Source organism: Apium graveolens, chromosome 9 (genome assembly GCF_009905375.1).
Source record: "Apium graveolens cultivar Ventura chromosome 9, ASM990537v1, whole genome shotgun sequence".
In the NCBI taxonomy this organism is placed as follows: domain Eukaryota; kingdom Viridiplantae; phylum Streptophyta; class Magnoliopsida; order Apiales; family Apiaceae; genus Apium; species Apium graveolens.
In genome coordinates, this window is record NC_133655.1 from 248690029 (window position 1) to 248978386 (window position 288358).

General features: G+C 35.3%; 13 protein-coding genes, 1 long non-coding RNA gene and 3 other non-coding genes across 17 annotated transcripts; 8 read left to right on the forward strand and 9 right to left on the reverse strand.

Moving 5' to 3' along the window:
- The first annotated feature begins 19718 nt into the window (after nt 1–19718).
- LOC141688570 (small nucleolar RNA R71) lies at nt 19719–19825 on the forward strand. Its single transcript, XR_012562004.1, has one exon. It is a non-coding gene; the product is annotated as a small nucleolar RNA R71 (small nucleolar RNA).
- Nucleotides 19826–30590: 10765 nt separating this feature from the next.
- On the forward strand, nt 30591–34258 carry LOC141687233 (FAD synthetase 2, chloroplastic-like). The gene is made up of 5 exons (XM_074492438.1): nt 30591–30939; nt 32373–32414; nt 32802–32948; nt 33450–33625; nt 33722–34258. Exons 1-5 carry the CDS (start codon nt 30716–30718, stop codon nt 34222–34224), a joined length of 1092 nt encoding a protein of 363 aa, XP_074348539.1. The 5' UTR covers nt 30591–30715; the 3' UTR covers nt 34225–34258.
- Nucleotides 34259–38345: 4087 nt separating this feature from the next.
- LOC141686977 (uncharacterized) lies at nt 38346–42741 on the forward strand. The gene is made up of 5 exons (XM_074492096.1): nt 38346–38522; nt 39894–40772; nt 40861–40966; nt 41489–41694; nt 42219–42741. Exons 2-5 carry the CDS (start codon nt 40021–40023, stop codon nt 42484–42486), a joined length of 1332 nt encoding a protein of 443 aa, XP_074348197.1. The 5' UTR covers nt 38346–38522; nt 39894–40020; the 3' UTR covers nt 42487–42741.
- A 1810-nt stretch (nt 42742–44551) lies between these two features.
- On the forward strand, nt 44552–47220 carry LOC141687504 (uncharacterized). Its single transcript, XM_074492802.1, has 2 exons — nt 44552–44982; nt 46054–47220. Exons 1-2 carry the CDS (start codon nt 44631–44633, stop codon nt 46944–46946), a joined length of 1245 nt encoding a protein of 414 aa, XP_074348903.1. The 5' UTR covers nt 44552–44630; the 3' UTR covers nt 46947–47220.
- A 1192-nt stretch (nt 47221–48412) lies between these two features.
- Nucleotides 48413–49761, reverse strand: LOC141687505 (GEM-like protein 7). The gene is made up of 4 exons (XM_074492803.1): nt 49538–49761; nt 49355–49435; nt 48960–49234; nt 48413–48773 (listed from the first exon to the last, which is right to left on the reverse strand). Exons 1-4 carry the CDS (start codon nt 49689–49691, stop codon nt 48585–48587), a joined length of 699 nt encoding a protein of 232 aa, XP_074348904.1. The 5' UTR covers nt 49692–49761; the 3' UTR covers nt 48413–48584.
- A 1686-nt stretch (nt 49762–51447) lies between these two features.
- On the reverse strand, nt 51448–52921 carry LOC141687506 (uncharacterized). Its single transcript, XR_012561032.1, has 3 exons — nt 52549–52921; nt 52368–52448; nt 51448–52232 (listed from the first exon to the last, which is right to left on the reverse strand). It is a non-coding gene; the product is annotated as an uncharacterized LOC141687506 (long non-coding RNA).
- A 1837-nt stretch (nt 52922–54758) lies between these two features.
- Nucleotides 54759–55861, reverse strand: LOC141682813 (GEM-like protein 4). The gene is made up of 3 exons (XM_074487506.1): nt 55644–55861; nt 55468–55527; nt 54759–55329 (listed from the first exon to the last, which is right to left on the reverse strand). Exons 1-3 carry the CDS (start codon nt 55774–55776, stop codon nt 54878–54880), a joined length of 645 nt encoding a protein of 214 aa, XP_074343607.1. The 5' UTR covers nt 55777–55861; the 3' UTR covers nt 54759–54877.
- Nucleotides 55862–58338: 2477 nt separating this feature from the next.
- LOC141684414 (GEM-like protein 4) lies at nt 58339–59495 on the reverse strand. Its single transcript, XM_074489388.1, has 3 exons — nt 59279–59495; nt 59097–59156; nt 58339–58964 (listed from the first exon to the last, which is right to left on the reverse strand). The coding sequence occupies exons 1-3, from the start codon at nt 59409–59411 to the stop codon at nt 58507–58509; spliced, it is 651 nt and encodes a 216-aa protein (XP_074345489.1). The 5' UTR covers nt 59412–59495; the 3' UTR covers nt 58339–58506.
- Nucleotides 59496–82473: 22978 nt separating this feature from the next.
- Nucleotides 82474–85878, forward strand: LOC141686143 (uncharacterized). Its single transcript, XM_074491197.1, has 5 exons — nt 82474–83149; nt 83384–84266; nt 84337–84729; nt 84881–84902; nt 85240–85878. The coding sequence occupies exons 1-5, from the start codon at nt 82474–82476 to the stop codon at nt 85876–85878; spliced, it is 2613 nt and encodes an 870-aa protein (XP_074347298.1).
- Nucleotides 85879–88165: 2287 nt separating this feature from the next.
- LOC141683938 (GEM-like protein 4) lies at nt 88166–89714 on the reverse strand. Its single transcript, XM_074488748.1, has 3 exons — nt 89134–89714; nt 88939–89019; nt 88166–88824 (listed from the first exon to the last, which is right to left on the reverse strand). The coding sequence occupies exons 1-3, from the start codon at nt 89258–89260 to the stop codon at nt 88376–88378; spliced, it is 657 nt and encodes a 218-aa protein (XP_074344849.1). The 5' UTR covers nt 89261–89714; the 3' UTR covers nt 88166–88375.
- Nucleotides 89715–90850: 1136 nt separating this feature from the next.
- On the reverse strand, nt 90851–95474 carry LOC141683937 (transcription factor SRM1-like). Its single transcript, XM_074488747.1, has 2 exons — nt 94494–95474; nt 90851–91739 (listed from the first exon to the last, which is right to left on the reverse strand). The coding sequence occupies exons 1-2, from the start codon at nt 94868–94870 to the stop codon at nt 91250–91252; spliced, it is 867 nt and encodes a 288-aa protein (XP_074344848.1). The 5' UTR covers nt 94871–95474; the 3' UTR covers nt 90851–91249.
- A 3677-nt stretch (nt 95475–99151) lies between these two features.
- On the reverse strand, nt 99152–106917 carry LOC141683802 (biotin carboxylase 1, chloroplastic). Its single transcript, XM_074488567.1, has 17 exons — nt 106716–106917; nt 106540–106607; nt 105638–105963; nt 105182–105323; nt 104639–104737; nt 104466–104522; nt 103756–103827; nt 103318–103407; nt 102514–102573; nt 101790–101975; nt 101598–101690; nt 101446–101527; nt 101105–101211; nt 100702–100777; nt 100244–100290; nt 100076–100138; nt 99152–99449 (listed from the first exon to the last, which is right to left on the reverse strand). Exons 2-17 carry the CDS (start codon nt 106603–106605, stop codon nt 99393–99395), a joined length of 1623 nt encoding a protein of 540 aa, XP_074344668.1. The 5' UTR covers nt 106606–106607; nt 106716–106917; the 3' UTR covers nt 99152–99392.
- Nucleotides 106918–180793: 73876 nt separating this feature from the next.
- LOC141684063 (mitochondrial import inner membrane translocase subunit TIM50) lies at nt 180794–187634 on the forward strand. Its single transcript, XM_074488898.1, has 11 exons — nt 180794–180980; nt 181352–181651; nt 182553–182641; nt 184402–184438; nt 185332–185393; nt 185533–185646; nt 185739–185843; nt 185945–186043; nt 186363–186519; nt 186643–186745; nt 187317–187634. Exons 2-11 carry the CDS (start codon nt 181393–181395, stop codon nt 187360–187362), a joined length of 1071 nt encoding a protein of 356 aa, XP_074344999.1. The 5' UTR covers nt 180794–180980; nt 181352–181392; the 3' UTR covers nt 187363–187634.
- Nucleotides 187635–222868: 35234 nt separating this feature from the next.
- On the forward strand, nt 222869–222975 carry LOC141688174 (small nucleolar RNA R71). The gene has a single exon (XR_012561635.1). It is a non-coding gene; the product is annotated as a small nucleolar RNA R71 (small nucleolar RNA).
- An 11086-nt stretch (nt 222976–234061) lies between these two features.
- Nucleotides 234062–234525, reverse strand: LOC141686144 (mRNA export factor GLE1-like). Its single transcript, XM_074491198.1, has 2 exons — nt 234322–234525; nt 234062–234190 (listed from the first exon to the last, which is right to left on the reverse strand). Exons 1-2 carry the CDS (start codon nt 234523–234525, stop codon nt 234062–234064), a joined length of 333 nt encoding a protein of 110 aa, XP_074347299.1.
- Nucleotides 234526–249162: 14637 nt separating this feature from the next.
- LOC141682875 (protein ASPARTIC PROTEASE IN GUARD CELL 2) lies at nt 249163–251110 on the forward strand. The gene has a single exon (XM_074487562.1). It carries the CDS (start codon nt 249298–249300, stop codon nt 250822–250824), a length of 1527 nt encoding a protein of 508 aa, XP_074343663.1. The 5' UTR covers nt 249163–249297; the 3' UTR covers nt 250825–251110.
- Nucleotides 251111–260217: 9107 nt separating this feature from the next.
- Nucleotides 260218–260324, reverse strand: LOC141687618 (small nucleolar RNA R71). The gene has a single exon (XR_012561108.1). It is a non-coding gene; the product is annotated as a small nucleolar RNA R71 (small nucleolar RNA).
- Nucleotides 260325–288358: the final 28034 nt, after the last annotated feature.

The window sequence follows — 288358 nt, forward strand, 5'->3', positions numbered from 1 at the left end:
ACTTGTAAGCAGCTGTGTGCATTTTTGCATCACAGGGTCCTCATCAATATATATCTTTGGTGGGTAAGTTCAATCCTCCATAAAGTTTTTAATCCTTGTGTTTAATTACTTTATGTTTGAATACATCTATATTTTCATTCAGCACTTTTGCATATTCAAACACTGATATATTTATATTTGTGAGAAGTTCTTAAAATTGAAAAGAAACCACGAATTACATTCAAAACCCCTTCTATAATTCTAGTTATTAGATTGTTTGGGATTAACAATTGGTATCAGAGCAAGCTCTTGACACACTGAGAGTTTAAAGATCAAAGCAACTAACAAGATGAGTAGAAAGGATGTTGGAGTAAAGATCATGTTCTTGGATAAAGACAACTATCACCATTGGAAGGTGAAAATGCACCTGCATCTTCTCTCTTAAGATGAAAGTATGTTGATTGCATTGAGAAAGGCCCTCATGTTCCTAGGAAAGCTGCTACAGATACTGAAGGAGCTGTAGGAGATGAGCAAACTGTTCCAAATCCACAAGCAGAATGGACAGATGAAGACATTGAGAAAGTACATAAAGATAAAAAGGCTATGAATATTCTGTTCAATGGTCTTGATGGAGACATGTTTGACAATGTCATCAACTGCAAGACTGCTAAATATATGGAATACAATTCAAATCATATGTGATGGAACTGAACAAGTGAGGTAAAACAAAATATAACTTCTAATTCAGCAGTATGAGCACTTTCATTTTGAAGACTATGAATCTCTAAGTGACATCTTTAGTAGATTTCAAAAAGTACTAAATGCACTAAAACTGCATGGAAGAATCTATCAAACAAAAGATTCAAAGTTGAAATTCCTTAGATCTCTACCAAAAGAGTGGAAGCCTATGATTGTCTCTCTCATAAATTCTCAAGATTACAAGGAATTTACTTTGGAGAGACTGTATGGCATTCTAAAAACTTATGAGCTTGAGATGGAACAAGATGAACAAATAGAGAAAGGAAGGAAGAAGGGAAGATCTATAGCTTTGGTGGTTGAACAAGAGAGAGTGAAAGAGATGAAGGTTGAAGCTGTGGAATCTTCACCAAACTCCAGGATTTGTGAAAGCAAAGGAAAAGGGCTAGTGGCTGAGCATGAAGACCATCTCATTCAGGATGAAATGGAAGACATAGATGAATATCTAGCTTTCCTATGAAGAAGATTTGCCAACCTCAAATTCAAAAAGAATTTTGGAGCAGCCAAGCCAAATAGAAACATGGTGGATAAATCCAAATTCAAAATTTTCAAATGTGGCTTGAATGGTCATTTTGTAAGTGAATGCAGAAAGCCTGATTCTGAAAGAAAGAAGTTTGAGCCTGTGGATTACAAAAAGAAATACTTTGAGTTTCTCAAACAAAAGGAAAGGGATTTCTTGACTCAAGATAATGACTGGGCAGCTGATGGGGTAGATGAAGATGAAGAAACAAGCTATGTCAATCTAGCTCTAATGGCCAAATCAGATGAAGCAGAAGTTAGTTCTTCAAGCAATCAGGTAATCCCTACTAATCTAGCACACCTTTCTAAAGATGAGTGTAATGATGCTATAAATGACATGTCTACAGAATTATATCACTTGCATGTTACACTCAAATCTTTTACTAAGGGAAACATAAAAATTAAGGAAAATAATTTGTTTTTAAGTGAAGAAATTATGTGTTAGAAACTCAATTTTTTGAGTTTGAGAAACTGAAAATAGAGTGTAGAATTGCTAAGAAAGAACTAACTGAATCCTTAAAGAAAGAGGAGATTTTAAGAAAGCAACTTGAACGAGAACAGGAGGTAATTAAGGCTTGGAAATCATCTAGGGATGTCCATACTCAAATTACCAAAGTTCAAGGTATAGAGTCTTTCTGTGAGAAAGCCTGGAAAAAGAGTAAGGAGAAACTGGATACTAGTTTGGTAGAAGGACTTTCAACGGATGTGGATTCAACGGATAATGAAGATTATCCATCAAATGACAAAAGGAGTTATCCGTCGAAAGACAAAGAGCCACATCCGTCGAGTGAAAGAAAACCAGTTAGCAAAGTCAAGCTAGCTAAGTTAAATGAAAAATATGGATCAGTTTCCAAGATCTTTGTTACAAGAGAAACAAGTCAAGTCAAGGAAACCAAGAGAACCAATGTAGGACATCTATCAATCAAGCAATTGAATGACAGATTAGATAAAATTGAGGTTAAAGCAGAATCAAAAAGGAAGAATAATAGGAAAAGTAGGAATTAACAAATATAACAACTACACACCTGACAAATATGCTCCTAGAAAAATCTGTGTTAAGTGTGGTAGTGTTAATCACTTGTCTGTTAATTGCAAATCTGTTATGCCTGCATCCATATCTGCACCCCCTCATTTCCCAACCTGCCTACATTTCCTTTGAATGTTATGCCTGTTATGCCTGCACATAATCTGAATGCACAATTTGCTAATATGCCATTTGCACAAAATCCTTACTATGCTGCATTTAACATGCCTCAAATGCCATTTAACATGCCTTATTGGAATAACATGTTTGCACAAAGTATACCATTTCATGTTAACCAACCTGTGCATAATAATTCTACAAATATGAATGGTTTTCAAAGCCCTAATCTAATGACTAAGGTTGAATCTCAATCACCTAAGTCAAATGAGGAAAAGCCTAAGAAACCTAAAAAGAAGGCTAACAAAGCAGGACCCAAGGAAACTTGGGTACCAAAATCAACTTGATTTGATTTTGATGTGTACAGGGAAACAGAAAGAATCTTTGGTATCTAGATAGTGGTTGCTCAAGGCACATGACTGGAGATTCTACCCTACTCACTGAGTTCAAGGAAAGAGTTGGCCCAAGTATTACTTTTGGAGATGACAGCAAAGGGTATACTGTGGGATATGGCTTGATTTCTAAAGACAATGTCATCATTGAAGAAGTTGCTTTAGTGGATGGACTCAAACATAATATTTTGAGTGTCAGCCAGCTTTGTGATAAGGGCAACTCAGTAACATTCAATTCTGAAGCCTGTGTTGTTACAGACAAGAAGAACAACAAAATGGTTCTCACTAGAGTGAGAAAAGGAAATGTGTATATAGCTGACTTCAACTCATCAAGTGAAAATTCTATTACTTGTCTTTTCAGCAGAGCAAGTCAAGATGAAAGTTGGCTCTGGCATAAGAAACTGTCTCATCTGAACTTCAAGACTATGAATGAATTATTCAGGAAAGATCTTGTAAGAGGCATTCCTCAAGTTGAGTTCTCAAAGGATGGACTGTGTGATGCCCGTCAAAAAGGAAAACAGATCAAGGCATCATTCAAAAAGAAGCTTGAATCTACAATTGAAGAACATCTATAACTATTGCACATGGATTTGTTTGGACCGGTCAATATATTGTCAATCTCAAAGAAAAGATACCGCCTAGTGATTGTTGATGATTTCTCAAAGTTCACTTGGACATATTTTCTCAAATCTAAAGATGAAGCTAGTGAAATCATTATCAATCATATAAGACAGGTCAACAATCATCCTGATCTCAAAGTTAGAAGAATTGGGAGTGACAATGGAACTGAGTTCAAGAATTCTGTTATGAGGTTGTTTTGTGATGAAAATGGAATCATGCATGAATTTTCAGCAGCTAGAACTCCACAACAAAATGGAGTGGTGGAAAGAAAGAACAGATCTCTTATTGAAGCTGTAAGAATAATGCTAGAAGAATCAAATTTACCAACATACTTTTGTGCAGAAGCTGTAAATACTGCATGCTACACTCAAAATATTTCTTTGGTCAATTAAGAAAAATACATGACCCCTTATCAATTATTCAAGAATAAGAAGCCAACACTAAACTTTCTCCATGTCTTTGGCTGCAAATGCTATATTCTAAGGAATCAAACTGAGCAACATGGAAAGTTTGATGTCAAAGCAGATGAAGGAATTTTTGTTGGGTATGCAGTTGGAAAAGCATACAGAGTCTACAATCTCAGAACCAACATTATTATGGAATTTGTACATGTTGTGTTTGATGATAAGAAGATTGAAGGACTGCAAGATTAAGGTTTCCATGAAAGCCTCAAATTTGACAATTTTGAGATGATATGGATGATAGTGAAGATGAAAGTGATCAAGAAATAACCTCTAAGGATAATACAAAAAAGTCAGCAACAAATGAAGCACATAATTCAACATCCGTCGGAAGACAAAATACATCATCCGTCGAGAGACAAACCGCTTCATTCGTCGAAAGGCAAAGATTAACATCCGTTGAGCCACCAATAGGAGTTGAAAGTCAATACAGATCATACTCGGAAAGGACTCCAACTTCAAGTCAAAGATCCACAAACTCATGGGGAGTTTCTTCTAATCAAAACTCAGTCACACATCAAGACAATTATGAGGCCTATTCATCTAGAGCTAATCTACCTCGACAAAGAAAATGGACTAGAGATCACCCATTTGAACTTATTATTGGTGATGCATGTAATGACTGAAAAATTACGATTGTATTATATCATAATAAAGGTGAAATATGTATTTTATTATGTCATTAAGTATATTTAGTCATAAAAACCCCAGCTGTTATGTGCTATATGCGTTCTGTGTTGTCACGGTATTTTCCAGATATTTATCGGGTATTTTATTTGGTGTTAAAAGTTTTTGTATCAAAAGTTATACGACCCGAACTTTGTTTTAATGACTGATATTTCAAATAAAATAATTGGCCTTATTTTGCCTAGTATGGCTTGTACCATATCGTTATTCTGAACATCTAGATATTTTAGGAATTTTCTCGTTTCGCGAAAAATGACTTTTCTGGGCCCCTTCGAATGTCAAAAACCCCACAAAAGTCGTATTTTTATTTTTATAAAATTATGGGACTTTCAATTATTCCATTTCTTTGTATTTTTGAATTATTCACAATTTTTGGAAATTTTTGGCATATATATTTTATATATTTAATATTAAGATTTTAAAAATTAATACTAAAAAATTATTAATTAAAGGCCAATTATTTTTATTAGATGTAAAATTAGGGCCTTAATTTTAATTAGGAGTATTATTTTACCTACTATAAATAGCCCAATTTTTATTAATTAAATCATTAAAAATTCTAAAAATTCTAAAAATCCTCTGAAATCGGGTCGGGTTTTCCAGAAACGGGTCAAAGAATCAAACCTTCATTTTGATCAATTCTGAGCACCAAATATGTTGATGTGAGTACTCAAATCGATGATCTTGATCTGTTATTTCATTTTCTTGCATCAATTTCATGTTTTGATTCGTTATTTTTCAATTTTAATTTCAAGGGTTTACGTTCGAATTATGGGATTTTAATTCTGGGGTAATTTGATGAAATTGATGATTTGAATAGCTTTATATGATAGTTTACAATCGATTTGTGGCAGTTAATTCATCAAACGATAGTTGTAATTGATAGTTCGATTATTAGGGTTTATATGAATTTTTGATTTAATCGTTTTTGAGTTTGAGTAATTTTTGGTATGTTAGAGGTTAGGGGTTTAATTGTATAGTGAATAAGCTTTGATTTGAGCTATTAATCTTAAAGCTTCATGTACAGATGAGCCAAATCGATGTTTGGCCGGAAAACAGAGTAGTTTGATCGGAGAACTAATTTCAGGGATGATTCAGGTTGTTTAACGGCTGGAATCAAGTGTTGGGTTGATAATGAATGAAAACCCCGTAAAAACGAAGTCAAATGATCTTTGTTTGTCCAGTTTTAGGGTCGCCGGATTCCGGGAACGTCGCCGGATTCTGGAAAATTCCCTACGAGTTTTTGGGAACCCGACCCATGTTCCTAACCCGTTGACCCGAATCAAGACCCGGTTTTTAACCCGGTTTTGATCCATTTTGACCCAGAATCATTTTCAAAAACTGTTTTTGAATTTTCTTTTTTTATTTTTATAAATTATAAAATCAGTTTTATTTATTTAAATAAATAGATTAATTAATTAATTTAATTAATTGATTTATTTTATAAATAAATCTGAAATATTTTCTAAAATTCGAGATTAATTATTAATTATTTATTATTTATTCAAAAATGATTAATTAATTTGATAATTAATCAATTTATTTTCAATAATTCATTATAAATTCATTTTAATTCCAAAAATTATGGAAAAATCATTTTTAATTCTGATTTTTCCCAAACAATTATTTAAAAATATATTTGAGGTTCAGTTATTTTGAACAATTGATTATTTTGAATAATAAATTGATTTATTCCTATTTATTGAATAATAATTGAACCGTTTATCCGATTTAAACGAAACGAAAGCCCTTCGACTCAGAAAAATGATATGTTTTAAATTAAAAAAGTTTTAAATCTTAATTTCTTTTGGAAATGAGTTGGCTTTCGATTTTTATTTACTTATAGACCCTATTAATTATAGAGACGAGTTCGATAAATCCCGAAAATTAGGAAACGAGCCAGATCTTGTACGATAATGCGAATATTGATCCAATTTCAATTCTAAAAATATTTTTTAAACCTGGAATGACTATGTGACTTACGTGCTATGTGAATTATGTGGACTAATCGAGTCCTATTTGTTAGTAATTATTATACGAGTCAATTGTAAGCGTGCCGGTAGACAATAAGGGTTACGTGAAGTTGGTTTGAGACACGATTAAGATACAAGTCGACTAAATGAGTATCTTTCTTTGATAGCGACGAAGCCCACAAGGCGGATCGAGCCAGTGTTAGAAAACCGTGACATATTTGCGGTAAATCACGTAACATGTAAGTTTTTCCCCTATTCTAAATCCAGAATAGTAAATTGCTTTCTTGTATTCAGATTCTCAATTCAATTAAACACTGATAATTTCCATTAACATACACTGATACACAATTATTGTTATTTTGGTTGTATTTCATTTTGATTCCTGATTTCTCCTGATACACTGAATAATCTATTCATATTTGTTAGTGCTAGAACACGCGCTAAAATTCACGCAAGTATACGCGTTCGCAAGTAATATAGAATTAATTCTAGTTCGTTCCCATACAGACTGGTTGAGTTAATTTTAATCAATGTATTTATGTAACAATGAAATGGTTATTATCCAATGCTAAGATGAATAACAAATTGAGGTTGTTTATAACTAAAATTAACTAAAAGATTATACTAAAGAACATTAACTAAGAGAATTAAACAATGTTGAATACTATATGACACAAACATGGGATTCCAACTTCATTAAATACTTCATTCAATAGCATTTTCGTTCTTAACCTTAGCATGCAATGGTGATGACACTAATCAGATAACATGAAACTGATAAACGCCAACTTTCATTGTACGAATACCATACTACCAGACATCCACAAATGAGATAGAAGATGAATAGACACCAATTATATTGTGACCTTATATGTCTATAGAATTTGATAACATAACGGTTTAATGCACAAGTTATCTATCATGATTACATAGGGCAAGTAAGATGGTTAAAATTATCTATGAATCATGCATAACAAATACATTAACCTATGCTAGCATCTAAACCCTTAAATTCACTTTCGCTTCATTAGATATTAACACGTTATCTTATAAGTTCGCGACGCTCATAAGACGAATAAGCACAACCAATGCTAGGATATCATACAATCACTACACACTAAGGCATCGAAACAAATTAACTAAAGAAATCCATAAATAAATCCGTTTGAACTCCACGATAACGATTAGCCCATAATCGGACTCATCATCAATGTGGGTTCCAATGAAAACATGGCATAATAAACATAGTCTTTATACTGAATAAATAATAAACCAAGTATGAAACTAGAGTATAGGTTCACAAGCAAGAAAACTAGCATCCAAAATTACAACTTAAAATAAAGACTCACAAGAATAAACTAGATCTTCTTCGTCTTGGTTGAGTTGTGTTCTTCGGTCTTCTTACTCCTTCTCATTGCTCTCTGGTGCGTCTTGTTATGAAAAATGACCCTAAATTATGTTTATATAGCAGCCCATACATAGTAGAAGTCCAGTTGATCAAAATTGTAGTCGAATTAGGATTCTTGAAACCCGACCTGGCGCGGTCGCGCTTTTCACCAGCGCGGGCGCGCTGCATCTCTGTACTCTTGGCGCGGCCGCGCGCTACTACAGCGTGGGTGCGCTGACTCTCTGGAAAAACTTCTACTTTTTATTTTCTTGCTAGTTTGAGTTGGTCTTTTCATGAGCAATCTTCTTGACACCTTCCTAACACCAAATTAGCATCAAATCAATGCTAATTCACCTGAGTTCCTGATATAAGCCTGAAATGTAAAAACACTACAAAACACATCAAAAACACAAATAACTTGAGTACAAAACACCAATCCAATCCTTTATAGAGCATTCTAAGTGGACATAAATGCCTAAACACACCCCCAAACTTGAACCGATGCTTGTCCTCAAGCATAAATAAACTCAAAGAACAAGAAATAAAAATGCAGGAATGCAAACTATATGAATGCAACGATCCCCATAGAATAACTTAACCAACCAACAAGCAACATCTCAACAAATGCAGTTATTCACATAAAGATCAACCAAGCCTCAAAACTCAACTTACAATCCAGAAACATGCGTGTGTGCAAATGCTTACAGATATACTACCGCAACTAGATCAATAATCATGACTCACTACTCATCAAAGCAATCACAAGGTTATAAATAGAATAAAAGCTAAACTCAAAATAACTTATAACACTTCAACTTTTATATTAGAGTTTTACATGGATTCACGCTTTTATTCACAATACAAAAACAACAAAAATATGTTTATTTGACCGTGTAATGAGTGAGGTCCACAAAAGTCTTATACAATAATACCCATGTAGCGAGCGTTAGGTTAGTGGATCCCTGACTATAAAAAGCCTTAGGTCACTAGGCACAAAGTCCCCTAAGAATTTAATAACTCGAGTATTAAAGAGCCCACTCGTGATCAATTATGCATAAACACATACTCGTTTTTCTCTTTTTTTCTATTTTTCCATAAATTTCTGAACGAGTGTGTTTCGCTCCATCTCGTCCAACCCTGGACTACTCATATAAAATGAGCCGGCTATTAGCCATTTGACACATAGACACAACTAGCAATGAAATCCAATTTTCTCCAATTTTTAAATTTCCATGTTATTTTTTCATTAAGAAAATATCCTATATTCTAAATATAAACAAGCGATTAAACTTCGACAAACAAATAAACCATAACCATGATCAATCACTCAAGCAACCTATAAGACTTAGTGAAATACAATTGTCTCTAGTATGCAAATCAACTCAATAAGACTTAACAACACTAAATACGACATCACTACACTAGCATCAATAGCACAAATTAATTGGCAAAATCATCTAAGGGATCATGTTATTATGCAAATGCATGAAACTAAAATAAAAATAACAAAAATAAAAAAAACTACTACATGGAAAATATACAACTATAAGAACTAAACTAGCATGAATATGAAAACTATATGCGACTCACACATAACATATAATCCTTAACTACTGCCCCTAAACTTAAAATATTCATTGTCCTCAGTGAAGGTAATAACAAGGAATCAGGCATACCTAATCAAAATCAGGGTTATCACCCGATAAGGGGTGGAGTGTCAGGAGTGTCTGAAGGTGGATACACAGAGTCCTCACCGAATAATGGCCATTGGATGTCAACTCATGTGGCTCTGAATGCAGTCCCCAATGCCTGGGTGAGATCCTGTTCAAAGCGACTATGGATGTCATGCATCGCATCCAACCCTCCTAGCTAAACGCTTATACTGCGTCGTACTCAAACCAACACTGCCCTGTGCTTCCTCCTGTTGCTGCTGCTGCTGCTGCGATCCCGAAGGACCGGTTTCCCCCAACTCAGCTCTCCAAGCTGCCTTGCTCGCCTGTGCCGTGCCACCAGCATATGCCTGAGGAACTGGCCTTCCACCTGATAGATGGTCATAAGAATATTCAATCCCCTTAGGATCAGGCTTCCCACCATACCATGTTCAACAGTGTTGAAGTATCAATCGGGGCACTCGGGAGCTGCAGCTGCTCATGTGCAGGCCAATGAACGCCAACCGCCACACACAACTTCGTCACAATGGACGCATAGGGTATTGAACCTATAGTACTCCCTCGTAAGAACCTCAGAATACCCTGATGGATAACCATCCCAAGATCCACATAGTCTCCCTGAAGAATGCCCCACAATAAACGTGCATGCTCCACAGTAATCTCATGCACATGAGAAGATGGCATGATGTTAGCACAAATAAAAGAATTTAATACACATGCAAACCTGTTCATGCACGAAGCAGGGAACATGATATACTCATTTGTGCCTTTCTTGAACTTTCAATGAGTCTCAGGCATACACATGGTAGCAACAATCAAATCCAAGTCAAACTCCTCTGGAGTCTTCTCGTTCCAGTTCTCCTGCTCCTCCCTCCTCTCGGGCTGCTCAATCTCCCGATGAATAGCCTCAGCACTATAATCCACCATCAATCCCCTAACCACCGTGAAACCGTTCAAATTCCCGAATTTCTGTTTTATATTTTTTTTAGAATCAGCGACCCGGTGCGGCTGCGTGCTACCTCAGCGCGGGCGCACCGTGCTTCTGCCAATCCAGCACGACCGCTCCGTCAGGCAGCGCGGGCACGCGCAGTTTCTGTCAAATCAGCGCGGTCGCCCCGCTTCACAGCGCAGGCGCGCCGTGCTACTGAAGTTGGCACTGAATTTTTCTATTTTTCTGATTTTTTTTCCTTTCTTCCTTCTTCCTCTATCTGCTAATGTACAACAAACTTGGGTTTCCTCCCAAGAAGCGCTTGGTTTACGTCATTAGCTTGACGTAGAATTTCGAGATCAAGTTGACAATAGAACGACACTAACCACCTCACGGTTTACCATATCCCCATAGTAGTGCTTCAACCTCTGTCCATTCACTTTGAACGCTTGGCCTGGATCGTTCTCAAAAATCTCCACAGCTTTATGCGGAAACACAATTTTGATTATGAAAGTCCTGACCACCTTGACTTCAATTTTCCAGGAAAAAGACGGAGACGAGAGTTGAATAAAAGAACTTGCTGCCCCGGCACAAATGATTTAAGCACCAGACCTCTGTCGTGCCACCTCTTGACTTTCTCCTTGTACATTTTGTTGTTTTCATACGCTTGAAGCCGAAATTCATCGAGTTCATTCAATTGAAGCATTCTTTTCTTACCAGCTGCATCCAAATGAAGTTTTAACTTCTTCAAAGCCCAATATGCTTTATGCTCAAGTTCCATAGGAAAATGACACCCCTTACCATAAACCAATTGAAACGACGATATTCCCAACGGAGTCTTGTAAGTTGTTCTATATGCCCAAACAGCTTCATCTAGCTTCAAAGACCAATCTTTCCTTGATGGACACACCACTTTCTCTAAAATACGCTTGATCTCTCTGTTAGACACCTCAGCTTGACCATTAGTTTGAGGATGGTAGGCTGTAGCAATGTGATGATTCACATTATACCTCTTCATCATAGCAGTGAACTTGCGATTACAAAAATGCAATCCCTCGTCACTGATTATGACTCTTGGAGTGCCAAATCATGTGAATATCTGCTTATGAAAAAAATTAAGCACTACCTTCACATCATTTGTCGGCAAAGCCTTGACTTCAACCCATTTTGACACATAATCGACCGCCAACAAGATATACTGATTTTTGAAAGATGAGACAAACGGCCCCATGAAGTCGATTCCCCAAACATCGAAGACTTCAACCTCGAGAAGCACATTAAGAGGCATCTCATCCCTCTTGGACATATTACCCACATGCTGGCATCGATCACACTTTAAAACAAAGTGATGCGCATCCTTAAACAATGTTGGCCAGAAGAATCCCGCTTGAATGACACGAGCTGTTGTCTTTTCTCCACCATAGTGGCCTCCATAAACAGTCGAATGACAGTCTCGCCAAATGCCCCCATTTCACTGTACGGAATACTACTCCTGATGATTTGGTCAACTCCTTGTCTAAACAAATATGGTTCATCCCACCTGTACCACTTCACTTCATGAATAAACTTCTTCCTTTAAGCATACGACAAGTCTGGAGGCATGATATTACTTACAAGGTAGTTCACAATGTCTGCAAACCAAGGTTCTTCCTCTTGTGCCCCATACAGCTGCTCATCGGGAAAAGACTCATTTATCAATGTCTTATCGTGTGAAGTTGCACTTGGGTCTTCCAAACGAGAGAGATGATCAGCGACTTGATTCTCAGTACCCTTTATGTCCTTGATCTCTAATTCAAATTCCTGAAGCAAAAGAACCCATCTAATCAATCTAGGTTTCGAGTCCTTCTTCGAGACGAGATATAAAATTACAGCATGATCGGTGAAAACTGTCACCTTCATCCCAAGCAAATAAGATCGAAACTTCTCAAAACCATAGACAATGGCCAAAAGTCAGTAGTAGTATAATTCAGTTGAGCACCATTTAGGGTCTTACTAGCATAGTAGACCACATGAAATATGATGTTCTTTCTCTGCCCAAGAACTGCTCAAACTACATAGTCACTTGCATCGCACATCATCTCGAAAGGTTCATTTCAATCAGGTGCAGTTATGACCGGTGCCATGATCAAACTCTTCTTCAAGAACTCAAAAACAGCTAGGCACTCATAATCAAACTTGAACGGGACATCCTTTTCCAGAAGATTGCACAAGGGTTTAGAAATTTTAGAGAAGTCCTTGATGAACCGCCTATAGAAACCCGCATGACCAAGAAAGCTGCGAACTCCTTTAATAGAAATTGGTGGAGGAAGATTTTCAATGACCCCCACCTTGGCTTTGTCCACCTCAAGACCCTTACTATAGACCTTGTGTCAAGTGTTATTTTTACACAGGGCTTTGCTACTTCGGGTCTTTTAACTGAAATACATCAATCCGCACCAAGAATAATGCACCGTCGCACCATAAAGTGACATTTCTCCCAATTGAGAACTAGATTGGTCTCAACACACCTTTTAAGAACTGCGCCGAGATTTTGCAAGCACTCATCAAATGAATCGCCAAACACAGAGAAGTCGTCCATGAACACCTCCATATTCTGACCAATCATGTCAGATAATATAGCCATCATGCATCTCCAAAATGTGGCAGGTGCTCCACACAACCCAAAGGAAACTCTTCTGAAGGCGAACGTACCAAATGGACAAGTGAAAGTAGTATTTTCCTGATCCTCTGGAGTGATGCAAATCTGATTATAGCCCGAATAGCCATCCAGAAGACAGTAGTACTCATGCCCAGCCAACATGTCAAGCATTTGATTAATAAAAGGCAGAGGGAAGTGATCCTTTCTCGTGGCCTTGTTCAGCTTTCTGTAGTCCATGCAAACTCTCCACCCCGTTATTGTTCGAGTAGGAATGAGCTCATTCTTTTCATTAGCAACAACGATGATACCTCCTTTTATTGGCACACACTGAACTGGACTTACCAAAGAACTGTCAGAGATAGGATAGATGATCCCTGCATCGAGCCACTTGAGAATTTCCTTTTTCACAACTTCCTTCATGATTGGATTAAGCCTTCTTTGTTGCTCAACAATTAGCTTACTATCTTCCTCTAGCATAATTGTATGCATGCAATAAGAAGGGATGATTCCCTTGATATCTGCTATAGTCCATCCTATTGTCGATTTGAACCCTCTCAGAATTCTTAAGAGTTTTTCCTCATCACTACCTGAAAGGTCAGATGCAATAATCACAGGCAAATAGATGCATCACCAAAAAAAGTATACCTTAAGTGTTCAGGCAATGGTTTAAGCTCAAGGGTAGCAGTTTCCTCAATAGATGGCTTGAGGCGCTTTGGAGATTTGTTCAGCTCTTCCATTCCAAGAGATTCAAAATGCATATCTATCTTCCGCTTCTAGGGAGATGCATTCAAATATTGCAACTGCCCATCACCCTCATCATCTTCACTATCGGAATTCCCCAACAAGGCCTTTTCTAAGGCATCAGACCTTAGCAATTGATCAAGTTCCGAAGTAACCACAGAATCGACCTGTAATATCCCATATTTTCAAATATTATTATTATAATTATTTGGAATTATTATGTGATTTTTATGTGAATTTTGGTGAATTAGCTGATAATTGGAATTGATGTTTGGGTGTTTATATGTGATATTCTTTGAGTATTTTATTTTTTATATGTCCAGAATAAAATATAGATAATTGTGATTTTTTGGTAATTTTTGGACTGTTAGATGATTTTATAATGATTTATGTATTTATTAATTATTTTCTGAGTAATTACAAAAATTATTTTATAAACCCGGAAACCGTCCAACTTCAATTGTTTTTGCGTTTCACAACCTGAAACTCTTCCGAAAACTCCTTCCTAACCTAATCTGGTAATTCCGGACATTTTCCGTGTTTTGACTTTTTCGATCCGGATTACGGTTTGACTCGTGCGCGGCCCGACGCGAGATTTTCGATACGATAGTTATTTCGATAAATCAATAAAACCCGTATTCTCGAAAGACGAGATATTTTTACATTATTTTCGTATATGGTATTTTATGAAAAGCTCGGTTTTGATGATTATCCAATTCTGGTATTAAATTGTATCATTTTTATAGTTACTTAGAACTAAGTAATCTATTTTTGGATCATTTTGTAGTTACTTAGCGGCTAAACAACTAATTTAACGATCCAAAACGATCAAATATTCTATATATATAAATGGCTTATTTCTTATTTCATTTATTCCGTTTATTTATTTGCAACCAGTTAAAATACCGTAAATACAAAGAAAAACCCTAGAAACCGATAAGTTCCTGAGAATCAATCGTACAAACGAATGCGTTATCGAACTCCGATTCGGGCATGCAGCATATCAAAACGAAGCTCTCGAAATCCTCTTTCTGAATCAATCATCAGGTTTTGCCTAGAAATCAAGGTTATTTTCTTATTTAATTATTTAAATTCGAATTATTTAGTGAATAAATATGAATTTTTACAGACGTGATTATTTTAGTGTTTTGATACTTTCATGTTGTAGAGCATGTTTTTCTGGTCAATTTCATATATTATACTTCAAAAAATAGAGTTCAATATCATGCAGTAATTAAGGTTTGATTTTCTGAAAATTATTTGAATATGTGTTCTTGGTGTTCTTGAAGAGTTCTGAGAATCAAACCCAAATTTGAGGGTGATGCATATTTCAGAATTTGAAGTATGAGTAACCAAAATGTTCAGATTTTCATACTCTATCTGTTTATGCCATTAAATCATTCAAACGATGGGTAATTTAGTAATTTCGTAATTTAGGGTTTATACCCGAATTTGGGGGTTTCTTGATTGTTATTTGTTCATTGATTTGGGTTATGCAGAATTATAGATCGTCTTTCTCTGAGTTTAATGGTATTTTTGATGAAATTTATTGTGTCCGATTTGAAGTAGCCGGTAAAGCTCGGTTTTGACCGGTTTTAATGGCGGGTTGGCCGGAACTAAGGACTCGACGGTTGTTTGTTGTTGTCGATGTCGTTTCTGAATTGTGGTAATGTTGTAGAATCGATATGGACTGAAAATCGAAGCAGGATGTGTTGTTTTGGGGCTCAACGGAGCGTCGCCAGAAATTAAATTCCGGACCGGAATTTGGAGAAGCGGCGGGTTCCGGCGGGTGTTCTTCGTGACCCGCTACCCGACCCGTTTTTCTTATTATAAACCCGAGTTCGATCCGCCTAAACTCTAACCCTAATTCAAATCCTGTTTCCAGAATTTCAGTTTTTAAATAATTCAAAATCCTATTTTTAATTTAAAAAAATCATTTTTATTTTGAAAATTATTATTTTAATTCTGAAAATTTATTTTAATTCAAAAATAAATCCAAATTATTTAGTTAATTAATTTTAGTTGATAATTAATTATTTAATTAGTCAATTAATTTAAATATTAATTGATTAATTAATTTAATTAGCTATTAATTAATTTTAATTGATTTAATAATTAGATTTAATTATTTAAAATTGATTTAAAAATTCTGAAAAATAGTTGCGAGCCTTAAAATATTATTTTAAATTATTTTCCAGGCTCGATAATTCTTATAAAATTATTTTCGGGTGTTCGAGCCCTATTATTTAATTATTAAATGATTTGGAAACCGTTTTAATTCCGAAAAATGTTCAAAAATTCATATTAAATCAACCGTTCGTTCGTTTAATACGAAACGAACGCCTCTAGACTCAGAAAAATATTCCGCTTTCATTAAAAATACTTTCGAGACCCAAATCCTTTTGTTTCGAAAGGTCATTTGTTTTACGAATCATTCTGAATCAATTATTGATCGATAAATCATATTTTTGGCCCGATTTCAGTTTTAAACATATCGAGTCGAACCTTTTGACGAACCGACTTATGTATGATATAAATTATGTGATACGTGAGTTATGTGTTTATATGTTATGTGAATTACGTGCATATGTGGGTCAAGAGACTTGTGTTTGACTGTCATAATTATGTGTGTGCTATCGTATGGGTAGACGATAGGGTTTTGACGCGCAGTTCGTCGAGTGATTATCAATTAGACGATTAAAGTATTATGTTTTAATTATAGATGCGGATCTCTCGAGTTGATCGGGACAAGACATTGGATAAAGAATGAGATGGAATTATATTTGATAACTGGCTTCTAGCAATCGCAGGAGCAGCATATCAGTAAAGTGTTGAAAAGAAAGACGGTGATGTTTTGAGACAGAATGTCAGAATTGATGCGTATTTGCGAGTGTGACTAACTACTAAAACCCAACGACAAGTATCCCTATCATCACTTATTGTTCAAGTGATATTTATTTTGAATCCTATTTTACAAGTATTATTTTCCCTATTCTCAGTTCAAAATAGATATATGTTTTACATATCGCTGAATTAAATAATTCTATTTAGGCAAATACTCATATGCTATTCTATGTTCAGAATAGGCAAATGTTTTACTTATCCAATTAGCGAATTTATAAATGTTTTGGATTTTGAGAAAAATGATTTTGTTGCGAGTATTCCTACCCAAGTAAATAGGGGAATAAAATTATTTTGGGTGTCAATTATTATGACCCCTTATCAATAAAAGGTTTTAAGATTGGATCATAACTGCGTAAGTGACCGGGACGGACGGTCCAGCAGAGGGCTATTTCTAAGTGTCATATGGAATATTATGACATAATTTTTTTGCCACAGGCAGGTATACTGCCTTTTGTTTGAGTACTCGTGTTTTTGGGGTCACGTTCCTACGAATCATGACCTTGTGATATCACACGGGCTGATCAGCTTATGATAGTACGTCCGTCGGAGAATGATCATAATCAAATTTATCATATCATATTGATATTCATAGAATAAATGATTTATCAACTGTTCTGCTTTGGATTAACGGTGAAATGCGGTTTTGATTCAGTTCTGATTTATGCTGATACTTACGTTGTTGTTAAATATCAAAGGTGGTATTAGTATAGATGATTGATGTTGACTTCAGTATGGAATGTTGTGAGCATCAAAGTTCGTATTGATATCTAATTTGATATGACAGCAAAATAAGTATTAAATTCAAGAGTTCGATTTTGAGTAAAGTTTATGATTCAATCCATAATCATTGTTTCTTGTTATTGTTGTTTATGATATTTCCATAAACACTGTTTTACGAGCTTTATTCTCGTCAAGATTCAAAGTATTGCTGAAGCATTTCGCTCAAAAATATCAAGATGATTTTGAATACAATTAAGGAATCAATTCTGGGATTCCTCAACTAAAATTTTATGATTCAGCAATTGTGATTTTAAATGTTCTGCTCTAATGCAGCTGTCGGTTTTATATCAAAAGACCCTATATATGCCATAATGATCTTGCTGAGCATTTCTTTCGCTCATACTTTCCCGTTTTCAAATTTAACCTCCAGTGAGGATTAGCTTGCGCTGTTTAGCTGCATAATTCAAGGAAGCAAAGAAGAAGCTTTTGGAAGGTGGTTGGTCCAGGGTTTGCGAATTAATGTAAGTTTTTTTGTGTAAAGTTGTTTATATTATACTATATTATAGTTGTATATTTTATTTGGGCCTAGTATACTTTATTTCGAAGTTATACTAGTGAGTTTAGTTTTGAGTTGGAATTTATTGAAAAGAGTTTTAAAAGGAAAGTGAAAAATTATTTATGGAATTTGGATATCTTGTTTCTAGAACTGTAACCTTAAAAGATCTTGGATTAGTTTGGGGTCATAAATGATAAATATCTTCCGCTGACATTTATTTATTGATTAAACAGGTTAATTTGGATTGAGATTTCATAGTGATGACGAAATCATCTAACCCCGGATTTGGGGGCGTTACACGACCAACTCCACCTTTAAGCACTCCTCATTTTCTGTTGGGAATTTTAAGGCATTGAACACATTAAAAGTTACATCCTGATCCAGCACTCGCATGGTGAGCTCACCCTTCTGCACATCTATCAAGGTTCGACTAGTAGCCAAGAAAGGTCTTCCCAAGATTATGGGAATCTTCTTATCCTCCTCAAAATCAAGAATTATAAAATCAGCAGGAAAGATGAGTTTATCAACCTTGACCAAAACATCCTCCACAATGTCACGTGGGTATGTAATAGAATACCTTCTGAGAGAGAATACCTTTCATAAACTTCGCATAACTAGACATCTGTTCAAGAGCTTCAGCGAAAGGTATGTTGATATGAAGTTTCTTGAACACCTCTAGAAACTTTTCAAACTGCTTATCCAGCTTTTTCTTTTGCAGTCTCTTAGGAAAAGGAGGTGGATGATAGATCTGTTTCTCCCCTGTATTACCCTCAGGAGGAGTGTGTTCAACAGTAGTCTTCCTTGATTCCACTTTTGCTTCCTTCTGCACTTCTTCAGCCACAGCTTCTTCTTCCAAAAATTGAGATTTTTCGGGATTTGCAACCTTCCCAGACCTCAATGTAATTGCCTTCACCTGCTCCTTAGCTTCCCTCTTTCCTGGCACTTCAGTGTCACTAGGGAGTGTACCAGGTTGACGATTTAGCAAGGCATTGGTAATTTGTCCAATTTGATTTTCCAAGGTCTTGATAGAAACCGCTTGGCTCTTGCACATGAGCCTCAACTCCTCCAATTCAGATTTTTCATTAGACTGTTGCAGCTGGAGTTATTTCCTTGGTGCATATTGTGGTTGCTAAAAACCAGGGGGTTGTACTGCTTTGCTGGATACTGCTGATAAGGTTGTTGAACCGCATTCTGAGAATTGCTCCAACTGAAGTTAGGATGATTGCGGTTATTAGGATGATAGGTGGCTGACACAGGTTGTTGCGACCTCTGAAAGTTGTCCACGAACTGAGCTGATTCACTAGAAATAGCACAATGTTCCATCTCATGGGCACCAGCACAAAGCTCACAGACACTAGTGATCTGAATAACTACATAATTAGCCAAAGAATCCACCTTCATCATCAAAGCTTTTAGTTGAGCAGCTATAGCAGTAGCTGCATCTAATTCCAGAATTTCTTCTACCTTGCCCTGAGATAGTCTCTGAGTAGGATTCTGATATTCATTTGCAGCCATCTGTTCAATAAATTCATATGCTTCATCGTAGCTTTTAGCCCACGGGTCTCCTCCTGATGCTGCATCAAGCATGGGTCTAGAAGTAGCACTCAAACCATTGTAGAAGCACTTAAAGATCATACAGTCAGGCATCCCATGGCGAGGACACTTTCTAAGCATCTCCTTATAGCGATCCCAAGCCTCACATAAAGATTCTCCAGATTGCTGAGCAAATTGAGTAAGTGCATTTCTGATTGCAGCAGTCTTCGCCATAGGAAATAATTTAGTTAAGAACTTTTGAGCAAGATCCTCCCATTTGGTGATAGACCCTGGTGGTAGAGAATGTAACCAACACTTCGCTTTATCCTGCAGAGAGAATGGGAAAAGCCTCAACTTAATAGCATCTTCAGAAACTCCATTGAACTTGAAAGTGTCGCATATCTCGATGAAATATCTAATGTGCATATTGGGGTCTTCTACCGGAGAACCCCTAAACTGAACTGAGTTCTGTATCATCTGAATCATGCTCGACTTGATCTCAAAGGTATTAGCCGAGATAGCTGGTCGAACAATGCTAGACTGAATATCATTGATCTTTGGTTGAGAGTAGTCCATCAAAGCCTTCAGATTTATTTTTGGTTCACCCATTGCAATAAGTACCTCTTCTTCCTTCTCAACTAAGATCTCTTCTTCAACTTTCTCCTCTACTACAACTTTTTCCTCAGCTTGATCCAGTGCTCTCTTACGAGACCGAGAATGCGTATGCATACACGCTCGCTAGAATACCTGAAACACGACAAGGAATTAAGTAAGTAATAATGTCCGAGTCACTAAACTTTAACGACCAATGATGACAAACACATAAACTAAAAATTAACCACGAGTCCCCGGCAGCGGCGCCAAAAACTTGTTAGTGCTAGAACACACGCTAAAATTCACGCAAGTATACACGTTCGCAAGTAATATAGAATTAATTCTAGTTCGTTCCCACAAAGACTAGTTGAGTTAATTTTAATCAATATATTTATGCAACAATGATATGGTTATTATCCAATAATAAGACAAATAACAAATTGAGGTTTTTTATAACTACAATTAACTAAGAGATTACACTAAAGAATATTAACTAAGAGAATTAAAGAGTGTTGAATACTATATGACACAAACATGGGATTCTAACTTCATAAAATACTTCATTCAATAGCCTTTTCATTCTTAACCTTAGCATGCAATGGTGATGACACTAATTAGATAACACGAAACTGATAAACGCCTACTTTTGTTGTACGAATACCATACTACCAGACATCCACAAAAGAGATAGAAGCTGAATAGACACCAATTATATTGAGACCCTATATGTCTATAGAATTTGATAACATAACGGTTTAATGCACAAGTTATCTATCATGATTACATAGGGCAAGTAAGATGGTTAAAATTACCTACAAATCATGTATAACAAATACATGAACCTATGCTAGCATGGCAAGTTCTAAACCCCTAAATTCACTTTCGCTTCATTAGAGAATAACACGTTATCTTATAAGTTTGCGACGCTCATAAAACGAATAAGCACAACCAATGAAAGGATATCATACAATCACCACACACTAAGGCATCGAAACAAATTAACTAAAGAAATTCATAAATAAATCCGCCAAATCCCCACGATAACGATTGGCCCATAATCAGACTCATCATCAATATGGGTTCCGATTAAAGCATGGTATAATAAACGTAGTCTTTATACTGAATAAATAATAAACCAAGTATGAAACTAGAGTATAGGTTCACAAGCAAGAAAACTAGCATCCAAAATTACAACTTAAAACAAAGAATCACAAGAATAAATTAGATCTTCTTCTCCTTGGTTGAATTGTGTTCTTCGGTCTTCTTACTCCTTCTCCTTGCTCTATGGTGCGTCTTGTTATGAAAAACGACCCTAAGTTATGTTTATATAGCAGCCCATGCATAGTAGAAGTCCAGCTGATCAAAATTGTAGTCGAATCAGGATTCTTGAAACCCGACCTGGCGCGGCCGCGCGCTTCACCAGCGCGGGCACGCTGCATCTCTGCACTCCTGGCGCGGCCGCGCACTACTACAGCGCGGGCGTGCTGACTCTCTGGAAAAACTTTTACTTTTTATTTTCTTGCTGGTTTGAGTTGGTCTTTTCACGAACAATCTTCTTGACACCTTCCTAACACCAAATTAGCATCAAATCAATGCCAATTCACCTGAGTTCCTGATATAAGCCTGAAATGCAAAAACACTACAAAACACATCCAAAACACAAATAACTTGAGTACAAAATACCAATCCAAGCCTTTATAGAGCATTCTAAGTGGACATAAATGCCACTTAACAATATTCCAATAGATTACATATTATATATATCCTGATATATTCTGATGTTGGGATACATCAAAGCATACCGATTGTTCCGGTTGCTCATCTGTGAACTGGATGGTGATGATGAGGATCAGGTATACACGTGATCCTGTGGACCGGGAATTAACCGGATCCATGTTTTGGGCCGTAGAGTCTGAGTAACCGAATGGATCTATACATAGAGGTATAGATCTGCACCGTAACATGACTAATCAGCAGGATATGTGTGCAAAATTATGTCCAGTCTAGTTTATTGATAATCACCGATATGGCCTTCGTTATTTCCTTACCGGGTTACATCTTTACAGATACAGTCAGATTACCGGTTTATTTAGATTTCTTATAATACTATTTATATATTGTGGATTTGTTGAGCAAATTATGGCTCACCTTTTTTGTTGTTATTCACTTTGTTTTTCAGTCAAGAAAGAAAAAGTAACCTATTTGGACTTGCGTGGTAAAGAAGCGTGTCAAGCAGCGGGACCCTCTAGCACCAAAGGTGCTAATCCTGATAAAAGAGGAGAGCTTTGAACCACCTGAGCAGGTGTAGTATAGATAGATGTGGTGTGTGTATAGAATAAAATGAACTTAGTTTAAAACTTGTTTAGATAATGGTTTGTAATAAAGAGAGTTCTATGAGATGTTAAATTTGGGTTTGTAATAAAGATAGTGTTTTGTTCTTGTTTTCATACCTCAACCTTAAAAGATCCTGGATAAATGTTAAAAGGGTTAGATATATGTTTGCATAATTGCTATACAGGTTTGTATTATATTGGAGATTATCAAGTAACCCCCAGATTTAGACCCCAGATTTGGAGGGCGTTACAATGCAACTTCAAGAGTGTAGACTAGGAAAACATCTCAAGAAGAATGTCTATACAACAGCTTCCTATCTCAGGAAGAACCAAAGAAGGTAGAAGAAGCTTTGTTGGATCCTGATTGGGTTTTAGCTATGCAGGAAGAGCTAAACCAATTTGAAAGGAATAAAGTTTGGAAGCTGGTACTCAAACCTAAAGGCAAAAATCCTATTAACACCAAACGGGTATTCAGAAACAAGATAGATGAAAATGGCATAATAGTCAGGAATAAAGCTAGATTGGTTGCTAAGGGCTATTGTCAACAAGAAGGAATATATTTTGATGAAACATTTGCTCCTGTAGCAAGACTTGAAGCCATCAGAATTTTTCTAGCCTATGCAATCCATGCCAATTTCAAAGTCTATCAAATGGATGTTAAAAGTGCATTTCTGAATGGAGATTTGGAGGAGGAAGTATATGTCAGTCAGCCTCCTGGTTTTGAAGACCTCAATTTTCATGATTATGTCTACTATCTTTTGAAAGAACTGTATGGTTTGAAGCAAGCACCTAGAGCCTGGTATGATACTTTGTCAAAGTTCCTCTTAGAAAATCACTTCACAAGAGGTACTGTTGATAAAACTCTTTTCTTTAGAAATGTTAATGGCTCTAGCATACTTGTTCAGATTTATGTAGATGATATCATATTTGGCTCTACAGATGAGAAACTTTGTAAAAAGTTTGCCAAATTGATGCAAAGTAAGTATGAAATGAGCATGATGGGAGAACTAACTTACTTTCTTTGTTTACAAGTTAAGAAAGTTAGTGATGGAATATTCATAAGTCAAACCAAATATATTTATGATCTTTTAAAGAAGTTTAACTTAATGGATTGCACATCTGCAGAAACTCCCATGGCCACTGCCACTAAACTTGAACTGAACACTACTAAAAAGTCTGTGGAAATTTTAATTTATAGAGGCATGGTTGGCTCACTTTTATATTTAAAAGCTAGTATGCCAATATAATGTTTGCTACTTTTCTTTGTGCTAGATTTCAAGCTGATCCTAGAGAATCTTATTTAGTAGCTATATGAGAATTTTCAGATATCTCAAAGGAACACCAAAACTTGGCATTTAGTATCCTAGAGATTTTGATTTTGATCTAATTGGTTATTCAGATGCAGATTATGCATGTTGTAAAATAGATAGAAAAAGTACAACATGAACCTGTCAATTTCTAGGAAACAAACTAGTGTCCTGGTTTAGTAAGGAACAAAATTCAGTCTCTACTTCTACACCTGAGGTTGAATATATTGCTGCTCGCAGTTGCTGTGCATAGATTTTATGGATGAAAAATCAATTATTGGATTATGGTCTACAAGTGGACAAGATTCCAATCTTCCGTGACAACACAAGTGTCATTGCTATTATTGAAAATCCTGTGCAGCATTCAAGGATAAAGCACATTGACATCAAGTACCACTTCATTCGAGAACATGTCATGAATGATACTGTGGAACTTCATTTTGTTTAAAGTGAGAAGCAACTTGCAGACATCTCTACCAAACCACTTGATGAGTCCACCTCTGCTAGGTTGGTAAGTGAGTTAGGTATGCTTAATTATTTCTAAATTGTTTTGATGTCTAAGCAATTTGAAATGCAGCCAAAATCAAATTTGATGTTTTTTGTTAAAGATGAAATTTTGGCTAAGTCAAAATTTACATCTCGACCGATGTTCATTATCCGTCTAAAATGAATATCCGTTGAATTTTATTATCTGTTGAAAAATCAAATATTATTCTAAGTACTTTTTATCTTGACGGATATCTGTTTAACCTTCATCCGTCGAATTGCTTTAATCATGGCCGTTAATTATATTCCTTATCCGTCGAATTGAATTACAGTCTGTAAGTATATCTCGATGGTTAACCTTTAGAATTTCTACAGTTTAATTTATTTTAAACGGCTATTTTGGGAAAATTTCATTGGGTACTTTATTGTACCTTTTAATTTTTACTTGTTTATTTCTGAGAAAGTATATAAGCCCCATTTCATTTTCTATTTTACTTTTATCTTTCTCAAAGCAATTTCTACTCTCTCTTCGTCTCCAAACCAAAACCCCTCTTTTCTGTAACTGTTTTCATTCACAACAATGTCACCTATAGTCAAGATAATGTCTCAATCTGGATTCGTTTATGAAAAGAACAACTTTGTAGCACTGGTGAACAAGGGTATTGCTGCTTCTGAGGCCTATCACAAAATGATGGACTTCATTCAAGGCTGCAAACTGGGTTATGAAATGTTGGCATCACCAGTAATCTATTGTGAGGGTGGAGGAGATATAGACTATAGCAGTGTACAACCCCAAAAACAAAACCATTTCCTTCACTCTCAAAGGTAATGAGCATAGTATTAACTGTGATGCAATTCAAGCATGCTTACAATTGCCTAAAAACAATACACTAGTCTTACACATAGACACAAATGTCAGTGTCATGCTTATTTCAATCAAGCTCTTAATCCTTCCAAGTTGGGTGAGGTTAGGAGGATGGGCCTTAGAAAAGAATGGAACTTTCTTTGTGATTTCTTCATTAAGGCATTTTCTGATAAGTTAAGCAATTTTGATGCAGTTACATACTCACTTGTTAACATGCTATATATACTACTTAGTGATAAAACTATAACTTTAGTGAGTCTGTGATGTATGAGTTAGGTTTCAAATTAGTAGACATTAAGAAGAGAAATAAGAACATCTATTATGCTAGATTCTTTATGATGATAGCTAAATATGTTTCTAAGGATCTCTCTATTGAGAACCTAACAAACAAGCTTGATTGTTTGGTCCAAGAGAAGAGAGTTATTGCTGATTTAAACAGGGCAAATAACCACAGTGAGGTTCCCCTAATCTATTTGTCAATCATGGAGGAACCTCAGGTAAGTGAAGTAAATACTTCTGTCTCTACTACTTCCCAACCACCAGTTTATTTGCAAACTTTTGTGGCAATGACATCTGTGACAATGACCAAACAGATGCCTACCCAAGTCACACAACCAAAAATTTCAAAATCTAAGTCTAAGAAACCCCACTCTAGTTCCTCTCAAAAGAAACTAGTTTCAAAATCTACTAAATCCAAAGAGGGGAGTGTGAAGGGAAGTAAGATTGGTGAGGGACAGGGTGAATATCAAAGAAACCCTAAGAATAAGGAGAGTGAGGTGTGTGTAACCCAGTCTAGCCACAGATTCTACAGTAGTTTATACTCCAAACCCTTTCATTTCTACTCTCTCAACGGATATTGTTCATCCGTTGACTAGTGATTGTATCTCGACGGATGTGTTTAACATCAATTATCCATTGAATTTCTCAACTACTATTTCGACGGATGAGAACATCCGTTGAAAGTCTCTGCACCACTTGAAATTTCAATAAATGTTACAAGTGCAGATGACTTAGTTGTTGTTCAACCACTATTAGGATTAAGGGAAGGGAGTGAACAGAGTGAGAGACTGAGTTGTTCTCAGGCACAAGGAGAGGAAATAAGTGATAAAATGCATGCTATTTCTTCCAGCATGGCAAAAGTGAGTGAGAGGAGTCTCACCTTAGATGGTGAATGTGAGGATGAGAGGGTGAGAATCAAAGGGGATCCCTTGATGCAACAAAAGAGAGATAATGAGAGAAATGCAGGTACAAATAATGAATGGGAAGAGCCCATTGTTAGTGAGTTAATGGATGTCAATGAAGCAGAAAAGAAGCAGCTATTTCAGCAAGAATATCAAGCTATTTTAGACTCTGTTTCTTTTGAAGTTGAGGCATTTACTCATCCTGTTCCAACTTATCAAATTCTAGCTGAACAGGGCAATGAGGCTGCTGAGAGGGCATTAAACTTGGTGCACACAACAACTTCTATGCTAAGGGGCAAGGATGCAATTAACTCTCTTCCACCCACAGCTGGTGATGATATTGACTTTGATTCTGGTGATTCTCTTGGGGATGCTTCTAATGAGGAAGATGATAGCATGGACATAGGGGAGATGCAGGTCCTAGCTCAAGCACAACCACTCCAGACTGGATGTTTAGCAAAGACTGCAGTGACCATCATTTTAAATCAACTATTTTCAAGCTTATCCATCAAACTCAGACAGCTCTTCAAGCCACTACAGATGCCAACACCAAAAGTCTTCACCAAGCCCATCTTGAATCTCTACAACTGCACAAGATTCAATCTCTCAAACAGAGTCAAGACTACCATTGGGCAAGTCATGAAAGATATCAATGGAAAAATGGAGTATAATTTTTCAGAGTCAACTATGAAAGACATTCAACAAAAACTCAGGAAGGATTCTGACTTGAGTAGCAAAATTGACTCTATGAACACTAGGCTGACAGCACTGGAAAATTCAATTACCGAGATTCATGTCAACCAAGTTCATCAAAAACTCCTTCTTCAGAAACTAGTTGCTGCTAAAACTCCAACCCCTGCTATACTTGCTGATAAAAAAGGGGGAGAAAGATGCTATTGTCCAAGCTAGTGAGGGGGAGAAGGATGTGAAAATTTAAGTCAGCAAAGTAATTGTTCCAACAATTACTTTCTCTAAGCCACCAGTTCTAGATAGTATTGACTTGATCAATATTGCAACAGCTGAGCTCAGACTAAATGAACAAATAAAGAAAATTGATGAGAAGATTGAAAAAGTTTATGGTCCAATTGCAAAGCAAGATAAATTTGTGAAATACTTCACACAATTGAGACAAATTTCTATCAGTGAAATGAGCTTGAGGAATATGGAGAAGGGTCAAACCTCTGTTAGAAGACAGTCAAAGGCCAATGTGATCTTGAAGCCCAAGAAACATTCATCAAAACATTCTATCAAGAATCCTTTGGACCTAGTCTATGCAACTCCTCAGCCAGATGAAAAGAAATTGTTTGGTCATTTTATTACTCACATCAAAGATCCAAGAGTTTCAGTTTTAAAGAAAAAGATAGCAAAAGTCTACAGACATGGAAAAAATATATGTGTGATGGCTGAACATCAACAATTTGCAGAAGCCAAGAAAGAAGAGAAACTGAGACTCAAGCATCAGAAAAGGCAGGCTGCCTTAGAAGCTAAGAATCAAGCTGAAAAGGTTGCTACCACTACAGAAATTCAGAAGCCTGCCACAATAACTGAAACTGAAAAGAATGAAGAACCAAAGCACAAAGCAGGAAAGGGTTATAGAAAGCAAAAATCCAAAAGGAAGCTGGAATTTGAAGAAGAATAAAAAGAAGAAGAACCTAAGCCAACCCAGTCTAATACTGCAAATCAATCAACCTTGCCCATAATGGAGCAAGCTGAATTCAAGGTCAATCCTGAGATGAACTTTTATGGTGAACCAATAATTCCTAAAGATGAACCAATAGACTGGAAAAGCCTACCAATTCCTGATCTTAATCTCCCAATTCCAACCTCCTCCATGAGAAGAAAGAACATACCAAGCAAGCCAGTCAAATTTGTCCCATTCAAATCCAAAACCTTACTCAAGCCCAAACCTACAGTCAACAAAGGAGATCAACTATTCATTTGTGACATTAAGGAGTTCTCTGACATCAATCTTTACTTGGATGAGCTCGATGAAGTAAGGGCTATTGATGCTTATAAAATACTTCCAGAAAGATTGATGTTCAAGTACAAGGGTGGCAGGGAAATTACTTGGCCTCCTCATAGGATTCTCAATGAAGGCTTCTCTGTCTTAGTGAAGATTTTCTCTTCAATCAAGAATTTGGCTTTAATATTGATGCCAAGAAGCAGATACTCAACCAGATTAAAAGAATAAGACAAAGCCAGAGAGACCCAAATGCACTCCCAAGAGTCTTAACTATTCCTTACACTGGGGATATAGTGCATTTGAGGCCATATTGGCTAATGGAGTTCAAGGATAAAAAGAACATAAGAAGATTCTTCAGATTAGATGATCAACTAAAGATATCAAGCAATGAAGCTCTCAAGGAAATGTAAAAGTTGTTGGATCAATCAAATGAAGATGATCTGAGTTCTACAGACAACTCCAACACCAGATTGAAGAGAACAATGAAAGGCTGGGAAAGAAGACTAGACATTCAAGGACTAAAGATTAATTTGCTCATACTAGAGGAGCATCTTGAAAAATAGCTTGTGAGATTTCTATGAACTTTCTTCTGTATAATTTTCAATAAATTTACAGCACTTATCAGTTTTATCTACTGTTGAATAATCTCTATGTAAAAAGGTGTTTTGTTATCATCAAGTCCCTCTAAATTTATGCCTACAATTCTAGTAGACATAAATTGGGGGAGATTGTTAGGAATATGTTGTGGACTTGATGATAGGCTACAAAAACACCTTAGTAGATTTGATTAATTTAATTGTAGCTTTCAACGGATAATATACTATGTCATCCGTTGAAAGAGTAGCTTATGTTTAAATAAGTTTTGGTAGCACATTCCTGCATAATGTAATGCCTTAGAAAACTCGAAGTTGTAGCATATTCTAAGTCGTGTTGACTACTAGATTGATATGCAAAATAGGTTGGCTAATTGTAAATATTAGATGCCTTGTAATCTTGCATAAGTGAAATAGAGTTAACTGCTATGAAGATACTCTCAACGGATGTTCCACAAGGTTTCAACGGATGATCAACTAGAGTTTCAACAGATGATCAACTAGACTCTCAACGGATGATTCAACAAAATCTCAACGGATGGTCTAACGGAGTTTCAACGAATGATCAAATTCAAAAAACAGTTGATAGTAACTTGACAGTCACATGGGTTGATTGTATGCAAATGGAATGTGTCAGCCTATTAACAGGTTTTAGAGAACAAATAAGCATTCCCACTTTTATGCTAACTTGAAGATATTCAAAGATGTTGGATGGAGAAATGGAGCAACATGTAATTAGACTAAGACATTTTTGTCTTATTAGTTTGCATTTTTATAATGTAACTTGGTGATATATATAAACCAAGAGTAGCAAGTTGAAAATTAAGTAAGCAAGAACTGAGAAATAGAAAAAGTTGTATTTGTTAAGAATTTCTTAGTTCTAAGTTTATCATACTTGTAAGCAGCTGTGTGCATTTTTGCATCATAGAGTTGTCATCAATATATATCTCTGGAATTATATTTGTGAGAAGTTCTTAAAATCGAAAAGAAACCAAATTACATTCAACCCTCCTTCTGTAATTATAGTTGTTAGATTGTTTGGGATTGACACAACCTCAACAAATCACTCGGAACTTATTGCAATTCATTAAACCAGTAGAGAATGTGTTTGATTGCGGTCTATTATCAAGAATATTCAAGAATCATGTGAATTATCAGACATCACAAGAAGTCCTAGTCATGTTTGAGAACAACACTGCATGCATTGATCAATTCAAGGAAGGATATATCAAAAGAGACAGGACGAAACACGTTTCAGATAAATTCTTCTACACTCATGAACTTCAAAAAAATAGTGAAGTTGATGTACAACAAATTCGATCATGTGACAACGTTGCAAATTTATTCACGAAATCATTACCGAATTCAACATTTGGGAAATTACGACCTAACATTAGAATGCATCGACTCAATGATTTGTTACAACAAAATTCAGAGAAAGATTACTTAGTTAATCAAAGGGGAGTGTTGTAATATATAGTTAGTCAATGTTGTAATAGTTAGGCTAAACATATATGTGTAGAAATTATTACATTGTATTAAATACTTGTTCTCTTTATTTTACTATAAATAGATTACATCTGCGAATGAAAATTTTGCACCGACTATTTTATAATTACCATTTTTACTAGTATAATACAACACTGTCTTGATAATTTATCAGTTTCGTATCTTCTATATTTAACATTTGCCCCCATATTTTATTCCCAATCTATGAGCATCTTGTTTCACGGGAGAGATTCATTAGTAGCAGAGCAGGGGTGAGAGATTTATTGGTAAAAAGGGCAATGTTATGTGGGTGTTGTCGCATGTCTCTCCATTTACAACACCACTCTAATCACTCTGCTTTTAGTCTTGGCCTTGCTTTTATTTCTACTAAAACCCATCTTCTTCATTTTAAATTGAATGATTTTTCATCTTCAAATCTTGATTTTAGAGGACCCCTTGTTGCTGGTTGCATTCAACCTAAATCACCATTTATCAATACTTCCCTTCTAAACCATTCTTTAAGGTATATAATTCCTTCCTTTATTTTATTATTATAAATTTCCCTTCTTTCTTTATCATCATTCTTAAAAGTGTTGTCTTGATGATAATTTCTGTGTGGCTGTGTGTGTTTTTAAAGACAGTGTTATCTGTATGTTTGTAATGAAAAGTTTGATTGTAAAAGTGTTGTGTTGATGAAACTTGTGTGTATAAATCTTTTTTCTTTATTTTATTTAGAAAGTTCCTTATTTTATGACTGATAAAAGTGCTGTCTTGATGAAATTTTGGTGTGTGTGTTTTGAGTGTGTATATGCAAACTTAATTGTATTAAAGTTCCATTTTTTCATGATTGTACAAGTTTTGTTTTGATGAAATTTGTGGGTCTGAGGGTGTGTGTGTTATACGATAGTGTTTAAAGATAGTGTTATCTTTGTATATGTATTGAAAAGTTCCGTTTTTAATGATTGAGTGTGTGTTATAAGATATTCTTATTTTATAAATTTGTTATTGTTGTTTTCTTGTTGTAGATTGAATACATAGATAATGAATTTAACACATACAAAGAGATAACTTTGAATAGTCGACCATCAGTTCTGTCAGCTTCTTTAGTATGAAGGAATAAGGAATTGTGTTTGTGGGAGTTACAAGCATATTTCTTATTACTGGTTTTTTTCTAGGGATTATTAGGTTCAATAAATGATAATGCTAATGCTACAGTCAGTGTGTGCATTGTAAAAAATTTCTCGAAGTCCGAGTGAGATTTTTGATCTTGAAATTGTTTGAAGGAATAATTGATCATTACAAAAAAGATGTATTAACAATAAGGAATTATGTAATTAAACAAATATAAAGATAGAATTTAGGGTGACTTACTTGCATCAATTGTCTATAATATAAAGGATTGTAACCCATACAAAGAGATGAGTCTATAGCCGAAAATCGGTTCTATTAGCTTCTTCAATTTGAAGGGGTTACACTATGTACGTACAGAAAGTAAGCATAACCTGGCTTGGAAAATACGACAACTAATATACTCTATAGTATATCGTATATAGAAATAATCAAGATGCTAGATCTTGGTACTATACTATGTCTTCATGATTTCCTAGACGGGAATTGCAGGGAAGAAAAGGGGGAATCTTTGCAGACTGGCTTCCACCAATTAAAGTATTTACAAGGCTTTCCATTACTTGAACAGAGAAAGTCAAAACGCGCCTTATAACTACCATAAAATTTCTCATAATAAACATAACGAAAGATCTATTGTTTTTGCTTGATCACAGACATGGTACAAACAAAATCAAATAAGACATTCACTTAACATTATATATTTCATTTATACTATTATTATCAGTAGCATGAATCAGTTGCATTAGATTTTTTATATTGTTTATCTGGCTGTCTCTTTTCGATAATGTGAGTGCTTGTGTATTTATCTGATTATTTTCATCTATGAAGTGAACAGGAAGATGACGGCGAACCTCCATCTGAAAGATTGTCAGCCGTGCAGGTTTATTATTACGATATTACTGACGTTTTGCTTTCATTTTAGTATTGTGCTGAGCTAATTACAATGGAATTTATATCAAGTTACTGCTCACTTGTTGATTCAAAATATTACACATCGCATCCTTTCATTTTCTTAAGTTTCATATCCGAACTGGTAATTGGGATATTGCTACCTGCATTATTATGTTGATTAAATATTAAGAGGTAAATATAAAAATAGAAGTTTGCTGCTACCTCATTAATATTGATATTGCATTCCACATCTTATTTTATTCACTTATTACTATAATTAAGTTTCAGTACTCGGATATATTGGTGTCTCTCTAATAATATGTCTTACTATTTTGTCTTAGACCAATTTTATGATTTATTCGTTCTCGTTGTACCAGGAGGTATAGTCGCTCTGGGAAAATTTGAAGCTCTTCACATCGGTCATCGTGAGCTTGCAATACAAGCAGCTAGAGTCGGAATTCCGTTTCTTCTATCATTTGTTGGAATGGCTGAAGTTCTTGGGTGGGAGCCTAGGTACGAATCTTGGCATGTCATCTGTTTTGCTGTCTAATTATTATGAATCAATAGAAAACATAATAAAATTCTGGGAAAGTGACTTCTTCCTGAAAAGATTAAACTAATCACTCTAACCCCAAAAGAAATATAAAAAGATTTAAGACGTAAGTTTATGGGGAAAAAATACATCTAAATATCTAATGGTATTGGATAGTGGGCCAATAATACCAAAATTTGATTACATAAAAGAAGTGAAATCAACATTCAGCTTTGCTTTAATTTCTGTTCATAATGATGTTACTATTTATATAATATACACACAAGATGTGTCTTGATCATGGATATATATAATTAACTGTACTCTTATTCAGATCAGTGTGGCAATTATATATTTGTAATTCATATATTTGCAATTTTATGTAAACAGTATGGTTACTGCTTTATTTTCATTCTACAGCTGAATTCTTTGTGTCAAGGTGAATGGGATTCGTAAATGACTATGTTAATTACTTGTAACAGGGCTCCGATAGTTGCTAATTGTGATCGTAAGCGGATCCTTTCTTCATGGGCACCATACTGTGGTGATGTGACCCCCACTGAGTTTGAGCTTGATTTTTCAAAAGTTCGATCACTTACACCTCGTCAGTTTGTTGAAAAGTTATCAAAGGAGCTCGGAGTATGCGGTGTTGTTGCTGGTGCATATAAGATTATTTTTATTGTTTATTTCAAGTTTATTATCGTCTATACTTAAATATTGATTTATAATATAAATATTTATCATAATTATTCAGGAAAAAACTACAGATTTGGTTACAGAGCTTCTGGCGATGCATCAGATCTGGTGAAATTGTGCGAGGAGTATAACATGGAAGCTTACATTATAAACTCTGTCATGGACAAGAAACAAGACTCTAGAGCCATAGGTTTTGATAATCCAAAGGAGCAAGGTCAAGTTTCATCTACTCGGGTTCGTCATGCTCTTGGCAGGGGAGAGATAAAATATGTCTCAGAGTTATTGGGTCGACAACATCGTCTTATGTTGATGTGTAATGCTGGGGAAAGGTTTACTAGGGAAAGTAATAGGATATCAGCTTCAAAGTGTTGTTTGTTAAACCTCCCACCAAAAGACGGTTTGTATGAGAACTGCTTAGTTGTAATTAGTGACGAAAATTCTGCACCGTGCAGAGTAACTATCGATACTACACATATTCATCTGGAATTGGATGACATAGAAACATGTAATTATATAGTCTCTCAAGGCTTTTGGTTCTTGGGTATTGACTTTTTTGGCTAAAGTTTGTGATTATATAAGTATTTTACTTCTAATATTGTTCAATGTTCACTAAATTATGACCTGTACATCTTTAACTAGCAATAGGTTCATTTGTCAGGAGTTACAGTTAGTTATAAATTTCAGGTTCATACATTTAGAGCTACATTGTCTATTTCTATGATTGTCCTATTACATTTGTTGTATCCTCCTGGTTTCATATTAACAGATTGGCAGTCACATGTCAACTTACAGTACTACTTCTAGTTACATAGTTCAAGTGCTTGATGCATGATTTGAACTCGAAAACATAAAAAAAGTGCTGGTTAACCACCATCACAGAAGTTAATTTGTTACAAAATCCGTACAAAATGGATGTGCGTCACTTGATGTATATTCTATTTACCTTATGGTGTTTAGTTTTCCTTGTTTGTTGGTAGCGGAGAATAGATGAAGTGAATTTCTGGCCTTGAATATACTTGCTCATCAACGGGTACATTTGCTAATTTCTTCGTTTTTATGGTCATCGACCTTGTAGAAATTATTTAATCAAAGCCTTGGAAAACTATAATTTCTTTCCTGACTATAAGTTGGTACTTTGACAAATTGTATTTTCCAGTTCTATGGCAAAAGGATGGGAGGAGCTGAAGAAAACAGACCTAAGGTCAGCTGCAACACAGGTAACATACAAGTACCACCCGATTGTGACATGTCAAGTTTCTTTTTCAGCCTGCTTTTACTTTAAATTCTTTTTTCCTCAATTCGCCATGATTAGATTTGTGCGTTAATATTTGTTATTTCTGTCAATTATTTCCTGTTCCCGATTTCTTCTATTTCAGTTTGAGGACTGTTTCCCAATTACAGAGCGTACATGTAAAAGTAATCAATTATATTCTGGCTTTAAAGTCAAGACCATCTGGTAGCTTCTTTATGGGTCAAAGTCTTGGCATAATATTAAAGAGCAATGCACCAGTGTTTCATTCAATTTTTTTTCTTTCTAATCTATAGCATAGAGGTAGTGGTGGCCATACCCTGTGTTTGTATAACTATGTGGCTGGTGAAACTTTCACTCAAAGTGATAATGGCCCAGGACTGTATGCTTTTGAATATCTGTATTTCGTACTGAATATGGGCTATATATATTTTCTGCTTGTATATATTCACGATATGTCAGGCTTGGTGCAATGACTTATATGAGATGGAGTTGGACTTTGGTGTTTCTGACCAATTTTTTGTCCTACTAATTTGACACCAATAATAATCAACTCTTTCATTTGTGTCCCTTAATATATTTGAGAAGTTACATAAATTGTTGCGTGAAATAAAGAAAAATGTGTGTTTAAACTTGGTTGTAGCCGTTTCTTTCATATTTCAGTTGTAAGCTGATTCATGCAGAAAACTTTGTGTTTGGTAATCTCTAAGGAGCTCACAGTTTTTGTATAAGTATTCTATCCCTGGGGTTCTGATACATCTTGTTTTCACCCCCCCTCCCCACTCCCCCAACTCCCCAGCATAGACTATGCATTACTTAACTGTGTAGTTTTAAGAAATAAGTGGAGGTTATAAATAAATTTTGTTGCAGCGGTTCTATTATCATGTGAAGTTTCCATTTATAAATATAAATAAATGTCATTTCGATTCATGTATATATAAATTTTGTTGCAACGGTTCTAGTATCGTGTGAAGTTTCTTGCTAAGAAGTAAGAAGAAATGTTTATTGCCAAGTTTTTGGGTATCTGTATTATTAATCATTAGTTTCTTGACGGTTGCACTCAATGGAAAACAAACGTAACTGTAAAATATGTTTAATTGAGCCAGATAATGCTTTTCAGGTAAGATTCAAAATCAATGGTTGGGTGATGCTGATCTGCTGCATTCTAGATGATATTCCATTGCAACTGAAGTCAGGTCACTTGAACATAAAAAGGAAGTTGGACTTGCAAGCCTAACTTTATCTACAAAGATTGACTTTGCTGCAGCCTGGAGCAAGTGATGTTTGTGATTGGAACCCTGGACTATTTTTATGTTGTATCCTGCAAAATTACGCAAAATTTGCATCGAGTTATCTTCTATTGGGCGGAGATGACCATCTTTGCAAAACAATAAGTTTGTTCTCCATAGTACCTTGAATTTTAGCAAAAGTCTTTGTAATGCAAGTGATTGTTGGAATCCTGTTATAAAACTAAGCTCACAGTAATTGTATGTATAATGTTTTTTTCCATTTTGTTGTTGCTGTCCGAATCAGAGAACATTGAAATTGTGATTTGAGATGATTGGGTAGAGGCTGAGAATGAATTTGGAATTGGGATTGAAGGGGAAATAGCAGTCATCGGCCATCCCCTAATCAATTTTTACAACTTAGAAGCCAAGGGATGTTCAAAGTGAGACATGCCTTTTGTTGCGTGCCCATAACTTCTTTCCTCACATTGTAATATCACCAAAAAAAAACATTTCTTTTCCGTTTCAGACACAAAATTCTTCTATTAGTATATAATTATTATTTTAAGTTCATTGATTATAGAATATTTATTTTAATATGATAACAAATGATTTGGTAAATTAGTCTCTGGAGGTTTAATAAATGTGAATAACTTTTTTAAATTGCCTAAAATTTTAATTAATGATTTTACAATTTTTGAATTGCATAATACTTTTACATAATCTTTATAATTGTAATTATAACATGTTACACAGTTTTTAGTTAAGAATTTTTTTTGCCTGATGTCAAATCTTAAAATAAGTAATTTATGAATTACAATTAATAACTGACTTACAAGTAATAAGTAGATAAATACTTATACGTTATATAAGTGTTTGGATAATTTCACTTATAAGTCGGATTTTTTTTATTTAAATAAATCAAAAAAATATTTTAAAAATATAATCATATTATTTCATGAATTTTAAATTAGATTAACATTTAAAAATATATTTTTTTTAAATAAAGTTAATAAAAAAATAACAAATCAATATAAATTGAGAAAAAAATACATCGTTACTAACCTTCAACTTATTAGTTTATAAGTTGAAAATTCGACTTATAAATTAGCAAACACTACCACTTACGGATTTATTATATACTTTATATAATTAGTATAGGAAAGTTTAGGTATTATCTTAATATGGCATGATTGTGAGGGTAGAGATTGTAAATTAGAAGTATAGTCTTGTTAAAACAAACAACAAAAGAAACAATTTAAGTGACCATTTCAAATCTACTAGAGTTTATAAAACGGCAAAAGATACAAATATAAAAATCACAAAATAAATATCAAATAAAAATTTAAAAAGAAGCAAATAAAGTTGGTAAACATAACACAAAAACTAGTTTTCATATAATAGAATAATTCACATGTAATTGGACGTACCAAAATTCACCCATATATATTTTCCAACAAAAATGTTTTTAATATAAAAAATAGACAAATTATATTTAAATTTAAAATATTCACCATTTGAAAATTATAGAGTGAAAAAAATAAGAATTTAATAAATTAAAAGTTATGAAAAACATAAATTTCAGGAGTAAAGTAAGATATGGTGAATTTCTTTCAAATAAGAATAAAAATTTCAAAAAATTAAATAAAAATAATATATAAATCATCTCATGCATCGCACACCGTATATAAGCGATGTAAAAGAGTTAAGGGAGGTGAACAAAACTTAATCATTAGATGGAGTCAAGAAAAACAAAAAATTATAATTAAATAAATATAGAACTAAATATTTAGAAAAATACAATAATAAAAATTATTTATAATAAAATATTTTAATATTAAAATTACAATAACAATTTTTTTTGAAGAACACATAATACTTAAAAAAATCAGTAAAACATAATTTATAAATTAACCCGTACATCAACTTATATGTTATTGGCCAAACATGACCGTAATAAGTTGTAAAATACAATCACCAACATAGGAAATTACTTACTTAATTTTAGCCTCTCCCGAAAAACAATTATTATTCTTAGAAAAAAAACAACTACTTAAACTACTATTTATTCTGAAATATAAATGCTTTTGTCTTAAAATTAAAATAACGTGTGCATTGACTGGCTATTACACAGAGGCCTTGAATATTCTTGGTATCTTTCTGACAATCTGTTTTTAATACCAAAATAAAGAATTAAACATACAATTACAGACATCATATCACGCGTGACAAAACCCTCTTCTGTTCCAACTATATAGGCAACGCATATATAGTTACATACATACAGGCTACAGCCCTGTCTTTGCAATATACACACAGAAGAACAAAAAGAACTAGAACAAGAACAACAACACATTCATTCATTCAATCTATTTATTCTCTTGGTATGCTCTCAATTCTTGTATTTAATTCTAATCTCATTTTGTATACGTAGTAACTTTTTTATTTAATGGGTGTTGATTTGAAGTGTTTTCTTGTTGAATGTGGTTTTCTAATACATGAATTTGTATGTTTTTTGTGTAAAGATTCAATCTTTAGGCTTGTTTTGATTGGGGTTTTTCTGGGTTTTGCATATTTCAGTGTGTTTCATTCAAAGATTGGAGCTTTTATGGGAAAGATTTGATTTTGCCCAATTTTTGTTTGTTAACTTTTTTTTTTGAGTTATTATATACTATGTGTTTTAGGGATTTTTTTTACAACTTGAATTTTGCTTGTTATTTTGACATGTTTATTAGTAATGTAAAATGTGATTGCCCTATCAAAGTAGTTTTCAATAGTTTTGACCATATGTTGGACTATATCATTGTGGTGTTTAACAACTTATGAACAAGTTACTTTCTTTTTAATAATTAAATGAAACCATCTTTGAATGTTTTTGTGTTTGTAGATAAAGTTGTGGTATAAATCATTAATAAGAATTGTTTTTTAATTATGCAATAATGTTATTTTTTTGCCAACCTAGATGACAAAAGAGAAATAAGTTCCTTGCTTCTTTCAAAATGTCCTAATGAGTCATTTTTAAGTTATATTGAAAAGATGAATTTAGACTTATAAGTTGGTTATTTATCATCCTATAGTTTCACCTAAAAAAATGTGCTTTTAAAAAAAACTCTCTCAATTGGTTTGGCAAGGCTGTTCAATGTATTAGGTGTTTTTTAAAGAAGGTATGTCAACTTGTCACATGAATGGCCAAAGAAAGTGGGAAAGAATGTAATTTTGTGACAAGTGGGAAGTCAATAATCAAACACATATTGCTTTGTGATTGGTATTTTTTTTCAGCTTCATAGGCTTTATCTTTGCATCACATAACTTTTTTAGCTTACTTGAAGTAATAATTCCTGGCCAAGTATTTTTTTTTTAAAAATTCTGAAGTTCTATTTCTCATAATCTTTTAACTTTATGTGTTTTTAATTTACTCCTCTTTTGGATTGTCATTTCAAAGTATATCAACTAATTCAGCTCCTATATTCTTGTGGGGTGTGTTTGGGGATCAAATTTGGTCGGTTGCTGATAGTTTATATATTGCTTCTTGCTTTGTTGTCAATGCTGTGTTGACAGCCTTAATTTTTTTAAAACAAATATAATACACCCACAACATGTATGACATAACAAGGCATGCTTATCGAAATGTCAGATTCTAAAATCAGTTTTGCTTCTTTTCTTTTCCATGTTTCTTTGTTCATACATTAAATACACATTAGCCTGTCAAGGATTGGCCTCATAAATGGTTATCAATTTCCATTTTATTTCTGCAGATTTTCAATTTCAATCAAGGTTATGGCTTTGTTTCTACAGTAATCAGAATTTGAACTTGGGAGTGGTTTTGCCATCATTAGCCGTAACTTGATTATTTTATAAGAGATTGTCAGCTTGTCAACTTTTATGGCCTCTTTAGCTGGAAGCCTTCAAAGACCATTCCTTGCAGCCTCTGCTGTTGCCGCAGCTTCTTTATCAACTGATCTTCATGACAAAATAAAGCCATCCAGTTTATCAGATACTGATACTTCTTTGGAACATTCAAGTTCTACCTTACAGTTGTCTTACAAAATGAATTCTTCAAGGGTATCTCAGTTGTCTGTTTCCAAGCTGTCTGACTTATCTTTTATTGCCAGGACAAGAGTACCCGTTCCTTACATAAGATGCCCTCTTCCTATTACATGTCAGAGTTCTATCTCAAACTCTTTATTCTCTTCCATTGTCGCTTCTCCAACCCTTATTAATCTATATACCTCTGCAGAGTTAGCCAAAGCTAAGCCGACTGCATATACGCCTAATCTCCCTATACAGCCATTATCTGAAGACGTATTATATAAATGGCATTTGCCCCAGCCTAATACCTGTGATGTAACTGAGAATTCTGATTGTTCATTGGCCAAGTCCAGGACAGTAGTGGTTTTGCTTGGATGGTTAGGTGCAAAGCAGAAACATATGAGGAAGTATGCAGAATATTATACTTCAAAAGGATTTCATGTAATTACCTTCACCTTTCCCATGTCTGAGATTCTAAGCTATCAGGCTGGCTTGAAAGCTGAAGAGCATGTAGATGTGCTTGTGAATCATCTGTCTGATTGGCTGGAAGAAGAGCAGGGAAACAATCTGGTGTTTCACACTTTCAGTAACACAGGGTGGTTAACGTAAGATTTCCCTCTTTTAAATTCTCTAGCGGGTTCTTGACTTTTTCCAAACTACCTTTTATGATAATCGTATTTGTTATTCTTACAGATATGGAGCAATTTTGGAAAAATTTCAGCAAGAGGATGATGCCTTAATCGAGAGAATTAGAGGATGTATTGTTGATTCAGCTCCTGTAGCAGCCCCTGATCCACAGGTAGATGCCGCTTGCTCACAAATGTCATACTTGTTTACGTAATGATTAATGAGCTTTAGAAGCCTACATCGACATAGTTGTGGTCTGGGATTTATACAATGACATTCATTGTTTTTGATTTAGGATTTTACTTCGTTTTAATTTGATCAATAACTTTTTAAGGTTTTTTGGATATTCGAGCATACTTGTCCAAAAATGATACATTCGTGGATCGATGTGAAAAGATTTTAGAGATTGCTCTCTGGCAATGACCACAAAACGTTACTGCACTCCTTTCAAAATTATGTAGATTGTAATTTCAGGTCCCGTGAAACTTAAGTACTGTTTCACTTGTCAAAAAAACAATGAATGGTCTAACTACTATAGCTCTGTGGTTATGCCATTAATTTTAATTTTTGGTTAGCTGAAATTACCCTAATGATTTGAAGCTTTCTTTAAAGCTTAGTTTAATTGGGTTTCTATGATAGCCTCTCATCTATTTATATGCTGAAAATATTTACTGAATATCTGTGTTCTCCTTAGGTATGGGCTGCAGGTTTCTCTGCTGCTATTTTGAAAAAGCAAAGTGTTGCAACAAAACAAGACAATGCAGCACACAGAAGCGATGTTGAAGTTTCAGGTAGAAGCTATGTTTCTAGGGAAGCTAAACCAGCATTTATGGAAGCAGCTTTGCAGGTCGTATTAGAGAGAGTTTTCGAGGTGGTCTTGAAGCTTCCTGCTGTTAATGGGTAAGATATTTAGATTCATGATGGTGACTCAGAGTGACATAATATCTTCAAGTCTGTTAAGTCTTATGTTCTCTGTGATGCGTTCATACTAGAACCATCAACCATGGAAGATGTAAATCAAACCACTTGATTTATGCTGTTGTATCTTGGATGCCCTTTAAAGTCTTGATGCTGCAGCACTTTGTGCCATTTCTTGTCAATTATCGTTAAGGAGCATCACACTTTCTGTTATTTATGTATATAGAATTTTCTATCATATGTGCATTGACCATTCAGCTTGTGTAACATTCCTGTCCCACAATAGAACATGTAGGAAATTTGTTCAGGGCGTGAGATTTAGTCTGACTAATAAGTGCCCAAATGCCCAAACAAATTATGATACTCTGGGGGACTCTAGTGGGCTTCGTGAATTATCCAACTTGGTTGTACTTAGACAGGGGACTTCTTTTGTCTTTGAATTTGAGCTCGATACATATTGTCAGTTCGGCCTATGAGATTTGACCGTGTTACTTCTTCTTTTATAGGAGGCTGTCTTCTTTAATGGGTCAACTGAAAACTGGACAACCTAGCTGCCCGCAGTTATACATCTACAGCTCTGCAGACAAAGTCATTCCTGCTGAATACGTTGAGTCTTTTATAACTGAGCAGCAGAAGATAGGACGTCAAGTTCGGGCTTGCAACTTTATATCGACGCCACATGTTGATCATCTTCGAAATGATCCAGAGCTGTACACATCTCAACTCACCCAATTTTTGGAGGATTGCCTGCTTTCTAGCAAACAAGATCCTTGACACTGGCTCAGCCCTATTAGATTTTTTGATTTTTTTTGAAAAAAATTATACTTTCTCTTTTTTCTTACATTAGTAACAGAAACTGTTCTTCAAAAGATAAAGATATACAAATACATGACCAAATGGTCTTTTACATGGTTCTGTTGTTAACAAGAATCGAACATGTGTTGTCAACTTATGTCTCAAGATCTCATCTTGACATCTTTTGTCTGGTGGTTTACAATAAGAATGAAAATAGAGAAATTATGTATGCAATTATACGTACACTTGAAAACAAACATGATGTTGATATAAAAAAAAGCTATGAAATGCTGAATACAAACTCATCTTAGAAAACAAACAAAGAAGATGTTGACACAAGGAAAGAAACGTAAATTAGTGCTAAAATTAAAAAGATGATGTTACATCTCTAATATTTGTTTTAATTTAGTGCTAAAAAGATGATGTTACATCTCTAATATTGTTTTTTATTGGTTGTTATGGTATTGCCTTGCGATTTGCAACCACAAATTACAACAACCTGTACGCGCTGTATTTTCAAGAATTTTCAAGAATGTTATTTGTAGTTCTATTAAGCTACCCAAATTTCCTTCCCAAAAAATAATTAAAAACATAAAAATTAACAAAGTATACAAGAAATTACCCATTATCCGATTTATATTGGATCAAATTTTTCAAGTTAAAAATGAGTTGAGTTGGATTGGGTCGGTCCATATATGAGAATAAGCAAAAATTATAAATATAAATGATGCATGATGTCCCGACATTTTGATTGAATATTAAAAATGTGTATTTTTTTAAGTAAAGGAAAAAAAGAGAAAATTTTATTTTCTTCATTTGTTCCCGAGTAATCTTTTAATAGGAAAAGGAATCTAAATATTTGAAAATAAATTCGTTCAACATTTGTTTCAAAAAGAAAATAACTGATTTTCCATCCTTTCCTTTTCTTCACTGAACTCAAAAAACATAGTAACTATATTGTGGAAAAACTCAATTCCTCGAAATATTTTATTAAAAATTATATTATTAAATTAATATAAATTTTACTTTCTCCATCCCTAATTAATTACCTATTATTGAGCGAAGATTAGAAACTATCCTTTAATCATCTTTAAAAATTAAAATTTACATATTAAAATAGATCAGATATGTTTTACAATATAATTAATTAACAATTATTTACTTATACAGAATATCAGTCAAATTTTAATTAATTTAATATTACTCTCTCCATTCTTTTTTTAAGTATTGCTTTGATTTTCTACGGTTATGTGCTAATAATTTAACTTTTTGTAATAAAAGTCTAAATGTTATATTATTTTAAATAAATGGGTAAATGTTATATTTTATTAAAAAAAGAAAATAAACAAAATCATAAGTGAAGGATCTTTTTGTACACCTTAACATATAGTGTTCAAATTCAAATTGACAACCTCCTTTTTATTATCTCATTTTCTTTTATAAAAGTCAAATTGACCAATATATATTAAAAATTAAACATTTTTCTTTTATCATTTAGAAAAACTAAAAATTATATATTAAAATCATGGTTGTAAAAATTGGTACTAATTGGTTTATGTACCGATTAGGGATTAAGCGGCAAATCGGGGAATAATTGGAGGAATTAATCGGAACAAAAATCGGATATATTTAAATATTTTATTAATATTTAATATATTTACTATGAAATATATAATTCAAAAATAATTTATAAATATTAATCGGATTTGAAAAAATAGATCGACCAAATATTTTTTAAGGATTAATCGGGATTAATCAGGGATTTTTTAAAAAATCGGAGATTTTTAGAATACTGATTAAAATAGATTAAATATAATTTTCATTAATATAATATTTTTTATTATAAAATATTAATAAATTTAAGTGAAATTAAATGTAACAAACTAAAATGAACCGATGAAGTATTTTGAAATGAAAGGAACTAATGATCGAAGAGCCGACTAAAATTTGAGATGCAGGGTATTTTGGGTATTTTAGAGCCCCCAGGCCCCAACACAAACACAACACCATCTGACACTCTTATCTGTACATACAAATACATACATAAATACATGATACATATGATAGTATATCCATCTCAAAACCCACCTTCAAATCACCACTGATCCAAACAACATTATCCAATGTCTTCAAAAGTCAACACCCCAGTTGACCAAATCTGCATAAACAAGTCTCTAACAGATGATGACCTAATCTCAGTGCTCTCAAAACTAGAAGCCCAAGAAGACAAGGATGTGTTTGGCTTGGTCTGTAAAAGATGGTTGTTCATACAGAGTAGTCAAAGGAAGAAGCTTTGTGTCCGTTCTGGGCCCCACATGCTTCAGAAGATGGCTGCTAGGTTCACTAATTTGCATCATCTTGATATGTCTCAGTCTGTTAATCGATCTTTTTATCCTGGTGTTAGTGATTCTGATCTCTCTGTTATTGCTTCTTCTTTTGGCTGTTTGAGGACTCTTGAGCTCAGGAACCTTAAAGGTTTGATCTTGTGCTTTCGGGTTTATTCCATTCTGATTTGATTAGCGTATATGTAGTTAAAATGGAGAGTTGGAGGTAATTTGTATAATCTCTTAGTGCTTGTTGGATCATCGAATTACAATCAGAACCCAGGTAACATGAATGAGAATGAGGTATCAATATAAAAATAGATTAGAACCTCATTCTCAATCCCGTTAACTGGCTTGGCTTGAATTCCCCTATTTTAGACAGATTTGTAGGTGATCCTTTCGAAATTTAACAAAATGCTCCATTTTTCTATTTCTTGGAATTCAATTTGATGTCTAAATATTTAAGTGGATATGTAAAAATTATAATCAAACAGATACGATGTTTAAGAACTTTTTAAAGTCTTGATTGGAAGTTACTTGACTATGTTTGTTGAAACCTTTTTAGAATTTACAATGTATGCCAACATATTCTTATCTAAATTTAAAAATCAGTGTTGGTGTACGTTGTGGATTTTATTAAAGTAGTACTCATCGAGAATTCATTTGAACTTTGACTTCTTCTTTGTTAGGGTTTTATGTGTTGGATCTAATATTATATTAAAAAAAAGAGGTTAAAGTTTGTGCCTTAACAGGATAATCTCTATGTATGTATAGTTTGTGATCATATGGAAGTAGTAGTTATTAGGAAATTCAATGTCGTATTGGTGTTAAAGATTTAAGTCATACTATATCTCATCTTTATAAGCATCTTGAATAAGAACCTGGAGTAAAATTGTTTTCATGCGTTTAATCATTTTAAATTCATAAATGTTGCCAAAAAGGAACTTAAACTCCATTTCCTTTTCCTCATTAGCATGCATAGCAACAGTTATCTTTAGTTCTAAACGTCATCATAATTTCATATGTATTTGGTTGGGCACCGGTTTATTAGCTGTATACCAGTGGTCACATATTTCTGCTACAGTGCCAGTTTTGGCTTTGGGATTTGCTCGGATGTATTTTTTGCACCATTTTAAAGCTGGAACTTTCATTTTATAATGATCTTTGAGACTTATGCTGGACCTATAAATTCTAAATTGTGAAGCCTGACGTTCTTTTTCAGGAATTACTGATATCGGGCTGGCAAAAATTGGGTCATTTCTTTCGTGTCTACAGTTTTTAGATGTATCTTACTGCAGAAAGATAACAGACAAGGGGTTGTCAGCTGTTGCCGAGGGCAGTCCTAATTTGAAGAGCTTACATGCTGGCGGTTGCAGATATGTTACAGATGCACTACTTAAATCTCTTTCAATTCATTGTCACAATTTAGAAGAACTGGGCTTGCATGGTTGCACCAGCATCACTGATTCTGGACTAGCCTTTCTAGTTGAGGGGTGTAAAAAGATTAAGTATTTGGACTTCAGCAAGTGCAGCAATGTTGGAGACACTGGAATATGTGGTATATCAAAAACTTGTGCGGCTTCTCTTAAGATATTGAAATTGCTGGATTGTTATAAACTCGGAGATGAATCTATGTTTTCCTTGGCGAAATACTGCAATAATCTCGAGGTTCTCATTATTGGTGGCTGCAGGAACTTATCTGATAAGTCAATTAGGTTGGTGGCTGCTGCCTGTAGTGTCAATCTGAAGATCCTTCAGATGGATTGGTGTGTGAATGTTTCCGACTCTTTAGTGAACTGTATTCTATCTCAGTGCAGAAGTTTGGAGGTTCTTGATATTGGTTGCTGTGATGAAGTGACTGATTCTGCTTTCCAGGGATTAGGTTCTGAAGGATCTGAATTAATATTGAAGATTTTGAAAGTCAGTAACTGTTCTAAGATTACCGTGGTTGGACTAGGCATGCTTTTGGGTTCGTGTAAAACTCTAGAATATCTTGATGTAAGGTCATGCCCCCACATTCAGAAATCTATTTGCGATGAGGCTGGTTTGCAGTTCCCTGCTTGTTGTAAGGTAAATTTTTCTGGGAGTTTAGCAGAACCTGATGTGTTGATTTGAGGTAGAACGCTCTGCATGTATACCTTTGTAACATTGTTGGTTTTGGTGGATGGAGAACGAGTTGCTACAGTACTTGCTACAAGCTATTTGTCCATACGATCATTTACCACTTGACAATAAATCTCAGGCTGTGTATGTTCATATTCTGTCCATTGTTTAGCTCTCTTTGTATTTGCCTTCCTCTTTCGTGTATCAAATTGTTTGTTTATTGTATCTGGTAGGGAGTTGTATCATTATTCTTCTTGGAAATTGATGTTATAACTTTGAATTGCCATCTCATTTTGCACTATTTACTGGTTGTATTGTGTTCATCGGGACATGGATTCCCGAGGTTCTGATGCAAAAAAAGTGCTACTATATCTCATTTATTTCCAAGCTAAGGGCTGGAATCAGTCTTCAGTAACGCCACTGAATTTGATATCTAAGATGATATTGTCGATGATGTAAAATGTCTTGTTGCCTTGAAAAGCAAGTGTACCTGCAAATTTGCGATTGAGTAGATCCCTGGTTCGAACGATTTTGAAACCTGTAAATTGTACAGGACCTTACCAGGCTCTCCCTGACGCTGATATTTTTTCTAACTATTTGCTAGATCACATGTTGGATTATCTTGTGCTAGATCACAGGACATCACCTGTTGAGACTCCTCTGATGATGGATAGGCTTTATAGAGTTTTTTATTACCTTACAGTACTATCCGCTAGATCATGGATCCGAATGGGCGAATCCTATGCGCTAGATGATGGGTTTGAATCCGAAGCAGTACATGACTTTATAAGACTCCTCTACCAATAAAAGGTTTTCCAAGACCACCTCCAACTAAGGCATTCTTGGACTCAGCTAGGCACCTACTGATACTGATGCGCTAGCTTTATTGAGGGCATGTTCTTGGCATCCAACATATGTATGTTATTTTGTATAATTTTATTAGTTAGTTTCTCGAATTTCAATAGCTTAACAACTAGATAATTACAGTTTGTTTATAAAAAGTGTCAAACTTTAATTTAGAGGCCATTATAATTATAAATTTTTGGTGAGGTGTTGACATTTGGTGAGACTAATGTCCACAGGAGCCAGGATTCCCTAGGAATCGGTTGCTTCTCAAGACCAACTCGCTTCTGAGAACCCAACTTGGCAGGATTTCATTTGTGAGTTTCTGGTATTCTGAGTCCTTTACAAGTATACAATACAATTTCTTTAAACAGAATTATCTACAATCGTTCATTTTTTGTAAGGTTTTTCCACCACATTAGGTAAACACTAATCCCTGCTGGAGTTGAGTACTTCAATGAATAAACTTATGGCCAGCAAAGTCAGCTTCCAAAGGAAAATTGATCTGTGTATAATTATATTTTCGAGTTGAGTATACTGAACATTTTTCAATCAATCTACAGAAAGTCGTGAATATCCCTTGTATAAAAAATTATGCACTTAAACTAAAACATATAAGCTACACAGGTAAGGCATAGAATCAAAAATAATACCCAACTCATAGATTCATGTATCTACACTTTGTTTAACATCAAAAACACTGCAACGTTTGTAGGTATAAGGTATGCTCAAGCTACAATATCTACATTTACATAACATGCACCCAGGCAGAAGCATAGATTCTTTTTTTCTTTGTGACATTTATTGCTAGTTGCGACTCCATTGCATTTGAGAGATTGCTTCATCTACATATTTGAAAGTTCTTTGATAATTAAGGAATCCCATGAACCAGAAATCAAAATTATCCCCGGTTACTATCTCTATATACTTCTGTGATGGAATTTCGATGTTTGTGCTCTTGTTGGCTCTCTTGATCTTCCCTAGGGGGATCATGACCTGCAATAAGTATATAAACTTTATTCAGATTGTATTCATATAAGCAAGCAGAGTTCATATTAACCGCTCAACAGTCAACACATAACATTGTAAACGTATTAAGACCTCGTAACATTTATGATAGGTTGGTAAATTTACAGCTTGTAAGAAGAGATAAGTAATAGTCATAATTCATAAATTACGCACCTTATATTGTACTCTTAACATTTCTCCAGTCGAAGAAGATACTTTCATTGTCCTCTCACTGCAGAAGGCAATCTTGTCTGTAGAAATAAAGAGGAGTCCTGCTATTGGACCTGCTGTTGTTGATAGATAGCATTGGGAAGCTTTTAATAACTTTTCTCCTATTCTTGTGTTGAAATTCTTGTTGAAAACTTTTGTAACTCCACCTAATCGGAGAATCTTTGCTCCCGAGCTCAGCTTACCCTTCAGGGTTTCGGTAATTTTGGGGCCTAATCTCACTGCAAGTGCAAAATGAACTTATTTAACACTTGGAAAGATACAAAGCATATTCCCTTATGTTATTGTAACTCGTGTATAGATTACGTTTATAAGTTGGATCATATACAAGAAATAATTACCATGCTCTCTGACTCTTTGGGCAAAACTTTCTGTTCTTCCAACAAGCTTGTTCGTCCTATAATTCGTTGATCCTAGTTTATCTGCACGTTCAAGAAATAATATTAGCAAAAAATTCCGTAATCCATAATTTGGTATTAAAAAATGAGAGCAGAACAAATCCAGAAGGAGGGAGGGATACTTACTGTGATTAAATTTAGAATTTGCCTTCGAAGGCGGATTGTAGCACTTGATAGCGAGATTACTGTCTGTTACGACGTTGCCTGATGAACTCTTACTTGAATATGCAGCTGAGCTGATTGGAATTCCAGCAACATTTGTTTGAACCTGATTCTTCATATTTCAGAGAATGCAGTGAAATGGTTTTAGTTGAAGAGAGATTAGATTATTGGGTAGATAGAAAATTGCTAATGTATGTGTACATATATATAGAAATAAACTGACTAGGTGGTTTGAAGGTTATAGTTGGATGAGTCATATAAGTGTCATCAACAATACCAAAGGTCCCATTACATAAATCTTAAACACACAACCAACTTTGATTTGAAGTAGGTCAGCTGTTAATTTTACAATATTAGCACATTGCTTAGTCTTTGTATGCTGACACAGAACTGAGTTGGAATTTTAGCTTTGTGAGGCCAACCTGCTTTTGGCACCAAACTTTAAAAGTCAAGAAGATTTAAATTCAAGCTTCGTGTAGCTTTCTTATCTGCTGACGGATGTCGAAAACTACCATCTAAAAGTGGTAAACCTCCATTTCATGTTACTTCTGTCTGTTTGCATACTGAGAGTACAAACATATCATGTTACCGTAAGTGTTGGGAGTCGGATATACTGTGTATATTCGGTTTGTTTCACTGGTCTGGTAGTGTAAAAGAAAGAACTGATTATCTACACAACTCAAATTTATTCTGAGCTAGCCGACCAAGTAATGTTCTTAGCAAGGGACAAGCTGTATCTAAATAAGTGGTGGGCAGAATATGCTCCCAGGTGGTTTAATCATTGAATCTCAACTAACATAACGCATTGTTTTGTTTAAGATTCATTGTACATAGCCCTGTGAGAATAGTATAATCATGACCCATTATGTTTCGAGTCAATTTGAAGTAATTAGGATTCTTGAGTAATCTTTTAAAAATCCACAATCTGGCAAAATTTGCGGGGATTTTGTATTTTGCTAGTCGCAAACTCACAATCACATCTTGAGGTGGAAAGAAAAGCATTCAAAGGATCTTGCATCATTTTGCCTTCTTTCTACTATGCATGTCTTTGTTAGTCATATTGATTAGTCTCATTTCTTTAAGAAATTTAACTGCCTTTTGTTATGTTCATCTTGAAGTAAAAAATAAAGTCTTGCTTTACACGATGATCAATTTGTCTGCTCACTATCCGCTAGATCACATGCTCAAACTCAAAAATTGTATACTGGATATCCACTAGATCATGTATTCAAACTCTAAAAATTAAATGAAATATAATTTTAAATAAAGTAAGACCTAGAACACCAATCTCATCGTGAGGATAAAGATACTATGTGTACGCTAATCTTTCTTGAAGATTAATGGCATCTTGAACCATGACGAGTAAATTCAACTCTTAGATCATTAATCAGTATGATGCCTCACTGTTAATATATGTTTTAGATTTTTCTGTTTATTTCCTTGGTTATCCAAAGGTAGTTTCAACGTATGTATCTTCACTAAACACAATTTGATATTTTCAAGATTTTAATTTCATCTTCGTCATCTAATATGTTTCTTAATGTATGTGATTAGCTTATCATCTCCTTTGTTTTGCTTTTCTTTTTATTCAAAATATTTGTCTTGCTAAAAAGGTCATGTACACTGCAGAAGTCTACCCCATCAATCAGGCCACGGCTAATATAAAACTGACGTTTAGGTTTTAGTAATACAGATAACTAGTTCAATTAATAGATATATTTTTAACCATTATCACGAATTGCCTTCTTTTTCTCTTTTGCTGCAGATAGCCTTGTTCTACTAGATATAGCAGGGACAAAGCAAGTCCTCGTAAGAAAGTAATAAACTTTATAGAAAGGCCATCCATTCATGCATCAGAGTTTAAATCAAGTTGCTGAGAAAAAAGCTCCAACTGAGATATGTAAGATCCCACTTGTTCAATTGCATACATGTCATGATATGATTCTATTACATTTTCTTGCTTTTGCAATAGTGAATATCCGCACCTTGCCACGCCAGATCACTTAAAGTATTGAAAATGTAAAGTGAATTTGAATCCAGATTTAAGGCAGAGAACGGCTCATGTTTGTGAACCCTGATTTTCCATCAAGACAGATAAAGCCTAAGAAGTAAAATATATACACCCTAGGCTAAGCTAATGCTACTAACTATATAGCTCAACATAGTATTAACTGCATGCAGGTAAAACAACTATTGTTGAGTTGAATTCATTGTGCGTGAAAAAGAGCATTTTGAATATATTTGATCGTTCTTTGATAATTTAGGAGTCCCGTAAACCAGAACTCAAATTTATCTACTGTGGCTATTTGTATGTACTTCCTTGATGGCTGTTTCAGATTTTCTCTTTCATTGACTCTCTCTATCTTTTCTAGTGGGATGACGACCTTGTAGTGTACTTTTTGAAACTCTCCAGTCGAGCAAGAAACTTTTATTAATCTTTTGCTGCAGAAGGCAACCTTGTTTGTGGAGATAAAGAGGAGTCCTGCAATTGGACCTGCTGTTGTAGATAGATAGCACTGGGAAGCTTTTAATAACTTTTCTCCTTCCCTACTGTTAAATTTCTGGTTGAAAACTTTTGTAACCCCGCCCAACCAGAATATCATAGCTCCCAAGCTCAGCTTTCCCTTCAGGGTTTCAGTTACATTGGGGCCTAATCTCACTGCAATTGTCAATACTTTTTTTAATATCTATCTTTTTGGTTTGGCCCCTCAAGTGCCAGTGCCATACATGCATCAAAATAATTAAATACATGAAGTTCATGCATATGTTTAGATTAAATATAGGAAATAATTACCATGCTCTATGACTCTTTGTGCAAAACTATCCGTTCTTCCAACAAGCTTGTTCTTCCTACACTTTGTTGATTCTAGTTTATCTGCACGTAGCAAAGAACATTAGTAAAACTCGCCTTTTAGAAAAGTATCCATAAATTGGTGATATAACAAGAGATCTGGATGAGTAAGAGGGATACTTACTCTGATTGAATGTGGAATTTGCATTTGAAGGTGGATTGTGGGACTGGATATCGACATTATGGTCTGGTGAGAGCTTGGTCAGTGATCTTTCAGTTGAGTATGAAGTTGAGCTGATTAGAATCCCAATAACATGTTCTTGTACTTGATTCTTCATACTTGAGAAATTGCTGAAATTATTAGAGCTGAAGATAGTGTAGATACTTTGGAAGATAAAAAAATAGCAAATTTGTGCATGCATGATTTATATGAAAATAAAAGGATTTGGGTGCATTGAAGGTTTCAGTTGGATGAGTCATATTAATATATGTGTCACCAAAAATGTCAATGGTCCCATTACTTAAATCTTAAACACACAACCAACTTTGATTTGGATTAATTGAGCTGTTCAATATTACAGTGTTAGCACTAGCTTAAGTCTTTGTTTGCTGACACAGAACTGATCTGGAATTTCAGCTGTGTGAGGCCAGCCTGCTTTTGACACCAAACTTTCGAAGTCAAGAAGATTTTGTATATTTATTGAAAGTAGTCAAGAAGATTTTATAGGTAATCTTTATGTAGCCTTCCTTATCTGCTGACGGATGTTGAATTCAAATATCTGAAAAAGGGATGATCATGTCATGTTAAAAAAAACATTTCTACTCTTTGGAGCAGGATAAGGTCCACATACATTTTACCCTCTAACTTCGACCATTCTTCAGATGTAGACATACTCGGTACATTTGGTTTGGTTCAATTTTCTTTTCTGGTATGGTTCTGTTCATTTAAAAATAACTGATCACTTACAAAATCTTTAAATTCGTATTGAGCTAACCAACCAAATAATATTGTTGAGTAGTGCGGTCTAAACTGTGTCTAAATAATATTCTATCTCAACCAACAAACCACATTGTATATTTATTTTCATTAGGATTCATTGTACAAAGCCTAATGATATAGTAAGATGATGGCCCCTTTTGAGAATCCACAATCAGGACTCATGAGAAGGCAAGAGGAATTGCAGGAAATTTTATCTGCCAAGTCACTGGCATTGTATATTCTATACCATCCAGATTTGCTGTTAATATTCATTAATATAAAGTTTGTCATATATTCATATTAAAGTTACACTGGTGATGAATTTTTATATACATATTTTATAAGTTGAATATATGCTGCCATAGTATCTAATCAGTGATCTCATAAACTTATTAGCTACCACTATAATTGAAGGGTTTCTCTATCAATGAATGGATTTTCAATAAATAAATAAATCTAAGCAGTGATCTCATAAACTTATTAGCTGACACTGGGGAGAAATTTCCTTTATATTTTCTTAGTATCTTCAATGGAAGGAATATGCTATTTTCAAGATTCTAATCTTATTCTTGTCATCCTTTTGGTTGCTTTATATTTGTGACTAGTTTATAATCTTCTTTTTCTGGTTATTCCATTTTCTTCGTAGGGGAACAAATATGCACTTACATGAGCCTTACACAAGGGTCGTGGGCAGTGCACAAGACTCTCCCATCACTGAGTCCTTGTGACGTAAAATGAGCAATTCCAAGTATACAGCTGTTGCGGGAGGTACTATTTCAGTTCTGTATTTATTTTATCATCTATAGTTAACAGTTAACACAATATGCCTCTTTTTCTCTCTCTTTTGCTGTGTATAGTGTTGTTTTTACTAAATGTAGTAGGGACAAAGTAAATCCTCATAAGAAAGTAACAAACTTTATGGAAAGGCCATGTATGCATGCATGAGAATTCAAATCAAGTTGTTGGGAGGAAAAGCTTCAACTTGTTCACTGCATAGATATATGTCTTTGTATATTTCTTAATAACTTTCTTTTTATTGTGGAATAGAGAATCATCACCCAGATTGAAGCCTAAGGAGCGAAACAGCATGCTATTTTCATGCATCCTTATATGAGGAATTCGACATAGTGGAAAATTAAGGTTTTTGAATGGAACTAGATCCAAACGAATTCTAATGTTCTAATTTTTAGAGGTTATCAGGATCTTAAAGTAAAATTTATACTATTTTTTAACAAAAGAAATCTTGGTTTTATAAAAAAAATCTTACTAAAATTTTCAGTTTAGCCTGGATTTCAGCCTAGGTTAGCCCCCTGCCCCTGTTAGCATGTATATTCAGATGTTATTAGCTTTTTGATGCTTAATTTTACAAAACCTACTAAAATACGAAATACCAATGGTGCAGTGTTGCTATCATATGTGGAAACAAGTGGATTTTCATTGAGAAAAATGAATCCTAGGTTACAAACATATACCTCCATCCCATAGCACAAAGACATGCTGTGGAACAAGGAAATAATGAATAATTGTTTCAAGATTATTGAGATTCATCTACTGCTAGCTGAAGAAACTTGTAAGTTCTTTGATGGTTTAGGAATCCCATGAACCAAAACTCAAAGTCATCCTTTGTCACTACGTCGATATACTTTCTTGATGGATCCTGCACATTTTCGCTTTCATTCACTCTCTTTATTTTGTTTAATGGAATTGAAACCTTGTAATGACTCCGAAGCAAATCTCCAGTCGAAGTAGAGACCTTCATTGATCTTTCACTACAGAAGGCAATTCTATCTGTTGAGATAAATAGTAATCCGGCTATTGGACCTGCAGTTGTGTATAAATAGCACTGTGAAGCCTTCAATAGCTTTTCGCCTTCACTAGAACTAAAGTTTTGTTTAAACACTTTCTTGACACCCCCTACTTGGAGAATTCTAGCTCCTAATCTCAACTTCCCCTTCACTGTGTCACTTAACTTGGGCCCGATTTTCACTGCACATTCGAAGCAAGAAGAATATATAAGTTATTGAGTTTACAAGACAAACAGAAAAATCACGCAATCCCAATTTTAAAAATTTAAAACCAGAGTCCTGTGTTTATGTCGCTGAAAAATTTAAGCTCAAAACATACCATGCTCACGGATGCCTAGCGTAAATTTGTGCATCCTGTCAAACATTGACTCCGTCTTTCCTGTAGTTTCAAGAAAAGAACTGGTTACTTAATGATGGCTTCTAAATAATCAAATTCATGTGCATATATAGTTGTCAGTTTCTTTCTTTTCATATGTGCAATAAGGAGATGCTTACTCTGTTTAAACTTTGCAGATGCATTGTATTGATTGGAAGTGATGCATAAAATTCCTTGTGGAGGCATCTCAGCTGGATATGCTCCTGAACTGATTGGAATTCCAATAACTTGTCCTAGAATCTGGTTCTTCATATCTGATGAACTGTAAGATGCTTGATTCTGTTTCTAACGCCTGAATGATTGTTGATTGATCTTTTCTTCGGATATATATTTTACAATGAATCAAATTGACGCGGCTTGCATAGTATTTATAGTGCTGATAAGATGGTTAGTGGTATTCAACTTTAAGTTGCATGACTCACCGTGGGCTCTTCTATGAGACAAGTGTGATAGTGCATAATTTTCTAAGATAAGATATGATAGAAAATTGCATGCCTTCACTCTTTAAGAAAGCAACTCTGGATTCTTTTCTGTATATGTTTTATGTCTTTGTTTTTGTAAAAGTTGTTTATCAACGATAAAAAGTTAAGCTAGTGGTAGTTAGCTGAACTGGAAGGCATGTTCGATTTTGGTAAGAGGTTTTTAACTAATTGAAGACAGTAAGTTTAGTTGCTGCTAGACTGAACAAGAAAGGGATTGTTATACAGCCAACCTAACATGCACTTAAATGATAGTGATCGTTTGATCAGAAGCTCTGAAGCTCCTTATCGACTTCTTCACAATGTCCTGTAAACTATTCATGTGTTCACAAACAGAAGTTGAGGCTGTTGAAAACTATATATTTTCTAAGATTATATGATTTCATCTCCTTTTTTTTCCAAATCTGTGCAGTGACATTCTTTCTGATGGCAGCATACCTTTTACGGTACTGCTTTTGAATATAAACTTGATTAAGCAAGGGAAAGAGTAGAATGATCACATGCAAGTCATAAACAGCTGCTGGTGCCAAAGTTTCAGATGCTTATCTGGATTGACATCACTCTGCAACTTCATTTTATCATCGAAGTTTCTTTTTATTATCTTATATCCTAACCCTGATGTGTAAAGGAATGGATTGTGGCCTCATGGGGCATGCACAAGACTAAACATTGGACGACACCTTAAGAAGATTTTGTATATTTACTTAAAGTAGTCAAGAAGATTTTATAGGTACTTAAGCTTTATGTAGCCTTAACTGCTGATGGATATCGAATTCAAATATCTACAAGTAGTCGACTTCCATGTCATGTAACTACTGTCTGTTTGTACAAGGGAAAAAGGATGATCACGTCATTTTACGAAAACAACATCTCTACTCCTTCTAGCAGAGTAAGGTCCACATATATTTTACCCTATAGCTTCGACCATGCTTCGGATGTAGTCATACTCTGTATATTTGGTTTGGCTTGATTATCTTCACTGGTATGGCAATGTTCATTAAAAAACCTGAGTATTTACAAAATTTAGGATTTGTATTGAACTAACCGACTAAATAATAATTTCATGGTAGGTAGAATAAGTTTTCAGGTGTTTATCCATTCCATCTCAATTCTCAACAAACATTATACATTCTTTATTTGTTTTCTTTAAGATATTTTGTACGAGGCCTAATGAGAAATTGGATTCTAGAGTAATCATTTGAGAATCCACAGACAGGACTTAAAAATAAGCAAAAAGGATTTTGAGGAAATTTGTCTTTTGAAAGTCAATGTCATATTTGATACCATCCAGTCTCCAGAAATTCCAGTAAGGTGGTAATATTCATTTATCCAGAAGTTGTTGAATTTGTGTTTTCATAGACCATAGTATCTAGTATCTAATCAGTGACTTCATTAACTTATTAGCCTATGCTGTCATACTGGTTATGACTTTTATTTATGTTTCCTTAGTTGTCCTCGGATGTTTTGTACGTTAATATCTCCTGTGAACACAATATGCTATTTTCAAGATTTTATTCTCATACTTTTCTTCCTCTTTTTTGTTTCTTTATACTTGTGACTAGTTCATAATCTTCTTTTTCTGGTCATTCCTTTTCTTCCTAGGCAAACTTAATTGAAAATAATAATATACAGCATATGTGAGCCTTACTCCGAGGTTGTGTTCGGTGCACAAGACTCCTTCGTCACCGGGTCTTTGTGACCTAGCACAACCATCTCCAAGTATGCAGCTGTTGCCGGTCTTACTAAAAAGGAAAATGATAGTACAAGTTCTTTTAGTTTTTGTAAATATTTTAGTATCTATTATTGTTCTACTAAATGGAGTAGGGACAAAGTAAATCCTCATAAGAAAGTAACAAACTTTATGGAAAGGCCATGTATGCATGCATGAGAATTCAAATCAAGTTGTTGGGAGGAAAAGCTTCAACTGACTAGGATTTCAAATTTTTGAGATCCCACTTGTTCACTGCATAGATACATGTCATCATATAATTTCTTAATAGTTTCCTTGTTTGTGGACTAGAGAATCACCACCGCACCTTGCCACACCAGATCTTCTGTTTACATCTGAGGTAAATAATTTTATGAATGAAATTATCTGCAATAACATTTTTTTTTAAATAATTTTACCAACAAACTTGTTAAGAAGCTAAAGTATGGTATATATTCAAAGGAAACAGTATAGAAAGTTTTACCCAGATTCAAGGTCAAGGAGTTTACAAACATGCAATCTGTTTCATGTTTTCTTCAAAAATATTTACTGGTCTTCAGTAAATATATCCAGTTGTAGTTTTCAGCATTTTGAATCTCAAATTTACAAATTCAACAAGAGTACATAATATCAAAGAATGTGCAGTGCTGCTATCATATTTAAGAGCAAGTGAATTTTCATTGAGAAAAATGAATTCTAGGTTACAAGAGCTCTTGTGACTATACAATACACATACAGCTAAATCCCATAGCACAAGAAATATGTTATGGAACAAGGAAAGAATGAACAGTTGATTTATAATAACCGAGATCCACACACTGCTAGCTGAAGCAAACTGTAAGTTCTTTGATGGTTAAGAAATCCCATGAACCAAAACTCAAAGTCATCCTTTGTAACTATAGCGACATACTTTCTTGATGGATCCTGCATGTTTTCACTTTCATTCGCTCTCTTTATTTTGTTTAATGGAATTGAAACCTTGTAATGAATCCGATGCAAATCTCCGGTTGAAGTAGAGACCTTCATTGATCTTTCACTACAGAAGGCAATTCTATCTGTTGAGATAAATAGTAATCCGGCTATTGGACCTGCGGTTGTGTATAAATAGCATTGTGAAGCCTTCAATAGCTTTTCTCCTTCACTAGAACTGAAGTTTTGTTTAAACACTTTCTTGACACCCCCTACTTGGAGAATTCTAGCTCCTAATCTCAACTTTCCCTTCACTGTTTCACTCAACTTTGGCCCGATTTTCACTGCATATTCAAACAAAAATAAGATAAGTGATCTGGTTTATAAGACAAACAGCATAATCATGTAATCTCATTTTTTTAGTTTGAAACCAGAGTCATGTTTTTTACTATGAAAACTGTTAGCCCAAAACCTACCATGGTCACGGATGCCTTGCGTAAATCTGTTCATCCTGTCAAACATCGACTCCATCTTACCTGCAGTTTCAAAAAAGAACTGGTTACTCAATGATCTTGGCTTTTAGATAATCAAATTTATGTGCATATATAGTTGCCACTTTCTTTAATTATTTTCATATGTGCAATAAGGAGATGCTTACTCTGTCTAAACTTTGCAGATGCATTGTATTGATTGGAAGTGATGCATAAAATTCCTTGTCGAGGCATCTCAGCTGGATATGCTGCAGAACTGATTGGAATTCCAATAACTTGTCCTAGAATCTGGTTCTTCATATCCGATGAACTGTAAAATGCTTGATTCTGTTTCTTACACCTGATTAAATGTTCTTCTCTTTCAGATATATATTGTACAATGATTTAAATTAACGCAGCTTGTATAGTATATATAGTGCTAGTAAGATGGTTGGTGGTATTCTACTTCAAGTTGCATGACTCATCTTGGGCTCATCTATGAGACAAGTCTGACAGTGCGTAATTTCTTAAGATAAGATATGACAGAAAATTGTGTGCCTGCTTTCTTTAAGAAAGCAACTTTGAATCTTTTTCTGTATATATTTTATGTCTATGTTGTTGTAAAAGTTGGTTATAGAACAACAAAAAGTTCAGCTAGTGGTTGTTACTTGTTAGGTGCACTAGAAGAAGGCATGTTCGATTTCGATACAAGGTATTTAGCCAACTGAAAATAGTAAGATAGTTGCTGCTAGATTGAACTAGAAAGGGATCAATATGCATCTAACCTAGCATGCACTTTCATGGTAGGAATCCTTTTAACAGTGATCAAGTTGTTAGAAGCTCTCAAGCTCCCCCATCGGCTTCCTAACGATCTCTTGAAAACATTTCATGTTAAGGTCGGCACTTTTTGGCCTAATGTAATCTTACAATTATATATGTGAGATCTCGCATTAAAGTTTCTATCATCTTCTGCATAAATATAATCAGGTGAACTGAACATTATGTGAAGAAGTTAAAAATGCTTTTGCACGCACAAGGTACTACTTCAGACAAAAGTCTGCTGACCTAAAATGAAATGAAAAATAATACTAATACTCTTGCAGAGGTTTAGTAGCTTAAATCATGCCAAGCATGACACTATCTTTTTTAAATTAATACTCCATGAAATGTGTTCTATCTGTCTTCTTCTGCATGTAGTGTGTCAGCATTTAAATGATTCTAACTTACCAAACTCTACATACTTGCCCTTTGGCATTTTATTGTTTAAATCAAATGCGTAATGCATAGTTTATCATGGAATGAATGCCAAAACATAGTAAATAAAGAATGTTTAGTTCATTGTAATTCGTATTAAAACTTTTGACATGTTACGATTGTGAAGTATACATTGTGCATTGCATAAATGTGTACATTATGAACATATGCAATTATTCCTGTATTTGTTGTTGAAGCAACATCGTGAAAAATAAATTGGACTGCACTATTACAGGTACACTACAAGAAAAACTGAATCATACAACTGTTTTTCACTATGGTCTGATATGCTAATTTTCGGTTGATTATTGAGGAGCCGTCTGATATGTAATCAGACAACAGTCCTAGGAACCGTTACTGAAATTAATAACAACAACTGTTTTCTACCTGTTGTGCAAAACTAGGATTAACAACCGTTTCAGTAGAAGGACCATTGTTGTAAAGAACTACATACAATGGTTTACCCATGTAGACAACGTTTATTAAACGTGAAGTGAGTGTGTTGATGTTCTTTTTTTTTATTTTTTTAAACAACGGTTTATTTTTGGTTGTGTTGTTTGGAAGCCTAACCACAACATTTTACAGAGATATTGTAAAGAAGGCTTTGAGACAATGGCTTAAAACTTGTTCCAGTTATGTGAATGTGCTAGGCATAATGGTTAGTATGTTAACATGTTTTACAAAGTTGGTTATCTAGCTTTAGTCAACAGTTATAACATTGTTAAAGTGTTGTCCAATTACTTTGGCACAATGGTATTTTTGGAATGAAAACACAATTATCTGTTGTTGTAAAAAAATTTCCATATCAAATTGACCAATTGTAACCACCACCTGTCGAAACTTAAAAATAATTCCAACACCAAACAATTTGTTCCAACAATCAACAATAAATAACCAAAAGATGCAACACTAGAATAAATCAACCGAACTATTAAGCAATCCGTTAAAAGTATACCAACTACAAATATCCCAAAAACCATCCATCAAATCCATCAAAAGAACTACTAGTTAATCCCAAAAGCCATCCATCAAAAGAACTACTAACCAATCGTACGAAATACTTAAATCTAGAAATAGATTTGAAACCAATCTAAAGCCCATTCAATCCACCGATAGATTGAGACAAAATCTATCATTCTACCAACCCGAATTTCACAAACGATTCATTAACTGTTATAATTCAAAAACAAAGTTCATATATAGTTCAATAAAAAGACCCCGACACTGCAACCTAGCTCGCGTGGCGTTTCATGAAATATTTTGCAAATTCAATGCGGATCTCATTGATGTCATCAGTTGTATAAGCCAAGTTTGACCTGCGCATCCACTGAAAAAAACAAAAGTACGCGTTACACAAGGCATAAGGGTAAGAGTATTAAGTCAATTGAAAAAATCAAAATGATAATCTCACCTTGGCAGCAAACTCAAGTTCTTTGTCCTCAATGATCTCCTTCATATAACGCATCACGAACAAGCCACATTCCTTGGTTCCTGCCTGGACTGGAACTCCCTCTGATAATAAATAAATTTTTTCATACAATCTTATTATATTACATACATAATATATGATGAGAATTGATTATTACCGCCATGTTCTCCCATAAAATTTTCTTCTTTGCAAGCTTCTTCAGATCTTCTTTGTAAAATTTAATGACACTGCAACCAGAATTGCGACAATAAAACAATCAAACCACTACAAACTGTGCATGATATGTCAAGGTTGAACACTTAATACACAAATTTTAGAACTTAAACTTACTTGTCTACGACTTCCACCCACTCTCCATTAGCAATGCGACGTTTAAGAGGGTCCATGTAGTAGACAATCTCTGCCTCGGGATTGGCAACAGTCAAAGTCCAGTGATTCCTACCCAAACATTAACGATTAATGATTGAGCAAGTGATTTAATTAAAATATAAGATATTAATTCACACCGCCTTACCAAATAGCATAGACAAAATCATATTAATGTTTATATAAAATGCACCCGAATGCACCTAAATTCAGCAATTGAAACCTAACTTACTGTAAAATTCAACCTAAAAGTTGCAAGAAATATTTTCAATTTTAAGCTCAGTAATTATACTTAAAATGTTTACTGAAAAATAGAAAAGGCAACGACTCACCAAGTTTGAAATTAAAGGATAATTTACTAATTCACACCGCTTTACCAACTAAAATTGCATAAACAATATCATAATAAAATTTATATAAAATCCAGCAAAAAACACCTAAATTCAGCAAGCCATTAAACTGTTTAAAGTTGCAAAAATTATAACCATATTTAACTTCACTATTTTAACCCTTGTCTTAAAAAATAGAAACATCAACGACTTAGCAAGATTGAAATTAAAGTGTAATTTACTAATTGACACCGCCTTGCCAACTCAAATAGCATAAACATCATCATATTAAAATTTATATGAAATCCACCAAAAAACACCTAAATTGAGCAAGTCATAAAAATGTTCAAAATTGCAAGATCAATAAACATATTTAACCCTACTATTTGAACTCTTGTCTCATGACAAATCAACTAAAAAGAGGAAGACATATGATCGTGTATAAAACTAAAAATTATCTGACATTGTCCGAAAAGTTAGCTATAGTATTAAAACTTACACATCATTGTAAGGCATGAGAAAGTACTCCCCTTTCTTCGCATCCTTAAATTGTGCAGCGAGTGCACGTGATCTTTGTAGTGCAGTGCCACATCCGATGACACCAATGATGTCGGGATCTACAAACCTTATCATGTTGGTCATCTTCTGTTTTTTGACATGCTCATTTAAGGAGCTACATATAAAATTTACAGTAGTTAGTAAATATTGTGAGTTTAATCACAGGACTATGGCTATGTTTGGTATTGCTGTTGCAGACAGCAACAGCAGCTTTTTGCTGAAAAGCAGTTAAAAAACTGTTTGGTAAAATTTAAAAGCTGCTTTTCGGAAAAGTGCTTTTGGCCTAAAAGCTGTTGTTAGAGAAAGCAAGTCCCCCCATGCTTTTAGAAAAAGCTGCTTTTCAGCTGTTGCGGGAAGCAGATGCTGATTTCACCATCAAACCTTACCAAAAGCATCATTATTTTTAATTTTTGCATCAACACATATACGTATCAAAAAAATTACTAAACAGTCATCTGATTTTTACAAAAGCACTTTTTTCAGCAGCACTTTTTCTAACAGCACAACAATTTTTAACAGCAATCCCAAACATAGCCTATATATGAAAAAAAAAGTTAATGAAAAAACTTACTGAATAAAGAGGCAAATGACAGACCCCGACATTTCACCTCCAGTGCAAACTGCATAAATATCTGATAAGTAGATGACATGCTTCTTTGTAGAGCCAAATGCTTCTTTGCATAGCTTAAAAGAAACCGTCTCTCCATGAGCCAAGACAACCTTTGCCCATGTCCACAAACGATTGAGTGCAGATGGGTAATTTGCACCCATCTCAACAGTAAGCTCTGGTTCAACATGTTTAAATACTTTATATGTCTTCTTTGTTTTCTTGATCTTGGATTTCTGCAGAAAAGGCACGTGAAACATATTAGGAAAAAACATACTAAAAAAAATCATACTGATAAAACAACATTCTCACCTTTGGAACCGCCAAAACATTGGAAGCGGTATTTGTTCCTGCCACTATCAAATTTCTCGGACATGCGATAAAAGTTCCTATAGCTTGTTCCACAGTTAGAATTGCATCACCGATAGGAAAGGGAATCCTAGCATCACCTTGAATGACTTCAGTGATTGAGACTCTTGCATTCTCTTCTCCCAGTCGTACATCATGGATTTTCTGCTCTCCTCCATCGAGATTGATTACTTCATCAATCGTCGCACAAGCAACAATGTTGTTGAACGATCCAACAGCCAATTTGCAAACACAAGTATCCGGAGCATTCACTTTCACTTCCTCAGAAGTCTTCTTCTCAACAACAGTATTACATCTTTCATCCTCACGAGCTGGCTTCCCAGCCTCCTTAAGTTCCTCCCCAAAATCAACAAATAAATTATCAATCATTTTGATTTTCTGAACACCTCCCTCCTCTTGAAGTGGAAATAACTTCCTTGCAGTTCGAGGTGTATCCTTATTCTTGACACCAATATCCACAGCAACCCCGCCGTCAGAGTGACATCTTGCTTGTTGAGAAGTGTGTTTTGGAGTAGCATCTTGTTCTACGGGCTTCTTCGATATCTCTACCCTGAGTTTTTCCATTTCTGCAGCCCAAAAGGCATCTCTCTCTTTAATAATCCGCGGAGTCTCCTCCGCCATGAACCTTTTAATCCATTCCTGTATTTTTTCATCCATTATCCTAGCTTTCTTCTGCCTTGGAAGATCAAAGTAAATTGACTGCTTTACATGAACTCCTTGTCCATGGACCCTTCCTCCATGCTTAGGCTTCCCAAGCGCAAGTGTTAAGACATCATCAACACCTTCCGCTTTCAGTTTTCCTTCCTTAACCTCTGCTTTCAGCTTTCCCTGCAACATTTATAGTACTTTAATTATTATCACAGTCTGAGCTTTGAATTCTAAGTTCGGTAGGAGTTTAGGGTAAAAGGTTTAAAACAAAGCATGAGATAATGAATATTTTGAAGTAGAATACAAATCAATAACTTACAATTTCTTCAGCTTTTTTCTGGACATCATCAATTAAATAGTTACCATCTTTGTCCTGCCTTGCTAGGACCCAGGTTGATGAATGATCTACTTCCTCTTCATCTGGATGTGATTGATACTATATTCACATGTAGATGGTGAGCTTAGAAATAGTATAAACATGTGTGGAAAATTAGTGTGTATTCGAAAAGTAAGAATGTCGTGTCACTATTACTCACCCATTCATTCTCGAGATTGGCATAACCTTTTCGAGCCATGCGATGTGGATAAACACTTAACTTTCTTCTTTGTACTGCTTCATCATGACATATCTTCATAAAAAGCACAAGAAGGTTTATAATATAATTAGTAAGTAACTATATCCCAATCCTTAGTTTGATAAACAACAAATATGAGCCAATGCTAACTAGAAACATACCAGAAACTCAGATGATGTGCGTTCAGCAACAAAAATGTCCCAATGAGATTTTTCTATGAAAGAAAAATCTGCAGGCGGATAGGCCAACAATTGAGGTTGATCCCGATAAGGAAGAATGTAATGTGTGGTCAACCGACTTTTGAACTCCCTCCATTTTTGACCTGCAGAACGTAAAACCAACTTCTTGGCCGATGGAGGTAAAATAAAATCCATCTGCATACATAAGAAATTAAAAGAATTATAAGAGACAAGTAATAAAATAAACTTATAGCAGACAAAGTCAATGAACTTAATAAGTTTATTTTGGCCTACCAGCACACAATCCCAAATCTTTGTCTTTGTCTCTTCAGGAACACATTTCCAATTATCATGCCATATTGGCGGTTTGGTTCTTTCCAATACCCCAATATAGGATTGCATCTCTGCCGCTTCAGGACCAAACGACTCTCCTTTGTTGTTAAAAGACACGTTAAGTTTGTTCCCCATTATCTTGCGTCGCACAATTCGATGCATCGTGACACAGCCTCTCTTGAGTAGTTTTAGACCTTGAGTATTGTTCGACTCTGTAACAGCTGCTTTTCCTCGCTTCCTTTTTTTAGAAATTTTTTTCTGTAAGCCTTCAGATATAGGCTTCTTCTTCACTGATTTTGGGGAAGATGTTGAAGTGGTAGGAGTCATACTAGGGGTCTGGTTGTTTAAGGACCTCGTCTTTCTCAAAGCCCTGATCACATTCATGGTACAGAGATGGGATACAGATCAGTTGATCTTTTTTAACGATTTCTTCTTCGACTCTATTCTCGGCGATCTTCTTATGTTCGACTCTATCGTCTTTGTCTTGCTTTTCTTTTTCGGAGTAGCCATGATCTATACAGCACATAAAGAGCAGCATATAAGACAGAGGCTACAAACGAAACAAGAAGAACTATACAATTCACATATATGAACCACAAAAAGCTATGATGCAATTAACAACTATGAGCTACAAGAAGAACTATACCATATATATAAACATAAATCTATATTTATAACACAAAAGCATTATCATAGAAACCCAACTAATAAGGTTAATCAACTAATCAACTAATCAAAATACATATAAAATAATCGCATACCACATACATATAAAATCAATATAATTGATTTTGCTAAGACCACATACATATAAAATAATCGCATACCACATACATATAAAATCATCCAAATTGATTTTGCTAAGACCACATACATATAATCGGAGGAAACCCTGTTAGGTCCCAATTTGTTTGTAGAAGGGGGGGTTGAATGCAAACAATACCGTTTAATCGAATAAAATGCGGAATAAAAATGTGAAACAAAATTCAAGTTAAATAAAACTTTTATTAAACTTGAAAGGTGTTACAACTACGGTATCGGTTACAAGGGATTAATCTCAAATCAATTATTACAAATCTAGAATAAATTCGACATGAACTTTTTCTATTTTTGCAATTAAAAGATCAAATGCTAAATGCGATTTGAGATTAAGTTCTAGGGATTTTAATCCGCTAGATTGATACACAAGAACAAGATAAATAATTCTAGTGGATTGGATTTAACTTTTCAATCTAGAATTTTGATCTTGAATAAAGCAGATGAAAAATAAAATGTTGAGCCTTTGTTTTCTGCTGATTTCTTGACTTGTGTTTTCTGTTGAATTATTGCATTAAAATCTTCTGCTGTGTTTTTGTTGTTTAAGTAAACAGAACAATCCAGTTTACTCAGCAAGACTTTCGGCAAGACAATCAAATGAACTGGTATGACAATCCATTTGAACTGGTAGGACTTTCGGTGAGACTATCCTTTTGAACTAGCAAGACAATCCCAATAGCTAGCAAGACAATCAGAATGAACTAGCAAGACTTTCGGTATGACTATCAATTGTCATACCGATTGTCATAGCAGTTCAAATCACATTGTCTTACTGAATTATTAATAGATTTTAATCTAATAATAATTCTGAAAATCCTTAATATTAATTCTGAATTAATTAATCAATTAATTCAATTAATCAATTAATTCAATTAATCAATAAATTAATCTTTGCAGATATAATTTATTTTCTTAATTAAATTATTTGACTTAATTAATTAATAGAGAATTAATACTAATCTTGAGCAGCAACCATTCTTCTGAAAATCTTCTGAAAATTACTGTCAATTATGAATCAATTCCACCACTTCAATGTTGACACTCGATGTACTGTCTGGTTCATGAGTGACTAACTTCCGTGACGTTTCTTCAAGCCTTGACCTTGATACTCTTGATTTTCTTCAGATTAAATCCTTGTAATTAATTGATACCCTGACGAGATCTCTGTCACTTGATTAAATCCACAATCTTGATTTATATCACTGAGGCTTGATCAATTTCTTGAGCTTCTTCCAGTGAATTAAGTCTTCAAGTCTGTAAATGAATAATGTTTCTTAACCCTTTGACAGATGTTACTTTGTGAGATCTCTTTGACGATAGATCCACTATTTACTTATTACATTCTTATTTGAGTTGAGTTATATCCTCGAATATACAAATAGGCTATGCCATATGCCTTTCAATCTCCCCCTATTTGCTTGTTAGATAATAACAACAAATACCTAGAGAATAACTCAACTAACAAATAAGAAAAAGATATAAACAGTAATGCAAAGTAAATAGCAGAAAAGTTCTGGATTATATTTAACATTTTCCAGATTCCAAAAGAAATTTACAAGTGAATACAAGATAGATGTTCCTCTAGCCTGAACATATAACTACATTAGACTATCTTGATTCATAACGCTCTAATCATATTACATTGAGTTTTGAGCTAATTGACTTCATTTGTCTTCTCTTCTGACTTCACCTTCTTCTAAATCTTGAAGCAACTCTTTATCAAAGACACGATCCTTTTCTGAAGTGAAGCTTGCTGGTCTGACTGGTTGAACTCCAACTTGCTTCAGCTTATTCTTGATCTGATTGTACCTTTTAATATTCTTTTCACAATAAGCTTGAATCAAATCAGCAGCTTGAGTCTTCAACATGGATGAGTATCCAGCAGTTCTTAAATGATGTTCCATCCAGACCAGATGCTTAGCTGAGTAGTCTTTAAGAGATTGTACATCTAGCTGACAGATTTGAAGACAATCAGACTTAAAGAATCTCACCTGATGAGGATTGTTGACCACTTGAGGACTAGCCCTGCTGGCAAAATCTTTAAGCCTTTCTCGAAGAACTTCATTCAATTCTGAGCTTCTTTTTACCTTGTTGAGAAGAACCCAAATCTCTGACAAAGAACGATTCTCAAACAGATGAAGTGACACCTTGAAAGATCCTTCACTTTGACAATATACAAAAATGCTCATCTCATTTAGGGATCTATCAAAAGCAGCTGTGATCCTTGAGACTTCAGTCTTGATAGCATTCATGTACATGTCATTGTTAGGATTTGAGATTTCCAGCTTGTCAAGAAGATGTAGGAACTGTCTATCATTGTTAGTGCTCAGCTGAGGCATATCAAGTACTCTCCTAGCTTCATCCCATTTTTCACCAATCTTCAGTCTGACATCTCTTCTCCTTTCTTGAGCCTTAATGTCATGAAGACGTTGCTTTTGAAGAGTTTCTGTTCTTTGTATGTCTTTCCTCATGTCAATGATCTGGGAGACCTTTTTGAGTTCAGCTTCTTTCTTTTCATCTCTGACTGCTGCTGCTGAAACTCTTTCTCAAAGATAGGATCCACTGTAGCTTCCTCTTCCCATTCTCCAAAATCACTTTCCTCTTCAGCTTCAAATAAACCATCTTTATCTTCCAAGACTGGTTCAGTGGGAATGTCAAAAATATCAAAGTCATCCTATTCTCCACTGTAATAGACATCATCAGCTTTTCCTTTGTCCCCAGCAGAGGTATCTTTTTCTTTCCCCTTTCCACTACTCCCTTTCTTCTCCCCCTTAGTTGAGGGATCCTCTACTGACTTTCCCTTAGATCCTCCATGACCTCCATCACCTCCCGAGCCTGAGCCTCCACCAGACGGCCCTTCAAAGTAAGTCCTTTGTTCTTCATTGGGACAGTGAAAATTTTTGATCATGTAGTACAGGTGCTTCATCCCTTCATTCAGATGTTCCATACCTGTCTCTATCTTCAAAAATCTAGAGGAATCCAGTGAATGATTCATTTCAACCAAATCTTCAAGAGAAGTCATCCTTGTATGTAGAGAGCAGAAGTCAGAAATGTCATCAGCTGATAAAGTTGGAGTTTCCTGAATGGAATTGAGCTTTGGTGTGACAGTGTTCTTGAGATCTGAGATATCATTCCTTATGAGTGCCAGCTGATTGTTGACAGAGGTGGAAGAAGAAGACCGTTCAACCACTTGTGCTTTGAATGCTTGAGCTTCAGCTTGACTTTTAGCAAGTTCTTCTTTTAGAGCAGCAATTTGAGCTAACAGGTTTACAGTATCAGTGTCTGTGTGTGCTCTCACCTGAATTTCACTCGTGTTTGGTTCACTCACCTCACGTGCTTGTGTTTCTCTCAATATAATTGCTCGTGAGGAGTCTTCCTGTTGCTGTTCTTCTGTACCTGCAGTTAAAATCACCCTAGCCTCTTCAAGAGAGGTCAGTGGTGGTGCAATGGGAATTCGCGAGTCCCGATCCTCAGTCAAACCTATCATTTCATGTGAAATAGATGTCTGAATTGCTTCAGGGATAGATTGACCGAGTTGCCCTCCACTTTCTCCAGATAAATCTGCGAGTGGAGAATCCCGTGAGGGAGCCAGAGGTGTTTGATCTGGGAGGGGAGAAAATGACTCTATTAAGGGTGGCTGAGAGTCAGATTTTCCCTCAGAAGCATGTGACTGCTCTTCTGCCGTAACTATGGCAGGCACTGTAACAGACTCTATGTGCACTCCTCGCTCTGTGTCCTGAGTAGCATCTGTGGGTATGTATGGTTCCATTGTGAGTAATGGAATTGTGCTTGACTCAGTACAAGATGCCATGGCCCTATGGCGAATTTCAATAGATTCATCCTGTTGAGAGAATGTCTCTAGTAACTGTTCATTGGCCATTTCAAAGTCCATGTCCTGTTGGGAGGACAAAGATGGGCTTTCAGATGCCTCAGTATAAGTTCTTCTTTTCTTTGGAGGAGGCAGAGCTGAGGGTTCACTCACATTTAACAATGCACTACTTCCTATTAGCCTTCTTGGTAACATTTTAGACAGTGGGGGAGAGGTTGAGATAGAATGTGACTCTGTGTTTGGCTCTATGACATGGGATTGAAGCTGTGGTTCTACAACTTCATGGTCAGCCCTATCAACCACTGGGGGTCTTTCAACAGAAGTAGGAATGGAGTGAGAGTGAGGAATTACTACCTGTAAAGGAAGAGCATCTGATGTTGGAGGAGCCTGAGTGGCTTGAACCACTGGAGGTTGAGGTTGCTGTTCATGACCGGGAAGATTGAAAATAGGTAAAGGAATATAAGTGGCCATGAAAGCAGATACAAGTACTGGAACTTGCATGAATTTAAAGGTTGTGTCTTGGCGGGTGTAAATCTTTTTGCTTACTGGAGGGGGTTCGGTTACTGCAGAGTTAGCAAAAAGGGCTTTGTGTTCAGGTGTGAGAAGATGATCTGCTATAAGCATGAGAAAACGAGCATAGTAACATGATACCCTACGATTTGTAGAATGATCACGTAAAGCAGTAGTGAGACGTCTCAAGAGAACGGGAAAAAGTAGTTTGCTAAAATTGATCCTTTGATTGAAAACAACCGCAAGACCAATATACTGCAGAGTGGAAGTGATGTTGTGAAAGTTGGATTTAGTGCAGTTGGCAAACACTTTAGAAAGTGTATCGAAGAAAATATCCCATTCAGACACCAAATTGGATTTTGAAAGTTTGGTTAAATTGATCACCCCCTGATAGTGAATAGCATGGAAAAAGTTTGTGATATCATTTTCAGAGGGTAAATTACAGAAATTGTCCAATGGAAAATTTAACGCCTGATTGATGACTGATTCATCAACTACATACTGTGTGTTTGCCACGGTGAATGAAAAAGATTTTGAATCATCGGCCACAGTAGAGGTTGTGCAAATCAGTCTAAGCAGATCGACATTTAAAATCACATTTGATTTAATAGCAGAGCTAACAATCGAATGGTCATTTAAAAATCTAATCCAAGGCTTAAATTTTTCCACATCACATTTTTCCAGATTAAAATAACCAACCTGATTATGCGCGACAATTTGGAAATTAAGAGCCATTTAAAATAATAATAAGACACACACTTTCAGAATTTTAAGAATAATATTAAGAAAATTCGAATTAATTAAATTAATTTAATAATTCGAATTAAATTAATTGTAATCGAAAAATTTAGAAAGGAATGTATCTCGTTAAAATTCCTAACTCACAACACAGATTTGAAAAACCAAAAGACACAAAACAGAAATTGAAATTAAAATTAAAAAATACCCAAATTCAACACACACAAACTGATTTTGAAAGGAAAAAAAAATTGATTCGAGAAAAAAGAAAAAAAAATTTGAAAAAATTTTGGCATCACTCCTTTATGTATATACTTGTATGTATATATAACAGGAGTAAATTGCTGAGTAAGAACTCGAGCACAAGAGTAACAATGGAGATCTGTTGGTTCGAAGAGAGAGAGAGAGACAAGAGAAACTGTTGAAATTTGAAAAACAACATGAACTGAACTGATGAAAATAAAAAGAACAGACACAAAAACCATTAAGTAGTATAACTGGTATGACAATCTATGACAATCTGGGATTGTCATACCGATTGTCATACCAGGTAAAAGAAAGAAAACAAATAAAAGAATAAACACTAAATTTATAACTGGTATGACAATCTGATAGTCATACCGATTGTCATACCAGTATAAAAGAAAAATATATATATATAAAAGTTTATAACTGGCAAGACAATTGATAGTCATACCGATTGTATTGCCAGTATAAAACTATACTGAAAAACACTAAAATGACAATTATATACTGAAATGACTTTCAGCAAGACAATTTCAATTGTCTTGCCGATTGTCATTCTGGAAATAAAACGTTTACAAACAGAATTAATATGTATATATGTGTATATATATAAGTACTGAAATGATTTTCAGCAAAACAATTTTAATTGTCTTGCCGATTGTCATTTCAGTAGAAAGACAATCAAATATGTACAGAAAATATGGAAAACTAAAATAAAGTCTTATATAAATAGTAGAAATTCATAAAATATTTAAAAAATTAAAATAATTAAAATATTTCAGAGATAATAATATTTTCAGTCCAAAAATAGATTTCTTTTGAATTTTAACAAATTAAATTCATAGAAAAATATTTTTAGAGAAAATAAAATATTCCGAGACATTAAAATTAACAATTTGAGTAAATAAATAAGATAAGATAATAAAAATTCCATATAAATAAGCAAGACATATGATAAAATGATAAAATAAATTTGCAAATGAATTTTTCATTTATGAAAAATTCATTTGTAAATTCATTCAAGAACAGATCTCAGATATTAACTAAATTAATCACTAAAACTATTCAACATGCCCAATTTACCAACTAATCTGGTAAATGTGGATTCATCAAGTGGTTTAGTGAAAATATCTGCTATTTGTTATTCTGTTGGAACAAAAAATAGTTTAACAGTACCACTCATGATGTGCTCTCTAATAAAATGATACCTGATGTCAATGTGCTTTGTCCTCGAGTGCTGCACAGGGTTGTTGGTGATGGCTATTGCACTTGTATTGTCACATAAAATAGGAATTTTGTTTAATACAGAGCCATAGTCTCGTAGCTGGTTCCTAATCCACAAGATTTGAGCACAGCAGCTTCCAGCAGCAATATATTCAGCCTCGGCCGTTGAGTTGGAAACTGTTTGTTGTTTCTTGCTGTACCATGAGACTAGCCTGCTTCCTAGGAATTGACAACTCCCTGAGGTGCTTTTCCTATCAACAACACTTCCTGCGTAATCTGAATCTGTATATCCAACAAGGTTAAAACCAGATTCTTTAGGGTACCAAATACCTAGAATTGGTGTTCCCTTAAGATATCTTAAGATTCGTTTAACAGCAACGAGATGAATATCTCTAGGATCCGCTTGGAACCTTGCACATAAGCATGTAGCATACATAATATCTGGTCTACTTGCAGTAAGATAGAGTAACGAGCCAATCATACCTCTGTAGCTTGTGACATCTACCTTAATGGAGTTTTCACATGGTCCAAGCTTGACAGCTGTAGTTGATGGAGTCCTTGCTGATGCAGAATCCTCTAGATTGTACTTTTTGAGGAGTTCCTTGAGATACTTGGATTGACAAATAAATATTCCATCTAACCTTTGATTTACTTGTAATCCAAGAAAGAACTTCAGCTCTCCCATCATGCTCATTTCAAACTTGCTGTGCATTAACTTAGCAAATCTCTTACAGAGATTATCATTAGTAGACCCAAATATTATATCATCCACATAGACTTGGACTAATATAGTATCATTCTTATGTTTTTTAGAAAAGAGAGTTTTGTCTATGACACCTCTAATAAAACTATTTTCATTAAGAAATTCAGAGAGAGTGTCATACCATTTTCTTGGAGACTGTTTGAGCCCATAGATAGCCTTGAAAAGAAAGAAGACAAAATCCAAATGATCTGGATCTTCAAAACCAGGAGGTTGCTCTACATATACCTCTTCATCCAACTTTCCATTCGGAAAGGCGCTCTTGACATCCATTTGATAAACTTTAAAGTTTGAGAATACTGCGAATGCCAGAAATATCCTGATGGCCTCAAGTCTAGCCATTGGAGCATAGATTTCATCATAATCAATGCCTTCAGCTTGAGAATACCCTTTTGCTACCAGTCTTGCCTTGTTTCTTGTAACTACACCATCTTCATCTAGTTTATTCCTGAATACCCACCTAGTACCAACAGCTTTCTTGTGTGTAGGTCTAGGTACAAGTTTCCAGACTTGTTGACTTTCAAACTGATTGAGTTCATCTTGCATAGCAATCACCCAATCTGGATCAGTTAGTGCTTGTTCAATCTTCTTAGGTTCCATCTCAGAAAGAAATCCTGAGAACAGACACTCATTTTGAGTAGCACGTCTAGTTCTGACTCCAACATCTGGATCACCAATAATAAACTCAAAAGGATGAGCTTTATTCCAGACAGTCTGTCTTGGAAGATTTGATCTTGATGATTCGCCTTGAAACTCATTTGGATGTTGTGTCCTACTAGATGATCCTTCAGCATCTCCCCCTGAGTTGTTGCCATGTTGACTTGAAGATTCTCCATCAGTAGCAGTGGTATCTCCATTGTTGCCAAAGTTTCCATCACTATTACCTTGAGTATCATCAAGATTAACAGGTTCTTCACCAGCAACAACCTCAGGTTCTTGACCATGTTCTGATTCTGAATCTGATATATCATCAAACTTCAGTTTCTCAGAAGGATCTTCAGTTTGGATACTAGGGAGTTTAGTGTCATCAAATGTAACATTGACACTTTCAGTTACTTTGTGTTGATCAATGATATACGCTTTGTATGATCTTCTTTCATATCCAATAAAAATACCCTCATATGCCTTTGCCTCGAATTTACCACGACGCTCATCTCTATCCTTGAGCACGAAGCATCTGGCACCAAATACATGAAAGTATTTGATAGAAGGTTTCTGTTCATTCAAAATCTCATAAGGAGTTTTCATGAAGTCTTTGTTGATTAGAGTTCGATTCTGAGTATAACATGCAGTATTGACAGCTTCAGCCCAAAAGTACATTGGAAGACCTGATTCACTTAACATCGTTCTTGCAGCTTCAATCAATGTACGATTCTTCCTTTCTACCACTCCATTTTGCTGAGGGGTTCTAGGAGCTGAAAATTGTCTGGTAATCCCTTTGTCTGTACAGAATCCATTGAGAAGTGAATTCTTGAATTCTGTTCCATTATCTGACCTTATTGCTCTAACAGGGACGTTAGAATCTAACTCAATCATCTTGATATGATCAATCACAACTTGTGGTGTTTCATCCTTAGAGTGAAGAAATAAAACCCACGTATACTTGGAATAGTCATCAACTATCACAAGACAGTAACACTTCTTTGACATCGAAAGGACATTAACTGGTCCAAATAAATCCATGTGCAATAATTGCAGAACACCAGTTATGGAAGATGTGTCAGTGCCTCTGTGACTTGCTTTCTTTGACTTTCCTTTCTGGCAAGCCTCACATAGTCCTTCTGGAGAGAATTCCAGCTGAGGAAGACCTCTTACCAATTCTCTTTTTACAAGAGAATTCATTATTTTGAAATTGAGATGAGAAAGTCTCTTGTGCCATAGCCAACTCTCATCTGACGATGCCTTTGCATAGAAGCAATTGACTTCAGGATTGCTTCCAGAGTTCATGTCAGCTACGAACAGATTTCCTTTCCGGATTCCCATTAAGGAGGGTTTTTCACTTTTCTTGTGCAAAATCTGACACTTCAGCTTGTCGAATAAAATATTGTAGCCGTTGTCACAGAACTGACTAATGCTAAGCAGATTGTGTTCAAGTCCTTGCACAACATACACATTTTCAATGATAACATTTCCAGCTAGCAAACAGCCATATCCCTCCGTTAAACCTTTACTGTTATCTCCAAAGGTAACCACTGGGCCAGCTTTCTCAACCACATTTGATATCAGGGCTCTATCTCCGGTCATATGTCTTGACGATCCGCTGTCAAGAATCCACACTACCGGTTGTACCTGTTTAATGCCCTGCAATACAAATGGATTAGACCTTCTTCGGAACCCAAGCTTGGATGGGTCCGGCATACTTGTAAAATTGGCCTTTATCAGGCAAAACAACATTCTTAATTTTAATATTCTCAACATTCTCAATGACTGAACATTTGACCTTGTGAACAGCCTTGACAAATTTCTGTTTAGGCTTAGGCACAAATGTCTCCTTTCTAGCTTTAGGAGGACTAGCAGTCTTAGACCTATCATGCTTTCTATTATTCACATGCTGACGAGGAGTAGTCTTATCATTAGAAACATGTTTACCATTAAAATAAGCAAACATCAGATTAAAAGCACAAGACATACAATCAGGAACACCACATGCTTTATGAGAGGGATTAACAATAAGCAACTTATGCATGGTAGACATGGCATTTGTGTTATCCAACTCATGTGTGTCTGAGTTAGTCTCAGTTGCTTTCACAACCTTGACTGGAACTTTTGACACACTTGACTTGGAGACAGCTTTCTCATTAGCATTATCTTCAGCACGGATTTCTTCTTGAATAATAAAAGAGGTCTCATCAAATGGTTCAGCAATTGATTCTTTATAGAGGGGTTCATCAACACCCTTAAGCACATGTGGTACTTCCCTGCCTTTAGCACAGACATGAGGAGGGGAGTTTATGCCTAATTTTCCAATAGCAGCATTGTAATCATAACCTATACCAGATGTTTGATTAACAGCTTGCTTATTGTAAAACTCTTTGGACTTCGAACAAGAATTAAAGTAAGCTTTAACCTTAGCCTCAAGACCGGTGATCTTGTCTTTGAGAATAGTTTCAAGTTGTCTATAACAGTCAACTCTATTCTCTAGAAAAGATACTTGTTCTTTTAATTTATCTTGATTAATGTGCACAAGTCTTAATTCATTGACCTCTTTCTCAAGGTCTTTGATTTGTTGATTTAACAATTCATTATCATGACGAGCACAATCTAAGGAACCTCCTAGATGATAAACTAATTCAGCATCAGTAAATTTTACCTCTTTTCTTGACGATGAGGTGTTTGCATCACTAGCCATGAGAGCAAGATTCCCAAATTCTTCATCTTCACTGTCAGTATCATCCCAGCTTCTTTCCTTTGCCAGGTAAGCCCTTTCAGATTTACTCTTTTGATTAGAATCGTAAGAGTTCTTCCTTGCTTGTTTTGGCTTCCTGCATTCTGTGGCAAAGTGTCCCAACTCATTGCAGTTGAAGCATCGAATGGTGCTTCGATTAACCATCCCTGTTTTATACCCACCACTGCTGGTGTTAGAGGATGAAGATCCACCTTTCTGGAATCTGTTGTAGTTGGACTTGTACTTGAACTTGGGATTCCTTTTGAATCTGACATTTGAGAATCTCTTGACAATCAGGGCCATTGACTCATCCTCCAATTGCTCCAGTTATTCCAAGGAATAATAATCATCTCATGATTGATTTGTAGTAGGAGGATCAAATTCTGCTACTATCACATTATCTTCAACCTTGGAAGACTGTACCATTCTTTCTGACTGTTGAGATTGTTGTTGATATTGTGGTTGTTGTTGTTGTTCATCAGCTACTAGAGCAGTAGACGTGCTGACCACTCTTCCTTTCCCGTAAACTTCCTTCTGCTGAATCTGCTCCAACTCATAAGTCTTTAACACACCATAGAGCCTTTCCAAAGAAATCTCACTCAGATCTCTTGCTTCTCTTATGGCAGTGATTCTATGTTCGAGATGAGTTGGCAGTGTTAAAAGAAACTTTTTGTTGACCTCCCTGATGGAATAGTATTTACCATTAATGTTCAGGTTGTTGATCAATGCATTGTACCTCTCAAACACTTCAGTGATTCCTTCTCCTGGATTGGATTTAAAGTATTCATACTCAGAGGTTAGGATTTCTAGCTTGTTCTCCCTAACTTCCTCTCTGCCTTCATTAATAATCTCAATAGTATTCCAGATATGTTTGGAATCTTTACAATTCATCACATGTCTATTCATCAAGGGATTAAGGAAATCTACTAAAATTAATTGAAGGCTAGCATCCAGGGAGGCTTCTTCTATTTCAGCAGGAGAGAAATCCTCAGGATCTTTCACATAAGTTCTCGCTTTGGTGATCACCACATCATTTTCTATTACCTCCGGTTCAATAACCATAGGAATTTTTGGACCCTTCTTTAACACTTGCAAATATTTGGGATTAGCCACTTGTAAAAACAGTAGCATCTTCTTCTTCCACATAACATAATTTTCTTTATCGAAAAGTGGAATTTTAACGGTTCCAACTTTTTGTGTAGTCATTATGAATTTTTTGAGTGAATAAAAAATTCAAGAAGTGAAAGAAACATAAAAGTCTAGGATCTAGATTTGTACGTTAATCAGAAGGCTCTGATACCAATTGTTAGGTCCCAATTTGTTTGTAGAAGGGGGGTTGAATGCAAACAATATCGTTTAATCGAATAAAATGCGGAATAAAAATGTGAAACAAAATTCAAGTTAAATAAAACTTTTATTAAACTTGAAAGGTGTTACAACTACGGTATCGGTTACAAGGGATTAATCTCAAATCAATTATTACAAATCTAGAATAAATTCGACATGAACTTTTTCTATTTTTGCAATTAAAAGATCAAATGCTAAATGCGATTTGAGATTAAGTTCTAGGGATTTTAATCCGCTAGATTGATACACAAGAACAAGATAAATAATTCTAGTGGATTGGATTTAACTTTTCAATCTAGAATTTTGATCTTGAATAAAGCAGATGAAAAATAAAATGTTGAGCCTTTGTTTTCTGCTGATTTCTTGACTTGTGTTTTCTGTTGAATTATTGTATTAAAATCTTCTGTTGTGTTTTTGTTGTTTAAGTAAACAGAACAATCCAGTTTACTCAGCAAGACTTTCGGCAAGACAATCAAATGAACTGGTATGACAATCCATTTGAACTGGTAGGACTTTCGGTGAGACTATCCTCTTGAACTAGCAAGACAATCCCAATAGCTAGCAAGACAATCAGAATGAACTAGCAAGACTTTCGGTATGACTATCAATTGTCATACCGATTGTCATAGCAGTTCAAATCACATTGTCTTACTGAATTATTAATAGATTTTAATCTAATAATAATTCTGAAAATCCTTAATATTAATTCTGAATTAATTAATCAATTAATTCAATTAATCAATTAATTCAATTAATCAATAAATTAATCTTTGCAGATATAATTTATTTTCTTAATTAAATTATTTGACTTAATTAATTAATAGAGAATTAATACTAATCTTGAGCAGCAACCATTCTTCTGAAAATCTTCTGAAATTTACTGTCAATTATGAATCAGTTCCACCACTTCAATGTTGACACTCGATGTACTGTCTGGTTCATGAGTGACTAACTTCCGTGACGTTTCTTCAAGCCTTGACCTTGATACTCTTTATTTTCTTCAGATTAAATCCTTGTAATTAATTGATACCCTGACGAGATCTCTGTCACTTGATTAAATCCACAATCTTGATTTATATCACTGAGGCTTGATCAATTTCTTGAGCTTCTTCCAGTGAATTAAGTCTTCAAGTCTGTAAATGAATAATATTTCTTAACCCTTTGACAGATGTTACTTTGTGAGATCTCTTTGACGATAGATCCACTATTTACTTATTACATTCTTATTTGAGTTGAGTTATATCCTCGAATATACAAATAGGCTATGCCATATGCCTTTCAAACCCGAACAATCAAATAAGCAAAATCAATATAAATAATCAGTTTCATCCCAGACCACATACATATAAAATAATCGCATACCACAAACATATAAAATCATCCTAATTGATTTTGCTAAGACAACATACATGCATGTAAAGATTCATCACAAAAAATCAATATAATTAAAAGAAACCCCCCAAACTCATATACTAGAAAAGTCCCCAAACTCATATACTAGAAAAACCCCCAAACTCTTATACCAGAAAAACCCTAAAAAAACCCTAAAAAAATCCTAAAAAACCCCAACACCGTGGATTCTAGGGTTGTAGAAGAAAATACCTGCTCGGAATCAGAAATCGTTGCTCGGTGTTGGGTAATCGCTGCTCTGTGTTGGGTAATCGGTGCTCAGTTGAGTTGGGTGCTCTGTGTTGGAGAAATGAAATGTGTCGAGTAAACACCGCGAAGTTAAGGTGGGAGAGAAATTTGGGATTGGGGGGAAATGAAAAATCAAATGGATGGTAGAGATTTGATTTGTTTTCTAATCTAACGGTGGGTAATATAATTTGTTATAATATAATTGCTATAAAATGTAAAAATACAATTCAAATAATCAGTTGTTAGAAGTACTACTTAACAACTGTTCGATTTATTTTCGGTATTTTGGATCGTTAAATGTTCCGGGTTTTTGTTGAATATGGGTTTTTTTTAGGTTTTTTGGATCGTTAAATCTTCCGGATTTTTGGTGAATATGGGTTTTTTTTAATATTTTGGATCATTAAATGTTACGGATTTTTATTGATTATGGGTATATTCTCGGTATTTTGGATCCTTAACCGCGGATCTATATTTAGATCTCGCAAATCCTAAACCGAGTCCTCGATTAATATACCGGATGAATCGAGTCAGTTTTTTAACCCGGACATCACAGAAACCCGAACCACGAATCTGCAGGATTTAACCGCAGATCTATATTTAGATCTCGCAAATCCTAAACCGAGTCCTCGATTCATATACCGGAAAAATCGAGTCGGTTTTTTAACCCGGACATCACAGAAACCCGAACCACGGATCTGCAGGATTTAACCGCGGATCTATATTTAGATCTCACAAATCCTAAACCGAGTCCTCGATTCATATACCGGATGAATCGAGACGGTTTTTAACCCGGATATCACAGAAACCCGAACCACGAATCTGCAGGATTTAACCGCAGATCTATATTTAGATCTCGCAAATCCTAAACCGAGTCCTCGATTCATATACCGGATGAATCGAGTCAGTTTTTTAACCCGGACATCACAGAAACCCGAACCACGAATCTGCAGGATTTAACCGCAGATCTATATTTAGATCTCGCAAATCCTAAACCGAGTCCTCGATTCATATACCGGATGAATCGAGTCGGTTTTTTAACCCGAACATCACAGAAACTCGAACCACGAATCTGCAGGATTTAACCGCGGATCTATATTTAGATCTCGCAAATCCTAAACCGAGTCCTCAATTCATATACCGGATGAATCGAGTCGGTTTTTTAACCCGAACATCACAGAAACCCGAACCAGGAATCTGCAGGATTTAACCGCGGATCTATATTTAGATCTCGCAAATCCTAAACCGAGTCCTCGATTCATATACCGGATGAATCGAGTTGGTTTTTTAACCCGGACATCACAGAAACCCGAACCACGAATCTGCAGGATTTAACCGCGGATCTATATTTAGATCTCGCAAATCCTAAACCGAGTCCTCGATTCATATACCGGATGAATCGAGTCGATTTTTTAACCCGGACATCACAGAAACCAGAACTAAAAAACCCGGAAATCACATAAACCCGAACTAAAAAATAAGATAACATCACAACCATTGAGCTTTAATTATGTCGGACCAACTGTAAAATAATTGAGTCAAATTAGGTCGTTCACTCACTTCCCATCTATATCCTCACTCTCTCACTCTCTCCATACGGCGGCCTCCGTATCTTTGATTTTCTCACCTCCGTTAGGTAATTCAACCTCCATTGTTTCTTTGGATCTGTTAGTTCAACTTGAAGCTCAACTCATCTAGCTCTTATTTTATGTTTGTTGAATTTTTAGCTTAATTTCTGCTTAATTTGTAGTTGCTTAATTTGTGCTCACTGCTCACCCGTACTCTGTTTACTTTGGTGTTTACTGGTAGGATTTCTACTTCTGTTTAATGGTATAATTTGTTGTTTAGTTGCAGTTGGTGTTTAATGGTATAATTTCTATTTTAATTTGAGTTTAACTTGTAGCTTGATTCATCTAGCTCTACTTTAATTTTTGTTGATTTTTTAGTTTAATTTGTGCTTAATCTGTAGTTGTTTAATTTGTGCTCACATGTACTCTGTTAAATTTGGTGTTTAATAGTTGAAGATATAGTCTAGTGGTACTATGTTCTGTTTTTGACGGCTTACATTTTTCTTTTTTCAGTTTGTTTGTATCAAAAGATGGATAGATCATGGTTAACAGCTGATAGAAGAACAAAAGAGTTTAAAAAAGGAGTGGAGGATTTACTGATGTTTGCCTTTGAGAATGGTTATAATGAAGGAAAAATAAGGTGTACATGCTTAAAGTGCGCACACAGCAAATCTTGGAATGCTCGGACTGTTAAAAACCACTTTTTCAATATGGCATGATGAAACTTATACACGTTGGATATGGCACGGGGAGGCAAATTCTGCAGAAAGTTCTCTACCAGATGAAAGCGACTCCTCTGTATCTTTAAACCAGGCCTACACAGGAATGGGTGAAGCTGACGAAGATGATGATGATGATTTTTCCTCCGATTCTTCAGATTTCATGAATCATGTCAAAGGTGAGCATGCACCTCTATATCCTGGTTGTGAGAATTACACTAAGATGAAAGCGTTGGTTAAGTTATACAACTTGAAGGTGAAACATGGTATGTCTAATTCATGTTTTTCCGATGTTCTGTTGTTGATTGGGGATTTGCTTCCGGAAGGCAACAATATCCCTTCTTCTTTCAGTGAAGCAAAGAAAACCTTATGTGCATTAGGAATGGGGTATGAGAAGATACACGCATGCCCGAATAATTGTCTCTTATATCGTGGCCAGATAAATGAAGACGAGATAACTTGTCGGATATGTAAGGCCTCTAGATGGAAATTGAATAAGAAAGGAGAAGAACAGGAAGGAGTCCTTGCCAAGGTTTTATGGTATTTCCCGTTGATACCAAGAATAATAAATTTGTTCAACACACCCCAAATTGCAAAGGACATGACTTGGCATGACACCGAGCGACAAAAGGATGGTAAAATGAGGCATCCGGCTGACTCGGAAACATAGAAGGATGTTGATAAAGAGTGGCCTGATTTTGCATCGGATAGCAGGAACCTTCGGTTAGCTTTATCCTCTAACGGTTTCAATCCTTTTCATGGAAACCGTACTGATTATTCTAGTTGGCCGGTTTTGCTATCAATTTACAACCTTCCACATTGGCTCTGTATGAAAAGAAGGTATATTATGCTCTGCTTGTTAATATCAGGACCAACGGAGCCTGGAAATGATATCGACGTGTTCCTTCAACCGCTTATAGAAGATCTGCAACAGTTGTGGCTCGGGAAACAAGTGTATGACGCATATAAACGAGATTCTTTCTTACTTAGGGGTATATTATTATGGACAATAAGTGATTATCCGGCCTTGGGAAACTTGCCAGGAAACGTAATTAAAGGGTACAATGCTTGTACTGTCTGTGTTGATAACACAAAGGCTACTAGGCTCGTTCATTATCGAAAGACGGTGGTTATGAGGCATAGGAGGTGGTTGCCCCGTTATCATCCGTATAGAAAGCAGAAAACAGCTTTTGATAACACTGTTGAGAAGGATGTTGCTCCTATTCCATTAATTGGTGAGCAAGTTTTTGGACGAGTACAACATCTAAGGGACCATGTCTTTGGTAAGACACAACGCCAACCTCGATGGAAGAAAGGTGAAGCTCGACCAGTTTGGAAGAAGGTTTCTATATTCTTCCAACTTGAGTATTGGAAGTTTTTGCCGGTTAGGCATGTTCTCGATGTGATGCACATCGAGAAAAATATATGTGAATTTTTACTCGGAACTTTGTTAAATATTCCTGGAAAGACAAAAGATAGGGAGTCTGTCCGTCTTGATATGGCTGATATGGGAATAAGAACGGAGCTGAGGCCAAAAACTCCCGGCAAGAAAGAGAATGTACCTTTGGCTTCATGGAACTTATCAAATGCAAAAAATAAGGTTGTTTGCTCATCCTTTCTTCAAATGAAGTTACCGGATGGATTTTGTTCAAATATTAAGAATCTTGTAAATATGGAAAAACTTCGGCTTGGTGGAATGAAATCTCATGATTGCCACACGATATTGCATCATCTACTTCCAATTTCAATTCGGTCAGTACCTGCAAAAACAAGTCATGTGCGCAATATTAAGGTTTTGCCTATTTTTCAAGGCAATTTGCAGTAAAGTCATCGATGTTGATAAATTGGAAAAAATGCAATCTGAGTTGGTGGAAATATTATGCCAGCTAGATAAACACTTTCCCCCTTCGTTCTTCGATGTGATGATCCATCTCTCAGTTCATCTTGTGAGAGAGGTTAAGCTTTGCGGGCCAATCTTTCTTCGTTGGATGTATCCTTTCGAGAGATATATGAAGGCGTTTAAGGGATATGTACGAAACCCTGCTCATCTCGAAGGCTGTATTGCAGAGGCATATGTTGCCGAGGAGGCCGTTGAATGTTTGGTCAATTTTGATGAAGCAACCATAGGTTTGCCAGAAAATGTTAGGCATGAGCAAAATGGAATAAGCAGACCTTTATCCGGTGCCACAATCATAAAGCCGAGCAAAGAGGACTTGTAACTTGCACATTTATGTTTCCTGCAAAATAGCAATGACATCAGGCCATATTTTGAGTAAGTTACGTACTAACGTGTGTGTGTATTTTGTTATTTATTTATTTTCTACCTTTTCATAATTCAAAAATTGACCAATTTATTTTTCTTGTAGTGAACATATGGCATCTTTGATGGTAAGATACCCGCAGCATGAAAATGACCAAGTGTGACTAAAGAACAAGCAAAATGATCAATTCGCCGAATGGTTCAAGAAAAAGGTAAGATTTCTATTAGTCTATTTATTACTTTTTCATGTCGTCCTAATTAAAAATGCAAGTGACAACTAAATTAAAACACAGACCTAGAAGGAGAACATCGAGCTAAATTAAATAAATTTTTAAAGTAATTGTATCTCATCACCTATGGTATTATGTTCATTTACTTTAAAAGTAGCTTATATATAAGTACACAGTGAAACTTCATATTATAATTATATTATAATTACTATAAATTATTATATTTTTTTGACAGATTGCAACAGAATTGCTCCAAGAAGATAATACCATAGGTGATGAGATAAGGTGGATTGCAGAAGGGCCTAACAAGAATGTTTCTACATTCAGTGGTTATAGAATTAACGGTGTTAGTTATAGCACCAAGGACCGCGATGATAATCGACAAGTTCAGTGTAGTGGTGTCTCGGTTGTTGCAGATACTTTGATGCTTGTTGAAAAAGATAAAACTGTTGAACAAACTGCACACACCTATTATGGAGTTATAACAAGTATATGGGAGTTAGACTATAATAATTTCAGGGTCCCTATATTTCGTTGTAATTGGGTAGATATTAACAAAGGGGTTAAGGTTGATGACTTGGGATTTATATTGGTTAATTTGAACAAATTAGGATTTGTAAATGATCCATTCGTGCTAGGAAAACATGTTAAGCAAGTTTGTTACATTAATGATCCTCTTGAGAAATTTTGGTCTGTGGTGCTAAAGCTACCAGAAAAGAACTTTCATGACCACTGTGATGAGGAAAATGATGGCTCTGTAGAAGTAGAACTTGAGAATGACCTGTATTTGCCCCTTTTCCCTAATGTTGATGAATATGACGACGAAAACACTAGTTATATGCGAGAGGAAGAAGAATGGATTCAGCTTCCATGATGGTAATATATATAATTTTTTATACAGCTTTCACTCCATGTACTGCTGACCCGTCTTTTTCTTATAGGTGAAACCCAGATTATCTACATGTACTTCTGGTCAACCCATTGATGAGATTACTTTTGCCGTGGTAAAATCATCATCTAGTTGACATTGACTTCTCTTGTTATAATAGATGATGATTTTATCATAGCAAAAATAATCTTTTGGCGGACAAACACAGATGAATATTATGGCTAGCTTGGGAAAAGGAGTCCGGCCGGAGATATGTTTATTATTGCAGATGATACACTTTTACAATTTGTGGTATCAAACTTGTAAAAATTAAGGTTAATGTTCTGTTTTCTATTTGTGCAGAGTTACCAGTGTCAAGCATAAAACAAGGCCTTCAAAACTGTGGCTAAGCAGCATGCATGTTAGTGGCAACGACAAGGCACAAGAACTGTCTACTCATTTTCATTGTAACATTCACTACTGATTGTAGAACTTTTTGCGTCAACAGCTTTGGCACATTTTAATTTCATTTGTTTCGTGTGCGATTGGACTTATTATTCAATTTATTGAAGTATGTGGTTGACCTATTTTATGAACAATTGGTATAATTTCTAGTCTCTTAGAATTGGTTTACAGTTTTAATTTAACATTTCTAGTTTAATATTGGTTGTTTGGTTGATTTATGGACTGTTGGTTTTGGTTTGGTATGTTATTGTGTGGTACTGTGTACCTGGAATGTAATGTAATACAAGTCAATTTTTTTTTTCTATCTTCATTAAACAGACAACGGTTTTTATGAAAATATCCAAAACCGTCTTGTAAACATGAAATTCAACCAACTATATTTTAAACTGTTGTATGAAGCACATTATTTCACACTATCAATAACCATTGTCTATGAACTATGCATTGGATAATGGTATTTAGATTGTGTTGTCTGATGTTCACTGCAACATCAGTTATCATAAACAGTTGTCTAACTTGTACAACGTTTTTGCCAAACACTGTTGTGTTAAGGTAAAATAAATTTAAGTTCATAGAACATCTATCAACCATTGTCGTAAAGGGTTCTAAACAATACCCCGGGAAAGAACTGTTGTCTAAGTAGATGAAAGCATGCACCTTAGACAACAGTTTGTAAAATCATCAGTAACTATTGTTAGAAGAAACGCAGGACAACGAGCCAACAATTCACCGTGGTTTAATTTTTCTGGACGACGGTTTTATTTTGTACCGTCGTCTAATGACTGTTGTGTGATTGAAATTTCTTGTAGTGGTAGTTTGAGATATTACACATCTTTTATATATACAGTACATGTGATATTTTGCATTTGTTTCACATATCTGCAGATTATATGATTTCATCTCCTTTTTTTCCAAATCTGCACAGTGACATTCTTTGTGATGGCAGCATACCTTTTACGGTCCTGCTTTTGAATATAAACATGATTAAGTAAAGGAAAGGGTTGAATGATCACATGCAAGTCATAAACAGCTGCTGGTGCCAAAGTTTCAGATGCTTATCTGGATTGACATCACTCTGCAACTCCATTTTATCATCAAAGTTTCTTTTTATTATCTTCTATCCTAATCTTGATGTGTAAAGGAATGGATTGTGGCCTTGTGGCGCATGTATACATAAGACTTAATCATTTGATAATTAAACTAATCGAGAAACATAAATATACTAATTAGTTAGAATTGATAATTCTAATGTTATTTCTTTGTTAAAGGCATCATATATTTAATAAATATTCTTCTGTAAAATCTAAGCGGAAAATTAATATCTGTTTGAAATGCTGGGACATTAGTTGAACTTATGGAGAGTAATTATTCTGAAAACCTGTTTGATGCATTAAAATATACCAAATCACATGTATGTCATGCAAGAAGTAAGCTGTATATTATAGTTTGTATCCCAGTTCTTTCTTGTTACACTATTTTCATTTTCTTTTGTTTTTATATACATTCCCCCCCCCCCTTGTTCATGTTTAAACTGTTGTGTATTTAAAGTTCTCTGGATGCATAAGAGTATCTTATTGTGACAAAACTCCCAATGGTTACTGCCAATACAAACCTGCAAGTATGTTTCACTCGGAAGTAGGATCAGACGAGACAAAGATGTACACAAAACTCTACATGGTTACTACCAAACCGTATCCACACGAAAGTAGGATTACCAGGGAGAGTATGTGTGCATACCTTGCCACCACTTGCTTACCAAATGCAAAAAAAAAAATTGCATTAAATAAAATTACAGAAGACAATGGAATTTGCATCTGAATTCTGAATCTTGGTGAAACACATTATATAAACAAGTTCTGACATCTTCGTTTACAAGAAAGTCTTTCCATCAAGGCAGATGAAGTCTAGGAAACAAAATATTTACACCCTAAGCTAGGCTAGTACTACTGTACTAGTGTGCTACTACTACATAGCTCAATGTACTTCTAACTGTATCAGATGTAAACCACATTTTGTTGAGTTTTGATCGGAGTTGAGCTCATTCTGTGTGAGAGAGAGCATTCTGAATATATATGATTGTTCTTTGATAATTTAGGAGTCCCATAAACCAGAACTCAAAATCATCTCCTGTAACAATTCGCATGTACTTCCTTGAAGGCTTCTTCAGATTTTCACTTTCGTTGACTCTCTTTATCTTTCCTAATGGGATGACAACCCTGTAGTGTACTCGGTGAAAATCTCCAGTAGGGGAAGAAATTTTGATGGATCTTTCACTGCAGAAGGAAATCTTATCGGTGGAAATAAATAGTAGGCCTGCTAGTGGACCAGCTGAGGTCGACAAATAGCACTGACAAACTTTCAATAGCTTCTCCCCTTCCTTCACACTGAAATTTCGTTTGAACACTTTCTTCACTCCACCTACTTGTAAGATTTTGGCTCCTAAACTCAATTTCCCTTTCATAGTTTCTGTTATGGACCTTATTCTTACTGCAAAAATTACAAAGAAAATTTATTAGAATAAGTCTTATAAGGAAATTGGATGGGAACCATAAATGCCTTAATTGAAAATAGAATAGCATAATTTTGGAAATAAATAATTACCATGCTCTCTGATGCCTTCTGCTAAAGAGTCCATTTTTTCTCCGAAGCTGTTCATCCTGCTAAAAACTGAATGAAATCTACCTGCACTTACCAAAAACAATATAAAAAACGATGAATAATGTCTCATGACTGTTGGACGCTATATAATGTGATGATTCTTCACCACTTTAATGAACATCAAGAATCGAGACATACCCCATCTGAATTTTGGTGATGCATGGCATTGGCTAGCAGGGACCGTTAGAATTCCTTTTAAAGACCTATCAACAGGGATTGCAGAGCTTCGAGTAAATGGTATAATAGTTTTCCCAACCTGGTTCATTATTGTGAAGAAACTGTGGAACTTTGTAAATTATGAGGATCAGCAACTCGCTAGTAATGCCTTTTAAACTCTGAGGTAATGGCTGTTTTAGTGTAAGGTATAATCTAAACTGTTTATTTCAACTAGTATTTATAGGAGGAGTTCGGAATTTGGATCATGACTTTAGTTGTCTGAGTCATCTTTGGGTCATTCCATCATTAAAATTAGTAAAGGTGCAAGGATAAAGTTGGATGTTAGAAAATGTATATAGAAGGTGGTATGTCTGCTAGCTTCAAAAGGAGCTTGTTCTAAGGACCAAGCCTTCTTCAGTGTGGCTAAAAAAAGTAAAAATAATCCGGTAGTTAGGTAGGCCGTTACATGTTACCTTCTTTCTTCTAGGCTGACTGTGTGTGCACTTGACAAGAGAACTTTCTGAGATGGCCTGTCTGCTTTCTGATGCAAGCCTACTTGGTAGAGGAACACATCGGATGTGTTTAATTAGACTATTCCTTAAAAAAAGTCGAAGTACCTTGAAATAACTACGGGAAGGCTAACGATTTAGTTTTATGAATGATCACTTGCTTAAGTTGGTTAGTAAATGAAAATTGTGCACATGCAGGGACCTAAGTATCTAAAGTAAAAGTTATCCGGATCACCATCTTCTGACATTCTTTAATTTTGATATGATCTTCTTGAGGTGTAAAGGAGTTGACTGTAGGGCAGCCATCATAAGTGAATTTCAACTGTGGAACTCTGATTCATCTTCTTTGAAATCAATTTGTCAACATCGGCAGGAATCCATGCAATGCAAGCACCTGTAAGTTTGTGTATGTTTAAAGTTTTCTGCAACTTATATTTGGTGGGTTCATTGCATCATCTGCAAGTCATAATGCATGTAAAAAACTACTTGTAATCGGAATTTAGAGATAAAAGAAGGGCTGAATAAGTGTAAAGTGTAAAGGAAACTGATTTCAGATACCTAAGGTGGGATTGGTATGATAAGTGAACCAAGTCGGGGTTTAGAGTGGCAGGCACCAAGTCCAAGCTGCAAAGGTTCTGACTTTCTGAGGTATATGCCATATGAAACTGGGGGGGGGGGGAGAAATTGTGCAGACAACTTTCTCAGGTAAGCTGGCGCTCCAGTCACCTATAGATATCCACTATACTCAAGATACCACTCACACCATTGCATTTTAATTCTTTTGGATTTGAGGCAGTGCCATGCACAATAGCTCTGAAAATTTCTCTTGTTTTTTTATTTATTTTCAGAAACCACTTTCCAACAAGAACAATGATAAGGATTAATTATAAATATCCAAACACTCCATTTCAAAAAGACACTAAAAATATCCACTGAATCAGAGAAACACAATTGTCTTTGACACCATTTTTTCTCAAATATTTAAAGAATCTGTCGATATGAACCTTAGAACAAATTGTTAGGAACTAAGAAAACTATACCAATTATTCGTTTCTTATATAAATAGTATTAGTTTGTTCTGTTCCCTCCTAATTCATTAATCTCAAACACAAAAGTAACTTTTTGGTTTTTTAGCAAAAGGTAGATAGAGTTTTCTCACAAAAATAACTTCCTAATGCGCATTACCAAAATATATTAACTTATCCTTTGATCCAAAACAAAGTCTTGTGCCCCGTCCCTCTGACTAAACAATTAAAGATTCAAGCCAGTGAACTGTGAACTTGCAAACAAAGTAAGTTTCCCAGATGCTTCCTTTTTTTTTCAAAATATTCTTCCTTCAATCACTGTCTCAGTCCTTTCTACTTATAAGCATACTGGAATGTTGTAATTCACATTCCAGCACCCTCAAAACATGCATGCAATTCACGTCCTTCAATGTCAACTTATACAAACTGTCACAGAAAATCCAGGTAAAACATGTCTGCAAAACTGCAATTTATTATTTTTTGCTCTAGTCAAGAGAAAACCACCTACTGCTATATGGTCCCCCCCTACCCTCCTTGGTACACTTTTGCAAGTATACAAATTGTTTACCTATGAGCAGATGAGTGAGGCACCGGATATGCGCCAGGAGCCATGTTCACTGGAGCACCTGGAACCATTTGTCCAGGAACTGGAGCTCTCACGCCGTATGCCATATGCTGTGGAGGAATCACCGGGGTTCCAATTGCTGAGATGAAATGTCCTCCAACTGGCTGTCCAATGGTTGTTCCACCATACATACCAACTCCAGAGGAAGCTGCTAGAGACTGAGAAAGTTGTTTGCTTGGTTTACCAGATGAGCCTCCTGACGAACCATCTGTTTGACCAGTGATTGGCCCTTGAGGTACTGCTACGTCATTGACATTAGTGATATCATGAATGCTTGATCTCCTCCTATCTTTATTTATTGAGTTTAAACGGATGAAGTACTTTTGTGCATGGCTGGCCACTTGTGTAGGTGTTCTTGTCACCACAAAGTTCCTTGATATACTTCGCCAGTCACCTTTCCCGTATTTCTCCAGACCAAGGAGAAATAACCTGATTTGTCATGGAACAAAACAAAATTAATTTCTTGTACTGTTCCAAGACACAGAGATAATCATCTCAAACATAATTATCATGTGCTCATATAAAAGACATTTAGAAAATCTAGTCTTCATTCAAGAGGAAAAATGCATTTAAGATATAATAATGCAGTTTGTATTTTACTACAAATTAAAATAATAATGCATTAGCTTCATTTGCAGGACACTTATAAACACCCATAATTAGAGCTGGCCAAATGTGCGGGTTTGAACCGCACATTCGGGACCGGTTCGTACGGAAACCCGTAATTATTCGGCCCGAACCGGGCCGGTTCAAACCCGCACAATTCGTTAGATCAATCGAGCCGGTTACGAATATAATACTGGAGAACCGGGACTGGGACCGGCCCGCACAGCCCGCACAGGCTCGTCAAGTACACCGGGGGTTTCTTCGACTCCGGTGAGATTCCGGCACAACTCCAACCGTCCAATCGGGACCAAAACGAGTCGTTTGAACTCGTTTATTTCGTCTAATCAACAACAACATGCCCCCAACCACCCGATTAAGCTAACCACGACTGTATTCATGCGATAACTCGCGAGTTCGAGCCATGTCGCCATGGAATCCGGCGATGTTCAAGCTTTTTCCGGCGAAATTCGATTTGCATAACAACAAAACCAAATTCAACGTGCTATATGAGTAATTAAAGTCCCGAACATATAGAATCAAACCCGCCCAGGCTCGCGGGCTCGCGAGCTCATTGACGACTCACGAGTCGAATCCGGTTCTCCTTTTCACGGTTCAAACCCGGCCCGAACCCGATTCGTTACCTGATAGTGCCGGTTCAGTGCCTGGGATCAGTGAACCGAACCCGCCGGCGGCCCGGCCCGAACCGCCCGGACCGCCCAACTGGCCACCACTACCCATAATAAACCTTAGGGGTAAGATATTAAAACTATACTGGCTGACAGACTCAAACCCAGAATATGCATATGAGTTATGACCATGCCCATCTAACATGTCAATCCATCACATCTGTTAGTCTCCTAGAGTCCCAGTTAACAACAAAGTCCATGCCCTCTTCACCGTAAAACACTATCAACTACCATTACAAACTTTTTACAACTGAATGAGCAAAAAAACACTTTACGACTTAAAAAATGCAGGGTCACTGTTGTCGTAACTTTATTACCATGTCATATATCAATTTATTACCCTTGGAGTTGGTGCTTTCTCGCCTACAGAGGGGGTAGAAAGGCGGAAGGAGAGAGAGGCAACATAGTGTCACTCTGGTGGTGGTATGCAAAGTACACTATGTTTTCTCTCTAGTAGCAAACAATTTATCTGAAATATATTTAATAACAGTGCTTAATTCCTCTTGCCCCTTAATTTTTAAGATTATTAAGTAAATATGCATAATAAAGCGAGAAACATCACAAAAATGAGCAAACTCTCCTCTGTACAATAGTACCAAGTTGCTCTGAACCCAACATAGTATTGTGTATATTATGCAGTAACAGCCACCATTGTGCCACTACTATATGAATGCTATACTTACTGACCCGCTCGGTTGCTCCACCGAGACTGGTGACCTAATCTAGAATTTTTTTCTTACTATTGTGTACTAAATTCCAACAAAGGATAAACTTATCAGTTATGATACTAGGTAGTAATTACATGACATTTAAAAAAAATTGACCATCTATGTTGCAAGCCAGCATGAAGCAAGCATAAATCACCAGATAGAAATAATACCTACTTTCTACTCTATGAAAGATTAATCTTTCATTAAATTAAAAAAAAATACTGTATTAATTCCCAAAAACAAGTTTTGAGCATGTTCTTATGGGATAAATAACAGGTGACCTCTGACTTCTCAAGATACATATAAACAACCTACAGATCACTAGAATGAAATGTGTACTTTACATGAATATGACATGTTACATGAATATTGATATACATGACCTCAACATACAGATATGGTTTTTGTTATCGGTATGTTTCAGTATCTGCCTGCCACTGCTTGCTATCAGATCGCTTTATTCAATAAATCTGTGTGTGTGATCATCTCTCTGTATAACTATAAGATCTTAAGGTAGTCTTTCCCATGTGTCCTTTTACAGCCTTAGTCTAATATACTTTTTCCCCACCTCATCTGTATCAGATTCGTCCATTAACGTTTTACTGGTAAAGCCACAAGTGTTTAGCGAATAGCCCTAGTCTGGTTTAATTTGCAGCAAAGCACTTCCTGGAAACACAGGTGAATTAAATAGCATCTAAAGATCTTCCCACGTATCCAAGGACATTGTGTAGCACATGTAGCCTAAGCACGGGATATTAGGAATGTCACATATTTCTACTTTAAGGAGTGTTCACTTCAATCAGCAATCCTTCACTAACCTTAAATCACTTTGGAATTCAATAGCATTTCACACTAGCGATCAGTAACTTATGAAAGCCAACTCAGTGACAAGGGCAGGTCAAAAAATAGTTAGTCTCACTATTGAGTTACATGTGTCAGAAAACAATTAATCTCTGAATCAGTTGCATGTTTCATATATGCATCATTAAATTTGGGGTTGTCAATATTTAAAAAAAAAATTACATAAACACAATCCACAGACATTAAATATATGGTTGAATAGAACCGACAAAACAATATAGAAACACAGAACTAATGATCATTGTACATTCCACATTCCAATTGTTTCTAACAGAAGACAAATCATCAAGAAACATATATAGAGGAATACTATCACTCACCTGTGCTCTTCCTCTGACCACGCAATCCCTTTACGACGCTCCTGCTCAGCCCGTGAAGCTTTGCCACCATCAACACCATTTAGGCCTGAATTACCACCTTTCTTGCCAGTGCCTTCATCACCCACTTGGCCTGTTAAGCCATCTGCAGAATTATTATAATTAGGCAGGGGCACACGGCCAGACTCTATTTGCTCAATATCATCAACTAGGAGCTGGTAGTGATGCTTAATCTCTTCTATTGTTTTCTCAGGAATGTCAGCAGCAATTCTTTCCCATCGATCTTCTGAATGCTCAGGATAAGTTGCCAGACCATACTCAAATCTCTTATCTTGATCTCTGGTCCATAAGGAACATTTAACCGATTCATCACCACTCATCCAGCCTACAATTTATGTTTATGTCAACAAGGAAAGAGATAGAAAAAGTATACTGCAAACTGATTCCCTATCTAATCTCAAATATTTATCCTGACAACTATGGAATTCTCTAGAAAAGCAATTGAATTTGGGATCTGAATTATTCACATAAAAAGGTTTGAAGAGACAACTGGGTACTAGTCAGAAATTATGAGTAGACGTGTCAGACACCGAGGTAAGCAAAAATAGAAAGACTCTGAAATTAGCTAAATGAGCTGCACCCTAGAGCAACTTCAATAAATATCATAACAGAATCATAAGAGAAGAAAGACTTGAATAAATTCAATGGTGATTTTGTTGAAGAATAGGATGCTTTTATATTGCTGACTCCTATTGATGAAGAAAGGCAACAGTTTCAGTTAGAGCATGAGATATATCTGAAAACTATTAAAATCAAGAAACAATAAATGATAAATTCAACAAAGTAGAGAGAGGAAAGAGAAACACAAACACACACACATAAAGGGAAAATATATGGTGACGGTGAATTCAATACTGGTAATAATAATTCATGCTTTGTGTGAAATGTGAAAGAGACCAAAATGCAATCAAGCAAGGAAGAAGCCAAAAGTCTAAAATGGATAACAAAACTATTGAGTTTGCCATTTTTGATCCCAACAAATTACTAATAACCAAAATCCCTTATTTGATAACAACACTTTTCACTTTTCACAGCAAAGTCCCAACATAATTTTTAGCACTTCTTTACGGTCTTACTGCATCGAAAACCTTCCTTTTACAGCTTATAAACCTGATAACGGCGAGTAATCTTCAATCATTTCTGGTCAGTTCAGTATACCACACAGTAAAACAATATGGAAACAAGTAAATTAACGATGCCATCTTTCAAAATCAGACACCAGGAAAGAAGCTGTTTATGTCCAAGTGAGATAACCAAAGTAGTGAACTACTAACTAACATTGATCTAAACACAGATACAGTCAATGTTCAATTAACCAAAATGACAAAGTTAATTAGTGAGACCCACTTTGTAAAAATGTGTACTTTGTTATTGATTCAAGCACTACAACAAACTGACATTATTGCAAGAAGTGTGTCAAGTCCATCATAATGAGAAGTTACCTAGTACCACCCATATGACACCTACAGGGACTAAGACATTTCACCCAACTTTCAAAATTAAAAAAGCTCTTCTAAAGCTTATTACACTTACATGTAATAATGTACAGGAGGATTCCTGGGTAGCCTGTGACCCTTTCCCCTTCCCGGTTTCAAGTTCATGTGTTCGATTTCTCGCAACGAGTCTTCTTTAAGAAAAAAATTTATGAGTTAAAGAATTCTTCTCTAGTTTTACGAGGTTAGATTATTAATTGCGGAATTCGTTGCATCCCAATATATCAAGTGGTTAGCTTAAATTTATTTGAAGGTGCGTTTTTATCCCATTTCAGACTGAAATTCCAAAATGTAGAACAGTGGGTTTAAACCCTGAACATATGATTCACAAATAAGCATTATACCTTAATCCCAAATCAGGACAGATCCCAGGATTCCCAAAATCATACCAAAATAAAACATGAAACAGCTTGCGTTTGATGACCAAAAATAATATAAAAAATAGTCAATCTTTACGACATTTGACAAAAATAGATTAAATTAATTAAATGACGTTGACGGTTATCCCAAAAAAACAAGTAGTAACCAACTACTAGCAACTAGCAAGGACTAAAGTTTGACACCCATGATTTTTCCCCAAGTGGCTAATAAATATTGAAATTGTCGTAATTGTCCCGTGACGGATCTCGAATGACATGTGTTCCTCATCCAAAAAAAAATGATCAATTATCAGTAAAGTAAAAAATTTACAAATACAAAACGATCCGTTAATAGAAATTAAAGTTACAAAAAATTATTTTTATTAATAATTAATAACACACCCATCCACCATCGTAAAAGGAACCAGAACGCAACTGGTGCAACAAACTCTAAAATTATATTTTGTACCGGTACCACCAAATGATATAAATTTCCACTGACATACGAGTCATGAATGATGAAACCATGTATGTACTCTTAGACCATGAAATATGACTCGTGAATGATGAGACCATCTGTATACATTGTGAGTACATGTACAGAGAACTGGGGTGGTACAAAGTATATACATGTAATTTTAACCAATCATGTGCAGTGTTATAAATTTCGGAAATCGGAACTATTCGGTTGAGGTATCGATTTACGATTTATCGGACGATTTTTAAAAAATCGGATGATTAATCAGAGATTTATCGAAAATCGGTTAAATCGGACAAATATTTTTGACCAATTTATCAGCGATTTTTGAAAAATCGGGCTATCAAAGAAGGATGAGAAAGCCACCAAGAAAAACACATAGCAAGAGTAAATATGTCAGTTGTTATTGTAATGAGATAAGCATAACAATCTGCAGTTGCAGTACTCATGTGTGTAAAGTTCATTACCTTCCATGATTGAATCAGACATGAAACCTTGCAAGTTCTGAGCCATTTCTTTTTGGTGTTAGATTGATTATATCACAACTATTTCATTACACCCTTCTACTCGTATCTTGCTAACACTGTTTCATTTTATTTTTGTTATTTCGTGTGGGGCCGGTATCTTGTGGGGTCATTGAATTTATTTCGATTATTATTGGATATTGTTTGTAGTTGGGCGTTGTTTCTTACTTTTTCAATTTCTAAATAATCTTAGTAAAACCTTATCTCAAACCAATTAGTATATGCCAAATAGAATATATATTTAGTTTTTATATGATCGAATGCCATAACATTATTAACATATATTGGTTGATCAAATAAATCTCAACTTGAAAATAAAAATTACTAAAGGTAAACTTTTCTTTGCTAAAATTTTAGCAAATCCCTGTCCAACCTATAAAAAATTTTATTGAAATTTCACATTATTTATTACTCTGTAAATATAACAATTTTTATTAATAATTACTTCACATAATAATAGTATATATATATATATATATATTTTTAAATATTATCAATCATCGTAATCAGCTCTAACTATAGTTCATCATCTTAGAATTTTAGCAAAAAAAATTACATAATTATTATGCTATATCATTTTATTCAATAAAATTAACCATTAGGATTGGAGGTGCTCGAACTTATAATTCGTCTTTTCTTTACCTTTTGTACACGAAATTATTGAATTAGGATGCATATTAAATGTCCCAAAATTAATTGTAATGCTAGGGTTAAAAAATTGGAACGCAGGTTATGTATTTTTGTTATGGACGAAATATATGTACAAGCTTAGGTCACGTTTGTTTAGGGAATTATAATTTCGCGATAATAATTCGGGGATAATTAATTTCATCAATATTAAATTTATAGATTAAATAATCTTATTCTATATTTATTTCAAAGGATTAAGTTTAGCATTCAATTATAATTTTTTAAAATTTTACCTTATGTTTATTTGTTTTGAGGAATAGTTATAAAGATTGAATTATAAACATTTAAATTTTTCAATCATACATTTGTTTTGCATGAAATTACAATAAGTGAATTATAATCTTTTAAAAAATGACTTATTAAGGGATAAAACAATAGTTAGATTATAATAATATCTCCGTTCAATAAATTTTTACAAAATAAATATGTGATTCAAAAAATTTAAAGGACAGGTGATCCTATCATAAAATAACATAAAACAAACATGGCGAGAAAGAAATTAGTCACATGCAAAAGAATAAGAGTTGGTAGTCCAAAAAATTACCTTTTTTAAATAATGTAAATGATAAATAACAAATTTTGTTTTTATATATAGATGCATAAAGTATATAATTTTATTAGAAAATTTATCAATTACTATGTAACAACATTTTGGAAAACTTGTATTCTCGTTGGACTCCATACTTGTGCGTGTGTTATTAACTATAAAAAAATATTTTGGGAAAAATTCGGGACTATGTAATTTGACAATACTTTACTTTCTTTTTTATTTAACGCTTTTTTGGAAACTTTTCTTTTTCACTAGGAAGAGTGGACCACCCACTTTTCATGGACATGTGATTTGAAAAAGGACGCCTGGTGCCAAAAATAAATAGATACAGATAAACAAGTAATAATATCAATAAATTTTTTGATTAATTAGTGTGCCTAATTTCCATAACAATACCTCTCGTCACTCGATGTACCACTCCGACAATCTATTTCCCGATACAGCTGATTCAATCACACGTGCTTGGCTTTTAAACTTTGCAAGTAACAGCACAAATCAATCAGACAATTGAAAGGCCAAAAAACGAGTTCTTGTATAACCAAATGACAATATACGGTCCAGATTAATTTAATTTGATTAACAAACAACCTCAGGTAATGGAAACATCAAGGATTTTATTCTATTACAATGACAGATTTGCAAAGACCAAACTAATTAGAGGGTGGAAACTTTGCAAGGAAGCTGAGACCACCATCACCGCCGGAAAAATGAAAAGTCATCTCAGCCTACCTAAAACAACCTCTACTCTCTAAGCTGAAGCATTGACAATCTGTTTAGCAGGGGTAGCCGGTACTATGTCCATGGGCTGCACATTTCAAAAGAAAATAAAGGTCACTACCCCATTAAGATTAATGTTAGGAACGACCAAAAGTTTGCTGCAATGTTATAGTACTTTCGTATAGCACTGACTCTTTGTACTATATATTGTAAATCTTGCAAATGTATTGTTTAATTGCTTTTTCCCTGTCAGGTTGACGAGTTTTTTCTAAAAGAGATATCTAACTGACAAGTTTAGATGTTTAGCTGCATTAGGTAGTAGTAAGATACAAGTGCAATCCCGACTTTAGATGTTTTTCCTATTCAAAAGATAAAACGATCATATACTGACAAGTTTTTTCTAAATCAGTTGAATAACTGCATTAGATAGTTGTAGAGTAAAAGTGCAATCCCGGCATTAGATGTTTTTCCTATTCAAAAGATAAAACTATCATATAGCTGATTACACCACGTGCACTATGGGGTAGCTGACATCATTAACTGATGCTGGTAAAAAAAGTTAATTACTTGTGTTGGGATTTTTTATGGGAAAAATTCATGACTCCGCTAATAAGAAGTATTTATAACCAAGTTAACCACATTCAGAAATCAACATTGCACTATGTATAATGCTTCTGTCGAAATTTAGATGTCAGGTTTAGTACAGTTCCTTACCGCAGCCAATTCATCTTCATGCTTGGGAATAAAAGCAGTATCAACTTTTCCATTTTTGAAGTCCTAAAATACAAATAAATGTGGAAAACAAACACATGAGAATCATACAGATATTATATATCAATATTTCATAGAACAATAACTTAATGTCATTTAAAAATTCTTTACCTCGACCTCCAGGATAAGTTTATGGTATTCAATTGTTGTGGGAACACCTGTTGAGAAAGGACATATGCTTAAATACAGACTGTTTGCTTGAAAATGAAACGGATATGTGAACAAATAATTTTGTTGGCAAGATTATATACAGATTCCAAGCTGAAAAAGTGTGAAACATCAAGCAGCAATACACTACCACAGACAAAAGAAAAAATGATATTGAGTTGATATAGAGTGTTGTGCACAACAAAAAGCTTTTTGGTCCACGCTGATTGAGATTTGAAATAGATGTACCGCAGGAATTGGGTATGTAGAGCTTGAAGTTCAAATGTAGTTTCTTTAGCAAAATAAGAAAATCAAACCTAAACCTAAACCTAGTTCGGAGTGCAGGAATGTAGCAACCAAATGAGGAATGCAAACAAAACGTGACATCATATATGGCTGCTTACGATTATAACAAAGCTTACCAACAATGATAGTATCATCAAGAGCTCTTTTCATTCGTTCGATTGCCCGTTCTCTTGTCGGGGCCCATACAATAAGCTGAAATAAGTTAATTTCATAATTAGAGCTCTTCAATTCTTTGCCTATAAAATATACTTCAAGAAGAGTGGCAAATGAATAAGATATGCTTTTCCAGCAGTGAAGATATTCGTAGCCATGGCTCCATGCAAACATGCTCATTACTCTCGAGTTTTAAAAACAACCAAAGACATTCTATTTTATCATACATGACAATATCTAGGTTTAAATAAGGGATGTGACTCGCATTGCCCTGTATAGGCACATACCAATATCCCATTTTAAGGTATTAAAATAGAGACATTTATCACAAATGAGAAGGGGAAGAATTAAGAAAGAATTGCATACCTTTCCAAGTAGAGAATCATAGCTTGGTGGAACTACGTAATCTGGATAAACATGGCTATCCATTCTCACAAATGGACCTCCAGATGGCAAGTATGCCGTTATTCTCCCTAAAATTCAATACAGGAAAGATAATTACTTTGAAAAGCGTTATAGACTGTAACAAAACCTAGCTTACTACTTGTAGATGTATCCACTACTCTCATGATATTATTAGCTTACATGAAACTATAGAGGCAGTGTCATCTGTACCAATATGCGAAACGCTACAATCTTGCATATGTATAATAACTACAAGAAACAAGGTGAAACATACAAAGAATGTTCAAGTTGGCATATTTTACCTGGTCCAGGTCTGAAATTTTTAAAAGCGTCTTCTGCATTAATACGACATTCAATTGAATGTCCTCTTAGTACAATATCTTCCTGAAAAACAAAAAAAGCAAGTGAATATGATAAATCATTCATTCCAGATCTAGGTGACATTATTACATACCTGTTTGTAACGAAGTTTCTCTCCTCTAGCAACACGGATTTGTTCTTCAATCAGGTCAACAGAAGAGATCATTTCTGTCACAGGATGCTCCACCTATATATTGTCAAATATCAGAAAACAATTGTGTAGTTCGAAAAAAAATTTCTATTTCTTATAAATAAGAAGATTTAAATTAGCAGCTTTCTCCTCTACCTGGATTCTAGTGTTCATTTCCATGAAGTAAAATGAACCTCTTTCATCCAAAAGGAACTCAATAGTACCAACGCCAATATAACCTATAGATGCTGCGGCTGCAACTGCTGCATCACCCATGGCTTTTCGTAACTCAGATGTTAATGCAGGGGAAGGTGCTTCTTCCAGCAACTTCTGATTCCTTCTCTGCATATTTAATTCATAGTGAAAAGAAGTTATCACTTTATGAAGAACATGTCATACTTCTATAATGCTGTTATAAGAAACTTTTTTGCACTTCAGAAATAATTTAAAGGGTCTTTCCGTTATTGAGTATATATGGTTTTTGTGAAATACCAGACCTTGAGCTTCAATTGCACTTAATCAGTTGAATTAACTTTACAATGTTACATCTCCATGTGGGGTTTATAACATACTGAAACTCAAGTTTTATAAAGTTCAACATAAACAGCAATCTTCATTAAACCAGCTGAGTACAACCTAAAATTGACATACTAGAGACTTGACAGATAGTATAATTTCTTACTGTAACAAATTGGGCCAAGTTAATTAGTTAAAGCTAGTTCTTACTTTTAAGTTCTATGATAAATTATTTGTATATCCACAGAAATCCAATTCTCCAAAGACTAGATATAGTTATCCAACTTATCTAATTAATAATAGTATATAAATAATACCAATTATGGCCATGAAAGACTAAACAGGTATGTGCAGCCATATGTACCTGAATACTGCAATCACGCTCTCCGAAGTGAACAACATTACCAAACTTGTCAGCAAGAACCTGTATGTTCAAGTTTAAAAGTAAATCAGAATTAGCAGAAATATGAAGTGACATTAGTAGTTTCCGCATGATAATTAGATTTAAAAAAAACCAGACTGCATATACTTGCATATTAACGACCAAATTAGTAAGGATCTCGTGTACATGAATTCAAATTTTACTTCTACAGTCGATAGCATATGTTGTCTCTTAAGTACATGTTTTAAGATTGTAAATTGGTTAAAATTAAAGATAAAAATAATAATTAGCAAAAAAACAATACAATTATTGTTCAAAGATCACATAAAAATTATACACCCATCCTTCATGATATTGCAGGGCCATATATGAATATTGAATAGCCATCTAAAATATGAAAAATATTAAGCAATCACATTCATGGATCACCTGCATCAGAAGAATCTATTTACACCATTAAGATAATAAGTTATAGAAAACCAAAGAGGTAGGTACCACTACAAGACCTGTTGTTGTAAACTTGTAGTTTTTGGATAAATTAACAATAAAAAAATGCAACTGCTTAAGCATGAAACCAAATAAAAAGAACATTTTAATGTTTAAAGTTTAGACCCTCTCTTTGCAGTAGAAGAAGAATCTGTTCTACAATGTAATAATCATAATTATTCTATTCAATGGTTTACCAAAGAGACGAGTTGACAATTTAAGAAAGCGCAAGGCAAGATGCAAACTGCAGAAGTTTCCCGAGTAAAGCTAGTGCTTTTAGTATAAACTATAGGCACTTACCTGGAACTCAATGTGCCTGGGGTTCTGGATGTACTTTTCAAGATAAACACCGTCATTTCCAAAGGCAGCTGCTGCCTCGCTCTTAGCTGCCTGTCAAGATAACAAACTTCAGTGAGAACACTTCATCGTCAATCAAATTTTGTCACGCACAACTTCGTTGCACATGTTTCAAACCATTCATTTATGAGCAACATACATCAGTTAAGATCTTAGCATACTATACATGAACAATAAAGTACAAAGTCTCAGTGTACTTCCATAGATTCTTACCGACATTACATCTATGTATGCTAAGTAATATGCATATATGCTATATGATATATGAATCTGGGTGTTTATGAACCAAAGGGACTCAAACAACAGGCATTTCTATGGTCACTAACTATGTACACAGACAGAAAGAGTATCATATAAAAAGGAATAGAGTATAGAAAGGACCTGTAGTAACTTTACAAACTCCTCAGGTTCTTTGGCAAGACGCATTCCACGTCCACCGCCACCTGCTGTTGCCTTCAAAACATATTCAGATATGCATCCTTAGTTTTTTTTTGCAAGATATAACCTTATTATAAAAGTGACAGCAAACATGTCTCTGTCCACTTAAAACTAGGAAGTTGAGTACATCATAACTTTATAGCCTTCGGTCCTTGTAAATATTAATATAAAATAACGAAGCAAATAGGCACTCCAAAAAAATTATCAGACATTTTACATTACAAAATTTTCAAATCATATCGCAGTCCATTAATCAGACTCGATTTTCCAAATCTGGTTAAACACAAAAAGCGTATATATACCATAAATGAAGTATCCTAGACCGCATTTAGCAACAACTTCCTCTTAGGCCTCCGCACAACAAATCAATTTAATACCTTTCTGCATACAACAAATTCAACTGCACTACAAAAATTCCAAGTTGCTGCTACTTTTCTATATGAGTGTACAGAAAAGTCGAGTTGTCTCGTACAATTAATTCAACTACCTTTACGGTAATGCATCAAGTTTTTAATAATATGTGCTGCTAACTAATTCTGTTTAACCCTTGTAAAGAATTTAACCAACGTTATACGAAAATGCTGTACATGTTGCAGTTGCGTATAGTTTAGGCATTGCATATGTGATTCAGAATTATGTTATGCCAAAATTACCTTGATCATCACGGGGTATCCAATTTGATCAGCAACTCTAATAGCCTCTTCAGTGCTCTATAAACACAGAAAGTAAGAAAATTAATGCTGAGAGTGATCCGGTCACTATCAGAACCTTGTGGAAAAATTAAATCCTTGTTTAATAAAATCAGAAATTAAACCAAGACTCGTACCGGTAGCAATCCATCACTTCCTGGTACCGTTGGAACACCAGCATTCTTCATCGTGTCCCTGGCAGTTGATTTGTCGCCCATGACTCGTATACTGTCAGGCTGCAAAACAATGCCAGAAAAAATTAATAATGTGATATAAAGTATGCATCTCGTAAATCTATATATTATATATATCAAAAAATTTACAACTGCAATCTAATCCACTATTAATCAATTGCCATGTTAATAAAAAGTTAGCAAGAGTAGAAACAATACTAAACATGACTGGTTCATAACATTCCGATGAATCATGAATTTATCACTTGTTGCTGCCACCTAACTTCATTGAGTACTCGCTTTCAGAATAGTAGTATGTCGTTTCTGGCTAATTACCCAGAACTTCATAGAGAAATGGGTCCTAATTGCATATTTCATCAAAATTGTTGCATATATTTTAAGAGTTTTTATTCCATTGAGGGCAAACTTGATATGCCAACTAGGTTTCCTTGCCTGTATATAACAACATAAGCGGTACACAAAAGACAATCCCGAACCAGTTCTTACATTTGGTCCGATGAAGTTGATTCCATGCTCTCTACACATCTCGACAAAGTTTGCATTCTCGGAAAGGAAACCATATCCAGGATGAAGCATTGTACATCCACGACTAATAGCAGCAGACAGGACATTTTGGACCACTAAATACCTAAAAAAAGGCACAAAATAATCTCCATGTCAAGCATACAAACTTAGATAGAGACCACCGGGATTTTGAGGTATCATGTGCATTGAAAGAGGATAAAAGATGTAACTAATTTCTGTTATTACAAATAGAGAGAAGAAAGATGGTTGAGATCTGAGCAGTAATTTCTATTTTATACTTTTCAGTCATGTTCTACTATAGTTTCATCACGTTATTGATGACCAATTATAATCACAACAAGCTATACCATGTAAGTCTGTGTATCCATGACTTATTTATTGAGAAGAAAGCAACGCAGGAGACGATCAATAACTTACGATTGACTGCTTGGTGCTTCACCAATGCAGACTGATTCATCAGCCAATTTCACATGAAGTGCATCCTTATCAATTGTCGAGTAAACAGCAACACATGGTATCCCCATTTCATGAGCAGTACGTATAACACGAACAGCAATCTCTCCTCTATTTGCAATCAAAATCTTATCACCCTGACAAGTAACAGAGACAGCACCCCCACGTTTCTCAGATTTACGACTAACCTGAGAAGCCTGAGCTCTCTGCCTAGGGAACTTCACTTTACTTCCCATTAAAAAACTACAATTAGAGCTCTTAATCACAGAACCACTTCCCATAAATAAACCCTGCATCATTGAGTTATACTAACTAGTCAGTTCCGTGTTTGTTTAATTTAGAACAAACATATTATAAACATGCATATAGAAGAAGGCACAAAAAATTTAAATTCTTCTGCAAATCGCAATACATATTATAAACACACTGTCTACATAATAAACATAACTATATCATAACATTAAAATCAAAAATTATAAAAAGACTTCCGAGGCCATTATATTTGTTCCATAATGTATTATATATGTTCAATTATCAATACGGATAACAATGAACTTGTCTGTAGCACTTGACTACAATAAAGCTAGATCAACCTCAAAATGAAGTGAAACAATGATATAATGTACATTAAGATTGGAACATACATGACATAACACAACTAAATTGGAGAAAAAATTAAATTACGAAATTAAAATTTCTGCTCGACAAATTAAGTTAAATGATTCAATTACGAGAAAATCTCCAATTCAATAGTCTCGATCAAGCTTAGAATGAACTAAATCAATTGAGTGTAACAATAACAACGATGGACACACACACAAGCATATATGTATAGGGGGGCGAGAGAGAGAGAGAGAGAGAGTTACGGGAGGTGATGAGTAAACAGGTTTAGCAACGGAATTGCTACAAAAGGCCATAGCAGCTGAGTCCATTTCTGAATCAAAGATTGAAATGAAGTAATAGAATATAAAATGAAATGAAATAATGAGAAGTAGATCTATAGATACAGAAGTTGTGTGTATAGAATTGTTGGAGATAGTACCTTGTAGTAGTTGTAGACAAGAGAGAGAGAGATAGAGGAGGAGTTCGGGTGTGAAGTGTGAAGAAATAGAGGGAGAAAGCGTCGATGAAAACGAGGGAGATTGCGGATTTAATTGTTTTGTCCGCCCCCCAGGCCCAGCTCACTTTCCCTTTGGATTTAGGAGCGTTGCACCCTTCACTTTGTGCAATCTACTCCATTTTTTATTTATGTAGTTTGAATTAATATAGTTTGAGTCGACAATGGTTCAGAGCAGGGCTCATTTAAATAACCCGACCGAACCTGACCCTGAAATGAGCGTTTAAATTCACGGGTTAGTTCAGTTATTTTTTACGTGTGTCGTTTATAATGGGTTGGATCAGATTTTACATATTTGAAAACCTAAATCAACTCAACCTTGTTTTATTATTAAGTCTAGCTCATTTCAAACTTATTACATCTTCACCCATTTCAAACTTATTACCATTACATCCCTGACATAAATATCTAGGAAATTATTGATATGTTACTTATTTCACTGTACAAATTATAGTCGTATTAGTGGCAGCCGCACTTCTCGTCCTTACAAATACTTAAATTAAATTATATAATTTGTACAATTAAGCTTGCAAAACTTGAAATTAATAGGAAACCTGAATATTAGAGTCGGGCTGAATAATATATATAAATGCCCGAAAATATTTAGAGAAGCAAACATGAAAACGTTGCGAATAATTATTAACTAAGGTAGCTATAAGTATGTCATTCTTTTTAAGATCTGTTGGAATGCTTTGGTCTAACTTTACTCTATATCCATGCATATAGCCTCCTGAGTTTATATAAAATAGTAAGTGCATCTACAGATCATTAAAATAATTTTCATATTTTTTTTATTTCTCCTACAATGATAAAGTGTTGGGTATATTGCTATCTTTCTTAGTTGCGTTTATAATGTGTGCTTATACCTTCGCTTAACGAGTAATAGCATAGTGGAAGTCATTACCCAATGCAGACCGTCGATAAAAAGTACGAAAAAGATGCTTGCAACCCGATCAACCCACCACGTCACACAATTAGTTGGGTTGGGTTTTAATTTTTTTTTAAGATTGATGGTTTGATATTTTTGTAACCCGTACTAAATGGGTTGGATTGTTAAAATGGTCAAACCGACCCAACCCAACCCATGTGCGGCTCTAGTTAAGAGTTGAGTTGAACACACTTTTGCGGTTCTTTGGTTCGAATTGTTCTCAAATGTATGATTGTTAAATATACGAAACGGTTGTTTGATTCAAGTTATTCCGAGAGTTCCGTTCATGTCAATTTTAATATTTGATTAATTTTTCCTTTAAATTTTTATTTTTTTAATCCAAATATATGAATGTTGTGAATATGTTGTGTACTTGATGATTACCTAAACAAAACATCTAAGTAGATTTTACCTAGTGAAATAATGTAGCACTCGACGGATAAGAATTACAGTCCCGACGGATAACTCATTATAGTCCCGACGGATGATTAAACAATTATCCATCGAGTGAGTAGCTTATGTAATAATAAGTTTGTAGCACAGTGTTGTATGCACCTTTGTATAGAATCTGGAGTAACATATAAGTCATGTTGACTTTAACTAGATATGCAGAATAGGTTGATTAACTGTACATAAGCAATGTCTTGTAATTCTGTATAAGTGAAATGAAGTCAAGTGCCAAAATAGCTACCAACGGATGATTAACAAAGCTTCGACGGATGATCAAATGACTATCAACGGATGTTTAACATAGCAGTCGACGGATGATCAATCATGTCATCGACGGATGATCTGAAAGTCGACGGATGATCATATCAAGAATTCAAACATCAGTTGAACAGTGAAAGCTGACACACAGCCGTTGAGTTGGATACAAACACACTGTGGAAGCCCATTAACTGGGTAATAAAGGAAGAAAAGCAGCAAAGATCAAGACTGTTAGATTTTATATTTGTTCAGTTCTTTTGACTTTGTAATCTTGGTAATATATAAACCAAGAGAGTAGCAAATAGAAAAATAACTGAGATAGCTAAGAAACAACAACAGAGAAATCTTTGTAAGCACTATCTTTAGCATTTCATGTGTTCTTAGCAGTTCTATTTTGTGTAAGCAGCTGTGAGCATTTCTGCACACAGAGTCCTCTCGATATATTAAATATATCTCTGGTGGAATTGTTTAAATCCACCAGAAAGTTTTTAAAGACTCTTATTTTTAATTACTTATGTTTTGATTCATTCAAGTTTACATTCCGCATTGTGCTAATCAAAACAAATATATCCATAATCGAGTTGAACATTTTTATTTCAAGAAAAAGGTTCAAGAATTCCATTCAACCCCCCTTCTGTAATTCTTGCTATATTGTTAAGGGACTAACAATTGGTATCAGAGCAAGCTCTTAATCTACAAAGAGTTTAAAGATCAAAACAATTCAGCAAGATGAACAAGAAAGATGTTGGAGTCAAGATTCCTTTTCTTGATAAAGATAATTACCATCATTGGAAGGTAAAGATGCATCTTCATATACTTTCTCAAGATGAGGCCTATGTGGACTGCATAGAAAGAGGCCCTCATGTTCCAATGAGAGCTGCAATAGGAAATGAACCATCTGTTCCAAAGCCAAGGCATTAATGGTCTGACCCTGATATTGAACAAGTCAGGAAAGATAAAAAGGCCATGAACATTCTGTTCAATGGTGTTGATGTAGACATGTTTGATAACATCATCAACTGCAAGACTGTCAAGGAAGTTTGGGACACAATACAGATAATCTGTGATGGTACTGAGCAAGTAAGAGAAAATAAAATGCAGCTCCTGATTCAGCAATATGAGCATTTTCATAATGAAGAAAGTGAGTCACTCACTGACATTTTTAGTAGATTCCAAAAGCTACTAAATGCTCTTAAATTGCATGGAAGAGTCTATCAGACTAAAGACTCCAATCTGAAATTTCTCAGATCTCTTCCAAAGGAATGGAAACCAATGACAGTCTCATTGAGAAACTCACAAGATTATAAGGAGTTTACTTTGGAGAGACTGTATGGCATTCTGAAGACCTATGAGCTTGAGATAGAGCAGGATGAAAGAATGGAGAGAGGAAAGAAGAAAGGAGGATCCATTGCACTAGTGGCTGAACTGGAAAAAGAGAAGGAAGTGAAGATGGAAGCTGTGGAATCAACTTCAAAGGCCTGTGAAAGCAAGGGTAAAGGGCTAGCTGCAGAAAGTAAAGATTCATTGAGTCAAGATGACATGGAGGACATTGATGAGCACCTAGCATTCCTTTAAAGAAGATTTGCCAAGCTCAAGTTCAAGAAGAACTTTGGAGCTGCCAAGCCAAATAGAAACATGGTGGATAAATCAAAATTCAAGTGTTTCAAATGTAGCTTGGCAGGGCATTTTGCAAATGAGTGTAGAAAGTCAGATTCCAGTAAGAAAAGATTTGAGTCTGTGGATTATAAGCAAAAATACTTTGATCTACTCAAACAGAAGGAAAGGGCTTTTATTACACAAGAGAATGACTGAGCGGCTGATGTTTTGGATGAAGATGAGGATGTCATCTATGTCAATCTAGCCCTTATGGCCAAGTCTGATGAAACAGAGACAAGTTCCTCAAGCAACAAGGTAATCACTACAAACCTTGCACATTTATCTAAAGCTGAGTGTAATGATGCAATAAATGACATGTCTACAGAATTGTATCATTTGCGTGTTACACTTAAGTCCCTCACTAAAGAAAATGCTAAAATCAAAGAAAACAACTTATTTTTGAGTGAGAGGAATAATATGCTTGAGTCTCAGTTTGTTGAGTTTGAGAAACTAAAAATTGAGTGTAGAATTGCCAAGGAGGAATTAACTGAGTCCTTGAAAAAGGAAGAAATTTTAAAGAAGCAGCTCGATCGTGAACAGGAGGTGATTAAAGCATGGAAAACATCCAGAGATGTTCATGCTCAAATCACCAAGGTTCAAGGAATTGAGTCTTTTTGTGATGAAGCCTGGAAAAAGAATAAGGAGAAACAAGAACCTATTTTGGTAGATGGATTGCTGACAGATGTAGACTCGACGGATGATGAGGACTATCCGTCGGATAACAAAAAATGTTATCCGTCGAATGATAAAAATCCTCATCCGTCGGCTGTGAGCAAACCCATTAGCAAAGCCAAATTAACCAAGCTAAATGAAAAGTATGGGTCTGTTTCCAAGAACTTTGTTTCAGGAGAGTCAAGTCAAGCCAAGAAAGGGAAGAAGGCTAATGTTGGTCACATGACTGTCAAACAGTTAAGTGACAGACTTGAGAAGATAGAGGTAAAAACAGATACTAAAAGGAAAAATAATAGGAATGGTAAAGTAGGGATTAACAAACATAATAACTACACACCTGACAAATATGCTCCTAAAAAAATCTGTGTCAAGTGTGGTAGTGTAAATCATTTGTCTGTTAATTGCAAATCTGCCATGCCTACTCCTATGTCTGTTCAGCCTCAATTCTCTAACATGAATGCCATGCCTCCCATGCCTGTAAATGTTATGCCTACACAGAACATGAATGCACAGTTTGCTAATATGCCATTTACACCTAATCCATATTATGCTGCATACAATATGCCTCAAATGCCATTTAGCATGCCTTACTGGAATAACATGTTTGCACCAAGCATGCCATTTCCTGTTAGCCATAACATGCATAATAATTCTGTTGCATCTAGTGGTTCCAAAGGCCCAACCCAAATGACTAAGGAAGAATCTGAAATTCCTAAGTCAAATGAGTTAAGACCTAAGAAACAGAAGAAGAAAGCTAACAATGCAGGACCCAAGGAAACTTGGGTACCAAAATCAACTTGATTTGATTTTGATGTGTGCAGGGAAACAGAAGGAATCTTTGGTACTTGGATAGTGGTTGTTCAAGACACATGACTGGTGATTCTACCCTGCTCACAGAGTTTGAAGAGAGAGCTGGCCCAAGTATCACTTTTGGAGATGACAGCAAAGGTTATACTGTGGGATATGGCTTGATTTCAAAGGACAATGTCATCATTGAAGAGGTTGCCTTAGTGGATGGTCTCAAACACAATCTGTTGAGTATCAGCCAGCTTTGTGATAAAGGCAGCTCAGTAACCTTCAACAAAGAAACATGTGTTGTGATTAATAATCAAAACAACAAAGTGATTCTCACTGGTTTGAGAAGAGGAAATGTGTATCTAGCTGACTTCAACTCAACTAAAGCAGAATCTGTAACTTGTCTTCTCAGTAAAGCAAGTCAAGATGAAAGTTGGCTATGGCACAAGAAGCTATCCCATTTGAACTTCAAGACCATGAATGAGCTGGTAAAGAAAGAGCTAGTTAGAGGCATTCCTATGGTGTAGTTTACAAAGGATGGACTGTGTGATGCCTGCCAAAAAGAGAAGCAGATTAAAGCATCATTTAGGAAGAAACTTTATTCAACAATTGAAAAGCCTCTACAACTGCTTCACATGGATTTGTTTGGACCATTCAATATATTGTCAATCTCAAAGAAAAGATTTTGCCTAGTAATTGTAGATGATTTCTCAAAGTTCTCTTGGACCTATTTCCTAAAGTCCAAGGATGAAGCTAGTGAAATCATCATCAATCACATAAGGCAAGTTAACAATCATCCTGATTTCAAAGTTAGAAGAATCAGGAGTGATAATGGAACTGAGTTCAAGAACTATGTCATGAGAGCATTTTGTGAGGAAAATGGAATCTTGCATGAGTTCTCAGCAACAAGGACTCCACAACAGAATGGAGTAGTGGAAAGAAAGAATAGATCTCTTATTGAAGCTGCAAGGACAATGCTTGAAGAATCAAAACTACCAATATACTTCTGGGCTGAAGCTGTAAACACTGCATGCTACACTCAGAACATCTCTCTGATTAATCAAGCAAGATGCATGACACCTTATCAATTGTTCAAGAACAAGAAGCCAACTCTGAACTTTCTTCATGTCTTTGGCTGTAAATGCTATATTCTGAGAAATTAAACTGATCAAAATGGGAAGTTTGATGCTAAAGCAGATGAAGGAATTTTTGTTGGATATGTTGTTGGTAAAGCATATAGAGTCTACAATCTAAGAACCAACATTATTGTTGAATCTATACATGTTGTGTTTGATGATAAAAAGATTGAAGGACTAAAAGATGGAGATTACCATGAGAGCCTCAAATTCGACAATGTTGAGATGGTCAGTGATGAAAGTGATGATGAGAGTGATCAAGAAACAGTGTCTAAGGATAATGCAGACAAATCTACTACAAATGAAGCACAAAACTCAACATCCGTCGAGTTACATAATGTTTCATCCGTCGGAAGGTAATCTGTATTATCCGTCGGACGACAACCTCAATCTCAAATCAAAGATCCACAAACTCAGGGGGAGTTTCTAGCAATCAAAACTCAATCACACATCAAGACAACATTGAGGTCTCTTCATCTAGGGCTAATCTACCTCAATCAAGAAAATGGACAAAAGATCACCCCTTTGAACTGATAATTGGTGATGTTTCTTCCAGAGTTCAAACCAGGAGAGCAACTCAAGAAGAATGTCTATACAGCAGCTTCATGTTTAAGGAAGAACCAAAGAAGGTAGAAGAAGCCTTGTTAGATCCTGATTGGATTTTAGCTATGCAGGAGGAGCTAAACCAATTTGAAAGGAATAAAGTATGGAAGCTGGTACCCAAGCCTACAGGAAAGAATCCAATAGACACCAAATGGGTATTCAGAAACAAGATGGATGAAAATGGCATAGTAGTAAGGAACAAAGCAAGGTTGGTTGCTAAAGGCTATTGTCAGCAAGAAGGAATAGATTTTGATGAAACATTTGCTCCTGTTACAAGACTTGAAGCCATCAGAATCTTCTTAGCCTATGCAGCCCATGCCAATTTTAAGGTCTATCAAATGGATGTCAAAAGTGTCTTTCTGAATGGAGATTTGGAGGAAGAAGTGTATGTAAGTCAACCTCCTGGCTTTGAAGATCCAAATTTCCCAGAGTATGTCTATTATCTACTGAAAGCACTTTATGGACTGAAGCAAGCACCTAGAGCCTGGTATGACACTTTATCAAAGTTTCTTTTGGAAAATCACTTCACAAGAGGTACTGTAGATAAAAGTTTATTTTTCAGAAATGTGAATGGCTCTAGCATATTTGTTCAAATTTATGTTGATGATATTATTTTTGGCTCTACAGATGAGAAACTTTGTAAAAAATTTGCCAAACTGATGCAAAGCAAGTATGAAATGAGTATGATGGGAGAACTAACTTACTTTCTTGGTTTACAAGTTAAGCAGGTTAGTGATGGAATATTCATTAGTCAAACTAAATATATTTTTGATCTTTTAAAGAAGTTTGATCTAATGGATTGCACATCTGCAAAAACTCCCATGGCCACTGCAACTAAGCTTGAACTAAACACTACTGAAAAGTCTATGGATATTTCAAGTTATAGAGGCATGGTTGGCTCACTTCTGTATTTAACAGCTAGTAGGCCAGATATAATGTTTGCTACATATTTGTGTGCTAGATTTCAGGCTGATCCTAGAGAGTCTCATTTAATAGCTATTAAGAGAATCTTCAGATATCTCAAAGGAACACCAAACCTTGGTATTTGGTATCCTAGAGATTCTGGATTTGATCTAACTGGTTATTCAGATGCAGATTATGCAGGTTGCAGAATTGATAGAAAAAGCACAACAGGAATCTGTCAATTTTTAGGAGACAAGCTTGTGTCCTGGTTCAGTAAAAAGCAAAATTCAGTTTCTACTTCTACAGCTGAAGCTGAATATATTGCTGCTGGCAGTTGCTGTGCACAGATTTTATGGATGAAAAATCAATTGCTAGACTATGGTTTGCAAGTTGAAAGGATTCCTATTTTCTGTGACAACACAAGTGCAATTGCCATCACTGAAAATCCAGTGCAACATTCAAGGACAAAGCATATAGACATCAAGTACCATTTCATAAGGGAACATGTAATGAATGGTACTGTAGAGTTACATTTTGTTCCAAGTGAGAAGCAACTTGCAGATATTTTTACCAAGCCACTGGATGAATCCACCTTTTCTAGGTTGGTAAGTGAGTTAGGTATGCTTAATTACTCTTGAATTTATCTGAATTATTTTGCAAGTTGAAAAGTAGCCAGAAACTTAACTGATTTTTAGTCTTGAATGAAAATTTTAGCTAAGTCAAAATTTACATCTCGACGGATGACCATTATCCATCGAGTCGAGTCATCCATCGATATATAAATTTTAAATAAAAATCAATTACTTTTCTGGAGTACTTTAAAGCTCGACGGATATCAACTTATCCTCATCCGTCGAAGTGTCTAAATCTTAACCGTTAATTCCCTGAACATTATCCATCGAGTATACTTACAGTTTGTAAGCATTACACGACGGATAATGGGTGGAATTTTTACAGTTTATTTTAAAACGGCTATTTTAGACAATTATATTGGGTAATTTACTTCTCTTTATTATTTTTATCAGTTGATTTTGAGTAAAGTATAAAAGCTTATTTCATTCTAATCATTTTCTTTTATCATTCTCAAATTCAACTGTGTTACTTCATTCTCTCTCAAGCAAAAATCATCTTTCTTTTCAAGCTTCTCTTCTCTAACAATGGCACCCGTAGTTAAGATCATGTCACAGACTGGGTTCATCTATGAGAAGAACAACTTCACTGCCTTGGTCAATAAGGGAATTCAGCAATCTGAAGACTATCATAAGATGATGGACTTCGTGAACAACTGCAAGTTAAGTTTTGCCATGTTGGAATCACCCACAATTTATTGTGAAGTCGTTGAGGAGATGTGGACAACAGCAATCTATAACTCTACTGACAAAACCATCACTCTAACCATCAAAGGTAATGATTTATGTATCAATAGTGATGTCATAAAAGCATGTTTCAAGATTCTTGATGATAATGTAACTGCACCACACATTGACACTGATATTGTCAATATGCTCAATTCCATTCATTATACACTTCCTACTGCAAAACTAAGTGAAATTAGAAGACTAGGTCTTAGGAAGGAATGGAGTTACTTGTGTGATGTAGTAACTAAAGTCTTTTCTGGAAAAATCAGTAATTTTGATTCTGTGAACATTTCCATGCTTAACATGCTATACATGCTAGTTACAGACAAATATTACAATTTCAGTGACCTTGTTGTGTATGAGTTAGGTATTAAACTAGGTGACTTAGCCAAAAGAGGAAAGAATATTTACTATGCTAGATTTTTTATGCTTTTGGCTAACCATCTTTGTCAAGAGATTGAACTTGAGAACCCAAACAACAAATTAGCTTGTTGGGTTCAAGAGAGAAGAATCATTGCAGACTTGAACAGAGCCAACCATCACAAGGATGTGCCAATGTTCTATTTTCCTATAATGCTGACACCTCAGGTAAGTGAGGTAAGTTCATACAGACCCTCAACTATTCCAATCTCTTCTATTTCTTTGACTTCAGGCATAGCTATGGCAACTGTGACAATGACCAAACAGTTGCCTACCAAAACTGCCAAAACAACTGCAATCTCTAAATCCAAATCAAAGAAAACCCCCTCTGGTATCTCTCAAAAGGTACCAGTTCAAAAATCTACCAAAACAAAAGAGGGGAGTGTGAAGGAGGGTAAGATAGGTGAGGGAAGGGGTGAACATCAAACAAACCCCAAGGATAAGGTTGGAGAGTTGAGTGAATCCCAGCCTAGCCACACTGCAGTTTCCCAACAAACTGTAGTGCTTAAAAAGGACAAAAGCTCACTTCTAGCTGCATCCTCCCAAAAGGATGTGGCTATTGAACAAAGCTCTCATCCAAGAGCACAGGCCAAGAGGGTTAGGGACACAAGCTCACACCAAACTTACACTAGAAAGAAGAAATCCAAAACAACTGGGGATGCACAGGGCACACACTTAGTGCAAACTGGTGCTAAAGACGCAGTCCCTGCACCTTCTCAAATTCAGATTGATGTGGCTCCAATAAATGTGGAGTCACAGCCAAAATCTCTCATTATAGAATCCACTGAAACACAATACTCACCAACTAACTCACTGGAAGTGAACATGATAAACACTTCAATTCCTGATTCCCCTTCTTTAACTCTGTTGGGGAAGCCAAAATCCAGTGCAAGTGAGCATCATCTTTTAGATGATTTGTTGGCTCACTTGCCAATTCTTTCTGATTCTATTGTGACATCTGTGCCTTAAATAACTTCAATCAACACAGAGTCAACAATAGTTTCTCTTCCCACCTCATTCATTTCTACTCTCTCGATGGATATTGCTCATCCGTCGAGTAGTGATTGTATCCTGACGGATAAGCTTAACAGCAGTTATCCGTCGGATAGCTTTACCACTCACCCGACGGATATCACTTATCCGTCGAGTGTCTCTGCACAACTTCAAACTTCAATAATTTCAAGTGTAGAAGATTTGGTGGTAATACAATCACTCTTAGGACTGAGAGAGGAGAGTGCATTGAGTGAGAGGCTGGGTTGCTCCCAGGCAAAAGGAGAGGAAAAGAGTGAATCTCAGCAATCCATTCATTCAGGATTGGCAAAAGTGAGTGAGAGGAGTCCCACCTTAGTAGGTGAAGGTGAGGGTGTGAGGGTGGGGAGCCTGGGTGAGACCCTGATGCAACAAAAGAGAGAATATGAGAGAAAGGCAGGTACTGGAGAAATAAGGATGGAACCAGCCATTGCTAGTGAGTCAATGATTGTGGATGATGCTGACAAGGGAAGACAATTTCAGCAACATTACAAAGCTGTAATTGATAACATTTACTTGGATGCTGACACTTTTATTCACCCTATTTCAGCCTATCAACTGTTGGCTGCTCAGGGCAATGTGGAGGCAGAGCAGACTTTGAATTTAGTGCACACCACAGAATCTCTTCAAAGAGATAAAGCTGCTGTGAACAGAATGCCTTCTCAAGCTGGAGAGCCATCTAAAGAATTTGGAGTAAATTCTGATGATGATGACTCTGGTTCTTTGGATGGAAGCATGAACGTAGGGGGAGCTGAAGACCCAAGTTCTGCTTTCAGTTTACCTAAATGGGCATGGGCAAAGGAATTTTCACCAGGGCAATTTGAGGTGTCTTTGGTAAAACAAGTAATAACTATTCAACAGGCCCTTCAGGAAGCTTCAGATGCTGGTACCAAGGTTGTTCTTCAAGCTCACCTAGACTCTTTGCATTTAATGAAGATCCAACACTCAAGACAGAATCTCAGTGTGGATGAATTGAAAAAGGAGATAGCTGACTTAAAGACATATAACTCTGAGAAGCTGGATTCAATAATGCCATATGGTACCATGCATGATCTATTACTAAGATTAAGGAGAGAATCAGATTCTGACAAGAAGATAGCCAAGCTGGAGAACAGAGTTCAAGTTATTGAGAATTCAGTGGCTCTACTTCTTCAAAATCAACAGACTCAGACAAATCTTCTTATGCAACTGGCTAAAGCACAAGGCCTAACTCCTCCACTTGATGATAACAAAAAGGGGGAGAGAGAATCAAGTGAGGGGGAGAAAGGACAAACTGAGGGGGAGAAACTTCTAGTTCAAATCAGCAAAGTAATTGTACCTTCAATTACCATCTCCAAGCCACCAGTTGCAGATGGTATAGATCTTATAAATGCAGCAGCAGCAAATTTGAAAGATGCTGAAAAAGGAGAGTTGACTCTGATCAACTGAAAAAAGATTGATGAGGAAATACAGAAAAAGTTTCAATTAGTCAAGGAACCAGATCAGTCAGCCATCCATCACTCTCATGTCAAGCCAGTCAATGTGAATGAGATGAGCATGAACTATCTGGAGAAAGGACAATCTTCCTGCATCAAGACTACAAAGGCTGAGATAATTCTTAAACCAAGGGCAAACTATCCAAAGTTATCTTTGAAGAACCCTATGGATTCTGTGTATGAGACACCCAAGCCTGATGAAAAGAAGCTTCTATCAAGATCTATTCTCCTCTACAAAGATCCAGCTGATTCAGCCTCAAGAAAGAGAATTGCAAAGATATTCAGAAATGGGAAGGAAATTTATGTGGTAGCTGGACATCCACAATTTGCTCATGCAAAGGAAGAAGAAAAAGCCAGATTGAAGCAGGAAAAGAGGCAAGCTACTCTAGATGCAAAGAAGTCTAAACAAAAGAAAGAACGGTTTGCTATCTTGGCCAAGCTACAGGCTGTGAATTCTTCTAAACAAATTCCCTCTCAACCATCTCAAGCTACTGAATCAGAGAAGAAGATTGAAAAACAGAAGAAATCCCCAAGAAAGAAAGAACTGGCTAAAAGAACAAAAAGAAAGTTGGATGTTGTTGACAAGGAATTGGAAGATCAATTTCCAAAGGAATCCACTCAAGCTGAAACTCAAGCATCAAAGCCCTCTGTGGTGTTTGAAGATATAAGGGTGGTGGACCCCTACAAGAACATACATGGAGAGCCTATTGTGCCAAAGGATGAGCCAATAGAGTGGGATAAATTACCAATTCCTGACTTCAACTTGCCAATTCTTACTAAGCCAAGAAGGACAAAATCAAGGGCAGTCAAGAAAGTGAAGCTGTCACCTCTCAAATTCAAGTCTGTAGTCAAAGCTCATCCCAAGTTCAACAGGGGAGACTACTTGTACTTGTGTGACATCAAAGAATTCTCAGATCTAAACCTTTATCTGGAGGAGCTGGATGAGGTAAGGGCAATTGATGCATACAGAAACCTACCTGAAAGGTTGGTGTTCAAGTACAAAGGGGGAAGGGAGATTCAGTGGCCTCTTCACAGGATACTTCAAGAAAGCCAAGCTGTGTTGATCAAAGTCTATTCATCCTTCAAGAAAAACTTTGGGTTCAATGTAACTGCAAGAAGATTAGTCTTGAAGAAGATTGAAGAGCTAAGGAGTGTTAGAGCCAAAGATGCACTACCCAAAACTCTTAACATCCCATACACAGGGAGAAGAGTGCATCTAAGGCCTTACTGGCTGATGGAATTCATGGATGACAAGGATGTGAGAAGATTCTTCAGATTAGAAGACCAATTGAGTATCTCTAGTAATGAGACTCTCTTGGAAATGCAAGAAATGTTAGATCTCTCAGAATCTGATGAATTAGAATTCCACAGACAGCTCCAGAATCAAATTGAAGAAAACAACAGAAAGCTTGGAAGAAGATCCAGACCTTCAAGAATCTAGAAAAATCTCCTCAGACTAGAGGAGCATCTTGAACTGACTGTGAGCCAAACCTTGTACATTTTTGAAGCACTTTTAGTTTTATCTGTTTATCTTTAAAGATATATGTTTAGGATGTTTTGTTATCATCAAGTATCTCTTAATTTATGGCTACAATTTTAGTAGACATAAATTGGGGGAGATTGTTGTGAATATGTTGTGTACTTGATGATTACCTAAACAAAACATCTAAGTAGATTTTACTTAGTGAAATAATGTAGCACTCGACGGATAAGAATTACAGTCCCGACGGATAACTCATTATAGTCCTGACGGATGATTAAACAATTATCCATCGAGTGAGTAGCTTATGTAATAATAAGTTTGTAGCACAGTGTTGTATGCACCTTTGTATAGAATCTGGAGTAGCATATAAGTCATGTTGACTTTAACTAGATATGCAGAATAGGTTGATTAACTGTACATAAGCAATGTCTTGTAATTTTGTATAAGTGAAATGAAGTCAAGTGCCAAAATAGCTACCAACGGATGATTAACAAAGCTTCGACGGATGATCAAATGACTATCAACGGATGTTTAACATAGCAGTCGACGGATGATCAATCATGTCATCGACGGATGATCTAAAAGTCGACGGATGATCATATCAAGAATCCAAACATCAGTTGAACAGTGAAAGCTGACACACAGCCGTTGAGTTGGATACAAACACACTGTGGAAGCCCATTAACTGGGTAATAAAGGACGAAAAGCAGCAAAGATCAAGACTGTTAGATTTTATATTTGTTAAGTTCTTTTGACTTTGTAATCTTGGTAATATATAAACCAAGAGAGTAGCAAATAGAAAAATAACTGAGATAGCTAAGAAATAACAACAGAGAAATCTTTGTAAGCACTATCTTTAGCATTTCCTGTGTTCTTAGCAGTTCTATTTTGTGTAAGCAGCTTTGAGCATTTCTACACACAGAGTCCTCTCGATATATTAAATATATCTCGGGTGGAATTATTTAAATCCACCAGAAAGTTTTTAAAGACTCTTGTTTTTAATTACTTATATTTTGATTCATTCAAGTTTACATTCCGCATTGTGCTAATCAAAACAAATATATCCATAATCGAGTTGAACATTTTTATTTCAAGAAAAAGGTTCAAGAATTCCATTCAACCCCCCTTCTGTAATTCTTGCTATATTGTTAAGGGACTAACAATGAATTTTCATAAAAATTAAGAAAAATGTTGGACATAAAATAAAGGTACGAGATTTATACATTTAACGAAGTTATGATGTATAAAAAGTCAAAATATGTTATTATTTATGTAAATAAAAAATATATTTTACTATGTTTCTTTTAATATGTTTATATAGAGTAAAAGTCTATGAAAATCACTATTTTATCGGCGACCTCGAAAACCACATATGTTCTGCAATCAAAACACTAGAAAATATATTAGTTTGTAAAGTATGTTCTACGAATTAAGCCCGCAAGGGTTGGCTCAGTTGGTTAAAGAGGGAAGAACTATCCTCTTGGTCACAGGTTCGAATCCCACGAAAGGAGAATTTATGATTATGCCTCATGAGCCAGTGTTTGTCGCTTAAATACGGTTTACCTTGGTTCACGTGGTTTGCAGGCTATTGCGTGAGCCCGTAGGGTTTACCTAGTGCGCACCCGAAGGGTAGCGGCTGTCGGTTACCTATGATAAAAAAATATATCACTAATTAATTAAAATTGTTTTAAAATTGTTGAAGATCCTTTAAGTTTAATAAGTAGAACGTGACTGTTATGCAAACTGAACAAATGTTCTACAAACTAAACACTTATCATAAAATAAAATATTTTGTAATGTTATACATGCAGTACATATATGATATTCAAGATTTTGAATAAAATAATGATCTTTACAGAATATGATTCTCAAAATAATATGTTTTGCGATATTTTTATGTAAGGTTTTACATGTATAACATAAGTGGTATCCACGGTCTACAACAAAAAGTTGATTTTCATAAAACTTTACTTTTATATGTGTGTGTGTTAAAATTTTAAATTTTATGGATCAAAAGAAGTTAATGAAACAAACTAAATATATTGTTAGGTCCCAATTTGTTTGTAGAATGGGGGGTTGAATACAAACAGTACCAAATAATCGAATAAATGCGGAATAAAAAATGTGAAACAAAATTCAAGTTAAATAAAAATATTATTAAACTTGAAAGGTGTTACAACAACTGTATCGATTACAAGGTATTAATCTCAAATCAATTATCACAAATCTAGAATAAATTCGACATGAACTTTTTCTATTTTTACAATAATTAGAATCAAATGCTAAACGCGATTTGAGATTAAGTTCTAGGGATTTTGATCCGCTAGATTGTTACACAAGAACAAGATAAAGATTTCTAGTTGATTGGATTTAACTTTGCAATCTAGAAATTGATCTTTGAATTTCAGCAGAGAACAATGAAATATTTCTTAGGCGGCTGTTGTGTTCTTGTATTTTTCAGTGAGTGAATGTCTTCTGCTTCTTTTTCTTTTTGTATGCAATCCAACAAAATTACTTGAACTGCAATGACAATCGGTAGGACAATCTCTTTGGCTCAGCAAGACTTTCAGTAGGACTTTCAATTGTATTAGCAAGACAATCTGATTGAACTACAATGACTATCGGTATGACAATCAGTTGAACTAGCAAGACAATCTCCTTCCTAGTGTAACTTTCGGTATGACAATTGAAATGACTTGGCATGACAATCGGTATGACAATCCAGATTGTCATGCTAGTTCATTTTCAATTGTCTTGCTGATTTAAGACTGTTTTTAAACCAATTAAACTTCTGAAAATTCCTAAAATTAATTCAGAATTAATTAATCAATTAATTCAATTAATAAATAAATTATTCTTCACAGATATAATTTATTTTCTTAATTAAATTAGATGACTTAATTAATTAATAGAGAATTAATTCTAGTCTTGAGTAGCAACCATTCTTCTGCAAATCTTCTGAAAATCACTGAAAATTATGAATCAATTCCACCACTTCAACGTTGACACTCGATGTACTGTCTGGTTCATGAGTGACTAACTTCCGTGACGTTTCTTCATGTGTTGACTTTGATACTCTGATTTTCTTCAAATTAAATCCTTGTAATTAATGATACTCTGACGAGATCTCTGTCACTTGATTAAATCCACGATCTTGATTTATATTACTGAGGCATGATCAACTTCTTGAACTTCTTCCAGTGAATTAACTCCTCAAGTCTGTAGATGAACCTTGTTTCTGAATCCTTTGACAGATATTACTTTGCGAGATCTCTCTAACTGTCGATCCACTATTTACTTATTACATTCTTATTTGAGTTGAGTTGAATCCTCGAATATACAAATATGCTATGACATATGACTTACAATCTCCCCCTATTTGTTTGCTAGACAATAACACACAAATACCTAGAGGATAACTCAACTAACAAATAAGAAAAAGATATAAACAGAAATGCAAAGTAAATAGTAGAAAAGTTCTGGACTAGATTTAACATTTTTCAGATTCCAAGTAGATGTTCCTCTAGACTGAACATATCTTCAAGTAGTTCCATCTTCACATGTACAACCACATTTCCTGTTGAGAAGCCCATATCTCTTGCTTCTCCCCCTATGAGAATCAACTGATTAAAGAAGATCACCTTCGTTTTATCACCTCTCCCGTACAATAGGATCCGCAGATAAAAACCAATGGTACTCCCCTAACAGCTTCTTCCCTTACTAGGAAATCACCTTGTGTTTACCACCTCTCCCGTACAATAGGATCCGTAGTTACAAACAACAATGGTGTGGTGTAGTGTACATTTTTAGGATCTTTTTCTTCCTCCATGCTATTTCTCCCCCTTAGTTGAGGAATCCTCCAAACTATTACTTAAGCTTTTATCTCCCCCTTAAAGAAGGAATGTATGCCGTCGTCTGAAGGAGTTCTCATATTTCACTTGGTTGGAAAAGAAATAACAAGTGTTTCTCTTTCTTCCTCACTGTGAGTGTGTGATCCTGTTTTAGTGTACCTCACATGTGTTTCACTCTTCTCTCCACTCGTGTTTACACTCATTCTCACAAGTGTATCACTCTTCTCTCATAGCTCCATAATCCAGCTGTACCTGCAAGGAAAATCACCTTAGCCATCCTTAAGGAGGTCACAGGTGGTGCAATGGGAGTTCACAAATCCCCATCCTTGTTAAACTCGTCAGATGAATCTGAGTCATAATTTACAAGTTGCTAGTTTCCCTTTTAGGGTTCCAGATTTGAATTCTGGGAAGGTAAAAAATGATCCAAAGAATTTAGCATAAAGATCACAGTTCCCTTCTAATGCCTGTGAAGACATTTCCTTGTGACTCATCAGGTAATATCTGAATCATTGTCAACAAGTTGCCGATCTGCGCCTATGTCAGATCCACTATCCGCAGATGCATCCAGGGGATTTAAGCCTGGGGAGGTAGACACTGACCACTGACATATGGCTTTTGGATCAGTATCATCTCCTAACACCTGTAAAGGTAATTGGTCCATTAACGAACCTTGAACAATCGAATCTGACCTTAAAATGGTCGAAACTCTTGTTTCCGTCAACTCATCCTTTGTGTGTGTAACCTTTCCTTGTGCATTAAGAATTGTTTATATTTGAGGTGGTGACACTACATCGGATACCTTGGCCGACAGGCAAAATTCAATAGACTCACCCTGTTGAGAGAATGAATCTAGTAACTGTTTTTGTGCCTTTTCAGCCATTACATCTTTTTGAGAAGATGTATGGGGGCTAGCAGTTGTCTCGGTTTAAATACTACTCATCTATGTAGGAGACAGAGCTACTGGGTTGACTACAGAACCTTCCTTATGTGGTGCACTAAGGCACTATCTCCCTCACGCTCATTCATACTATATTTAGTGGTAAGAGAGTGTTGGTTGGTTCTGTTTTGGTGTTTGTCTTTACAGTCTGGGATAGACGTTGTGGGTTTTCAACCTCATGACTGTTAATGAAAGAAAGTCATTGGAGACTGAACCTGTAACACAGAATATATGGTAATAGAGAGAAAATGATTTACAATAGTGATTTCAAAAGATTTTACATGACATAAGAAATCACTAATGTAGAAAGAAGTTTGATTTTGTTTTTCAATATGAATGAGTTTTTGATAAAACATTGATCACTTAGGGTAAAGTCTAAGTAATTCTCATTCATGTCAAAGCTTACAAATATCTGCAACATAATGTTAACAAGATATCATTGACCGATACTTGTCAAGTACTTTAGATACTAATTGTTATGTTGCATTATCAATATACCACTGCACATATAAAACAATATGATTGTGCTTAGTGATAAGATAGTTATAAATATGACGACTCTACTTATTCATATAAAACTGTAACTACAGTTAGAGTGCCATACCATGTCCTTGACGATTGCTTGAGCAGTATACTAGTTCATACCAACCTGAAGTGAGATTGTGAAGAAGAGATTGTATAGTCCAATAGATCTGCAGCTGCAAAGTCCATGAACTGTGGTGCACTGACTTCCTCTTTTAACTCACCAATCAGGAGTACACTTGTACACATCTTACTAGAGTACAATTCCAAGTGTAATGTGCAGCAGGTGCCTGATATGTCGTAATATTCTCAAGTCTCGTCACTGGTGCTGTATGTTAGATACTGATTCCTGATAATAACCTAGCACAATATACAAAATTACAATGATAACATTCCCAGCTTGCAAACAGCCATATCCCTCAGATAAACCTTTGCTGTTATCTCCAAAGGTAACCAGGGGGCCAGCTTTCTCAATCCACATTTGATAGCAGGGCTCTATCTCTGGTCATATGTCTTGATGATCCACTGTCAAGAATCCACACTACCGGTTACACCTGTTTAATGCCCTGCACTTCAAATGGATTAGACCTTCTTCGGAACCCAAACTTGGTTGGGTCCGGCATACTTGTAGAATTGTCCTTTGTCAGGCAAAACAATATTTTTAATTTTAATGGTCTCAACTTTCTCAATGACTGAACATTTGACCTTGTAAACAGCCTTAACAAATTTCTGTTTAAGCTTAGGCACAAATGTTTCCTTTCTAGCCTTAGAAGGACTAACAGTCTTAGACCTATCATGCTTCTTGTTATTCACATGCTGACGAGGAGTAGTCTTATCATTAGACACATGCTTACCATTAAAATAAGCATACATCATATTAAAAGCACAAGACATACAATTAGCAACACCACATGCTTTATGAGAGTGATTAACAGCAGGCAATTTATGCATGGTAGACATGGCATTATTGTTATCCAACTCATGTGTGTCTGAGTTAGTCTCAGTTGCTTTCATAACTTTGACTGGAACTTTCGACTCACATAACTTGGAAACAATCTTCTCATAAGCATGATCCTCAGCACGTATTTCTTCCTGAATAACAGAAGAGGTCGCATCAAATGGTTCAGCAATTGATGGTTTATAGAGGGGTTCATCAACACCCTTAAGCACATGTGGTACTTCCCTCCCTTTAGCACAGACACGAGGAGGAGAGTTTATGCCTAATTCTCCAATAGCAACATTGTAATCATAACCTATTCCAGATGTTTGATTAACAGCTTGCTTACTGTAGAACTCTTTAGCCTTCGAACAAGAATTGAAGTAGGCTCTAACCTTAGTCTCAAGACCGGTGATCTTGTCTTTGAGAATAGTTTCGAGTTTTCTATAACAGTCAACTCTATTCTCTAGAAAAGATACCTGTTCTTTTAATTTGTCTTGATTAATGTGCACAAGTCTTAATTCATTGACCTCTTTCTCAAGGTCTGTGATCTGTAAACTTAACAGTTCATTATCACGACGTGCACAATCTAAGTTACCTCTTAGATGATAAACCATTTCAGCATCAGAAAGTTTTACCTCTATTCTTGACGATGAAGCTTTTCCATCAATAGCCATAAGAGCAAGATTTCCTTCTTCTTCATCTTCACTATCAGTATCATCCCAGCTTCTTCCCTTTGCCAGATAAGCCCTTTCAGAGTTCTTTCTTACTTGCTTTGGCTTCCTACATTCTGTGGCAAAGTGTCCCAACTCATTGCAGTTATAGCATCTAATGGTGCTCCGATCAACCATCCCTGTTTTGTACCCACCACTGCTGGTGTTAGAGGATGAAGATCCACCTTTCTGGAATTTGTTGTAGTTGGACTTGTACTTAAGCTTGGGATTCCTCCTGAATCTGACATGGGAGAATCTCTTGACAATTTGGGCCATTGATTCATCTTCCAATTGCTCCAGCTCTTCCAAGGAATAAAAATCATCACTTGATTGATTTGTAGTAGGAGGATCATATTCTGCTACTAACTCATTTTCCTCACCCTTGGAAAACTGTACCATTCTTTCTAAATGTTGAGATTGTTGTTGTTGACCTTCAGCTATAAGTGCATTAGATGTACTGACCATTCTATCCTTCCCGTAGACTTCCTTCTGTTGAATCTGCTCCAACTCATAAGTTTTTAACACTCCATAGAGCCTGTCCAAAAAAATCTCACTCAGATCTCTAGCTTCTCTAATGGCAGTGATTCTATGTTCAAGATGAGCTGGCAGTGTTAAAAGGAACTTTTTGTTGACCTCCCTGATTGAATAATACTTTCCATTGATGTTCAGGTTGTTGATCAACGCATTGTACCTCTCAAACACTTCAGTAATTCCTTCTCCTGGATTTGATTTGAAATGTTCATATTCAGAGGTTAGGATTTCCAACTTGTTCTCCCTAACTTCCTCTGTGCCTTCATTAATTACCTCAATAGTTTCCCACATGTGTTTAGAATTTTTACAGTTCATCACATGTCTGTTCATCAAGGGATCAAGGGAATCAATTAATATTAATTGAAGGCTGGCATCCAAGGAGGCTTCTTCCTTCTCAGCAGGAGTAAAATCTTCGGGCTCTTTTGGATAGGTTCTAGCTTTAGTAGTCACCACACCATCTATTATTACCTCTGGTTCAATAACCATCGGAGTTTTTATACCCTTCTTTAACAAGTTTGAATATTTGGGATTTGTAACTTGTAAAAATAAGAGCATCTTCTTCTTCCACATAATATAATTCTCATTATCAAATTGTGGAATTTTAACGGTTCCAACTTTATGTGAAGTCATTATGAATTTTTGAATGAATAAAAATTCAAAGAGTTGAAAAATCACAAAAGTCTAGGATCTTGATTTGTTCATTAATCAGAAGGCTCTGATACCAATTGTTAGGTCCCAATTTGTTTGTAGAAGGGGGGGTTGAATACAAACAGTACCAGATAATCGAATAAATGCGGAATAAAAAATGTGAAACAAAATTCAAGTTAAATAAAAATATTATTAAACTTGAAAGGTGTTACAACAACTGTATCGATTACAAGGTATTAATCTCAAATCAATTATCACAAATCTAGAATAAATTCGACATGAACTTTTTCTATTTTTGCAATAATTAGAATCAAATGCTAAACGCGATTTGAGATTAAGTTCTAGGGATTTTGATCCGCTAGGTTGTTACACAAGAACAAGATAAAGATTTCTAGTTGATTGGATTTAACTTTGCAATCTAGAAATTGATCTTTGAATTTCAGCAGAGAACAATGAAATATTTCTTAGGCGGCTGTTGTGTTCTTGTATTTTTCAGTGAGTGAATGTCTTCTGCTTCTTTTTCTTTTTGTATGCAATCCAACAAAATTACTTGAACTACAATGACAATCGGTAGGACAATCTCTTTGGCTCAGCAAGACTTTCAGTAGGACTTTCAATTGTACTAGCAAGACAATCTGATTGAACTACAATGACTATCGGTATGACAATCAGTTGAACTAGCAAGACAATCTCCTTCCTAGTGTAACTTTCGGTATGACAATTGAAATGACTTGGCATGACAATCGGTATGACAATCCAGATTGTCATGCTAGTTCATTTTCAATTGTCTTGCTGATTTAAGACTGTTTTTAAACCAATTAAACTTCTGAAAATTCCTAAAATTAATTCAGAATTAATTAATCAATTAATTCAATTAATAAATAAATTATTCTTCGCAGATATAATTTATTTTCTTAATTAAATTAGATGACTTAATTAATTAATAGAGAATTAATTCTAGTCTTGAGCAGCAACCATTCTTCTGCAAATCTTCTGAAAATCACTGAAAATTATGAATCAATTCCACCACTTCAACGTTGACACTCGATGTACTGTCTGGTTCATGAGTGACTAACTTCCGTGACGTTTCTTCATGTGTTGACTTTGATACTCTGATTTTCTTCAAATTAAATCCTTGTAATTAATGATACTCTGACGAGATCTCTGTCACTTGATTAAATCCACGATCTTGATTTATATCACTGAGGCATGATCAACTTCTTGAATTTCTTCCAGTGAATTAACTCCTCAAGTCTGTAGATGAACCTTGTTTCTGAATCCTTTGACAGATATTACTTTGCGAGATCTCTCTGACGGTCGATCCACTATTTACTTATTACATTCTTATTTGAGTTGAGTTGAATCCTCGAATATACAAATTGGCTATGACATATGACTTACATATATCAATATATTTTTGAACATTTTCTTACTCAGCTTGTTATGTTCACATTACTAGATCTTCACGGCACACCATCCAACATAATGTGAGCTGGGAATAGAGATGTTCAAAAAATCCGAAGCCCGAAATCCGATTCGATCCGATCCGGAAAAAAGCCCGAAAAGCCCGATCCGGAAAAAAGCCCGGCCCGGTTCGGCCCGGCCCGCAGGCCTTAAATGGGCTTCCTTTTTTCTCGAAAATCCGGCCCGGCCCGAAAAGCCCGGATTAAAGCCGGATTTAAAAAAGCCCGGATCGAAAAAAGCCCGGATAAAAGCCCGGTTCGGCCCGGATAAAAGCCCGGGCTTTTTGAAAAGCCCGATTAAAAAACCGATTTTTTATATAGAATTTGAACTACTCATAATTCGAGTTATAAAAAACCGATCAAGATATTATTTTCTCTGGTATTTAAACTACTCATAATTCGAGTTATAAAATATTAAAATATTTTTTTAATATATAAATAAAAAGCCCGGATAAAGCCCGGTTCGGCCCGATCCAGCCCGATCCGGCCTGGCCCGCGGGGCTAAAACGGGCCTTATATTTCTTAGAAAGCCCGGCCCGGCCCGACCCGATTTTTAAAAAAGCCCGGCCCGATCCGTTTTTAAAAAAAATGGGCTTTTTAAAGCCCGGATAAAGCCCGGCCCGGTGGGCTTTTTGTGCATCTCTAGCTGGGAACAGCTCTGAAAAGCGAGAACTACTAAAAAAATCAATTTTAATAACGTCAATTACATAAAGAAAAAATTAAATTATGATTTACCACTGATCTGCTAATAGGTGAAATTCAACCCCTTAGCATCGGGCTTGGAAACGTTGTAAGTGTGACGCCCTCCAAACCCGGGTCAGAAGTTTGGGGTTCACAACACACACACACACAATATACAAACCTGTTTATAAAAATAATATATACAATGACCCTATTTACCATAACCATGGATCGTAACAGGTTAAAGGATGCACACAAGCCATAACCTTATTTACATTATAAATGTACCAAATCCCAACTAGTTTAACTTACATCTGAAAATAAAACATTCTTATAAACTTCCAAACTCAAAATTAAAACAAAAGTCTTCAGCTAGCTTATTCCGTCTCAACCTGGAATCCTAGCTCACACATTTGTCTGGGGATCCTCGCTACCAATTGTTTCCTTTTTAACTAGAAAAAGAACATAAACATATTCGCAATAGTGAGCTAACTAGCTCAGCAAGTCACAGTGACAATACTAAGATTAAACAATGATCAAATAAAATGTTATAAGGAATCAAGTTTCTTGATTAGCAATGATTAGAATTGGATATTCACTTTTTATTTTTAAAAACCAAGATTAGGCTGCTGATCAGTCACGCACTAACCCTGAGTAAGGCACACATTGGTCTAATACGACCATGAATCTGGTCTGACCACGAATCTGATCCACATTTAAAAAACAATCCAATTCTATAACAATAACATAATAAATAATGTAAATCAATAAGCAGAATCATAAACAATATCTGTGTTAAAGCATAAAGTGATTCGTAAACACCATAAAGGTATAACAAGGTATGTATAAAGATTGGCTTCCAGTCTGTATAAGAATCAGATAATAGAAGAATAAGGGTTCAATGGCTACAAGGATTAGTCTTCTGATGTATGAGGTATGAAGGTTTGTATGTTAAGCAAATCCAGTTCAGTGGTCTATATATGGTATATTTGTATTTGTGGAGTAGTATCGTATATATGTGATTCGTATCTGGGGATTCAATAATCAATGATTTCAAGGAGTAAGGCTTACGACTCAAGATCAATAAGTAGAATCAGGGTTTAGGGTTAAGTACTTGAAAGTACTTGCAATATAAAAATGAACTATTTGGAATACTAAGCAACATTTTTTAAGATAGGTTCAAAACATTTGCGTTATCTCGATTCACTTCCACTTTACTTGCGCTCATCTATCGACTCTTACTCACCGACTACATGCTTTTTCTTTTCTACGCCTTGCTTCCTCTCCTAGACATCCCAAGTATTTGTCAATACTTATTCTCACTTTATTCTATTCGTTACAAACTTTTATCTACCCTTCGTTTCACCCAAATCTGATATACGGATTGAAAGTTACGACAAAAACCGCCGAACAAGATACACATAAGCATATTATACATCAATCAAAAAAAAATATAGCACATAGCACGTAAGATATTCAATAAAAAATTTCAAAAAAGATTCGGGATTAAAATGATTTTCTGAGTATTTAATATGAATTTTTGAACATTTTTCAGAATTAAAACGGATCAAAGAATCATTTATAAATAAATAACAGGGTTCGAATGCCCGAATCTGACTTTAAAATCATTTAATAATAATTATCGAGCCTTTAAAATAATTTAGAAAAATAATTTAAGGCTTGAAACTTTTTCAGAATTTTTAAATTAAAATAAATAATTAAATCTAATTAAATAATCAATTAAAATTAATAACTAATTAAATAAATTAATCAATTAATATTTAAACTAATTGTCTAATTAAATAATTAATTGTTAACTAAAATTAATTAATTAAATCATTCATATTTATTTTTGAATTAAAAATAATTTTTTTGGAATTAAAATAATTATTTTTGGAATTTTTTATTGTTTTTTCTGAAATTAAATAAACATAAATATGATTTAAGAAAATTATTAAAACAAAATTACTATTTTATAAGTTTTTAAAACAGAAATCCAATATTTATAAAATCTGGAAGTACAATGAATGTTTTGTAAAGTTTTTACAACTACGGGGGCAAAGTGGTAAATTACCACCTTCCCCATCCTTCTCGCCGGCGGTTGCCATTAACGGCGACCCCGAGATTTTCGGCCACCTGAAAATCGACCCACGACAACAGCAAAATAACAGGGAATGATCTTCCTGCTTCGAGAAACACACCCATGCTATCGTTTTTATTAAACAACTTAGAATTTGGCCGGAAAATCCGGTCAAACTTTCCGTTGTCGTCGAGTTCAAAACTCTGGCGAGCACGAACCCATAATCCTCTGTTCATGAAACTTATACCAATCGATTTTTATTTTCACGGTCTATACACTAGTAACCTTCAATTCAACTAATAACCCTCGAATCAAAAATGTCCAAATTCAATTAAGAACATTCATATTATAAATCCTAATTTTTAAATCGAGAATGAAACACCAATTTCTCTATGTTATTGAACTCAAATTGAACATATGATATACCAAAATGACCATAATCAAATTCTCCACATCATGCAAGTATCAAATCACATAAACAGCATCAAAATCAAGATTTCTTAATTAAATCCAAATTAATTCGAAATTAAATAAAAATATAGAAAAATACCTATTGATTATGCAGTGAGACAAGTTGTGGAATCTGATAGTACTCTTCACAGGCTTCGTTTTGGTTATTCACACGATCGATTTTGAGTTCGCTAACGCCTTCGTTTTTAGGTTTGATTCTGAAGAACACGACGATTTTTAGGGTTTTTCTCTGAAAATTATATAATTTTACTATTTGTTTATGATTATCTGCACAAAATAAAATACAGTGAGGGCTACTTATATTTACGGAATATTGGTACCCCGTTGGATCATATCGGATATAAAAATAGAATATTTAATCGCTAAGTATTAATAAAACTGATCCAATTCGGTACCGGTTTTAGGATAATTATCAAACCAGACTTTCTGTAAATACAGTCTTGGTCTTAGCGTTTTGATTACACGAATTACGAGAAGATAATATAATAGTTTAATTAAAATATCATGTTTCTAAAAAATACGGGTTTTATCGATTTACCGAAATAAAAGTTGTATCGTAAAATTTACGTCGGGAACCGCACAGGTAAAACCGTACTCTGGATCGAAAAAGTCAAAACATGGAAAATGCTCGAAATAATCAAATTAGCTTAGAAAGGAGTTTTCCCGAGAATTCCGGGTTGTAAAAACGTAAAAACAGTTGAAGTTGGACGATTCTCGATTATACAAAAAAATTATAGTTACTCGGAAAAATAATTTATTAAATCCATAAATCCTTTATAAAATCATATAACAACATATAAATTAATAGAAAAATATCAAAATTGTCTATACTTTATTTTGGACATATAAAAATCAAAATTCTCAAATTTTATCACATATAAACATCCAAACACATATATCAATTAAGAGATAATTCATCAAAAATTCACATAATAATCACAAAGTAATTATTTATTGACAAAAATAATTACACGTTATATCCCGGATATTACATCCTTCCCCCCTTAAAGGATTCTGTCCTCGGAATCTCCTAAGTAAAGAAATGAGGGTATTTCTCACGCATATCACTTTTTAACTCCCATGTTGACTCTTCAACCCTTGGGTTTCTCCACAATACTCTTACTAAATTTACAACTTTATTCCTTAACACTTTCTCTCTCTTTTCTAGAATCTCTATTGGATTCTCTACATATGATAAATTTTCCTGTTGTTCTATCGGCTCGTACTCGATTACATGCATAAAATCTGGATTGTACTTCTTAAGCATTGACACGTGAAAGACATTATGAATGTGCTCCATATGCGAGGCAATGCCAATTCATAGGCTACCTTGCCGACACTCTTCAAAATTACAAAAGGTTCAATGTATCTATGACTCAGCTTCCCTTTGTTTCCGAACCTGGACAATTTTTCAAACTTACTTTCATAATCTGCTACTGACATATTCCCCTGCTTTAACTCCAGAAACTTCAATTCCATTTGATCCTGAACAAACTGAGGAAAATACTTCTCTAGAAATAATTCCTTGAATATATCCCAAGAAATATCATATGTACCTTCAAATGTCCTAACAGTTTCCCACCAGTAGGTGGCTTCATTCTTCAAATAGTAACTTGCAAACTCAGTATTGTGTTCCTCTATCACCTTGACTAAAGTAAATGACTTCTCAATATCCTTTAACCAAACCCTTACTTCAATTGGATCAAAAGAACCTTTGAATTCCAGTGGATTCATCACCTGAAAAGTCTTAAAGGTTACCTGAGGATTGGCATGTTTATATTGTTGAGTCAGGTTGACTGTTTGTTGAGCCAAGATCTGAAGAATCTGGGCTACAGTTGGGTCCATGAGACCTGGATTTGCATTCTGGTTATTGTGGTCTTGGTTGTTGTTGGTTTCTTTATTTTAGTTGGTATAAAGGGTATTTCTTCCGGGAGACATTTTCTGTAAAGAATCAAACAACTTATTTAGCCTTTAAATCAAATCCTCTTTATGAAAAGTTTTTGTAAAACATAAATATCTCTTTTTGAAAACATTTTTAATGGTTGAACTAAGTAAATTGCATGCTTCTTTACCGAATGTAAACAATCAAGAGAAAAAGGTACATGTTATCGCAAGGGTTTATAACCGGTACAATAAGTAAAATAAGATAAAACAAGTGCAGTAATGTAAATGACAATTCTGGAAAAGGAAAGGTAATAATATATATATATATATATATGTCAAAGTGTTATTCCCAAACAATGCAACAAAAATTACAGAAGGGGGGGGGGGATTGAATGTAATTCTGGTTTCTTTTCTGATTTTAAGACTGTTCTTACTTAATAATATAACTATGCAAATTTTTCTATGTTGCGGAATGATAAAGATATGAAAATCAAACATAAAGAAATAAAACACAAGGCTTTAAAACTTTCGGATAGATTTGAACTTATCCACCAGAGATATTTATATATATATATATTGATGAGAACTCTGTGATTCTTGAATAGTACACAGCTTCTTACAAGTGAACTTGCATAATTACAAAGAGATGCTTAACAGATACAGCCTTTTCTGCCTCTCTGAAAATAATGCTTACTAACTTAGTTATATGTTCTATTTGCTACACTTGGTTTATATACTACCAAGTTACATGATAAAAAGACAAACAAGTAAAACAAAAATTATTTCTAGTCTAATTTCATGCTGCTTCATTACACTATCCAACATCTTTGAATATCTTTATGATTGCATGGAAATAGTAATGCTTCTTTGTTCTCTAAATCCTGCAATTAGGTTGCCACATTCCATTTGCAAACATCTGACACATGTGACTGTGTTGTCACTGTCAACTGCTCTTTTGAATATGATCATTCGTCGGGACTATGTTGGTCATCCGTCGGATTCCTTGTTGATTATCTGTCGGGAGCCTTTGTAGATCATCTGTAAGGAGCCTTTCTGCCACTTGAATCTATTTTACTTATACATAATTACAAGATATCTTATATTTATAATTAGTCACCCTATTCTGCATATCAATCTAGTAGTCAACATGACTTAAAGAATCCTACAACATCTACTCAACTAATGTATTGTTGTTTGCAGACATGTGCTACAAGACTTATTATTACATAAGCTACACTCTCGATGAATGTTCAGTGGTCATCCGTCGGGACTATTGTAGAACATTCGTCGTGAGCTACAAAAACACTAAGTTAAATCTACTAAGGTGTTTTTTCCAACTTATCATCAAGTTCACAACATATTATGTCAATTAAAGACCCAAAGAAAATTGCCCAAAATAGCCATTTAAAAGTAAAATAAACTGTCAAAATTCTGTCAATTATCCGTCGTGATATACTTACAGACTGTAAGTAAATCCGATGGATAATGTTCAGAATTTTAACGGCTAAGATGTAGACAATTCGACGGATGAGAATAAAGCAATTATCCGTCGGGTTTAAAATAATCCAGAAAAGTAATTGATTTTTACCAAGCTATTCTATTTCGACAGATGATCAAACTTGATGGATAATGAACATCCGTCGAGATGTAGATTCTGACTTAGCTAAAATTTTCATCCAAAACAGAAGAGTCAATTAAGTTTCTGGCTACATTTCAACTTGCAAAATTATCAAAAATGATTTAAGAATAATTAAGTATATATGACTCACTTACCAACCTAGTGAAGGTGGATTCATCAAGTGGCTTGGTAAAGATATCTACAAGTTGCTTCTCACTTGGAACAAAATGAAGTTCCACAGTACCATTCATTACATGTTCTCTAATGAAGTGGTACTTGATGTCTATATGCTTTGTTCTTGAATGTTATACTAGATTTTCAGTAATAGAAATTGCACTTGTGTTATCACTAAAAATAGGAATTTTGTCCACCTGCAGACCATAGTCCAACAATTGGTTTTTTCATCCATAGAATTCGTGCACAACAACTGCCAGCAGCAATATATTCAGCTTCAGCTATAGAAGTAGAAACTGAATTTTGCTTTTTACTGAATCAAGATACCAGCTTATTTTCTAGAAATTGACAGGTTCATGTTGTACTTTTTCTATCAATATTACAACCTGCATAATCTGCATCTGAATAACCACTTAGATCAAAACCAGAATCTCTAGGGTACCAAATGCCAAGTTTTGGTGTACCCTTGAGATATCTGAAAATTCTATTAATAGCTATTGAATGAGATTCTCTAGGTTCAACCTGAAATCTAGCACAAAGACAAGTAGAAAACATTATATTTAGCCTACTAGATGTTAAGTACAAAAGTGAGCCAACTATGCCTTTATAGCTTGAAATATCCACAGACTTTTCAGTAGTGTTTAATTCAAATTTAGTTGCAGTGGCCATGGGAATTCTTGCAGATGTGCAATCCATTAGATCAAACTTCTTTAAAAGATCATAAATTTATTTGGTTTGACTAATGAATATTCCATCACTAACTTGCTTAACTTGTAAACCAAGAAAGTAAGTTAGTTCTCCCATCATGCTCATTTCATTTTTACTTTGCATCAATTTGGCAAACTTTTTGCAAAAAATTTCATCTGTAGAGCCAAATATAATACCATCTACATAAATTTGAATAAGTATGCTAGAGCCATTAACATTTCTAAAGAATAAAGTTTTGTCAACAGTAACTCTTGTGAAGTAATTTTATAAAGAATAAATCTGGAAAAGTTTTTCATCTGTAGATCCAAATATAATACCAAACTCTTACTTCAATCCATAAAGTGCTTTCAAAAGATAGTAGACATATTCTGAAAAATTTGGATCTTCAAAACCAGGAGGCTGATTGACATAGACTTCCTCCTCCAAATCTCCATTCAAAAAGGCACTTTTGACATCCATTTGGTAGACTCTGAAATTGGCATGGGTTGCATAGGCTAAGAAAATTCTGATGACTTCAAGTCTTGCAACAGGAGAAAAAGTTTCATCAAAATCTATTCCTTGTTGTTGATAGTAGCCCTTAACAACCAATCTAGCTTTGTTCCTGACAACTATGCCATTTTCATCCATCTTATTTCTGAATACCCACTTTAATAAGATTTTTTCCTTAGGCTTGGGTACCAGCTTCCATACTTTATTCCTCTCAAATTGGTTTAGCTCCTCTTGCATAGCTAAAACCAAATCAGGATCCAACAGAGCTTTTTCTACCTTTTTAGGCTCTTCCTGAGATATAAAGCTGCTATATAGACATTCCTCTTGAGTTGCTTTCCTTGTTTGCACTCTTGAGGACACATCACCAATGATCAGTTCAAATGGGTGATCTCTAGTCCATTTTCTCTGTTGAGATAGATTAGCTCTAGATGAAGAGGCCTCATTATTGTCTTGATGTGTGACTGAGTTTTGATTAGAAGAAACTCCCCCTGAGTTTGTGGATCTTTGATTTGAAGAAGAAGTTCTTTCTGTAAGTGATCTATTTTGACTCTCAGCTTCTCTGATTGTTCCGACGGATGATACACTTTGTATCCCAATGAATGAAACTGATTATCTTCCAACGGATGAAGCATTTTATATCTTGACTGATGCTGAATTTTGTGCATTATTGGAGATAGACTTTTCTGCATTATCCTTAGCCGCTATTTCTTAATCACTATCATCATCACTGTCATCACAAATTATCTCAACATTATCAAATTTGAGGCTATCATGGAAACCTTCATTTTTTAGTCCTTCAATCTTCTTATCATCAAACACAACATGTACAGATTCCATAACAATGTTTGTTCTAAGATTGTAGACTCTATATGATTTTCCAATAGCATATCCAACAAAAATTCCTTAACCTGCTTTAGCGTCAAACTTTTCATGTTGTTCAGTTTCCTTATAATGTAGCATTTGCATCCAAAGACATGAAGAAAATTTAGAGTTGGCTTCCTATTCTTGAACAATTGGTAGGGTGTCATGCATTTTGCTTGATTGACCAAAGAAATATTCTGAGTGTAGTATGCAGTATTCACAGCTTCAGCCCAAAAATATGTTGGTAACTTTGATTCTTCTAGCATTGTCCTTGCAGCTTCAATAAGAAATCTGTTTTTCCTTTCCACCACTCCATTTTGTTGTAGAGTTCTTTCCGCATAAAACTCATGCATGATCCCATTCTCTTCACAAAATAAAATACAGAATTCTTGAACTCAGTTCCATTATCACTCATGATTCTTCTAACCTTGAAGTCCGGATGATTGTTAACTTGCCTTATATGATTGGTGATGATTTCACTAGCCTCATCTTTGGATTTTAGAAAATATGTCCAAGAGAACTTTGAAAAATCATCCATAATTACTAGGCAATATCTCTTCTCTGAGATATACAATACATTTACTGGTCCAAACAAGTCCATGTGAAGTAATTGTAAAGGTTCTTCAATAGATGATTCAAACTTCTTTTTGAATGTTGATTTAATTTGATTTCCTTTCTGGCAAGCATCACACAATCCATCCTTTGAAAACTCCACTTGAGGAATGCCTCAAACCAAATCTTTCTTGACTAGCTCATTCATGGTCTTGAAGTTTAGATGAGACAGCTTCTTATGCCATAACCAACTTTCATCTTGACTTGCTTTACTGAGAAGACAAGTTACAGATTCTGCATTTGTTGAGTTGAAGTCAGTTAGATACACATTGCCTTTTCTCACTCCAGTGAGAACCACTTTGTTACTTTTCTTGTCAGTCACAACACAGGCTTCTGCATTAAAAGTAACTGAGTTGCCCCTATCACAAAGCTGGCTGATACTCAACAGATTGTGCTTGAAACCATCCACTAGGGTAACTTCCTCAATGATGACATTATCCTTTGAAATCAAGCCATATCCCACAGTATAATCCTTGCTGTCATCTCCAAAAGTAATACTTGGGCCATCTCTTTCTCTAAAACCAGTGAACGGGTAGAATCTCCAGTCATGTGCCTTGAGCAACCACTATCCAGATACCAAAGATTCTTTTTGTTTCCCTGCACACATCAAAATCAAATCAAGTTGATTTTGGTACCCAAGTTTCCTCGGGCCCTGCCTTGTTAGCCTTTTTCTTTGGTTTCTTAGGTTTGACCTCATTTGACTTGGGTATTTCAAATTCATCCTTTGTCATTTGAGTTGGACCTTTGAATTTATTCACTGAAGCAGAATTGTCATGCACATTTTGATTAACATGAAAAGGCATGTTGTGTGCAAACATGTTATTCCAGCAAGACATGCTAAATGGCATTTGAGGCATACTAAATGCAGCATTATAAGGATTAGGTGCAAATGGCATAATAACATATTGTGCATTCAAATTGTGCGTAGGCATAACATTTACAGGCATTGTAGGCATGCTGGGAAATGAAGATGGTGCAGACACGGGAACAGGCATAGCAAGTTTGTAATTAACAGACAAATGATTAATACTACCACATTTAACACAGATCTTTCTTGGTGCATATTTATCAGGTGTGTAGTTGTTATGTTTGTTAATCCCTACTTTCCCATTTCTATTGTTTTTCCTTTTTGACTCTGCTTTCACTTCAATTTTCTCTAACCTGTCATTCAATTGCTTGATAGACAAATGACCTATATTGCCTTTTTTGTTCCTTTTAACTGGACTTGTTTCTCCTGGAACAAAGTTCTTATAAACTTATCCATATGTTTCATTTAACTTGGCTAGCTTAGCTTTGCTAACTGGTTTACTTGCACTCAACGGATGTGGCTGATTGTCTTTCGACGGATAATATTTTTGATTATTCGACGGATAATTTTCATCATCCGTCGAATCCACATCCGTTGAAAGTCCTTCAACCAGATTGGAATCAAGCTTCTTCTTGTTTTTTTTTCAGGCTGCATCATAGAAAGATTCCTTTAGCAATTTGAGCATGGACATCTCTAGATGATTTCCTTGCCTTAATTACTTCTTGTTCTCGTTCAAGTGCTTTCTTAAAATCTCCTCTGTCTTTAAGGATTCAGTTAGTTCATCCTTAGCAATCTTGCATTCTATTTTTAATTTTTCAAACTCAACAAATTGAGTCTCTAACACATTTCTTTCACTTAAAAACACATTATTCTCTTTAATTTTATTGTTTTCTTTAGTGAGAGACTTGAGTATAACACGCAGGTGATATAAACTCAATAGACATGTCATTTATGGCATCATTACACTTCGCTTTAGATAAATGAGCTAGTTTGGTAGTGATTACCTGATTGCTTTATGAACTTGTCTTTGTTTCATCTGATTTGGCCATAAGTGCTAGATTGACATAGCTTGTATATTCATCCTCTTCCAATCCATCTGCAGCCCAGTCATTTTCTTGTGTAATTAAAGCCCTTTCCTTTTACTTGAGCAACTCAAAGTATTTCTGCTTATAATCAACAGCCTCAAACTTCTTTTTACCAGAATCAGGCTTTCTACACTCACTAGAAAAATGACCTGCCAAGCCACACTTGAAATATTTGAATTTAGACTTATCAACCATGTTTTTGTTTGACTTGGATACTCCAAAATTCTTCTTGAATTTGAGCTTGGAAAATCTCCTGGATAGAAAAGCAAGATGCTCATCTATGTCATCCATGTCATCATGACTAAGCTGGTCTTCATGTTCAGCTACTAGTCCCTTTCCTTTGCCTTCACAAACTCTTAAGTTTAGTGCAGATTCAACAACTTTAACCTTTATCTCCTTCTTCTTTTCTTGCTCAGCAACTAATGCAATGGACCCTCCCTTCTTTCTTCCTTTCTCCATCTTCTCATCTTGCTCTATTCAAGCTCATAGGTTTTTAAGATACCATACAGTCTATCCAAGGTGAACTCCTTATAATCTTGAGAATCTCTCAATGAGACTGTCATAGGCTTCCATTCCTTTGGTAGAGATCTAAGGAATTTGAGGTTTGAGTCTTTTGTTTGATAGACCCTTACATTCAGTAGTTTTTAGAATTTACTGAAATTGTCAGTGAGTGACTCACCTTATTCACTATGGAAATGCTCATATTGTTGAATCAAGAGTTGCATCTTGTTCTCCCTTACTTGCTCAGTTCCATCACATATAACTTGAATTGTATCCCATACATCCTTAGTAGTCTTGCAGTTTATGATGTTGTCAAACATGTCATTGTCAACACCATTAAACAGAATGTTCATGGGATTTTTATCCTATTGAACTTTCTCTTTATCTGGATCTGACCATTCTGCTTGTGGCTTTGAGACTGATACTTCATTTCCTGTAGCAACTCTCATAGCGACATGTGTACCTTTCTCAATGCAGTCCACACATGTTTCATCTTGAGATAGGAGATGCAGGTACATCTTCACCTTCCAATGGTGATAGTTGTCTTTGTCCAATAATGGAACCTTTACTACAATATCTATTCTGTTCATCTTGTTGATTGTGGTGATCTTTACACTCTTTGTACTTCTAGAGCTTACTCTGATACCAATTGTTATTCCCAAACAATGCAACAAGAATTATAGAAGGGGGGTTGAATATAATTCTGGTTTCTATTCTGATTTTAAGACTGTTCTTACTTAATAATATAATTGTGCAGATTTTTTTATGTTGCGGAATGACAAAGATATGAAAATCAAACACAAAGAAATAAAACACAAGGCTTTAAAACTTTCTGGTGGATTTGAACTTATCCACTAGATATATATATATATATATTAAGATGAGAACTCTGTGATGCTTTAATAGCATACAGCTGCTTACAAGTGAACTTGTAGAATTACAAAGAGATGCTTAACAGATACAACCTTTTCTGTCTCTATGAAAATAATGCTTACTAACTTAGTTATATGTTCTACTTGCTACACTTGGTTTATATACTACCAAGTTACATGATAAAAAGATAAACAAGTAAAATAAAAATTGTTTATAGTCTAATTTCATGCTACTTCATCCAGCATCTTTGAATATCTTCATGATTGCATGAAAATAGTAATGCTTCTTTGTTCTCTAAATCCTACAATTAGGCTTCCATGACTGTGTTATCACTGTCAACTGCTCTTTTGAATATGATCATCCGTCGGGACTATGTTGGTCATCCGTCAGATTCCTTGTTGATTATATGTCGGGAGCCTTTGTAGATCATCCGTCGGGAGCCTTTCTGCCACTTGACTCTATTTCACTTATACATAATTACAAGACATCTTATATTTACAATTAGTCGCCCTATTTTGCATATCAATTTAGTAGTCAACATGACTTAAAGAATTCTATAACATCTAATCAACTAATGCATTTTTGTTTGCAGACATGTGCTACAAGACTTATTATTACATAAGCTACACTCTCGATGGATGTTCAGTGGTCATCCGTTGGGACTATAAAGTTCATCCATCGGGGCTATTATAGAACATCCGTGGAGAGCTACAAAGGTGTTTTGTCCAACTTATCATCAAGTTCACAACATATTCCTGACACAAAATTTGGTAGTACAAGCGTAAAAATGCTTCAACAAAAGTAAAAAGGGTACAACAGGCCTACACACTAGTCAGCAAGTCTAGTCTATATATATACAAACCAAAAGTCTGCTGATACACACTACACACTAATATACATATAAAAACTACCACAACAACTTTGTCATTTAACTCCATGAAAACTCTGGTCCACCAAGCCTCTCCAAGATCCTCTTACACCTATTTGGCCCACCCCAGAAGAGCATCTAGGGCCGCATACTCACAAGTAGCTCCATGTAGTCTAGCCTCGAGTATCCTCCGGGTCACATGAATCTCATTTCGAAGCTCCCTCACACTCATGTCAACATCTATGGTCCATACAATGTGTTGTAGCTCCTGAATCTGTGCCAACAGGGCCTCTCGTTCCAAAAGAAGAGCCTCATACTGATAGTATGGAACATGGCATGAAGTAAAATGGAAAGATGCACCCGCAATTGAATGTTCAGTAGAGTCAGAATCAGCAGTTGGGGGTCCTTGAATAGGTGGTCTCATACCAAGGGGTGGAATAGCTCGCAGAGGTGTAACCTTCACAATATGAGGTAATATGGATGACACTGGTGGAAGAGCAGGGCGTGGATCAGATGAAGATCCTCAAACTGAAGGCTCTGAATGATCACATGGTACATGAATGATAGGATATGCCATCGCTTTTATCTAAAAATCACATTGCAAGATAAGAATCTCGAATCACAACACGAATAATACCAAAGCCTACTATATAGTCGCACTCATCCTCTCGACATCCTATCTTTCTATTTCTTATCCTAATCTAAACCCTCTACCCATTCCCTACAATCTAGACTTGTGTTAGTGACTTATAACCTATAGCTCTAATATCAAACGTGTAACGCCCTTCAAATCCGGGTCAGAATTTTGGGGTTCACAACACACAGACACACAATATATAAACTTGTTTATGAAAATAATATATGAAATGACCCTACTTACCATAACCACTGATCGTAACAGGTTAAAGTATACACACAAGCCACAACTTTATTTACATTACAAACGTACCAAATCCTAACTAGTTTAACTTACATTTAAAAATAAAACATTCTTACAAACTTTCAAACTCAAAACTAAAACAAAAGTCTTCAGCTAGCTTATTCTGCCTCAACCTGGAATCCTAGCTCACACACTTGTCTGGGGATCCTCGCTACCAACAGTTTTCATTTTAACTGGAAAAGAACATAAACAGATTCGCAAGAGTGAGTTAACTAGCTCAACAAGTCACAATGACAATACTGAGATTAAACAACGGTCAAATGAAATGTTATATGGAATCAAGTTTCTTGATTAGCAATGATTAGAATTGGATATTCACTTTTTATTTTTAAAAACCAAGGTTAGGCTGTTGATCAGTCATGCACTAACCCCAAGCAAGGCACACAACTCTGCTCTATAAACTGGATCCAACGCACACATTGGCCTAATACGACCACGAATTTGGTCTACATTTAGAAAACAATCCAATTCTATAACAACAACATAATAAACAATGTGAATCAATGAGCATAATTATAAATAACATTCGTCTCAAATGATAGAAAGATTCGTAAACAACCTAAAGGTATAACAAGGTGTGTATAAACATTGGCTTCCGACCTGTATGAGAATCAGATAATAGAAGAACAAGGGTCTAATGGTTACAAGGATTAGTTTTCTGATGTATGAGGTATGAAGGTTTGTATGTTAAGCAAATCAAGTTCAGTGATCTATATATGGAATATCTGTATATGTGGAGTAGTATCGTATATATGTGATTCGTATATGGGGATTCAACAATCAATGGTTTCAAGGAATAAGGCTTATAACTCAAGATCAATAAGTAGAATCGGGGTTTAGAGTTAAGTACTTCAAAGAACTTGCAATATAAAACAGGATCAATTTGGAATACAAAGCAACATTTTTCAAGAAAGGTTCAGAACACTTGTCTTATCTCGATTTACTTCCACTTTACGTGCGCTCGTCTATCGACTCTTACTCACCAACTACTTGCTTTTCTTTTCTATGCCTCAATTCCTCTTCCAGACACCCCAAATATCTATCAATACTTATTCTCACTTTATTCTATTTATTACAAGTTTCTATCTATCCTTCGTTTCAACCAAATCCGATGTACGGATTGAAAGTTACGACAAAAACCGCCAAAAAAGATACAAATAAGCATATTATACATCAATTAGATCACATATAGCACATAACATGTAAGATATTCGATAAAAATAATTTTTCAAAGAAGATTCGGGGTTAAAATGATTTTTCGGGTATTTAATATTAATTTTTGAACATTTTTCAGAATTAAAAAAATCAAAGAATCATTTATAAATAAATAACAAGGTTCGAATACCCGAATCTGACTTTAAAATCATTTAATAATAATTATCGAGCCTTGAAAATAATTTAGAAAAATATTTTAAAGCTCAAAACTATTTTTCAGAATTTTTAAATCAAAAGAAATAAGTAAATCTAATTAAATAATAAATTAAAATTAATTAATAACTAATTAAATCAATAATTTAACCAATTAAATAATTAATTATTAACTAAAATTAATTAATTAAATAATTCATATTTATTTTTGAATTAAAATTAATATTTTTGGAATTAAAATAATGGTTTTTGGAATTTTTAAATTATTTTTCTAAAATTAAATAAACATAAATATGATTTTTGAAAATTTTTAAGACAGAATTACTATTTTATAAGTTTTTAAAACAGAAATCTAATATTTGCAAAATCTGGAAACTACAATGACTATTTTGCAAAGTTTTTACAACTACGGGGGCAAAATGGTAATTTACCACATTCCTCATCTTTCTCGCCCGCGAACGTCATTACCGGCGACCCCAAGCTTTCCGGCCACCTGAAAATCGACCTAGAACAATACCAAAATAAGAGGAAATGATCTTCGTGCTTCGAGAAACACACAATACAATCGTTTTAATTAAACAACTCGGAATTTGACCGGAAAATCCGGTCAAACCTTCTGCCGCTGTCGAGTTCAAAACCCCGGCGAGCACGAACCCGTAATCCTCTGTTCATGAAACTTATACCAATCGATTTCTTATTTCACAATCTATACACTGGTAACCTTCAATTTAACTAATAACACTCGAATCAAAAACGCCCAAATTCAATTAAGAACATTCATACTAGTTATAAACCCTAATTTTTAAATCCGAGAATCAAACACTAATTCTTCTATGTTATTGAACTCAAAATCTAACATATGATATACCAAAATGACCAGAATCAAATTCTCCACAACATGCAAGCATTAAATCACACAAATAACATCAAAATAAAAAATTCATAATTAAATCCAAAGTAATTCAAAATTAAATAAAAATATAGAAAAATATCTATTTATTCTGCAGTGAAACAAGTTGTGGAATCTGATAGTACTCTTCAAAAACTTCGTTTTGGTTATTCACACGATCGATTTCGAGTTCGCTAATGCCTTCCTTTTTAGGTTTGATTCCGAAGAACACTACGACTTCTAGGGTTTTTCTCTGAAAATTATATAATTTTACTGTTTGTTTATGATTATTTGTACAAAATAAAATACGGTAAGGGCTATTTATATTTGAAGCGTGTGATGGATCTATGTCACAACTACTGAATATTGGTACCCCGTTGGATCATATCGGATATAAAAATAGAATAGTTAATCGCTAAGTATTAATAAACTTGATCCAATTTGGTACCGGTTTTGGGATAATTATCAAAACTAGGATTTTTGTAAATATAGTCTTGGTCTCAGCGCTTTGGTTACATGAATTAAGAGAAGATAATATAATAGTTTAATCAAAACATCTCGTTTCTCGAAAATACGGGTTTTATCGATTTACCGAAATGAAAGTTGTATCGTAAAATTTGTGTCGGGAACCGCACAGGTAAAACCGTACTCCGGATCGAAAAAGTCAAAACATGAAAAATGCTCGGAATAATCAAATTAGGCTAGAAAGGAGTTTTTCCGAGACTTCCGGGTTGTAAAAACGTAAAAACGTAAAAACGGTTGAAGTTGGACGATTCTCGATTATACAAAATAAATTAAAACTACTTAGAAAAATAATTTATTAAATCCATAAATCCTGTATAAAATCATATAAAAACATATAAATTAATAGAAAAATATCAAAATTATCTATACTTTATTTTGGAATTAAAATTAAAATTAACAGATAAAAATAACAACATATAAACATCCAAACACATATACCAAATTAACAGATAATTCACCAAAAATTCACATAATAATTTTTTATTGACAAAAATAATTACCCCTTATATCCCGGATATTACAGTATGTCAAGCTGATTTAGCCCATTCACCCCTTGAAAGGGAGAAAACAATGTTCAGTTTCATCCAAACTCTACTTTTTTTAAATCTTCGCTGAAAAAAAAGCGGCTCACCATCTACTACATCTGTGGATCCCACCAATTTCTTAAATCTTGTGTTGCTGGCTTTTTGATTAGTGATTCACCGGCCAGTAGATCGTTGAAGAATCTCTCCAAAATTTATTTTTTGTTCAGTGATTCACTGGCCATTAGATCCAGAGATCCTACCTTATTCTTAGAGCCGGTGATTCAGTTGATTGGCACTCCTGTAGGCGCATCTTGCATACAAATCATGGTGCTCCCAAGTTCTGCATCCATCAAGAAAATGTCACAAAATTTCTTTCCTCACTAAAATGTTCACTTTTTTCACCAGTTTTCATTTTATATTTTTTGGATTGGATGATGGAAAAATCAGCTAGCTTATGACTAGCAGACCTAATTAAATAAAAGGGTTTTTTATGTAGAGAGAGATGGAGATTGAGTAAAGGGGTGGAGTTTGAAGCGTCAACCAAGCCATGCTAGCCTATTACGTTTTTCAGCAATCAGCAATATTAGTACCATTTTGGTGTGTTTCAATTCTTCCGAACAAAAGAGGTTTGATGCTTTTGAGTTACATATAAGAATAATTTATTTATGATGGGCCTGTTTGGCTGCCGGGAATAAGTTATTTATTCGCTTATAAGCCTGTAAGTACTTATTAACGAGTGTTTGTCGACCCAGCTTATAAGTCGAATTCACAACTTATAAGCTGATAAGTTAAAGGTTAGCAACGACGTACTTTTTCTCAACTTATTTTGATTTTTCATATTTTTATTATTTTTTGTTTTAAAATTTATGTTCTATATGTCTTCCTAATTTAAAATTTACGAATTAAGATAATTATATATTTAAAATTTATTTATTTTAGCTCAGTCAAGTAAAAAAAATTCTGACATTTAACCAAACACTTATTTAACTTATAAGAATTATTTACTTATCACTTATAAGTCCCTTATTTATTTTAAGTCATAAGTTATTTATTTTAATATTTTCCAAACAAGCACATATATGTCATGTGAATTCGCGTATATGCTGATAGGGGCCGACCTTAAACATTTCGGTGCACTGGAAAAATTATAGAAATGGTGTCCTCTTTTAAGGTTGTTAAGAAAAAAGGTTGTTATTCAAACTATACTAGTTGCAATAATGATAAAATTACTTATAAATGCTTTTATCACTCGAATGCTCTTTAGGTTGCTGATATGTCAAAAATATATATTTTAAATGGCAAATACATAATTTTCATTTTAATATTTGAGATTCATTCTGCATAGACTATACAATTTTTCGCAACTTTAAAATTTAATCTAGGCGATTTAGACAAGTGATTATAAAGAGAGACTTTTGATTTACTAATAATTTAACTAAACAAGCTAATGATGGAGGCAATTAATTAAATGCGTGAGGAACAAAAACAATTAAATTAAAAAAAAATCAAGAGTGCACGACTATTAAATCCTAAGCAATAACAACCTAATGTATATTAACTGGTGACAATGATGAGAGCATTTATTACTATTAATCAAATGACATGAAAAGCTAAGAAAACTAGCTGCGGCCAATGACATGATTTGTAAAATCAATAGGTCCAAGTAGAAATTGGGCCCTAATTAACATAAAATTGGGCTAGTGGTGAAGTAGGTCGGACCAACATGGAAATAAGATTAAGATTTAAGAGTACTGCATGTACTAATGGTGAGATTCTATGTAACATACAGAAAAATAAATTACTACATAATTGGCATTAAATGACTCAAATTAAATGAAACAACATTAATAGAGTAGCAATAGGACCTGCATCAAAAGGTTTTGAGAGTCGACTACCGAAATTAGAGTTCTAATCACAATTTCTCCATTCTTCAACCTTCATACATCAATCGATCGAGCCTCCTTTCGCTTTCCCGTATCCTCTTTATATATCTATCATTTTCTCAATAAAATCAAGATTTAATTCTTTTCGGGTGAGATCTTGTCGAGTACCTTGTTATCAAGATTGTTAGTCATGCCCATCTTTTTGCGATATTAGTGTTTTATGTTATGATATTATTTTGGTTTTTGTTGTCGGTTTCGGTCGCTCTGAAAATGATTTATATGATATTTTTTGATATCCGTAAGGCTTATATCAGATCTGAGACGGTGGTGGATATCAAAAGTTCACCTTTCACAAAAAAAGATGTTCATATTTTAGGGGATTTTGTTGCTCTAATATCAATTGATATAATTGATAGTTCTGAACATTGGGCTACATATGATACGTATGTGAAGGTCAATTGTGTTATAATAATTTTGGAATTGATGTAGGTCGGATTACTCGAGATGTCATTTAATATTTTTTGGATTAAAAAATTTGATTATTCTATGCGTTAAACAATCTGAAAACAAAACAACTATATGGTTAGCTCGATTTTTGTTTCACAATCAGGTTGTAATTGACAGTTCGGAGGTTTGTCCCGTCTGTTGTTCAATGTTTTAATGTATTCTTTATTTTGTTCAAAAAAATAGAGTAGCAGTCGGTGAGATCTACAATTAATGTTTAAAAATGTAAACTAATGACAAGGTAAAAAAATAAATCATAGAGTTAATTACACTTTGCACCCTACTACTACTACTATGTTTCAAAAATAAATTTGTATTAAAACTTTAGGAAATTCAGTTTGCACCCCTTCACTACAATTTTGGGATTCATTATGCACTTCTTTCCAGAATTTTGTTGAATTAGGTAGGGGCAAAGTCGGAAATTCAGCAAAAATGTTAAGTAAATTAATTTCATATCTTTTAAAATAATGTTAAAAATTGAATTTTGATACAAAATTGTAAGTTTTTAATTTTTTAAATGATAATAGTAATTTCAGTTTTGATTTCATTTTATATTATTAATGCTAGTATTTTATAATTCTACAAAAAATATTTTAACAATTAATTTTGATTATATAATTAAATTTAATTAAGCAGAGTAATAAAATTTTAAAATTGATATTAAAAAATGAAAATCTAATGTAAAATTAATAGTGCTATTTGAAAATTAAAAAATTATTATTTTATAGTTGATATAAAATAATATACAATTTTTAATAACATTTGAACAAGCTAAATTTTATTTTGACTAAGTATATTATTGAATTTCCAGTCCATAATGAATCCCGAAGTTAAAGTATATGGGTGTAAACTGAATTTCCCAAAATTCTGATACAAATTTATTTTTAAAATATAGTAGTAGGGTGTAAAGAGCAATTAACCTTAAATCATCGCAAATCAAACTAACCTAGACTAACAAGAGACATTAAAATCAAATAAAATGGATTAACAAAAAGAAACTAAAGAAAATGGACAAAGCCTAGTAATTCATAATGGAGTAGAACATTAAAAAATATACTAGACCTACAATAAGCTATAGGCAATGAAAAAGAAAGAAAATAAATGTAAACAAAGTAAAAAATACTAGTCTTGTAACCGTGCACGAGATGATTATTATTATTTTATGTATACTTTTTTTGAATATTTATTTTTATTTAACTGATTTTTAATAAGATAATTTTAAACCCTAAATAAATTTTATATTTTTCATGAATAATGTATTTTTCAAAAAATTATACTTTTTGTACTTATATATTTAGTTATTATTATATTTTATATTTGACATTAATAATCTAAATATAACATATATGTTATAATTTATTTTATTTATTTCATTTTTTGATTTTTTTCATATTATAAATTAGTAAATAGAATATTTTAATCATATCATATCGTATGTTTACGTAATTATATATATATATATATATATTTCTTAATCCTGTCAAGTTTGATCAAAAATTAAAAGTTGTTTTAATTTGCATCTTGTGGCGTTTGTAATAATATTTTATAATTTTTCAGTTCTACAAATAATTTTATAATTTTGTAGCAAAATATTCTTAATTTTAATATAAAATTAAGTGAGTTTTGAAAGATCTGTGTTATTCATTTTTGCATGTTTAAATTCAGCATTAACACATTTCTCCACAAGATTTGATTTACTTTGTTCACAACCATAAATACTTCAAGAAAAGCAGAAAAATATAAAAACACATTCACCCCCCTCTGTGTGTAATTCATTACCTAACAAGTGGTATCAGAGCAAAATCTAAAAGCAAACAGATTCAAGATCTTGGAAGAATAAATACACAGAAAATCAGTAGCACCAAAATCTCTAATTTTGACAAAACTAACTACACTCTTTGGAAAAAGAAAATTTTACTATTTATCAGGATGGTCAATCCACTATACATTTAGATTCTAAAAAATGGGCCCTTCACTCCTATAGTTAGAGTTGAGGAATCTACAAATGGAGACATCGTCATCCCAACTCATTATGCTTCCAAAGATCCTTCTGGGTACACTGAGCCTGAAAAAGAAAATGTCTCTGTGGACAGTGGCCTGCACTTGATCCTAATAGAGTCACTTAACAATGTAATATCAATAACACTGTCAACTGTGGCACTGCTAAGAAGCTCTGGGAAAAGATTGAAATACTCTGTGAAGGAACTGAGGAAGTTAGATCTAATCAAAGAAGGATACTGATTTCACAGTATGAGGGTTTCATGGCCAAGCCAAAAGAAAGTATCACTGATGTGTTTGAAAGGTTTAACAAGCTGATAAATGACTTGCAGCTGCATGACAAATACTATGAAGCTGAAGAAGTGAACTTGAAGTTTTTGCTCACACTCCCTGATAATTTGGAACAGAAAATTTCAGCAATCAGAGAAGGGAGAGACTTGAGCAGAATAACACTAGAAGTTCTATATGGAATCCTAAAAACATACGAATTAAAGATGATTCAAAGGAAATCATTAAGAACTGGTCAAAGGCATATTGTAGATGGTTCAAGTGCTCTAATTGTAAATGAAGTCCAGACCTCTAATGATGAGTCAAGATCCCAGACTCCAGTTGCCTCAGCAAGTGAGCAAAGAAACAATGATTCAAAGGAACAGGTCATTCTGAAATTGGAAGAAGATGAGTTCACACCGTAGATGAACTTGATGAGCTTGATCAGTCAATGCCTTATCTGGGAAGAAAGTTCTCCAATATTAGATTAAAGAAGTCAAGATTCTTCGAGGGTAAAGGATAATCATTCAACAAAGACAACAGCTGGAAAGGAAAAGGAAAGTACACATCTGATAGAAAAAATGGTTAAACTGGATCTGTTGACAGATCAAAGATAAGATGCTACAATTATGATGAACTAGACCATTTTGCTACAGAATGCAGGAAACCCAAGAAAGCAATGAAAGAAAAAGCTAATCTTGAACTGGCAGTAAGGTATGAAGCTCTTCTGAAGAAACAACAAAGCAAAGCTTATATTGCAGAGGGAAAAAAGTTGGGATGACTCTGATAATGATGACGATGGGGAAGTTGGAAATTATGCACTAATGGCCTTGGAGCAAGGAGAGTCATCCTCATCAAAATCACAGGTACCAACTCTCACTACCATTGATTTAAATGTAAGTCAATATAAGGAAACTGTAGAGAAGATGAGCACATAAATGTTTCATATTCATACAAGTATGGTTGCTGCTAATGAAGAGGTTAGCAGACTGACAAAGATAAATGAGAAGCCTAAAAATGAGAAACAAGAAGCTGAATTGTTGCTGGTAGAGCTTGAGGTTGTAAGACAAGAGAATGCATATCTGAAAAACAAGCTCAAGTGTGCAAGTGAGATTGAAGCAATGTTAAGGGAGAAGCTAGAAAAGAATGAAGTAAAGTTGAAGTCCTTCAAGATTGCATCTGAGTTGGTTGGACAATACCATGAGAAAAACAAGCCATGTACAAATATTACTATTGGTCTTAATAATGATGCCTTGAACAGCAAGAAGAAAAATATAGGTGACAAAGAAAAGGCAACATAAAATGAAAATGTTCTAGCAATGCTGAAAAAGGTTGGTTCACCTATGTTCAAGGCATGTGAAGTTAACTTCAGTGAAGATGAGTTGATTATCAAGCAAAAAATTGCTGATGAAGATAATGAGAAGAAAAATGCAGAAGCAACTCAATATTCCAAAGATGAAGAGAAGCTCATGGACAACCAAGGTTCCAAGACACTTGTCCAAGAAACCAAAACTGAAGATGCAAGAAAGAAGAAGAAAAATAGAAATGGGAAAATTGGGATAAACAAAAGCAACAATTTTGCTTATGTTGTAGATGCTCCAAGAAAGAAATATGAGAAATGTGGTTTTGTGAATCACCTAACTCACCTTTGTAAAAAAGTTGTTAGCAAGCCAGTTGAAGGAGCCTGGAAATACAATGAAGCAGATGCAAATGATCCCTACTCATTCTGTGACAAGTTTGATTACATCCCTTGCAACTTGGAAGTGATGAAAAGTTGCCACAAGCTGAGAGTAGACCTCAAAGAAACAAAAATTGGGTCTACAACAGATAGGGAAAATGCACAACAATCAATGAATTCTATTTTATCTAAAATAACTCATTCTACTTCTGCTAAATCAGTTAACAAGAAGAAAGTACCCAACACTGCTTGTGTTGCTAAACACACTTAAAACTCCTTGTGTGCAGGGCAAAATGAAGAAGGTCATATGGATCATATACAGTGGATGTTCCAAACATATAACAGGTGATAAAGCCCTGCTATCATAGTTTGAGGAGAAGGCTGACCCTTTGGTGAACTTTGGAGACAACATCAAAGGATTCATAATGGGACATGGTAAGATTATTTCTGGAAATGTTGTCATTGATTATGTAGCATTGGTAGCTGGTCTTGAAATAAATATTATCAGTGTCATTCAATTTGCAGACAAAGGTTTTAAAGTTCTATTTGACAAAGAAGAATGTATTTTCATGAGCAAGAAAACCAATGAAGTTGCTCTGAAGGGAGCAAGGAAAGGAAGATTTTTTGTTGCAGGCTTAGACTCAACAAATGAGGATGGTATTTTTTGCTTCTACACTAAGGCATCATAAGAACAAAGCAAGCTATGGCATAAAAAGTTGTCTCAATTGAATTTCAAGGCAATTAACACATTGGTCAAAAATGAGTTAGTAAGAGACATGCCTAATCTGGAGTTTGCTGAAGTTGAAGTTTGTGAAGCCTTTCAGAAAGGAAAAATGAAAATATCAAGTCACAAGTCAAAAACTATGAATTCTATAAGTGCACTATCGTAACTTATTCACATGGACTTGTTTGGGCCAGCAAATGTCTTATCAATTTCAATGAACAAACATGCACTTGTGATGGTGTATGATTTCTCAAGATACACTTGGGTAGAGTTTATGAACTCTAAAGATGAGACTCCACACATCATAATTGAGCACATAAAGAAGATAGAAAAATAGGTTGAAGATCAAAACTGTGTAAAGAGATTGAAAAGTGATAATGAAACATAATTCAGAAATGTAACATTAAGTGAATTCTGCAAAAACAAAGGCATTGTTCAAGAGTTCTCTGCTGCAAGAACACCTCAACAAAATGGGGTAGTTAAAAGAAAGGATAGAACATTGGTAGAAGCTACTAGAACAAGATGTCAAGTTGCCAACAAGTTTTTGGGAAGAATCTGTTAACACTGCATGTTACACTCAAAACAGATATCTCATTAACAAGGCTCATGGAAAATCACCTTACTCAATCCTGTCTAAGAGGAATCCTACTCTAAAGCATCTTCATGTGTTTGGAAGCAAGTGTTACATTTTAAAAGACAACTCTGAATATGTGGGAAAATTTGACTCAAAGGTTTTTGAAATAATTTTTCTGGGATATTCATTGGAGAGAACTGCCTACAAGGTCTATGTAATTGATCAAAAGAAGATTATGGAAAGCACATATGTGACTTTTGATGATTATGGAATACCTTGATGATTATGAAGCTAAAGCCCTTGCATATGAAAATCTCAATATTGATAGTGATTCTGATGGAGAAGATGAAGTCAATTCACAAGAGATGATGAATGAAGAGACTACTGAACAGGAAAATTATGGGATGGAAGCTCATCTCAAAATTCATAATTTGATAGAACAAACTCGGGGGAGAAAGAGAAGAAGGATCTACCAGTCATACCCATAATGAAGAAAATAATGAAGGCACAAGTCAACAAACTCACACAAGGAAGTGGGATAGAAGTCACACTAGAGAAGCATTATTGGTGATCCTACTGCTGGTGTAAGAACTAGAAGTGCAACTACTAATGAGTGCCTACATGCATATTTTCTGTCTGAAGTAGAGCCTAAGAAAACTAAAGAAGCTTTAATGGATCCTGATTGGATATCTGCCATGCAGGAAGAGCTGGATCAGTTTGAAAGGAACAAAGTTTGGGAGTTAGTTCTTGCACCAAAGAACAGAATTATAATTAGAACAAAATGGGTGTTCAGGAACAAGATGGATGAAAATGGTATAGTTACCAGAAACAAAGCAAGGTTGGTTGCTAAAGGCTACTCACAGGAAGAAGGAATTGATTATGATGAAACTTGAGCTCCAGTTGTAAGACTTGAAGCAATAAGGATTTTTCTAGCAGTTGTTGTATATTTAAATTTTAAAGTGTATCAAATGAATGTCAAGAGTGCCTTCCTAAATAGTGAGCTAGAAGAAGAGGTTTGTATGCAACAGCCACCTGGATTTGAAGATCTAGAATTTCCAGATTTTGTGTACAAGTTACTCGAGGCTCTATATGGACTAAAACAGGACCTAGAGCTTGGTATGATACATTGTCAGAATTCCTACTTAAACATGATTTTACTAGAGGGACTATAGACAAAACTCTCTTCTACAAGAAACATGGTGATGATATGATCCTAGTTCAAATTTATATGAATGATATCATCTTTGGTTCTATAAATGAAAAGTTGTGCCAAAGATTCTCCAGGCTTATGCAAAGTGAATATGAAATGAGTATGATGGGGGAATTAAGTTACTTTCTTGGGCTACAAGTCAGTCAAAGAAGTGATGGAATCTTCATCAGCCAAACTAAGTATGTCAAAGATCTATTGAAGAAGTTTGGTATGGTTGACTGTTCACCTGCATCTACACCTATGTCTACAGCAACAAAGTTGGATGAAGATAAAAAGGCAAAAGTGTAGATATTTCAAGCTATAGAGTGATGATAGGATCATTGATTTATTTAACTACAAGTAGACCAGACATCATATTTGCTACATGTTTGTGTGCAAGATTTCAAGCCAATAAAAAAGAATCACATTTGATGGTTGTAAAGAGGATTTTCAGATACTTGAAGGGGACTCCAAACTTGGGATTATGGGGGGAACTGGTTTTGAAGCTGTTGGCTATACAGATGCTGATTTTGCTGGATGCAGGGTTGACAGAAAGAGCACTAGTGGAAGCTGTCAGTTTCTTGGACAAAGACTTGTATCTTGGTATAGCAAGAAATAACAATATGTGTCAACTTCTATACCAGAGGCTGAATACATAGTTGCAGGAAATTGTTGTGCTCAAGTGCTTTGAATTAGAAACCAGTTAATGGACTATGGCTTAGTGTTACACAAAACTCCAATTATGTGTGACAATACTAGTGCTATATCTATAGTAGCTAATCCAGTTAATCAGTCTAGAACAAACACATTGATGTAAGGTACCATTTTATTAGAGAACATGTTACAAATGGTACCATTGAGCTCATTTTTTGTTCCAACAAAAAAACAATTAGCAAACATTTTTACTAAACCTTTGGATGAAGCAACTTTCACTAGACTTGTAGGTGAAATTGGAATGCTTAATTCTTCATCCTAAGGCAAGAACTCAGCTAATGTTTTGCAGCAGATTAATTTCTGGTAAATCAACATTTATTTGATTTAATTGGAAATTAACTAAAATATGAACTATAAATATTTCAGAAATCTTTGCATATTTATTTTTCAAAAATAAATTCAGCTTGGAATTTTTCAAATTCTAAGTAAACTGCCTAAATGTTAATTTACATTTTCAATATGTAAAAGTAACACAAGGCATAATCAAATTGATCAAAAGTATATCAATAGAGAACTGAGTTCACGATAAGTCTAACTGACTTATTGACAAGTCATTTTAAGACTTCTCGAGTGAGTTCTCGATAAGTCAATTTCCTGACTTCTGGAGTAACTTCTCGATAAGCTTTATTATGACTTATCGATAAGTCATTGTAGAGTTCTCTAGTAGTGTTAATTCACAGAGTTCTCTACAAGTATAACTTTTAGACTTATAAATAACTCAGAACTGAAATAATTTAATTTAATATATTATTTTAGTCAAATACTTTTGGCAAAATTATTCATATTTTATTTTGGTTTATTCAAATAAAATTGGAATCAATTCAGTCCATTTTGGACAAACTAGATATTTATTTGACATCTCGATAATCTGGTTTTTTAGTTCTCTACAAGAATTAATAAAATGACTTATCGATATATTTGTCATATTTCAAAATGACTTCTCGATAAGTATACTCCAAACGTCTATTTTTGACTTCTCGATAAGTCATTTGCTTTTACTATAAATACCCAGACATTTCGATACATATACATACTTACACCTCCGAGATCTCAAGTGACCTAGCTTTTCAGTCCAAAATCGATTTCTCTCTCATTTTTACTCCTTTCTCACTAATGTTTCTTACCCATTCACTCTCACTAAACCACAATGGCACTTAATATTGTTAGAGCTACTATCCCAGAGAAATGAACAAATTACCCAGCTTTTACTTTTGCTAATTAAGCCCCTGATAGTTTCAAGGGGTTTGCAAAATTCTTGTCTGAATCCTATCTTGCAGGAGCTTTAACTGTTAACCCAGTCTTGTACTTGGATGTTCTGCATGAGTTTTAGACAACAGTTGTGGTAAGGACTGTTATGAAGGACAAATCTGTATCTCTGGTGGTAACTTGCTCAGTTGGAGACCAACAGATAGAGTTCAATGAGCAAGATGTGAATATAGCTTTGGGTCTTCCAACTGCAAACTTAGTGGAGGTGCCAACCCAGGATGAACTGACTGAGTTTATGGACTTCATCAACTATGGTGGAAGAATCAACTTGTCAAGCTTGAACAGGAAAAACTTAAGGAAAGAATGGTCCTTTGTGTTTAATTTTGTAGTGAGGGCCTTCACATGCAGGAAGACATGGTATGACAATATTTCAAGTGTGGTGTAGAAGCTAGTGTACTCAATAGCCCACAACAAATATTTGAATGTTGGTCTATTGATCCTGGAAGAACTTGCAACCAGGCTGACCATGCCCCAATCTGCTAGAGGTAAGGAAATTTTATTTCCTAGATTCATTATGTCTACTTTAAACCATAAAGTAACAGACATATACTTGTTGAATGGTATAGATAACACTAAAATAGGCAATTGTAAGCAAGTGTCCAAAATAATATTTGGTTCACTTACTACAAAGAATAAGGTAAATGTAAGTTTGAAAATTACTCCATTCATGATGGAGAGATTTAGGACTTACCCTTACCCAATGCCTGACATGAGATCAAATGCACAGTCTAGCACAGCTATGATTCCTAAACCTGTGGAAGTACAAACACATGAGCACCCATAGGGACATTCCCAAGATGAAACCACTTCTTTAAACCAACTAGCAGCTAGGAAACCAACCACTTCATCATCTCAAAAGGGTGAAGTGAGTAAAAAGAAGAGAAAGGAGATAACCCTCACAATAATAGATGAGAGTGGTAAAGATCAAACACAAGCTGAGTCACCTTTGGTCAGAAAGACAAAGAAGGCTAAACAAACTGAGCTGACCACTCAAACCATCTCCGTATCCTCCCAAAAGGATGCAGTTATAAAACTGGGGACTAAATAGACTCTAGATACATTCTCTTAGTAGGACGTGTCTATTGTAAAGAGCATTCACCCCAATGCATCCTGTATAAAGTCTGCACAACCAACACCTGAAGAAATTCAAGTGTATGGTAGGAGAAATAAGGATGGAAAACACTATGAGAGCACATCTATTGAAGCTCCCTCGTCCATTCAGGGGGAGCTGCCAACACTCATTTCTGAACAACAAACTTAATCTCACAAATTTCTTCCTCTCCTACAACACTTGAATCCATTTCTCAAGTGCAAGCTAAATCAAGTGACTTGGTTCAAGTAACCTTGCTCACCACCCAGACACTATAATCAGATGGTGAGAGGCTACTAGTTGGGGTAGACCTTGAAGATGCCATCAAAACCATGAAGGATTCATTAGTTTTTATTAAAGACCCCATATATGTTACAAATGCACATTCATGTACAAATCAGCCTTCACATGCTGTTAGGTTTGAGGATAGTACTCTTGAGGGGGAGCCATCTAAATCCTCTCCAGTTCAATTGGAGGTTCCTATACAAGGAACAACTCCCCTCAAAACCCTAGAAGAAATTACATTAGCAGTTTATGCTAGGAGTAAAATTGCCAATGACCCTGCAATGGGAGAGGCAAGTTTATCACATTCATGTGATAGTGCTTTGCAAGAAGCACAAGGGTTTGAGACTGGTGCACATGACAGTAACCCAGTCAAATCCCCTCCAATTCAATTGGAGGTTCCCACTACAAGTGGAGGACAACACACTGTCATAAACACAGAGCAATATGTGAGTAAAACTGTGACTTCATCCTCAAAACTTCAGCAACTACATATTCTCTCTCAATGGCTGCAAGTATCTGACTCTCAATCTACATCTGTGGATGATCTTTTTGTTGAGTAGATTTCTGGATTAAAAAACATCTCACAACATCTATTCACTTCAGACATGAGCAATCAAGACTATCAGGCCATTATGCTAACATACAATGAAGATGTTGAAAAACAGAAGGAGAAGATTGTGAATGATGCAGAACAAGATGGGAATGTAGATGCATGGCTATCTCAAGACTTTATATTGGAGATGAATCAAGTCTTAGCTAGGTTTAGGGATGAATATTGCACTATTCTTGGAAGCAATGCCAAAGTCTTGACTCCACAAGATGTCTATGATGCAGTCACTGAGGTCTATAAAGCTCAACTCAAGGCTTTTCACCAATTTGGTAAAGCTCTAGAACTTAAGCTGACTAGTCATGAAGACAAGATAAGGAAGCTGGTGAAGGAGAAAATGGATGAGATCATACCATCTCAAGTCCAGATCACCTCCAAGCTCAAGCATTTTGCTGATCAAATGACAAGGACGGATGTGACTACCATTAAAAAATAGGTCAAAAATCTAAAACAATCCTTCATTTCTCTTCATGAAGTAGTCCAAAAGTAAATCACCAATACAAATGACTCAAAGGTCAAACTGGAACAGCTTCACCAGAGCAGATATGAGCCTTCTGCCTAGCTTATCGATGGCATCAAACAGACCGTGGAAGTAACTTTTGGCTCCTCATCATCTACAAGCTCTCATCAGCCCGACTCAACCTCTACAAATCTTCAAATCTAATCTCTTCAACAACAAGTCTCAGACTTGTAGACCTCCAGTGCTTCTTTAAATTCATAGGTGAAAGCCTTGAATTCTCTAGTCAAGAGTCAACAATCAGATATCCAGACCCTGGTGGACTCTCACAAGCATCTTCAAATGCAGAATTATGTTGCTTTGGGGGCCATCATGGGGAAACTCAACATACCACTGCTCTCTTTACCTGAACAAATAAGGCCAGAGTTATAACCTCCCCTCCTCATGCCTATCACCAAGATTAAGAGGGAGATTGAGGCTAGGATTGAACAATCTAGGGATGCTAAGGCAAAATTTATTCAGGTTGGTCAAAGCTCTTCTCAAGTTGATGTTGGAAAAGAAAAACTTCTCAAGGCTGCAGAAGGACCCAATAAATATCAGGAATTCAATGACCTTTTTACAGCACTAAGAGTGTCTCTTCAAAAAAACTATGTGACCTGCAAGAAAGCTTTGGCCAAGAACATCAACTTCATTAGGGCAGTGGTGGTGAAAATTGATAACTTTTTGGAGAAAAGGATTATTATGAACATCAATGATGGTGGTGTGGACAGGTGTCTTCAGGTGACTCTCACAAATCTTTAAACTTTAAGAGCATCTGAACTGGATGTAATGACTGAAAAAGTGAATCCAGTTATTCCAGAAGACACTCTACTTCTCCATGAGCTTAAAAAGGCACATATAACAGCTTTTCCAGAAACCTATCTATATCCAAACCAAAGAGTAGTTTATGTCTGCCCAACAACCAAATAAGCGAGACATCTTCTTGTTCCCAAACATAATGTCAGATCAAACATGAGGTTGATCATGACTTTGCAGTCTGATCTAAAGTACAAAAGGAACAAGAAGCATGAGGATGTTGAGATGATAAAGATCTTGGATAGATATCTTGTAAATCCTGACACCATGCTTCCAAATACATAATACAATTTAAGAAAAGATAAGGATGATGATGAGCAGACGGATGACAAACAAAAGCCTTCTGGCTCAAATCCAAGTCAAGTTTCTAAAGCAACTGGCAGTAAGGACAAGAGTCAAGGAGAAAAGAAGGATGGTGAAAGTAAAAGGAGAGGAGAAAGGAGGAGCAAACAAAGACATGATGGCTCAGAATCACAACAAACCCTAAAAATTCAAACAAATCTAGCTCAACCTTCAAAGCCAATAACCTCAATCATCAAACCACCTCTAACCTCTAAGACAAAGTTTCTATACAAACAAACTGCAAACACCTTCCTAAAAACCCCAATCACCTCAAACCAAACATCTCTCAAGAAAATCACAAACTTACCTTTAGACAAGCCTTCACTCAAAATTCACTGCAAAACTGTTGGGAGGAAACCTAAGAAGGCCAAGGATGCTGAAAAGTACAAGTCACTGAAAGGGCCATCTGGAACTGTTTCAAGAAAAATAACTTTCTACCTTTAAATTGGTGCATCTCAGATGAAGATTATTTTCAACAACTAGCTGAGGAAATAGTTAGAGTCTGGGTTGTATCTCTAAGGGAAGTAAGAATTTACTATGAAGATGGGTCCTTCACATTCCTTGGCTGTACTTTAATGGATTCTCTCTCTCCCACAGAAATCAAGAGAGTGATAAGTCTGCTAAAAGATAAATATACTGCTACAAGAGCATGAAGATCAGTTTTGGCTGAGTGGTTGATTGAAAGAGAGGAAAGAAGAAAAAGGAATGAGGCTGAGTATGAGGAAAGAAAAAAAATATGATGAGGAAATTGAAATGTTCATTAAAAGATTTGAAGAACTCAAGGCCAAAGGAATGAGCAGAATCTCTAAAGATGGAAAATTTCTAAACATCAAAGCTGGCACATTCACAAGATTTAGGATTGATTTACTAGACAATGATTATCCAAAGGCAGATAGACTCAAACTTGTAGAAGCTCTAAGTGAGACACCTATTATAGAATAACTTGAAATTCTTGATTACTTAAAGGATCTCATTAGAAAAGAAGTAGAAGCAAAAACAGTCTTTACCTGATGCTTGTAACTATTTAAACATTGTAAATCTCCTAATGTATAAAAGTTGTAACTGTGTCAATTTTTGTGTATTAATCTTAGTTTCCATTTTAGCTTGGGGTTAGTCTTGTTAACATACATGAATTTATGTTAAGCAATCTTCTCACAAATTGGGGAAGATTGTTGTGCAAGACATGCCTGTACATTAACAAGACTGAGTCAAATTGACAACCCTAGGTAAGTTGTATTGTAATCTTAGTTTGCATTTTTTATTGTAACATTTAAAGTCTGGAAAAATGTCAAAGAGCAGACTGCAGTCATTTTCTGTAAACAGCAACAAGCCTGAGAATTCTATCTGGAAGAAGATCAAGAAGATCATGCCTCAGAAGAATTATGAAGAAGCTTGGAGTTGAATAAATCTATTTTGAGAAAAATATTCTAAGTCAAGATCTCTACAAGTCACAAATTTAGTGTTATAGAGAAGTCATTCGAGAACTCCAGAATGACTTATAGAGAACTCATGAAAGCTACTAGAGAACTCAGAGATATCGACAAGCCAAATTGAAGACATAAAGATTGGAGATATCGACAAGTCATTTCTTCATTAGAGAACTCAGAGTTATTGACAAGTCAAATATCATTAGAGAACTCTGAGTTATCGACAAGTCAAATATCATTAGAGAACTCTGTAATATATAATTGTTGATGTCAAAGATTACTGGAGATAACAATGTCATTAGCATCTCTGATCAAAGTATGAAGCAAGGCAAATGGACATCTGATCTGAGTAGAAGATTAATGAACATTTAATATAAGTAATTAGTTAAGCTTGGGGTCAACCCTGAGTAAGTTGTATTGTTATCTAAATTTGTATTTTGTACTTGTAACACTTAAAGTCTATTAAAATGTAAAGGAGCAGACTTGAGTCTTTTTCCTAAAACAGTATCAAGCCTAAGGATTCTATCTGGAAGAAGATCAAGAAGATCATGCCTCAGAAGAATTTTGAAGAAGCTTGGAGTTGAATAAAACTGTTTGGAGAAAAATACTCTAAATCAAGATCTCTACAAGTCACAGATTTAATGTTATGGAGAAGTCATTCGAGAACTCTAGAATGGCTTATCGAGAAGTCATTCAAGTTATAGAGAGTATCGACGGATGAGGAACATCCATAGGAATAGTAGTTTAGTTAGTCGATGGATGAGTGATGTTTGGCACATCCGTCCGGATACAATCACTACTCGACGGATGAGCAATATCCACCGGGATAGAAGAAATGAATGAATTCAGAGTGGAAAATTCAGGAACGCTACTAGAGAACTCGGGAAGATATTGACAAAAAAAATTGAAGAACTGAAGATTGGAGATATCGACAAGTCATTTCTTTACTAGAGAACTTAGAGTTATCGACAAGTCTACATTCAGTAGAGAACTCTAAGTTATCGATAAGTCAAAGTGAAGATATGAAGACTAGAGATTTCAATAAGCTGAAGACCTCTACAAGCCAAACTCAATATGGAGTGCTAGAGATCTCGAGAAGCCTATGTACTTATCGAGATGTCAAGTGTTCTATTAATTCAAACTGGAGATCTCGAGGTACAGTCTCAAAGTAAAAAATTGCAGATCATTTCAATATCCAGGATAAACAATCAACAAACAATCCAACAACTGGATTTACAAGTCTACAAAAAGTAGTTTGAAGAGTGTACGAGATCAATGGCAAAGATTAACTGACAGAGGAAGATTAAAGTGAACACGAGATGCTAAAGATATGCTATGCTAGAAATGGAAGATTTGCTTTTCTATAAATAGAAATTACAAGTGACAGTTTAGAAAAGCTAATAGCATGTTTATTATCCACTGTGTAAACTAACAGTTAACTGAATTATAAAGTTAACACTGGTCCTCTAGTTAGAAGTAACAATTTAGATCAAAATTCTTGTATCACTCTCAAGAAGAAGCTGAGCTCTTTAACATCAAAGAGCTTAGAAATTTTGTAGCAAAACAATCTTAATTTTTAATATAAAATTAAGTGAGTTTTGAAGATCTGTGTTCTTTATTTTCTGCAAGTTTAGATTCTGCATGAACACTTTTCTATACAAGATTTAATTTACTTTGTTCAACCATTAACTTTCAAGAAAAGCCTAAAATCAGAAAAACACATTCAACCCCCCCTCTGTGTGTGATTCATTACGTAACAAGTGGTATCAGAGCCAAATCTGAAAGTAAACAGATTCAAGATCTTGGAAGAATGAATACATTAAAAATCAGTAGCATCAAAATTCCTACCTTTGACAAAACTAACTACACTCTTTGGAAAAAGAAAATGATGATGTTCATCAAGATGGGCAATCCACTCTACATTCAGATCTTCAAGGATGGACCGTTCATTCCTACGGTCAGAATTGAGGAATATACAGATGGAGACATGATCATCCTAGCTCTTTATGCTCCAAAAGATCCAGCTGAGTATTCTGACCCTGAAAAGGAGAAAGTCTCCCTGGATAGCAGCTTGCAATTGATATTGATTGAGTCACTTGACAATGTGATGTACAACAATATTGTTAACTGTGACACTACCAAAAAATATGGGAGAAGATTGAAATACTCTGTGAAGAAACTGAGGAGGTTAGATCTAATCAAAGAAGGATACTAATTTTACAGTATGAGGGGTTCATGGCTAAGCCTAAGGAAAGCATTACTGATGTGTTTGAAAGATTCAATAAGCTGATAAATGACTTACAGCTTCATGACAAATACTATGAAGCTAAAGAGGTCAATCTAAAGTTCTTGCTTACTCTTCCTGATCATTTGGAACAGAAAATCTCAACAATCGGGGAAGGGAGAGACTTGAGCAGAATAACTCTGGAAGTTCTATATGGAATTCTCAAAACATATGAACTAGAGATGATTCAAAGGCAATCATTGAGATCTGGCCAAGGACATGTTGTAGATGGCTCAAGTGCTTTAATAGTAAATGAAGGTCAAACATCTAATGATGAACCAAGATCTCATATTCTAGTTGTCTCAACAAGTGAGCAGAGAACAATTGATTCACAGGAGCAAGTCATACTAGAATTGGAATATGATGAGTTCTATACTCTTGAAGAACTGGATGAGCTAGATCAGTCAATGGCCTATCTGGATAGAAAATTCTCTAACATTAGAGTAAAGAAGCCAAGATACTTCAAAAGTAAAGGACCGTCCTTTAACAAAGATAGCAGCTGGAAGGAAAAAGGGAAGTACAATTCTGATAGCAAGAATGGCTACAAAACTGGATCTATTGACAGATCTAATATAAGGTGTCTCAGTTGTGATGAACTAGGCCACTTTGCTACAGAATGCAGAAAACCCAAGAAGGAAAAGAAAGATAAGGCTTATCTTGAACTTGAAGTAAAGTATGAAGCTCTTCTAAAGAAAGAGCAAAGTAAAGCTTATATTGCAGAAGGTAAAAGTTGGGATGACTCTGAAAATGATGAAGATGAAGAACTAGGAAACTATGCACTCATGACCTTGGAGCATGGAGAGTTATCCTCATCTAAATCACATGTACCAACTCTTACCTCCACTGATTTAAATGTGAATCAATATAAGGAAACTGTTGAAAAGATGAGCACAGAAATGTTTCACATTCATACAAGCATGGTTGCTGCTAATGAAGAAGTTAGCAGATTAACAAAGTTAAATGAGAAGCTTGAAAGTGAAAAACAAGAAGTTGAATTGTTGACAGTGGAGCTTCAAGCCTTGAAATAAGAAAATGGTTATCTGAAAAACAAGCTCAAGTGTACAAATGAGATTGAGGTTGTGCTAAGAGAAAAACTGGAGAAAAGTGAAGTAAAGTTGAAGTCCTTCAAGAATACATCTGAATTGGTTGGTCAGTACCATGAGAAAAACAAACCATGTGCAAATATTGCTATTGGTCTTGATTATGATACCTTAAACATCAAGAAGAAAAATACTGGTGACAGAGGAAAAGCAACGCAGAGTGAAAATGTTCTAGCAATGCTGAAAAATGTTGGGTCACCTATGTTTAAGACTTGTGAGGTAAACTTCAGTGAAGAAGAATTGATTATCAAGCAAGAAATTATAGATGAGGATAATGAAAAGAGGAATACCAATTCAATTCAATCTTCCAAGACTGAAGAAAATCTTATGGACAATCAAAGTACCAAGACTCCTGTCAAAGAAACCAAGATTGAAGATGCAAGAAAGAAGAAAAATAGAAATGGAAGAATGGGGATAAACAAAAGCAATAATCTTACCTATGTTGCAAATGTTCCTAGAAAGAAGTGCGAAAAATATGGCTCTGCAAATCACCTAACTTACCTTTGTAAAAAGGGTGTTAGTAAGCTAACTGAAGGAGCCTGCAAATATAATGAAGCAGATTTAAATGATCCCTACTCATTCTGTGATAAGTTTGACTGCATCCCTTGTAACTTAAAAGTGATGAAGAGTTGCCACAAACTCAGAGTAGACCTTAAAGAATCAAAAATTGAGTCTATATTAGAAAGGGATGGTGCACAACAATCATTGAATTCTATTTATTATGAAACAAATCACTCTACTTCTGCTAAATCAGTTAACAAGAAGAAAGTATCCAACACTACTTAGGTCACTAAACATACCCGAATCTCATTGTGTGCAGGGCAAAGTGAAGAAAGTCATATGGATCATTGACAGTGGATGTTCCAGACATATGAAATGTGATAAGGCCCTGTTATCACAGTTTGAGGAGAAAGCTGGCCCATTGGTGACCTTTGGAGACAACAACAAAGGATTCACAATGGGATATGGCAAGATTGTCTCTGAAAATGTTGTCATTGATGATGTAGCACTAGTAGCTGGTCTTGAAGTGAATCTTCTCAGTGTTAGCCAATTTATCGACAAAGGCTTTGAAGTTTTATTCAACAAAGAAGAATGCACCTTTATCAGCAAGAAAACTGGTGAAATTTCTCTGAAAGGAGCAATGAAAGGAAGCTTGTTTGTTACAGACTTGGACTCAACAAATAAGGATGGTATTTGCTACTTCTACACCAAGGCATCAGAAGATCAAAGCAAGCTATGGCATAAGAAGCTGTCTCACTTGAATTTCAAGGCAATTAATAACTTAGTCAAAAAGGAGTTAGTGAGAGACATGCCCAAACTGGAGTTTGCTCAAGTTGAAGTATGTGAAGCTTGTCAGAAAGGAAAGATGAAAAGATCTAGTCACAAGTCAAAAAATGTGAATTATATTAGTGCACCCTTGCAACTTATTCACATGGACTTGTTTGGGCCAGTGAATGTCTTATCATTTTCAAGGAACAAATATGCACTTGTGATGGTGGATGATTCTCAAGATACACTTGGGTATAGTTCATGTACTCTAAAGATGAAACTCCATATATCATAATTGAGCACATCAGGAAGATAGAAAAATAGGTTAAAGATTAAAATTGTGTAAAAAGACTGAGAAGTGACAATTGAACAGAATTCAGAAATGTTACATTATATGAATTCTGCAAAGGCAAAGGCATTGTTAAAGAATTTTCAGCTTCCAGAACATTTCAACAAAATGGAGTAGTTGAGAGAAAGAACGGAACATTGGTTGAAGCTGCTAGAACAATGCTGCAAGATGCCAAGTTGCCAATAAGTTTCTGGGAAGAGGCTGTCAATACTGCATGTTATACTCAGAAAAGATATCTCATTAACAAGGCACATGGAAAGTCACCCTACTCAATCATGTCTAAGAGAAAGCCTATTGTAAATCATCTTCATGTGTTTGGAAGCAAGTGTTATATTTTGAAAGACAACTCAGAATATGTGGGAAAATTTGACTCAAAGGTTTTTGAAGCAATTTTTCTGGGATATTCACTGGAAAGAACAGCCTACAAAATCTATTTGATTGATCAAAAGAAGATCATGGAAAGCACATATGTGACCTTTAATGATGAAAATTGTCCAGGCTTGGAATGCCTTGATGGTAATGAAGCTGAAGCCCTTGCATTTGAAAACCTCAACATTGATAGTGATTCTGATGGAGAAGATGAAGTTAATGCACAACAGTTTATGAATGAACAGGCTACTGAACAGGAAAATCATGGGAATGGAAGCTCATCTCAAACACCTGAATTTGATAGCACAAAATCAGGGGGAGAAAGAGAAGAAGGATCTACCAGTCATACCAATAATGAAGAAAATGATGAAGGCATAAGTCAACAAACTCACACAAGGAAGTGGGATAGAAGTCACTCTAGAGAAGTAATTATTGGTGATGCTACTGCCGGTGTCAGGACTAGAAGTGCAACTGCTAATGAGTGCCTACATGCATGCTTTCTGTCTCAAGTAGAGCCTAAGAAAATTGATGAAGCTCTACTAGATCCTGACTGGATATCTGCCATGCAGGAAGAACTGAATCGGTTTGAAAGAAGCAAAGTCTGGAAGTTAGTTCCTGCACCAAAGAATAGAAGCATTATTGGAACAAAATGGGTGTTCAAGAATAAAATGGATGAAAATGGTATAGTTACCAGAAACAAAGCAAGGTTGGTTGCAAAAGGCTACTCACAAAAAGAAGGAATTGATTATGATGAAACTTTTGCTCCTGTTGCAAGACTTGAAGCTATAAGAATTTTTCTAGCATTTGTTGCACATTCAAATTTTAAAGTGTATCAAATGGATGTCAAAAATGTCTTTCTGAATGGTGAGCTAGAAGAAGAGTTTATGTGCAACAGCCTCCTGGCTTTGAGGATCCAAAATTTTTAAATTTTGTGTATAAGTTACTCAAGGCTCTATATATACTAAAACAGACACCTAGAGCTTGGTATGACACACTATCGGATTTCCTATTGAAGCATGGTTTTACTAGAGGAAAACCATAGACAAGACTCTCTTCTACAAGAAACATGGTGAAGATATGATCCTAGTCCAGATCTATGTGGATGATATCATTTTTGGTTCTACTAATGAGAAACTGTGCCAAATATTCTCCAAGCTTATGCAAAGTGAATATAAATGAGTATGATGGGGGAACTGAGTTACTTCCTTGGACTTCAAGTCAGCCAAAGAAGTGATGGTATCTTCATCAGCCAAACTAAATATGTCAAGGATCTATTGCAAAAGTTTGGAATGGTTGATTGTTCACCTGCATCTACACCTATGTCTACTGTAATAAAGTTAGATGAAGATAAAAAGGGCAAGAGTGTAGATATCTCAAGCTACAGAGGGATGATTGGATCATTGCTTTACTTAACAGCAAGTAGACCAGATATCATGTTTGCAACATGTCTATATGCAAGATTTCAAGCCAATCCAAAAGAATCACATTTGATGGCTGTAAAGAGGATTTTCAGATACTTGAAGGGGACTCCAAACTTAGGATTATGGTATCCCAAGGGAACTGGTTTTGAAGCTGTTGGCTACATAGATGCAGATTTTACTGGATGCAAGGTTGACAGAAAGAGTACCAGTGGAAGCTGTCAATTTCTTAGACAAAGACTTGTATCCTGGTACAACAAGAAACAACAATCTGTATCAACTTCTACAGCTGAAGCTGAATACATAGCTGCAGGAAGTTGTTGTACTCAAGTGCTTTGGATTAGAAATCAGCTAATGGATTATGGCCTAGTTTTACACAAAATTCCTATCATGTGTGACAATACTAGTGTTATATCTATAGTAGCTAATCCAGTTAATCATTCTAGGACAAAGCACATTGATGTGAGGTACCACTTTATTAGAGAACATGCTACTAATGGTACCATTGAGCTCATTTTTGTGCCAACATAAAAACAATTAGCTGGCATTTTTACTAAACCTTTGGATGAAGCAACTTTCACTAGACTTGTAGGTGAAATTGGAATGCTTAACTCTTCATCCTAAGGCAAGAACTCAGCTAATGTTTTGTAACTGATTAATCTCCAGTAAATCAAAATTAATTTGATTAAATTGGAAATTAACTGAAATATGAATTATAAATATTTCAGAAATCTCTGCATATTTGTTTTTCAAATTCAATTAACTTGGAATTTTTCAAATTCTAAGTAAACTGCTTAGTTGTTAATTTACATCCTTAATATATAAAATTAACACAAGACAAAATTACATCAACCAAAAAGTACTTAGAGAACTGAGTTCTCGATAAGTATAAAATGACTTCTCGACAAGTCATTTTAGGACTTCTCGAGTGAGTCCTCGATAAGTCAATTTACTGACTTCTCGAGTGATTTCTCGATAGGCTTAAAAAAATAACAACTTATCGATAAGTCCTTGTAGAGTTCTCTAGTAGTGATTCATTCACAGAGTTCTCTACAAGTATAATTTTTTAACTTATCAATAACTCAGAACTGAGATAATTTAAATTGATAAATTATTTTGGTATAATACTTTTGGAAAATTTATTCTAATTTTATTTTGAATTTATTCAAATAAAAGTTAGAATTAGTTCAGTCCACTTTTTGGACAAACTGGGTATTTATTTGACATTTCGATAAGTCAAGTTTGAGTTCTCTAAAAGAGTAATTTACAATGACTTCTCGATATATACTTTATTTCTCAAAATGACTTCTCGATAGACAAACTCCTATTGTTTATTTTTGAGTTCTCGACAAGTCATCTACTTTTACTATAAATACCCAGACTTCTTGAATATTTTAACTTAGAATTTCTCGAAATTCTAAGCAAACTGAATATTTATTAATTCATATTCTAACTATATGAAGTTAATAAATAACAGATCAAAAGAAGCAAAAAGTATGAAAAACTGAAATCATTTAATTCATAAATTATGTTCAGCAAAATACTTTTGACATACTTTGTCTATAATTACTCTGACTTATTGACACATTTACGTGCTTATGTGCTATTTTTTTAATGTGGAAATATGTTAGCCTAATGTAAGTAGACTAGTACATTATATCTGATGTTTTGAGAAAGCTGATAATGGTTAAATTTATTTGACTGTATGCTGATAGGAGGAGTTACTTTTTGTGTAGGGAGTACTTGTTTATTTGCATGGTCAATAGTTATCCTAAATAGTGAACTAAGATTCTCGAGTACTTGTATGGGGAATAGTAACTAGTCATTTCTAACTGTCAAGTATGCTTATGTGATTATTACTCTTATTATTCGGGCAACTCAAGAGTCTCTTGATTTCTATCTTTACTCCCTCTATAAATTAAAACGCTTCACTCCTTATCATTCATCACTACTCTTATTCTCAACAAACATCTAATTTCAAAACTCACCTCCTGTTCATCTCTCTCTCTCTCTCTCTCTCTCTCAAATGGATGCCCCAGTCTTCTACAGACTTATTAATGGAGTTTACCAGCTTGTCCATCATCTGGCTGAAGACCAAATTTACTTTGATCCTTTCGGACTTTGTGTCCGTCTCAGGGGGTTGTTTGCAGCCCCTTTAGTATTCCACGAGAGATCTTTGACGAACTCTGGTGGGATGATCAACTCAGCATTCTTTTCTTTGAGATGGAAGTCTCTTTGGAGCTGGAGAGACGTGCAAGGGTAGCTGGGTAGCAATGCCTTGCTGCTCTGAAGTTGCAGGAGAGGATCATCTCTCTTGCACACTCCATGTCTAAAGCTTACCAGCGCAGGGCAAGGAGGTTGGAGGCCGAGAAGAAGCCCAAATTAGAGTGGTTAGGATTAGGATTTACTTGATGTAATCTGAATCTTAATGTACTATGTGTTTAATATTAATGAAAATTCTCTTCTTCTTTATCAATTTATTTTTGTTGCTTGATTGTTTATGCCATGATTGTCTCGTGTTTACAAATTAATTAATTATTAGTTTTCCTGTCATAATGCTTGCAACTGTATGTCTCAATGCTTATGCCTAATCAAAACTCCAGATATGTTCAATGCATTACAGGTTCAACACAATTCACTCAGACAACAACATAAAGTTCAAATTTTCAATCAACAGGTATTTGTGTTAAAATGCAGCTAAAACATCTATAAACCAAACTGCAGTTCTCCCAGATACAACAACACAAACACAAACTCAAACACAATCCCACTCATGTGACTCTCAAAAGAAACTTGTTTTAAGAAAAGGACAACAATTTCATATTGCTCTTCAGATTGTTTTGTTGTTTGAGAAGAGATACCAACACAAACATGGAAAATTTATCAGTTTTTATTAAATATCCTATGAGTATTCCTAATGCACCTTCATGTGCAAAACAGTCTTCACAGACTGAAAGGTTCGAGGGTAGTACTTCTGAGGGGGAGCTATCTAAATCCTCTCCAATTCAATTGGAGGTTCCTCAAAAGGGAACAACTCCCCTCATAACTCAAACACAAGTTGCCTTAGCAGTCAAAGCTAGAAGTACAATTGCCTATGACAATGTCATGAGAAGGGCAAGTATAACACATTTATGTGCCAATGTGTTACAAGACACACAAGGGTTTGAGGCTGGTGTACATGATAGTAACCTAGTCAAATCCCCTCCAATTCAGTTGGAGGTTCCCATTACAAGTGAGGAATAACACACTATCAAAACCACAGAGCAATTTGTGAGTCAAACCGTGACCCTAGTCACAGGTGTGCTTAATGATTCATTCACCTCACAACTTCAAGCTAATATTCTCTTTTATGATGAAATGAGTATGATTAGACCTATATGTATTACCCCTAATCATATGATCACAGACAACTCTTCTCAGCCACCTCTTATTTCTGTAAGTCAAACACAACTGAGCCTTTCATGTGAGAATAAGAGAAAAGATTGAGAGAAAAATAGTGAATAAGAGAGGCGAGATCCAACCTGGCAAAAGGAGAGGTAGATGAATTTATGGCTTTAGTAATCCTTGTGAGGGAACTCTGACTCTCAAAAGTCATGAGACTAGTTCAGTGAGAAGTAGTGAGACTACTTATTCAAAAGAACATAGAGCTTAAGATTTTTTTTACTGAAAGACTTTTTCATCAGATCTAAGTGAAACCTCTATTCAATTTGATAAACTCTTCTCCACAAATCTCATTGAAGCTTGAAGCTGTAGACAGTGTTCTAAATGGACAATGACAGTAGCTTGAATAATGTGCATCTAGCTGGATCTTTCTACCTGGAGATAATGTCAAAAAGGGGGAAAATATATCTAAATGCCTGCCAAAACAGCTAATGGATGTTGCCAGATAATAAAATATTCTATTCTTCATAAGGGGAGAAGAATAAATAAATGCAACTCAACAAAAAAAGACTGGAAGGGAAGATTGGTTTATGCATTTAGTTAAAATTTTGACATCATCAATCAGAACTTGTGCAAAATTCATAATGAACAAGTTGGGAGAGATTGTTATATATAATTGTTGATGTCAAAGATTACTGGAGATAACAATGTCATTAGCATCTCTGACCAAAGTATGAAACAAGGCAAATGGACATCTGATCTGAGTAGAAGATTAATGAACAGTTATTTTCAGTAATCAGTTAAGCTTGGGGTCAACCCTGAGTAAGATGTATTGTTATCTAAATTTGTATTTTGTACTTGTAACACCTAAAGTCTGTTAAAATGCAAAGGAGCAGACTTGAGTCTTTTTCCTAAAACAGTATCAAGCCTAAGGATTCTATCTGGAAGAAGATCAAGAAGATCATGCCTCAGAAGAATTTTGAAAAAGCTTGGAGTTGAATAAATCTGTTTGGAGAAAAATACTTTAAGTTAAGTTCTCTACAAGTCACATATTTAATGTTATAGAGAAGTCATTCGAGAACTCCAGAATGGCTTATCGAGAAGTCATTCAAGTTGCAGAGAGTACCGATGGATGAGGAACATCCATCAGAATAGTAGTTTGGCTAGTCGACGGATGACTGCTGTTAGGCACATCTGTCGGGATACAATCACTACTCGACGGATGAGCAATATCCACCGGGATAGAAGAAATGAATGAATTCAGAGTGGAAAAGTCAGGAAAGCTACTAGAGAACTCAGGAAGATATCGACAAGCAAAATTGAAGAAATGAAGATTGGAGATATCGACAAGTCATTTCTTCACTAGAGAACTTAGAGTTATCGACAAGTCTACATTCAGTAGAGAACTCTAAGTTATCGATAAGTCAAAGTGAAGATGTGAAGACTAGAGATTTTGACAAGCTGAAGACCTCTACAAGCCAAACTCAATATGGAGTGCTAGAGATCTCGATAAGCCTATGTACTTATCGAGATGTCAAGTGTTCTATTAATTCAAACTGGAGATCTCGAGGTACAGTCTCAAAGTACAAAATTGCAGATCACTTCAATATCCAAGATAAACAATCAACAAACAATCCAATAGCTGGATTGACAAGTCTACAAAAAGTAGTTTGAAGAGTGTGCGAGATCAATGGCAAAGATTAACTGACAGGGGAAGATTAAAGTGAGCACGAGATGCTAAAGATATGCTAAGCCAGAAATGGAAGATTTGCTTTTCTATAAATAGAAATGACAAGTGACAGGTTAGAAAAGCTAATAACATGTTTATTATCCACTGTGTAAACCAACAATTAACTGAATTATAAAGTTAACACTGGTCCTCTAGTTAGAAGTAACAATTTAGATCAAAATTCTTGTATCACTCTCAAGAAGAAGCTGAGCTCTTTAACATCAAAGAGCTTAGAAATTTTGTAGCAAAACAGTCTTATTTTTTAATATAAAATTAAGAGAGTTTTGAAGATCCGTGTTCTTTATTTTCTGCAAGTTTAGATTCTGCATGAACACTTTTCTATACAAGATTTAATTTACTTTGTTTAACCATTAACTTTCAAGAAAAGCCTAAAATCAGAAAAGCACATTCATCCCCCCTCTGTGAGTGATTCATTACCTAACAAACTCTGAGTTATCAACAAGTCAATTAGTCACTAGAGAACTCAGAGATGTCTATAAGCCAAAGTGAAGATATGAAGTGGAGAGATCTCGACAAGCTAAATTCTCTTATTGAAAACTCAGAGACCTCTACAAGTCAAATCAACTATGGAGTATTAGAGATCTCGATAAGCCAATCTACTTATCGAGATGTCAAGTTCTCTATATGCCTAACTAGAGATCTCGAGGTAAAATATCAAAGTACAAATTGCAGACCAGTTCAATATCCAAGATTAACAATCAACAAACAATCCAACCAGTTGGATTGACAAGTCTACAAAATAGCTTGAAGAGTGTCCAAGATAAAGGGTGAAGATTAACTGACAAATAAAGATCAAGGTTAACAAAGTATGCAAAGATATGCTAAGCCAGAATTGGAAGACATGCTTTTCCTAAAATGGAATGATTAGTGAAAGTTTACTAAAGTGAATAACATCTCTTATTATACACTGTGTAAACCAGTAGTTAACTATCACATAAAGTTAACACTTGTCCTTTGCTAGATGTAACAATTAGATCAGGAAATTCTTGTATTCTCTCAAGGAATAAGCTAAGCTCTTTATTAACAAAGAGCCTAGAAATTTTGTAGCAAAACATTCTTAATTTTAATATAAAATTAAGTGAGTTTTGAAAGATCCGTTTTATCCATTGTTGCATGTTTAAATTCATCATTGACACATTTCTCTACAAGATTTGATTTACTTTGTTCACAACCATATATACTTCAAGAAAAGCAGAAAAACATAAAAACACATTCACCCCCCTCTGTGTGTAATTTATTACCTAACAGAAACACAATAACCAAGAGAGAGATGCAACAATATGAAATAAAACCCCGCACACAAAACAAGGGTGTGCCGAAGTTAAGTTTTTGCCAGAAAATTAGTAATTAGTCGAAAATTTTAACAAGCCCCTAAATTAGATCTAAAAATTTAAGCTAACAACAAATCTAAATATAAATGGCTCCTTTTATTTCCCCAAGTATATAATTTGTGGTACTTTAAAAGATAACAAGACATAAAAGTAGAAGAGAAGATGTAATTAAAAGACTTGAATGCCATTAATTGAAAAGAGTGTTTACAAGAAATTGAGAGTTACTACAAAAGAAATGAAACTAGATCTGGAAATTGAAATGAGAGGCTACTAATAAATTTAGGGTAAACTAAAATTTAGGGGGTATTTATAGTTAAAAAATAGGGTTCAGGGTAGAGTTGGGTACATCTTGGTCATCCAAGTGTGAGGTGGGTTGTGTTGATCTTGACCCTTGATACCCACCAACTATTTCTCTTGACTTTTTCTCCAAGTTGCTTGATGGAATTAAATTTCTTCCTTTTTTGCTCTTTTCTCTTATTTTCTTCACATTTCTCATTTTTCAGAAAATCTACAAAATAATGAGAATGCAACACAATAATTTATTAAAAATATGAAAGCAAGCAAGAAATAGGTATAAAAATATGCAAAAATATGTGATTATCAATTGCATACAAATATGTATATACAAATAAAATTATGTTATGTATACAACATGCATGTAAAATTTTGGTGCCCCATGTGAATGTGGTGTCCTACGCGCTTGTTTTGATCGCCTTATCCAATGGTAAGCCCCAATACTGGTTTATTTTAATGTAAACAACATAGCAATGAGGTGTACCAAGTGTATAAGCGTGTCAAGTCATGTTAGGTATGAAGTGCAACACGGGGGGTGGGGGGGTGGGGTGAATGTGTTTTCTTATTTTCTTGATTAATCTTTGAATGCTTATGGCTCTTGGAACTTAACAATTAGATAAATTTATAGTGATAAAAGACTGAATGTAAAGACACAAGTAATTTATCAAAAACTCACTTGATTTGTATTAAATCAAATTTGTTTGTGCTACAAATTTATGTTCTTGAAAATAAGAACTCTTCTACTTCTTTTGAGAGAATACAATATTTTCTTGATCTGTTCTGTTACAACTGAACTAAGTACCCGTGACATATTTTATAGATCAACATGCACGGTTTAAAGAACTTGCACTAAAATAGACTAACATATTTTTTAAAACTCATTTATCTGTCTATTTATAGTGCAACATATCTGTGTAGAATCTACTAGGTCTGACCCTCTTTTGTCCAGTTCATATTGGTCCTTGATCTTGCATTCTTCAAGCTGTATTTGCAGGCTTTTTAATTCAGTGATAGAATTGTTTGTTAACTGATAATCTTGAATCTTCATGTTGTCTGTATTCTAAATTTTAAAATTGTTTGTCGAGATCTCTTTTATTGTGTAGATATGTCACGTATCGATAAGTAAAATATCGATATCTTCACTTCTTGATATGTGTTATGGCTTGTCGAGGTTTCCAAATCTCTACAAGTAGATTGACTTATCGATATCTCTAGTTCTTTACATAAGATTTTGACTTGTCGATATCTCCAGTTCTCTACAAGTAGAATGACTTGTCAATATTTCTAGTTCTCTACATGAGCTTTTGACTTGTCGATATCTCCAGTTCTCGACATGCTGATTTACTTGTCGATATCTCTTGGGACTTTTTTACAGGCCATTTTTGACTTCTCGACGTACATCTCTATATTCCTTGATTTGTGACTTGTAGATATATGACTTAGAATATTTTTCCTAGAACAACATTATTCAACTCTAAGCCTCTACACTTCCTTTGAGGCATGATCATGATTGATCTTCTTCCAGAGTTTATTCCTTAGCTTGATGGCTGTTCACAGAAAAATCTTCCAGTCTAATCTGCTTAACATTTTTATAGACTCAATAAATACAAATACAAAATACATGGGATTATCATACAACCTATCCTCAGGGTCGTCAAGGTGATTTAGTCTTGTTATATACAGGCATACCTTGTACAACAAGTCACATTGCACTCATTAGCGTGAAATGTTGATACGTTATTATTAGTACTCAATATGAAATATAGATACACGACATGTGACTTATGTTATATCATGTCGAGTCACAACGTATTCATTAACATGAAATATCTTATCAGTTTACGTTGTTTTGTTATCATTCCTCTTAGGCGTATCATTGAAATTGGCATAAAATCAAAGTGAATAATATTACCATGTAACCCTATTAATTTATACATAGAGCATGCACAAATTGGGCAATTTTTATCAAGCAGCCTTACTAATTTAGAAAACCTTACTAATTTAGAAAATTATTATTAATAGGGTTGTTCAAGAAATAAATAGAGTTGAATTTTGACATAAACATGCCAAGTTAAACATTTGCTGACGAACCAAGTCAAACTGTATTTATTTATCATAACAAATATTTGTTGAAGTTTAGACTATATAACTAACAAGTCGAACATGAGTTGTTGGCGAAAAACAAGATGAATTGCGCATGCATTGTAATCGAACGAATAAATCCAACTTCTATTGACCCGCCTAAATAAAATTTTCTCCAACTCAATAACATCTAAACCTAAAGCATGCTCTTACACTCATTTATTCTCAAGTTCTCATCTTTGTATAACACGCCTAAATTTCTAAATTTCAATCCAGTTGTAAAATACACGTAATACAGACACATCACAATTCCCGTTTTTTATTCTTCTTCTTCTTTATTATTTTTTTTAATTTTAATTCGAATTAGAGTTGGGATGCGCTGCAACCGGCTATAGTAATTTAGGGTAACTTTTTTATATATATATAAAATCATGGTTCTTCAATTCTAAATTCTAGATTCTTCAATTTATTTTTTTGGAAATTATCTTTAAATAAGTATATGTTGGTCGTTGATTAATAACTTAATGTGTACCCGAATGCTGGTCCTAAATAAATTTTAGGGTGAAAAATAGTCCAAAATTTCCACATCTTGAAGTAATGGCCGAAAATATTACTCGACCACGCGAACTGAATAGTGTTTTGACAAAATACCAAGCCGCCTAACATTTTCTTGTTGCTTAGTTTTTTCTTCTATTTCACCCATAACGTTAGTATTACTAACATGTTTTATTTTTATTAATTTTTTTTATGTTAAACGTTACATTAAGTAGAATTTTGTACAAATTTTATTTATTTTCCATTAAATCGCTGTGTCTTTTATTAAAATTGTAATATTCTAAAACCTAAATGAGGAATTTTTGAATCTTAAAATATTAAAAATTGATAAATTAGACTCCGAAATTTGAATTAGAGATCGATTAAACCAGGGTTCAAGATTTAAATTAGAGTTCGAATCCTAGGGTTTAGGGCTGTCCCTAAACCCTGGATTAAATTAGGATTTTGGTTATATGGTTTAGGGGCTGAACCCTAATTCTAGACCCTAAATCGGTATATCTTTTATTAAAATATTTTTTAATATTTCTAAAACTCAAAACAGGATTAATCCTAAAATTTTAAAAATTATTAAATTATGTTACACCGTTAAATTAAATTATATCATTAATAGGTGTTTTCGGCCTCAAAATGACAAATAAGTAGTTTAAAATAAAGAAAAAAATAAAAGAAAGACACCATGCTACATCAAATAGTAAAACGATAAATCGCCTAGCATGAAATACATATATTAATATAAAAATGGGACAAAACGATACACGAGTTATCGTTTTGGTTGTTTATCAAAATGCTATACGAAATTTCCTGCTTAGTTATATTTTGGGTCTTAATTTTCAATAATAACATTTTGAATATTTTCTTACAGAAATTATGCCATTTTGGGCCTTTTATCTTCACATATTAATATAAATGTATGACTCATGAATTGTGTAAAAAATATGTGAATTGTAAATTTTAGTTTGAAAATACTTAGGATTTATATAATTATTTTTAAATTTTAAGGAATCAATTCCCATCTAAATGATTTTTAGTCAAATTAAGCAAAATTCGAATCACACACATTAGTAGCTCCAATTCGAGTTACAAATGAGCCGACTCGAACCTTAAATAGATCAAAATAGAGTTCGTTCGTTTACGAAATGGTCAATTTTCATTTTATTTCGCAGTAGCCAGCATGCATAAAAAATATTAAACATTTAGTATATTTTTAGTGAATAAGACAAGAAAAAGAAAAAGTCCATCCCAGTCAAAATCATTACATCTAACATGGCATTTTTGTCCAAATAATTTCCCCCTTTCTAAATCCCCTCCTTAAAACCCTACATCCCCATCGCTTCTCCGTCCAAACAACGCACAATCCGTTCCATCAAATCACCGCCGATCTATTATCTCCGTTACAACCTCGCCGGAACTTTCTCTTTCCGGTACACTCTCTCTTATTTTATACTTAACTCTCTCGTATTGTTATTTTAATTTATTTTTTTGACAGGATATTGTTATTTACTTAATTTTTATTAAATTGTAGTTATCATTTTTTAAAATGCTACTGCAAATTAACAAATCATGTTTATTACAATTTATATCGAGTATCTGTTACACGAATCAATTTTTACGCAGCTGACCTATAGACGAATTAACAACATATTAGTCATGCAATGTAGTTAATCATGTTTATTTCGATACGTATCGAGTAATTGCAAGTATAATATTTGGAAATAATTTAATTACGAAGTTTTTAAAAATTATTTTTTTGAGTATTTCAAGTTATATTGATTGAAATTACTTAATTATGCAGTTGTTAGATAGAAGAACTAAGGACAAGTTAGTGAGGCAGCAATGTCTGCTATATTTCGAGCTCGGTTACTTTCATCGATGTTGAAGAGAAACAATAACCGATGCTTTTCGACTACTGTTAATACGCCTAAAGAACAGATTGTTTCGTCCTCCTCGACTGTTGTTAACGAACACATAGCTGATCAAGTACCGCCTCCACATCCAGCTCCTGGGAAAACTGGATTTGCGACGAGGCTTCTTAAGTACGGTCTTATTGCTTCGGTTACTGGAGTCCTGGCTACAACTGGTTATGCAACTTATGGTACAAATGCCTCTTTGTGAAGAATTTCAAGATATTATTTGGCGTTTTTGTATTTATGACACGTTCTCATATCCATACGCATTTGGATTTGTTATGCTATGTTGGTTTAATTGCCTGAACGAGTTACTATCTTTTATGACCCAAAAAAATATGTTCTGAGAAAAGTAAAACAATAATTATATCACATCAAATCTTCGTTCGTTTTAGTAACTTAAAATTTAAAAAACAAATATTGTATATTATTATCCCCCTTATTTCCTGTATTTTGTCATGTAGATGTAGGCAGTAAATGCTATGCGAATATGTATGGTGCTCTTAATATGGGTTGAAATTGAAAATTATTGTTTATAAAAAAAGATGTCCTGTACATTAAAATTTAAATGCTCTTATATGTACGGACCACGGCGAAAGCCTGAAAGGAATATTGTTTAACAGTACACTCAATTTTTGAGTTGTTTATGTATTCCCTAATTTACGCTGAGAAAATTTGGAAGTACACTTTTTATCCACAAGGGGGATTTGAGGCCAGTGGCTATCGATGCAACCTAGTAAACTACTATATCTCATGAATGGAAGAGTATTTTAATTAAATCTGTTGCGAGTTTTGTCACAAAAAAGAGAATACAAATGATGTACACTAAAACTACAGCCTCTTTACTATTGAAGAATTTACTAAATAACATAGATGCTGCTTGTCACATCTTTTTTTTACCCTTGTGTTAACGGTAATATCAGGGATGATGTGACTAAGGTAAATTTGTGCTAGTATTTTGCAAAGAAGTTCACCTGTGTTGTATTTGTATCTATATTATATAACCAGTCTCCTTTATAGATAGTTAACATTTCTTTTGTTGAATTTTTCACAAAATCATTAACATTTCTTTTCCTTAATATTTCCCAGCATATACTATAGATGAAATTGATGAGAAGACCAAAGCCTTTCGTGCTTCTGCAAACGTTGCTCTACAAGATGATGGGTCAACACTCGGTGTGAGTATACTTTTTATATGTAGACTTACTTGATGTTTTTCATCATAATAGGTTATGCCCTTATAAGTAAGATGCAGTCCTTTTGCTCATGAAACAGTATCCGGCTATAGCAGAAAGTTTAAAATAGTCTGCAAGTGTTAAATCTTCATTTAAGGGTATATAAAGCATGAAATGGTTTTCAAGAAGTTGTTGGGCTGCCATTACTCCCAATGTAAAAAAAAACAAAGTAACCTTTTAGCTGAGAGTATACACATTGCTTTTTAGATTAGTCGGCCCCTAGACTGAGTGCATTCCATGATTAAATCCTCAAAAATTAGACATACCTACTTGTATTGATATTTCTTCATTGTCAGTGTGAGATTGCACTATATCCTACTCTATTTTTTTGACATCTAAAAGGACGATATAGCCCATGTAGGTCAGAGTCGTACTGCCATATTGATTTGGCAATAGGGATAAATTATTACGAAACTGGACAAAGTAATTATCACACTACTCCAAATCCACACATTATGCTCATCAGGTCTTGAAACATGATAAGTTCATAGGGACCGTGCTGATATTGATCATCGGATAATAATTCTGAGCAATGTGAATTGATTTGATGTCCAGCTTTCATTTATTGACTGGTAGCTTTGCAACTTGGTCCCTGAAGGTTTGGATTCTGGAACTAAGAAGCCCTTTATTTCCTTACTTCATTCTGCATTCAATAGAAGGGTTATATAATTAAGAAACACCTAATCTGTGCTTGATTTACCTGTTACAAATTATTCCAGAATATTTTGATGTTGGTGTATGTTATGATTTGATCACATTTCTTGAAGTACAGTCCTAGACCTAGACATAGTGTTGTCATTCTTATGGGTGGTCTTTTGGAATAATTCGAAAATCTGATCGAAGAATAGTCGTAGGCCTATATAGACGCGGAAATTTGGTATATCACACAGAATTTAGTGTTTGGGTTTAATTTTTTTGTACACTAAACACGAAAGTACATGAATAGGAAAACACACGATAGGTTTAGTGTCGGATACCGGATTTCACTTGGAGTACATGACACGACACTTAAGTAATATATTCATTGATAAATAACTAAATTTTTATGTAAAAAATTTACATTTATATGTAAAAAGTATACATATTTACAATTTCTTATAGAATTGTGTGTAAATATAAATATTTAATAATTTTTTATATAAAAATTTGCATAATCATATATATCATTAATATCTATATTTCAATTAAATTAAATTAACATTATTATTTAATATTTACGAAGACAACCCGAAAAGCCCGAAAAGTACATGACACGTTTCGAATCGGATATGTGTTTCAAATTAAATACACAAATCCAAAACAGATGGGATATGGATTTTACATTGAAGTACACAAAACACGAAAGTTGCTGCTGTTGTTTACGATTGACAGGTCTAACCCTTAACTTATGTTATTACTCCTATGGTAAACTTTCATTATTACAGATTAGAGTTGAACCTGTTGCATTGGCCTTGAGAATATGGAAGGAAGAAGTTTTTTTTATCATTGAATACTCGAGAAATGCCTAGGCAACTCCTAGTTTATTGAGTAATATCATTTTTCTACAATATTCTGGTATAATTGTGTATCAAGAGTATTCTGATATTATTTTGTGATCTGGAATATGTTGATTTAATTCTATTTCGTGAGCTGCAAGGAGTCCCTCATGCCAACTTGTATTTTTGGTTAGTTATAAATTTATTACATGTCACGTTTGTTTGCAGAAATTTCAAGCGATTGTTCAGTCTGCTGCAGTCACAGGTGAGAATGTTGTTACATTAAACTTATATCCAATTGAATTATTTTCTTGTTTTGACAATACTTTAAATTCACATTTTGCCTGTTTTACTTAGTTTGCATTACTATAAATATGTCAACCTTCATCATATGTATATGATCTATTGGATTTAGAAACTGATGTACAGCATACAAGAGAAACATAAAGTAGCCTTGAAATGATTTACTAGCACTTAGCAGAGTTGTACTTGCCCATAAATCTTACTGTATATGTTTACCTTTTATCAGTCGTTTCCATGTGAGTGAATTGCTAACATTTAGCAAAGAAATATGTAGCATGATAGTTCCGTAGTAGAGATAGAATTGAGAACCAACCATCAATAACATTCAACAGATTTCTAATCTGTAGTTTCTAAATATCTATTTGTTGCACGATACTGAAATTAGAGGCTTCTTCACACGATCACACACATGGAATTAGGTTCTTAAACATTTCTATTTGGTTATATCGAACAGTTGAACTGTCATACCTATCTCGGCATCTGGGCAATGAAAACTTGCCACAGTTTTGTATGCTGTCTGCACTCTGCAGACACTGGGAATGGTGCACGAGTATTTTCACTTTACATGGCGGATCCTCATAAGATCTATGCAATCTCAAAAACCAGCATGGTTGAATTTTCATTCTTCATATGTGAGTAGAAGATATGAGATAATAATTGATGTCTCTATTTAGGTGCAAGAGGTACTAACTTCAAATATAATTCAACTTCGTACTGCTTCCAATTTCCTTTTCTTGTCAACATTCTTCTTGCCATTTTTCACCTCCTACCTTACATGTTGTCCGTAATATTGTAAGTTCTGAACGATCTGTTTTTTCTAATAACTTGCACAACTATTTTTCTGTAACATCTCAGTTCCTGCCAAGTTACTCGAGGTTTACATAGACGGGAGGAGGTCAATTGAAGAACATGTTCGGGTTGTTACTGAATTTTTAAGATCATCATTTGGTTGCTGTATTAGTCTATTATTATAATATGAAATCAGGTTTTCAAATTATGGTTATAGTTTCTTGATTGCCTGACTATTTTAATTAATGGCATCTTATTTCATTCTAGGGGTTTACTGAACCATCTTCTGATAAGCTTCTTCCAGATTTGCATCCCATGGAGCAGAATGCATTTACGCTAGTACTGGATCTGAACGAGACATTGATTTACTCTGACTGGAAGGTACAAGGTCTATTTTACATGATGTATTCAATATCTCCGTTGTTTTCTTTTTATCTTTCTACTCTTCTTTATTTTTGAATGTGTGCGTGAAGCGTGACAGAGGTTGGAGGACATTTAAAAGACCTGGAGTTGATGCATTTCTGGAACATCTAGCTAAATTCTATGAAATAGTAGTATACTCCGACCAGCTAAATATGGTACGTTGATCAACACTCAACTCATGTTGTGTTACTGTGTGCTGTGATTTGTCTTGTTCTATGTATCATTGACAGTATCTGGAAATATCTGGAAAATGCAGTATGTCGATCCATCTGTTGAGAGGTTGGACCCGAACCACTACATAAGATTTAAGCTATCGAGGTCCGCTACAAAATATCAAAACCAGAAACACTACAGGGTAAGTATGTTTTAAACATTCATTTGTTTCTATGTGACACATCTATATCTTTAGGATTTTAAAAAACAAAACATAATCGAGAATTTTCAACCAAAGTTACATGTTCAAACTTCAATGCCACACTTCCCAGTTACAGACTTATCTATGCTTGTCGTAGTTTTAGAAAATCAATCTGCAGCTTTTGTTGAGCTCCTTGCAGTTTTAACTTCAATAAGACTAGATTTATAGCTCCAATATGTTTTAATCTCTACTAAATATAATGGTTTACTTGCCTTTAATGAATATAATGTTGGTGATATCATGTTGTTTTTTGGTGTAGGACCTCTCAATGCTAAATAGGGATCCATCACGGATCCTCTATCTGAGTGGGAATGCATTTGAGACTAGCCTTCAGCCAGAAAATTGTGTACCTATAAAGCCGTGGAAGGGTGAAGCAGAAGATACAGCACTGCTGGATATCATTCCCTTCCTTGAGTGTAAGTTATGCCACAATTTGATTCGAAAATTAAAGCGCATTGTCTGCTTCTCTCCGTGATGACCATATTTAGTCGACCACGAGACTTTGTTAAAACTTCACCAATTCCCTGATTTGGGTGCAGATGTTGCTACACACAGACCAGCTGATATTCGTCCTGTTCTAGCTTCATATAAAGGTCATGATATAGCCAAGGAATTCATTGAGCGATCGAAGGAGGTTCAAAAGTAAGTTGCTTGCTTGTATAGTGTATATGTATCAGCTTGCGGTTAATGCTCCGAAATCTGGCCATCTAGTATTCCACTCTTTTCTGGTGGTTTGCCTCATTTTTTTAGTTATATACCTGATTAATTTTATACCTGATTTTGGAGCCTTAAATTTGTATATGCAACTGTTCCCTTGTATAATTTGGTAATTTTGAGCCCCAGAGAAATCTTTTTCCTCTGACACTGGTTTTTTTCTGAATTGAATTACCATTTTTTGTTAATATTTAGTTTCAATTGTAGCTGTTTTCTTACGCCCATGTTAATGGACTGTTAGCAAAAGATAATTGAATAAGTTGGTTGATATTTCAACATTACTGAGCTTTACTTGTATGTCTCGTTAGCCTCTCATGACAATCATCTTAGTTCAGTTGATCACAAAGATGAGAAAGCTGCTGCTTTCTTTTTTAAAGAAGAAATCAAGAGAAGAAATAGGGGTTTTTATTATTTTTAGCTCGTTAATTTGCTTATGATTTTCCCTTGTCGTTTTACATATACTCGTGTTCATTAATAGTTGTGGATGTTGATGATGCAGAAAAATGCAGGGACAAAAGCAACAGGGAAGGCTTTGGCGGCGCTAAAATCAAATGATGTAGAATGGTTTCATTTTGAGGTGCCAAAAACAAAGGATGCCGAATCATTCAAGTTTTTTCTGAGGGCTGATTATTTGCTGGCGAATGCAGGATATAAAACATTAGGGAATTATATGTATCTGATGGAATCTTTAATAGTTCTAGCTCAACATGAATATGTGTTGAATCTTGTACTTCATTTATATTTGTTGTTAAAAGGTTCAGTTTTAATCCTAGGGATATTCTGTGTGGTATCAACGTAAAATTGGTTTTTCCCGTTAGTACCATATTTTTTTTGGCTTCTACCCGTGATAATCCTATCCATTTGGTTTTTCATGTTGGATACTCTGTGTTAAGTAAAATGTAATAGAATTGATTTCGGTTTAAAAAACAAATTATGTATTTGAATTCTTTGTTAAAAAAAAATACATAAAATATATTCTTCAATCATATAAAATGGAGTCGATATAAGTGAAATATTAATGGTCAAAGTTAAGTTATGAAGTTTAAATATATCTCTCTCATTTTAATTCTGTTTCACATGATTTAAATGTTCATTTTATATATTTTTTTCGAACATTGCAAATTTATAATTTGTTTTCAAGTCGGAAATTAATTCTATTATATTTACCTAACACGGGGATATTCGAAGTGAAAAACCAAATCTACGAAATTATTACAGGTAGAAGTTAACAAATCGACGATACTAACTGAAAAAGTCAATTTTATAGTGGTACCTTAATCTTATGATATAAAGAATTAAAGATATTATGTTGATATGTATATGTTCTAGGTGGTCTTGTTATAAGAGTTCGTCCTTTGGACTTTAGTCAGGGGAATCTAACTTTATATTTGTAAGATGACGGTCATTTCAAAGGCGATTTGGGTGAGCATATCAAAATCACCAGCTATTTGGCACGAGGCATGTTCAAAATGCTAATAAAATAATAATGTTATGGATTTGAAGTTTTCAAAGGTCATAATAGATTTTTTTATTAATGTGGTTTAAAATCACATTTATGAAAGGTATTTACACTATACAATAGTTTCATGCAAATTCAATTAATATAATATTAATTTTATAATAATTCTATTTTTTTTATATAATGTAAATGACATATACTAAACAATTATTTTTTTGTTATAAAGTTGTTATAAAATTGTTATAAATTGATCGATTCAAATAATAAAATTATTTGAAAATTAGCATAAATACTATTTTTTACATTATATTTAGATCCGTACGGTTGGATTTTTAATTTAATACTTAAATATTGTAATTTGAGTTGCATCAATAGAATTTTTTTCTAATTTTACTTTTAAATTCTCTTTTTACTAATAATATTTTAAAATGTGTGGTGTTTGTATGCTAAAAATGCGATAAATACTGATTTTGATGGAAGTATGTATTATGAGATTAATAATATTTAGGAAGTATGTATCGTGAGTTTAATGATCCAAGTTTGTTCAACTATTTTTCTTATATACATAAAGTGTAATACTTGCTATATACTCCCAGTCCCAACCATTTCTTTACGTTTTGATATCTTATCCAATTCTTTACATTTCAAAACTTCAAAACTTACTAGTAAATGAGTTCCATTACTTTCCCACTTTTTTTTACATTTTCACACCATTTTTACTCAATTATCTCATTTTTATACATTAAAAATCAATAAGTCATACTATTTCACTCACTTTTCTTTTTCTTTTTTACTATTTTATACATATTTTTTTATTTTTGTGCTCAAACTAAATATAAACAATTGACCGGAACGAGGGTTTATAAGTTAGTTTGCTCATTAATATATTCAATATAAAAGTTGATATAGGTGAAACTCAGTTCAAAATATTGGGGACGACCGATGGATAGCCGTGTCACTAAGTTCATTAATAATCAAGCAGTCTTAAAACTATCGAGACTTGTGTCTTGGACATATAATTTAGATTTTGAACTTCGAACATTTATTATATGTGTCCTGAATTATTTATGTATTAATTTTTGAATAATTAGATTTTTAAATATTTATTCTAATAAATTTTACGGGTGGGTGAGAATCGAATTTAAAATTAGAAATAACAGAAAATCCCTTTATCGAACATTATTTTTATCTTGTTATATGCTTTATAAAATTTTAGTTCAAAAAGAAAAACTGAGTGCCTTTTTGTTTTGATCAAATTTACATCATCACATGTATTCCCATTTTTTTGTTTTTCAATTTTTTTCTGCAACTTTACAAATGTTAAATCCAGAGCTTATATTTAAGTTCTGCAGCAATTTTTTTTAAAAAAAACAGGTTTGCCCTTACTTAATACATAAATATACATATATCTCAAGCACGTCTTTTATGTCAATTTCTAATCAGGAATCCCAAATTTTTATTCTTAATTGTATTTATAACAATACGGAGTATGAATTTCAAGCAAAATAATCTTCAAACTTCTGAAAATTCACGGATAGAAGCAAATTTTACATCTTTCACTTTTTATACTTTAAGAAGATGTTTGGATTACTTTTGATTTAATGAACATGAAAATTAATTGATTAGAATAGTTAGTAATGAGAATTTGAGATGGACAAAAGAAATTAATTTTGAATAGAAATTAGAAACCAAATATTTTTTTTAAAAAGATTAATTCAAAATATAACACATATGATTTGAAAATCGATCATTGAGAAATGTAGAAAAATACAGTGAAATTGAAATTTAGAAAAAACTTACGATTTGACGGGTAAAATCAAATTAAAAACGGAGGGGAAAGCTGAAATTGGGTGTGGAAGGGTGCACAGCAGTTGGGTGGGGTGATTCAGGATTGATCAAATACAAACTAAAATTAAAATGAAAATTAGGAACCAATCTAAGCCATTAGATCTATCTAATTTAATGGTTCCCTAAATCACTCCACCCTGCACCCTCCCACACCTAATTTCAGCTTTCTCCTCCGTTTTTAATTTGATTTTTCCTGTTAAACCGTAAGTTTTTTTTAAAATCCAATTTCACTGTATTATTCTACATCTCTCTAGGATCGATTTGCACACCATATGTGTTATATTTCGAATTAGTTTTAAAAAAAATATTATTTGATTTTTAGTTTTTATTTTAAATTGATTTTTATTGAAGTGACCCATATATATATATTACAATATTTATAATATTTATATATGTGAATATAAAATTTCTATAACTGACAAAGGTATGTAATTATAAACTACACACTGTTTACAAACATGATGTATATAATTGGAATAGTCTAATTTGCTTCCACAGGGATGAGAAAAATGTTAAGACCGGAGACAAAGTCTTTAAACAGTGATGCTGGAAGGCATTTTAGTAAAAATGTCAGCAAATTGGGGACGTGCACGACCCAAACATGTCCAAGTTGTACCTTGTTCTCACGAACAAAGTGAATATCGATCTCAACATGATTTGTTTGCTGGTGTTTAATACTCTCTCCGTTCCAAAATGATGTTCATATATTGACTTTCGGTACTGTTCACGTTAAGCGATTAACTACTAATTTACGTCTAATCTATAATATCAAACATAGTCATGAGTGATCTCGTTGGATTCGTATTTATCAGTACTTTAATACAGTGAAATTTTTATATTTAATACTAATACGAATTTAAAGATATTAACGATCAAAAGTATGCATTGGCAAACGTGTCCAACACAAAGAGAAAACGTTTTTGGGGACGGAGGGAGTACCAGTAAGATATACGACGCTGACATTACCATAATAAATTATGGTAGCCTGACGAGTGCACAATGTAGTTCATATAACAAGGAGCGGAGCACGTGTCGTTTCCGCTAGGGGTGAGCAAAATAAATCAAAAAATTTAAACTGAGCCAAAAAATGGAAAAATCAAATTGAAAAGAAACTGAAATCGAAAAAATTTGCAATCGAACCGATATAATGATTAGGTTACGGTTTCACTTTTACCCTCAAAATCGAACCGAAAAATCGAACCATTTATAATATATATTTTATTTTATTAACATTATTTACATATAATTAATTATTAAATATCAAGTATACATCAGAATTTTTTTTATTAAACCATTGATGGGATATATATACATAATTTTAGATACGGTTAAATGGTTAACCGTGTCACTAGTAGTCAAAATAAACCTATGTGCCCGCAAAAATTGGCTCTGTTGGTTTAAGAGGGGATAACTATCCTCTTTGTTATATGTTCAAATCCTACGAAAGAAAAATTTATGATTATGCCTCATGAGTTGAGTCAGAGTCTGTCGCTTAAAATGCGATTTACCTTCGTTCACGTGGTTTACGGGCTATTGTGTGAGCTCGTGAGATTTACCCAGTACGGGGAACGGTGCTGGTTCCCTGCGATCAAAAAATCCCACCGTTGCTTGTATTTTTTTCTTTTGCCAATTTATTGCTTCTCTGCGCGGGTCCTACTTACTCCTTTATTCATGTTTATGTTCATGTACAGCAGCATGTCTGATAGTCTTTCGGAAATATAGTTGTGTTATATCACAAATTAATGTAATTAATTTATTCTCTAAATTTCTAGATTATAAAAGTGAGGGGCTATATACTGTGGTAAAAATTTCATATCATTATATTATAATTTTAGTTTTAAAAATTTAAATACAGACAAACCCAAAAATGACATACAGTTAATCAAACTGAAAAATCCATCCGCACGGTTCGGTTACGGTTAATAGGTAAAAATCGAACTGAATCGACATGAACAGTTTGGTTACGGTTTTCGGTAAAATTCGAGCCGAAACGATCCGCGCACACTGCACACCCTAGTCTCCGCAACTGCATTTGAAATAGCACAAAATTTCGCCTCAGCACTAGTACGGGAGACCGTAACTTGACGTTTTGAAGATCAAGAAAGAAGGTTAGGACCTAGAAAGAAGGTTAGGACCTAGGAAGACATATTATCGAGAGATTGAGCGGCATGTGTTGGGAAGCCTCCGCAATCAGTGTCAGAAAGGCCATCAATGATGTCTTTGATGTTGTATAAAGAGAAATTCCATGATTTAGTGTGCATTGGAGGTAGCGTAAAATACATTTAGGGGAGGACATGTGGGATCTCTTGGGTCATACACGAACAAACAAACGGGTGAAGTGAGATACTATAAGGCCTCGTCATTCGTCAAGCCATCGATAAAGTGTATGATCAGGAATACAGAGACTAGAAGTGAGGGAAAGAAACACTGTGTGTCAGCAAAAGTACTACAAGGCTTACATGATGTCATATTTGGCTGCCGCAAAATTTCCGTGGAAAAATTTAAGTTGATATTAAAACAAACCTCCAGGGGTGCGAGAAAAGAAAATCCCAAAAAAATAGTGCAGATCGCCCAGATCTTTCATAGAAAATTCTTGACTGAGATGTTTGATAATCGGTTGCATAATATCGGATGAAGAAGCAGTAAGAACAATGTCATCAACATACAACATAATATAAACAAGTGAGGAATCCCGATGGTACATAAATAGAGAGGTGTCTGAACGACTACTAATAAAGCCCATGGTTGTCAGATGAGTGGAAAATTGTCGATATCAAGCATGTGGAGCCTATATTAGGCCATATAATACCTTTTTGAGAACACAAACACCATTAGAATGAGAGGGATCAATAAATTTGGGAGGTTACGCACAATACACAGTTTCATTAAGGAGCCCATAAAAAATGCATTTTTGACATTAAGTCGATGAATAGGCCAAGATCGAGATAATGCAAGACTGAGGACTGTCCTAATTGTTGTTGGTTTAACGGCCGGACTAAACGTCTCATCAAAATTAATTCCAGGTCATTGGGTAAAAGCCTGAACAACCCAACGGGCTTTGAACTGTTCTAATGAACTTCCAGCTTTAAATTTATGCTTAAAATTCTATTTTCCGCTAGTAACATTAATAAAAGGGGGACAAGGTACAACATCCCAATTGTATCATTCTAAACAAGAGCATTGTATTCTTCCAACATAGCAGAGTACCAGTTATAAGGCTTGACAATACGCTTTTGGAATCAGTGATATCGATGGTTTAATGATTGTGGTATTGAGAGAAAAAGGTAGTTTTGGTTTTAAAGAGCCTGTCTTACTACGGGTAATCGTAGGGTGGATGGAGTGATTTGGACGAGGAGGTGCAGGGAAATCTAGGGATGAGGTAGTAGGTGATATATATGATGGTGGATTAGATGGATGTAAAGAGGGGGAGAGATGTGATGGAGGTAATTGTGATGTGTTAGGGAAAAGGATGAAAATGGGTGATATGATAATATTTGTGACGCCCTCCAAATCCGGGGTCTAGATTTGGGGGTCACTATACGATAAACCACAACATAATAGACACATCGGAATAAAATAATAAATATGACCTCTTGCATGCATTTGGATCGATCACATATTATAGTATGAAACAAGCACTAATACAAATCAACTGTTATTACAACCCATAAGTCTAATTAGTTTTACAGACTATTCAAATTTTATTACAAACCTCTAGGCTAGACAAACGTCCCAAAACAGTCTACCTGGAAAACATACCAACCTATTTACAAGCACACAACTCTTGGTCAAATTTGAGACTCAAGCCTGCTCTGACTTAGATGAAAGATCATAATAATAAAAAAGTATGAGCGAAGAAATGCTCAGCAAGTGGTATGTAGTTTGTCAGTGAACAACAATAACAATATTTGAGTAAAACCAGAAGCTGATATAAACTTTAAAGTTTAAGCGATATTTTAACAAAACACAATTATGCACTATGCTATTCTTGATGATCAGTCATGAAACAGCACCGGTATCCCGCAACCATACCGTAAAATATAGGTATCGGTATCCCGCAGCCATACCGTACCTATTGTATATCTATAAAAAGGCATATACTCGCCTTGCAAGATATTACACTTTCGTATAATAGCTCACGCTGGACCGGTGCCTCGGCCTCTTACGCTAACCAATAACCAATTCATAAAACAATTTTGATTAAATGAGTCATATCAATGACATTCTTATATATTTAACTACCCATTTCACATGGTCTGAAGTTATCTCGACAACTGATGGGGAAATAACTAGAACAAATAGTTATTCGCTAATCTCATCGCAAAGTTTCACTGTATAGAGTATATCTGGATAACAAAGTTATTCACTATCTATCGAATCAAAAGATTTGTTCTAGCAGAATGATTGCTAGAATAAAAGAATTCCAATAAACATATGACTATTGGTATCCAATGCACTACCAGAGCATTTATAAACAGTTCTAATATTTTGAATATGTAAAACAATAAGCTATTCTGAATTTAGAATAGGGGAGAAATATTTCCTGGTATACTCGATATCTTCTCACTATAACTCTGGCTTACAACTGTTGGCTACTGACTCCGTCTAACACTTGACTGCACTCCTTGCTATTCGATTCTATAAATAAAAGGACTATCTTAATTAACAGAATCAAACTCAATTGACGTAACTATACGTCTTTACATCTATCCAATCGTTTATAACTGATTATGGCATTTTAAACCGTAAACAGATAGCATGCATGTCACATAGCACGTAATCATTTTATTCGTATAACACGTAATCACATATTTTATGTAGCACATAAGTCAGATCGTCAAAAGATAGGTCTCAGTACGTTCAGAATTTAAATCGGGTCAATAATTGTATTCATCGATCAGATACCGACTCGGAATGACTCGCAAATCAAATGACCTTTCTATACTAAAGAGATTAGGTCTCAAAAGAATTTTTATTGAAAGCGTAATATTTTTCTGAGTCTATACGCGTCCGTTTCGTATTAAACGGACGAAAGATTTATTTATTATGAATAAAATAAGAAATAAATAGAATTAAATAAATTAATAATAATATTAATTGATTTTTAAATACCATAATATAATTTTTAAAAGGTTAAAAGTAATTTTTAGGAATTATTTGAATTAATTATAAATAATTTACATTTTATTTAACTATTTATAAATAAAATCAATTGATTAAATGATTTAATCAATTAATTAAATTCATAAATAATTAAATAAAATATATCATATATAATTAAATCAAATTGGATTTTTGAACATAAAAAAAGAAAATAATTTTTGGAATTTAAAATAATTAGGTAAATAATTTCTAGGATTTAAAATAATAATCAAATGATTTATAAAAAAAGAAATGATTTTTAGAAATATAAATGAATTTTGATTAAAAATTAGAACAGAAATTTCAGAAACGCGCAGTTAGAACATGAACGGCCGGAATTTTGATCAAACGGCGGACTTGGCTGGTGGGGGAACTACCGGAAGGGACGCCGAAGTGGACTATCACGTCGCCGGAAACTAGATTTTCCAGATTCCGGCCGACGTCCGGCCAAACTCCTGTGGGCCAAATACCCTCCAAACCGGTTCGTTTTTGATCGATTTCCACCCCCAATTCACTCAGTACAAACCCAGCAACCCAGTTATGGCCATCACATCCCGGAAACATTGCCAGAATCATATTTTTCGACCAAATCAAAAATCCAGTTCAAGCTTATTTAGCAATTAAATAATGCAAATAAATGATGAAATCGACTCCTTAATTCATGTTAAAACTATCTATAACATCAGAATCAATCAAAAACCCTCACAAATCAAAATCGAATTTCAAGATCAAGAACAAAATTTCGATTTTTACCAATATTCCACCTCAGATTGTGATGTTAATATTAACAGAAAGGGCTTGAAACAAGGATCAATTTGGTTATTAGAACGTTTGATTTGGTTTCCTGGACAACCCAAAATCATCAATCATAGTGATGCTCAAGAATTTTACCCCCAAATATGTTCTTGATCTTTTGTTTTTAATAAAAATAAAAATGAAATAAAAAGAAATTAAGCTATTTATATTAAACATAAATTTACACCCCTAAAATCAATTAAGGGTGTTTTATCCCTTAACTAAAATAATAAGGCCCCAAAATAATAATTATGGGGAATAATTTTAAAAGTAATAAAATATAAAATTTCTATCGAAATTCTCCAAAAATTGCGAATAATTAAAAAATACAAAAATATTGGGTATTTGAAATACGAATGGTTCTATAAAAATACAAACGTGAAATTTGTGGGCTTTGACGTCTCGGTGGGGTCCCGATCCGTTAATTTTTGAGACATCGAAACGATTCCTAAATTAACAGAAAACCCCGAAAATATATAAAATACTATCAAACGCGTATAAAATGAGTACCTCGATAAAGACGCAAATAAATACGAGTCCAGATTTCAGATCGATTCATATAATTGCAGTTTAAACACATATTAATCAATCAAAAAAATTTCTGGTCCACCCGGGAACACAAATAACAGTTATAACATTTAATATCATGGAAATAATCATTTTAAACTCATAAAACACATATTTATTTAATTATTTAACACAAAATATTCACATAATTTTCCTGGATATTACATCCTTCCTCCCTTAACAGGATTCTGTCCTCAGAATCAGCCTAGGAAAACAAGTGAGGATATTTGGATCACATTTCGCTTTCCAACTCCCAAGTAGATTCTTCAACCTTAAGATTCCTCCACAAGATTCGCACTAAAGACACATGGTTATTCCTAAGAACTCTTTCTTTCTTATCTAAAATCTGCACTGGTCGCTCTACAAAAGACAAATATGGTTGAATCTCGATTGGCTCGTACTCTATCACATGATTGGAGTCAGGAAAATAGCGCTTCAACATTGACACATGGAACACAATGTGGATATGTTGCATGTGAGGTGGTAAAGCTAACTCGTAAGCGACCTTTCCCACACGCCTCAAAATCTCAAAAGGACCAACATAACGCGGACTCAGCTTTCCTTTCCTCCCAAATCTGGATAAACCTCTCCAAGGTGAAATCTTCAATAGCACTGCTTCTCCAACATCAAATTCCATATCCCTCCTCGCAGGATCAGCATATTTGCGTTGACGATCTTGAGCTGCCACTAATCGTTTTTGAATGAGTTCTACTTTCTTTTTCGTCTGCTGGATCAGTTCTGGACCCAAAATTTTTCTCTCACCAACTTCATCCCAACAGATTGGAGATCTGTATCTTCTCCCGTACAAGGCTTCGTAAGGCGGCATTCCAATACTGGCATGATAACTGTTGTTGTAGGAGAATTCAATCAATGGCAAATGTTCGTCCCAACTTCCTTCAAAATCTAGAGCACACACCCTTAACATATCTTCTATAGTCTGAATTGTCCTTTCACTTTGACCATCTGTCTGCGGATGATACGCGGTACTCATATTCAGCTTTGTTCCGAGACAATCTTGAAAACTTCTCCAAAATCTTGAATTAAATCGAGGATCTCTATCTGAAATTATGGATACTGGAACTTCATGTCAAACCACAATTTCCTTCAGGTATAACCGAACCAATTTATCCAATAAGTATCTCTCGTTGATAGGAAGAAAATGTGCTGACTTAGTCAATCTGTCAATAATAACCCAAATAGCATCATGATTTAACTTGGTCCTCGGTAATCCAACTACAAAATCCATCACAATATGTTCCCACTTCTATTCTGAAATGTCCAATGACTGTAACAATCCACTGGGCCTTCGATGTTCTGCTTTGACTCGCTGGAAAGTGTAACATCTACTTACCCATTCAACAATTTCTTTCTTCATACTCGGCCACCAAAAGTTTTCTCTTAAGTCTCTGTACATCTTCGTACTTCCGGGATGAATTGAATATCTGGAGTTGTGAGTGTCTCGAAGAATTTCATCTTTCAGTTCAGCCACATTGGCTATCCATATTCTACAAGAAAATCTTAAGATTCCTTTATCATCCTTTTGACTCCCTCTCTCTTCTCTTGTCAACTCTTCTTGTTCATGTCTCATTATTTCTTCTTGACATCTTCTTATTTTCTCCAACAATTCTGGTTGAAAAGATTGTTTAGTTTTTTCTAAATTTGCTTAGTTTTTGTTCTCATGCATCAGAATTTATGATCAGTGTTTACAGATTATTTTATCTTCATGTAATCTGTGCTTAAATTGAAATACATTAAATGCTGATTGTTATCTGATGTGGATCTATATACTCTGATAGTGATTTGAATGTTCTGTGACTATTCAATCCAATGAGAATTACTGTGCTAGATACTGACCTAGTAGTCTTTAACATACTAGAAATCCCATGTTTGAATTAGTTGTTTATGTGGAAATTCATTAACACAAGCAAAATATGATTTTGAGCTTAGTCAAATTTACTTTGTGTATCTTATTACTAAGTCACAAACTAGATTCTTGCTTCTTATCTGTCAAATTCTGATGTCAGTAAATCTTAAGGATGAACTAAATGCTGATAAGCCTCACTTATCTAAAGAAAAGAAAAGAAAATTAAAGTCAGGTACTCCTTTAAGATCTAGAGTAAATATGTGGAAGGGAAGACCCAAGTGCATTGCTGGTATTAAGTTATATGCATTAGAAAAGCAAATAAATTTTCTTGGTGATTTTTCACATTCTCTGATTACTGGAGAAATACTCTGATAATAGCATAAATTCTGATAGCACTTATGACTCATTTACACTGAGAAGCCACTGTGAAAAAGAATTATAAAAGATGCATAAATTGAGCACAAACAGTTAAGGTGGACTCATGCACAAATTTATCCTATAGTAGACTTCATTATTAATGACAGATTTTAAGCACTTTTCTTAGTTATGACTTATTTCTAAGATGTACTGAAGTTTATCAGACTGTAATCTTTATCTGATATTCTGCTAATGCACACACTCTCACTCCATATGAATAATAAAAATTTATGTGGTGATTAAGTTGTTTTTGACAAACAGTTAAGTGTCATATGCATAAATTCTGAGGAAAATTTCTGATGGAAGTTCTGATAATTCAACTCTGAAGAAACAAGTCAGTATTTGTATAAAGAATCACAGAAATAGACATTCACTTTTTGAGTACAGAAGCCATGTTCAGATGACTGTTAAAATCTGATAATAGTCAAGTTCTGATATTAAATTCTGATGGAAACTCTGATGCTTACGTGGCATTATTTTTTTTACTTGACTTATTTAGGGTAAATACTGTAACAATCATATTTAATCAGAATATAATTAGGTGAGATAAAAATAGTCATAATCATTTGGGTTAGTGGTAAACGTGTTTGTCTTGAAAAACTGCATGTACACGTTAATTATTGCTTATTTCTCGTGCTCGCTAACTCTGCTTTAACTATTTACTGGCTGACAGGTGTACAAGTGTTAGTTTTACTTCTAAAAAGGACTGTTGAGTGGAGAGAGTATATATATGGGAGTTAAAAGATTTTCTAATCTTTTACCTACTTTTCTATTCTTAATCTCTCTTATCCTCTCTCTCTCTAATATTCTCTGAAGCTTTTTCATACAGGACTTTTATCAAACACCTTGTGCACAATATATTTTCTCACTTATTTCTTACAGAAATGACACCAAAAGATATTGTTTTCAATGGAGCGAAGTTTGTTCCCAACAATTATTTGGCTATTCTCAGCAAGAGTGAAGCCCCATCAGATCTTCATTTCGTTCAGGACTTTCTCGCTAACTCTGAGATAGGTTATGCACTGAACCAACCAGACACATTCTCAGGAACTCAAATGCTGGAGTTCTGGAGGTCAGGCGTGTATGATGATGGTGATGCCAATGGGTCCCCAAGCATTGTCTTTACTACAGGGGAGGATGCCCATGTGGTGACTTTGGCCACAGTTCGACAAGCACTCCATCTTCCAGAAAACTGCACATATTCAACAGTTGAAGAACCAGTTCTTCAACAGCTAATGGCCAATCTGGGCTATGAGAAAACTCTGGCGAAGCTAGGACAGTTAAAGAGGCCCCACATAAGGAGGGAATGGAGTTTCTTCTTCGACTGCATCACCAAGACTTTTGCAGATAAGTGTTCAAATTTTGATGCAATCCCAATTCCCAGTCAACAAATCGGGTATGCTCTCATAAATTAAACTCATTTTGATTATGCAAATGTTGTTTTAGGCTTTATTGGGGATAGGATGACAGAAGATAGAAATACTGTATATTTTGCTAGATTCTGTTAGCTTATTTATAGTTCTTGTTGTTCTGATGCACCCCAATTAGCAAATGATTTAATTGAACCATTTAAGCTTGCTAAGAGAGCTTTTACTGACCTATTATCTACTGATAATAAGAAAACTATTTTGAGACCCCTCCAAATTTCCCTATCAGTCAAACATTTTTTGGTAAATTCTGTTCCAGCCACCTACACTGCCTTATATCCTGATGTTCAACCATCCCAACCTCCATTAGAACCTCCAACCACTACACAACCAATCACTTCTCAACCACAACCACAACCTACCATCAGGATATATTTCAAACCAACACAGTCATCTTAACGTCAACCATCAGCACATACCATCAGACCTTCACCTTCCAGGACAAAGAGGACAAAGTCTGTTCCTCAGCCTTCATAAAAGAGAAGGAAAATGATTCTCAGGGATGAATCTGATAGTGAAAAGGAAGCACATGCTCATGCATCATAACCTGTGACAGTTGAAGCTGAGAATGTCACTTCTCAGAAAGAAACTGCAGCTCAAGATTCTGATACCTTGAAGAGAAAGAGAACTGCTAGTTCGGATGCTCAAGCAACTCCTTCATTGGCAAGGAGATTGAAGAAAATGAGGGCTAAGAGACATTTGGATAAGCCTCCATCAGAAGATACTAAAGAAGCTGAGGAAGAAGATCAGGAATCTCTGATCTCAAAAGAGCCAATTATCACTGAATCTCTGCCACCTCCAGCTAAAGACAAAGACACTGTTCATGATACAGTAATTACACCTCCAGTCTCTCCTCTTCATGAAGATATAACAGTTGAAGATTCAGGCTTAAGTTCTGAAATTGACATCAATAGGCTGCACATTCCAACTGTTTTTTATCTGGAAGCTCCAACATCAGCAGCTCAGCCATCTCAAGTCAACTCTCCAATCTTAAATGCTGAGGTACCATCTACACCAACAACACCAATTCTGGAGATAAATTCTGATACTCACAGAGGTGTGGAGTGGACCAAGAAGTGGAATGATTATGATTTCATTCCAAGCTCTAAAGTTCTGACATAGCACATTTCTAAAGCTGATGAGCTTGTTATAAATTCTAATTTCAAGAGACAACTCAAAATTACAGCTCTATCTACCAAGAACCTTCAAGGTCTACACTCACAAACTCAAGAAAAGGTTGACAAACTTCTAGAAAAGGCTAAAAAGATGGATATGGAGACCAAGCTTGACAAAAAGAGGTTTATCAGACCTATTTCTGAGAAAGTAGAAGCAATTGAGAAAACTCAAGAGAAGCAACAAGCCCAAATCTCTGAGGTCCTGGCTAATCAAGCTTCTCAACATGCTCAATTGGATGAGATTCAATCTTCAGTTGAACTTCTTCTCTCACTCCTACTATCAGATGATGCCAAAAAGGGGGAGAAGATAGTTAAGTCCAAATGCTCAAATGATCAAATACTGAAGAAGAAAGATGATGAAGCTGATGACCAGGGAAACCCTAGCAAGGGTAGAGGTCAAGTTCGAAGTAAAAGGCAGAACATCAAGGTTTCTTCAAGGAAACTAATTACTGATGCAAGCAAATCTTCTACTCAAAAGAAGATAAGTTCTGAAGCTGCTCAAACTCAAAATCTGATAGCAAGTACTAATACTCAAAATCTGATATCAAGTTCTGATGAGCAAAGTCTGATAAAGCCTGATGTTCTGATACAAGGTGGAAGTCAAGATTCTCAAAGGTTTATGCAAACTCTGAAGCTCAAGGGGAAGCAGACTACTGTCTACTACAAGGATCCCAAGATTCAGACACTTGATGAGGAAATTGCTAGAAGATTATTTCTGAAGCATAATCCAGGAATGGATTTGGAAATCTCAAGGAGGAAGAATCTAGATTTAAAGATGAAAAGAAAAATCTAAAGCCAAAAGCTTCTGTTGCAAAGAAACCTCCATGGCCTAAGGTAAAAGGCATTGTGATCAAGGAGAATTCACAAACTGAGCCATCAAAGCCCAAGACAAGATCACAATCTGAGATTGATCCCAAAGACAAAGGGAAAGGAAAAGTTGATGAACCAATCAAGCCACTGAAGATGAAAATTCCTCAAATTCTGATAAAGCCAGTGTGCAAAATGGTTCAAGTTACTGATGATATTCTTGTTGAAGATGAAGATGTTCAAACTCTGAAAAGAAAGAAGATTTCTGAAGAATCAAAGACAACCTCTGATAAGGTTCAAGTTGTTCAGAGTCAAGAATAACAAGCTATAACAGAAGCAGCAAGTTCTGATAAAGTCATCAAGTCAACCTCTGACAGTGCTCAAGTTGATTTAGACAAAATGGAAGTATCAGATAAAAAGAAACTTTTGTGAAAAAATGTCAAACCATCAGATCCAAAGAAAAGCCAATTGCTGTCTACATTCATGACTATTGAGTTAAATGCTAGAGAACTAAGAGACAGGGTTGAACTAGGTTCTGATGAAGCTAAGATCAAGACAGGAGTTGAAGTTGCTACTAGAGATCCATTTTTATTGACTGACAAACCTCTTGAAGATGTTACACAGAAACACCTTAATAAGGTTATCTCTGTTCAAGTGGTACTGGATGCTCATGACAAGCAAAATGTTAAGGAAAATCTGATTCTATTTCTTGAAGATAGAAGGACATACCAGATGTCAGAATCAGATGTGCTGAATAAATCACTGAAAGAACTTAAATTCTTTCAGTACCTTTTAGAGGTAAAGTCTGATATTACCAGGAGATGGTCAAACTTCATATTGAAGACCATCAGAGATAAAGCAAGAATTTCTGGTTCAAGAATTACAGAATTCATTCCTAATATTGTTGAAGATGATGGAAGTGAAATTCCAATGAAGAAGAATTCTGCTAAGCTTGAAGTGATTCTGAAAGGGAAATGTTTATGCTACGATGAAGATTCTTCTCATCCTACGGTAATAAGACTGAATGATGGTTTAGAAAGAAACCATATCTCTGCTTTAAGGACTGCAATCTATCAGATTGGAAGTCAGAATGAAGAGATGAAGCAAGTCAAGACTACAATATCTCAAGTCCTGAGGATTAAAGAAGAAAAGCTGATATCAAGTTTTGTCAAGAATCATTATGGATTCAGATTGACTCAGTAAGATTGGTAAAAGCTACAAGGACTGTAAGTTGTAGTTAATTATCTAGTTAAACTCTTATTTGCATTTGTACTTAAATGTTTTTGACATAATCAAATCTGTTAACTTGTATATTTTGCATAATTTACAAGTTGGGGGAGATTGTTAGATATATTTGAGATGTCATGTCTAATATGATTTGTGTTTAGTTTTCAGAACTTAACAACAGGACAAATCAGGACTTACTGAAATCAGGACTTACTGGAAGTCAGAACTTAATATCAGAACTTAAGGTCATATCAGAACTTAAGTACGGGAGGACTTACAGTTAAGGAAGGAAGCTGATTTACAGTAGAAGATCGAGACTAAATAAAAGAAGATATGCATGGAAAGAGTTAGAAGACTGGAAGACTTGTAGAAGATATCTGATTGATATATTTTAGGAGACAGAATTGTATTTCATATCAATTAGAAGTTATCTTGTAATTGTGTACTATATAAACACAGACTTTGGGTTTACACTATATGTGTTATCATTATCGAGAAGATTATACATTATAACCTAGCAGCTCTTAGTGATATTTGTTCATCACTAAGAGAGAACAACAGTTCTTATTGTAACAGATTTTATTCAATATACTTGATCTTTGTTATATAATTATGTTAAATCGATTTGATTGTATAAACACTGTATTCAACCCCCTTCTACAGTGTTGTGTGACCTAACAATCCCATATGGGACCTCTAATGTCATCATGCTCAAGTCTTTTCCTTCTTTAATAGCAGATATCTTTTGTTCAAGATGGTCAGGAAGAGCAAGCAAAAACTTTAGGTTAACCTCCTCAGCTTCATAATATTTATCATGAAGTTGCAAGTCATTTATAAATTTATTGAATCTTTCAAAAACTTCAGTAATTCCTTCTTTAGGCTTAGCCATGAAACCCTCATATTGTGACACCAATATTCTCTTTTGGTTAGATCTAACTTCCTCTGTCCCCTCACACAGTATCTCAATCTTTTCCCAAATTTGTTTAGCAGAATCACAGTTGACAAATGTTGTTGTATATCACATTGTCAAGAGATTCAATTAATATGAGTTGGAGAATGTTATCCAGTGCAACCTTTTCATTTTTAGGCTCTGTGTAGGTTTAGGGGTCTTTAGGGGCATAATGTGCTGGTATGACTGTGTCTTCTTCTGTAGATTCAGAAACTCTGATCATAAGAATGAAAGGTCCATTCTTGAGGATCTGAATATATATGGGGTTTTCCATCTTTATGAACAACATCATTTTCTATTTCCATAGTGTGTAGTTGACCTTGTCAAAGGATGGTATCTTGATGCTTGTTAACTTCTGAGCACTCATTCTTCCAAGATCTTTATCCGTTTACTTTCAGATTTTGTTCTGATACCACTTGTTAGATATTGAATGCTAAGACTATAACAGAGGAGGGGTGAATGTGTGTTAGGGCGAAAACACGCGCTAATATTCACGCAAGTATACGCGTTCGCAAGTAATATAGAATACTTTCTAGTTCGTTCCCACAGAGACTCAGACTAATTTATTGTCTAATTAAACTCACACACCAATGTATGATCACTTCTCAATGTTAAGACACTAACACTTAGAATTGTTGACTAAACATTAACTACAATTAACTACTTAATTAATCACTTAATTAACACTTCAAATTAACAATATTAAAATACTCATGAGATCACAACTTCATTACTACTTCCTTCAATAGCTATTGTTATTACCTTTAGCATGTGACAGTGATGATATTAATCGAATAACACGAAACTGATAAAAGCCAACTTTCATTGTACTAATACCATTCTACCAAACATCTACAATTAAGATAGAAGTTGAATAATCATCAATTATGTTGAGTTCCTATATATCTACAGAAATTGACAACACAACGATTTAAGCACAAGTTATTCCTTTTGATTACACAGGGCAAATAAAACTGTTAGAGTTACCCACAAATCATGCACATCATACATGAACCTATGCTAGAATGACAAGTTCTAAACCTCAAGATCCACCGTCGCTTCACAAGAGATTAACACCCTATCTTATATGTTCGCGACGCACATAAGACGAATACGCACAACCAATACTAGATATCATACATGTTGGGTTCCGAAGGCATAAAACGCAGCGGATAAACGTAAATAAAACAAAAATTTTGAAACCCAAAAACAGGATCCATGTATAATTATGGGCAGATTATGGAGATAACGAATCATACCTTTCAAGAGATTAACTTTCACGAACTCAACGGAGATCCTAGCTATCACGCTTTGTGTCTACCTCTCGGAGAAACACCTCTATGGTATCCACACGAGCACCTTCAAGAACGTCTCACGAACTTGACTACGGAATGGATGTACTAGCCTCCTTCTTGACGATCTGAATTGCCTCTGCCTCTCTTTGCTGCTAGGGTTTTCTTAAAAAACGTACAAGCCTCTTTAACATCTCATTATCTATTTATAATGACTGATTAAAAAGGCCCATAATAGCAAAGCCCAACCCTAGTAGGTATTGGATTAAATAATAAAAACGAATTTCTATTATTTAATTAATAACTAAGTCATACTTAATTATTATGGGCAAAAACATTCCTTTTAATTCGAATTTATATTATCTCAATTAAGTCTTACTTAATTATAATAAAATTCAAATAATCATCAATTAATTTAAATCCATAATTTAAATTAACTATTCCATTAAGTGCTCTATTTGTGCGACCCTATAGACTATTATTTAATTGACAATAATTTTATTCTCTAATAAAATTATAAACAATGAGCGGTATCTAGTAATACATCATTGTTACCCAATTAAACAATAATTAAATCCGATTAGATAAAACCTTTCGTGATTAATGTTTTTTGTGTAATATAATCCCTTTAACCATACATATTATAGATTAAACTCGAGGCATGTATTTAGTCATCCTCTTCAACATTTAATCCGGGTTTACTTGATCCATGAGTAGATTATCAAGACAAATCATTATTTGAGCATGGGCATGCTTTTATAATCTCACTCAATCAAGAGGCCAATAATATCTCTCCTAATTATAGGAGGGTTAAATCCGTTATCTATCATTCATATTTCTCATACGACTCATGATATACCCGATGTCCACTTTTATCATCACCCGATCAAAAGTAACTTTTAATGTAGTCAAAGTATATTAATCCTCGTCTAGAAATATAATGATTTCAAGTCAAAGGATTGTTACACCATTATCACTGTGAGTCTTTCTTATGACTTTATTAAACATGAAGAATCTCACTGTGGGTCTGTCCAGTACCATGTACTCTCACATGTACCTATGTATTGACTTTAGTATCCCCATACTTATAACCAATGAGATGTGGTTATCTTGTCAAACAACATACTAGTCTATCTATGTATTATTATTGTCCTATATAATAATACTCGACTAGGGACCTTTAAGAATATGATATATTATATAATCTCAAGTTCAAGTCATGTACTTAAACTATACAATTTGTATCATGATTCTAAGGACATTTATTATGCTAACAAAATATCGCAGTAATTAAGGTCATAATAAATACATTTATTGAATGATCAACTGACATAAAGATAAAAGAATAATGTATTGCCTCTAGGGCACCTACACTAACAATCTCCCACTTGCACTAGAGCCAATCACCCATATATCTAATACCCATGGAACTAGTGTGACCATCGTGCTTCTGCTGCGACAAGCCTTTGGTCAGTGGGTCTGCAATGTTATCATTTGTGTGCACTTTAAATATATGTATATCACCCCTTTCATTAATCTCTCGAATAAGGTGAAATCTCCTGAGTATATGTTTAGCCCGGGAGTGTGATCTAGGTTCTTTAGCCTGTGCAATGGCTCCATTATTATCGCAGTATAGATCAATGGGATCTGCGATCGATAGAACCACTCCCAAATCAGAAATGAACTTTCGAATCCAAACGGCCTCCTTAGCTGCTTCACAAGCTGCAATGTACTCAGCCTCCATTGTAGAATTAGCTACTGTATCTTGCTTTGAACTCTTCCAGCTTACAGCACCTCCGTTTAGACAAAACACAAAACCAGACTGTGATACAGTATCATCTCTGTCTGTTTGGAAACTTGCATCGGTGTAACCTTTTACAACGAGTTTCTCTTCTCCTCCATACACCAAGAATGAATCTTTAGTTCTTTTCTGGTACTTAAGAATATTCTTAACTGCCGTCCAGTGACCTTCACCCGGATTAGACTGGTATCTGCTCGTCATGCTCAAAGCATACGAGACATCTGAGCGAGTACATACCATTGCATAAATGATAGATCCAATTGCTGAAGCATATGGAACTTTATTCATGTGGTCCTTCTCATCCAATGATTTCGGACACTGGTCCTTATAGATCGTTATCCCTTGAGACACGGGGACATATCCCCTTTTTGCATTTTGCATTCCAAAACGATGCAAAACCTTATCAATGTATGTGCTTTGACTTAGACCGATCATCCTTCTAGATCTTTCTCTATAGATCCCCATTCCTAGAATGTAGGATGCCTCTCCTAAGTCTTTAATGGAGAAATTGCTCCCTAACCAAGTCTTAACAACCTTTAGAGAAGGTATGTCATTCCCCATTAGTAGTATATCATCAACATATAGTACTATGAATGCCACATAGCTCCCACTAACCTTCTTGTAAACACACGGTTCATCTTCGTTTTGAACAAAGCCATACTCTGTGACTATTTCATCAAAACGGATATTCCATCTCCTAGAGGATTGCTTCAATCCATAAATGGATCGACGCAATTTACATACCTTGCCACCATTCCTTGGATCGACAAAACCCTCAGGTTGTGTCATGTACACATCCTCTTCAAGGCTTCCATTAAGGAAGGCTGTTTTAACATCCATTTGCCAGATTTCATAATCATGGAATGCTGCAATGGCAAGTAAAATCCTTATAGACTTGACCATAGCCACTGGTGAGAAAGTTTCATCATAGTCAATACCATGAATTTGTTTGAAACCTTTTGCAACCAGCCTAGCTTTATAGGTCTGAACATTTCCATCCATGCCATTTTTCTTCTTAAAAACCCATTTGCACCCTATGGGTTTTACCCCTTCAGGTGGATCAACCAAAGTCCATACTTGGTTTTCGTACATGGAATCTATCTCGGATTTCATGGCTTCAAGCCATCTCTTAGAGTCTGGACTGTTCATATCATCTTGGTATGTGAGAGGCTCATCTTCATCTATGAGCATCAAATCACCACACTGAGTCATGAGAAATCCATATCTCTCTGGCTCATGGCGAAATCTACCAGATCTACGAACAACCTGTGTTTGTTGAGCATTATCATTATTCTACTCTTGTTCCACTTCAGGTTCAATGCTATTTTGCGGTTCTCGATCTTCATCGAGATCTATAGTTCTCCCACTGTTTCTTTTGGAAACAAAATCTCTTTCCATGAAGACAGCATCTCGAGCAATAAACACTTTCTGCTCAGAAGGACTATAAAAATAATACGCCTTTGTTTCATTAGGGTATCCTACAAAAATGCACTCTTCGGATTTAGGTCCAAGTTTGTCAGATTCTTGACGTTTCACAAACGCCTTACATCCCCAAACTTTCATAAAGTTCATGCCTGACCGTTTCTCTTTCCATATCTCATATGGAGTCTTTTGAACCTTCTTAGTAGGAACACGGTTAAGTGTGAAAGCCGCTGTTTCTAGAGCGTAACCCCAGAAACTAATTGGAAGATCTGAATGACTCATCATCGATCGCACCATGTCCAACAAGGTGCGATTTCTCCTCTCTGAAACTCCATTCCATTGAGGTGTTCCTGGCGGAGTGAGTTGTGATACAATACCACACTCTTTCAAATACACTCTAAATTCGGTGCTTAAGTATTCACCCCCACGATCGGATCGTAAGATCTTAATACTTGCATCTCCGCCAATTTGCTTCTCTACTTCAACCTTGTATTCTTTAAATTTTTCAAAAGAATCGGATTTGTTCTTCATAAGATATACATATCCATATCTACTGAAATCATCAGTAAATGTTATGAAGTAGTAGTAGCCTCCTCTAGCCATTACACGCATTGGGCCACATACATCACTATGTATTAGCTCCAAACGTTTAGTGGCCCTTTGACCCTTACCAGTGAAAGGGGCTTTAGTCATCTTACCAAGCAAACAAGATTCACATTCTTGGTATGATTCAAAATCAAACTTATCCAAGTATCCATCCTTATGTAATTTGGATATTTGTTTCTCATTTATGTGGCCTAGACGACAATGCGAGAGGTATGTTTGATTTGAGTCATTCATTTTAAGTCGTTTGTTTTCTATATTACAGACAGGGTTATCTAAATCAAGAACATATAAACCATTAAATAAACGCGCAACACCATAGGTTAAATCATTCAAAGCAAAAGAGCAACTGTTGTTCTTTATTGTAAACGAAAAACCTTTCGTGTCCAAATAAGAAACAGAAATAATGTTTCTGCGAATCGCAGGCACGTAAAAACAGTCTTCTAGTTCTAAAACAAGCCCAGAGGGCATAGATAAATAATAAGTCCCTACAGCTAAAGCAACAACTTTTGCTCCATTGCCTACTCTTAGGTCCACTTCTCTCTTAGCCAAAGTTCTACTTCTCTGCAGGCCCTGCACATTTATACAAATGTGAGAAGCACATCCAGTATCAAATACCCAAGATGTAGAAATAGACAAATTGACTTCTATAACATAAATACCTGATCCAGAAATCTGAACTGCTTTCTTTTTCTTCAGATCCTCCAAGTAAATTGGACAGTTTCTCTTCCAGTGACCATCTTTCTTACAGTAGTGACATTCACCCTTGGCCACACCACCTTTAGGCTTTAAAGCCTGTTTGGGACCTGACTTTGGCTTGGGTGTAGAATCAGATCCAATCTTCTTCTTACCCTTCCATTTGCCCTTCCCTTTGGCCTTATCTTTATTTCCCACCATCAGTATGGGAGCAGGTTCAGCTGTCTTCATGTTGGTCTCATATGTTCTCAACATATGCAACAATTCAGTAGGTGTTTTGTCAAATTCATTCATATTGTAGTTCACAACAAACTGAGTGAATTTGTTGTTCAAAGAATTCATGATTAGGTCAATACCAGTTTCCGGACCAATCGGGAAACCCAAAGTTTCAAGGTACTCAATATAACCAATCATCTTCAAAACATGTGGGCCAACTGGTTCACTCGCCCCTTGTTTGCAATTAAAAAGTGACTTACTCGTGTTGAACCTTTCTTGACGAGTTTGGCTTGCAAACATGCTTTGCAAGTGCTCATTGATAGTATATGCATCCATATGCACATGCTGTCTTTGAAGCTCAGCACTCATAGTTGCCAATATAAGACATGCAACATCATTTGCATCATTCTCATCCCTTGTGCGTGCTGCTCGTTCATCAGCAGTAGCACCCTCAGGAAGGGGGCCTGAAGGAGGAATATCAATGACATGAAGCTTGCGCTCCTTCCTGAGGAGAATCCTCAAATTCCTCTGCCAGTCTAGGAAGTTGTTTCCTCCTGTCAGCTTGTCCTTCTCAAGGACTGAACGTACGGATAGTGTGTTTGTGTTGTTTGCCATTACTCAGTATCTACAATAATAAAAGCGCAAAATAAACATTAGATTGTCTGAGTTAAAATTTTATGTTCATATGATTATGATATATTCGTAATATATCTCCCACTATTTTTTTTATCAAATTAATAGCCCTAACTATTAATTCGGAAAGTATATCCCATAAATCTTTCTAGTGAGCCAAGATCCATATTTCGTCATGTTCTAAGTCAACCACTGGTATCCTTAAAACATGATTATTTAGGTAGACAACAGTTGTCAATTATATCATATATAATTCTTGGATAATTTGGTGAACAACAATTGATCTTATCTATCTAATAGATTTTTAACCAAACTCTATGCTTCTAAGTTCATAATAGTTGAATATAACCGTTTATATTCACCTTATTATGATGACTCAGTTAAGTTAGACCCAATGATACAACGTCCGAATATAACCGTTTATATTCGTCGCATTTCACCATGATAGATAGGAGTCCCCTGCCACTGACAGCCCTTCCCCTTATCGATCTAGGATATAATGAGTGTTCATTCATTGGAAAGCATCTGATTAAAACTTAATATTTTTTTACTTAGGGATTTTTAATTTAGAACGATCATGATCCCATCATAAAGAGATTCCCAATTTTTACTTGAATAAAATACTTCAAATCAATACTCGTCAATGGTTTGATTTCCAAGTAGTGGAGGAGTCACATCGGTCTCGCTTAAAACCCACAGCCTTACAAGTTCTATGAACCCGTTGTTGACAAAATCGCCCCATGTCAGAAATAAAGAAAATTCGTATTTTATTCCGTGTTTCATAAACACGAGAATCTCATGATCGTTTGTTAATTTTAAATCTTGAGTCGTTACAGATTTTATCTTGTTTAAAGGCATGGCATGGGTGATGTATCTAATACATACATGCATCATTAATCTAATTAAAACATGCATTTTCTACTCTACACATACTATTTATACATCATATGAAAAGTACGTAAAGTAAACGTGTAATAGTTATGGCCCAATCCTATGTGATCTTTTCAGGCTAATGAAAAGATCAAGGTCAATCTATGGTGTAAAAATAACTATTACATATGTCTTCTCTATTGCTTCCATTATCTCCTTGGCCTCCATAGGATGCCTCCTCTTTCCCTTGTCCTTCTTGGATGTTACATTAAGAATTATACTAATGAACTTACAAAAGAACTCGAGTTACATTCGAGATAAAACAACTACAAATAGAAAACGACATGCAAGTCGTATTTATTACAAACCAAAAGAATAAACCATTACAACTAAGGTCTTAAGGCCATAACTATGCACCATGCTCAAGTAACCATTAAAGAACATGATAGATCATATAAAGATGACACACTATTTATCACTTATCATGATCCAATCAAGAATAATAAATAAGTAAAGCATATGTCATAAGCACAAATTAAAAATGAAACCCTAAGCACGCGGATCGACCTCCGCGGTGAGGTCGCTGGGGGGTTCGGGGGGGGGGGGGCAGCGAGCCCCCCGATGGAGGAAATTTTTGCAATATCAAGTATCAGAATACTAGAAAAACATGTATCAGAATACTATTCCAAAAGCATATATCAGTATACACACGATCCATATCCCAGTTACCAAAAACGTGTATCAGTATACATATTTTAAGAGATCGCATACATATGAGTTATGGCAGATCTTAAACATACTAGTATCATCATATAGATCATTAACAGATTCATCATATCATTCATATAACATAACTGTTATCATGGCAGACTCATATAATATAACTGTTATCATGACAGACTCATCACACATGCATACTTGTAAAAATACAGTAAACACGTAACCAAATCAACCCCTTATACACGTAGCTCTGATGCCATTGTTGGGTTCCGAAGGCATAAAACGCAGCGGATAAACGTAAATAAAACAAAAATTTTGAAACCCAAAAACAGGATCCATGTATAATTATGGGCAGATTATGGAGATAACGAATCATACCTTTCAAGAGATTAACTTTCACGAACTCAACGGAGATCCTAGCTATCACGCTTTGTGTCTACCTCTCGGAGAAACACCTCTATGGTATCCACACGAGCACCTTCAAGAACGTCTCACGAACTTGACTACGGAATGAATGTACTAGCCTCCTTCTTGACGATCTGAATTGCCTCTGCCTCTCTTTGCTGCTAGGGTTTTCTTAAAAAACGTACAAGCCTCTTTAACCTCTCATTATCTATTTATAATGACAGATTAAAAAGGCCCATAATAGCAAAACCCAACCCTAGTAGGTATTGGATTAAATAATAAAAATGAATTTTTATTATTTAATTAATAACTAAGTCATACTTAATTATTATGGGCAAAAACATTCCTTTTAATTCGAATTTATATTATCTCAATTAAGTCTTACTTAATTATAATAAAATTCAAATAATCATCAATTAATTTAAATCCATAATTTAAATTAACTATTCCATTAAGTGCTCTATTTGTGCGACCCTATAGGCTATTATTTAATTGGCAATAATTTTATTCTCTAATAAAATTATAAACAATGAGCGGTATCTAGTAATACATCATTGTTACCCAATTAAACAATAATTAAATCGTGATTAGTTAAAACCTTTCGTGAATAATGTTTTTTATGTAATATAATCCCTTTAACCATACATATTATAGATTAAACCCGAGGCATGTATTTAGTCATCCTCTTCAACATTTAATCCGGGTTTACTTGATTCATGAGTAGATTATCGAGACAAATCATTATTTGAGCATGGCCATGCTTTTATAATCTCACTCAATCAAGAGGCCAATAATATCTCTCCTAATTATAGGAGGGTTAAATCCTTTATCTATCATTCATATTTCTCATACGACTCATGATATACCCGATGTCCACTTTTATCATCACCCGATCAAAAGTAACTTTTAATGTAGTCAAAGTATATTAATCCTCGTATAGAAATATAATGATTTCAAGTCAAAGGATCGTTACACCATTATCACTGTGAGTCTTTCTTATGACTTTATTAAACATGAAGAATCTCACTGTGGGTCTGTCCAGTACCATGTACTCTCACATGTACCTATGTATTGACTTTAGTATCCCCATACTTATAACCAATGAGATGTGGTTATCTTGTCAAATAACATACTAGTCTATCTATGTATTATTATTGTCCTATATAATAATACTCGACTAGGGACCTTTAAGAATATGATATATTATATAATCTCAAGTTCAAGTCATGTACTTAAACTATACAATATGTATCATGATTCTAAGGACATTTACTATGCTAACAAAATATCGCAGTAATTAAGGTCATAATAAATACATTTATTGAATGATCAACTGACATAAAGATAAAAGAATAATGTATTGCCTCTAGGGCACCTACACTAACAATACAATCATCACACACTTAAGTATTAAACAATTAACTAAAGAATTCCATAGTAAATCCGTTGCAACCCCATGATCACGATTAGCCCATAATAGCACTTATCGTCATCATGGGTTCATATGAAATCATGATAAACAAATACAAGAAAATAATAACTAAACTAATTATATTAAATCAGAGTACGTCACAAGAGTAAATAGGTTCAAAGTAAGAAAACTAGCATCCAACGTTACAACGAAACAAGAATCACAAGAAAATACGCTTCCTCTTCGTTGTTGTGTGCTAAAACGGTCTTCTTCCTTATCTCCTTCGCTCCTTGCGTAATACCACAATCCTCTCTCGTGAAAACGTCTCCAAATCCACTTATATAATAGTCCCATAAAACTCAGATTACATAGAAGTGGAAGCCAAACAGAAATAGAAGTCCTAAAATAATTTATTATTTTTCCCGACCCTGCGCGGCCGCTCAGCATAGCTGAGCGGGCGCTCAGCTTTCTGCGCGGCCGCTCAGCATTGCTGAGCGGGCGCTCAGGACCCTTCTGAAAAATTCCTGAGTTTGCTCCGTTTCTTCTCCGTAATCTGCCCATTTCTTCCCTCTCGCAATGGTGAACACATGTCAAGGCTTATTCTTGATGATTACTCCTCCGAAATGCAACTAATACCCTGAAATGCATAAACACTAGAAAAACGCATCAAATACACAAAATACTTGATTTCAAGGCACCAATTTAAGCCATTTTAAGATGTTCTAAGTGGTATAAAATGCTACTTATCACACCCCAAACTTAAATCGATGCTTGTCCTCAAGCGTCACAGACTCAAAAACAAATAAAAACATGCATGAATGCAATCTATATGAAAATGCAGCGATCCCCCTTACTACGAATAAACCAACCAAATTGCAACAACTCAACAAATGCAGTTAGGCGACTAAAGATCAATAAACTCATGAAAATGAACATACAGCCAGAAACGTGGTGTATGCTTAACAGATATGCTTCGGAACTAGACCAATTATTATGACTCGACTATCCTCAAGGCAATCACATGATTATACAAAGAATAAAAATTCTAGGCACAAAGTGACATACAACACTACAAGAATTCAGGAGCTTATTACGGAATCATGCTTTTTATTCACAACACAAATGCTTATTTGACTGTGCGATGAGTGCGGTCCACAAAAGACTTGTACAATGGTATCCATGTAGCGAGCGTTAGGTTAGCGGATCCCAGACTCTAAAAGCCTTAGGTCACTAGGCACAAAGTCCCCTAAGAACTTAATAACTCGAATACCAAAGAGCCCACTCGTGATCAATTATGCATAAGCACCACAATTTTTTTTTCTTTTTTTTTTGGTTTTTTTTTTTTTTTAAAAAAAATTCTGAGCAAGTGCGTTTCGCTCCATCTTGCTCAACCCTAGACTACTCGCACACATGCGATCCGGCTACTAGCCATTTGACGCCTAGCCACAACTAGCAACAAATTCCATTTTTTACTCCAATTTTTTTCTTTTTCATGCCTTTATCACTAAGAGCCTATTATCGAATTCTAAATATAATAAATAAATTAACCTCGAAAATAATCAAATCATACAAACAATCTAACCCTTAAGCATTCTCTAAGACTTAGTAAAAATACAAGTGCTTCTAGCATGCATATCAATTTACACGACTCAATATCACCTTAATTCTATCACTACACTCGCATCAATATCACAATTCAGTCGATAAATCATCGCAAAAGGGATCATGGTATATGCATGAGCTACATGATATGATAAACAAATAAAGCTATATAAAAAAAACTATATGGCATAAATTATGCAACTATATGAACTAAACTATCATGAATATGCAGCTATATGACATACACACAGTATTCCTTAACTACCACCCCCAAACTTAAAATCTTCACTGTCCCCAGTGAAAGTAGTAGAAAGGAACACAGGGTATACCTACTCGGAGTCATCATCATCATCACCCTCAGTGGGTGGAGTATCAGGCGGTGGGTATGCAGAGTCCTCACCAAAAACTGGCCACTGGATATCAGCTCCAAGGCCCCGAAAAGCAGTACCTAACGCAAGGGTGAGCTCCTAAGCAAACCTGCTCTGCGTCTCGTACATTGCATCCATCCGTCGTGAAAGCCTCCTATACTGGGTATCAACCATCCCAGCACCCTCCTGAGCTCTCGAAGAACCAGCCTCATCACGCCTAGGCCTAGCCATAGTAGCACCTCGTGCTGGACGCTCTCCTGGAAGATGATAACCCAGCCCATGCTCCTCGGGCTCACCACCGGTCCACTCTTGCATCCCGTTCAGAGTCCCAGAATCAATCGGAGCTGCCGGCAACTGCAACTGCTCATGAGCCGACCAATTCACCCCTACTGCTCGGCACAGCTTCGTAACCGTGGATGCATAAGGGATGTTCATATGCTTAGCTCCCCTCAAAAACTTCAGAATTCCTTGGTAGATAAACTCACCAAGGTCCACATAGTACTCCTCATTAAGAATTCCCCACAACAATTGTGCTCTCTCAACTGTGACCTCGTGTGCATGCGAAGAAGGCAAAATATTAGCACAAATAAATGTATTCCATGCACGGGCATACCTGTTCATAGCGATCGCCGGGAAGTGACGATACTCATTAGTGCCGGTCTTGAAGGTCCAAACTGTGCCCGGCCTACAGAGAGTCGCACAAATCAAATCCAAGTCAAAATCCTCAGCAGTCTTCTCATTCCAGTTCTCCTCCTCGGGCTTCCTCTCTCGCTGCCCAATCACACGGGGAATAGCCGCAGGGTGATAATCAATCGTCAGCCCTCAGACCACAGGAAACCCATTCTTTTCGGCCTTCGCGTTCGCATAGAACTCGCGAACCACGCTCATCGGCACTGCTTCGGGCGACTCACAAAAAGCTATCCACCCCTTCTCTGCAATCATGGGTAGCAACTCACCATCCCTCCCCGATGGTAAAAACCCTCTCTCCTTCAGAATCGGCTTCCCCAAAAGCCTAGTGGACTCCTCCTCCGCAGCTCTGTCAGTCAACCGAGGCCTTGCAGCAGTATCCCTTGATGAATCAGCAGTAGGGACTGTGCTGCTACTATCGATAGTTCGTGCTCTCTTGGGTGCCTTTGCATCTCGAATAAAAGTGTTTAAGAACTGAGTTTTGGTGCTTGGGAGAGAGTTTAAGTGTAGGAAGTTTGTGGGAGATATGTAGGATATGTGTATGTATATATAGGGTGTGGAATAGGTTAAATTAGATTAGGGTTGGGGATTGAGGGGTAAAATCATGGGGTAGTAGGAACAAATCGTGGGTTTATGGGCTAAAGTTGGGTTTTATTATTTTTTTCTGATTTTTTTTTGGTTTTTTTTTTCTGAACAAAAAAAAATTCATTCAGCCGACCCCTGAGCGGTCGCTCAGCAAAGCTGAGCGGGCGCTCAGGGGGTCACTGGGAAAAAAAATTTCAGCCCCGTTTTTCTGATTTTTTTGTGTTTTTGGATAGGTTATTAACTTCTAAGGGTTCCTGTAACAACAAATCATGGGTTGCCTCCCACGCAGCGCTTCTTTTTCGTCATTAGCTTGACGTTGCATACCTTTCTCAAGTAGTCAACAAAATGGCACTAACCACTTCTCGGTTTGCCATATCCCCATAGTAGTGCTTCAAACGCTGACCGTTAACCTTGAATGCTTGGTCCGGATCATTCTCAAAAATTTCCACCGCTCCATGTGGAAACACAGTTTTGACAATAAAAGGTCCAGACCACCTCAGTTTCAACTTCCCAGGAAAAAGTCGGAGACGAGAGTTAAATAAGAGAACTTGTTGCCCCGGCACGAATAACTTAGGATGTAGCTTCCTATCGTGCCACCTCTTCACCTTTTCCTTGTACATTTTGTTATTCTCGTACGCTTGAAGTCGAAATTCATCAAGTTCATTAAGCTGAAGCATTCTTTTCTTACCAGCTGCATCTAAATCCAGGTTCAACTTTTTCAACGCCCAATAGGCCTTATGTTCAAGCTCCGCAGGTAAATGACATCCCTTACCGTACACCAACTGAAATGGGGACATACCAAGTGGAGTTTTGTATGCTGTTCTATAAGCCCCAACAGCTTCATCGAGCTTTAAAGACCAATCCTTCCTTGACGGACAAACAACCTTCTCTAGAATGCGCTTGATCTCTCTGTTAGACACTTCCGCTTGACCATTTGTTTGCGGATGATAGGCAGTAGCCACTCGATGATTCACATTATAACGCTGCATCATAGAAGTGAACTTACGGTTGCAGAAATGCGATCCTTCATCACTTATGATTACCCGAGGTGTTCCAAACCTTGTGAAAATCTGCTTATGAAGAAAATTTAGCACTGCCTTTGCATCATTTGTCGGTAAAGCTTTGACTTCTACCCATTTTGAGACATAATCGACTGCCAGCAAGATATACTGATTATTGCAGGACGAGACAAAAGGCCCCATGAAATCGATTCCCCAAACATCAAAGACCTCGACTTCAAGCATCACATTTAACGGCATCTCATCATTTCTTGTCAAATTTCCCACTCTTTGGCAATGATCACACCTTAAAACAAACTGATGAGCATCCTTAAACAAAGTAGGCCAGAAAAAACCTGCTTGCAGAATACGAGATGCCGTCTTCTCACCACCATAGTGTCCACCATAAACCGTGGAGTGGCAGTCTCGTAATATCCCCTCCGTCTCACAGAACGAGATACATCTCCTGATGATCTGGTCAGCTCCCTGTCTAAACAAATATGGTTCATCCCACATATACCACTTTACCTCATGCAGAAACTTCTTCTTTTGAGCGGAGGTCAAATTAGGAGGCATTATATTGCTGACGAGATAGTTTACAATATCTGCAAACCATGGTTCTTCCTCCTGAACTGCAAACAACTGCTCATCCGGAAAAGATTCATTGATTAATGTCCTATCTTGTGAAGTAGAATCAGGATTCTCCAACCTAGAGAGATGGTCAGCTACTTGATTCTCAGTACCTTTTCTATCCTTGATCTCTAACTCAAATTCCTGAAGTAAGAGCACCCAACGAATGAGTCTCGGCTTCGAATCCTTCTTGGAAACCAGATAGCGAATGGCCGCATGATCAGTGAATACTATTACTTTAGTACCAAGCAGATAAGATCGAAATTTCTCAAAACCAAAGACTATAGCCAAAAGCTCCTTCTCCGTAGTGGTGTAGTTCATTTGGGCCCCATTTAAGGTCTTACTCGCATAGTAGACCACATGAAAGAGATTATTCTTGTGCTGTCCCAGAACTGCACCTACCGTATAATCACTCGTATCACACATCATCTCAAACGGCTCTGTCCAATCTGGTGCTGTAATAACTGGTGCAGTGATCAAACTCTTCTTGAGAGTCTCGAATGCCGCCAAACATTCATCATCAAATTTGAAAGGCACATCTTTCTTAAGCAATTGCACAACGGCTTAGATATCTTTGAAAAGTCCTTGATGAATCGCCGATAAAAACCCGCATGACCAAGAAAACTACGGATTCCTTTCACAGAAATAGGTGGTGGAAGATTTTCAATGACTCCCACCTTGGCCTTGTCCACCTCTAGACCCTTGCTAGAGACCTTATGCCCAAGAATAATGCCTTCACGCACCATAAAATGACATTTCTCCCAATTGAGCACCAAATTAGTTTCCACGCACCTTTTGAGTACGGCGCGAAGATTATTCAAACATTCATCATACGAATGTCCAAAGACGGAGAAGTCGTCCATGAACACCTCGACATTATTTCCAATCATGTCAGAGAATATAGCCATCATACATCTCTGAAAAGTGGCCGGGGCGCCACATAACCCAAGCGAAACTCTGCGAAAAGCAAACGTGCCAAATGGACAAGTGAAGGTAGTCTTTTCCTGATCCTCTGGTGCAATACAAATCTGATTATACCCTGAATAGCCATCCAGAAGACAAAAATACTCGTGACCAGCCAACCTGTCAAGCATCTGATCAATGAACGGAAGAGGGAAGTGATCCTTCCTCGTGGCTTTGTTCAACTTTCGATAATCCATGCATACTCTCCATCCTGTAACTAGTCGAGTGGGGATGAGCTCATTCTTCTCATTTGCTACCACAGTGATACCTCCTTTCTTAGGTACACATTGTACGGGGCTCACCCACGAACTGTCAGAAATAGGATAAATGATGCTTGCATCTAGCCATTTCAGAATTTCTTTCTTCACCACCTCCTTCATGATAGGATTCAGTCTGCGCTGCTGTTCCACAGTCGGCTTACTACCTTCCTCTAGCATAATTTTATGCATACAATATGAAGGGCCGATCCCCTTGATGTATGCTATGGTCCATCCAATAGCCGATTTGAATTCCCTCAAAATCCTTAAGAGCTTGTCTTCCTCACTACCTGAAAGGTCAGATGCAATAATAACAGGTAAAGTAGATGCATCACCTAAAAAAGTATACCTCAAGTGTTCAGGTAATGGCTTGAGCTCCAAGGTAGGTGCTTCCTCTATTGATGGTTTAAGATTTCCTTCAGCATTCTTGAGGTCAGAAGTACCAAGAGATTCAAACGGCATGTCCAGCTTTCGCTTCCAGGGAGAAGCATTCAGATATTGTAATTGCTCGTTGCCATCTTCATCATCGCTGTCAAAATCCCCCACTAAGGCCTTTTCCAATGCATTAGTCATTAGCACGCGACCGAGTTCTGAAGTAACCGCAAAATCAATCACATCCACTTTTAAGCACTCCTCATCTTCTGTAGGGAATTTCATTGCCTTGAATACGTTGAAGGTCACATCCTGATCTTGTACCCGCATAGTAAGTTCACCTTTTTGCACATCTATCAAGGTATGGCCAGTAGCCAAGAAAGGTCTTCCCAAGATTATGGGAATCTTCTTATCTTCCTCAAAATCCAGAATAACAAAATCTGCAGGAAAGAAGAGCTTATCCACCTTGACTAGCACATCCTCCACTATGCCCCTTGGGTAAGTAATGGAACGATCAGCCAATTGTAGAGACATGTATGTGGGTTTTGGATCAGGCAAATCCAACTTTTTAAAGATCGACAACGGCATCAGATTGATGCTTGCTCCCAAATCACAAAGGCACTTGTCAAAAGTCAACTTGCCAATGGTGCAAGGAATGGTGAAGCTACCTGGATCTTTCAGTTTTGGCGGTAACTTTTGCTGCAGAACAGCGCTGCATTCTTCCGTGAGAGCAACGGTCTCAAGGTCATCCAGTTTCACCTTCCTTGAAAGAATACTCTTCATAAACTTCGCAAAACTAGGCATTTGCTCCAGAGCCTCAGCGAAAGGTATATTGATATGAAGTTTCTTGAACACCTCCAGAAACTTACCGAACTGTCTATCCAGCTTTTGTTGCTACAATCTCTTAGGAAAAGGTGGTGGAGGATAGAGCTGTTTCTCCCCTGTATTACCCTCAGGCAGAGTGTGTTCAACAGTAGTCTTCCTTGATTCCGCCGCTTTCTCCTTTTGCTTAGCTTCTTCATCTCTAATTTCAGCTTCTCCTTCTTTTGCCTTTTCAGCATCAACAACTTTTCCAAACCTTAAGGTAATAGCCTTGACTTGCTCTTTAGCTTCCTTCCTGCCTGTTACTTCCGTGTCACTGGGAAGAGTGCCAGGTTGACGATTGAGCACTGCATTGGCTAATTGACCGATTTGATTTTCCAAGGTCTTGATAGAAACCGCCTGACTCTTGCATAACAGCTTAAGTTCCTCAAAATCAGCACTAGTAGGTGCAACTGCACTTCCCTGTTGAGGATATGATTGCCTTTGAGCATACTGATGTGGTTGCTGGAATCCAGGTGGGTTAAACCGTTTACTCACACCTTGCTGATATGGTGGCTGAATAGCATTCTGATTATTCCCCCAACTGAAATTTGGATAATTTCTGTTATTAGGATGATAGGTAGCTGGCACAGGCTGCTGTTGTTGCTGATAATTATTCACATACTGAACAGATTCGTTGACAAGAGAACACTGATCCGTAGCATGAGAACCTGCACAAAGCTCACAAACCATAGCTATTTGATTAACTCCATATGTAGCCAGAGAATCAACCTTCATTGACAGCGCTTGAAGCTGTGCTATAATAGCGGTGGCTGCATCGACTTCCAGAATACCTGCTACCTTACCAGACATCATCCTCTGAGTTGGGTTTTGATGCTCATTTGCAGCCATAGTCTCGATAAGATTATAAGCCTCAGTATAGCTTTTAGCCCATAAGGCGCCTCCAGCTGCTGCATCGAGCATGGGCCGAGATTGGGCCCCCAAACCATTATAGAAACCAGTGATCACCATCCAATCAGGCATTCCATGATGTGGACACTTTCTCAACATTTCCTTGTAGCGTTCCCAAGTTTCGTACATAGATTCTGTAGGTTGCTGCGCAAACTGAGTAAGAGCACTCCTCATAGCAGCAGTCTTTGCCATCGGATAAAACTTCACCAGAAACTTTTGCGCAAGATCTTGCCACGTAGTGATGGACCCAGCTGGTTCAGAATGTAACCAGTCCTTAGCTTTGTCCCTTAGTGAGAATGGAAAAAGCCTCAGCTTGATAGCCTCATCAGTCATGCCATTATACTTAAAAGTGCCGCATATCTCGACAAAATTCCTTATGTGCATGTTGGGGTCTTCAGTCGCAGCTCCTCCAAAGGAAACAGAATTCTACACCATCTGAATAGTGCCCGGCTTGATTTCAAAGGTGTTAGCTTGAATAGCCGGATGAAGAATGCTTGACTGAATGTCATCAATTTTTGGTCGAGAAAAATCCATAAGAGCTGGATCAGCCTGAATAATACGATCACCCATGTTTACTGGTTCTTTCCGCTCAGTTCCTGAATCCGAATCTTCAAAATCTAACTTCTCCGGAATATCAAGAACTTCGTCTGTCTCCTCAGCTATGTCTAAAGTCCTCTTACGAGTATGAGCGCGAGTTTGCATAAACGCTCGCTAAAGTACCTGAAACACAACCGGAAACAATAAGTAACTACTACGTCCTAATCACTGAGTCCTAATGATGGTAAGTACATAAACTAAACAAATACGCCGAGTCCCCGGCAGCGGCGCCAAAAACTTGTTAGGGCGAAAACACGCGCTAATATTCACGCAAGTATACGCGTTCGCAAGTAATATAGAATACTTTCTAGTTCGTTCCCACAGAGACTCAGACTAATTTATTGTCTAATTAAACTCACACACCAATGTATGATCACTTCTCAATGTTAAGACACTAACACTTAGAATTGTTGACTAAACATTAACTACAATTAACTACTTAATTAATCACTTAATTAACACTTCAAATTAACAATATTAAAATACTCATGAGATCACAACTTCATTACTACTTCCTTCAATAGCTATTGTTATTACCTTTAGCATGTGACAGTGATGATATTAATCGAATAACACGAAACTGATAAAAACCAACTTTTATTGTACTAATACAATTCTACCAAACATCCACAATTAAGATAGAAGTTGAATAGTCATCAATTATGTTGAGTTCCTATATGTCTACAGAAATTGACAACACAACGATTTAAGCACAAGTTATTCCTTTTGATTACACAGGGCAAATAAAACTGTTAGAGTTACCCACTAATCATGCACGTCATACATGAACCTATGCTAGCATGGCAAGTTTTAAACCTCAAGATCCACCGTCGCTTCACAAGAGATTAACACCTTATCTTATATGTTCGCGACGCACATAAGACGAATACGCACAACCAATACTAGATATCATACAATCATCACACACTTAAGTATTAAACAATTAACTAAAGAATTCCATAGTAAATCCGTTGCAACCCCATGATCACGATTAGCCCATAATAACACTTATCATCATCATGGGTTCATATGAAATCATGATAAACAAACACAAGAAAATAATAACTAAACTAATTATATTAAATCAGAGTACGTCACAAGAGTAAATAGGTTCAAAGTAAGAAAACTAGCATCCAACGTTACAACGAAACAAGAATCACAAGAAAATACGCTTCCTCTTCGTTGTTGTGTGCTAAAACGGTCTTCTTCCTTATCTCCTTCGCTCCTTGCGTAATACCACGATCCTCTCTCGTGAAAACGTCTCCAAATCTACTTATATAATAGTCCCATAAAACTCAGATTACATAGAAGTGGAAGCCAAACAGAAATAGAAGTGCTAAAATAATTTATTATTTTTCCCGACCCTGCGCGGCCGCTCAGCATAGCTGAGCGGGCGCTCAGCTTTCTGCGCGGCCGCTCAGCATTGCTGAGCGGGCGCTCAGGACCCTTCTGGAAAATTCCTGAGTTTGCTTCGTTTCTTCACCGTAATCTGCCCATTTCTTCCCTCTCGCAATGGTGAACACATGCCAAGGCTTATTCTTGATGATTACTCCTCCGAAATGCAACTAATACCCTGAAATGCATAAACACTAGAAAAATGCATCAAATACACAAAATACTTGATTTCAAGGCACCAATTTAAGTCATTTTAAGATGTTCTAAGTGGTATAAAATGCCATTTATCAATGTGTTTCTTGAATAATTTTGTCTTTTAAAACTTGTTTGGATTTTGGTGAACAAAGCAGTTAGTAATTTGTAGAGATATTGAAGTAAGCATAAATAACACAAACACACAATATCAAAAATTCACTTAATTATATTAATCAAGCTTGTCTTGCAACAAAATCTGTGTTCTTGTAACTTAAGAATTTAACTTCTATCTTGAGAGAATACAAGAAAATCTAGATATGTTTGTTACTTATGAACTAAGGACTTGTGCATGTTTTATAGACTAGCAGCACGGATTTACAAAACTTGGACTAAAATGTACTAAACCATTTTCTAAAGCAACCTATTTCTATTTCCATTTCTGGCTTAGCAAATCTGTGTAGAATCTTGCAGGTCTGTGACCATCCTTTGTCCAGTTAATCTTGGCCCTTGATCTTGTATTCTTCAAGTTGTTTTGTAGTCTTTCCAATTCAGTGAATGAATTATTTGTTGAATGAAAATCTTGTATCTTGAACTTGTCTGCATTCTGTATTTGAGAAGTATATCGAGGTCTCCAATTTGTTCTACAGAGAAGTGACATCTCGATAAGTATAATGACTTATCGAGATCTCTTACTTCTCTATAGGTATACTTGACTTGTTGAGGTCTCTAGTTCCTTGTATGTGAAATGACTTGTCGATATGTCTGAGATCTCTATATACATAATTTGACTTATCGATATCTCTAAGATCTCTATATGAGAAATTGACTTGTCGATGTCTCCAATTCTTCACATCTTCATTTGACTTGTTGATATCTCTCAGATCTCTATATGCAGAAATGACTTTTCAATATCTCCAGTTCTCTACATCTTTATTTGACTTGTCGATATCTCTGAGACTTCTCTATAAGACATTTTGGACTTCTCTACAAGCCATTTTGGACTTCTCTACAAGCCATTTTGGACTTCTCTACAAGTCATTTTGGACTTCTCGAATGACTTCTCAATATAACTTGATCAATGACTTGTCGATATCTTGACTTATAATATTTTTCAGAGAACAACTTTATTCAACTCCAAGCTTCGACATCTTTTCTCTGAGGCATGATCATGGCTTGATCTTCTTCCAGAGTTTATTTCTTAGCTTGAATCTGTTCACAGAAAAATTCCCCAGCCTAATGTTCTAACCATTTTACAGACTCAAGAAATACAATTACAGAATACAATATTGTTTATCAAACAACTTAATCTTGGGGTTGTCAATGTGATTTTGTCTTATTATTGTACATGCATGTCTTACATAACACCACTAATTAGCCTGTTTCATTTGAATACATATACAACCTATACTTTCTAATGTTTTGTTCTCAATATTATTATCTGTACATTCAGAGACCTTTATGATAATAATACTTATGCTTTGTTAACACCCCTTCGTCGATACTGCCTTTGCTTTACACATACTGTTAATATCTTTGTTTACCCCTAATCATACTTTAGCTTATATTTCTTTCTTATACCTTCATTTACTGCACTTGAATTTCTGAAATGAAATTAATAATGATTTTTTACTTGAAGGAGTTCAAATAATTTCAAAGGTTGGTAAATGTTTAAAAAGGAATTAAGTTCTAGAAATGCAATGATTTTTCCAATATAAAGGTTTTCACTGAATTCCTAAAGATTGGATATGTGCGTAAGAGGCTAACGTGGCCAGTACAACTATATTTAACAAACTAGCGGGGCTAGTACAATTTTAGTGGCCAATATAATGTCTTAGGTACCTTTTAACCAGAATGGATATCGGTACGGGCCGATTATCCGTATTATGTTTGAAAGAAGGATGATCCAATCGAACACTACCTATTTTATAGTAATGAAAGATAAAGATTTTTAATCGTGCATTAAGCACTAATCTTACGAGCATTATGATTTGATTTTCAAAAATGATCTTGAGGCTTTTCAGATTTTGACAGAAACCTATTCATAAAAGATTTGCTCAATCCAATGAATTTATACTCCTAGAACCAAAAACTTGAGCTCTTTTCAACCCTAAACTAGAGGTCTAATTTTTATTTCCATTGAGTTTCTGCCATATTTTTGATATTTAGAATTATTCTTATAGTTACTTGCTGAGCCTTTTAACTCGTATTATTTTGTGTTGATCTAATCTTGGAAATGAAGTAAAAAGATGGTCAGACTTAGATGCACCGCCCGTAAGAGTGTCTATAACGGTCCCTTCCGTATTGTTAGGTTTCAAGTGCCAGATTAGGTAGCTGTCGAATGTGAGGAATCGTTGGACATTTTGAAAAGAGTTGTACAATATTTATTATTCTGGTCGGTAGTTCTAATCTTGTCTCATATTTTATCATGTATCGGTCCTTGTAGCTTTTCGGGGTTTATTATGTTGATATTATTAGTTTATTTATTATAAAGGTGTCGTGGGTCCTCATTTCAAATCCCGAGTTTGAGGGCGTCACACCATTTGAAGGATGTATGGTCCATTGGAGCAGTGGCGGATCCGGAGCCAAACTTCTATAAGAGCACCAGATACTTAAGTGACTATGTTACGCGTCAGTGATCCAAATTCAAATTTTTTTTGGTCATTTTCACTAGGTTTTTTGATTATTTTTTTTATTTAACTGCTAAAAATTAAGTTTTTTTTATCGTAGTGAACCCCCAGTCGGTACCTTTCGGGTGCGCAGTGGGTAAACATCACGGGCTCACGCAATAACTTGCATAATACGTGAACCTAGTAAACCATCTGTGACCAAGAGGATAGTTATCCCCTATTTAACCAATTGAGTCAACCCCTTTTAATCTCCAATTTATGATCATATAAATATAAATATAAATGAAACTACATATGACTCAAATTATGAAAGTTTTACTAGCATATTATATATATATATATACCTTTAAATTTTAATAAAAATCGCTAATTTTTAATTTTGCGGGGCACCTGTCTCTATTAGAGTATATATGGGTCCGTCTTTACATCGGAGCGATTTCAATAGTTAACATCCTTGTTAATGGACCAACTTTGTCACGTTATTAAAAATAATTTTTATATTTTCTCTGTCTTTCGCATAATTTTTAGCATTTTTTTCTTTTAATGTAAGGTACCAACTTCACCAACTTAATAAATATATGTATAATATAAATATATTAGAAGAATGTTATTCTATTTATCATTTTGACCACAAATGAAAATAAACACCATTCTCTCAAATTACACTTCATGCCGGGCAACTCAACGGCCTCTCAACAATTTTAATAAAATATTAATAATGGGGTCAGCATACGTCGCAGATAAAATATTAAGTAGCCATGCTATGTACATGTGCTAATTATGCAATATAATTATGTAAATGCTGGAAATAAACAAAATCCATTCTTTTTATGATGCGACAAAAGTATCCTCATTTAATAAAAAGTAAAAAAGCTGGAATTACAATTTATCGGTGATGCACCGTATAGAAATTAATTGGATCAATTGTTGATTAATCAGAAGATTAATTAGATCATTAATCGAAAGTAATTTAATATTATTTTATTTATAGATAATAATACATGTAATTATTTTACTATTATGATTATAAATATATATGTTTTATAAGTATTCATACAAATAAAATTAAAATATGAAATATTATTAAAATAAATATAATATTTAAGATCTAATTTATGAATTGAGAACAGTTTGAGATGAAAAATTAAGAAATTTTATTATTTAATTATTTAAAATAGTAAATATGTATATGAGATTATTATTTTTCTTAATTTTTTACAAATTTATAATTTTTTCATTTTTTAAATTTTTACCAATCAAGATAATTTTTGACTGATTAATCCGACTTTTGACCAATTTTTATAGAAAACGATATTTGACCTAATTTTCGCTTATTCATTTTGAATTTGTTATCGAACAACGACTAATTACCAATTAATTCCGATTGATAGCTGACTTTTAGAATACCTGTTACGAGTGGAGTTCATTCTAAAATTTTGCTAGAGATCATAAACCCAACGCAGTTAGTTTTTATCTTAGTCTGAGTACAACTGATTTAGATGTGAAATTTTTAGAAAGAACAAATGTCTTCAATACGTGTATGGACAAGGGCTACAGACACATGAGAGAAATAAGACATTTTAATATATAAACTTTTAGGGTGATAATAATGTCTCAATTATTGAAATTTGTGCATGTCTTATGTACTCCCAACTCCAAGTTTATTTCTCTATAAAAAATTACAATGACAATCCCACCGAATCTCGCATTACAAATATATAAATTAGTACTATATATTTCTTATCAAGTACGATGCATTATCTATCAATTCTGGTAAATTTTGTCCTATTTTCATATTTTAATATTTCTTTCATGCACGTATTTGTTTTAGTTCAATAACATAATTCTCTGATTCAAATTTCAATCAGCATTTTGATTATCATATTCCATGTAGTGGATTATTAGTGGAAACATCAAGCGTATGCTGCCAATTTTTATCTGTTTTTTTTCTCTTACTTTGTAAAATCTAGAATGCTTTGAGAGTTGTTAAGACCCACTAGAGGAGATGATGTATATATATTTGGAAGTCTTTTTTTTTTTTTGTAATAATGCAGCACAAATATTTCAAATCTTTGATCTTTTGCTAAAAGGATTACTTGCATAATCTTTCAAATATATTATTTTATAAATATTTGGTAATTGCTTGTGAGAACTCCGTTGGTTGAAAGCAGTATAGGTTATTTATATCATTATATTATATTTCACAAGCACACACGTGTTTGTATATATATATATATATATATATGTGTGTGTTCAAGCAATATATGCTGGAGGACCCTGATGAATTATTGATAGAAGGGTTTCAACTGAAAGATACTAGGCCATGAAGGCAAGTGCCAATGTTCTAATTACAACAAATTAATTAATTAGCATGATTATAAGTTATAACAATTGGGTTTTGAGAAATTATTTAAATTTGATTTACAGTTAAATCTTTTAAAATTATCAAGTTAGTATAGCTAGCATCCTGGGTACCCAAGTGTGCGCCAGATGAAACAGCTGCCCATGTTAATCACAAGTCATTTAATTCTTGGTGAATGAATTCTGTTAACGAAAATCTGAGTTTCAATTTTAAACATCACTGTTTGGATTAAAAGTTTTGTTATAGGAAAAGAGAACCTCGTTTTTTCAAGATTGATAAATCATACTCTTATACTTTTCATGATTCCGATTACCGATGACGATCACCATCCAACCGCCCTGCATTTGTTATGTTATGCTAATTGACACTTGTTAAGCATGCACAAGTCAACACACAGCCTGCCGATAATTATAGATAAAGCAGCGGAAATATTTAATACTAGTTCAAGTGTAGGGGATCAGCCGTCATGTAATCTTTGCTTTTTTTAAAAAACATACCATCCCACTGATTAAGAAAAAAAGTGGGTAATATTTTTTTAATATATTTTAATTGTGATCAGTCTAGGCTTTCTATGAACTGCTACATCAACTAAAGAGGGGTCACTTTTGTCAACATGACTCGTGGAGAATTTGTTAAATAATTCACATATAACTGCAATTATTGCATATAAAATATTAGCTAATTCATACTTTTACCGTCTCCATGATCAGTTACTATAATATTGTTTATATTAATGCTTTGCATGCATGGACTGGAGACAAAGGGAACAGAAGTCCCTGGAATATATTTACGTGTGTGTACATGTATATATTGTTCATCTGCACTACAAACAGCTGTAGAGGGCAATTGCATTTTTATCAGTAGACAGAAACAAGATGCTACATTATTTTGACTCTCAATATAAATGGTACGCGTTGTATATGTTTTGGAAAATTAGGTTTGGTTTGGCAACTGAAAGGGAGAAAGGCGATGGATGGATGGATTGATTGATTGCATAAAGTTATCCCACACATGCAAACTGCAAACTATTCACCCCTTTCATTTTCTTGCCCCCCCCAGCTCGTGACTCTCTATTGCATATAAAGATTATTAGAGCACTGAATTATAAGTGTTTGCACACATGATTAACGTGTAGTATAGGCCAGTAATCACTAACACATCATACACTTGAGTAAAATCTCATAAATTTATTCCAAACTAAATACATAAAAATATGTATAATATAATGTATGTTTGATTTGTTTATAAAAATGTAAACAGTAAATCTATTAGATAATTGTTTTTAATCTAAACATTATTTAGAAATAATTATAGCTGTTATGTAGCTATAATATAGTTGATTTGATTTAGTCAGGATAGTTATTAGAGGTGGTAGAGAAAAATAAGGAAGTGCATTCAAGATAGGAGTTTGTTCCTATTTTGTAGCAGTAGTCGATAGGATTTCTATAATTATGCTTTGTATCTGTTATTGAACGACTTAACGTGAGAAAAACATTCTTCCAAGCACCAAAACAGAGTGTGTGTGTTGACATTAGTGCTTCATCTGGTATCAGAGCTTCAGCGACCAGCTAGAAGACGTGCTCAGCAATTCGCCATGGAAACAAACAAACCTAAGGAGACTTCGTTTGGTGTGAGTTATCCAATGCTTACAAAGACTAACTATGCTGCGTCACTACAACATATTTGCAATCATACAACTGTTTTTTACCGTTATCTGACAAGTAGAGTTTCCGTTGTCTATCCAACACTCGTGTGATCGAAGATTGGACAACAGTTGTTAATACAGTTACAATAAGGGAGTTTCAACAATATTTTTTAATACTGGTTATAATCAAGATTTCACAACGGGAACTCTATATTAACCATTGTTAGGAAATTGTTTAAACAACCGTTTATTTATTCAACTATTGTCTACCTAACTTAACAACAATGGTTTTGTAGAAAAACCATTGCTGTTAACTTATTCAATATTTTCATAAACAACGGTTTATAAACTTCTTTTAACTAATAAAAACTGTTGTCATGAATGTTTTATGTTTAAAAGACAATTGTGTAAAAGATTTAAACCACTGCAAAGAATATCAAAAGATAACAGTTTTTTTTTTAAAAAAAAAATTGTGCAGTGAAACATACAACGGTGTTCACCATTTTTGAAGTGGCTTTCACACAATTGTTTAGAAAATTAATCTCATTATTTAAAATAAACCAATTTTAAAAAAAAAACTGTATTACGATAATCCAATTGTTATTTCACAATTGAAATTAAATTTGCAATACAAAGATTCTCTATAATTAGTATTGTAGCTTCTCTTACATCCTCATTGTTTGACCCTGTCTTGCAGCCATTAACAACTCTCTTAGCAGGGGGAAACTTTAAGTCTTGACTATTACTTCCATTCTCTAACAGATGAGACATGTCTTCAGGCTTGTTGCACCTTGTTTCTGAATGAGGTGACGTTTTCTGTGATAAACTCAACCTCGCTCTTCTCTGTCAAGCACAAAGGATCAACACCTGCATATTCAAGTTGAGAAAGTAGCTGTAGTGGAGTTGCATTTAAGTGCATTGAGATATCAGTTTTACCTGACTTAGCATTATTGCTTCCTGTTTTTGTAGGAGGTCCAGTAGAGTTGTGATTTTTTCACTCACAGTCCTTAATACAGTAGAGATGACTGTAGCCCCAATTCCGGTGGTAAATATTTTAAGAGCCCATGTTGCTGCTGCAGCCACTGGTAAAGGCACACACTCAAGAATAACAGAGAAGCATCCAACTTCCTGTAATGTCATTGCCGTCTCCACAACCTTAATTCAACATAGTGATAAGTACTTCTCAAAGAAACACTTATTAATTTACATTAAGAAGATATAAATACACATTGGAGATACCTTGACAGCACTAACAACATTTTTTCCTTGAGGCCTAAATCCCACGAGAACACTAATAGCTTGAGGAGTAAGCCCTACGTGACCTATAACAGCACTTCACAATAGTTTTTGCATCTTGAAGGTGATCCGCCCTCCAGTTTTATTGCATCCATGTCTCCTTCTTTCAATATCCTGACAGTTATATCAACTGCCTACTCATATCAAAACTACAATATCACCACCGTAGCAAATTTCAAATTATTCTCGAATTCTAAGTGCTTGAAAACGTAATCCTGCTAATAATGCAGCAGTGAACTAATTTGTGTTTCTAACTAATTAAATATGAGCAGGTTAAAAAGGCACGTAAAAATGAAATACAAAATATCGTCCTAAATTCTCTTTTATAACTTTAGTTCAAACTTGGGTAACTATATTTATTATTACTTAATATTCAGCTTAATAGATGTCCAGGGAGTGCTTTACATGGGTGTCAATGTCTGACATGGACCTTAATTCCACTAAAACCCAACTTGATTATCAAAAATAAGATTATTGAATTCGACACCACGTAAACAAATCTAACCCGAAGTAACAAACCTTATGCATTCATAACTAACAAATTTCCTTAAAATTCCTTAAATTTCAAAACTACGAAGTAACAAACATTTTAGTTGTATAAACACCCCTAAAAACTAAAACTAAAACAAACATTTGAATAAAACAAAAAATACAAGAGAATAACAAAGATAAAAAAACAAACACCTGCTGATTATAAATGTAGGCTCGCCCTGCAGCTCCTTCCAGTTGCATTCTTCTCCTAACAAGATCCAGAGGAAATGTTGTTGTAAAGTGCAAAAACATAGCAGCATCACAAATAATCAATTACCAACTGCAAAGATCAATACCGAACAATATCAAGAACATAAATAGAGTGAATTGGTAAGGAGATTCGACTTACTTTCAAAAAAAAATACAACAAAGAACAGAGTGGACTTATAACAGTTTATCATTTTAACATACCTGTTGAAGAGGACATGCCCGAGAGGCTACTGCAAGCAAGGCTTACCATTTCAGTAGAATCGTTTGGCCTAATACACAAAATTCATAAGTTTAGAAACAAAATCACTTGTCACAAAGGTCATACATGATTTAATCTCTCCGAAAAATTCACCTTTTAGTATGGCAGTATGATCTCAGCATCTCATAATGATAAGAATTTCTTGATCATACTTCAATAAAGGTCTGCAATGAAACAACAGTGTATAAATTGGCTGGAAGAGCATTCAAAAATCTGGCCATCCATGCCCAGCCTTCTTCAATTCCATGTGGGTTCTTAACTCCTTCAGCTTCTGTCTAAAAACCAACACGACTCACATAGTTTCCGTGATACTTAAAACTAGAAATGAGCAACTTGAAACTAAAAACGAGCAAGCACAATGACTCAAATATTCTGCAGACATTAGTGATAGATCAAAGAGACGCACCTGAACAAGTGCACCATATAGCTTCATACATGACCTCACTCGTTCTACATATGTATCACTGTTTCCAAGCTTTCCATCTTCTTCTTGATATCCAATGGCTTTGTTGTAAGCTTCTTTTGTTTTAAATACTGACTCAGAGTAACTCATATACTTTGGAACACTGTATATGCAGACCCTGTTTAATTCAGCAAGAAGAATTTCCATGGTTTGTGGAACCTAGAAACATGTAAACATGTAAGAGTTTTAACATTAATAATCTAAGCACCACATTTATTTCACTGATAGGAACAAGGACAGTAGAAGACGAAACACATAAAAACTAGATATCTCATCTTGTGCAATGACATCCACGATTGAGCATGTCAAGCATCACTGACCTAATTTCTATAGCAGTTGATGTTATTCAACCAAAAAATGTAACTGTGTCAGTTCTTAGCTGATCACATATTTGCATTTCATGTAGAGTGGTGGGAATCCTAAAATCATTACACAGTCCAGATGGATAATACCTTATACAGAGATGTTACGGAAACTATCATATAGCATTCAAGCAAGTCATAACAGACACACCCACAAAACTGCTACTGGGAGAAGAAAAAATCACTTACATCTTAAATCACACAGAAACAAACCTACACAAATCATCAAAACACTCAATTTTCTTCTTGAGCTTCAATTTTCCCCTCCACATCCCCTTTACTTACTTGTACGCACAAAATAAGAACTAAAATCAGCACAAAATAAGAACTAAAATGAGAGAGAGAGTTAGACAAAGAGAGAGAGAGAGAGTGATACCTCAAAATTAAAGACAAGCACCTTCCATTGAATCCACAAATAAGCCCTAAAGCCTTAGTTTTGAACACAAACTAAAACCCCAAATTGAAGTCGAATTGAAACCCTAAACGGAACCATACTCCATTAAAGAAACATAAAAATCAATCAAAGGAGGCTCAAATCAAAGCAAATATTTATGTATGTATAGATTTTTCATAACAAGGAGAGTAGAGGGGGAGAAAGAGAGGGAGAGAGGGAAGGGGAGATACCACAACCTAAATCAAAACTCAATAGGACCACAATCTTCTTTGAAATACCAACTCAATTCAAGCAGCTGAGATCCTTCGGATCGGAAATGGAAGCACAAACAGCGGACGACTATGAAGTTAATTCGTCATTCAGAGTGTAATAAGTGTTTGAAATAGAGGTGGATTGAGAGGGTTAGGAGGGAGAGAGAGAGAGAGAGATTTAGATTTGTGTACTTTGGTGTTTTATGTTTACAGAGAAGGAGATGAAATGGGGCATGGGAGGGGGAGGGGGAGGGGGAGGGGGAGGGGGGAGCGGGTAATGAAAAGAAAAGAAGGGGTAAATGAAAAGTTGAAGGAGGGAAACCAATTATAACAAGAAAACTCGATAAATAAATATTGTATACTTATAAATTTTTTATAAATAGATTTAAGAAATTATTTTTATAAAATAATATAAAATAAATTTGAATATTTTTAATATTTTAATATGACAAAAGCTAATATATTTTTATATTCGTTGTCGAGAGGGGTACTTTTACCGGATTTTTCTAATCCTGACATGCAAAATTAATTTCAATTTTTTTAATAATTTTTTCATATGACTAAAACTGATATATCCTAACATCCGTACGGTTAAATCGTCAAAACAATTATTTTAAAAATTAATCTTGTAAATCGGGAACGAGTCTCGTTGTCGGGAGGAGTACTTTTACCAGATTTTTCTAATCCTGACATGCAAGATGAATTTGAAATTTTTTAATAATTTTTTCATATGACTAAAATCGATATATCTTAACATCCGTACAGTTGGATCGTCGAAAAATCATTTTAAAAAATTAATCTTGTAAATCTGGAACGAGTCTCGTTGTCGGGAGGGGTACTTTTACCAGATTTTTCTAATCCTGACATGCAAAATGAATTTCAATTTTTTTAATAATTTGTTCTTATGACTAAAATCGATATATCTTAACATCCGTACGGTTGGATCGTCGAAAAATCATTTTAAAAAAATTAATCCTGTAAATCGGGAACGAGTCTCGTTGTCGGGAGGGGTACTTTTACCAGATTTTTCTAATCCTGACATGCAAAATGAATTTAAATTTTTTAATAATTTGTTCTTATGACTAAAATCGATATATCTTAACATCGGTATGGTTGGATCGTCAAAAAATCATTTTAAAAAATTAATCCTGTAAATCGGGAACGAGTCTCGTTGTCGGGAGGGGGGTACTTTTACCAGATTTTTTTAATCCTGACATGCAAAATTAATTTCAAATTTTTTAATAATTTGTTCTTATGACTAAAACTGATATATCCTAACATCCGTATGGTTGGATCGTCGAAAAATCATTTTAAAAAATTAATCCTGTAAATCGGGAACGAGTCTCGTTGTCGGGAGGGGTACTTTTACCAGATTTTTCTAATCCTGACATGCAAAATGAATTTCAAATTTTTGAATAATTTGTTCTTATGACTAAAATCGATATATCTTAACATCCGTACGGTTGGATCGTCGAAAAATCATTTTAAAAAATTAATCTTGTAAATCGGGAACGAGTCTCGTTGTCGGGAGGAGTATTTTTACCAGATTTTTCTAATCCTGACATGCAAAATGAATTTCAAATTTTTTAATAATTTATTCTTATGACTAAAATCGATATATCTTAACATCCGTACGGTTGGATCGTCGAAAAATCATTTTAAAAAATTAATCCTGTAAATCGGGAACGAGTCTCCTTGTCGAGAGGGGTACTTTTACCAGATTTTTCTAATCCTGACATGCAAAATGAATTTCAATTTTTTTAATAATTTGTTCTTATGACTAAAATCGATATATCTTAACATCCGTACGGTTGGATCTTCGAAAAATCATTTTAAAAAATTAATCCTGTAAATCGGGAACGAGTCTCGTTGTCGGGAGGGGTACTTTTACCAGATTTTTCTAATCCTGACATGCAAAATGAATTTCAAATTTTTTAATAATTTGTTCTTATGACTAAAATAGATATATCTTAACATCCGTACGGTTGGATCTTCGAAAAATCATTTTAAAAAATTAATCCTGTAAATCGGGAACGAGTCTCGTTGTCGGGAGGGGTACTTTTACCAGATTTTTCTAATCCTGACATGCAAAATGAATTTCAAATTTTTTAATAATTTTTTCTTATGACTAAAATCGATATATCTTAACATCCGTACGGTTGGATCGTCGAAAAATCATTTTAAAAAATTAATCCTGTAAATCGGGAACGAGTCTCCTTGTCGGGAGGGATATTTTTACCAGATTTTTCTAATCCTGACATGCAAAATGAATTTCAAATTTTTTAATAATTTGTTCTGATGACTAAAATCGATATATCTTAACATCCGTACGGTTGGATCTTCGAAAAATCATTTTAAAAAATTAATCCTGTAAATCGGGAACGAGTCTCGTTGTTGGGAGGGGTACTTTTACCAGATTTTTCTAATCCTGACATGCAAAATGAATTTCAAATTTTTTAATAATTTTTTCTTATGAATAAAATTGATATATCTTAACATCCGTATGGTTGGATCGTCGAAAAAATAATTTTTAAAATTAATCTTGTAAATCAGGAACGAGTCTCGTTGTTGGAAGTGATACTTTTACTAGATTTTTCTAATCCTGACATGCAAGATGAATTTTAAATTTTTTAATAATTTTTTCATATGACTAAAATTGATATATCTTAACATCCGTACGGTTGGATCATCGAAAAAATCATTTAAAAATTGAACTTTGTAATCGGGAATCTCATTTTATACAGTAATACTTTTACAATGGTTTCCTTGAAACACCATTGTGTAAAGACAAACTAAGACAACACTTTTTTTTATTATAAAACCGTTTTGTAAGTATATCAGCTTTTTTCAATCTAACGGCTAATATCTAATCTCATTTCAATCAAGGGCTGTCATTGTGACACTTCAGCAATCCGAGTAATATGTTTACAACCTATCATGCGCTGCCACCTCATCAGGTGGTGCCCATTTAAATTATAAAATAACTATTTCAGACAACTGTTTTATTCCGTTGTATGAAGGTTTTTAAGACAACCATCTAAAAACTGTTGTGTGAATTACACAACGTAATACCTAAAAGCTTGTATGAGACTAACTAAGACAACACTTTTGTTTTAACATAAAACCGTTGTATAAGAATATTAGCTATTTTTCGATCTAACGGCCGATATCAAATCTCATTTCAATAAAGGGCTCTCATTTCGCCACCTCAGCAATCCTTGTGAATGATTTACCACCTATCACGTGCTGCCACCTCAATACGTGGTACCCATTGAAATTCCTCAGACAACTGTTTTCATTCCGTTGTTTGATAGTTTAGAGGACAACCTTTCTAAAAAACCGTTGTCTGAATTACACAATGTAATGTTAAAACCGTTGTCTTCTAACCCTATACGTTAACATAGTAACAACGGTTTGTAATCGTTGTGTTAAAGATCTACAAAAACACTATATTTAAAAAACCGTTGCCTGACTCGATGAGAGGATATAACTTGTACAACAGTTTAAAAAAGATGGATATCCGTTGTCTGTTCTGGAGCTCACACAACTATTTTTTTTGCAAATTCAATTCACCGTTATATGATTTTTTAGGACGACGGTTTTTTTTTAACCATTGTCTGTCAAATGTTGTCTGATTGTAAATTTCTTGTAGTGCGTGGTCTCTCAAAATGAGAGTATTCATGCAAGCATACGGGGTGTGGGAGGCGATCGAACCAAAGGGAGAGAAGGCTGTGATCGATGATAAAATGGACAAGAAGGCTTTGGCTGTCATATACCAAGGCATTCTAGAGGAGATTTTACTCGCTTTGGCTGAGAAGAAAACGTCGAAAGATGCTTGGAACGCCATCAAACTAATGAGCTTGGGAGCTGACAAAGTAAAGGCAGCAAAGTCTCAGACACTGAAGGGTGAATTCGAAGCCCTGAGCATGAAGGAAAGTGAGTCATTAGATGATTTCTATTTGAAATTACACGGTCTGGTAACAAACATAAGGGCACTAGGTGAGACGATGGAAGAAAGTTATGTGGTTAAGAAGCTTCTAAGAGCTGTTCCTTCACGATTTCTCCATATTGCATCAGCGATCGAGCAATTTGGAAAATTAGAAGAGATGTCAGTAGAAGAGGTGGTGGGATCGTTAAAGGCCCATGAGGAACGTGTTCGAGGCCAAACAGACACAGGGGCAGGCCAAGGACAACTTCTGTTGACTGAAGAGGAATGGAAGCGAAGAGAAAACCAAGAGGGTAAATTACTGTTGACTCGTGAAGAATGGATGAAACGAAACAACAAAGGAGGGAACGAGTACAAGGGCAAGGAACCAGCTCGTGGGATACGTGACAGGAGCAAAGTACGTTGCTTCAATTGTCAGGGACTTGGGCATTTCGCTGTAGAGTGCAGGAAACCCCGTCGTGACAGAGAGATGGGTAAGGAGGTAAACCTGTCACAAATACAAGGAGATGAGCAGGCCTTGTTGGTGGCCGAAATCGAGAATAAGGAGAAAGTCAGCATGTTGGTAAAGGAAGGAAACGTGTTCCCAAAGCTGCGAGCAAAGGGCGAGTCACAAAGACGATCACAAGTGTGGTACCTGGATAATGGAGCCAGCAACCACATGACTGGCGGAGAAGGGAAATTCAAAACTTTGGACAAAAGCATGACAGGACAGGTTAAATTTGGTGATGGGTCTGTGGTGTACATAAGAGGGAAGGGAGATATCTCATTCAAGTGTAAGAACGGGGAAGACAGAGTGTTCACTGACGTGTACTTCATACCCGACCTTTGCAACAACATAATAAGCTTGGGACAATTGTCTGAGGGTGGAAATAAAATTGTGATGGACGGAGAGTACCTGTGGGTCTATGAACAAAGTGGGAGAACATTAATGAAGGTGAAAAAGTCTGAGAATCGCTTGTACAAAATTAGCCTTAAAGACAATGGCCCTATGTGTTTGATGGCAAAAACAGAGTAGGAGACATGGCTATGGCATAATCGCCATGACCACGTGAACTTTCAGGCCCTTGAATTAATGTCAAGGGAGAAGATGGATAGAGGGATTCCAAAGCTCGTTCAACCAACTAAGAGATGTGAGGTCTGTCTGATGTCAAAGCAACCCAGGAACCCATTCCCATCTAGTACAACGTTTAAAGCCGGAAAGAAGTTAGAGCTGGTGTATGCAGACCTGTGTGGACCCATCACGCCCACTACACCAGGAGGTAACCGTTATTTTATATTACTTGTAGATGACTTTAGTAGAAAGATGTGGGTGTATTTGTTGAAGAAGAAGAGTAGTGCATTTGATGCGTTTAAGAAATTCAAGTCGTTGGTTGAAAATAGAAGTGAGTTGAAAATTAAAATGTTAAGAACGGATCGAGGAGGAGAGTTTTGCTCAAAAGAGTTTAACTCGTTTTGTGAGGACTCAGGGATTGAACGCCAATATACCGCCCCATACACCCCGCAACAAAACGGGGTGGTTGAAAGGAGGAATAGAACAGTAGCAGCCATGGTCAGAAGTTTCATCAAGGAATCACAACTACCGCCGTGGATGTGGGGTGAGGCTGTAAGGCACTCAATTTATGTACTAAACAGACTTCCAACTCGAGTGCTGGAGGGAAAAATGCCATATGAGGCATGGAGTGGAAGGATGTCGGATTTAAGTCATTTAAGAGTGTTTGGTTGCTGCGTGTACATGAAAATACCAACTGTGAACGTCAAGAAATTAGACGATCGAATGATGATTTACCTTGGAAGAGAGCCAGGGACTAAGGGAAATAGGCTTTATGATCCCATGACAGGATCAATGCATATAAGCAGGGATGTAGTATTCTTTGAGGACGAGTTTTGGTTATGGGAAAAAGCTGAAACCACTGAAATTTTAATTCCAGGACAAGTACTGGAGGTTGAAGAAACACCAGTGGTTGAACATCACGACACAGCTGAACAGGAGGAGAGGACACCTGTTCAAACGCCTCGTGACACAACAGAGGGTGAGTTCACAGAAAACACAGATATATCGAGTGCTGAGAGCAGCGAACCGCGATGATACAGGCCATTACATGAAATTTACAACGAAACTGAGATGATAGAAATGATTGATGAGCTCATGTTACTAAAGGCAGAAGAGCACACACATTACAGTGAAGCAGTGAGTGAGCAGGAGTGGGTGGAGGCCATGAAAACCGAAGTTGAAATAATTAAAAAGAACAACACCTGGGAGCTTACCGATTTACCAGCTGGGCATAAACCTGTGGGGCTAAAATGGGTCTATAAACTGAAGAAGGACACAGAAGGAAATGTAGTAAAGCATAAAGCCAGACTTGTGGCCAAGAGATATGTGCATAAAAAGGGAATAGATTATAACGAAGTGTTCGCTCCTGTAGCAAGGTTGGACACCATAAGGTTGTTACTAGCACTGGCAGCAAAAGAAGGATGGCAGGTGCACCACCTTGACGTAAAGTCAGCATTTTTAAACGGAGAATTACTTGAAGAAGTGTACGTTACTCAGCCGGAAGGGTTTGTTTAAAAAGGACAGGAATCCAAAGTGTATCGACTGTTGAAGGCGTTGTACGGGCTACGACAGGCCCCAAGGGCATGGAATGCAAGGCTGGACAAGTGCTTAACAGAATTGGGGTTTGTAAAGTGCCAACACGAACATGATGTGTACACGAGGTATAAAAAGGAGAGTGTACTAATAGTAGGCGTGTATGTGGATGATCTGATAATAACAGGTGCTAACTTAACAGAGGTTGATGAGTTCAAGAGGGAAATGAATCAACAGTTTGAAATGAGTGACTTGGGTTTATTATCGTATTACTTGGGAATTGAAGTCAGTCAGAGTTGCTCAGGTATTACGTTGAAGCAGGCTACATATGCAAAACGAATCCTTCAGAAAGCTGGGATGGTGAGTTGTAATTTGACAAGATGTCCCATGGATCAGAAACTTCAGCTGGACAAGGATGAAGGTGGAGAACTGGTGAATGCTACTGAATATCGATGCATTGTTGGGAGTTTAAGGTATTTAACCCATACTCGTCCTGATATAACTTATGCTGTGGGTGTCGTTAGCAGATTTATAGAGCAGCCAACAGTCAAACATGAACAAACGGTGAAGCAAATACTGAGGTATATAAAAGGAACGATAAGCTATGGCCTGAGGTATACACGTGATAGCTACAGAAATGCACTATCTGGTTATACAGACAGTGATCTGGCTGGGGATGTGGTTGACAGGAGAAGCACGAGAGGAATGTGCTTCTATCTAAATGGGAATTTGATATCATGGACATCACAAAAATAAAGGGTGATTGCATTATCGTCGTGTGAAGCTGAATACATGGCGGCTACGCTGGCAGCATGTCAGAGCATTTGGTTACGAGGTCTGTTAAGGGAGGTATCGAGACAACAGGTTGGGTCAGTCATATTATACATTGATAATAAGTCTGCAATAGAGCTGATGAAAAATCCCGTTCTGCATGGGAGGAGTAAGCATATAGACGTGAGGTTTCATTTTATCCGGGAGTGCATCGAGCGTGGGGAGCTAGTTGTTCAGTACGTTGGCACACAGAAGCAAAAGGCAGACATTCTAACGAAGGCACTCGGACGTGTCAAGTTCGAGATCATGCGAGAGCAGATTGGAGTCTGTGACATTGCAGCAGAAGAAAATAAGGTGAAGACGTAGTCATGTGAATGTTTAGATTATGGGGGAATGTGTTAGATAATTGTTTTTAATCTAAACATTATTTAGAAATAATTATAGCTGTTATGTAGCTATAATATAGTTGATTTGATTTAGTCATGATAGTTATTAGAGGTGGTAGAGAAAAATAAGGAAGTGCATTCAAGATAGGAGTTTGTTCCTATTTTGTAGCAGTAGTTGATAGGATTTCTATAATTATGCTTTATATCTGTTAATGAACGACTTAACGTGAGAAAAACATTCTTCCAAGCAACAAAACAGAGTGTGTGTGTTGACATTAGTGCTTCAAAATCGGGGGATCTCAAAACCCCCTCTCATTTCCCCCCAGTGTAATAACAATAATGCATTGTTTGAAAACCCATTGATGCGAATGCAATGGGTTCCTAAATCGACCCACACCACAACACCTGCATGCATGTCCTACTGCTATACTAATACACCCCCACCCGACACCCACCCACCCACCTTGTGAGATGAGCTTCCTAAATGCCTGCATACATAATTACATACTATTGCTATTACATGCACAGAGTAGTATATGTGCCTTTTAACTCAATATGTATGTTACTGTTACTACATAATTTATAGGGAATACATTAGTAAAATTGGTGGCCTCAATAGTTAATATTACGTACATGCGTCCTTTGTGTAATTGTGTTACACTTTCATAAGCCTATATAGCTACCAAACCTTAATTAGTCAGCTAATTAAAATCGTTAATTATACATCTTAAACTATCACATGAGATTTGAACACAATTACTATTTTCGCAGATTTTATTAATTAGTAACCGTAGGATGCCGATTTACACACACGTATATATATATATTGAAGACAAACAATCGACTAATCGGACAAACAACTTAACACTGCTTGCTTTTTGTATTTGTCTGTTGAACTCACATGCATCCATTAAATTTGTGGAATTTTAGGTGCAATCTAAAGTATTTCACCGACTACGCTTTCTTTTGAGAAACAATATAGCTCGCACGCAAATTAAATTTAACCTGCTGCCAGCTGCAGCTGCTATATATTAACAAAAAGCTTTGTATTTAATTTTTTATATACAGAATAATTGACTTGGTGTTGGTAACATATATTAATTAGCATATACATTCCTATATGTTAATTAGCTTGGATTAATGAGGATGCATGGTTTAAATAAAAAACAAACTGAAGGAAAATATTTTAGAAGGATGGGGGTATAAAATCATGTAATCTGTGGTCTCTATATACCAACTAGAGTCGCATTTTAGAACAAGGACGTGCATGGTGCGGTTTTTAGCATTAACCGTAGTCAAACCAATATATGCAGTTCGGTTTAGTTAATTGCTATTAACCGCTACCAAACCGCTTAAAACTGTTTTTCGGTTTCGGTTAACCATTTATCGGTTTCGGTTTTTATTCGGTTTTTTTATACATTTTTTATTTGTACGATATTTTGTTGATAATGTGTTGGATAAATAAATAACATCAAGTTAAATAATAATACTACATTAATCACGAAAGATTTGTCACTTTAGAATTCGTTAAATAATTGATATATTTCATAAAGTTATCTTTTAAATGTATAATTCATATTATCTCAAATAATAAATACAAAATATGATAAAAATATATGTTCATAACAACGAAAAAAAAGAGTATATATCAAAACATTTAAAATATATGATAAAATTGATTATATACATATTAAAAAAATTATGATTTAAAAGTATTTACATATTAATCTTAATTAATTTATGGTATTATATTATACAATTTATGGTGTTATATTATATTATACAATTTACATTACTAATGTTAAATAAATATTTAATTAACAAATATTAGAATTGGGTTATGATAATATATACATGTATATATATAATTATATATATATATATATCTAATATATCGGTGCGGTTAATTTCGATTCGGTTCGGTTTTGATTAAAAACCGGAACTGAAACCGCACCGCTAATTCAGTTATTATCGGTTCGGTTTTCTTCTATTTTTTTAGCAGTTTGATTTTTTCGGTTATTTTGTTGGTTTCAGTTTTTTCTGCTCATCCCTATTTTAGAAAAACACAGAGATAAAAGAAAAACAAGGATACAAAAGCAAACCTGGTAAAAAGACAAAGCATGAGACACCAAAAAGATAAATATCAACTCCCCCTCCCTCATTTTTCTATTTTAATTTTAAAACGTTACTCCTCTACCCCCTTTTTGTCTATCTATATAGTATCTACTATTCTACTTCACTTTTTATTTATTCTTCCTAAATTAACCTTTAGAAAACTGGCCTCGATTAAACATCGCCAGTTCTATATGAATGTGAATTAAGGAGGCATTTTGTCCTTTATTATTAATCAGTCTCGGAATTTCAATTTCATACATAAATATGTTCAGACTAGTATTTTAGTTGTTTGAAATAAAATATTGTTCCTTCCGTGCGTGAATCTTTTTTCTCGAAATTGCATAATGTTTCTATTCTCGTCGTCATTCCATTCTTGACATTATTTTTCATTATAGCATCCGACCATCTGGTAACAGTTATTTTTGTTTATCTTTGCTTGGTTATAATTAGATGGAAGAGAATGGAATTAGACTTTTTTATATGTATATGTTTAATTTTACATTCTCTTCCATTTCATTCATAAAAATTTACACTATAATTCAAATTAAGATTATTACATAGTCACACCGGGTTCTAACTAGTCCGGGTTCGAGCACGGGTTCGAAATTGACCGAATTATAAGTTTCAAGTTTGATTAACAAAAATTAGGTATATTCGAGTTCAGCTCAAAAGTTCAGATTAATTGTACTAAATATTATATATTAATTGTACTAAATATTATATATACGAGTTTACTTAATTAGCAAAAAAAATTTAAAATGATAAGTTTGAATAAAAAATTGATAAGTTAGGTTTGAGTTCAACTCAGTTGATATATCTAATATATATTGATTTCTTACATAATAACATAAAAATAATATATGTTTAATATACCTACTCTGCTACTAGTTCAGATTTAACACCTCAACCTGACAGCTTAGCACAATCTTGATAACTCAACAAAATTTTTTTATGATTCTATTACAGTCTAGATGTAGAAAAAAATAATGTCTCATTCTCTCACTTTGTAACTATGTAGTTAATAGTTTTGTTATAAAGAACAATGTTTTACTAGTAAATGGGGAGTATCTAGTTTTTTATTCTTCTTCATTTCTGCGAGTTCATATGATTAATTTTGCAAGTTTTATCATGGTATCGGAGCTTTCATCGTGATCAGTCGCGTATTCTAATATCTCTTCAAGCAGAATCATCGAAATTCAGGTGATATTGTATCTAATCTTTGTAAATCTACATTTTTTCATCAATTTGTTAAGATCAATTTGCTCACCGTTTTTGCAAAATCGTTGCATCTACTTGATGTATTATAATGATTTCTGATAGTTCATCTTCATCGCTCTCTATTTCATACGTCTTCTTCATAGTTTTCATATCCTGAATCTCTTTCTTGAGTCATTTCTCATTACGCCATATCTCTTTTGTTGAATCTCTTTTGTTGAGTCTCTTTCGTTGTTGAATCCCTCTGAGAATATTACTTGATTCAATATACTTTGTAACAATCACAACACGTCTAGTCAGTATTCTGTTTGATGAAATGCCCGAAGGAAATAATTCGACTCAAAATCCTTGGACGAGACCACTGGTTTTGATGAATTAAGATGTTAACGGTCCATTTTACATACATCCGTCTGATGTTAATACAACACAACTTGTTTCAAGTTCCGCTGCCGGGGAATGGCTTCCAAGGAGTGGCTGAAAGGAGTGAATGTTTCTCCAATTTCTACTCCTAAATCTTTGTCCATCTTTCTTTGCACTTCATAGATCATATCTTTTAGGTCCTTCTGCTTTTCTTCTTCTTCATCATCAGAAATCAGCTCCGGAGTAGGGTCTCTCCGGGTTCTCTTGCTCCTAGACTTGGCCAGTAGCTTCTCTTCTTCTAGCTGCATTCTCTTTTGGATCTTTAGCTCAAGTTTTGCTTCTTCCTCTTTCTTGATTTGCTCCCGCATCTCTTCCAACTTTCTCTACTTGGCAGCTTCTGCTTATTTCTTATTGCCTTGATCATTTTTTACTTTTCTTCCCCTTAGTTCCAATTTGGTCAAAGACAGATCTCTTAGATTGCTGGGAGTCCCCGGACTCCTTCGGTTTAGGGATGGCAAAATAATCCGATCCGATGGATACTCGACCCGAAACCCAAAATTTTGGATTTACCGAACCCGATTTTTTGGATTTGGATTTGGATTTAATTTTTAAACCCGAAAGTTTTTTGGATTTGGATTTGGATATTAGGTATACCGATCTGAAACCCGATCCGAAATCCGAAACTCTATCCGAACCCGATCTGAACCCGAAATCCGAAAAAACTCGGGATTTTTATATATATATATTAATTATATATATAATATTAAAATTTTATATATTACACATTATATAATATTATAATATACTCCCTCAGTCCCTTCCAATTGTTTACATTTCTGAGGAAGTGTCCGACACGCATTTTAAGGTGCATAAAAAGTATAGTTATGTAACTTATTTTTACAATTTTCTTTTTCTGAATAAAAGTTGAATGTTTTAATTTTTAGTCAGAAAAACAAAATTGTAAAAAAAAATTACAGAACTATACTTTATATGCACCTTAAAATGCGTGTCGGACACTCTCTAAAAATTGTAAACAATTGAAAGGGACGGAGGGAGTATATATTAATAATATACATTATACATATTATTATATAATTTTTAGAACATATATTTTTTTATATTTATTTTCAAAATTAACAATGTTGTGGAACAAGTATAGCGGGGTTTTAGAACACAAATGCAATACTCCAACTAGAGCAAAATCGGGGTTTCAAAACGATTAAAACTAACAATAGCTCACACAAACGTGGCATAAAATAACGAGCACACACAAACGTGGCTTAAATAAACAACATTCATTTTTATGAGAGAGTTTGGTTGCTTGGGTTCTTATAAGTTAAATAACTGGACTCTTTCAAGAGCTTGTTGATGAAGGTGAATCCAGGGGCACCGAGACCCAAGGATGGAGAGCCCCTCCTTCTAGCGTCAAATGATAACTCCTGGTGGCGGGGACGCTCCTTCAACGCCGTGTCTGGATCATTCGCCGCTGTGGGGGTGTAGCTGTGGTGGGGTTTCTACAAAACAACACCGGAAGGGGAGTTTAGGTCCCGCGGCGCCTCCGGTGTGAGAGTAAGAACTCGTTTTTGGGGAAGATGAAGATATATATGAATGCAGGGTGGTTGTGTGTATATATGAGTGTGAGAGTGTGATTAACCTCAAAACCTTACCTTCTTGGGCTATTTATAGCCCAATGATAGGGTTTTGGGGTTGGTACATTTAAATCATAGCCCTTGATTCTGGGAGCGGAGTACACCTGGTTGGAGTGGATGTTTTACACGTGTCAGCGACTGTCGAGGAATGTTCTGATGATCCTCTGACACGTGTCTTGATTATTCCCATGATTGATGTGTGACAGTTATCCCCATCATGTGCTTGGGTCAATGTCTCGCGTGCTGGGAGGTTGGGATTGCGGGACTGGGCCAGTCAGAACTGGCAGTGTGCAGGACTAGACTGAGTTAGGGGTTCAGGACTAGTCCTTTCAGAAGTTATATATGGAATTAGGAGTCCGGGATTAGACCTTGCAGGAGCTATATGTACTATCATTTGTCACAAAAATTTACAGTCCCACGTATTTTTTACAAATTTTCTATGTACAACATTCACTTCTCCTTTTAATTTTATCAATTACATATAATTTTATTTACACAACATTAGTGTCTAATTTTATTATTAACCCATAAGATTTGAATAGATTCAGATGAGTATATACGTCGCGACTTAATTGACACAACTAGCTTCGAGTCATAAAAATTTTCAACCTAGAACTCCATAGAATAATTATGAATTTGAATATATGCAAAAAACCAAAAGTGGTCCAGTGATATTCACAAGTTTTCACATCTGCACTTTCTCCATCATTCCACTTTTTTCTCTATTAATATCTGTAAATTTCCCAAACCCCAATGCATATAAATTCACAGCTTCCTCCATTCCTCACTTCATACCATTTTTTTGTAGCCCAACATTTTATATTCCTCAGTTTAGTCCCACCCTATACATTAGCACCCTATTATATCCCCCACACATATATATACAATGCCACTGTTTTTACAAACATCACTACTACTTCTATCTTTCATGATAGTGTTTCTGCAACTATCAACACCCGCCACCACTGCTGCCACCAGTCCAGCCGCCGCCGCCATCCATTCCGTTGCGGCGGCTAGTTCAAAATTATCATTCCCGCCCATGCAACACTTTGATGTCAAACAAAGTATTGCTGACACAAAACTCATGCACAAAAACAGAACTAAACATCAAACCCGAGAAAATGTTTACGAATATTCTGCAAAAGAGAAAAATGTTGATAAGGTTCATGGAAAATACAAGCTCAGCTTACTTCATAGAGACAAGATTTCAACAAAACACTATTCAGGTCATCGTCTTCGTTTCGAAGCACGAATGGAACGTGACATTTTACGGGTCAAAAGTTTAGTCCGGCGATCATCCGGTGGTGGAACCACCGCGGATGGTGGTGCCGGGGTAAAATATGAAGTGGAGGATTTCGGGGCGGATGTAGTTTCGGGTATGGATGAGGGTAGTGGGGAATATTTTGTTCGGATAGGTGTGGGTAGTCCGGCAAGGAGTCAATATATGGTAATTGACTCGGGTAGTGATGTTGTATGGGTGCAATGCCAACCTTGTTCCCAATGTTATCATCAATCCGACCCGGTATTTGACCCGTCGAAATCCGCTTCGTTTTCGGGTGTTTCATGCGGGTCTTCGGTTTGTGATCGTCTTGAGAATGCGGGTTGTCATGGTGGGCGGTGCGGGTACCAAGTCTCGTATGGTGACGGGTCGTTTACTAAGGGGACTCTTGCACTGGAGACACTTACTTTTGGACGTGCTATGATCCGAAATGTTGCGATCGGGTGCGGGCATAGGAACCGAGGTATGTTTATTGGAGCAGCGGGTCTTTTAGGACTTGGTGGAGGATCCTTGTCCCTTGTAGGTCAATTAGCTGGACAAACTGGCGGAGCATTCAGTTATTGCCTTGTGAGTCGGGGCACCGGATCATCCGGATCGTTGGTTTTCGGACGTGAAGCATTACCCGTGGGAGCTGCATGGGTAAATTTGATCCGAAATTCACGTGCCCCAAGTTTTTACTATATCGGAATTTCGGGTGTTGGGGTAGGAGGCATGCAAGTGCCCGTACCCGAAAGCATTTTTGAATTGGGAAACGGAGGTGTTGTTATGGATACCGGGACAGCTGTGACCCGGTTTCCAACAGCTGCTTACGTGGCATTTCGCGATGCTTTTATAGCCGAAACTGGCAGCCTCCCTAGGGCAGCAGGAGTGTCCATATTTGACACATGTTATAACCTAAACGGGTTCGTGACAGTTCGGGTGCCCACGGTGTCGTTTTATTTTTCGGGTGGTCCGGTTCTAACTTTACCAGCTAGGAACTTTCTGATTCCAGTAGATGAAGTGGGAACATTTTGTTTTGCATTTGCTCCATCTCCATCCGGACTATCCATAATAGGGAATATCCAGCAAGAGGGGATCCAAATATCAATTGATGGAGCAAATGGCTTTGTGGGGTTTGGTCCTAATGTATGTTAATTCGTCTAGTATCAATAGATTATGATGTAGTTTTGCCTAAGCTAAAGTTATACGAAAAGTGTGTATACAGTACTATTCATATGTAAAATATTTTTGTGCATTTTGCAAGTAGTAGTTGCATAATTAGGTCAAATAGTAGTTGTTGTAACTAATAAGATGATGTAATGTATGTAGTGCTTCTTTTTCATTTTGGGTGACTATGTCCACCTATTGCTAGTTTATCATGTATATTCCTTTCTTCTTCTTTTTTCTCCCTAAAGGAATGTAATAAGAATATTATACTACCTATATAGGCAAGCTTTTAATTTGATACTACTTGTTAATCTCCATGAGAAAGAGGTTACAGGTGAGAGGTAAGCAAAATGGTGTTTAATGAGTGTGAAAACACTCCTATAGGGCAGCTTAATGTAGTCAAAAGTTATGAAATCAAAAGGTTATTTACTTGGGTATTGGAGCAGACCTTTTATGTGGAGAATCCAAGAGAACACTTTATTTTTAAACTCAAACTCTCCCTCCACAATTCACCCACTGAATATGTAATTCAAGTTGCTAGAATCTTTACCTGTGTGTTGATGTGACTCTGACATGGTGTCTTGTTTGTTCTTATTTCACTTTTTATTTAAATTTCAAACCCCTCCCTTCACACAGTGAAAAGAGCATTAATATGGATTTAAATTACTAAAATGTTTACTTCTGAGGTGATATTGCTACGGCTGTTAATAATCGTATCAAGTGCACTAGACTCTCAGTTTACTCCATCAAGTCACAATTCTCAAATGACAAGAGAGCATCGGGGGTAAAATGATAATGATAACGAGGGGGTGAGGGAGGGGAGCCACCACAATGGTGGACATGTGAAACCATCAGTAGCTAGAGTTGTAATATGTTAAAATAGGTGAAGTAGTAGAGACTAAGATGGAAGGGAATGAATGCAATCAAGCAATGACTTTTACAAAGGCATGCATTTGCTTTTGCTTCTTTTGAAAGGATTGATGATATAAACATTGCCTTCTCTTCACAATGGAGCAAGAAAAAACATCATCTCTTGCTCTATGCATTTCCCACCTCTTAATATGGTTGTGAAAATTACTGAAATAAGTCATCCATTGATGCTAAAATGTCATGAGAGATAAGGCAATGTGTAAGTTGTAACTACTATATTTATCCTTTTTTTCTAATAATTTGATTTGAGTTGTTGGTCTTAGGCATAAACATGAAAGTGATTACAAGGTCAAACATTGTACGATGCTTTTGAATTGTTGTTTGTTGGAACAGCTGGAGTGTAGGTCTAGAAGGTGTTATCACTTGGTCCATTAACAAGACCAATAAAATTATTACCCCCCAAATATCTTTGTTGAGGTAATGCACTCTCTTTTATAGTACAATTTCACAAGTAATATTTGAGGGGTGGCAAAATATTCTTTTCGCAGTCAGGGCTGGAACACAGAGAACCAAATGATAGGGTATAAGCAACTCAGCTAGGGCTTAACCTGGATCTAAGAGGTATCAGGCTCAATTGATGAACCAAGATCTCCCTCACCCGGCGCAATCGAGTGGAGAGATCCAGGCTCAGGGCCAACCTAGGACCTGGATCACCTACCTACCAGGATCCAGACCATGACCTGGATCATCTGCCTACCTGGATCCGGACCAGGGCCAAGATCGCCATGAGGGGATCCCAGCAAGCACATGCACACTCCACAACCCGCCAAGGAAGGGTACGTGGGCACGTGACGATGGCAGCTATCAACAACCAACATATCAGACAAACACGGCGCATGTCAGAAGGCCGCTAGGACACCCTTAAGGTGGTCCTTCCCTAGACACGTGTAGGCAATCCACCCAAGCCAGGCGTCCTCCGCCCTCCAAGAACCAACCGCCCTGATCTACAAGTAACAACCCCTAAACCCTACCCTTGGGCTATATATACCCCCAAAGATGAAGGGTTTAGGGGTTAGAAAAACGTTCACACTTTAGCACACTCACGCTCTCACACCCACATACACACACAACAACCTTTCTATTACATAATATATCTTCATCTTCTCCAAAACCCTATTCTTATTCTTACATCGGAGGCGCCGTGGGAGCCAAACTCCCCTTCCGGTGTTGTTTTGCAGATACCCAATTAGCAGCTACACCTCATTAATACCCAGAAGGTCCATGAACGGCGTCGGACGGAGCCGCCCCGCTCACAGGAGTTATCATTTGGCGCTAAAAGGAGGGGTGCTCCATCCTTGGGTCTCGGTGCCTCTGGATTCACCTTCATCAGTAAACTCTTAAGAGAGTCCACATCTTAAGCCTGTAAGAACGCAAAAAACCATACCCTCTCTTGAATATGAATGTTCATTTTAGCCACGTTTGTGTGAGCTCATTACTTTAGGCCATGTTTGTGTGAGCCCGCTCTCGTTTGTTAATTTTGATCGTTTAGGGTTTGATAATCTTGATAGCCTTGAATCCTGGGGTTTGATAGTTTTGATAGTTTTAGAACCCAGATCTGCTTTAGTTTGCATATTGTCTTTGTGTTCTGGAGCCTGTTATTCTTGTTCAGTAGTAATGCTAGCAAAACCCAAAAAGTTTGTTTAGTATTATTCTGGAATTTTTTTATAATCTTAAAAAAAAAAAAGCAACCTTAGAACCACATTTTTAGCCTCAAATCTTGGTCAGTTGTTTGTACAATTGTGGTAATGGCAAGAGCAGGAAAAAGTACAGCTGGTAGGCCCTCCGCCAGTACCCTTATTCAGGACCAAGACCCCTCTCAAGCTCAAGGAGCTGGGGAACATACCCACAGCCCGGATTAAAAGTCAGGATCCGGACTGCTCATGAAAGCAAAAATTTCCGGGTGGAGTGTCCTACCCGGACTAAAAGATAAGCAAAAAATATTTTCTAGAATGAAAGGAAAATACAAGGCAAAGAAAATGAAATTTAAAGTAGAATCCGGATTGCCACCAATCCGGAACAAATCCAAATATCACAAATTGTTCAAATTCAAATACGGAAATCAGAAATCCTAGAAAACGGGAATTACATGGGCAAGGCCCGAAAAGCTTAACAAAGCTGCAACAGATCTAAAGGAAGCTTGGGCGGGGGCCGTCATAGGGTCTCGGTTCACCCTGACCCTGCCCGACAGCTGACTTCGCTGCAAGGAACTCCAGGATGAAGCTGTCCCAGTTTGCCAAGGGATCGGTCTTGATGTGTCATTCGGCAACGATCCAGGATCTGCGGACCTCGGGCACCCCGGCTTGGGCAACCTCAAAGTCATAAACACCACTGGCCTTGAACTCAGCAATTATGGCTTCCTTATTCAAATCTTCCTTGGCAACAAGTTCGGCCTTTAGCTTCTCCACCTCCTTAGCAAGACCATCAACCCAGTCCTGCTCTTCCTTTAACTTCTCCTTCAATCTGGACTCAACAATCTGGAAGCTCTCCCGGGCCTCCTCCAGCTCACCCTTTAAACCATCAGCCCGTAACTTCTCAGCACTAGTCCGGTTGTTGGCCTCCCGGATCTCTGTAAAAGCGACGTGCGAGCAAATGGATATGGCGCTCCCAAGCTGGAAAAAGAAAAGGTAGAAACTAAGTACAGAAACAAAGTTGGGAGGCACAATCTGGGACTAAAAACTTGGAAATTCAATAAATACCTGCCCTCATTGCCCAGTTACCCTCTTCAAGGCAGCAACCATGCTGTATCCCTCAACCTCCTCCCAGTCATCTTCAGAAGGGATACTGGACATGAACCCGGCTAGGTCGACCAAAGATTTGGTGCCTATCTTCACGGCTTCTCCATCCGGGCCTTTCCCTTCCGAGTCACAGACGACCCGGCTGGAAACAACAACTTTGCCCCAGGGAGGTTTGGTTGGAACCGACTTCCTTTTCTTCCTTGGGGGATCTCGTCACCCGGGATCTCCTGGACCTCAGGCTCAGACTCATGACCCGGATCCGAGATGTTCTGGGGAACAGAAGATTCGGCTCCGCCCTCAATATCGGCAGACCCGGATCCGGGGCCCGGAGCCCCCTTACTTGTCTTGAAGGCCAAACCGAGGGTATTGAATGCCGCAACATAAGCAGAAGAAGACATGATTCTGAGGAAGTTACGATTGAAATGAGGAAAACCAGCAAAAGTAAAACAAAAAGAGGTCAAATACCCAAAAACAAGGGACCCGGATCAAAAGCAAACATTTTATGAAAACAAGTTACAAGTAAAAAGCAAACAAGAACCTTGATCCGGATCAGCAAGCGAAGCAAGAGACCCGGATCAAAAGCCAATATCTAATGTAAACGGATTACAAGTAAAAAAGCAAGCGGGACCTTGATCCGGATCATCAAGCGAAGAAAGAGACCCGGACCAAATGCCAACATCTTATGTAAACAGATTACAAGTAAAAAAGCAAACGAGACCTTGATCCGGATCATCAAGCGAAGCAAGAGACCCAGATCAAAAGCCAACATCTAATGTAAATAGATTGCAAGTAAAAAAGCAAACGGGACCTTGATCTGGATCATCAAGCGAAGCAAGAGACCCGGATCAAACGCCAACATCTTATCTAAACGAGTTACAAGTAAAAAAGCAAACAGAACCTTGATCCAGATCATCAAGCGGAGCAAGGGATCCGGATCAAGGGCCAACATAGTTTAAAGAAAAACTTACAGCCAAGATTAAAAAGCAACTTATGGTTCATAAACGTGTCCCGGGTCGGCTGGAACTCAAGGGAGTCGCAGAAACACCTCATCTGGGACAAAGCCCGGCCTTCAAGCAGAGTCGGGCTGAACTTAGTCTGAACGCCCTCCATTGTAAAATAGGGGAGATAGGCCAAGTCATATCCCTTCAGCAGAATAATCTCCCCATTCCAGAATTTCAAAGAGGACTGGTGCATGATAGGCTTGGCTCTACCCGGGCCATAACCACACTCCGCGACCCAGAACCTAATCTCGTAAACAGGCTTCTGACTAGATTTAGAAAGATAGAAGATCTGGTGGAAGAGCTTCAGATTCGGCAGGAATCCGGATTTGTTGCAGCAAGCGATAAACCAGGTCATCGACTTTATCCCATTCGGTGTGATCTGCATCGGGGATATCTTCTACACATGCTTGCAGAGGTGTTTGATGAATATATGGCACTGGGGGCTCCACCCGGATCTAAGATGTTCCATCCAGACCGGGACAAAGCCGCCTTACGGGCGGTGATAGATCCTTTCATGAGGTTCCGGCCACCTCCACTCGATATCAGGGGTCAACTGGAAAGCAGCCCGGACCGCCTCATCCATCTCACCCGGATCCGCCTCAGAGAACGAATCTTTCAGCTGGTAATGATCCCGGCTTATAGAAAACTCAGAAAACATCATCTCGAGAGCTTCCTGGTTGTACACCCCGGGGTGACCGTTAGGCTGTCTATCATACCTAACCCTGCTATAATAGACTTCGTTTTCAATCTCCGCGGGCTTCTCAACAAAATGGTATTTTACGTCTATCCAGTAACCCTCAGGTGTGAAGGGGACCAAATTCCCCGGGATCTTCTTATACTTAAATTTTGAAATTATCTCAGAAGAAGGGGAGGCTTTCTTACCCATCTCTACCCGTATACGTGTCCTCTCGGCCGAATCAGAATCACTCACCTCACTACTAAAACCCGGGTAACAGTTTAAAGCTCTCCCGGAAAGCCTCTTGATCCGGACCATATACCTATTAAAATGAAGGTGCATTAGTCTGGAATCCTACCATCTTTTAAGTTTCTGCTAAGCGGTCCGGATAAAAGACGTTATGTTAACTTTACCATAACCTAACGATCCGGACCGCTAATGCAAGTCCAACCCGGAAAAACATTAACGATCCGGATCATGTTAACTATAAGCCAAAAAACCAAACAACCATGGACCCGGATCCTGGCGGCAAACACCCAGATCCGACTACAGAGCAACCAAACATAAATTGCAAATCCTAAGGCATGCAATTCTACCCAAATAATCTAAACCGGATCCGGATCTAACACCCCCTACCCGGATCAATGTAAAACCCTTACCCACAAACAGTCATTTAGAGAATCAAATAGCAAAACATAACACTTTTATATACACACATGACTTTTGCTATCAAGAACACGAAGAACAACTTCGTGAAACCCAGCAAAATCCAACCGAAAAGGACCAAAATCAAACCAAATAAACCATAAAACTACAGATCTAAACATAAATAGCAACCAAACATTTATCACCCACAACAAATCGCACCAAAAACACTAATTTATACCATAAACTCGCAATCAAAGAAGGGGACTTCGGAGCATGCACAAAATCGAAGAAAAATTACGACAAATAGAAAGGGAAAAAGCAAAGAAATCACAAAGAAAACTTACAAGTCGAAGACCTACAGAGCAAGGACGGAGCAGCGGCAGAAGAAACCAACAGCACGAACTTCCGAAGAAAAGTGAGAGAAAAAGGAGAAAAAGAAAGGACTGTTCAGTTTCTTTTGTGAGAATAAAAAAGAAAAAAGGTGGAAGCCCAGCTTTTATAGAGAGACGGGGAGAGAACCGCTCTGCCACGTGGCAGATCGGGATTAGCAGAGAAAACTGTTACAAAAAAGGAAAAAACAAAAGCATATATATATATACATATATTGTATATATACAAATGATTAAAAGCACATTTAAACCCCATAATCATTATGGGGCGATTTTCTAGGAGGGTAACTGCCAAAATTTCAAATTCATGGGAGGGAAAAGGCCGAAAAATGTTACAAATTCCTCCAGCTACCCGGATCAAAGGCTCCTACCCAGATCATTGTAAACAAGGTTCAGGTTTCAGAGCATAAATTTCTCTAAGTCAATCTGGATCTCTCTCTCTCTACTACACCAGATTCAGATTGGGGGGAACCAGGGAACAAAAAAAATTTCCAAGCAGCCAAATTCTTCCACCTTAATCCAGATTGGAACCTACTACACCAGATCCGGATTAAGGGGCAACCAGGGAGCAGACATTTTTTCCAAGCAGCCAAATTCTTCCACCTTAATCCGGATTGGCATCTACTACACCAGATCCGGATTGGGGGGCAACCAGGGAGCAGATTTTTTTTCAAAAAACAGCAAAATTCTACCTTAACCCAGATTGGCATGTACCACACCAGATCTGGATCGGGGGAAACAACGACAATTTTCTCCTAAAGCAACAGCTATGTGATACCACTCTACTCCCTCATCCAGAGAATCTGCATAAGGGAGTTGGGGGGGGGGGGGAAATGATAGGGTATAAGCAACCTGGCTAGGGCCCAACCTGGATCTAAGGGGTATTGATAAGTGGCATTTTATACCACTTAGAACGTCTTAAAATGGCTTAAATTGGTGTCTTGAAATCAAGTATTTTGTGTATTTGATGCGTTTTTCTAGTGTTTATGCATTTCAGGGTATTAGTTGCATTTCGGAGGAGGAATCATCAAGAATAAGCCTTGGCATGTGTTCACCATTGCGAGAGGAAGAGAACGGGAAGATTACGGCGAAGAAACGGAACAAACCGGGAATTTTTCCAGTAGGGTCCTGCGCGCCTGCGCAGCAATGCTGAGCGGCCGCGCAGCAGCCTTGCGCGCCCGCGCAGAAATGCTGAGCGGCCGCGCAGGGTCGGGGAAAAAGCTGAATTATTTTAGACTTCTACTTCTGTTTGGCTTCCAACTTCTATGTAATCTGAGTTTTATGGGACTATTATATAAGTAGATTTGAGACGTTTTCATAGAGAAAAAAGAAGGAGATTATGTTTTAAATTGTGTTGGCGCAAGAAGCGAAGGAGATAAGGAAGAAGACCGATTTAGCACACTGCAGCGAAGAGGAAGCATATATTCTTGTGATTCTTGTTTCGTTGTAACGTTGGATGCTAGTTTTCTTGCTTTGGCTTATTTACTCTTGTGACGTACTCTGTTTTAATATAATTAGTTTAGTTATTATTTTCTTGTGTTGATTATCATGATTTCATATGAACCCATGATGGCGATAAGTTCTATTATGGGCTAATCGTGATCATGGGGTTGCAACGGATTTATTATGAAATTCTTTAGTTAATTGTTTAATACTTTAGTGTGTGATGATTGCATGATATCTAGTATTGGTTGTGCGTATTCGTCTTATGTGCGTCGCGAACATATAAGATAGGGTGTTAATCTCTTGTGAAGCGACAGTGGATCTTGAGATTTAGAACTTGCCATGCTAGCATAGGTTCATGTACGTTGTGCATGATTAATGGGTAACTCTAACAGTTTTATTTGCCCTATGTAATCAAAAGGAATAACTTGTGCTTAAATCGTTGTGTTGTCAATTTCTGTAGACATATAGGAACTCAACATAATTGATGACTATTCAACTTCTATCTTAATTGTGGATGCTTGGTAGAATGGTATTAGTACAATGAAAGTTGGCTTTTATCAGTTTCGTGTTATTCGATTAATGCCATCACTGTCACATGCTTAAGGTAATAACAATGGCTATAGAAGGAAGTAATAATGAAGTTGTGATCTCATGAGTGTTTTATTATTGATAATTTGAAGTGTTAGTTAAGTAGTTAATTATAGTTAATATTTAATCAACAATTTTAAGTGTTATTATCTTAACATTGAGAAGTAATCATACATTGGTGAGTGAGTTTAATTAGACAAAAACTTAGTCTGAGTCTCTGAGGGAACGAACTAGAAAATATTCTATATTACTTGCGAACGCGTATACTTGCGTGAATATTAGTGCGTGATTTCGCCCTAACAAGTTTTTGGCGCCGCTGCCGGGGACTCGGCGTATTTGTTTAGTTTATGTACTTACCATCATTGGTCATTAGGACTCAGTGATTAGGACGTAGTAGTTAATTACTCTTTTCGGTTGTGTTTCAGGTACTTTAGCAAGCGTTTATGCAAACTCGTTCTCGTGCTCGCAAGAGGACCTTAGACACAGCTGAGGAGAAAGACGAAGTTCTTGATACTCCGGAGAAGTTAGATTTTGAGGATTCGGATTCAGGAACTGAGCAGAAAGAACCAGTAAACATGGGAGATCGTATTGTTCAAGCTGATCCAGCTCTTATGGATTTTTCTCGGCCTAAAATTGATGACATTCAGTCAAGCATCCTTCATCCGGCTATTCAAGCTAACACCTTTGAAATCAAGCCGGGTACTATTCAGATGGTGCAGAATTCTGTTTCTTTTGGAGGAGCGGCAACTGAAGACCCCAACATGCACATAAGGAATTTTGTCGAGATCTGCAGCCTTTTTAAGTATAATGGCGTGACTGATGAGGCTATCAAGTTGAGGCTTTTCCCATTCTCACTGAGGGATAAGGCTAAAGACTGGTTACATTCTGAACCAGCTGGGTCCATCACTACGTGGCAAGATCTTGCGCAAAAGTTTCTGGTGAAGTTTTATCCAATGGCAAAGACTGTTGCTATGAGGAGTGCTCTTACTCAGTTTGCGCAGCAACCTACAGAATCTATGTGTGAGGCTTGGGAACGCTACAAGGAAATGTTGAGAAAATGTCCACATCATGAAATGCCGGATTGGATAGTAATCACTGGTTTTTATAATGGTTTGGGGGCCCAATCTCGGCCCATGCTCGATGCAGCAGCTGGAGGCGCCTTATGGGCTAAAAGCTATACTGAGGCGTATAATCTTATAGAGACAATGGCTGCAAATGAGCATCAAAACCCAACTCAGAGGATGACGTCAGGCAAGGTAGCAGGTATTCTGGAAGTTGATGCAGCCACCGCTATTGCAGCCCAGCTCCAAGCGCTATCAATGAAGGTTGATTCTTTGGCTACGTATGGAGTTAATCAAATAGCTATGGTTTGTGAGCTTTGTGCAGGTTCTCATGCTACGGATCAGTGTTCTCTTGTCAACGAATCTGTTCAGTATGTGAATAATTATCAGCGACAACAGCAGCCTGTGCCAGCGACCTATCATCCTAACAACAGAAATCATCCAAATTTCAGCTGGGGGAATAATCAGAATGCTATTCAGCCACCATATCAGCAAGGAGTAAGTAAACAGTTTAACCCACCTGGATTCCAGCAACCACAACAGTATGCTACAAGGCAATCATATCCTCAACAGGGAAGTGCAGCTGCACCTACTAGTGCTGATTTTGAGGAACTTAAGTTGTTGTGCAAGAGTCAGGCGGTTTCTATCAAGACCTTGGAAAATCAAATCGGTCAATTAGCCAATGCAGTGCTCAATCGTCAACCTGGCACTCTTCCCAGTGACACGGAAGTACCAGGCAGGAAGGAAGCTAAAGAGCAAGTCAAGGCTATTACCTTAAGGTCTGGAAAAGTAGCTGATGCTGAAAAGGCAAAAGAAGTCGAAGCTGAAGTTAGAGATGAAGAATCTAAGCAAAAGGAGAAAGCGGCGGAACCAAAGAAGACTACTGTTGAACACACTCTGCCTGAGGCTAATACAGGGGAGAAACAGCTCTATCCTCCACCACCTTTTCCTAAGAGATTGCAGCAACAAAAGCTGGATAGACAGTTCGGGAAGTTTCTGGAGGTGTTCAAGAAACTTCACATCAATATACCTTTCGCTGAGGCTCTGGAACAAATGCCTAGTTATGCGAAGTTTATGAAGACTATTCTTTCAAGGAAGGTGAAACTGGATGACCTTGAAACCGTTGCTCTCGCGGAAGAATGCAGCGCGGTTCTGTAACAAAAGTTATCACCAAAACTGAAAGATCCAGGAAGCTTCACCATTCCTTGCACCATTGGCAATCTAACTTTTGACAAGTGCCTTTGTGATTTGGGAGCAAGCATTAATCTGATGCCGTTGTCGATCTTTAAAAAGCTGGATCTGCCTGATCCAAAACCCACATACATGTCGCTACAATTGGCGGACCGTTCCATTACTTACCCAAGGGGCATAGTTGAGGATGTGCTCGTCAAGGTGGATAAGCTCTTCTTTCCTGCAGATTTTGTTATTCTGGATTTTGAGGAAGATAAGAAGATTCCCATAATCTTGGGGAGGCCTTTCTTGGCTACTGGCCGTACTTTGATAGATGTGCAAAAAGGGGAACTTACTATGCGGGTCCAAGATCAGGATGTGACCTTCAACGTATTCAAGGCAATGAAATTCCCTACAGAAGATGAGGAGTGCTTAAAAGTGGATGTGATTGATTCTACGGTTACTTCGGAACTCGATCACATGCTAATGTCTGATGCATTGGAAAAGGCCTTAGTGGGGGATTTTGACAGCGATGATGAAGATAGCAACGAGCAATTACAATATCTGAACGCTTCTCCATGGAAGCGAAAGCTCGACATACCATTTGAATCTCTTGGTACTTCTGACCTTAAGAATGCTGAAGGGAAGCTCAAACCATCAATAGAGGAAGCACCTACCTTGGAGCTAAAACCATTACCTGAACACTTGAGGTATGCTTTTTTAGGTGATTCATCTACATTACCTGTTATTATTTCAGCTGACCTTTCAGGTAGTGAGGAAGACAAGCTCTTAAGGATTTTGAGAGAATTCAAATCGGCTATAGGATGGACCATAGCAGACATCAAGGGGATAAGTCCTTCATATTGTATGCATAAAATTCTGTTAGAGGAAGGTAGTAAGCCAACTGTGGAACAGCAGCGAAGACTGAATCCGATCATGAAGGAGGTGGTGAAGAAAGAAATTCTGAAATGGCTAGATGCAGGCATCATTTATCCTATTTCTGACAGCTCGTGGGTGAGCCCCGTGCAATGTGTACCTAAGAAAGGAGGTATCACTGTGGTCGCAAATGAAAAGAATGAGCTCATCCCTACTCGAACAGTTACAGGATGGAGAGTATGCATGGATTATAGAAAATTGAACAAAGCCACAAGGAAGGATCACTTCCCTCTCCCATTCATTGATCAAATGCTTGACAGATTGGCGGGACATGAGTATTTTTGTCTGCTGGATGGTTATTCCGGGTATAATCAGATTTGTATTGCACCAGAGGATCAGGAAAAGACTACTTTCACTTGTCCATTTGGCACATTTGCTTTCCGAAGAGTTTCGTTTGGGTTATGTGGCGCCCCGGCCACCTTTCAGAGATGTATGATGGCTATATTCTCTGACATGATTGGAAATAACGTCGAAGTGTTCACGGATGACTTCTCCGTCTTTGGACACTCATATGATGAATGTTTGAATAATCTGCGCGCCGTACTCAAAAGATGCGTGGAAACTAATTTGGTGCTTAATTGGGAGAAATGTCATTTTATGGTACGTGAAGGCATTATCCTTGGGCATAAGGTCTCTAGCAAAGGTCTGGAGGTGGACAAGGCCAAGGTGGGAGTCATTGAAAATCTTCCCCCACCTAATTCGGTGAAAGGAATCCGTAGTTTTCTCGGTCATGCGGGTTTTTATCGGCGATTCATCAAGGACTTTTCAAAGATATCTAAGCCGTTGTGTAATTTACTTGAGAAAGATGTGCCTTTCAAATTTGATGATGAATGTTTGGCAGTATTCGAGACTCTCAAAGGGAGTTTGATCACGGCACCAGTTATTACAGCACCAGATTGGACAGAACCGTTTGAGATGATGTGTGATCCGAGTGACTACGCGGTAGGTGCAGTTCTGGGACAGCGCAAGAAAAATCTCTTCCATGTGGTCTACTATGTGAGTAAGACTTTAAATGGGGCCCAATTGAACTACACCACTACTGAGAAGGAGCTTTTGGCTATAGTCTTTGGCTTTGAGAAATTTCGATCTTATCTGCTTGGTACGAAAGTAACAGTATTCACTGATCATGCAGTTATTCGCTATCTGGTTTCTAAGAAGGATTTGAAGCCGAGACTCATTCGTTGGGTGCTTTTACTTCAGGAATTTGAGTTAGAGATCAAAGATAGAAAAGGTACTGAGAATCAAGTAGCTGACCATCTCTCTAGGTTGGAGAATCTCGATTCTACTTCACAAGATAGGACGTTAATCAATGAATCTTTTCCGGATGAGCAGTTGTTTGCAATTCAGGAGGAAGAACCATGGTTTGCAGATATTGTAAACTATCTTGTCAGCAATATAATGCCGCTTAATTTGACATCCGCTCAGAAGAAGAAGTTTCTGCATGAGGTGAAGTGGTATATGTGGGATGAACCATATTTGTTTAGACAGGGAGCTGATCAGATCATCAGGAGATGTATCCCGTTCTGTGAGACGGAGGGGATATTATGAGACTGCCATTCCACGGTTTATGGTGGACACTATGGAGGTGAGAAGACGGCAGCTCGTATTCTGCAAGCAGGTTTTTTCTGGCCTACTTTGTTCAAGGATGCTCATCAGTTTGTTTTAAGGTGTGATCGTTGCCAAAGAGTGGAAAATTTGTCAAGGAAGAATGAGATGCCATTAAATGTGATGCTTGAAGTCGAGGTCTTTGATGTATGGGGAATCGATTTCATGGGGCCTTTTATCTCGTCTTGCAATAATCAGTACATCTTGCTGGCAGTCGATTATGTCTCAAAATGGGTCGAAGTTAAAGCTTTACCGACAAATGATGCAAATGCAGTGCTAAATTTTCTTCATAAGCAAATTTTCACAAGGTTTGGAACACCTCGGGTAATCATAAGTGATGAAGGATCGCATTTTTACAACCGTAAGTTCACTTCTATGATGCAGCGTTATAATGTGAATCATCGAGTAGCTACTGCCTATCATCCGCAAACAAATGGTCAAGCGGAAGTGTCTAACAGAGAGATAAAGTGCATTCTAGAGAAGGTTGTTTATCCGTCAAGGAAGGATTGGTCTTTAAAGCTCGATGAAGCTGTTTGGGCTTACAAAACAGCATACAAAACTCCACTTGGGATGTCACCGTTTCAGTTGGTGTACGGTAAGGGATGTCATCTACCGGCGGAGCTTGAGCATAAGGCCTACTGGGCATTGAAGAAATTGAACCTGGATTTAGATGCAGCTGGTAAGAAAAGAATGCTTCAGCTTAATGAACTTGATGAATTTCGACTGCAAGCGTACGAGAATAACAAAATGTATAAGGAAAAGGTGAAGAGGTGGCACGATAGGAAGCTACATCCTAAGTTATTTGTGCCAGGGCAACAAGTTCTATTATTCAACTCTCGGCTCCGACTTTTTCCTGGGAAGTTGAAATCAAGGTGGTCTGGACCTTTTATTGTCAAAACTGTGTTTTCACATGGAGCGGTGGAAATTTTTGAGAATGATTCAGACCAAGCATTCAAGGTTAACGGTCAGCGGTTGAAGCACTACTATGGGGACATGGCAAACCGAGAGGTGGTTAGTGCCATTTTGTTGACTACTTGAGAAAGGTACGGAACGTCAAGCTAATGACGAAAAAGAAGCGCTGCGTGGGAGGCAACCCATGAATTGTTGTTACAGGAACCCTTAGAAGTTAATAACCTATCCAAAAACACAAAAAAATTCAGAAAAAAGGGGCTGAAAAATTTTTTTTCCAGAGACCCTCTGCGCGCCCGCGCAGCTATGCTGAGCGGCCGCGCAGCTTGCTGCGCGCCCGCGCAGAAATGCTGAGCGGCCGCGCTGGGGTCGAGTTCCAGAAAATTTTTTACAGTTCAGAAAAAAAAAAACACAAAACACAAAAACCCATCACAGCCCATAAACCCACGAATTCTTTTCCCATTACCCCATGATTTTATCCCTCAACCCCACTCCTAATCTATTTTAACCTACTCCACACCCTATATATACATACACCTATCCCACATATCTCCCACAAACTTCCTACACTTAAACCCTCTCATAAACATCAAAAATCAGTTCTTACACACTTTTATTCATAAAATCAATGGCACCCAAGAGAGCACGCACTATTGACAGCAGCAGCACAGTTTCTACTGCTGATTCATCAAGGGGCACTGCTGCAAGGCCTCGGTTAACTGACAGAGCTGCGGAGGAGGAGTACACTAGGCTGTTGGGGAAGCCGATTCTGAAGGAGAGGGGGTTTTTACCATCAGGGAGGGATAGTGAGTTGTTGCCCATGATTGCAGAGAAGGGGTGGATAGCTTTTTGTGAGTCACCCGAAGCAGTACCGATGAGTGTTGTTCGCGAGTTCTACGCGAATGCGAAGGCTGAAAAGAATGGGTTTTCTGTAGTTCGTGGGCTGACGGTTGATTATCATCCTGCGGCGATTCACCGTGTGATTGGACAGCGAGAGAGGAAGCCCGGGGAGGAGAACTGGAATGAAAAGACTGCTGAGGATTTTGACTTGGATTTGATTTGTGCGACTCTCTGTCGACTGGGCACAGTTTGGAACCGCAGTCCAGCCAATAATGAGTATCGTCACTTTCCGGCGATCGCCATGAACAGGTATGCCCGTGCATGGAATGCATTTATATGTGCTAATATTTTGCCTTCTTCACATGCACACGAGGTCACAGTTGAGAGAGCACAGTTGTTGTGGGGAATTCTGAATGAGGAATACTATGTGGACCTTGGTGAGTTTATCTACCAAGGAATTCTGAAATTTTTGAGGGGAGCAAAGCATATGAACATCCCTTATGCATCCACGGTTACGAAGCTATGCCGAGCAGTAGGAGTGAACTGGCCGGCTCATGAGCAGTTGCAGTTGCCAGCAGCTCCGATAGATTCTGGCACTCTGAATGGGATGCAGGAGTGGACCGGTGGTGAGCCTGAGGAGCATGGGCTGGGTTATCGTCTTCCAGGAGGACGTCCAGCACGAGGTGCTACTATGGCTAGGCCAGGGCATGGTGAGGCTGGTTCTTCGAGAGCTCAGGAGGGTGCTGGGATGGGTGATGCCCAGTATAGGAGGGTTTCACGGCGGATGGATGCCATGTATGAGACGCAGAGCAGGTTTGCTCAGGAGCTCACCCTTACGTTAGGGACTGCTTTTCGAGGCCTTGGAGCTGATATCCAGTGGCCAGTTTTTGGTGAGGACTCTGCATACCCGCCGCCTGATACTCCACCCACTGAGGGTGATGATGATGATGACTCCGAGTAGGTATACCCTGTGTTCCTTTCTACTACCTTCACTGGGGACAGTGAAGATTTTAAGTTTGGGGGTGGTAGTTAAGGAATATTTTGTGTGTGTCATATAGCTGTATATTCATGATAGTTAGTTTATATAGTTACATAATTTTTGCCATATAAGTTTTTTTTTTATATAGCTTTATTTGTTTGTCATATCATATAGCTCATGCATATACCATGATCCCTTTTGCAATGATTTATCGACTGAATTGTGATATTGATGCGAGTGTAGTGATAGCATTAAAGTGATATTAAGTTGTGTAGGTTGATATGCATGCTAGAAGCACTTGTATTTTCACTAAGTCTTAGAGAATGCTTAAGGGCTAGATTGTTGTTATGATCTGATTATTTTCGAGGATAATATATTTATTATGCTTAGAATTTGATAATAGGTTCTTAGTGGTAAAGGCATGAAAAAGAAAAAAAATGGAGTAAAAATGGAATTTGTTGCTAGTTGTGGCTAGGCGTCAAATGGCTAGTAGCCGGCTCGCATGTTATGCGAGTAGTCTAGGGTTGAGCAAGATGGAGCGAAACGCACTTGCTCAGAGAGAAAAATAAAAAAAAAAAAATTTTGCATAATTGATCAAGAGTGGGCTCTTTGGTATTCGAGTTATTAAGTTTTTAGGGGACTTTGTGCCTAGTGACCTAAGGCTTTTAGAGTCTGGGATCCGCTAACCTAACGCTCGTTACATGGATACCATTGTATAAGTCTTTTATGGACCTCACTCATTGCACGGTCAAATAAGCATTTGAGTTGTAAATAAAAAGCACGATTCCGTAGTAAGCTCTAGAGTTCTTGTAATGTTGTATATCACTTTGTGCCTAGAATTTTTATTCTTTGTATAATCGTAGGATTGCCTTGAGGATAGTCTAGTCATAGTAATTGGTCTAGTTCCGAAGTATATCTGTTAAGCATTTGCACACACCACGTTTCTGGCTGTATGTCCGTTTGCATGAGTTTATTGATCTTTAGTGTCTAACTGCATTCGTTGAGACGTGACAATTTGGTTGGTTAATTGTAGTAAGGAGGATCGTTGCATTTTCATATAGATTGCATTCATGCATATTTTTATTTGTTTTGAGTCTGTGACGCTTGAGGACAAGCATCGATTTAAGTTTGGGGGTGTGATAAGTGGCATTTTATACCACTTAGAACGTCTTAAAATGGCTTAAATTGGTGTCTTGAAATCAAGTATTTTGTGTATTTGATGCGTTTTTCTAGTGTTTATGTATTTCAGGGTATTAGTTGCATTTCGGAGGAGGAATCATCAAGAATAAGCCTTGGCATGTGTTCACCATTGCGAGAGGAAGAGAACGGGCAGATTACGGCGAAGAAACGGAGCAAACCGGGAATTTTTCCAGTAGGGTCCTGCGCGCCCGCGCAGCAATGCTGAGCGGCCGCGCAGCAGCCTTGCGCGCCCGCGCAGAAATGCTGAGCGGCCGCGCAGGGTCGGGGAAAAAGCTGAATTATTTTAGACTTCTACTTCTGTTTGGCTTCCAACTTCTATGTAATCTGAGTTTTATGGGACTATTATATAAGTAGATTTGAGACGTTTTCATAGAGAAAAAAGAAGGAGATTATGTTTTAAATTGTGTTGGTGCAAGAAGCGAAGGAGATAAGGAAGAAGACCGATTTAGCACACTGCAGCGAAGAGGAAGCATATATTCTTGTGATTCTTGTTTCGTTGTAACGTTGGATGCTAGTTTTCTTGCTTTGGCTTATTTACTCTTGTGACGTACTCTGTTTTAATATAATTAGTTTAGTTATTATTTTCTTGTGTTGATTATCATGATTTCATATGAACCCATGATGGCGATAAGTTCTATTATGGGCTAATCGTGATCATGGGGTTGCAACGGATTTATTATGAAATTCTTTAGTTAATTGTTTAATACTTTAGTGTGTGATGATTGCATGATATCTAGTATTGGTTGTGCGTATTCGTCTTATGTGCGTCGCGAACATATAAGATAGGGTGTTAATCTCTTGTGAAGCGACGGTGGATCTTGAGATTTAGAACTTGCCATGCTAGCATAGGTTCATGTACGTTGTGCATGATTAGTGGGTAACTCTAACAGTTTTATTTGCCCTATGTAATCAAAAGGAATAACTTGTGCTTAAATCGTTGTGTTGTCAATTTCTGTAGACATATAGGAACTCAACATAATTGATGACTATTCAACTTCTATCTTAATTGTGGATGCTTGGTAGAATGGTATTAGTACAATGAAAGTTGGCTTTTATCAGTTTCGTGTTATTCGATTAATGTCATCACTGTCACATGCTAAAGGTAATAACAATGGCTATAGAAGGAAGTAATAATGAAGTTGTGATCTCATGAGTGTTTTATTATTGATAATTTGAAGTGTTAGTTAAGTAGTTAATTATAGTTAATATTTAATCAATAATTTTAAGTGTTATTATCTTAACATTGAGAAGTAATCATACATTGGTGAGTGAGTTTAATTAGACAAAAACTTAGTCTGAGTCTCTGAGGGAACGAACTAGAAAATATTCTATATTACTTGCGAACGCGTATACTTGCGTGAATATTAGTGCGTGATTTCGCCCTAACAGGTATCAGGCTCAATTGATCAACCAATACCCCCCTCACCCGGCGCAATCGAGTGGAGAGACCCAAGCTCAGGGCCAACCTAGGACCTAGATCACCTACCTACCAGGATCCAGACCATGACCTGGATCATCTGCCTACATGGATCCGGACCAGGGCCAAGATCGCGATGAGGGGGGTCCCAGCAAGCATATGCACATTCCACAACCCGCCAAGGAAGGGTACGTGGGCATGTGACGATGACGGCTATCAACAACCAACATATCAGACAAACGCGGCGCATGTCAGAAGGCCGCTAGGACACCCTTAAGGTGGTCCTCCCCTGGACACGTGTAGGCAATCCACCCAAGCCAGGCGTCCTCCGCCCCCCAAGAACCAACGACCCTGATCTAGAGGTAACAACCCCTAAACCCTACCCTTGAGCTATATATACCCCCAAAAATGAAAGGTTTAGGGGTTAGAAAAACGTTCACACTTTAGCACACTCACGCTCTCACACCCATATACACACGCAATAACCTTTATATTACATAATATATCTTCATCTTCTCCAAAACCCTATTCTTATTCTTACACCGGAGGCTCCGGGGAGCCAAACCCCCCTTCCGGTGTTGTTTTGCAGATACCCAATCAACAGCTACACCTGATTAACACCTAGAAGGTCCAGGAACGGCGTCGGACGGAGCCGCCGCGCTCACCGGAGTTATCACCAAATGCCCTAGGTTTTGACTGACGTGTGTTAGACAGTCGTAAATCAATTTTGGTTGACATTGCTACTGCATAATGTTGTTGTGCTTAATTTCTAAAAATAAATTTAATAATGCTAACTTAAAATTAGCATCTGACGTTTTACGGTGAAGTTATGCATACTTCATAAAATGCTTCTATGTAGTGGTCGACCTGTTGGGTTTTTTTATATTCAAAATTTTATCATAGTAACTGTACGAATTCTGTTAATATTTTTTAATTTTTATTTATTCAGTTATATAATAATTTTAAAATATCTATAGAAAAATATAATCAATCTATCTATGCTTATCTATACTACTCCCTCCTTCCTTTTGATTTCTTATCAAAAGGATTGGGCACGGAGTTTAAGAAATATGTATAAAGTATTGAAAAAGAGAAAGAAAAGTGAGTGGGTGAAGTGGTGGGACTCATTGAATTGTAATGTATAAAAGGGAGATAGTGGGGTAAAAGTAGTGTGAAAAGGGTGGAAAAGTGAGAAAATGGTGGGACCCATTGATTATTTTTGATAAGTTTTGAAATGTAAATAAATGAATGGGACATCCCAAAAAGGAAAGTGTAAAGAAATGAAAAGGATGGAGGGAGTATCTATCTATACTATATTATAATAGACGAAACATTAAAAGTTTGGTAGTCGGTCGGTCGGTACTTGCTAAAATTACTTAATTACCCTTGCTTAATTATTCTAATTCTAATTATTGGGTCGTTCATTTCTAATTGATATTAAAGTCAACTTCCTCTATTACTTTACCAATTTCAATTTTATTTTATATCGAACTCTATATCACTATAATTTATATTTAAATTCAACTTCTTCTACCAATTTAAATTTTAATTCATATTGAGTTCTATATCATTCTAATTTGTTACTTCGGGCTAAATTAAATTTAAACAAACTAAATATAATGCTTAAAATTTGGTTGATATATAATGTGACTCAGGTTAAGATAAAATAATAATATTATCAATCCTCCTAAAACAATTATACCAATGAACTTGGATATCCACGATAAAAAAATACATTATACAATTGATTCATACTAACACAAAACTAAAATAAAAATATAATTCGACTAAAAAACATATATACTAATTATTCAGTCTAAAACAAGATTATCTTATTGGTCTGAAATTTAAAAAAATAAAATTAAACTAAAAATAATTAGTTTGATTTGATCGGTGTATTGGGCATCGGGCTAAAATAAAATAATGTAAATCATTGATCCGGGATAAATTAAATTAATATTACACTAAGTATAATTCGTATCCTATTCATGTGGAAAAAAAATCAAATTTTATTTAAAACATAATTTTATTTAAAATACACTTAGAATTATCTATAAACTATATTGTTCAATCAGTAATATTGCCTTTTTCAAATATCTTTTATAGAGTTATAGTTAATCGATTAAATAATCACCATGCTAAAATAATAGTTTTTTAAGATACCAACATAATGGAGATATTATATTTTTACCTTCGATAAAATAATAATTTCATTATAATAATATTTCCCCTACCAATATTATCACTTTAAATAAGTTTAAATGTTTTAAAAAGTTATGGACATATACGTTTACTTATATAATTATCATGAAATCATATTATTTAATTTTTTAAATGAACAAAATTAAGAATTGAATTCAAGTATTTTTTTTAAATTACGTAATATTAAAAACAATATGTGCACTCCGTGCATCGCACGGGTTTAAGCTAGTATATTATAATAGACGAAACATTAAAAGTTTGGTGGTCGGTCGGTACTTGTTGAAATTACTTAATTACCCTTAATCAATTATTCTATATCGAATTGGTCAGTTAGTCGATTGAACAATTCCAATTCTTATTGATATTGGAGTCAACTTCCTCTTTCTATTTAAATTCTATTTCATATCCAACTCTATATTATTATTAATTGATATTAAAGTCAACTTTTTCTACCAATTTTAAATTATAATTCATATTTAGTTCTATATTATTCTAATTAATATTTCGGACTAAAATAAATTTAAGAAAACTAAATATATTTGTTGAATTTAGTTAATGCAATGTGCATCGGGTTAAGAAAAAATATTAAATACTATCGATCCGTCTAAAAAATATTATTCTAATTAATATTTCGGACTAAAATAAATTTAAGAAAACTAAATATATTTGTTGAATTTAGTTAATGCAATGTGCATCGGGTTAAGAAAAAATATTAAATACTATCGATCCGTCTAAAAAATTATATTATATTGAACTAGGATAAACAAAATAATACATATTGGTCATCCAAGATAATTAAAATATAATTCAACCAACTAAAATAAAATCATACATATTAATTATTTGGGATAAAATAAAATTATCTTATTGATCTGAACATAAAAAATTAAAAATAAACTAAATTTAATTAGTTGAATTTGGTCGTAGGAATGAGTCTCGGGCTAAAATAAAATAAAGTAAACCGGGATAAATTAAATTAATATCAGATTAAGCATAATTCGTATCCTATTGATATGAACCAAAAATTAAATTTTAACTAAACGTAATTATTATTATTTTTAAAACACACATAAATGATCAATAAAACTATATCATTCAATGAGTATTATTGTCTTTTTCAAATAACTCTTACTTTATAGATTAAGTAATAACCTCTCAAAAATAATATTTTTGTTAAAATTTCAACATAATAGAAACATTGTATATTTATTCTCAAAAACTATAAAATAGCTATAATAATATTTTAAAAACCAATGAACATATACGTGTATTAATATAATTATCATGAAGTCATGTCATTTAAAAATGTACAAATAAAAAAATAGTGAACAAATTTAAAAAATTCAATTCAAAATATTTATTTAAAAGATTATATAATATTAAAAAAAAGTGTATCCGTGCATCGCACGAGTTTTAAGTTAGTAATTATAAATTTATAAATAAAAATAATTTGGAAGAAGATGTGGTTGTAATTTAATAGAATAAGTTTTGATCGTAATTAAGCATAATAAGGAGACTACTAGTTTAACAATTTAGTAGTTTATCATATGTATAACAGTAGTTAATTTTATTTTTAATAACTAAAATATGAGAATAATCGTTCAACCAAAATATATCTCATTCAGGTAATTACATTATAGTAAGTATAGATATAGATTTGTCCACACCTGGCTTCTTTTATTTTCAGGTCTGATCCTGATCCTGGGCTCCGACCTCTTTTTAGCACAGTTGTGCCTTCAATTTTCAAAAGTTGCATATATGTTCAATCTTTTTCAAAAATAGTACAGAACGTCACTTAAAATGGGGTTTCGTAGTTGTTACAAAGATGAAGTGGCGTTCTGGTAATAAATCTTTTTTTTTGTTTTCCTCCTCTTTTTTTTCTTAGTTATCTTGGACAAACGGTAATTTTAATTGTAGGTGGTAAGGTCATGTTTTTCTTACATCTTTTATTAAATTAATAAATTTAAATTTTGCTGCCAATTTTTTTTAGCGAGTGATGTTAACTTATTTGAGTAGAAATTTTTATTTTAATTAAAAAATTATTTATATATAATTTTCGTAGCTTGAAAAAAGGTATCACGAGGAAATGTGCATATTTTAACGAGAACTCGGATTTATGAATTTTAGAAGTGCAGTTGTACACAATATATATATATAAATATAATTTATTTGATATAAAAGAACTAAATATAAAATTATAATGTTATGTATTAAAATTCAGCATTTTGTAATATTCAGAATAATCTATAATTTTACTATCATCGAATTTAGTGGGAGATTTAAAATCTAAACTAATTATCACCAATTTTGTTTTTATTTTGAATGAATATTCAAAAAAAAAATTGTTTTTCAAGATTAAATACTATTATGAAATAGCTAAATAAACTTGATGTAGTCTAATATTTTAAGATTTTACGATTTTTATAAATCAAAACTTCTAATTTTACTATTCACTAATTTTAATTTTTTATACTATATAACTATTTTATTGAATTATAAACTGAACTCTATATATTTTACATTTCATTATTCTATGATTTGTAGTAAAATTAAAACTTTTAACTATAAACATATTAGAAGAAAATAAATTAATACATTTGATATTTGGAGATATTCTTCCTCCTGGATAACACTAAATAATTGCTAACAAATTTATTCAAAACCGACTAAAAATTTTAGATGAAATCAAATCAAAACGTATATACACATGTATAAATAATTTTTAATTTGCATGTACTAATTATTTTTATATTAAATTTTAGTTTTTACTTTTGATCAAGAAATTGTATTTTGTTTTAGTTTTGATTTAGATTTAATAGTCCGGAAGTGCGGGCTGTTACAGTTCCACAATTCAATTACAAAATTGACTATTATTACAAAGGTCAATATTACAAACGCACAGCTAAAAGCGGAAGTCCCAAAGTCAAACCACTTCAAATCCTAAGTCCTCGAAACTCTAATGATATCAAACCCGAACTTAGACGAAACCTGAAATTGTAAGTAATGAGTTGCGAAGCCCCGCAAGAAAACAATCGATCCAACTAGTTGGCCAAGTAACACACACACATAAAAATAAAATACGATAATATGTATGATACGATATACAAAACAAACACTTTCGATACACATTCTTATTCTTATTCGATACACATAGCATATAAACAACAATAATTCAAAATCCATAATCCATGCCATAACCACTACAACCCGTTGATAACGGTCCTAAATTTTCTGAAAACTGTCACTACAATCCGGTGACTGCGGTCCTATATTCTTATTCAATATTTTCACAAACCATGGCACAAATCAAATATCTCAAAATTATCGTCTCGACACAACACATATACAATAATACGTATACTATAACACATAATATTTTCAAATATGTCATCACTTAGCCCATGTTTTGATAATCAAATATTTATACATAACACACAACTCATTGTGTTCAGGGCAAAATGAAGAAGGTCATATGGATCATAGACAGTGGGTGTTCCGGACATATGACAGGTGATAAGACTCCGCTATCACAGTTTGAGGAGAAGGTTGGCCCCTTGGTGACCTTTGGAGACAACAACAAAGGATTCACAATGTGATATGGCAGGATTGTTTCTGAAAATATTGTCATTGATGATGTAGCACTGGTAGCTGGTCTTGAAGTGAATCTTCCTAGTGTTAGCCAATTTACAGATAAAGGTTTTGAAGTTTTATTCAATAAATAAGAATGCACTTTTATCAGCAAGAAAACTGATGAAGTTGCTCTGAAGGGAGCAAGAAAATGAAGCTTGTTTGTTGCAGACTTGAACTCAACAAATAAGGATGAAATTTGTTGCTTCTACATCAAGGCAACAGAATAACAAAGCAAACTATGGTATAAAAAGTTGTCTCACTTGAATTTCAAGGCAATTAACACATTGGTCAAAAAGGAGTTAGTAAGAGACATGCCTAATCGGGAGTTTGCTCAAGTTGAAGTCTGTGAAGCTTGTCAGAAAGGAAAAATGAAAAGATCAAGTCACAAGTCAAAAACTGTGAATTCTATAAGTGCACCATTCCAGCTTATTCACATGGACTTGTTTGGGCCAGTAAATGTCTTATCAATTTCAAGAAACAAATATGCACTTGTGATGGTATATGATTTCTCAAGATACACTTGGGTAGAATTCATGCACTCTAAAGATGAGACTCCACTCATCATAATTGAGCACATCAAGAAGATAGAAAAATAGGCTGAAGATCATAATTGTGTAAAAAGATTGAGAAGTGATAATGGAACAAAATTCAGAAATGTAATATTGAGTGAATTATGCAAAAGCAAAAGCATTTTGAAGAATTCTCAGCTGCTAGAACACATCAACAAAATGGAGTAGTTGAAAGAAAGAACAGAACATTAGTTGAAGCTGCTAGAACAATGTTGCAAGATGATAAGTTGCCAACAAGTTTCTGGGAGGAAGCTATTAACACTGCATGTTATACTCAAAACAGATATCTTATTAACAAGGCCCATGGAAAATCACCTTACTCAATCATGTCTAAGAGAAAGCCTATTGTAAAGCATCTTCATGTGTTTGGAAGCAAGTGTTACATTTTAAAATACAACTCTGAATATATGGGATAATTTGACTCAAAGGTTTTTGAAGCAATTTTTCTGAGATTTTAATTGGAGAGGACTGCTTACAAGGTCTATGTGATTGATCAAAAGAAGATTATGGAAAGCACATATGTGACTTTTGATGATGACAAGTGTCCAGGCTTGGAATGCCTTGATGAAAATGAAACTGAAGCCCTTCCATTTGAAAACCTCAACATTAATAGTGATTCTGATGGAGAAGATGAAGTTAATGGAAAACAAATGATGAATGAAGAGACTACTGAACAGGAAAATCATGGGAATGGAAGCTCAAATCAAACACCTGAATTTGATAGCACAAACTCATGGGGAGAAAGAGAAGAAGGATCTACCAGTCATACCAACAATGAAGATAATGATGAAGGCACAAGTCAACAAACTCACACAAGGAAGTGGGATAGAAGTCACACTAGAGAAGAAATTATTGGTGATCCTACTGTTGGTGTGAGAACTAGAAGTACAACTGCTAATGAGTGCCTACATGCATGCTTTCTGTCTCAAGTAGAGCCTAAGAATTGAAGAAGCTCTAATGGATCCTGATTGGATATGTGCCATGCAGGAAGAGCTAAATCAGTTTGAAAGGAACAAAGTTTGGGAGTTAGTTCCTGCACCAAAGAATAGAAGCATAATTGGAACAAAATGGGTGTTCAGAAACAAGATGGATGATAGTTACCAGAAAAAAGGCAAGATTGGTTGTAAAAGGCTGCTCACAAGAAGAATGAACTGATTATGATGAAATTTTTGCTCCAGTTGCAAGACTTAAAGTAATAAGGATTTTTCTAGCATTTTCTGCACATTCAAATTTTAAAGTGTATCAAATGGATGTCAAGAGTGTCTTCCTAAATGGTGAGCTAGAAGAAGAAGTTTATGTGCAACAGCCACCTGGCTTTGAAGATCCAGAATTTCCAGATTCTGTATACAAGTTACTCAAGGCTCTATATGGACTAAAGCAGGCACCTAGTGCTTGGTATGATACATTGTCGGAATTCCTACTAAAACATGGTTTTACCAGAGGTACCATAGACAAGACTCTCTTCTACAAGAAGCATGGTGATGATATGATCCTAGTTCAGATCTATGTGGATGACATTATCTTTGGTTCTACAAATGAGAAGCTTTGTCAGAGATTTTATAAGCTTATGCAGAGTGAATATGAAATGAGTATGATGGGGGAATTAAGTTACTTTCTTAGACTTCAAGTTAGTCAAAGAAGTGATGGGATCTTCATCAGGCAAACTAAGTATGTCAAGGATTTATTAAAAAAATTTGATATGGTTGATTGTTCACCTGCTTCTACACATATGTCTACAGCAAAAAAGTTGGATGAAGTTAGAAAAGGCAAGCGTGTAGATATTTCAAGCTATAGAGGAATGATTAGATCATTGCTTTACTTAACTGCAAGTAGACCAGACATCATGTTTGCAACATGTCTATGTGCAAGATTTCAAGCCAATCCAAAAGAATCACATTTGATGGCTGTAAAGAGGATTTTTAGATACTTGAAGGGGACTCCAAACTTGGTATTATGGTATCCTAAGGGAACTGGTTTCGAATGAGAAGCTTTGTCAGAGATTTTCTAAGCTTATGCAGAGTGAATATGAAATAAGTATGATGGGGGAATTAAGTTACTTTCTTAGACTTCAAGTTAGTCAAAGAAGTGATGGGATCTTCATCAGGCAAACTAAGTATGTCAAGGATTTATTAAAAAAATTTGGTATGGTTGATTGTTCACCTGCTTCTACACATATGTCTACAGCAACAAAGTTGGATGAAGATAGAAAAGGCAAGAGTGTAGATATTTCAAGCTATAGAGGAATGATTAGATCATTGCTTTACTTAACTGCAAGTAGACCAGACATCATGTTTGCAACATGTCTATGTGCAAGATTTCAAGCCAATCCAAAAAAATCACATTTGATGGCTGTAAAGAGGATTTTCAGATACTTGAAGGGGACTCCAAACTTAGTATTATGGTATCCTAAGGGAACTGGTTTCGAAGCTGTTGGCTACACAGATGCAGATTTTGCTGGATGCAGGGTTGACAGAAAGAGTAATAGTGGAAGCTTTCAATTTCTTGGACAAAGACTTGTATCTTGGTATAGCAAGAAACAACAATCTGTATCAACTTCTGCAGTAGAGGCTGAATACATAGCTGCAGGAAGTTGTTGAGCTCAAGTGCTTTGGATTAGAAATAAGCTAATGGATTATGGCCTAGTGTTACACAAAATTCCTATCATGTATGACAATATTAGTGTTTTATCTATAGTAGATAATCCAATCAATCATTCTAGAACAAAGCACATTGATGTGAGGTACCATTTTATCAGAGAACATGCTACAAATGATACCATTGAGCTCATTTTTGTTCCAACAGAAAAACAATTAGGTGACATTTTTACTAAACCTTTGGATGAAGCAACTTTCACTAGACTTGTAGGTAAAATTGGAATGCTCAATTCTTCATCCTAAGGCAAGAACTCAGCTAATGTGTTGCAGCAGATTAATTTCTACTAAATCAAAATTAATTTTATTTAATTAGAAATTAACTGAAATATGAACTATAAATATTTCATAAATCTCTGCATATTTATTTTTCTAAAACAAAAATTTCAGCTTGGAATTTTTCAAATTCTAAGTAAACTGCTCAGTTGTTAATTTACATATATCCACACAAAGGAGTAGTTTATGTCTGTCCAACAACCAGTCAAGCAAGACATCTCATTGTTCCCAAACATTGTGTCAAATCAAATATGAGGCTGATCATGACCTTGCAGTCTGATCTAAAGCACAAAAGGAACAAGAAGAAGGAGCATGTGGAGATGATAAAAATCTTGGACAGATATCTTGTAAATCCTAACACCATGTTGCTAAATACTCAACACAATTTAAGGAAAGATGAGGATGATGATGAGCAGAAGAATAACAACTAAAAGCTTTCTGGATCAAATCCAAGTCAAGCCTCTAAGGCAACTGGTAGCAAGGACAAGAGTTAAGGAGAGAAGAAGGATGATGAGAAGAAGAGATGAAGTGAGAGAAGAAGCAAGAAGAGACATGATGGCTCAGAACCACAACAAACCCTAAAAATCCAAACAAAACTAGCTCAACCTTTAGCTCAACCTTCAAAGTCAACAATCTCAAACATCAAACCACCTCAAACCTCTAAGCCCAAATTTTTATACAGACAAACTGCTAACTCTTTTCTAAAAATTCCAATCACCACAATCCAAATATCTCTTAAGAAAATATTAACCTTACCTTCTGTCAAACCATCACACAAAACTCATTACAAGCCTGTTGAGAGAAAACACAAGAAAGCTAAGCCTACTGAAAAAGTTGAAGTTATTGAAAGGGCCATCTGGAATTGTTTCAAGCAGAATGATTTTCTACCCTTAAACTGGTGTTGTTCAGATGAAGACTATTTTCAACAACTGGCTGAGGAAATAGTTAGAGTCTGGGTTGTCACTCTAAAGGAAGTGAGAATCTACTTTCAAGATGGGACCTTCACTTTTCTTGGCAGCAATTTGATGGACATTCTCTCTCCAACAGAAATCAAACGAGTGATAAGTTTGTTGAAGGACAAGGATACTGCTACAAGAGCATGGAGATATGTTCTAGCTGAATGGTTGATTACAAGGGAGGAAAGAAGAACAAGGAGTAAAGAAGAATATGAGGAGAAAAAGAGGAGGTATGATGAGGAGATTGACATGTATATCAAAAGATCAGAAGAACTCAAAGCAAGAGGGATGAGCAGAATCTCCAAAGATGGAAGATTTCTAAATGTAAAAGTTGGCTCATTTTCAAGTTTCAGAATTGAAATGTTAGATAATTATCCAAAGCAAGACAGACTCAATTTGATAGAAGCTCTAACAGGGACTCCAATCATAGAGGAACTTGAAATTTTTGTATATTTAAAAGACCTCGTGAGAAAAGAATCAGAAGTTCCAATCTTTGTCTGATGCTTGTAAATACTCAAACTCAAAATCATCTAATGTACAATTGTTGTAATTGTATCAATTTTTATATTAGTCTTATTTTCCATTATAACTTGGGGTTAGTCTTGTTAACATGCATGAATTTATGTTAAGAAATCTTCTTACAAATTGGGGGAGATTGTTGTGCAAGACATGCCTATACTTTAACAAAACTAAGTGAAATTGACAACTCTAAGTAAGTTGTATTGTAATCTTAGTTTGCATTTTGTATTGTAACTTTTAAAGTCTGTAAAAATGTCAAAAGAGCATACTGAAGTCTTTTTCTTTAAACAGTATCAAGCCTAAGAATTCTATCTGAAAGAAGATCAAGAAGATCATGCCTCAGAAGAATTATGAAGAAGCTTGGAGTTGAATAAATCTATTTTGGGAAAAATGTTCTAAGTCAAGATCTCTAAAAGTTACAGATTAAATGTTATAGAGAAGTCATTCGAGAACTTCAGAATGACTTAAGAGAACTCAGGAAAACTACTAGAGAACTCGGAGATATCGACAAGCCAAATTGAAGACATGAAGATTGGAGATATCGACAAGTCATTTCTTCACTAGAGAACTCAGAGTTATCGACAAGTCAACATTTATTAGAGAACTCCGAGTTATCTATAAGTCAAATTTAACTAGAGAACTCAGAGATATCGACAAGCCAAAATTCACTAGAGAACTCTGATTTATCGACAAGTCAAATTTGACTAGAGAACTCTGAGTTATCGACAAGTCAATAAGTCACTTAAGAACTCAGAGATATCGATAAGTCAAAGTGAAGATATGAAGATCAAGGGTGAAGATTAACTGACAATGGAAGATCAAAGTTAACACAGTATGCAAAGATATGCTAAGTCAGAAATGGAAGATATACTTTTTCTAAAATGGAAATGATAAGTGACAGTTTACTAAAGTGAATAGCATCTCTTATTACACACGGTGTAAACCACTAGTTAACTGTGATATAAAGTTAACACTGGTTATTTGTTAGAAGTAACAATTTAGATAAGAAAATCTTGTATTCTCTCAAGGAAGAAGCTAAGCTTTTTTATCAACAAAGAGCCTAGAAATTTTGTAGTAAAACATTCTTAATTTTAATATAAAATTAAGTGAGTTTTGAAAGATCTGTGTTATTCATTGTTGCATGTTTAATTTCAGTCTTAACACAGTTTACTACAAGATTTGATTTACTTTATTCACAACCATAATTATTTCAAGAACATCAGAAAAACACAAAAATACATTCACCCCCTGTGTGTAATTCATTACCTAACACCTGCATTTAATTTCTTTAATTATTTTGGTTGAAATAGTGGCAAATTGTATCATGCAATATTTTCTTAAACAATGATTGACTCATTTTTTTAATATTCTAAATTTTGAAATTAAACTTTTTAGTAATTGTAATATTAGATATATTGATTGATGTTTTGCTTAGATGTTAAGGACATTGTATAAAGGTTTTAATTTCTTTACTTAGAATTTCCTTTATAACATTAAAGTTTTTATAGACATTTGACCAATTGTACGATATGGTCGATGGTTTGTATTCTGTTTTAGTTTTTCTGGACAAGTGGGTGGTAAATTCAAATCATTTAATTTGGAGCGGGATCTCTGGGGATAGAAAAGACTTACGACAACTAGTTTTGGCCGATAATTTTTTACGGAATAGGTAAGTCCTATGTGAAGAAAACATGGGCGGATGTATTATCTCGCTTACTTTTACTTACTTTTATATATCATTGTTTATCATTTTTTCTTTAAGACACACATATTTGTGCACATACAAGCCGGGAGTCTTTTGAGAAAATCGCCTCTTCATTCTTTGGAATGAGGGTAAGGATGCGTACGTTATACCCTCCCCAGACGCTGCCATAGGCGGTATTATTGGGTACGACGATGATGATGATTATAATTATCACGTGCATCACACATGTACAAAACTAGTTTTAATAGTATACAGAATTACTTAAAATCAGTAAGGTTAACAACATATTAACGACATGTACATCTTCATTACTTTTCTCATCCACAACTCTTAGACTTATCAAAATTTTGATGTACTATTTTCACACACTTGCAGTAGCATTTTAAGACGGTAGAAATTGTCATGTAGTCTAATTATTTTGAAAATATTTTTAATTTTAATGCTCACAATATATTAAATGTACGTCTACATCAAACGAATAACATTTTTATATATTGTGTACAACTGCCCTTTTAAAATTCATAATAATGAGTGCTCGCCAAAAAAAATCATATTCCTCATGATACCTTTTTTCAAGCAACTAAAACCATAGAAAAATAATTTTTAAATTAAAATAAAAAAGATCTATTAAAAATAGGTTTACATCACTTGTTAATAAAAAAATTGAACCATTTTTTTTATTAAATTCAATATGACAGTTCAAAATCGGGACCCTGGACTAAATTTTACCCTACAAAATGTACAAACCAAGGCATATTTGAGGAGGAGAGGGGGAAAAAATTACACCAGAACGCCACTTCTTATAGGTGTCTATGACAAAATCTCATAAAATATGGCGTTTTGTGTCATTTTTATCCAAAATTAAATGAGTGTGTCATAAAAATATAATTTTCATTCAAATATCCCCTAAAAGGGACAGAACCCTAATCCCGAGTTTATCTAGGTCCCGTATACATTTTCTTTGGGACCTGTGTAAAATTGTGAAACCAATTTTTTTTTAAAAAAAATCAATTTTGTAAGGGGTTTGAAACCTCTTTTAGTGCAAGAGGTTTCAAATCTAGAAAAGTGGTACACTGGAGCTCTAAATTTATACACCTTAATTTTACACACCCTAATTATATATTCAACATATTTATTTTTGTTTAAACAAACAAATATATCTCTAAAGATTATATAAATTTACGAATTCTAAATCAATACATTATAATTATGTGTTTAGAATCGATACTTCTATACTATAATAATCGGAATGAATGAGGTACAATTTGATATATTTTTTATTATTTTGATTATCTCTATTTATAATCGTCAGATCAAGTAATAAGCACCGTTAGATCCAAAAAGTAAAAAAAATATACACTACTCAAGGTTCCAGGTTCGAATCCCACCAATAACAAATATTTATAATATTATTTTACAGTAATGAAGCTTCCAGATTCGAACCCCGCCAACAGCAAATATTTATATTATTATTTATATGTTATCCAAGTTTAATGTTCGAATCCTGGAAATAACAAATATTAATATTATTAATTATAAACATACAAATATGGTTAATGGTTCAAAGCGTATCAGTTATATACTATTTAATATATATATTAACTAAAAAATTATTATAATTTTAAATAATATATAAATATTAATGAAGATCCGTGCATCGCACGGGTTGTAAAGTTATATGTTTAATAAGAGATAATATGCGTTGGGAAAAAACCTAGGAATAAATATTATTCCCTACATTCCGTTCATTTCTATACAAATTTTTTTTGGGACGTCCCTCCTAATTGTATATATTCCAGACATAATAAAAGTTTATAATATAAAAACTAACTACATTCTCTTCATATAAAAAATAATAATTAATCACACCACTTTACCCAATTTTTTTACTTTTTTCAACTAAATTATATTATATGTATACTACTCGGTAGGATGGAGGGAGTAAAATCTAACGAATATTTCGGGAAAAAAACAAAGGAAATACGAATCGATAATAATAAATTGATTAAACAAACTTAAAGTCACTTTGAACCTCTAATCAACTCAAATAAACCAGAGAACTTAGGCTTTGTTTTGAATTTATAGGCTTCGTGTTTTGGGATCTTAAATACATGTATTATAAAATTAGATGTATCATATTAATATTATATTATAATAATCGAAATGGGATAAAATTTGGTTTGATGATTATTTCCTAATTTTGGTAATTAAAAAAATAAATAAATAATATTATATAATCGCTAAAATATTAAATTATTAAATTATAAGACTTAGACTATTTATACTACTAAATACTAAACTACCACCACAACTATCCTATTATTAAAAAATAAATGATATTATATCTCCTAAATTATTAAATTATTAAACTACTGAACATAATTTACTTATTCTACTAAACTACGACAACATGTTATTCTATTATTTTTATTATAAATTGATAAATATTATATATTTATATAAATATTTTTTAATTATAATATGACGGGATAAATAAATTTTTTAAATAATAATAGAAACCCGTGCATCGCATGGGATTTAAGTTAGTATATGTAAGTAGCGGGCTATAAAATTTTGGAATCCTTAATCTCGGTGAGTCCAATACGTACGGTCGGCACTGGGTCAAGGTCTTCTATTATTATTTTGTTTTAATATCAATCTATTATTAATTACTTTATATTTAGTCCAATCAGAACTGTAAGGCATATGTCTTAGCCTATTTGTATATTCGAGGATTTAACTCAACTCAAATAAGAATGTAATAAGTAAATAGTGGATCTACCGTCAAAGAGATCTCGCAAAGTAACATATGTCAAAGTATTCAGAAATAAGGTTCATCTACAGACTTGAGGAATTAATTCACTGGAAGAAGTTCAAGAAATTGATCAAGCCTCAGTGATATAAATCAAGGTTGTAGATTTAATCAAGTGACAGAGATCTCGTCAAGGTATCAAAGAATTACAAGGATTTAATCTGAAGAAAATTAAGTATCAAAGTCAAGACATGAAGAAACAGCACGGAAGTTAGTCACTCATGAACCAGACAGTACATCGAGTGTCAACATTGAAGTGGTGGAATTGATTCATAATTTTCAGTGATTTTCAGAAGATTTGCAGAAGAATGGTTGCAGTTCAAGAGTAGTATTAATTCTCTATTAATTAATTAAGTCATATAATTTAATTAAGAAAATAAATTATATCTGCAAAGATTAATTTATTTATTAATTGAATTAATTGATTAATTAATTCAGAATTAATATTAAGATTTTTCAGAATTGTTTTTGGATTAAAAATCAGTTTAATTCAGCAAGACAATTGAAATTGAACTGGCATGACAATCTGGATTGTCATACCGATTGTCATGCCAAGTCATTTCAATTGTCATACCGAAAGTTACACTGGGAGGAGGATTGTCTTGCCAGTTCATTCTGATTGTCTTGCTAGTTCAAAAGGATTGTCTTGCTGAGCATAAAGGATTTTCATTCCAGTACAATTCTATTCTGCTGGTTGATATAAAAGAACAGAAGCAGAAGACTTTCTAATCATCCAGAAAACAACTCAAGAACAAAAAGAAAAAGCAGCCGACCAATATATCATATTTTCATCTGCATATTTCAAGATCATAATTTCTAGTTTGTAAAGTTAAATCCAAACCACTAGAAATCTTTATCTTGTTCTTGTGTAACTATCTAGCGGATCAAAATCCCTAGAACTTAATCTCAAATTACGTTTAGCATTTGAATCTTTTTATTGCAAAAATAGAAAAAGTTCATGTCGAATTTATTCTAGATTTATGATAATTAATTTGAGATTAATTCCTTGTAATCAATACAGTTGTTGTAACACCTTTCAAGTTTAATAATATTCTTATTTAACTTGAATTTTGTTTCAAATTTTTATTTCGCATTTAATTCGATTATTCGGTACTGTTTGTATTCAACCCCCCCCTTCTACAAACACATTGGGACCTAACAATTGGTATCAGAGCCTTATGATTAACGAACAAATCAAGATCCTAGACTTTTGTGATTTTTCAAATCCTTGAATTTTTATTTATTCAAAAATTCATAATGACTTCATAAAAGGTTGGAACCGTTAAAATTCCACTATTTGATAAAGAAAATTATATCATGTGGAAGAAGAAGATGCACTTATTTTTACAAGTTGCAAATCCCAAATATCTGAACTTGTTAAAGAAGAGTCCAACAACTCCAATGGTTATTGAACCAGAGGTGATAGTAGATGATGTTGTGATTACCAAAGCTAGAACCTATCCAAAAGAGCCTGAGGATTTTTCTCCTACTGAAAAAGAAGAAGCCTTCTTGGTTGCCAGCCTTCAATTAATATTAATTGATTCCCTTGATCCCTTGATGAACAGACATGTGATGAACTGTAAAAATTTCAAACACATGTGGGAAACTATTGAGGTGATCAATGAAGGCACAGAGGAAGTTAGGGAGAACAAGTTGGAGATCCTAACCTCTGAGTATGAACATTTTAAATCAAATCCAGGAGAAGGAATTACTGAAGTGTTTGAGAGGTACAATGCGTTGATCAACAACCTGAACATAAATGGAAAATATTATTCAATCAGGGAGGTCAACAAAAAGTTCCTTTTAACACTGCCAACTCATCTTGAACATTGAATCACTGCCATTAGAGAAGCTAGAGATCTGAGTGAGATTTCCTTGGATAGACTCTATGGTGTGTTAAAAACCTACGAGTTGGAGCAGATTCAGCAGAAGGAAGTCTACAGGAAAGATAGAATGGTTAGCACATCTACTGCTCTTGTAGCTGAAGGTCAACAACAACAACAACAATCTCAACATTTAGAGAGAATGGTACAGTTTTCCAAGGCTGAGGAAAATGTGTTAGTAGCAGAATATGATCCTCCTACTACAAATCAATCCAGTGATGATTTTTATTCCTTGGAAGAGCTGGAGTAATTGGAAGATGAGTCAATGGCCCGAATTGTCAAGAGATTCTCCAATGTCAGATTCAAGAGAAATCACAAGTTCAAGTACAAGTCCAACTACAACAAATTCCAGAAAGGTGGATCTTCATCCTCTAACACCAGCAGTGGTGGATACAAAACAGGGATGGTTGGTCGGAGCACCATTAGATGCTATAACTGCAATGAGTTAGGACACTTTGCCACAGAATGTAGGAAGCCAAATCAAGTAAGAAAAAACTCTTATGATTCAAATCAGAAGAGTAACTCTGAAAGGGCTTATCTGGCAAAGGGAAGAAGCTGTGATGATACTGATAGTGAAGATGAAGAAGAAGGGAACCTTGCTCTTATGGCTATTGATGGAAAAGCTTCATCGTCAAGAAAAGAGGTAAAATATACTGATGTTGAATTAGTTTATCATCTAGGAGGTAACTTAAATTGTGCTCGTCGTGATAATGAACTGTTAAGTCAACAGATCAAAGACCTTGAGAAAGAGGTCAATGAATTAAGACTTGTGCACATTAATCAAGACAAATTAAAAGAACAAGTATCTTTTCTAGAGAATAGAGTTATCTGTTATAGACAACTCGAAACTATTCTCAAAGACAAGATCACCGGTCTTGAGACTAAGGTTAGAGCCTACTTTAATTCTTATTCGAAGGCTAAAGAGTTCTACAGTAAGCAAGCTGTTAATCAAACATCTGGAATAGGTTATGATTATAATGCTGTTATTGGAGAATTAGGAATAAACTCCCCTCCTCATGTCTGTGCTAAAGGCAGGGAAGTACCACACGTGCTTAAGGGTGTTGATGAACCCCTCTATAAAGTATCAATTGCTGAACCATTTAATGCGACCTCTTCTGTTATTCAAGAAGAAATACGTGCTGAAGATCATGCTAATGAGAATGTTGTTTCCGAGTCAAGTGTGTCGAAAGTTCCAGTCAAAGTTGTGAAAGCAACTGAGACTAACTCACACACACATGAGTTGGATAACAAAAATGCCATGTCTGTCATGCATAAATTGCCTGCTGTTAATCACTCTCATAAAGTATGTGGTGTTGCTAATTGTATGTCTTGTGCTTTTAATTTGATGTATGCTTATTTTAATGGTAAGCATGTTTCTAGTGATAAGACTACTCCTCGTCAGCATGTGAATGATAAGAAGCATGATAGGTCTAAGACTGCTAGTCCTTCTAACGCTAGAAAGGAGACATTTGTGCCAAAGCCTAAACAAAAATTTGTTAAGGCTGTTTATAAGGTCAAATGTTCAGTCATTGAGAAAGTTGAGACCATTAAAATTAAAAATATTGTTTTGCCTGACAAAGGACAATTCTACAAGTATGTCGGGCCCAACCAAGTTTGGGTTCCGAAGAAGGTCTAATCCATTTGAAGTGCAGGGGAGTAAACAGGTGGAACCGGTAGTGTGGATTCTTGACAGTGGATTATCAAGACATATGACCGGAGATAGAGCCTTCCTATCAAATGTGGTTGAGAAAGCTGGCCCATTGGTTACCTTTGGAGATAACAACAAAGG

Coding starts and splice junctions, on each gene's coding strand:
- LOC141687233 (XM_074492438.1), top strand. CDS start 30,716: ATGTTATGTGGGTGTTGTCGCATGTCTCTCCATTTACAACACCACTCT. Junction 32,949..33,449: donor GTTCTTGGGTGGGAGCCTAG/GTACGAATCTTG, acceptor TACTTGTAACAG/GGCTCCGATAGTTGCTAATT. Junction 33,626..33,721: donor AGTATGCGGTGTTGTTGCTG/GTGCATATAAGA, acceptor ATAATTATTCAG/GAAAAAACTACAGATTTGGT.
- LOC141686977 (XM_074492096.1), top strand. CDS start 40,021: ATGGCCTCTTTAGCTGGAAGCCTTCAAAGACCATTCCTTGCAGCCTCT. Junction 40,967..41,488: donor TAGCAGCCCCTGATCCACAG/GTAGATGCCGCT, acceptor TGTTCTCCTTAG/GTATGGGCTGCAGGTTTCTC. Junction 41,695..42,218: donor AAGCTTCCTGCTGTTAATGG/GTAAGATATTTA, acceptor CTTCTTTTATAG/GAGGCTGTCTTCTTTAATGG.
- LOC141687504 (XM_074492802.1), top strand. CDS start 44,631: ATGTCTTCAAAAGTCAACACCCCAGTTGACCAAATCTGCATAAACAAG. Junction 44,983..46,053: donor TGAGCTCAGGAACCTTAAAG/GTTTGATCTTGT, acceptor GTTCTTTTTCAG/GAATTACTGATATCGGGCTG.
- LOC141687505 (XM_074492803.1), bottom strand. CDS start 49,691: ATGAAGAATCAGGTTCAAACAAATGTTGCTGGAATTCCAATCAGCTCA. Junction 49,436..49,537: donor AAATTCTAAATTTAATCACA/GTAAGTATCCCT, acceptor TTGAACGTGCAG/ATAAACTAGGATCAACGAAT. Junction 48,774..48,959: donor TGTTAAGAGTACAATATAAG/GTGCGTAATTTA, acceptor TACTTATTGCAG/GTCATGATCCCCCTAGGGAA.
- LOC141682813 (XM_074487506.1), bottom strand. CDS start 55,776: ATGAAGAACCAGATTCTAGGACAAGTTATTGGAATTCCAATCAGTTCA. Junction 55,528..55,643: donor ATCTGCAAAGTTTAAACAGA/GTAAGCATCTCC, acceptor TTGAAACTACAG/GAAAGACGGAGTCAATGTTT. Junction 55,330..55,467: donor GCTAGGCATCCGTGAGCATG/GTATGTTTTGAG, acceptor TCGAATGTGCAG/TGAAAATCGGGCCCAAGTTA.
- LOC141684414 (XM_074489388.1), bottom strand. CDS start 59,411: ATGAAGAACCAGATTCTAGGACAAGTTATTGGAATTCCAATCAGTTCT. Junction 59,157..59,278: donor ATCTGCAAAGTTTAGACAGA/GTAAGCATCTCC, acceptor TTGAAACTGCAG/GTAAGATGGAGTCGATGTTT. Junction 58,965..59,096: donor GCAAGGCATCCGTGACCATG/GTAGGTTTTGGG, acceptor TTGAATATGCAG/TGAAAATCGGGCCAAAGTTG.
- LOC141686143 (XM_074491197.1), top strand. CDS start 82,474: ATGCTCGGACTGTTAAAAACCACTTTTTCAATATGGCATGATGAAACT. Junction 83,150..83,383: donor CACCGAGCGACAAAAGGATG/GTAAAATGAGGC, acceptor TGTTAATATCAG/GACCAACGGAGCCTGGAAAT. Junction 84,903..85,239: donor AACATATGGCATCTTTGATG/GTAAGATACCCG, acceptor TTTTTTTGACAG/ATTGCAACAGAATTGCTCCA.
- LOC141683938 (XM_074488748.1), bottom strand. CDS start 89,260: ATGAACCAGGTTGGGAAAACTATTATACCATTTACTCGAAGCTCTGCA. Junction 89,020..89,133: donor ATCACCAAAATTCAGATGGG/GTATGTCTCGAT, acceptor TGGTAAGTGCAG/GTAGATTTCATTCAGTTTTT. Junction 88,825..88,938: donor AGAAGGCATCAGAGAGCATG/GTAATTATTTAT, acceptor TAATTTTTGCAG/TAAGAATAAGGTCCATAACA.
- LOC141683937 (XM_074488747.1), bottom strand. CDS start 94,870: ATGAGTGGTGATGAATCGGTTAAATGTTCCTTATGGACCAGAGATCAA. Junction 91,740..94,493: donor TGGTCAGAGGAAGAGCACAG/GTGAGTGATAGT, acceptor ATGACAAATCAG/GTTATTTCTCCTTGGTCTGG.
- LOC141683802 (XM_074488567.1), bottom strand. CDS start 106,605: ATGGACTCAGCTGCTATGGCCTTTTGTAGCAATTCCGTTGCTAAACCT. Junction 103,828..104,465: donor GATACCCCGTGATGATCAAG/GTAATTTTGGCA, acceptor TATGTTTTGAAG/GCAACAGCAGGTGGCGGTGG. Junction 99,450..100,075: donor ATGAAGATGAATTGGCTGCG/GTAAGGAACTGT, acceptor TGAAATGTGCAG/CCCATGGACATAGTACCGGC.
- LOC141684063 (XM_074488898.1), top strand. CDS start 181,393: ATGTCTGCTATATTTCGAGCTCGGTTACTTTCATCGATGTTGAAGAGA. Junction 181,652..182,552: donor AACTGGTTATGCAACTTATG/GTACAAATGCCT, acceptor AATATTTCCCAG/CATATACTATAGATGAAATT. Junction 186,520..186,642: donor TATCATTCCCTTCCTTGAGT/GTAAGTTATGCC, acceptor ATTTGGGTGCAG/ATGTTGCTACACACAGACCA.
- LOC141686144 (XM_074491198.1), bottom strand. CDS start 234,525: ATGGAAATTCTTCTTGCTGAATTAAACAGGGTCTGCATATACAGTGTT. Junction 234,191..234,321: donor TATATGGTGCACTTGTTCAG/GTGCGTCTCTTT, acceptor GTTGGTTTTTAG/ACAGAAGCTGAAGGAGTTAA.
- LOC141682875 (XM_074487562.1), top strand. CDS start 249,298: ATGCCACTGTTTTTACAAACATCACTACTACTTCTATCTTTCATGATA.